At 41.3% G+C, this 288,358-nt stretch overlaps 1 protein-coding gene, 1 long non-coding RNA gene and 3 pseudogenes across 2 annotated transcripts; 2 read left to right on the top strand and 3 right to left on the bottom strand.

The window, feature by feature from the left end:
- Nucleotides 1-52,143: 52,143 nt before the first annotated feature.
- Nucleotides 52,144-248,263, bottom strand: LOC148011970 (uncharacterized). The gene is made up of 6 exons (XR_015689339.1): nt 248,102-248,263; nt 247,819-247,995; nt 247,500-247,605; nt 238,595-238,687; nt 238,083-238,174; nt 52,144-52,215 (listed from the first exon to the last, which is right to left on the bottom strand). It is a non-coding gene; the product is annotated as an uncharacterized LOC148011970 (long non-coding RNA).
- On the top strand, nt 86,792-91,264 carry LOC148011973 (serine/arginine-rich splicing factor RSZ21-like; annotated as a pseudogene).
- On the top strand, nt 128,821-130,665 carry LOC148011972 (cytokinin hydroxylase-like). Its single transcript, XM_087670310.1, has one exon. The coding sequence runs from the start codon at nt 128,965-128,967 to the stop codon at nt 130,387-130,389; it is 1,425 nt and encodes a 474-aa protein (XP_087526436.1). The 5' UTR covers nt 128,821-128,964; the 3' UTR covers nt 130,390-130,665.
- On the bottom strand, nt 240,266-246,542 carry LOC148011971 (protein NARROW LEAF 1-like; annotated as a pseudogene).
- On the bottom strand, nt 247,702-286,390 carry LOC148011969 (uncharacterized; annotated as a pseudogene).
- Nucleotides 286,391-288,358: the final 1,968 nt, after the last annotated feature.

The raw sequence follows: 288,358 nt of genomic DNA, 5'->3' as shown, positions 1-288,358 counted from the left end.
AGAACCCACAATTGGGATACTCCCCCTATTTCCACAACTAAAGATATTGCTTACACACTCTCTATCCTACCCTACTAGAGATTCTACTCTCGAACTGTAACTAAGGTGACTTCAAAATCCTCAATGACATTATATATTACACATTACACATTAGTCACATTAAATATACATAATCTTAAAAAATATAATTTAATGTATTTTAATTATATTTATTGAATATTAATAAAAGTAAATTATATATATATATAATATTTTTAAGTATATTTTTTGATACTATATTCCATGATATGCACATATTACGATATATTAATATAACATGATTTAAACTAAGCAGGGGTCAGGGGGGACAACAGCGTCCCTAATGGGGGTTTGTGGGCAACACCTCCCTTAGCTCTGAGGTCTGGCGGCAATGCCCCTAGCTACAATGGTATAGCCATTATGTGATTTTTTTAAAGATAGAAACTTAAATCGTTTTTAAAAATTAAAAAATATTCTCTACTAATGTAGACTTTCTCTCTTGATCAATTCAATCCATGCAATTACTACAAATCACACTACTAATCTTTCATATGATCAGTATAGAATGATATTAAGAGCATTATCTAAATAAGAGTCACGTATGAAAATTAAATGCAATCTTTACTTTTGTAGGAATGAGATTAGGCACTTACTCTCTTGAAAACTCAATGTCTTCTTCTTCTTCTCGATTACTTGATTGATCTCTTGGAGTGCTTGTATTTTTTGATGCTTGCTACCTTGCAAATGATGAATTCCTTACTATGAATATGAAAAACATGATTTTGTGTAATATTGAACATACTCTCTTTGTTGGAATATGAAATATATGACTTGTGTAATGCTAAAAAAACTCTCTTAGATGTGAATATGAAATAAATCATTTGTGCAATGCTTTCATCAATGAGTGCTTTTAAAATATTAATATATCTTTCTATTATGTGATGCTATATATCTTAAGGTTTTTCCTCAAGGCTAAATCGAGCCTTATATTTCTTGTATTGTTTACTAATATTAGAGTGCTTTATCAAGTTCTTATGCATCGTATTATCCTTTACTATATAGCACTCTCTATTATACTATATTTTCATAGTAAAAGCATTTTCATAATATTTGATCATTATATTCTTTATGATTTTGCAATAAGCATATGGCCAAACAATACTTACCAATACTCAATAAAGCATATTACATGGAATGCAATATATGATTTTTCCATAGGATGAAATCTTATCTTCTAATACCATATATCATGATCTTTCATCAATCTATAGATTAGACCATATGGTTAAAAAATTTCTGCAATATAAGTACTTTTTGTTATTTTATCCAATACAATCTGAGATTTGGCCATGTGGCCAAATATTTTCTTATAATATAAGATGTAATTTCTATTATTTTTTCCAATATACTATGAGATTTAGCCATGTGGCCAAATGTTCTCCTTAAGCTATCTCTTGCCCAAACAAGAACTCTTGCAAAATCACAATATCTTGCAATAAATCGACCACTTTGTTCATTCTACTACAAGAATGATATTTCACCATTTGGTTAGATGCTTTCTTGCATTATCAACCCTTACTTCCAATAGGGAAGACTATTTTTTACTTAGAATTCATTACTTTCTATAATTTGGCCATGTGGTCAAATATTGTCTTGCAACAAACAAATGACTTTTTTGGGAATTAATCTTGAAAAATTAAGACTAAACCTATAGTGGGTTCAATCACACAAATTTTGGGTAACTAGATTTGGCCGTATGGCAAAATCTTCTAAGACAAACATCTTTTATATTATCTCTAAAAAGGAAGACATATTCTACTTGGAACTTCTTAATTACCCACTATATTTATAGGAAGTTTGGCCATGTGGTCAAAACTTGTCATGCAACAAGTGAACCTCTTTGTTTCTATAAACCATTTGTTTCATTTTAATTTTTCATAACTTCATATCTATATGGTCATATACAAATATCATATCATTTTTCCACAAATTAGCCACTTTGTCCATTCCACTACAAAATAAAAATTGGCCATATGGTCAAATCTTTGATTTTGTTATTAATGTTAGGTACTTGATAATCCACCACTTCTTGTTAGTTTGGTACCACTGCTTGAGAGTCATGAACTATTTGATCCTGAAGTGCTATACTTTCAAGAACTTCTTGTTACTTCTCTCTAATCTTCAGGAGTAACTTCTCCTTAAATCTCGATATTAGATCCAAAATTTTCTCCAAGGTTAAATGCAAAGAATACTTTGCTAAAGCTTGGAATAGCTCTTGTGAGCCTCATTGTTGTAAATTTTCAGCAACTGTGCTATCACGAAACTGCTCCTAATCATCAGGAGACTGATTCTAATGTTTAGGAACATACTCTTGGTATTTAGGAAAATACTCCTACAGAGGTCAGGTTTCTTCCAGACCTGAATCGCCTACATCATCAACTCAATCAGCTTCACATTTTTCAACAAGTCTTTGCATCTTTCTCACCTCCTTTGCTTCCTTTTTCCTTATCTTCTCTTGTTCCTACCAATCAAGCTTCATACCAACTTGACTTCTAATTACTGCTAAGACCATTGGCTTCTCTTGACATTCCTCTATTTCAAGACAATTAGAACAATCACAATGAACATGCATACTTGCAGCATTAATGTTACATGACACCTCCTTTGCCTCTTCTTGAACCTTCTCTTGTTGAATTTTCCTACAGCGAGTAGTTTCTGTACCATTAGGGACTTGCCTCTTTTCATCTTGATCAGGTAACTCTATAAGGACTGCTGCAACTAGGGCAGGTGGATGTTGTTGATGAGATGCTCCTACAGGTCTTCCATCATGGCTACTGGCATTCCTCTCTCAGTCCTATGCCTTGCCCAAAGTTCATAGTTTGGTCCAACAAAGTGTCCTTGACCTCCACAATAGTGTCATGCTCTCATTTGGGTAGTTTGCTGATATTCTTGAAAATTTTTCCAAGGTTGTCTAGCCTGCATTCTTGTAGGTCCTCTGAAGGGTCTCTGTGGTATGGTGTCATGACTAATCTCATTTACTACAGCTGGTTGAATAGGTCTTGGTCTAGCCTACATCATTGGCATGTGTTGTGCCATCCTGACATTAGGGTTATACTAGCAAGTCCTAGTTTCATGGCCCTTTCTTTGACATATTCACAATGCTTTTCCTTCTTCTTACTTTCAGAAATACCCAAATCTTTTAGCTTTTGTTTTATAATTTTATCTAACTTGCTATCCTCTGATTTCTTCTTATCTTTTCTTCTTTTTGGTCATAGCTAATCCTGATTTCTTCTTTTTCTTCTTATGTCTCCTCTTGCTAGAGTTATCCTCATCCGAGTCACTTCAATCATCATCTGAATCTGAGTTGTAATCACTATCTGTGTCTGAATCTAATTCTAAATCTGCATTAGAATCTAGGTCTAAAGAGTCAACATCTTTATTGTTCTTAGATCTAGAGGTACCAAGTCTTTTTTTCACTCTCATAGCTGCCCTAATCAATGTATTCAATGGATCATTTTGACCCATCTCAACATTGGAAATGGGATTTCCAATCTTACATTTCAAGCCCTTCATAAAGTAGGTGATCTGTATCTCCACTGAAGGTGTATCATCAACAGCCAGCCTGTTCAACAGGTTCCAGAATTTCTGGGCATAGTCCTCCACTAACATAGTCTTTTGTTTGATCTTCTTGATCTTCCTTAAAATATCTCCCGGAGTTGTCCTTGCGGAACATGCCTAAAAATGTTTTTTTTAAAGCATCATATGAATTGAAGGCTGCCATACCATAACTGGCAAACCAATCCATAGCCTTTCCCTGGAAGGTTGCAACAAATTGTTGATTTTTTACTTGATCCCCGTACATTTGGTTGAATCCACTTGCTGTCCACCTAGTTTCAAACTCCGCCACATGACAATCAGGGTCTTCTTTTTTCTTTCTTGAAAACTTAGAGGCTCTAACCTTTAGGTTAACAATCTGATTTGGATTCATTATGTTCGGCTTATGAGGCCTCCACAATGGCGGTAGAGGATTAAATTTTAAAGACTTCTTATATTGAAGGGTTGTAGCTCTCAGTGAAACTGATCTCCCAAGCACTATATGTTGCAGTCTTTTAAGTGCTTACTTAGGAGGAGTTTCTTGATCTTTAGGTGGTAATGATGGTTCCTCATCTTCTGAAACATTAGGTGAAAATTCAAGAGTCAGAGGAGTTGGAAAAGATTCTTTAGAAATAGCATGAGAATTATAAATGGTTGTTGTACCCCCCAAGAGGAATCCACATCCTAATCACCCTAACTATCAGGTATAGCCTATTCTTCATCCAACCTGCCTAATGCTGCAAAAACCTCTACATCATTAAGAAAAACTTCGCGTCATTGCTGCCTTGCTAATGCCTCGCTTAGTTCTCGTGATCTGCTCCTAGTAAGAATAGGGTTGGAATGATAAGGGTAATTGCCTAACATAAATGCTGCCCATAAAAGGGCCTGATACATCGTTAATGCCATCAGCATTCATGTCGCCTAAATCTCTCAAGAATTGATTCCAGATTTGCACCTCAATCAAGAATTTTTTTTCTAAGACTTGCAGGGATCGTCAAAGTGTTATGGCTTCTTAGAATGCCATAACAATCAAGACACATTATGCTGCTCGAAAACACCACGGTATTGCAGAAAACTTCCTGAATAAATTTGCAGCTATTGCTACCATATAACATTCAGGAAATATACCCAAACATGAAGCATCTATCATATTCAGCAACATAGAACTGTTGTCCATCAAATATTACATTGTTTACTATCACCATAGCCATCATTAGTTGAATAAATTGAAAGAGAACAACATTAATACTCAGGGAACAACCAAAGAACAATAGGATCAAACATTAGCCACCATTTTAGGGTGTTGTCTCTTATCATATTTCATTCTTGATCATACAAAAACTCCTCGAATACAATTTCTTGACGTTTTAGACCTGCACCCTGACTTTCAAGTGAAACATCATACGAGGGCAGAGTAATTTGGATTCATATGCCTCTGTCTTTGCCTTACTGGCTCCACATTAGGCTGCTCTAAATCGATGTGATATTGACATATCATTGGATCAATCCCCTTCAAATCTTTATAGGACTATGCAAACACATCCAAGTTCTCCTTCAGAAGGTCATGCAAGACCGACAATTCTTCTTTTGGAAGACTGACACCAACCTTCAAGTGACATTTAGTATCATGTGCATCGAGGAATGTTAATTGCTTTTCTCCTTCCACTTCACAGATGAAGGTCCCACACATTGCTTCTAGATAGAGATTTGACTCCTTCAAGGGAGTTGTTTCCTCTTCTGATGCTCCATTACAACTAACTTCCTTTTTCAGTGGGAAATGGACTGACTCCTTAGGGTGTTGAAGGGGTATCAGGGTTGTGTCGGGTTTGGTTTGGAGATTAGTTACTTCTTGGCTGCTCGAGGATTGGTCTTTCGAGGAAACATCCATGAACGTTGTCGTACTACTGCGCATCCGAGGTGTGGAATCCACCAAAAAGTTGTGTGTGTGACATTTGTTACTTTGTACATACTTAGTCGTTGTGTTTACATTTATTTTCTGCATGCAAGTATAGTGGAGAGAAGTTTGGAAGCATAGTGATGGATATGTATGGGAAGTTTGGAAATATTATGGATGCGGAGATCGTGTTTTGTGAACATGCTGAGCACAATGTTGTATCATGGACTTTATAAAAAGTCTGAGTCTTTATGGTGAGAATGCTACAGTTGAACAAGTTCAGGAACTTTTGGGGATTGTAGAAGGTGAGGCTGGTTTAGATCTTCAACTTACCGCATCTAATTCAGATCATATTGATAGGATCTTATCATGCTTTGATATTGCTCTACATAAGATGATACGATTGATTACAATGAGCTTGGGTCGGAGCTGATGGGTTATGGAGGCTGGGTATTGGATCTAAAGTTGACCAGACTGGCATTGCCAACTTCCATCACAGCTCTGATTTCATAAATTGGTCATTGCAAGACCATTATCCGCATCAAGTAGAAAGCATTGGCATGTGGGAATGCTTGGATTTTATCCTATTCTAGTTTCGGGTGATTCTGCAGGCGTTGATACCTCCATTTATGGGGACACTGTGAAATATGTCCTTAAGGCCAGCATGGATAATATCGAGTTGGATTTCTATGTGATTGGGACTTATAATCATGACAATCACACATTTACTCCAGATGATTCAACTCAAGACCTTGGACTTGGGTTGCGCTATGACTATGGCAAATCTAGCCTGGGGGATGGCTATTTTGAAACGGATGGTTATTTTTGAAAAGGGGGCTTTTTGGGGGGAAGACGACGCGGAATGAAGTCAGAAGTGAATGGCTACAGAACAGGGGAGTTCAGGACAGAGAAAGGAGGAAGCGATGAGGGATGGAAGGATGACCCAGCAACGTGGGACTGAATTGCAGAAAGGATGAAATGAGCATGGCGGCTCCTTGGAAGTTATAGCATCGGACATCGGCCACTGATTTGGAGATAACATCGTCATGATGTGCCACAAAGCAACGGCAATCGATGCAGCTGTACACTCGAAGACCATCCATGAATTTTCTCTAAAGAAGTCTGTACAAACAAAAACGTTTTTCTGATGGCAAAACGGTTATCAGACTGGCTACCCAAATTTCATCAATAGCCTGTGCATCGGCCCCAAAAGAATCAGGAGAAAAAGCACAGAGAAATTGAAGTCTGATGGCGATTCATAGAATTCGACGTAGGAGGAAGAACTGGACATAACGTCTACCATAAAGGTCGAAGGAAAAAGAGGATCGAATGTCTAGGGAGAAAAAGCATCGAAAACAGGCTGGAGAAGAAAAACAGGGGATAGAGATTTAGGGAGTCGCATGTCTAGGCGACCACACTGGATCGGATTGAGGCCATCGTGGAATGCATTAACGGCATTGATGGTGCTAAAGAGGCCTTGAGGCCGAGTATTACAATTCTGCTGCCAATTACATGGAGGCATTCTTGCATGGATTTCCTCAGCATAGCCATAGGGAAAGAAGGAGACGAAGAGTTTGAATAGCTGTTCTCAGCTAATTCTGGTTATGATTGGAGTTTCTCTATGCATCTTTGTGACTTGCGATCATAGCTTTGCAGCTAAAGTTGTAGGGTCTGTGATAAATGCACAGATGGCCTTTCATTATTAACAACAGCATCAAATCAGATCACTAAGAAATTCTGTTGGTGTGTTGCTACACAAAGATTCTTCTATGCGGAAACAGGACTGTCCACTCCTTCGAAGGTAGGATCATAGAATTCAGAATCAATAATCAGTGTCTCATCGATTACCAAATTTGAGCTCGAATTACCCAATTTGAAGTCCCTTGTTGCAAAATTCCCCAATCCAAAGAAGTGTCCTGTCAGTCGAAGAGATAAGGTTGCAGAGAAGAGACACAGTGCGCTATCTCCCAATCCCAAAACCAAAAACCCACATGATTTGAGTCTTGCTGAAGATCATGACACAGATTCAGATTTCCATGATTCAGTAGATTCTTCGTTTAATACCTCAATCACTTAACTAATGTATTGCCTTATTTCAACAGAACTGGACAAAACTTATGTTGGTGTAATTTCTAACTTGCAACGCAGATTCAGACAATACAATAGGGAGATCTCAGGTGGTGCAAAAGCAGCCAGAGCTAGAAGGACATGAAAGATCTTATGCTCTGTTCAAGGGTTCATAACTTATTCTAAGACATGTCAATTTGAATGGAGATGGAAAAATGTTTCAAAGAAAAACCTCTTCTACTAAGAAAGAGACAGATGATGATTGTTCACTGGAAAATGCTTCATTTTTGTACTCCCACATTTTGAGGAAAAGTCAGAAAGCTTTGAAGCAAGTGCAGGATGTTAATGGATGATATTGTTTTAAATATCAAGTGGCATCTCAATGTCACTACTATCTAAATGTGGTGTCATGTTTTGCTGATTCTTTAACAGTGAGAATTCAGAAGTACTGATTCAAGACGGACTCTTATAGCTCTACTGTTGTAAAAGAAAAAGTTGCTAAGCTAGAAGGCTGTTTGTCTCATCAGTCTTCGGAAGAGTTGTTGGAATATAAACATGAATGTTGTGGAGATTGCCACTGTACACTGATTTGGCTTTCTATTCATCTTCAATTATTGGCAGAAAGAAAAACAGAGTCTTGACATCATTTTCTCATCTTGTTTATTTGCTTGATTGATCTTCTATCCTAAAATTAGTAAAGGTCCTCTGTGGTTGCGACTTTGCTTTCGAAAACCCTTCGACATCTTTGGTGAACCCGATGTGAAAGCGTCGCATAGATTTCAGGATGGGAGATACTTGAGCATCAGTTTCAGCCTCTTCTACGGTTCTTGCTTTGTCCTCTACTTCAGCTCCATCATTGACTACTGCTTCAAGTACTTCAACGGATGATCTAAAGCAGATTTTGCAGAATATGTCTATGTATATGTAGCTTCAAAATCAACAGACACAATTGTATATGCAGCAGTAGCAACAATTGCATCAACAATAGTTGTCTCAACAAAGGCAACTATATTTGGAGCAAGAAAATGCAATGAGCGCGACTAAGGCAATTGAAGCAGTTGAGAATGAGAAGAAGCTATTTGATGGCCGTAATGTTCCAGCTTACTTGAAGACGTATGAGATCAAGATGGGTTTTTTTGGAGTACCAGCTGGACTTATGAGTAAGTATTTTCTTCGTCTTGTCACACCCGCCTTGAGGGAAAAAGTGACTGATCTTTTTATTCAAAATTCACATTGGCAAGATTTTAAGAAGGCCCTGAAAGAAGAGTATTTCCTTGAGGACTTTGGGATGGCTACACGGCGGTCATTCTGAGAGTGGGTCTACATGCCAAACAAAGGTCTAACTGCTTCAGAGTTGATACGAGAATTTGAAGAGAGGTATAGTCAGCTTAATGCCATTAAACAAAGAGCATTGGATGTTGAGCTTTTCTTGCAAGCTGTAGATCCTACTCTTCAGAAAGAATTAGGAGAGATTCTTGAGGATCGCACGAAGCCTATGGGTCTTAAAACGGATTGGCAAGATGCCCAGGATGCAGTCTCGACTTTGACCAAGAGGAGGATATGGAAGACCCGCCTACAGAATGGATCTATGACACCGACGCCGTCTTCTGCTCCTATGCTTGCTTCTATCCCTGTTATTTCTTCTCTTCCTCAGCCAGTTTCTTGGCCTATGCCAGTGCCTACTGTTTCTACTCCTCCTATTCCTCCTGGTCCAAGATTGATGCCGGCTCCTTCTGCTCCAAAACCATCTGCTCTGTCGGTGCCTTCCTCTCTTGATGATATAATCAAAGGCATAACAGATTTGACACTGGAGTCAGTTAAAGCAGAATTGGTGGGAAAATTGAAAGAGCAGTTTGCTTCGATTGCACCTACTATTTCTTCTAGTGCTCCTACTGCACCTAGGAGTGCTCCTAGTGTACCTAGGAGAGATTGAAGATGTATTTGCTGTGATAGTATGAACCATCAGCATTGCAGGGATTATGAATCTTTTCAAGATGCAAGGAGGAAGAATTTGGTATTTTGGGGACAAGATGGTAAGATTTGGTTGACTGAAATAGGAGCTCCGCTTGCTACCAATTTTGGGAAAGGCGGAATGAAGAAATTAGTGGATGACATGGCTATGCGTACTTCTTATGTGGCAGCTAGAGGAGATGCTTCTGCATATGGAGTCCAGATTGAGAAAGGATCAGAGAATCAGTCAGCATTATAGACTTATGCTATGGAGATGGCAAACAAGGGAAAAATTCAGCAAACTGTTTTGACTAACGCAGGCTCTAGCATCAGATCTGAGACAGGTTGGGATTCGCCTGTTGACAGGTACACTATTTATACCTACTTGGCTAAGTCTCAGGGAGCATATGTACTTGTTGAGGAGAAGCGTAAGAGGGATGAAGAAAATCCAAATGTAGCTAAAAAGACTAGAGGGGGTGAGTTTGTTACTCCACCTACTACAGGACCGTCTTTGAGACCAGGGCCACAACGACAGATGGAAGATGCTCAAAAGAAAGAAAAGAGGCAAGAGCCTAGAGAGAGAAAGCAGCCAGGGTTTAGATTGATGTCTGATATTGAGACATCTACAGACATGAAGAAAATCTTTAATGACAAGATACTTGGCAGTGAGGTGACTTTTACTATTTCTGAGGTTTTGGGCATCTGGAAAAGAGAGTTTCAAGATCAATTCCAAGAAGTCTTGAAGAGGAAAAGACATGCATTGCCTACTACTGATACACAGGGAGTTTTGATTGGGGAGTTGGATGAGGATGAGGATGAGGTTATGGTTGAGAATGCTTCTATTTTTCCACAGATAGAGAAGAGGGTTCAGCCTATGCATTATGCTGAAACTGATGAGCCTGTCTTGATACCGCGTAGTCACTTTTCACGGAGTCATTGGGCTAGGGAAACTACAGAAACGATGGTAAAAATTGGAGAGAAACAGGTGCCTTATGTTGCTTTGGTGGATCATGGTTCAGAGATTAATCTCATAGTTCGTGGAGTTTATGAAAGTAACAGATGGCCTATGGATGTAGAGCATGGGTGGCGTAGGAGAGCCGCCAACAACACTGCAGGTGATTTGTATGCTGCGTGTCCCAGTGTCAAGGTTTCTATTGGAGATGTAGAGGAGGATTTCCATTTCTTTGTGCAAGATTCATGCTCTTATCCCATAATTCTTGGACAGCCATTCATCACAGAGATGCACATGGAAACAAAAGTAATGGATGATGGATATGCTTTTGCACGGATTCGCAGTAAAGATGGTATGAGAGCAGTTCAGTTTATGACTCTGTGTGTGAACCATGTTAGAAATAGGGATACTCTTAGAGATGCACCTTTGCCCACTATGAGGGATTCAGGTTTTCATTAGGTACCGCTGTTTCGCAAGATGACAGTGGTATAGAGCAGAGGAGATTGGAGTTCTCGCCTCCTGGCAGCAGTGTTTTCTCCTCCAGTTTTGTTGGAATTTCAGCAAACAGTTCGATGAGTTATCAGAAGTCTTCTAAGTTGCCTAGAGCTGCCAAGCAGTATATATGCAGGAAGGAGAAAATTTTGAAAAATGCAGGTATTTTAAGGATGATGAGTATATAGATGGGATGTATGATAGTATGATTTATGCAGATACGATGATAGAGATGGAAAATATGCTGAAAACTGATATGCAGAGTTGTCACAGTAATGTGTTAGTGCAATCCCTGGACATGTTTCATGAAATTGCAGATTTTGTGTCACAGATAGAGTCAGAGGCTGAGGTGACTCAGCAAAAAGTATTCAGTGCTGAAGAAATTCAGTAAACAGAGTTTTCGGCTGATTATGATTAGCTTACAGAGACACAGAGGGCTGAAAACTTTCAGCCAACAGAGTTTACTGCTGAAATATTTCAGCATCCAGAGTTTAGGGCTGTTCCTATGCAGTCCATAAAGCAGAGGGCTGAGGATATTCAGCCCACTGGAATGCAGAATTACTGATTTACAACAAGATTTGAGTAATGCAGAGGATCATAATGAAGCCAGGGTTGACACGAAATACAAGACTGTGGATAAGAAGGTGAAGCCGGTAGCTGTACCGCTTCCACCTGACAGTGATCAGTAAATAGAGAGGGCTGCCAAACAGCCAATTTTAAGGAATCCAGAGCATATAGGGCATAAATTTTTAGCAGAGACTCTTGCTAAATTAAAAATTGGAAATGGTGATTTCTTGCTACCCACAGAGAAGCAATGCTTTCAGGAGATGCTTGAGCGACATGGAAGGGGGTTTACTTTTTCCCCGCATGAGATTGGATGTGTGAATCCGAATATTGTTGCTCCTATGGTGATCTTTACTATTCCTCATATTCCATGGAGCCTCCGACCTATTCCAGTGCCTAAGGCACACCTGCCAAAGCTGATTGACTTGTTGAATGAGAAAATCAAGATGGGAATCCTAGAGCCTTCATCTACACCATACTCAAATAGGTGGTTTACGATTCCAAAGAAGAATGGTACTCTCCAATTTATACAAGACATGCAACCAGTAAACAGAGTTACTATCAGGAATGTTGGTATAGGTCCAGTTGTGGATGAGTTTGCAGAAGCATTTGCTGGACGTGCCATCTATTCTTTAGGTGATTTGTATTCGGGATATGATCAGTTTCAGTTGGCTTTGGAAAGCAGGGACATAACCACTATGAGAACTCCTATTGGGCTTGTCAGGATGTGTACCTTGCCTCAAGGTGCCACTAATTCTATTGCGCATATGATGAATGCCATGCATAAGGTCCTTCATGATTACATACCTCAGCTTACCATGCCTTTCTTGGATGATGTGCCCATTAAGGGGTGTGCAGAAGAATAGAAGAATGAGAGTCTGAATGAGCAGGGATGCAGATACTTTGTGGCTGATCATATTTCAGCTTGTGAGAAGATTTTGGCCAGGCTAGAAGAAGTGAACTTGACACTATCAGGGCAAAAATCTATTTTTGGAGTAAATGAGGTTGTCATTGTTGGACATATGTGTGGGTATTATGGCAGGAAACCCTCACCTGAGAAGGTGGATGCTATAGGCAAGATTACAGAGTATTGTTCTACCACTTCAGAGGTACAGAGATTCATTGGAGCTTGTGTGTTTTATATGATTTGGATACCCCATTTTGCACACATAGCAGATTGTTTATATCAGTTGCTTCGAAAGGGGCAGAAATTTTATTGGGATGAGAGCCACACTAGAGCCATGCGGAAATTGAAGAAGTTATTGCAGATTGCTCCTACTCTCAGGAAAGCAGATTATAATTGTGGTAGGCCTATTGTATTGATAGTTCACTAGTCCAATTGGCATAGGTTGGGTTGTAGGTCAAGATGATGCAGATGGAAACAGGTATGCTATTCGGTTTGGGGCGAAAGTCCTAAACGAGAGACAGAGGAGATATTCGCAAATCAAGACGGAGTTACTGGGGATTGTTACGGCTCTCAAATGTGACAAGGAGTACTTTATTGGAGCCTCAATTGTGGTAGAGACAGATTGCTTGCCATTGATAGGTACGATTACGAGTTGCTCTACTCCGGATATAGCTATGCTAAGATGGATTGCATACATCAAGTCATTAAATCCAGAATTTAAACACATAGCAGGGAAGGATAATCCAGTGGCAGATATGCTATCTAGATCCAGATATGATGATGAGGAGACACTACTTGCAGAAGAGGATGATGCAGAAATTTCAGCCACTATGGTTGATCATGTTTGCCATGTCTATGATATTGTGGCGTTCATAGAAGAACTCTATGTTGGAGATTGGTTGCAGATTGGCAAGTACCTTAGTACATTAAGCAAAAGAGATGAATGGACAGATGAAGAGTTCAAGAAGATCAGAAGAAAAACCTATGGTTATTTTCTCAAGGACGGATTTCTTTGGAAGCATCCGAAGAAAAGAGGTGGATTACCCTTGCGGGTTGTCTGTGATAAAGAGACACAGTTACAGGTGATGAGGGAGTTTCATGAAAGTCCCTGGGCTGGTCATAGAGGAGTGTGGGCTACTTATGAGAAAATCAAGGAGAAATATTGGTGGAAAGGCATGTATAGAGATGTTTCTCACTTTGTAGAGACTTGCAGAGACTGCCAGATGTATTCGGTAGTGCGTCATCGAGATGAGCTTCATCCGACCTATCTACTATGCATTCATTATAAGTGGGTAGTTGATTTGGTTACTATGCCTATGGGTCTATGGCAGATGAGATATATTGTTTTGGCTAGAGAGGATCTTACCAATCATGTTGAGGGTAGACCTTTGAGAACGAAGACCACTAGTGTAGTGTGTAAGTTCTTATTGGAAGAAATTTTCTGCAGGTATGGCTGTGTGGGTAAGATGACTGCAGATCGCGGTGAATTAGATGCAGATGAAGCTAGGGAGTTTTTCTCTCAATTTGGAATCAAATTGGCTCTAACCACAGCATACAATCCAGAGGGAAATGGAAAGAGTGAAAGAGGGCATCCGCCGATAGTGAAAGCATTAGCCAAAGCATGTAGAGGACGGATTGGAGAATGGCCGAGACTTCTACCATTTTCTTTGTGGGCTGATCGTACGACTCACAGTGTTACCACAGGATATATGCCTGCAGAGTTGATATATGGTCAGAAACCGGTTATGCCGACTGAGACTTGTGCTTTGACTTGGTCAGTTTTACCTTGGCAGGAGGATTTGACGAGAGAGGAGCTCTTAGCTCTTCGGATTCGGCAATTGGAGATAAGACTAGAGGATATTTAGCTAGCTATTGACAGGTTGAAGGTTGCTAGACTAAGAAATAAGGACAGGTTTGACAGCAGGCATTGCTTGCGGCCTAGAGTAATAGAAGAGGGAGACTGGGTATTAGTCTTTGATAGCAGCCTTGAAAATCAGCATATTGCACTTCGGAAGATGGTGAAAATATGGTTTGGGCCATACATAGTCAGACATGTCTCTGACAATGCAACATATGAGCTGACAGAATTGGATGGGACAGTGCTTAGAGTGCCTATTGCAGGAAAAAGAATCAAGATTTTCAAGAAAAGAGATGATGAGGATTATGCATTGGAAGAATTTGCAAGAGAAGAGCAACGAGAAGAAACTCCAATAGAAGAGATAGATGATATGACAGATAATCTTGCTAATAACCCGGAAATACACAATGAAGAGATTGATCTGTTTGTAGATCTTGATGATAATGATCATGGGTAGTTGGCCCATCCGGAGGATGCGCAAGATTAGAGGGGGTGGATGTCGTACTGCTGCACATCCAAGGTGTGGAATCCACCAAAAAGTTGTGTGTGTGACATTTGTTACTTTGTACATACTTAGTCGTTGTGTTTACATTTATTTTTTGCGTGCAAATATAGTGGAGAGAAGTTTGGAAGCATAGTGATGGATATGTATGGGAAGTTTGGAAATATTATGGATGCGGAGATCGTGTTTTGTGAACATGCTGAGCACAATGTTGTATCATGGACTTTATAAAAAGTCTGAGTCTTTATGGCGAGAATGCTACAGTTGAACAAGTTCAGGAACTTTTGGGGATTGTAGAAGGTGAGGCTGGTTTAGATCTTCAGCTTACCGCATCTAATTCAGATCATATTGATAGGCTCTTATCATGCTTTGATATTGCTCTACATAAGATGATACGATTGATTACAATGAGCTTGGGTCGGAGCTGATGGGTTATGGAGGCTGGGTATTGGATCTAAAGTTGACCAGACTGGCATTGCCATCTTCTATCATAGCTCTGATTTCATAAATTGGTCATTGCAAGACCATTATCCGCATTAAGTAGAAAGCATTGGCATGTGGGAATGCCTGGATTTTATCCTATCCTAGTTTCGGGTGATTCTGTAGGTGTTGATACCTCCATTTATGGGGACACTGTGAAATATGTCCTTAAGGCTAGCATGGATAATATCGAGTTGGATTTCTATGTGATTGGGACTTATAATCATGACAATCACACATTTACTCCGGATGATTCAACTCAAGACCTTGGACTTGGGTTGCACTATGACTATGGCAAATCTAGCCTGGGGGATGGCTATTTTGAAACGGATGGTTATTTTTTAAAAGGGGGCTTTTTGGGGGGAAGACGACGCGGAATGAAGTCAGAAGTGAATGGCTACAGAACAGGGGAGTTCAGGACGGAGAAAGGAGGAAGCGATGAGGGATGGAAGGATGACCTAGCAACGTGGGACTGAATTGCAGAAAGGATGAAATGAGCATGGCGGCTCCCTGGAAGTTGTAGCATCAAACATCGGCCACTGATTTGGAGATTATCGTCATGATATGCCAAAAAGCAATGTCAATTGATGCAGCTGTACACTCAAAGACCATCCATGAAATTTCCTCTAAAGAAGTCTGTACAAACAAAAACGTTTTTCTGATGGCAAAACAATTATCAGACTGGCTGCCCAAATTTCATCGATAGCCTATGCATCGGCCCCAAAAGAATCAGGAGAAAAAGCACAGAGAATTGAAGTCTGATGGCGATTCACAGAACTCGGCGCAAGAGGAAGAACTGGACATAACGTCTACCATAAAGCTCGAAGGAAAAAGAGGATCGAATGTCTAGGGAGAAAAAGCATGGAAAATAGGCTGGAGAAGAAAAACAGGGGATAGAGATTTAGGGAGTCACATGTCTAGGCGACTACACTGGATCGGATTGAGGCCATCGTGGAATGCGTTAACGGCATTGATGGTGCTAGAGAGGCCTTGAGGCCGAGTATTACAATTCTGCTGCCAATTACATGGAGGCATTCTTGCATGGATTTCCTCAGCATAGCCACAGGGAAAGAAGGAGACAAAGAGTTTGAATAGCTGTTCTCAGCTAATTCTGGTTATGATTGGAGTTTCTCTATGCATCTTTGTGACTTGCGATCATAGCTTTGCAGCTAAAGTTGTAGGGTCTGTGATAAATGCACAAATGGCCTTTCATTATTAACAACAGCATCAAATCAGATCACTAAGAAATTTTGTTGGTGTGTTGCTACACAAAGATTCTTCTCTGCGGAAACAAGAGTGTCCACTCCTTCCAAGGTAGGATCACAGAATTCATAATCAATAATCCGTGTCTCATGGATTACCAAATTTGAGCTCGAATTACCCAATTTGAAGTCCCTTGTTGCAAAATTCCCCAATCCAAAGAAGTGTCCTGTCAGTCGAAGAGATAAGGTTGCAGAGAAGAGACACAGTGCGCTATCTCCCAATCCCAAAACCAAAAACCCACATGATTTGAGTCTTGCTAAAGATCATGACACAGATTCAGATTTCCATGATTCTGTAGATTCTTTGTCTAATACCTCAATCACTTAACTAATGTATTGCCTTATTTCAGCAGAACTGGACAAAACTTATGTTGGTGTAATTTCTAACTTGCAACGCAGATTCAGACAATACAATAGGGAGATCTCAGGTGGTGCAAAAGTAGCCAGAGCTGGAAGGACATGAAAGATCTTATGCTCTGTTCAAGGGTTCATAACTTATTCTAAGACATGTCAATTTGAATGGAGATGGAAAAATGTTTCAAAGAAAAACCTCTTCTACTAAGAAAGAGACAGATGATGATTGTTCACTGGAAAATGCTTCATTTTTGTACTCCCACATTGTGAGGAAAAGTCAGAAAGCTTTGAAGCAAGTGTAGGATGTTAATGGATGATATTGTTTTAAATATCAAGTGGCATCTCAATGTCACTACTATCTAAATGTGGTGTCATGTTTTGCTGATTCTTTAACAGTGAGAATTCAGAAGTACTGATTCAAGACGGACTCTTATAGCTCTACTGTTGTAAAAGAAGAAGTTGCTAAGCTAGAAGGCTGTTTGTCTCATCAGTCTTCAGAAGAGTTGTTGGAATATAAACATGAACGTTGTGGAGATTGCCACTGTAAACTAATTTGGCTTTCTATTCATCTTCAATTATTGGCAGAAAGAAAATGTAACGTGTCCACTAGAATCATCCAGGACACGTCTTAGCAGTCCATCGGAAAGGATGTCTAGAAAACTCCGCCCGGCACTCCCATGGAATGTTACGGGTTTTGCAATCTAGGTCTTCCCGTGTCTGCCACGGAGCGGAAGTATCCTGGCCGTTCCCACTTAGGATCAACCTGAATTTGGGTTTTCCTGTTTGGTCATTAGCTAGCAGCAACTAGCGTCAGACCCGAGCGAACTACTTTACGCAGAAACGCCAGGTCCGAAGCGGATTCACGCTGCACTTGGTTCAAGGAGAATGGGAAACGAGAGGGATGCAAAACTCAACCTCTCAGCCATAAGCCATAGTCCCATTCCGTTCCCCTAAAACAACGTAAATTTGGGTAAGATGTAACTCTAGGTCATCGTTCTCGTTATTCGTTTTGATGATGATGATCATTCCGCTGTTCTTCGAGATTTTTGAGAAAAGTTCCCGGCTAACCGGGACCACCCAGTCGTAGGACGGACCCAATATTCCATCCTCCGCACTTTCCTCGGTTTGTTTTAGTTATGTAATTATCTAACACATTAATTTGACATATAATAAACAACTTCTTTAATTAACCCTGTTAAGCACTGGTTCCTTCACGTAATCTTATCACGTGACATAGAAAAACAATATCAAACAACTTCTTTATTATCATTTCATCATTTTATCTTTGAAATACAAGGAGTTCCGCCCATAGGCTTGTCCATAATCCGCCCGAAGGCTTATCCAGTAATCCGCTAGGGATCACTATTCCAAGCTTCTGCCCGTAGACTAGTATGTGGCCCTCGAGATCCAATCCCGAGCCACGTTAGCCTCTTGTGCAGGACCCGGAAGGTGAGGGATTTACGGCCAGAGCCCCCCTGGCACCCAAGCGTCCTCCTGCTCCAAGTAGAGCTCAACGGAAAGACCTCTCGCGGCGGGTTCGGTCCACGTTCCCGGCGCGGTCAACAACCCCCTTGGTTAGGGTCAGGCAGGCAGTCGGGGGTAACTGAAGCTGCCTCTCCCTTCAGGCCTTCAACCTGAAGCATTTAGATATCTTTTCATCCTTTAGTTCCTTGAGCAAACAATGCAAACAGTGCTTTCTAAACTATTACAAGCACAATCAATTTCCAATGGTCGTTTATTTGGCCAACTGTTAAGGAGTGAATCCTTCTCTCCGAATGCATCCAGCATTCGATCTGGGATCAATTGCGACTTGGCAAGAACCTCAAGGGTTTGTTCGTCCACCCTTTTTGTCCTTGAGTTAGGGTCATACCCTGTTAACCCAACTTAACCAATACCTTAGGTTTTATTAACAGTAAACCCTGGCGATCATGTCGCTTTAATTTATTGATTGATCATTTTCTTCCAAGCAAATACCTAACTTCCCTTAACTTGGCAAATTTTCCCAATAAGGGTGATGTAACAGGATGACTACTCATCCTCTTGCAAGTTAAACTTGTGCAAGAACCTGCCAACCTCATTCCAAGGAATGGCAAAACTTTCTTGTGATCAAACCACAAGGCTATGCGACATTGCAACTTGTTGCACAAGTGTCACCTCTATTCCAAGGGATCATTTCACCCATTGAACGGTGTTTTCTGGTCAAGGAATTATGATTAGACTAGAAGTAGGGTTTAGGGTGTCTTCTTACTCAACCCAATCCTAATTGCACTAGGCCGACAACGTTCGGTCCTAGGGATTCCAACTCAATCCAAGTTCTAGCATTAGGTCGAATGATCCTTAGGGTAGAAACCCTAGATCATTATTTGCATGCGCGTCCCATTGAATCAACATTCCGGGAAGGTGGGTAGGAGCTTTGGGTTTGAGGACTTCGACTTGGCGTCCAAGTACGATACTTGGCTGCATTTCTAACGTGCCAAGCCCTAGCTAGTACTTGAGGTTTTTATTGAATCGGCTAATTATGCCTATACGAAACCCTAACAGTCATGATACCACAAATGACTTGGGTAAATTGACCTACTTGTCTTATGACAAGGACAATTCTTTCCTAGAGATGATAAACTTGATCTAAAGTAGAAAAATAGTTGCAAAATGTTACAATACATGTAAACATGTAATTCATTACTTCCACGCACCATAAGATCCGCAATAGCCCTATCCCTTTTTGCTAAAGTCAAAAGGCATGATAATTTGAAGAATAACTTACATAGGGCCTACTAGGATTTTCATCAAGGAATAACGCCTACAACCTTCTGTCTAAGTATTTGAATTTCATGCTTTTATAAGCCATGCAATCATTCCTAAATGCAACTTGATGAAATGAAATTTGCGAAAGTATAAATGCGACCCTTAGATACAACAACATCGTGAATGAAGTTCATGCAATACTAAGGCAAGTGTCGATTTAATCTATTTGCAAGCATCTTTTCCCATGCAACTTATATAAGATCGGGGTTCTTTTTCATGCCGTGCAACAAAAATTAACAATTTCCTCATGCGAATCCTAACGAAGGGAGTTATTGCAAAAATACTCCTTTCCTTCATGACCAATGCACTTAACAATTTCCTCTTTAACCCTAGGCAATATGTGGCTTTCCTTTGAAAATGCACGACAAGACAATTTACTATTAAGGTCGTAAGATGGATGGACAAATAGCGTTTATATTGAAAATACCAATTTTTCCCAATTGCATTTAACTAAGCTAGGTGAATTTGAACATGCACGGGTGCTTCCTAATCCGTGGAGTTGTCATGCTTAATGCATTACTTTAGTATGAAATCACAATAGAAAAAAAACCTGGGTCTGTGGGCTCGGGGAGATGTCCACGTGAATGCTAGGAGAAGAACCTCCCGCAGGCGCGCCTTGCGACTTCTTGGGAGCCATCGTAGGCGTGATCACAAACTTTGCGGATTACCCTCGCTTCTACGCTTTCTCCGAACAGCCTTGAGATGTGCCTTCTCCCTTGTACGCAGGAGATTCCTTCACCGGAAATCGGATGAGAATTAGAGTTTTTCGAGGGGGCTACGGAAATAGAGCTTAATGAGCTCGGACTTAAACCCGAGAAGACCGCAGGAACAAGGCCAAAGCCTTATCCCTTAGAAGCTGTGGAAATGGGCTTTAAGGGAGGGCTTTTTAACGCCCAGGATATACCCCGCGTGCACAAGGTCTTAGACCTTGTTTCTTTTAAGAAGCTTCCAAAGCTTAGGAAGCTTCTGCTTCCCCAGAAAGCACGTGGTTAAGGGGAATGATTAAGGATTAAACGAAATGGGAGATAATGTCGAATGGAGGGGAAAAGAGAAATGGACTTGTCAGGGAGATTGCGGCGGCTGTCAGCGCTACATCAGCAGTTGGCGATTAATCTGGTAGCCCTTCACGACTGGCGGTGGCCCCTTCTGCAGCGTGGCGGCAACTTCTTGCTAGAAGGAAGCCTCTCCAGACTCTCTACCCCCACACACGGCGTCCTCAGCTTCCCTCTCCCTCCACACAACACGTCCCTTTCCTTCCTTTCTCCACTCAGCCTCTGGCCTTCTCCCAGCACGTCAGGCCTCTCTTCCTTCCTCGGCAACGGCGATGGCGGCAGCATTCGTCCCTCTCCCCTCCCACCTCAACACCTTAGAGGGTGTATATATAGGCATGGGGGGGGGGGGGAGAGAAGAGCTCCACCACGTGGCCCCTTGCATGGGTTCCCCCCTCCCCATGCAGCCCACGACTCCACCAAGTCCCATCCCCCCACACTCCCTCTCCTCCAGCCGTGCATCGGCTGGGGAAAAGGGATAAAAATTAAAAAAAATTGCCTTGATAATATTCAATTTGCCCCTCCCAAGAGGGTGTTTACGTGTGATTTGCGGGTTTGAACTCTCGGGTTTGCTTTGCCAATGTGGAGGTCCCGATTTCTCGCGTGCAGGTCACAGATTACACTGCCGGCAATTTCAATATGAAAGATAACCTTTGCACGAGGTTTACGCAGTGTGCGGGAAGTCAATATTCACGGGTGGGAATATTACATTCTCTCCCCCTTAGAAAAATCGAGATGTCCTCATCTCGAGATAAACTGGGGATATTGAAGATTGAGAGAGCTTTCATCCATCCAGGTAGCATCCTCTTCGGGATAATCTTTCCACTGGACGAGGCATTCTTTCAAGGTTCTAGATCTTAACTGTCTCTCCCTAACATCTAAAATCTTTTCCGGTCTTAGTTCAAGGACTCCTTGACTAGGCATTACAATTTGTTGGTCATCAAGTACATGATTAGGGTTGGGTACATATTTTTTTAAGAGACTAATATGGAATACATTGTGAACTTTTAGGTTATCCGGAAGTTGCAATTTATAAGCATTGGGTCCCAGGCATTTGAGGATTTTATACGGCCCACAATACCTTGGACTTAGCTTCTTGCATTCTCCTAGAGATAGAGAACTCCTTTTAGGGCGTACACGAATGAAGACCATGTCTCCTTCTCCGAAGACCCTCTCTTGGCGTTTCAAATCCGCATATGCCTTTTGTCTATCTTTGGCTGCTTGTATGTCTTGTCTTATTGACCTTATTTGGTCATCCATGTCTTCCAACATTTGTCTTGAAGCTTCAACTCTTAGGGTTGGATCAGAAAAGTTTAGGGGACTTCGACAATCATGACCATACAATGCCTGGAAAGGAGTCATTTGAATGCTCTGCTGGTAAGAAGCATTGTAAGCAAATTCTACTAACGGCAAGTACTGAATCCACCTCTTCGGCTCTCGACAGCAGTATGCCCTAAGCATATCCTCCATGATTTGATTTACTCACTCTGTTTGTCCATCCGTTTGGGGATGGTAGGCAGTGCTAAAACAGAGTTGAGTTCCAATAGCTTCAAAGATAGCTCTCCAGAAGTGTGAAGTGAAGAGAGAATCTCGATCGCTAATGATCCTTCTAGGTAACCCATGTAGCTTGAATATCTCCTTGATAAACAATCTTGCAATGTCGGAGGCTTTATAGTTTGTCTTTACTGGAATTAGGTGTGCAACCTTAGTAAGCATATCAACTACAACCATAATGGAATTGTATCCTCCTTGGACTTGGGGTAAGCCCACCACAAAATCCATACTGACGAATTCCCATTTCATTTGGGGAATGTCAAGTGGTTGCAATTTTCCTGGCATCATGACATGTTCAGCCTTGATACGTTGGCAAGACAAACATTCAGTGACATATTTGAGAACGTCACCTTTGAGCCTCTCCCAATGGTAGCTCTTCCTAACTGCATTAAGAGTTTTTGCATAGCCAGGATGTCCTGCGAAAGGGGAATCATGAGCTTCCCATAATATCTTCTGCTTAAGTGACTGGCTTGTTGGTATACACAGCCTTGTTCTATAGTAGACAAGTCCATTATCAATGGAAAATTCCTGATACTTAGCTTGTGACTTCAGATTCTGCTCCTTGGTAGATATTTCTTTTATCATGGTTTGGTAGGCCAAATCATGGCATGCTTCCTCTCTAGCTAGTTCGAGTATAGGGTTGCTTGGCATAGATACCTTTGTAGCCAGAGATCTGGCCGTTGATGGATTCTGCAAGATTAGGGAATTTAGGAATGCCTTGCGACTGAGTGCATCGGCAACTACATTCTCTTTTCCTGGTCGATACTTGATTTCAAAATCATACTCCTCCAATACTTCAATCCATCGACGTTGCCTCATGTTGAGCTCGTTCTGGGTAAAAATCCATTTGAGACTCTTATGATCAGTTACTAGAGTAAATTTGTTACCCAACAGGTAGTGTCTCCAAAGCTTTAGAGCATGGATGACAGCTAATAATTCCAGATCATGCGTGGCATAATTCTTTTCATGACTCTTCAATTTCCTTGAAGAATATGCTACTGGATGACCTTCCTGCATAAGTACACACCCCAAGGCAAGAATGCTGGCATCAGTTACTACCTCGAACTCCTTATTGAGGTTAGGAAGTTTTAGAATAGGTGCTGATACCAAACATTGCTTCAATTGGTCGAAGCTATTTTGTTCGGGAGTTGACCATGTAATAGAAGTCTGCTTCTTTAGTAAGTCGGTAAGAGGTGCTGCAATCAAAGCATAGTTTTTGATAAAGACCCTATACCATCCTGTCAAGCCAAGAAAACTACGTATTTCTTTGACGGATACTGGTATTGGCCATTCAAGCACATCTCTGACTTTGGCTGGGTCTACTGATATTCCTTCTGATGATACTATGAATCCTAGATATTCAATCTGACGCTTGAAGAATGCACACTTCTTCATTTTTGCATACAGCTTATGAGACCTCATTGTCTCAAGGACAATCCGAAGTTGAGGTTCATGATCTTCTTCCTGTTTAGAATAAACTAAAGTGTCATCGAAGAAGACAAGCACGAAATCATCAAGATATGGTCTAAAAATATCCTGCATTAATCTATTGAAGGTGGCAAGTGCATTTGTAAGCCCGAATGACATAACCAAGAATTCAAAGTGCCCATATCTTGTATTGAAGGCCGTTTTTGTAATATCTTCATCCTTGATCCTGATTTGATAGTAACCTGACCTGAGATCAATTTTGGAGAAGATCTTTGCACCTTGAAGGCGATCAAGAAGCTCATCTATTCTAGGAATAGGATACTTGTTCTTGACTGTTGATTGATTCAACCCACGGTAATCAATACATAGTTGAAGTGTCCCATCTTTCTTTTTTTGGAATAGTACTGGAGCTCCCCATGGTGAGTTGCTAGGCCGGATGTAACCCTGATCTAACAGTTGCTTGAGTTGTTCCTTCAACTCAATAGCTTCTGGTATGGACATTCTATAAGGTCTCTTTGCAATTGGCGCAGCTCCAGGCATTAGCCTTATTTCATGATCAACTTCTCTTGGAGGTGGAAGTTCAGTTAATTCCTCAGGGAATACGTCAGCGTATTCCTTTAGCCAAGAGGGTCCCTCATGAGACTCTTGCCTTTGATCTAATTTGTTGAGTTTGATCAGGTAAACAGGTAATCCTTTTCTAACCCCTTTTATGATCCGCGATACTTTGGCTAACTGGATTCTTGGCACTCCTGCCTCACCTTGAGTTGTAACAAGCTTTCTTTCAGAGTTTCGAAAGGAAACTTGACCCTTTCCACAGTGGATGTGGGCGTCATTAGGCTTAAGCCAATCCATCCCGAGTAGACACTCATGGATACCTAAATTCATGACTCTGAATTTGACTGAGGTTTTCTTTCCTCCCAGAAAGAACTCTTCCATAGCAGTTTGCCTGGTACAAGTTACCTCACGACCGTTTGCCAATTCCACAAGTAGGGTAGGTGCTTCTACTGTGGCTATTCCTAATCTTTTAGCACACGCTGGTGAGATAAAGGAATGTGTACTGCCACAATCAATCAAGGTTTTGAAGCCTTTACCTTGATAGTCCGACGGTGTTTGAATCACCGAGAACTGGCGATTCGGCCCCTTCTTGTGTAAAGCGGCATGGACTGTCGCTCTTTCGAATTCCGCTTCCATAGTCGGATCTTCCTCTTCTTCTGCGTCACATCTTTGCCTATTGGTAATGCAGGCAGTTCTTCCTCTTCCACGGGTGGCGGCTCCTTGACCGCGGCCTGCACCTTGACGATGTCCCTCGCTGAGCTTGGGACATTGCCTTTTGAAGTGACCGAGTTCGTTGCAGTGGAAACATCGGAGGTTTCGGCCATTACTGTGAGTAGGAACAAAGTTGTTGACGTTATTTGTCCTTGCTTTCTTCCTTTGTCCCTAATTGTGGCCTTGAACTCTCTTAACTTGGGGTCTGAATGCTCCTCTGTTCGGGTCGCTATAAGACCAATTTTTGTTACCCCTTGGTCTAGCTTGCACTTCCTGAATTATAGGTGCCGCTCGAATGAGTGCATCCTGAAGATCTGACGGTCGCATAGATTTGAGATGGGTATTTACAGGTGGATTTAAGCCCGCGCAAAATTTGGACACCTGCTGTGTCATGTCCATCTGTGGTGCATACTTTAAGAGCGAGACAAATTTAGAGTAGTATGCGTCAAGGGTGAGTCCTAGCTGTTTTAGCTCGTAGAATTCATTCATTTTTTGTGTACGATATGCAGGTGGCAAATATCTCCCCTGCACGGCTTTCTTTAACTTCTCCCAGGTGACGGACCCCTCTGAAGTCCCTTGATCCCTGCACCATTGTTTCCACCATAGTCTAGCTTCGCCGGTGAGTTTTAATTTGGCGAGCATGGCCTGATTGGTAGGCACAGTACCAGCTGCTTCAAAGTAGTCCTCCATAGATTCAATCCAGATTTCAGCATCAGACTGGACGAATCTGCCTCTCCCGTCAAACTCGGGTGGCTTTATCTGTTTGAGGAGGAACTTCTTCTCCTGGATCACAGCAGTACTTGATGTAGGGGGTGAATTTGGAACCTGTACCTGGGGTTGTGCCTGGGTAAAAGTTTTCTTAACGTTATTGTATGATAATTGACATTAGCTTATCTTTAGTTTAGCTATCTCGTAAATCCTGAAGCTACTTAACTTTTTGTAACAACCCTGATGCACAGTCGGATATTGATAAAAGAAGTCCTTATTTATATTTACATGGGCATAGCCTTATACAACATCTCGTGTGATGATAATCCAATCATTACATTTAGTTTGGGGAGAACAACGTTGTATTGCATTTGTCTACAGGAACTGTGTAATAGTAGGGTTTTGGGTCATGGATCTTTAGGAATCGATAATTCATTGGAAGTTCAGGATATCCTTTCCGCTGGAATCCATACTTCTCATGGCGGCCCAACACCTTAATCCTGTCGGCTGGGATTACACGGGTTACTTCCTCATATACATATGAGTTCAATTCAACCCTCCGACCTTGAATATGCAAAGTCGAATTTACGTGAGCTTTCACAAAAATGAACAGCTTCACGACTTTCAAGTCTTCCAACCACTTGATCCTCTTTAGGTTGGTTTGTAGATAAGCGAACCGGTGGGCAGCTATGTAGTAGATTCCTGAAGACCCAGTCCATCTTCGTTCTATATATAAAGGTGATGGATTATAAATCTGCTCCAGGATGTTCATCATTTCAACTCTCTGCCTATAATGCGGAGAATGCATTGCAGTCATAAACATGATCCGGAACACCAAAAACTTGTTCCACGCTTCATAGTTCTGCAAGACAGTATTGAAGATGAGGAAATGTTTGGACAGCAACAATTTCTTTACTTCATTTTATTGAGATCTCACAAAAACAATTCTGTTGTTGGTCGGCTCTGATACCAACTGTAACATGTCCACTAGAATCATCCAGGACATGTCTTAGCAGTCCATCGGAAAGGATGTCTAGAAAACTCCGCCCGCCACTCCCATGGAATGTTACGGGTTTCGCAATCTAGGTCTTCCCGTGTCTGCCATGGAGCGGAAGTATCCTGGCCGTTCCCACTTAGGATCGACCTGAATTTGGGTTTTCCTGTTTGGTCATTAGCTAGCAGCAACTAGCGTCAGACCCGAGCGAACTACTTTACGCAGAAACGCCAGGTCCGAAGCGGATTCACGCTGCACTTGGTTCAAGGAGAATGGGAAACGAGAGGGATGCAAAACTCAACCTCTCAGCCATAAGCCATAGTCCCATTCCGTTCCCCTAAAACAACGTAAATTTGGGTAAGATATAACTCTAGGTCATCGTTCTCGTTATTCGTTTTGATTATGATGATCATCCCGCTGTTCTTCGAGATTTTTGAGAAAAGTTCTCGGCTAACCGGGACCACCCAGCCGTAGGACGGACCCATGGTCCATCCTCCGCACTTTCCTCGGTTTTTTTTAGTTATGTAATTATCTAACACATTAATTTGACATATAACAAACAGCTTCTTTAATTAACCCTGTTAAGCACTGGTTCCTTCACGTAATCTTATCACGTGACATAGAAAAACAATATCAAACAACTTCTTTATTATCATTTCATCATTTTATCTTTGAAATACAAGGAGTTCCGCCCGTAGGCTTGTCCATAATCCGCCCGAAGGCTTATCCAGTAATCCCCTAGGGATCACTATTCCAAGCTTCTGCCCGTAGACTAGTATGCGGCCCTCGAGATCCAATCCCGAGTCACGTTAGCCTCTTGTGCAGGACCCGGAAGGCGAGGGATTTACGGCCAGAGCCCCCCCTGGCACCCAAGCGTCCTCCTGCTCCAAGTAGAGCTCAACGGAAAGACCTCTCGCGGCGGGTTCGGTCCACGTTCCCGGCGCGGTCAACAACCCCCTTGGTTAGGGTCAGGCAGGCAGTCGGGGGTAACTGAAGCTGCCTCTCCCTTCAGGCCTTCAACCTGAAGCATTTAGATATCTTTTCATCCTTTAGTTCCTTGAGCAAACAATGCAAACAGTGCTTTCTAAACTATTACAAGCACAATCAATTTCCAATGGTCGTTTATTTGGCCAACTGTTAAGGAGTGAATCCTTCTCTCCGAATGCATCCAGCATTCGATCTGGGATCAATTGCGACTTGGCAAGAACCTCAAGGGTTTGTTCGTCCACCCTTTTTGTCCTTGAGTTAGGGTCATACCCTGTTAACCCAACTTAACCAATACCTTAGATTTTATTAACAGTAAACCCTGGCGATCATGTCGCTTTAATTTATTGATTGATCATTTGCTTCCAAGCAAATACCTAACTTCCCTTAACGTGGCAAATTTTCCCAATAAGGGTGATGTAACAGGATGACTACTCATCCTCTTGCAAGTTAAACTTGCGCAAGAACCTGCCAACCTCATTCCAAGGAATGGCAAAACTTTCTTGTGATCAAACCACAAGGCTATGCGACGTTGCAACTTGTTGCACAAGTGTCACCTCTATTCCAAGGGATCATTTCACCCATTGAACGGTGTTTTTGTAAAATATTACACGGCGCAGCGAACAGAATCTGAGAAAGAGATAGAGAGTACACAACAGATAAGAGGAGAATCAGTAAAATTCTTTAACTCCAAACAACTGATACAAAGATGGCTCTGTCCACCCGTGCGCTTCCACTGAGTGAAGCTTAGATGGCGATCTAGACAGAAGATAGGCGAAGAGCTTAAGGCTAGCTGGAACAACAACTCTGATTGGGTGAAAGATGAGTGTAAGATGGCTGCGAAGGGGTTTAGCTTTTATAGCTCGCGAAGGTCGTTAGGTCGGCCTGCTGACCGACCTACCATATGAGCCTCCACTAGTCGGCCAGGGAATATTCCAGGGAATATTCCCTTTACCATCGGGCCGGGGGCGCTGCCCCCGGACCCCTGCCAGGGGGGCCGCTGGCCCCCCTGGGACCCCCCAGCCAGGGGCCGCTTCCGCGGCCCCCGGACCCCACAATAGGGGCCCCTTTTAACTCCCTTACCACGCAACTCAATGCAATGTGCCTCGAGTTGCTACCAGCTTAACCACTCCGTCTAACCCAAAGATTAGACCCACAATGGTCACCTTTTTTGCCATCCGGTCACATAGACCTCATCTGATATACAAGTCAGGACTCCACCAATGTCCGGGCTCACACTTGGCTTCTCCTCATAATGGGGGCCTTACAACTTTGAGCACCATGGATCATTGGTAGTACCTAATGAGGGTGGGGCATTGATCATATCTAACACCCCCCCTCAATGTCCACCCATAGGTGAACTATCTCCTCGGCCCAATGCCGAGTCTCTGAAGATGAACTTGAAGCAGATCCTTCGTAAGTGCTTTGGTGAAGATATCTGCTCCATTCTCCTCTGTTGGACAGTAGACCAATTCCACTATCCCATCCTCCATCAAATCACGCACATAGTGATACTGGATCTCTATATGTTTGGTGCGTGCATGAAACACTGGATTTTTGGCAATGGCGATGCAACTCTGATTGTCACATCTCAGCACAGTTGGTTCTTCATCCTGCACTCCCATATGCCATAGAATCCTTCTCAACCATACGGCCTCACATGCAGCAAAACAAGCTGCCTTGTACTCTGCTTCGGTAGAAGACAATGCCACTGTTGGTTGCTTCTTACTAATCCAAGAGAAAATTCCTGAACCCAAAGAGAAACAATAACCAGAAACTGACTTCCTGGAATCAATGTCTCCTGCCCAATCTGAGTCACAGTTCCCCACAAGAGAAGTTCCGAAACTGTATGTGATACCATAGTCAAGAGTTTTCTTCAAGTATCTGAGCACCCGCATCCCAGCCTTCCAATGACTCTCATGAGGTTTGTTTGAGAACCTGCTCAAAACACCAACAGCAAAACTGATATCTGGTCTGGTGTTACACAAGTAGATTAGACTGCCGACCAACCTCCTATACCTCCCAATGTCTGCTAGTGCTGATGTATCCTCAACGGATAACTTTACATTCACCTCCATAGGTGTAGCTATCTCCTTGCACTCGGTCATACCAAATGCCTTCAAGATCTCCCATGCATACTTCTTCTGAGAGATGAAGATCTTTCCTGGCTCTTGCCAGACTTCAATCCCCAAACAATAGTGCAGCAAGCCCAAGTCTGTCATTTCAAACTCAAAACTCAAAGCCTTTCGAGTTTGGTTGATCATATCTTCATAGTCACCTGTAATAAGAAGGTCGTCCACATATAGGACAATCACTACAGACTTTTTACCATCCCTGTAAACATACAAGTTAGCATCTGAGGCACATCTTTTGAAGTTTAGGTTTAAAAAGAACCTATCTATCTGCTGGTACCATGCTCTGGGGGCTTGTTTCAGCCCATACAATGCCTTCTTCAGTTTACACACTTTGTTCTCAGAATGGGGGGCCTCAAACCCTGGTGGCTGAGCCACGTACACCTCCTCCTTGAGGTCACCATTTAAGAACGCTGACTTAACATCCATTTGGTACACTGGCCACTTCTTGTGGGCAGCCACTGCAAGTACCGTGCGAATAGTGGTCATTCTGGCAGTTGGGGCAAATGACTCTTGAAAATCAAACCCTTCAACTTGTGAAAATCCTTGGGCAACCAGTCTAGCTTTGTACTTTTCTAAGGTACCATCAGCCTTGTACTTTACCTTCCAGATCCACTTGGTGCCAATAATCTTCCGCTTTGCTGGCCGATCCACTAGCTCCCAAGTGTCATTCTTCATTATGCTGTCATACTCCGCCTGCATAGCAGCCTTCCATGATGGATCTGCAAGTGCTTCTTCTAAGTCAGTTGGCTCCTTTACTTCTCTCATAATCTCAACCATCAAGGCCATGTTGACTATGTGAGCAGAAGCCCTCCTTTGCTCCTCTATTCTCTGAGACCTCCTTGGTCCGTCTGCCTTCTCCTCAACAGATGCAGGCATAGGATTATTGTGGTCATAGAGCTGCTTCACCCAGCGCGGCAATGGCTTTTCCGGTGGGGTGATGTCAGGTTGGTGAACTTTTTCCTCATCATCTGAAGATGATGCTTCCTCCTCCTTAAGGATAGGGATAGCTCTCGGGACAGGTTCATAGTGGACTACTTCTTCGCTTGATGATAAAGTGGAAGACCTTGCCTTCTCCTCCTCCACTGTATGCGGCTCCTCCTTGAACACCACATCACGGCTCGCGATGATCTTCTTTGCCTCTTGGTCATATAACTTGTAAGCCTTTTGCTCATCACTATAACCCAAGAAGATACATTTTCTGCTTTTTGGTTGTAACTTGTTTCTCTTCTCATCTGGAACATGTGCATAACATTCACATCCAAAAATTCTGAAATGTGAAACAGATGGTTTCTTACCAGTGTAAGCCTCATGAGGTGTTTTTCCCTTGAGAGCCTTTGTGTAGCTCCGATTTAGAATGTAGACTGCAGTATTAACAGCTTCAGCCCAAAAATGGTTAGGCAATCCCTTGCCCTTTAGCATGCATCTTGCCATCTCCACAATGGTACGATTCCTGCGTTCCACAACACCATTCTGCTGAGGTGTGTGAGGCGTCGTCAATTGACGCTTGATCCCTTTGCTCTTGCAAAAGCCTTCAAACTCATTTGAGTTGAACTCACCACCACCATCTGTTCTAAATTTCTTCACACTTTTCCCTGTTTCATTCTCAACAAGTATTAGCCATTCTTTAAACTTACCAAAAGCTTGAGCCTTATCACGAAGGAAGTACACCCACATCTTCCTACTGTAGTCGTCGACAATCAACATAAAATAAGAAGATCCCCCCAAGGCCTGTGTAGGCATCTTACCACACAAGTCAGCATGCACCAACTCTAGAGGAGCATGTGCTCTATTCTTGCTTTCTTGTGGAAATGCCTTTCTCTGTTGCTTGCCCATCATACAAGCTTCACATGGTTCCTTCAATTCAGTTATTGTAGGTAGGTGAGCAACCATACCTTGCTTTTGCATCTCCTTCAATACTGCAAATCCGATGTGTCCAAACCTTTCATGCCAAAGCTTACTTGTGCCCACTCCAGCGGTGGCTGTAAGAGCACTTAGCTCATACAGGTTGTTCCTTCTTTCTCCTTTGCCAACAATTGTGCCAGCACTATCAATAATTTCTGCACCTGTCTTCTTGAACCTCACTTCATGACCAAGATCAGTTATGGCAGCAACTGATAAGAGATTTCTCCTGATTTCGGGAACATACAACACATTTGAAAGCTTTTTGACTTCACCATTTGCAGCAACAAAAGAAATAGTACCTGTGCCCGCAGCAGGGCATTTAGCATCATTTCCAACCGTCACAGTGATGGATTCTTGTAGAGGCTGCATAGAAGTGTATAGACCTTTCTTGTTGGTCATGTGACGGGAGGCCCCACTATCCAACACCCAAGAGTCAGTGGTAGATTCTTCTTGCGCCGAGGAGCACACTTCCTCAATGGTCGCCATGAATAATTCCAACTCTGCTTCAGCCGTATTGGCTGTCTCTTTCCCTTTAGTTTTAAGGGTACCATTCTTTTCATCTGCCTTCTTGACACGACAATCTGCAATTGCATGTCCTTTCTTCTTACAGTAGAAGCACTCTCCTTGAAACCTCTTCTTGCCGCCCTTTTTCTTTTTGTCACCATCATTTTTGGTGGAGGAAACACCTTTGCCTTTTGCATTGGCAGAGAATGCAGCATCTCCATTGTTGCTTCCTTCTCGGGCTTTCAGCCTCAACTCCTCCTCCATTAATAATGCACAAAACTCCTCAAAAGTCAAAGCTTGAGGTCTCACCTGAGTATTAAGGGCAGTTACTAGTCCATCAAACTTTTGTGGACAAATCCGAAGACACCTCCGAGCTAGCTCTTCGCTAGTCTTTTGTATCCCAGCGCCAGCCATCTGGTCGCGCAGATTCTTAATCCGAGTGATGAATGCTTCAACCGTCTCTCCTTCAGCAAACTTCTCCGCTGCTAGTTGATTCTCCAAGTTTTGAATCCTTGTTTGGTTTCGTGTTTCATACTGACTCCTTAGTACATTCCAAGCCTCTGACGCTTTGGTTGTATGCTGAATCAGAGTCAAAACACTGTCAGAACAGCTTGTAACTAAGGCACACAATGCATCTGCATTCCTTCGTTTCCAAGCTCGTAGAAGATCTGCATTCGGAGGAATCATCACACTAGGATTTGATGGGTCGGGGATAGGCTGTGGTTCTGCGTCAGTCCCCAGCACAGTCTCCAGAAGCTCATAAGAATCAAGGATAGTTGTAATTTTGAACTTCCACAAGGTGTAGTTTGTACCATCTAACTTGCCTTCGCTGAAGGTTGGTGGACGAATCCTCAGTGTTTGAATAGCCGGTACAGCAGCACCACCTCCTGCACCGCTTCCTGATGCGCCAGAACTGCTTCCCGAAGTCGACATCGTTTCTCTTTGCTGTTGAAGCCTTTGTCTCTTGCACGCTCTCCGATCTCTAGAGCCCCCTGGGCTCTGATACCATGTAAAATATTACACGGCGCAGCGAACAGAATCTGAGAAAGAGATAGAGAGTACACAACAGATAAGAGGAGAATCAGTAAAATTCTTTAACTCCAAACAACTGATACAAAGATGGCTCTGTCCACCCGTGCGCTTCCACTGAGTGAAGCTTAGATGGCGATCTAGACAGAAGATAGGCGAAGAGCTTAAGGCTAGCTGGAACAACAACTCTGATTGGGTGAAAGATGAGTGTAAGATGGCTGCGAAGGGGTTTAGCTTTTATAGCTCGCGAAGGTCGTTAGGTCGGCCTGCTGACCGACCTACCATATGAGCCTCCACTAGTCGGCCAGGGAATATTCCAGGGAATATTCCCTTTACCATCGGGCCGGGGGCGCTGCCCCCGGACCCCTGCCAGGGGGGCCGCTGGCCCCCCTGGGACCCCCCAGCCAGGGGCCGCTTCCGCGGCCCCCGGACCCCACAATAGGGGCCCCTTTTAACTCCCTTACCACGCAACTCAATGCAATGTGCCTCGAGTTGCTACCAGCTTAACCACTCCGTCTAACCCAAAGATTAGACCCACAATGGTCACCTTTTTTGCCATCCGGTCACATAGACCTCATCTGATATACAAGTCAGGACTCCACCAATGTCCGGGCTCACACTTGGCTTCTCCTCATAATGGGGGCCTTACAACTTTGAGCACCATGGATCATTGGTAGTACCTAATGAGGGTGGGGCATTGATCATATCTAACAGTTTTCTGGTCAAGGAATTATGATTAGACTAGAAGTAGGGTTTAGGGTGTCTTCTTACTCAACCCAATCCTAATTGCACTAGGCCGACAACGTTCGGTCCTAGGGATTCCAACTCAATCCAAGTTCTAGCATTAGGTCGAATGATCCTTAGGGTAGAAACCCTAGATCATTATTTGCGTGCGCGTCCCATTGACTCAACATTCCGGGAAGGTGGGTAGGAGCTTTGGGTTTGAGGACTTCGACTTGGCGTCCAAGTACGATACTTGGCTGCATTTCTAACGTGCCAAGCCCTAGCTAGTACTTGAGGTTTTTATTGAATCGGCTAATTATGCCTATACGAAACCCTAACAGTCATGATACCACAAATGACTTGGGTAAATTGACCTACTTGTCTTATGACAAGGACAATTCTTTCCTAGAGATGATAAACTTGATCTAAAGTAGAAAAATAGTTGCAAAATGTTACAATACATGTAAACATGTAATTCATTACTTCCACGCACCATAAGATCCGCAATAGCCCTATCCCTTTTTGCTAAAGTCAAAAGGCATGATAATTTGAAGAATAACTTACATAGGGCCTACTAGGATTTTCATCAAGGAATAACGCCTACAACCTTTTGTCTAAGTATTTGAATTTCATGCTTTTATAAGCCATGCAATCATTCCTAAATGCAACTTGATGAAATGAAATTTGCGAAAGTATAAATGTGACCCTTAGATACAACAACATCGTGAATGAAGTTCATGCAATACTAAGGCAAGTGTCGATTTAATCTATTTGCAAGCATCTTTTCCCATGCAACTTATATAAGATCGGGGTTCTTTTTCATGCCGTGCAACAGAAATTAACAATTTCCTCATGCGAATCCTAACGAAGGGAGTTATTGCAAAAATACTCCTTTCCTTCATGACCAATGCACTTAACAATTTCCTCTTTAACCCTAGGCAATATGTGGCTTTCCTTTGAAAATGCACGACAAGACAATTTACTATTAAGGTCGTAAGATGGATGGACAAATAGCGTTTATATTGAAAATACCAATTTTTCCCAATTGCATTTAACTAAGCTAGGTGAATTTGAACATGCACGGGTGCTTCCTAATCCGTGGAGTTGTCATGCTTAATGCATTACTTTAGTATGAAATCACAATAGAAAAAAAACCTGGGTCTGTGGGCTCGGGGAGATGTCCACGTGAATGCTAGGAGAAGAACCTCCCGCAGGTGCGCCTTGCGACTTCTTGGGAGCCATCGTAGGCGTGATCACAAACTTTGCGGATTACCCTCGCTTCTACGCTTTCTCCGAACAGCCTTGAGATGTGCCTTCTCCCTTGTACGCAGGAGATTCCTTCACCGGAAATCGGATGAGAATTAGAGTTTTTCGAGGGGGCTACGGAAATAGAGCTTAATGAGCTCAGACTTAAACCCAAGAAGACCGCAGGAACAAGGCCAAAGCCTTATCCCTTAGAAGCTGTGGAAATGGGCTTTAAGGGAGGGCTTTTTAACGCCCAGGATATACCCCGCGTGCACAAGGTCTTAGACCTTGTTTCTTTTAAGAAGCTTCCAAAGCTTAGGAAGCTTCTGCTTCCCTAGAAAGCACGTGGTTAAGGGGAATGATTAAGGATTAAACGAAATGGGAGATAATGTCGAATGGAGGGGAAAAGAGAAATGGACTTGTCAGGGAGATGGCGGCGGCTGTCAGCGCTACATCAGCAGTTGGCGATTAATCTGGTAGCCCTTCACGACTGGCGGTGGCCCCTTCTGCAGCGTGGCGGCAACTTCTTGCTAGACGGAAGCCTCTCCAGACTCTCTACCCCCACACACAGCGTCCTCAGCTTCCCTCTCCCTCCACGCAACACGTCCCTTTCCTTCCTTTCTCCACGCAGCCTCTGGCCTTCTCCCAGTACGTCAGGCCTCTTCCTTCCTCGGCAACGGCGATGGCGGCATCATTCGTCCCTCTCCCCTCCCACCTCAACACCTTAGAGGGTGTATATATAGGCATGGGGGGGGGGGAGAGAAGAGCTCCACCACGTGGCCCCTTGCATGGGTTCCCCCCTCCCCATGCAGCCCACGACTCCACCAAGTCCCATCCCCCCACACTCCCTCTCCTCCAGCCGTGCATCGGCTGGGGAAAAGGGATAAAAATAAAAAAAATTTGCCTTGATAATATTCAATTTGCCCCTCCCAAGAGGGTGTTTACGTGTGATTTGCGGGTTTGAACTCTCGGGTTTGCTTTGCCAATGCGGAGGTCCCGATTTCTCGCGTGCAGGTCACAGATTACACTACCGACAATTTCAATATGAAAGATAACCTTTGCACGAGGTTTACGCAGTGTGCAGGAAGTCAATATTCACGGGTGGGAATATTACAGAAAAACAGAGTCTTGACATCATTTTCTCATCTTGTTTATTTGCTTGATTGATCTTCTATCCTAAAATTAGTAAAGGTCCTCTGTGGTTGTGACTTTGCTTTCGAAAACCCTTCGACAGAGTACAGGAATCCTCAGAGTTTTGAATGGGCTGCAAGATTGGTAGTTGTTGGCAAGGTGCATCGTCATCATCCTACGAATCCTAAGCTAGACAAACACATAAAATCCAACTACAAAACAATAAGACAAACTATCACACAAACAATCTAACTACAAAAATTCCAACCTATCTACAGTTTTTCTAGGGGTTTTGAATTTTGCGAAAACACTTGACAATGTTTAAACATTATAGGATCTCTATTCCTTTTGGAATTTCATATTCATGTCAATGGGATGTGAATTTCAGAGTTTTTGAGAGTTTTACTTTACCTAACAATGTATATTAGGAGTTTCAAAGTATCAATTGAAACCAAATAGGTCAAATAACCATTGCCATACATTTGAGTGGTCATTTTAGTATCCACAACCTAAGTTTAGGTGATGAATGATATGGTCCATTGATTCCAAATTCTCCTCTATGTTTCATGTTACAAATTTGGGACCTGATCTGAGTGCTAACAAACATGGAAAAAATATATAGCAGGAACTCTATCTTTATGATAAGCTTTTGGTGAGAACTCAAACATAGGAAAAGCATAGCAAAACACAGGAAGGGAAGAACTTCAATATATGTGTGGATGCATATATGCTATATATTTGGGTGAGATTTAGGATTATTATACTACTATTATATAGAGATTTGCATGGTTGGAGTGCCATAATTAGAGTTTGCAAAGGATCTCCCTTGATTAGGGTGTTATCTCATGCATGCTAGGTACCCAAAAAAAGAGATTTTTTGGGCAAATGTGCATCTCTGTATTCCTACCTCTCTAGGTGAAAGAATGGAGGGATTTTATGTTGAATATATTAGATTTTTGAAGCTTTGCTTAAGAAATTCACAATTTCTTTGGGTTGACTTGATTTAAGTGTGTTATATGGTTATATTCGCCCTGTTTTAAGGTCCTACATATATAATTTATGCACAGATTAATACATTGTAGTCACGAGATCTTTTGGATTGTAGTATTTGGGTTTGTGTTATCATCTCAAAAGTATTGAATTGATTGGTCTATCATCTTGGTCATAGCATTGCAAGTTTAAAAATAATAATGAAGTTGTACATGGATTGAAGCAAATGATCTTTACAAGTCATATAGAATACATTTTGATTTCTCACTTGTATACTTGTATTGTCTATAATATCTTTTGGCTTTCATCTATAAAATCATAATCTCAAGAGTTGATTAGTTTTAAGCCTAACATCTTACCTCTCAATAATGCTGCCATTGTGAAGCTTAGATGGAAATCTAGATACATTATAGATGAATAGATGAACACAAGTCGAAAGAGCTTTGACTAGGTGAACAGTAGATTGACTATGGATTTGGAGGGGTCTTGCTTTCATAGCTCAAATATATCAACTTGTCCAACCTAGCATATTATGGAACTTTTCCAAGCAGCTAAGGATTATTCCAAGAAATATATCCTTTACCATTGGATTAGGGTTATTAGCTTCCTTAAGACCCCTGCAATGTGCCTTAAGATGCTAGGAGCTTAACTAGACTAGGTAGATCCATAAAGGTTTTCTTTCTACCATTGGGTCATATAGACCTCATTTGAGATACAAGACATGACAAATTTCTAGGTTCACACGTGGCCTCTTTTCATAATGAGGACCTTACAACTTTGAAAACCATAAATCAGTGGTGATACTTGAAAAAGAATTGGGCATGTCGAACACCCCTTCCAAATATCCATGTATAGGTGAACTGCATCCTCCGCCTAATTTCTAAAGACAAACTCAAAGTCGATCCTTCATAGGAGCTTTGGTAAAGATATATGCTTTTTTGTCTCTATTGAATAGTAAAGACCAATTCTACTATCCCATCCTTGATGAAATCGCACATATAGTAATATTGGATTGTAATATGTTTGGTGCTATATAAAACACTAGAGTTTTGGAAATGGCAATGTAAAGATGATGATCAAACCTTAGCACTATAGGATCCTCATAGCAATAATCTTAATTCCATCATCTCAAACTCAAAGCTCAAAGTTCATTGAATGTGATGGATTATATTGTTATAGTCATGTGTAGTAAGAAGATCATCCTTATAAAGGAAAAATATTATTAACTTTTTGCCATCCCTATAAGCATACAAGTTAGGATCTGAGGTATATCTATTGAAATATAAGATGAAAAAGAACCCATCTATCTGATGCTCAAGGGACACTTGTTTAAAGACATAAAATGCTATTTCAAGTTACAAACTACACAATACCAGAATTCTTTTAGCAATACTCCATTCCATGCATAGGTTCCAAAGGACAACTATATGCCATGTAACCAAGACATCCATAATTGTAAGAAATCAAAATGCTCGTACATTTTTTGATGCCGTGCCCCAACTACCAAGTTTTAACAAAATGGAGAATCCACAAGAAATGGGCTTTGATATTTGTAAAAATTGTTATTTTTTAGATTTCACCTACTAAAGAAGATTGTTGATCAAAGTGATCACTATAGTAATAATAGTATTACGCATGCCAAAAAACTTGTCCGTAAAGATTACAAGTTCATAAGCAAACATATTATCCTTTGTGGTATCGGTTTAAAGGCATTCTCTTCTTTGTCCTTTGCAAATTAATATAGAGTTCTCATGTGCATGCTCAGCATGGTAGTACATATTCAAATTTCCAAGCCCTGTACAAGACGCGCTTAATGAGGCCCCGCGACATTGATCGGTGAATATAAGCTATTTTGTTTCATCGTGAGGAACCAACTGGCACTATGCTTTCTTTTTTTTTGTTGGAAGCTTTAAAGTTGTATTGAGATAAAACAAAAAGTTTAGAGCTAGTTAAGGGAGTGTTGCTTCAAAACTGGGAAGCTACCATTACTTGAGAGTACAAATAATCAGCTTTACAAAACCTATAGACCATAACAGGCACTACAAGGGAATGGGGCAATAGCGACGCCGATTAGCGACGGCGGATATCGGCGTCGCTATAGGCGTCGCTATTGGCGTCGCAATTAGCGTCGCTATATGCGTCGCTATTTGCGTCGCAAATGCGACGCATATAGCGACGCCGCAGGGAAAAAAAGCGCGGCCGAAACCAGAGCGCCGTTTTCATTTTGTTTTCTTCGCCTTTTGAGAGCGAGAGCGAGGGAGAGAGCGAGGGAGAGAGCCAAGGCTTTGTGAGAGAAGAGGAGGAAGAGACTTGCCGCCGCCGCCGCCGCCGCCGCCACCACCGTCGTTGTTCGCGAAGGAGAGGAGGAGCCCTCGTTGCAAAGAGAAGCCGCCCACGCTCGCCATATCTCATTGGTGAGTCTCCCTCTCTCTTTCTTTTACTTGTTGAAGGTTTAAATCGTTCTCTTTTGTTTTTTTAGGAGAGGAAATGAAAGACAAGGAGAGGGAGAGGGAGAGAGAGGGAGAGAAAGAGAGGGAGAGTGCATTCTCTCTCTCTCTCTCCCTTTTGCTTATTTAATGTTTAAATTACTTTCTTCTTTGCTTGTTTAGGAGAGGAAACGAGAGAGTAAGAGAGAAAGAGAGGGAGAGGGAGAGGGAGAGGGAAAGAAAGAGAAAGAGAAATAGAGGGAGAGGGAGAGGGAGGGGGAGGAAATAGGAGAGGGAGAGAAAGAGAAAGAGAGGGAGAAGGAGGGAGAGTGCATTCTCTCTCTCCCTCCCTCTCCCTTTTGCTTGTTTAATGTTTGAATCACTTTATTTTTTGCTTGTTTAGGAGAGGAAATGAGAGAGAAAGAGAGTGAGAGGGAGAGGAAGGGGAAGGAAATGAGAGAGGGATAGAAAGAGAAAGAGAGGGAGAGTGCATTGTATCTCTCCCTCTCCCTTTTGCTTGGAGGATGTTTAAATCACTTTATTTTTTGCTTGTTTAGGAAATGAGAGAGAAAGAGAGATAGAGAGGGAGAGGGAGAAAAAGAGAAAGAGAGGGAGAGGGAGAGGGAGAGGGAGAGGGAGGGGGAGGGGAAGGAAATGAGAGAGGGAGAGAAAGAGGGAGGGGGAGGGAGAGGGAGAGAGAGAAAGAGGGAGGGAGAGGGAGAGGGAGGGGGAGGGAGGAAATGAGAGAGGGAGAGAAAGAGAACGAGAGGGAGAGGGAGAGGGTGAGAGAAAGAGAGGAAGAGAGGAAGAGGGAGAGAAAGAGAGGGAGAGGGAAGGGAAGGAAATTTAAGATAATATACGTATTGATAATGGTATGCAATGTGCTTTGCATACGGCCACGTACTTCATCAAAATGAACCCAAAATTATTGTTATAGAAGAAGAAACCCTTAAATTGAGTATAGGATAATTTCTCTCAGGTCTTATGACTATGAGTAGAATTGATTGAAATAAATTTTATTACTATAGTTATAAAATTTCATAGATGGCGCGCATTAATTTTAAAATGGATTACTTATACTCAAAGCCGAGATATAACAAAAAATTATCTACCGGGACAAACAAATCGTTGAGCATGATACAAGGCCGAGATATAACATCGGAAAATCTCTCGACTACTATATACAATGCAAGGTTTATGGTCAACTTGCAACTTGACGTACATCTCCATAAAGCTATCCATTTAAGCCTTGTTTGCTGTAATGTAGATAAGATGGCAAACGAAGAAGGTCCTATTGTTCAAGACCGCGAGTCGTATCTTAATCAGCGTGTCCCATGTCCTTGCTCTCAATGCAAGTTGGCAATTAGATGAAAACGCCGATTGTCTATAGAACACGTACGACGATTTGGCGAGTTTCAATCTGAGATCATTGATCAGGCGATTGCAGACTTTCAGCAAACGGTAATTTGAAGTTAGCATTTTTCATGCATTGTACTCTCAAGCTAATTGAAAACCATACACAATAAGATTGGGTCTTGTTGGCAAATTTTGTATCCAGGGGGTGATGTCTCGACCCAAGGGGGAGTGCACCCTTTGCGGCCAATTAGAATAACTCGTGGACGTGCGATGGATGGATTGCAGGAGCCAATCGACCACTCGCAAGGCCCATCTATACCGTCAATGCCAGAGGAGACAGACAACCTTTCTGACTTGCCTACAATCTTGGAGCCTGAGATGGAGGTAATGATCGATGCATTGATTCCCATGGATGTTGAGACATCTGACCCGCTTAGAGAGGAAGCATCCATACCATTATATGATGGGTGCCGAGTATCTCGGTTGAAGACATTGCTTGCACTCTTAAGTGTGCAAGCAAAATACGGTTGGAGCGATACGAGTGTGACTGAGTTATTCAGGTACCTTGCACACAGACTTCATTGTTTTTTTTTTAAAACAGTATTATTGCAAACATGGATGGATTTTTCAAGGTGTTTTATGATTTTTTCAGGTTATTGAAATATCATATATTGCCACCTGCAAACACCATGCTTGAGTCTCGTGATGATGCGCGACATATTTTACGGAAGCTTGGCATGGACTACAATAACATCCATGCATGTATCAACGACTGCATATTGTTTCGAGATGAATACGAGACTATGGAGACATGCCCAAAGTGTGGTGCTCACAGGTATCGACAGGACTTGCAAGGATAGACCATCCCTCAAAAAGTCCTCAGACACTTTCCGCTCATCCCCCGCATAAACCACATGTTTCGCACATCTGCCATGGCAAGCTTGACAACGTGGCATGTGCAGAATAGGTCCACGGATGGAGTGCAACGAATATCAGCAGATTCGCGCGCATGGAGCCACATTGACTCTACCTTCCCAGGCTTTGCGCGACAGCCAAGGAATCTTCGGCTCGGTCTCGCCATGGATGGTGTGAACCCATTCGGTCTGCGCTCGACTTCTTACAGTGTGTGGCCTATAGTGCTTGTCAACTACAACATTCCTCCATGGCTTTCTACGAAGAAAGGACATCTCATCCTTAGCTTGCTCGTCCCGGGCCGCTACAAAGTAAAAAATATGGACGTGTATCTTCGTCCATTAGTCGATGAGCTTAAGATTTTGTGGGAGGAGGGGGTCACGGTGCAAAATATGAGCAGGCGCGATGGTCGGTGGTCAGCCAACATTCGAGTCATTCTCATGTGGACGATGCATGACTTTCCGGGATTGGGAGAGTGCTCAGGTGAGCAGACCTTTGTTCTCGCCGGTAATATCTATATTTTATTTCATTCAATCAAGTATTCACTAGGTCGTGGATCGCCTTGCAGGTCTCGTTACCTCAGGTTATCATGCATGTCCATTGTGTGGGCCACAGTTAGACTCCCGAAGGTCACAAACCATGAAGAAGATGGTATATCAAGGACACGCCGCTTTCTTGCCGGAGGATCATGAACTCAGAGAAGGTTTTCTTGGACGACCTCCAGCACGTATGAACGCTGCAAGCTGGTACGAGCTGAAAATGGTAAACCCGGATTCACATCCAAATGGAATGCGACGGTTCTCAGTTTTCTACGAGTTTCCATATTGGACCCACTTACAGGTCAACCACTTGTTGGATCCCATGCATATTTTCAAAAATGTGGGCAGCTTGCTATGGGACCACATCACAGGAAAGAGAGACACTATAGGGTCACGAATGGATTTAAAGGAGGTAGGTAAGATGGAGGCGCTTTGGCCGCAGTCGAGTGCTGAAGGGGGAGTGCAGCTTCCTCGCGCTCCCTGGGTTTTGTCTACCAAAGAAGAGCGCATTGTGAAGCAAGTAATCAAGTCTATCCGCACTCCGATGGGTATGATGCGTTCTCTCAGGTCCGCATTTTCTAAAGATGACCAGATTTCTGGGCTAAAATCCCATGATTGGCATAAGATATGTCAGGTTTGTGAACAGAATGGATTTTAATTAGCGTGGACATTTTGAAATTTGAAAAGTGACCATTATTCTTAATGCTTTCTCATTTGTGGCAGTTTGTTCTACCGATCGCGATCGCGGGATGCCTTACTCCAGAAATTCGCGGGGCCATTTACAAGCTGTCGACTTTGGTGCAATGGATCTCACAGAAAGAGATTAAGACGTCCTCTATTGAATCCGCAAGGCGGGGAGCAGTTGAGACGGTCTGTCTCTTTGAGAAATACCTGCCCACTAGCATGCTCACGATACAAGTTCACCTTCTTGTGCATCTTGTGGATGAAGTGGAGATTGCTGGACCTGTCCATACGCGATGGATGTTCTTCCTGGAGCGCTTCATGAAAACCCTGAAAGGCTTTGTGCGACAACGAGCTCGTCCGGAAGGTAGCATGGCGGAAGGTTGGTTGGTGTCAGAGGCGTTAGTGCATATCTCACAATGACTACCAACGGTGGAACCAGACAATGAAATGCTATGGACGCTGAAGGACGATGACAGGCTGACTGGAGATGTGGTGGTTGGAAATGGGGTAGAAAAAAGAATGGATGCCTCAATGGAAGAGAAGGTGAATCGCTTTTGTATGTTGCACCATGCCTCCATGGAGACGTGGCTCGCCAAGTACCAGATTGCAAGGCAAGATCGAGAGGAAGCGCGAGCTGAATTCCGACGCAGTACGCGTCACCGACCGATTCGATATCCCGAAGGCATGGAGGAGATGCCGCGGTTTATGTCAACACGATGGTTGCATGGAGCCTTGACCGCAGCATCCAGCGAAGGGACAGAGGTCTCAATGGAGGAGTGGGAGTTCTCGAGGGGATGTAGTCCAAAGGTAATGAGGGGTTTAGAATGTGTCGTATCTAAATTTGCTTGCTACATCTAATTTGAGTGTTTCAATGTGCAGTACAAAATATATAGTGCAGCGTGGTCGCGCGGACGGCATATTCGGGTGGAGCGTATTGACAAAATGCGCTCCACAATGGACTGTGGTGTCATGGCAAGGTTTGAGCAAGAGAGCCGGCGACGAGCAACGGATCCGAACACGGTTGTGGATAAGATGGAGTATTTTGGGAATTTGCAAAGTATTATTACGGTGGATTACCGTAGCTTCTCCATGATAATATTCGACGTGCAGTGGTTCAAAGTGGTACTTGGAGGAGCTGGCGCAACAGTTCGACGAGGTCCATCTGGATTTCTCGAAATAGATTCCGAAAAAAAATGGATGAATTTGCGCGACACCTTTGTGTTGCCGGCCCATTGTGAACAGGTGCAACTAGGCATTTGCTTGCTAATTGTAATACGACATGGTTTATGTCACAATGGTTTGAAGACGGTTTGTAAGTGTTTGTGAACAGGTAATCTTCTATCCAAATCCCCGACAACCTCGATGGTGGTATGTTATACCTTCAACTCCTCGAGGTGCGAGAGTATACGATCAAAGCGATGTTCCAGGCATAGATGAAGAAAATATGCAAATAGAGGGATCGAAATTACAAGGGGTGGAGGCCACCGCAAGCTTGGAGCCCGCATCGGCTAACAATGATGGAAATACAGAAGTCGTAGAATTTTTTGAGAACGAGACAGACTCGTTATTTTGTGGTGACATGTCTATCGACCTTCCAGTGTATGCAGAGTTGTGTCAGAAATTAACATGGGACCATAGAATACTTCATTCTTGGAGAATTGTATTACTCAATTCGTTGTTTAGATCTTCCATAAAGGTAGATAAGATATGCATTTTAAGAGGGATTTTTCAAAAATGATTTTATTAATGTGCTTTGTATAGTTTAAATTGATTATTCTAACATTATTTTTTATCTGTGCAGGTATCGACATTTTCAGGATGAGTCGAGGGATGAGCGATGAGGAGTTTCAGGAGATGATGGCACGTATGTCTCCAGATCAGCTTGCGAGATTCAGAGAGATAGCAGATCAGGAGCTGTCTCGTTCTTCGTCAGGGCGCTCTGCTAGATCAGCTTCGGCGCGATCAGATGCTTCAGCTTCGAGCAGACGATCTCGACGCTCGCGACTTAGGCCAGAGGAAGGGACTGCGACTGCAGGAGGATCAGGGGGGTGCTGCTGTGGAGACACGGACGCGGTGTCTCCGTCTCGTCGTTCAGCTGGAGCTCGGTCACCTCCAGGATTTGTCACACCTGTGGGGACGTCCACTCCTGGTGCGCAGATCGGTCGCAGATAGCTCACGTGGTGAATCCCGGAAGGTCCCCAAGAACAAAGTACTCTACTTTTTAGCACAAAAACCCATGTAAAAGCAAGCACGACATGAAGCAAGAGACAAATTGGGTTCAATCTCCCCCATGCCTTGTGTGAGCGCTTCACAAAGCATGTATTTAATGTATATTTCCAATCTTCATGCTCAAAAATAGCCCAATTACAAAAATATGATAAGCTTTTAGCTTTTGAGTTTGCTTTCTACCAAAAATAGGAAAATAAAGCTAATGGACGGTGCCCATAGAGTCTGGCACGCCCAATCTCAATGTCCAAATAGAAATAACATATCCAGGCGCATAAGCGCATACAAAATAATAATAAATAATCGATGTCTCAATAGACATAACAAAATATAGGCGTAGCGCCTATCAAAATTTAATCCAAAAGTCGAAAACCCGCTAGACTCCAATGCTTTCCTCCGCCACTGCTGCTATCTCTACACATCAACTGAAGTATTCACAATCGTTAGTAAAATAACACAATTAAACCGACAAAAGTGAATACCTAGCAGTCTTCAGCTACATAAATAAATCAACTGGTTAGAAATAAATCCTAACCTTAATTTATTACGAGTGCGCACTCTAAACTCATAAACGTTTATTAATTTAATATGCATTTTGCGGAATCACCCGCTATGGAATCACCCATGTACACACTAAATTAATGAAACGCCCGAAAAGGACAGGCGTCCCCATCAACTTCTCGCACAAAGAATCCTCTTTGCGTATGAGCCCTGGTCATCTAAGTAAGTTTACGGAATCCACCGTAAAACCTCACGGAATCCACCGTGGAATATGCCTCCTGGCATCATACCCCCGGGGTGGGATAGCAATTGACGTCAATTGCTATTAGCTCAATGTAGAGCTAACAGAGTGGGGAAAGCATTTAAGTCTCTAGCGTGCATCCATTGTGCTTCCTCTACAGGATGGTTCTTAAATTTTACTAGATATCTAGAATACCTTCGGCCAGTTCTAGTGGTCATGTAGTCAGTGTCTATAATGACTTCTGGTTGAAGTATTTCAGTCTCTTCTTCTAGTAAAGGTGGGTTTTCATAGACAGGGTGGATAGGTAATTGTCCTCTAAATGGTCTCAATAAACTGATATGAAATGTATTATGAATTTTCCAATGGGATGGCAGTTCTAACTTGAATGCATTGGCATTAATCTTATGAATGATTCTAAATGGTCCGTAGAATCTAGGAGCTAATTTGACAACTGGATGTCTATCTACACTTTGCAGTCTACGCTTTTCTATTCTAAGCCAAACATAATCATCAATTTTGAAATTCATGGCTTGTCTTTTCTTGTTGGCTTGTTTGGTATATGATTGTTGGGCTTTAGCAATCATATCCTTGACCTCATCAAAAATAGTGTTATGCATAACAGCAATATCATCGGCACTTTGTATTTTATTAGACAAAGAGGCAACAGGTGTAGATAATCTATATCCATAAATAACTTCAAAAGGTGCTTTCTTTGTAGATGTGTGCAGTGTATTGTTATATGCAAACTGTAATAAATGTAAATGAGTATCCCATGTCTGAGGTTTAGAGATAGTGTATGCACGTAAAAGATCTAGAATGGTGCTATTTGTGGCTTCTGTTTGTCCATTTGTTTCTGGATGAAATGCAGATGAGAAATCAATCTTTGTGCCTAGATTTGCAAACAGTGTAATCCAAAAATTATTACAAAATCTAGAATCTCTATCTGAAATAATCACTTTCGGCAATCCATGGTTAGTAAAAACAGTTTTCAAAAATAACTGTGCTGCTTGTGATGCTGTTAAAGTTTTCTTACATGCAATGAAATATGCTTGCTTACTAAATCTATCTACAATTGTCCAAATCATGTCATGGTTAGATTTAGTATTTGGTAAGCCAGTAATGAAATCCATAGATATATGTTCCCAAGGTTTAGATGGAATAGATAAAGGCATTAATAACCCATATTGTTTACCATGATGTCTCTTTATTCTTTGACAAATCAGACATTCAGAGACAAAATTAGATACATCTGCATCCATATGCGGCCAATAAAAATCTTCAGTTAACATGCGTAATGTAGAAATGATACCTCTATGACCTTGATATGGGAGACAATGAATTTCATTCAAAACAAAAGATCGGAATGGAATAGTAACACACAATCTCTTTTCAAAGAACATGAACCCTTCATTATATGACAATGAATCAACAGGAATGAAATTATTTTGAACTAATTTTTGCCAATCAGAATGAAAAGTAATATCCTGGTGATATGTGTCTTTCATAGCAATCAAAGAATCAAAAGATATGATAAATATATTATGAATTGCAGGCCTTCTACTCAATGCATCAGCAACTACATTTTCTTTTCCAGGTTGGTATTGAATGATAGGATGGAAACTTTGAATGAATGAAGCCCATTTGATATGACGGTCAGAAATTTGGGGTTGGCTAAGTAGATGTCTAATGCTTTGCTGGTCGGTCTTTATCATGAATTCTGAACCCATTAAATAATGCTTCCATTGTTTTAATGCTTGTACAACTGCTAAGAGTTCCTTGTCATAAGTGGAATATTTGAGCTCAGAGGGTTTCAGCTTAGAACTAGAATATGCTATTGGATGGTTGTCTTGCATTAGCACGGCTCCTATTCCTAATCCGCTAGCATCGGTCACAACTAAAAAGAATGGTCTGTTAAAGTCAGGCAATTGTAGAACAGGGGCATTGGTTAATGCACGTTTGAGTAAGTCAAAGGATTTCTGCTGGTTTTCAGTCCATTGATAAACAATGCCTTTCTTAAGAAGTTTGGGCAATGGTAAAGCAAGTAATGAGAAATTACGTACAAACTTCCTATAGAAACTAGCAAGACCAAGGAATGAGCGTAATTCATGTACATTTTTAGGAATAGGCCAATGCAATATTGCGTCAATTTTCTTAGGATCAACTTTTATTCCTTCTTTTGATACAATATGACCTAGATATTCTATTTCTGTCTTAAAGAATTCACTCTTGTCAGGATTTGCAAACAATTGATTTTCTTTCAGTAATTGAAAAACTAATGATAAATGCTCATAATGCTCTTTTTCACTTTGACTGAACACTAAAATATCATTAAAAAAAACAATCACACAATATTGATATTTTAGAAAAATACGGTTCATCATTCTACTGAAAGTAGCAGGTGCATTAGTTAATCCAAATGGCATAACTAAAAATTCGTAATGGCCAAACTGTGTCCTGAATGCAGTCTTAAATATGTCGGATCTATCTAGCCTCACCTGATGATTTCCAGACTTAAGGTCAATTTTACTAAATATAGAAGATCCTTGCAGTTTGTCCATAAGGTCATCAACTCTAGGTATAGGATATCTATTCTTTACAGTGATCTTGTTTAATGCTCGGTAGTCAATACACATCCGATAAGTATTATTCTTTTTCTTGACTAGGAGCACAGGTGCACCCAATGGAGAACTGCTAGGTCGAATTAAACCTCTATTTAGTAATTCTTCTACTTGACTCTGGATTTCTTTTTGCTCTATTTGATTGTGCCTATATGGGGCTTTGCAAGGTGGTTGTGTGCCAGGTATTAGGTCAATCTTATGGTCTTCTAGACGTGATGGAGGTAAACCTGGTGGTAGGTCTTCTACAAAACAGTCCTTAAAATATGCAAGAAATTCCTTATGCTGAGGGTGCATATGAGTTTCTTTTGCGTGCAATTCATTCACCCAAATGAGATATGATTTAGTGTTCTTGCGTAGTGCACGTTTTACTTGAGTATGCGAAAGCAGTGGAAAAATATGAGATGCATGCATACCAAATAATGTAATAGATTTTCCTTGAAAATTAATATTCATTGTGTGTGTGGAATAATCTATATTGGGATTATGTTGGTGTCTCCATGGCATTCCTAGAATAATGTCGCTAGACTGTAATGGGACAACTAAGAAATTTCTTTTTTCAATATATGGACCAATTTGAATTTCTAAATCTTGAACTTCTTGTGTGCCATTGTACCTAGTGCCTAAAAATGCAGCTTTTATGCGATAGTGCATAGGTACAGTATGCAATTTTAATTCCTTTACCAATTTTGCTGAAATAAAGTCATGGGTACTATCGTCATCATGCAATATAGTTCTTTCTTTTCCATGCACTATACATTTCATAGTCAACAATGAATGTGAAGTAGGCATACCTGGTAAAGTGTCAGAAGTAGTAGTAGGATCATCTTCTTCTTCAGTGAAATCCGGCATATCCTCATGCTCGTCTTCGTCCATAGCTCCAAGGTAGTTGATATGTGCTGATGGCTTCTTTGAATGACAATTTGCTGCGAGATGCCCTGGCTGGTGACACTTGTAACATACGATGGGTTTGGCTTTGGTCACATTATTTGCAATGGCTGGGAGTCTGGGTATATTTGGATTTGCTTGTGGAATAGGCTTAGGATTTGGATTGACAGTGGATGGTACTGCAGGTGGTTTAGGCCAATTCTTACGGAAAGATAGTGATGAGAAACGACCTGGATTAAATCTTCTGAAATTGGAATTGAATTGTTTAGATCCATAATTACCGTTTGCTTGGAATGGCTGTGGTCGTCGATCTCTTCCACGTAACTTATCTTCAGTGTCGTGAGCTAAGGAGATGGCGTCTTCAAGGGTAGCAGGCTTGAACATATTCACCTCAGCGTAGTAATGTCCAAGAAGCCCAGACATGTACTTCCGCTTATGTGTCGTCTCTGGTACGTCTTCAAGCATGCGTAGCTGTAGGAGTGCATTCCAAAAACGCTCTGTATACTGTGGAATAGGCTCACGATCGCGTTGTTGAAGTAAATCCCATTGCTTGATAGCCTTCTCATGAAATTGCGGTGGAAGGAAATTTTGCATGAACTTCTTCTTGAAATCTTTCCATGTAGCAGGACATTCTATACTCTTGCGGACTACAGTCCACCAAAGTGATGCTCTGTCTATCAGATGATTAGTAACACACTTGATTTTATCTTTCTCGGGATAAGCTTCCTCATGGAAATAGTCATCAAACTGGCTAATGAATGATAAAACAGTCTTTCCTTCTCTTATGCCATTAAAAGTGCGAAACTTGAAACTTCGTTTACTTATCTTGGATTCCTTGCAAATGGTTTGTGCTTCAAGAGTGGCGTCGATGGTACGGCGAATCAGATCTTCAGCTTGAGGTTCTTCTTTATCAGTGGACGCTCCTTGTAGCTTTGTCAATTGCGCTTGCAAGGCTTGCCTAGCTCTTCGCTCTTCTTCCAATTGCAACATGATAAGATCCAGCTTTTGTTCCATGGTAGGCTCGGGTAGATCGTCTTCAGCCATAGGATCATCCATATGTGGGGTAGTCATCCTGTAAAACTCAACAAACCTTTCTCACTCAAAATCAGTTAGCGGGATGAGCGTAGCTCAAATTTGGGGTTACAAGGCTATGTATTTTTGGGTATTTTCTTCTTCAATTTGCAGAAATTCTGCAATATTTCTGTCTCCGTTTGCTGAAAGTACTTCAACGAACTTGTAGATAGGTAGAACAGCTTGCTGCGAACAACTTTCCAGTTCAGAGTTTTTGCATACGAACAAGTCTTCTATGAGTTTTAAGCACTAGTCAGTTCTGATTTAGTCTGATTTGCAGAGTTGCAGACTTAACAGACTTGCAGGGTTGTTGACTTGCTGGACTTAGGCCGACTTGCAGAACTTGCAGTACTTGATTCCAAGTGACTTACTGAACTTGACTTCTGGAGTGCGAGACCCGGAGTATATCGACTTCTCTGCCCTGTATAACTTGCAAAGTATGGAGTGACTTAAGCTTAATGACTTAAGCTTAAGCTTAATAAGCTTAAGTTATGGAAGGAAGAAGTATGGCAGCACGTCGTCAATTTTCGTGTGGGGGGGGGGGGGGCTGTTTTTTTCCACGCGGATTTTTCGGGGGCTCCTCTTGCAAGTCGACTTGACGATTTTGAAGCTTTATAAGCTTCTTAAGCTTAAGATTAAGCTTTAAGGTAAGAATAAACTTGATTATGAAGAGATCTTATCTCTGTTTGCAACGACTTGATGAAGAGAATGTATGAGTGGTCCTCCGCCGACAGAGCCCGGTCCTTCGCGATCTGACAGTGGAAACAGGGGTTCTTGATCGCCAGAAGTCTGCCTGTATCGACGGTTCGCGACGAGATTGACTGTAGAGGCCGTTTGTTCCTGGAGCTCCGCCTTCGCCCGAGATTGGTAGCAATTGGAAGCCCTTGATCTCTGCTCCGCTCTGATACCACTGGTGCGCAGATCGGTCGCAGATAGCTCACGTGGTGAATCCCGGAAGGTCCCCAAGAACAAAGTACTCTACTTTTTAGCACAAAAACCCATGTAAAAGCAAACACGACATGAAGCAAGAGACAAATTGGGTTCAATCTCCCCCATGCCTTGTGTGAGCGCTTCACAAAGCATGTATTTAATGTATATTTCCAATCTTCATGCTCAAAAATAGCCCAATTACAAAAATATGACAAGCTTTTAGCTTTTGAGTTTGCTTTCTACCAAAAATAGAAAAATAAAGCTAATGGACGGTGCCCATAGAGTCTGGCACGCCCAATCTCAATGTCCAAATAGAAATAACATATCCAGGCGCATAAGCGCATACAAAATAATAATAAATAATCGATGTCTCAATAGACATAACAAAATATAGGCGTAGCGCCTATCAAAATCTAATCCAAAAGTCGAAAACCCGCTAGACTCCAATGCTTTCCTCCGCCACTGCTGCTATCTCTACACATCAACTGAAGTATTCACAATCGTTAGTAAAATAACACAATTAAACCGACAAAAGTGAATACCTAGCAGTCTTCAGCTACATAAATAAATCAACTGGTTAGAAATAAATCCTAACCTTAATTTATTACGAGTGCGCACTCTAAACTCATAAACGTTTATTAATTTAATATGCATTTTGCGGAATCACCCGCTATGGAATCACCCATGTACACACTAAATTAATGAAACACCCGAAAAGGACAGGCGTTCCCATCAACTTCTCGCACAAAGAATCCTCTTTGCGTATGAGCCCCGGTCATCTAAGTAAGTTTACGGAATCCACCGTAAAACCTCACGGAATCCACCGTGGAATATGCCTCCTGGCATCAACTCCAGTTACTCCGGCTTTTGCGCAGCCGTCGGCAGATGTCACGCCTTTTGGTAGCACTCCTTTTGGTGGCACACCCTCTGGTGGCACCTCTTTGTGTGGCACTCCGGGAGAGGGTACCCCCGTCGGTACACCGGATGTTCAGGGGTCTCCTAGATATGCCCAGGAGCGTGGACGGAGATGGGAGAGGGCCCATACAAGGCACACTCCTAGGGATTATGGATACCTAGTAGATGGCAAGTCAGGAGCCATCATCATGAATGATGAGGGGAGGAGGGTGATGGCTCGCATGAGGGAGTTGTGCCAACAAGTTTTTCGGCACAACGTCCTGGATCATTGGAGGAACATACCGGAGGGGAGCAAGGAGTACATAGTAGCATCCTTGCACGAGGAGTTCCCGGTGCCAACCGCAGTGGATAGATTCTCTACGGGCTGGATGATGGATTGCATGCGTGCATACATGTCACATAGACGATCCGACGCACGCAAGGCAATCAAGAGTAGGGCTCCAAAGCCCGAGTGGTTAGATGCAGACGACTGGCACCGACTGAGGGGTATTGTCTAGCTCTATGTTCCCTAGTCTGATGTACTTTTTTATTTTTGACATCCCTAAAAAAATGTTGAGTGTCTTTAATGGCTTTAGCCCATGAATGAGCTGGGGAGACTGTTTGCTAGAAGGCCATTGTCCAGATTCCTTTGATAGAGTCCCTAACTATTTTGTTTTGAAATAATCTAGGGTCAGTATGAAACCAGCCAGCTTTTATTATTTGGGACGAGTTAGAGAGGACCAACTGAATAGGCTTCTGGTCAGACATGACTAAGTTATCTAGAGCTTTAACTTTGAGATTGACATAGGAGGCCACCAGACCTGCAGATATGTAAAATCTATCAAGTCTAGCCTTACGGAGATAAACTCCACTTTGATTGTTACTCCATGTAAATGCTAGTTGTTCACTGACATCTGTAAGCCCATGCTAGGCTTTAGTTACTAGCCACTTACTCTTTTCAGTTCCTGCAATACATGTTCCTTTTTCCAAATACCTGTCTTTTGTTGTTTCGACCATATTGAAGTCCCCTGCAATGATAATGGGGCAATTGATGACTTGAAATGAATCCCACAACCTGCATCTTTCAGTAGAAGTATTAGGGGCATAAATTGAGACAACAGCAAGTTCATCCTAATTTTTAAAAAGGACTGCAACCCAGTTATTCTCTGTATCTATCATAGCCTTACATATTTTATCCTTAATTTGAATGGAGACACCTATGCAAGCCCCCCCCCTCCTATTGGTGTGGTTTGTCATGAACCATTCATACTCCTTAGACACTTACTACAGGCTCTTTAGAAGAGGGGGACCTGACACTTTTAGTTCCTGTAGGCAAATAACATCGGGGAAAATGGCACTAACTTTGAGCCATTCCCTGAGTGTAGTTGCCCTTTGGGGGCTAGTCAACACCTTGATGTTATAAGAGACAATTTTTAGTTTATGCATTAAACAAATTTATGTTTTTTTTGGTTTCCCTTTCTTCTGAGGACCCTTTGTTTGACCAAATGGGTTACTAGCACTTTGTCCTACACCTAAGTATCTCCTTTTGGCGTTTTGAATATATCCTCCCTCTTTGGTTGCGCTCTCAGCAGGGATATGGCTGAGAGGAAGTTCTCTTCCCATTGGAAGTTCCTCTTCCTCTACCTGAGTAAACTCTACATCTTCATTCTGTTCATTGAGGTCAATGTTTAAGTTTTCTAAATGTATGCAATTCTTGTTTGTTTTGGTTGCCTGCTCTTTGTTTTCAGCCTGAGTTTCTTCAACTATAACATCATCATAGTCTAACTCTACTGGAGCAGTCTCTCTTTTTTTACTAGTTTTCCCCTTTTCACTATTCCCTGCTAGTACATCCTCTAAGTTCATGAGAAGGGGGGAGTATCTGTTATTGTAAGTGTTTTTTCCCTTGCTGTTATTGTTTTGTTTCTGGGTTGACTGATACTTACTTTTTTACTTCCTGTTGACCGATTGGAACCCATCATCTTGTGGGTTACCAGTTTTAGGATGGGAGTTCTCCTTGTTGGGTTCTGGACTCTCTCTATCTTTCCATTCAGGGCAATTTCGAATGAAGTGTCCCGATTTGAGGCACTTGAAGCAAGCATTTAGAAGATTCTTGTAGAGGACAGGTTGGTCCTTCACAAAGTTTCCCTCTGAATCATTAATCAGCAATAAATCTATCAGGGTTTTGCTAAGGTCTATCTCTATGAATAGTTGAGGATGCCACCACGGGTTGATGTCGTGTAAGGCCTTTGCCCTAACAACCTACCAAGGGGAGCAGCTAGGGATTTCAAGAAGGGATATAGGTGCAACGAAAGGTTTGGAAATTCGACCCAAATCGAGAGACAAGTCGGTTTAGGACCAGAGGGGTCGAACTCAAGAGTCCATTTGAAGAGGGACAATGGAGAGCTCCTCAGTATCCATTGTCTATAGCTTATTAGGGTTAGGGCTGTATGCTCGCTCTCAAAAAGGAAGAAGAAATAGTTGTTTGGGAGGTATTGAATAGCCATGGGTTTTCCACCGACGATTGGTTCCTAGTTCAGCTTGACCCAGTTTCGGAGAAAATCCATGGGGGGGCATGCCCCATGACATAGCCCAATAAGCGCTCTAGATTGATAGGAAATTGTGAACTTCTTCAACTCCATAGCAGGGACTGAGAGACAGACTTTCTTACCTGGCATACCAGTTGGATTTGCTGGCTGCCCAGATTCCAGAGACGCTTTGGGGGGGGTGGCGGAGTCGTGCAACCCTTTTTGAGCTCCTACCTGAGTCTGATGTTTGCCTCGTTGAGGAAGACCCTGCTGACCTCGAGGAGTTGACATGTTGTTAGCTCCTTTAGCTTCTTGGAGGCTCCTCCCTTTGGTTCGTGGGGCTTCTACTATCACATCCTGCCAGTTGTTCTGCAAAACCTCCCAGGTGGACGGCTCCAGTCCCAAAGGACAGTCCATCTCCACATCCTCCTGAATGTTGTTTTGTATGCTGCCCAATAGGTCCGAGATGCCCTTGGCCTGCATGTTGAGGAGAGAGTCCATTGAACAATGGATTACCTAGTATTTTGCCAAAGGCTCTTTGTAGAGAGCCCGCCATGCCAGGATCATGATGGTACAGAGAAGGGGGTGTCATCTGCATGATGGGCACAGACATGGTGCCAAACTGTGGCACAGTATGGGAGGAGCTCTATGCCAGCATCCTGAGCGGCAGAGTCACCTCCACGCATACCCTGACGGGCGACACGAGGGAAAACAGTCCGCCCACAATCTTCCTTGCCTTCCTCGCGCATGCAATCCGTCACGTCACCGATTTCTGCAACCCTAACCCTCGGCCAAAAGGCCAGCGCGCGCACGCGAGAGCGAGAGAATGGAGGGTCCTCAGAGGAAGACCTTTCCCGGGCTGTAAACCTAAAGAGTCTTTTCTCGGCACTATGCTTTCAATTTATCAAATATCAGGATGTCGTGATCTGTGACAGCGTTTAGCCCGTGTAGAGCGGTGCGCAATGGCAATGTGGCGTGAAGCATGGTCCAGACTGTCGTATTAGACATAGCTCGTTACGGGACAGGGATGTGGACATGAGTGACTCGTTAATAATTTTTTCTTAAGACGCGCTCAACGAGGCCCCGACGTTCACCAGTGAATATAAGTTATTAAGTTTCATTGTGAGGATTCAGGAACCAACTGGCAGCGCTGCAGCCTATCAAGTTTCAGTGTGTCGTGAGATGTGAAGGCGTGAAGCCCGTGTGTTGTTTTCTCAATGCGAAAAATAGTAGAATACGGAGCATATGCATATGTTGGTTTGCTGATGAGTGCTCCCAGCCCCGGAGCACGTGCTACCCACTATAAAATTTACAAGCTCCAGTCTTCCCCTTCGCTTGCAAATCGGAGCACTCCTGGGTGTGGGTGCATCTGTGAGCGTGTACGGGAGTGTGTGGGCTGGGCGTGTACTCTGTGTCTGTATGTGATTGAGTTGCTGCTGGTGTAGCCTCCCCTGCCGCCATCATGTTTGTCACTGTAGCCGTGATGACGGTGAGCCTTTGCGCCTATGTCAGGCTACAGCAAGCGTGGATAGTGTGCAATTGCATGATACAGTGAAAAATTTATTGTTCGCGGGAGCAACGAGAGCACCCAATGCACTGGGGTGGGCGGTGCATTTGGTGTCCAATGACCTAAAGTGGGGCGAGAGGGCAGCTAGGTTAACAAGGGCCAAGGACCTTAACTTTTTCAAAAATGTGTGCCTAGAGACAAATCGAATGTACCCACAGGCCAATGTGATAACAAGGCAAGCAAAGGGTGATGACTATGTGGAGGGTTATGGACCCATCCCCAAGGGGAAAGTCCTAGTCATCCCCATCATTGCGCTACACTATCATCCAATTTACTATAAGAATGCACACGTGTTCAACCCGAACCACTGGGCGGAGGGGCAAAAATTACCACCACTCATGTCCTACATTCCCTTCACGGCAGGGCCGCGACAATGTATCGGGCAAAGCCTCTTCAATCGGGCGGGGCCACCACTATTGATGCGTCTCTATGACACCTTCTCCTTCGAACCATTACATAGCCACCCAACACCCAAGTGGCCCAATGCTGTGCTACCCCCAAATGCTGGTGGCTTTAGGATGCTCATCCACCCCATTGCTTAAAGGTTTAGAGCTATCAACCCCATTATCTCTTGTTTTATGTATGACACCCTTCTCCGTGTTTAGTATATATATGTGCACCTATATGTGTGCTTATGTGCACATTCATAGAATAGTCTTTCCTTTATGGTAATCTCTCTCTCTCTCTCTCTCTCTCTCTCTCTCTCTCTCTCTCACACACACACACACACACACACTCACTTCTATATTGAAATGTAGGAAACATAGTTACAAAGCCAAAATGAGCCATTTTGGATCCTTTTTTATTTTGCCCATAATTAAGATTTGATAAGTATAACAACATTGCGAAGAAATAATATGGTTGTCCTAAGTTTGGACCATAATACTAGCATATTCTCTAGTTACAAAACCTAATAAATAAGACATGACATGTATAACAAAGTCAAGGTACTCTCTAGTTTACAAAATAGAAAAGTTTAAGGAAAAATGTGAAATGTAACTAGGTGACCAAATGTCGGTAATTTGTTTAGGAGGAAGCTCTATAATGTTTAGACGTGTGTAGAAATATTAGCCTCTTTAGTTTTCTAGATGTGCGAAGGCATAATAAAATAAAATTATGTTCCGTTTACTAGATTTGGTTCCTATTTCTATGTTATGGTTAAAATAATGGCACTAGTGCCACAAGCAATACTTGTTTTGTTTCAATGAAGGTCTGAACACCATTGAACCAATGCTATTCAAATAAAGGATATATTAGAGTTCCATCTTCATCTATTTTGATGTAGAAATAGAGGTTCTTACACTTGATTTGGAAAACATGATGCTCTCTTGTATGAGAAGTATACCCCAAAGCCAAGGCCAACTCTATGCCTTTGTATCTAGCCACTATTGTTGAATTAACACCTCATTGTCTATTTTATATGTACAAGTACCTCTTACGAGTATATGATTTACCTAAATGTGGTGCGCAGATCGGACGCTGTATGCTCGCGTAGTGAATGCCGGAAGGTCCCCAAGAACAAAAGAACTCCACTTTTTGCACAAAACTCAAGGTAGAAAGCATGCACGACATGAACAAGAGACCAATTGGGTACAATCTCCCCCTATGCCTTGTGTGAGCGCTCCACAAAGCATGTATTTTTTGTATTAATCATTTTCAAGCTCAAATAATAGCCCAATTTACAAAATAGCACGCTTTTGGCTTTTGAGTTTGCTTTAGCACAAAATAGAAATAAAGCTAATGGGCGGGCGCCCAAAGATTAGTCAGGCATACCCAATACAATGTCCAAATACAAATATCATAATCGTACGCCCATGCGTATACAAAATAATAAATAAATATCCAATGCCTCAATAAATAGGCGCAACAAAATATAGGCGCCATGCCTAAGATATGTGCCCATCAAATTTAAGTGACAACTCGAATACACGCTATCCTCCAATGCTTTCCTCCGCCACTGCTGCTATCTCTACACATCAACTGAAGCATTCACAATCGTTAGTAAACTAATATAATTAAACCGACAAAAGTGAATACCTAGCAGTCTTCAGCTACATAAATAAATCAACTGGCTAGAAATCAATCCTAACCTTAATTTATTAAGAGTGCGCACTCTAAACTCATAAACGTTTATTAATTTAATATGTATTTTGCAGAATCACCCACTATGGAATCACCCATGTACACACTAAATTAATGAAACGCCCGAAAAGGATAGGCGTCCCCATCAACTTCTCGCACAAAGAATCCACTTTGTGTATGAGCTCCGGTCAACAAAGTTTACGGAATCCACCGTAAAACCTCACAGAATCCACTGTGAAATATGCCTCCTGGCATCATACCCCCGGGGTGGGATAGCAGTTGTTCTCAATTGCTATTAGCTCAATGTGGAGCTAACAGAGTGGGGAAAGCATTTAAGTCTCTAGTGTGCATCTATTGGGCCTCTTCAACAGGATGGTTTTTAAACTTGACCAAATATCTAGAATATCTACGTCCAGTTCTAGTGGTCATAAAATCAGTATCTATGATAGCTTCAGGTTCAAGTATTTCAGTCTGTTCATCTAACAAAGGTGGGTTTTCATAAACAGGGTATACAGGTAATTGGCCTCTAAAGGGTTGTAATAAACTAATGTGAAATGTGTTGTGAATTTTCCAGTGAGGTGGTAATTCTATCTTGAATGCATTGTCATTGATTTTGTGAATGATCTTAAATGGTCCATAGAATCTAGGTGCTAATTTGACAACTTGGTGTTTATCTACACTTTGTAATCTACGTTTTTCTATTCTCAACCAAACATAATCATCAACTTTGAAATTTATGGCCTGTCTTTTCTTATTGGCTTGTTTTGTATACGATTGTTGGGCTTTGGCAATCATGTCTTTAACCTCATCAAAAATAGTAGCGTGCATATTAGCAATATCATCAGCACTCTGAATTCTATTTGATAAAGATGCAACAGGTGTAGACAATCTATAACCATAAATCACTTCAAATGGTGCTTTCTTTGTAGATGTGTGTGGTGTATTGTTATATGCAAACTGCAGTAAATGCAAATGTGTGTCCCATGTCTGTGGTTTAGAAATAGTGTAAGCACGTAAAATATCTAAAATAGTACTGTTAGTGGCTTTTGTTTGTCCATTAGTTTTAGGATGAAATGCAGATGAGAAATCAATCTTTGTTCCTAGGTTAGCAAACAAAGTAATCCAAAAGTTGTTACAAAATCTAGAATCACGGTCAGAAATAATAACTTTTGGTAATCCATGATTAGTGAAAACAGTTTTCAAAAACAATTGTGCTGCCTGAGATGCTGTTAAAGTTTTCTTACATAGAATGAAATATACTTGTTTACTAAACCTATCTACTACAGTCCAAATCATATCATGGTTAGCTTTAGTATTAGGTAAACCAATAATAAAATCCATAGAAATCTGTTCCCATGGTCTTGATGGAATAGATAAAGACATAAGAAATCCATACTGTTTACCATGATGTCTCGTAACTCTTTGACAAATCAAACATTTAGAAACAAAGTTAGATACATCAGTGTCCATATGTGGCCAGTAAAAATCTTTAGTCAATGTACGCAAAGTAGATATGATACCTCTATGACCTTGATATGGAGGACAATGAATCTCATTCAAAACAAAAGATCTAAATGGAACTGTAACACATAATCTCTTTTCATAAAACATGAATCCATCATTGTAAGACGGTGAATCAATAGGAATACAATTATTTCCAACTAATTTATTCCAATCAGCATGAAAAGTAATGTCCTGATGATAAGTATCTTTCATAGAAATTAGAGAATCAAATGATATAACAGAGATATTATGAATGGTTGGTCTTCTACTTAATGTATCAGCCACTACATTTTCTTTACCTGGTTGATATTGGATAATGGGATGAAAACTCTGAATAAAAGCTGCCCATTTGATATGTCGGTCGGATATTTGAGGTTGACTAAGTAAATGTCTAATACTTTGTTGATCAGTCTTAATCAAAAACTCAGAAACCATTAAGTAATGTTTCCATTGTCTTAAAGCTTGTACAACAGCTAATAATTCTTTATCATATGTGGAGTATTTAAGTTCGGAGGGTTTCAGTTTACAACTAGAATAGGCTATGGGGTGATTATCTTGCATAAGTACGACTCCTATTCCAGATCCGCTAGCATCAGTAACTACTAAAAAGAATGGTCTATTAAAATCAGGTAGTTGTAATACAGGAGCATGGGTTAATGCATGTTTCAATAAATCAAAAGATTTCTGTTGATTATCAAACCAATGATAAACAATACCTTTCTTTAAAAGTTTAGTCAAAGGCAAAGCAAGTAATGAAAAATTTCGCACAAATTTTCTGTAAATAAACTTTGGTGGACGAATTCCAAAGACACCTCCAAGCTAGCTCCTCACTAATCTTTTGTATCCCAGCGCCAATCACCATCAGCACATGCGAATTCTTGATCCGAGTGATAAATTCTTCAATTGTCTCTTCTTTAATAAACTTCTCTACTACTAGTTGATTCTCCAAGTTCTGAATCCTTGTTTGATTTTTTATTTTGTACTGACTCCTCATCAATGCATTTCAAGTCTTTGATGCCTTGGTTGTATGCTGATTAATCAAGATCAAAACAATGTCAGAACAACTTATAACTAAGATACACAATGCATTTTTATTACTTCATTTCAAAGCTCATAGAAGATTTGCATTTGGAGGAATCATAACAGTCAAATTTGATGGGTCAAGGGGGTCACTTGTGATTATGGGTCAGTCCCTAGCACCGTCTCGAGAAGCTCATAAGAATTAAGCATAGTTGTGATTTTAAACTTTCACAAAGTATAGTTTGTACCATTTAACTTTTCTTCACTAAAGGTTGCTAGGCGAATCCTTGGTGTTTTTTGAATTGTTGGTACAGTAGTAGCAACACTTGATGCGCCAACACCACTACTTGATGCAACAGACAAATTTTCTCCTCTTCACTATTGAAGCCCTTTCCTCTCGCATACTCTTTACTCCTAGAACCCCCTGGGTTTTGATAGTATGTATAAATTATAGGGCATAGTGGACAAAATCTGAGCTAGGAGTAGTGAACACACAACAAATATGAGAATAACAAAGACTGCTTTAATTTCAAATGAACTAATACAAAGATGTCTCTATCCACCCGTGTGCTTCCAATGTGAAGCTTAGATGGTGATCTAGATAGATAATAGGTGAAGAGCTTAAGGGTAGTTGGAAGAACTCTGACTGGGGGAAAGATAGATTGACAATGGCTTTAGAGGGGTCTTCCTTTTATAGCTCGGGACTCTTTTATGATCAATCCAAATATTATTAAATGTGTTTTTATGTTTTTCATAGGGCATAGATCTTTTTATATGGATATACTCCCCAAAAATATCTGGAATGCTACGATTCATAGCTATCCTAGCAATTGAAACTGCAAGAGGCCGAGGCAAACCAAATGCACTTATTCTATGACATTTAAGATTTGTAAACCACAATTTAGAGAGAGCACAATAACCTACTGATACCCATACTATCACATGTCTCCACAATTTCATTTGATTTACCTATTCCTTTTAAATATTTCACTAACTCTTTCAAAGTTTAGCTTCTTAAGTTTACATTTTCAAGTGATTTAAGAATCCTTATAATGTCCTTCTTTGTCATGGCTTCTTTAATAAGCTTAATCCTCTCATCATTCTCTCGAATATTAATACCTAGAATATTAGAGACATATCTCTTCGCAAGATTTAGTATTTTTGTCTTCACCACACTACACAAGTCCATTAAATTTTTAAGTGATTTTTTAATCTGTCTAAATCCTATTGGAGTTTCTTTCAAGCGCAATAGTTTTTCTTGCAATGACTGATTAGAGATTTCTAAATTATTAACCTTTTCCGTTAGCTCAGAAATAGTTTTTTGTGCCAATGTTAATGCTTCCTTCATTTCATGCATTTGTTTTCTAGATGTAAAAGATACAAAATATAACCTCATACAATAGCCAAGCATCCCATCACAACCATATCCAACATACCTTATGAAGTTGTGAATATTGTAAAAAGGAGGTTTACCTGTAGAAGGGTCGAAAGGATAAATACTTTCATCCATCCATAAGTCTACATGCTTCTTTTCTTGTAATCGCAACCTGTTAGCTTCATCCTTATCCAACAATCCTCAATGGTTTATACTCCTCCAAGATGAATAGATAGGATCTAAATGAATAGTAAGTTTATACTTGTGTGGTGGGGATGTGCTTGTATTGCTAGAAGAGGTACTGGTAAACATTTTGGTAGGAAACCCTAAACGGGGCAACAATATCACAGAGAAGGAAATAGAACCACAGGAAAGAGAGGTGCAAAAAATGAACATCGAGGAATAAATGAGCAGAGTCTTTTGGTGTGAAAATTCAAAAATACAAGATTTTGCCATTTGCAAGAGAATAAGACTGAAAAGGTGACACTTAACATCCATTAAAGATTGAAGATATTTAATACCCGACCTCTTAAATGAATCATACATTCTCTCATTAATCACATTCAAGTAGCCAAACTTGGAGGGTTTTTCTCTTTTAAACACCTTTTCCAATTAGCAACTTAATCATTTTCTTAAGAGTGCCATTTTGAAACATTTTTGGCCCTAATATGATACATTTGATGCTTTTATGCATTCACTGGGTTATTATGCATGATATGGATCCTTGTTTGTACACAAAGAAGGCTCATGATGACATCCTTATGATTTTGATCCTCTATGTGGATGATATATTGATTGCTGGGAGTACTCATGATGAGTTGGATACCTTGAAAGGTTAACTCAAGGAGAGCTTTGAGATGAATAACATGGGGCAGGCCTCACATATTTTTAGGATGCGCATTACATGTGATCACTCTAAGGGGTTCCTATATTTGTCACAAAAGGAGTACATCTAGAAGGTCCTTGAGAAGTTTCATATGCAAGATGTTAGGCCTACTAGCTGTCCTTTACCTTCTCATGTGAAGGTCAATCAGGATGATTGTCTACAATCTGATGAGCAAAAGGCCTGAATGGCTAAGATCTCTATCTTCCTAGTCTTAGTTTGGGGGGATAAAAGCCTTGCATATATTGGTCCCGCAACATTCAGCAACTTTTACAAGCTCTTGTTGGACATCCAATCCTTCATTTTTTATTTCATCCCTTGTCCAATTCAAGGGCTTCTCTAGGGACAGTGACTAATTTATTTATAGCCTGAATATGTCTATCATGTATGCAAGTCATTCATATACAAAATGTGTTGTTTGTACTAGCTTGATATAGATCTAATCCTTATTCACCTAATAAATGAAATATAAAGAAAGCATCAATATTCTATACAAGCTACCATGCTAGGCAAACCAAAACCTTCTACTAGTGACACTAATTTGGACTACTCTAAACTCTTGACTCATGGCCATCTTCTAAGGTTTTTTGTGAGTGAATGCATAGTAGTGTCATAACATCACAGTAGTATTTAGGGGACATTTGGGATTTTTCTAGTGCAAGATTGAAGACCTAATGCACAATCCATTGCATCAATAGAAGCCATGGATGAGTTGGGGCATGAAGAAGTCATCTGCAAGCATGATGAAATTATCTAGACAAGGCACAAGCATGATGAGATGATCAAGACAAGGAGCAAGCATTTTCTCATAAAACAATATGTTTTGAATTTTTCCAATACAATTGGGATTTGAATAGGAAATCTTAGACATATAGACATTCTTTAGCTTGATGGCTACCTACTTAATTACAAGACACACTCTTGTCCATTAGAAGCTTACACAAGCTCAACCAAACTCTACAAGTAAGAAGTGTGTTAAATTAATCAAATTTTTTTGAAGTTCTTATGGTAGCTCAAGTAGCACATCATGCTTGCGAGAAGATTTAAGTGATTTTCACTCCCACACAACAAGAAATCATTAGTCTATGTGATTCCTGACCAGTGGAGTATCTAACTTACGAGTCTTGTGTGTTATAATTCTGGTGCATTGCTTCAGATTTTGTAAAAGTTGCAGTTTTTACTTTCGTTTCAATGAATGTATCAAGTCCACACAAAAAAAGCCAAAAAAATAGGCTTCCACTTTCTTGTTGATGCATTGTAGTAATTTTTTGTCCAAGTATACTTGTAAGTTTTAGTTTTCTAAAGTCACATTATATTATTGATAACTAAAATTGATGCCCACTATTGATGCATTTTGTAGATTTACCAACTAAAGAATATATCTAAAATAAATATTTTCCTATAGAATCTAAACCACTATAATTTCTTTTTCTAAATCTTCATTTTATGATAGGATTAGATTTCTCTTTTTTCCACAAAATCTTCATTCTATGATTTTATAATTGCTTATTGTTATAACATACTATATTATAAAACTAGTTAAAGAAGAATCTTGAAATTTATCACAAAATAGCACTCGAGCTATCAAGGAGTGGTGATGGTGACCAATTAAATTTATAATGTCTTGAATCCCGTGCCTAATCACATTGTGCCTAATCACGTGACTGATTAAAAGTAAAGGAGGGAAACTATAATGTTTTTTTGCATAGGCTCACAAGTGTTTGGCATCTTGGAGCATAGGCTCGCAAGTGGTTGGCATGCTAGCACACTGGCTATCCAATACTAATGTTTAAAGCAATAGAATTATTCATGGAAAAAATTGCTTTGGTTATTGCTATTCATGTTGTTATTAGTGACATGATAGATTCGCCGCTATTAGCATTTCTACTAGTGTCACTATTAACATCGTTAGTGAGAATTAGTGATACAGATAGCAATGCTAATTATGACAATTAAAGAGTAAATTTTTGAAGTAAATAGCAAAGGTTATAGAGGGGAAAAATAATTAGGTGGCAGGGCATGCATCCTTGCCACCCTTCTAGCTATATACACTGAATATTCTTTCATAATTCTTTGACCAATGTAACACAAACCTAACACCCAAAAATTGTGCATCAGATTTTCTAAAAACAAGTAATTCTCTGATTCCAAAAGCTAGATATAATCAATTTGAAAAACTTGTTGGGAATAAAGGGCCACCGTGCATGCACCCACACTAAGTGTGAATGTACCCTTCGAGATTGTACCATCTTTATACAAACCCTTAGAATGAGAAATCCTCCTATTCCTATGGAATATGAAGCAACCAAGCAAGCATTTCTTCACTGTTTTAAGGAAATTGAAATTTCCTAAGACCTTTGGAGAAAAATAGAAACTTGTAAAAAAGAAGAAGACTAGACCATAGAACTCTTTGCCCTAGAGTGCACCAAACTTTGGGATTGTTGGAATGCATATTTAGGCCTTGGAGAGAGAGCCCCAAAAATGTTGAAAATAAAATAGTTTGTTGAAAAATTGCAGGGAGAGGTGAGGACAAAGTTGGAAATTAAGGAACCAAGTACTTTTGAGGAACCCATATAGAAAAGGAAAGAAAAAATGAGAAATTTAAAAAGAGAGAGTCATTTAGAAGACCTAATGTTGAAAACAAAGACCAAAATTAGCAGGGGGATGGATAAAATTTTCAAATTTTAACAAGACAAAATGCTCAATTAGCACCAGAGGTTGAAGATCAATTATCAGGTCAATTGTAAAATATGAGGTTAGTAGCTTTGAGAGGGAGACCTTGGGGAAGAGGAAGTGGAGGACCGGTAGGACAAACCAATAATGAAAATTTAGGAAGTAGAAGAAGAAATGGAAGATGATATTTTTGAAGACCGATGGTGACTTTTTTCTTGTGGAGAGTTAGGTCATGTGAGCACAAATTGTCCTTATCCGCCTAGAGCAAAAGGAGATATCTATCCTTTATCTCAAAGCTTGCCTAACAAACGAAATGATTTTGGGATAGAAATAAAAAATGATTCCATAAATTAAGATCCTAGGTTGACTGAAGAGGAGAAAGGAAAAAGTGCCATAAATTGTATTCTTCTAGAAAATCAGGATCAGGAAAATAAAATTGTTAATGTAATGCCTGCAATTAAAAGAAAGAGAGATGCTGAGAGAGATGAACTTGAAACTAGTAAGGATGGTGAAGAAAGAGGTAGAAAAACAAAGAGAGGGGAGAAGAGAGAAGGAAATAAATTGAGAGCGTAGCCCTAGAAAACATTATTATGCTACTGATATTCCATTGGGGGAAGGAGAGAGTGACTTTGACCTTAAAAAGGATATGATCGGTAAGAAAGTAAATATATATTTGCCCAGTTGATGGAGTTGTGTCCTAAGATGAGATGACAATGGAAGAAATTAGTAAATCCGAAGTATAAGGATAAAAAGAAAGGAATAGTAAGAGTTTTGAGTATTGAAGAATTGCCTCATATTTGTCCTAATGTTGATCCTTGGCATAAGAATCAGAACATAGGTGAAGCATATATTGATGGAGGAGCACAAATTAGTGTGATTACTCAAGCTTGTGTTGAGCAATTTGGACTTTGAATTATTGAAGGATCAAAGTTTCGAATCAGGCTTGCTAATCATGCTAAAGTCAAGTACTTGGGTATCATTCAAAATTTGGAAGTGAAGGCTTATGGTGTGTCTACGAAAATTAATTGTCATGTTATGTCAGTAGGGTTGGAAGCTTTTCCGCTTATAGTGGGTAGACCTTGGCTTAGGATAGCAAGAGCAATTCAAGATTGTAGAAAAGGTATATCGAAGGGGAGTACCAAAGAAATTTGATATGTCTTCAAGAAAAAAACAAGTGAATGAGGATGACAGTGAAGAAGAAGAAGATGAGGAGAGTGATAGTTCTAATGAGGAAGATGATAGTGAGGATGTAACATGTCCACCTGTTCCCTTCAGGACACGTCTCAGCAGTCCATCGGAAAGGAGGTCTAGAAAGCTCCGCCCGGTACTCCCATGGAATATCACGGGGTTTGCGATCTAGGACTTTCCGCGTCTGCCACGTAGCAGAAGTATTCTGACCGTTCCCACTTAGGACCGACCTGAATCAAGGTTTCCCCTAATGGTCATTTTCTAAACGGCAACTAGCGCCGAACCCGAAGCGAACTACTTTACGCAGAAACGCCAGGGCCGAAGCGGATGTTGAGAGATCGAGCTCCACTCGTGATATGCCAGTGTGACCGTTGTGCATTTATGTCACCGACGTGTCAGTTGCAGATGCAGTTGGTACACCGCCCATGAATAATAGCTAGATGACAGCTATCCTTATCTACTTTAGTTCGTGGCTCAGTTAGCATGCCACCTTAGCTAGTTGAGTTTGGTTTGAGACCCATATATACGGTTATTCTATTTTCTTTGTATGAGAGTTCTTTTGGCTTACACAAACTAAGAAGAGGAAAACTATTTTCAGCCTCCACCTCTGTGTGTATTCCTCCATTGTGCAAGCAAGAAAGCTACAAGTGAGACTCCTTCCTTCTCTCCCACAATCTTGACATGGTATCAGAGCCTTGTTCGTGGTAAGGAGCTCAAGAAAGCAAGCCAAGCTCGCGGTGTTCTGGTAAGAGGAGCAGTGTTGCTTTCATTTTCTGTTTTGGGAGCAGATCTCTGCAGGTAGCACAGCCGGAAATTGCAAGAGTGCATTGTCTCAGATTGAGACGCCATTCGCAGTGAAGCAAGAGGGCAATATATGTTGCGGGACCGGGCTTTAGCCCTTGGTCACTCAGTTTTTTTGATTTAAGGCCATTTCGTGGCCTGTTTTGGAGGCGGAAGTTTTCTGCACACACTCAGGAAAAGATCTAGTTTTATGCTGTGCGACCATTGTTGTACAGGTCGGTGAAAAGTTACTGTAGAAATTGCATCGTATGCCTGTGCGCAGAGACATTGGGAGTTACAGAATCATCCTTGTTGCCTGTTGATGCAAAATCGTCACTAGGAAGTGACTGTGTGGTCAAATACCACTTTCGTCAGTTTTACAGATTAGCCCTTGTGAGGCTGAAGCTGTGTTCTTTGCAGTGACAGAATTTTTTGCAGTGTTCTATAATGGCGTCTGATTCTCTCTCACAGATTGTCACTGAAAAGCTTGATAAGAACAACTTCCAAGCATGGAAGTTTAGAATGACAAATTTTCTTATGGGAAAAGAATATTGGAATTTTGTTGCAGGAAATGAAGAAGAACCAGTTCTTCCTGATGTTCCCAATCAACAGCAAATGCAGGCATTTAAAGCATGGCATGAGAGAGCCAGGAAAGTTATGTATTGGCTGTCTATCAGCATTTCAGACTCTATGATTGTGCATATTCAAGATGCAAGTACGCCAAAGGAGGCATGGGATACTTTGTCAAAAATGTATAGCACAAATACGCAAGCCAAGAAAATGCAGCTCAAGCAAGAGTTGCATAATGTGCAAAGAGAAAATATGAGCATCAATGACTACCACATGAAGGTGAAGAAGATTGCAGATGCACTTGCTTCCATTGGGTCGCCCGTGGAAGATGATGATTTAGTTTCTGTGACCTTGAATGGTCTAGGAAAGGATTATGCACAGTTTCGGACATCCATTTCAGTTCGTGAAAGATTTCCTGATTTTGAGGAGTTGATTGCTCTTCTAATTTCTGAGGAGCAGAGAAATGGTGGTGCATCTTCTTCAGGATGAACTTCAAAAGAAGCTGTCTTCTACTCAAATGCTGGAAGAGGTAGAGGCAGAGGTAGAGGAGGTCGATTTGGAGGCCGTGGTAGAAATCAGAATATGCAGCAAACTCAAGAAAACCAGTCCTATGGAGGAGGACGTGGTAACTCTAGAGGCAGGGGGAGCCAAAGAGGTCGTGGTGGATGGCAAAGAGGCCGAAATGCAAACAGTAATGTTGAATGCTACTACTGTGGTAAAATGGGTCATATGGCTAAAGACTGCTATAAAAAGCAGAATGACATAATGAATGAAAAAGTGCAACAAGGGAATTATGCATCTTCTAGTAGACAGGGTGATGACAGAAATGAGCATTTGTTTATGGTGTAGCACATGAAAAATTCTGTGACAAGTGCAAAAGAAAGCAACGATGTATGGTATGTTGACTCAGGTGTATCAAACCACATGACAGGTCATGCAGAATGGATGGAGGATGCAAGGAAAATAGAAAAACCAGGATTTGTGGAGACTGGTGATGATACTGCACATCCGATTGTGCAGATTGAAAAAATTCCTTTGTCTATGCAGGATGGGAAAAAGAAATACCTGTCCGATGTATTTCGTGTCCCGAATATCACCAAGAATCTGGTTTCTGTTGGTCAAATGGTTGAGCAGGGCTTGCAGGTTAGATTTAATCATCATGGATGCTTTGTTGAGGATATGAAAAATAAAGGTCGCTTGATAGCAAAAGGAAAGAAGAAGGGCAGAAAGTTTACATTGGATGCAGACATGCCTGAATTGAGTGCAGCAATGTTTGCACATGGGACCGGTGTAGTTGCAGATATTGATATCTGGCATAAACGCATTGGTCATGTTAATGTACAGCGACTTAAATCAATGCAGGCCCAAAATATTGTTGCAGGATTGCCTAAATTCAAGGTTGTAGAAATGCATAAGGTATGTGAAGCCTGTCAATTTGGAAAACAGGCAAGGAAACCATTTCCTAGACATGTTCAAGAGAGTAAGAAGCCATTGGAATTAATCCACTCTGATGTGTGGACTACTAAAGTTGCATCTCTTGGAGGCTGTCATTATTTTGTCACTTTTATTGATGACTATAGCAGAAAAGTTTGGGTGTATTTTATAAAAAAGAAAAGTGAAGTTTTTGGGCATTTCAATACTCTTAAAGCTATGGCTGAAAAAGAAACAGGTCTGCAAATAAAATGCCTAAGGTCAGATGGAGGGGGAGAGTACCTCTCAAATGAGTTTGCAAGGTTCTTGCAGGAGCATGGCATAAAGCAGCAATATTCATGCAGTCATACCCCACAACAAAATGGAATTGCAGAAAGGAAAAACAGGCATATTGGAGAGGTATCTCGTGCCATGCTCAATGAAAAAGACCTGCCAGATTTTTATTGGGCTGAAGCAGTTGCTACAGCAGTCTACATAATGAACAGGACTCCCACTGCAGCAATACATGGGATGACTCCAGAGGAGAGGTATATTGGTAGGAAACCAGATATTTCTCATTTGAAAATTTTTGGTTGCATTGCCTATGTACATGTGCCAGATGAGTTGAGATCCAAGTTGGATCCAAAAGCTGAGAAGTGTATCTTTATTGGTTACTCTCTGCAGCAAAAAGGGTATAGATGCTATAACCCTTCTACTCGTAAGTTTACAGTGAGCAGAGATGTTGTTTTTGATGAGATGAGTAGCTGGTATAAACCAGTAAATGTGATTGATGATGTAGATGCACAAAATGGTAATGCTGCACAGAATTCACAGCAGCAGTCACAAAATATTAGTGGACCTGGAGCGTCCTCTAGCAGTGGTTCACATTCTTCGCCATGGACAGGCAGATTGAGATCAGGAGAATCTTCTCAAAGCAATGCAGATAGTGGTATGCAGGTATCACGAAAAGGAAAAGAGAAGGTAGATCAGCCCATGTTTGATGTGAATGCAGGTCACTCTTATGTGGATGGTGAATCCAGTGGCTCAAAACAGAGCATTGATGATGAGTTGGATATTCCTTCTATTGTTACACCTGGAGTAAGGAAGACCAGGGATGTTTTGAGAGCCCCTGGGAGTGAACCTACTTTGCGCAGGTCTACGAGAGCTAGGTATCCTGTGGATAGGCTGAAATATGATGGATTTACAGCCATTCACTATGCATATATGGTCAAAGTGATACAGGAACCAGAACCCACTTCTTCTGAGCAAGCCATGGGAAAAGAAAAATGGGAGAAATCCATGGATGAAGAAATGAATGCCTTGGAAGCAAATGCTACATGGGAATTGGTACCTTTGCCTAAAGGTAAGAATGCAATTGGTTATAAGTGGGTTTATAAGGTGAAGCACAATGCAGATGGTTCTGTGAACAGATACAAGGCAAGATTAGTAGTCAAGGGGTATGCACAAACATATGGCATTGACTATGAAGAAACATTCAGTCCGGTTGCAAGGATGGCAACCGTAAGAGCAGTCATTGCTATGGCTGCATCAAAGGGATGGTCTTTACATCAGATGGATGTAAAGAATGCCTTCTTGCATGGTGATTTGCAAGAAGAGGTCTATATGAAGCAGCCACCAGGTTATGTGCATGTTGTTCATCCTGAGTTTGTTTGCAGGTTGAAGAAAGCCTTGTATGGCTTGAAGCAAGCACCTAGAGCATCGTCTGACAAGATAGGACAGTATCTTGTCACTATTGGCTTTCAGATTTCCAAGGCAGATTTCTCACTTTATGTGAGAAAAACAGAGAAAGGTATTATGCTACTTGTCATTTATGTTGATGATTTGATTATGACAGGTGACAGTGATGAAGATATCCTTCATGTGAAAATGCTATTGAAGCAGAAGTTTGAGATGAAGGATTTGGAAGAGCTGCGTTATTTCTTGGGCATTGAGGTGATTAGATCACCAAGTGGGATACAGCTCTTGTAGAGGCAGTATGGATTGGACATGTTGTCCAAATATGGGATGACAGGCTGTAAGCCTATTTCAGTTCCTTTGGAGCAGAATGTGAAGCTGAGCGCAGATGCAGGTGAGCTTCTAGAAGACCCTACTATGTACAGACACATAGTAGGAAGCTTGATTTATATAACTATTACCAGGCCAGATTTGAGCTATGTTGTTGGATTGGTAAGTCAGTTTATGCAGGCTCCAAGGAAACCGCATTTGGATGCGGCTAGACGCATACTGAGGTATGTGAAGTCCACATTGCAGTATGGACTATTTTATGAGACTGGGGTTCAGATACAGTTGCATGGATACACTGATGCTGATTGGGTTGGTAGCATTTCTGATAGACGATCTACCAATGGATATGTGTTCTCTTTTGGGAGTGTTGCAGTCACTTGGAGCAGCAAGAAACAGCCTACAGTTGCCTTGTCGAGCACAGAGGCTGAGTACAGGGGTGCAGCAATGGCTGCATGTGAGGTAGCTTGGTTGCACAAGCTACTTTATGATATGCATCAGTCTACAGATGGGCCACTTGTCATTTATTGTGACAACATGAGTAGTATACACTTGGCAAATAACCCAGTCTATCATGCTAGAACAAAGCACATTGAGGTGCATTATCACTATGTGCAGGAGAGGGTTTTACTAGGTCTTATTGATCTAGTTTATGTCAACACAGAGGATCAGGTAGCTGACATATTCATGAAGGCATTGGGCGCAGAGAAGCTGCGCAAGTTCAAAGACCTGCTTGGTGTGCAGAAATTGGGATTGAGCTCGAGGGGGAGTGTTGAGAGATCGAGCTCCACTCGTGATATGTCAGGGTGACCGTTGTGCATTTATGTCACCGACGTGTCTTGCAGATGCAGTTGGTACACCGCCCATGAATAATAGCTAGATAACAGCTATCCTTATCTACTCTAGTTCGTGGCTCAGTTAGCATGCCACCTTAGTTAGTTGAGTTTGGTTTGAGACCCATATATAGGGTTATTCTATTTTCTTTGTATGAGAGTTCTTTTGGCTTACACAAACTAAGAAGAGGAAAACTGTTTTCAGCCTCCACCTCTGTGTGTATTCCTCCATTGTGCAAGCAAGAAAGCTACAAGTGAGACTCCTTCCTTCTCTCCCACAATCTTGACAGCGGATTCACGCTGCACTTGGTTCAATGAGAATGGGAAATGAGAGGGTTTTAAGGCTCGACCTGTCTACCGTAAGGCATAGTCCCATTCCATTCTCCTAAAACAGCATAAACCAGGATTATTATAACCTAGACTCTGGGTCAGCGCCCTTACTATTCATTACCTTTAAGAAGATCTCCTTGCTGTCCATCGTGATTGAGAAAAGTTCCCAGCCAACTGGGACCACCCATCCGTAGGACGGACCGTTACGCACCGGTTCCTTCACATAATCTTAGCACTTGACATAGAAAAACAGTGTCAAACAAGTTTCTTTTCAACAGGTTATCATATTTATCTTTGAAATACATTTATAAAGTCCAGCTCGTAGGCTTATCCATAATCCGCCCGAGGAAGGGACCTTTAAACCTGGCAAAGGATTGGGCTTGAGATGGATGCAATGGAAAAGGGCTTTAAATCCCAGGTTACAATGGAATTTATAGGGTCTCCACGGGTAGGGGGCTTTAAAACCGGGCTAATATGGACTTGTGGGAGTTGCAATGGAAAGGGGGTTTAAAAGAAAACCGGGGGTAAAATGGCTTTATGGAAATCCACAGGAAGGGGCGCTCTAAGAAGCCCCCTTAGAAGCTTCTATTTGGACACCACGTGGCGGATCCTCTTGACCTCCTCTCAAGAGGGAGTTCACCTGCGGCTATGCGAGTTTTTAACCTTGGTCCCAATTTGCCAGTGGAGAGTCATGATACCTCGCGTACAATTTAAAGATTGCATCGTCGATAACTCCAATGCTGGAATTGACCTTTGCGTGAGTCTCACACGGGGTGTGGAAAGTTGGACTAGTAATATTTTTCAACGGAAATATTATAGAGGATGAGAGTTCATTTATTAGGAGGTGTCATCTATTGCACTTGAGTTAGTTAATCTTGAAAAATAAGAAGAGAGAATTAAGGAGGATTTTTTGAGTTTGTTAGAAGACCATGAGAGAGAGGGCTTAAAAAATATAAGATTGATTGATAAAGTTGAGGGGTTCGAAATTGTTGCTTGATGAGTTTTTCTTGGGGGGTTCACTATATATATATTCTCTATATAACGTGCATTCATAGCCTATTTATAAATATCCTAATCTGTGAATTTTTCTTGAATAAAACACAACCCTTTTATATTCAATCTGTAAGTAACCCCGTTATATGACACCCTTCTATATGTAAAAAATGTGTTTTAAAAACCCCTTATTTTGAACTCACGTTATATATACTTATATTCATGAGTGACCCCCTCGAGGAGTTTGTTGAGGTTTGTTATGAGTTTGGTAGTAAGTTTGTTGATCAAGAGAGTTTTGAGGTTTTGGGTTCAGACTCATGTTGTAATTTTGATGTTGTTGGTGTTGTTTATGACTTTGATGAGTCTTGTGAGATGATTGTTGATCACTTGAGTGGCCCTAGAGAGGCGTTTGTTTGTGGTGTTGCTGATGTTGTTTTGAGTAGACCTAACCTCATGCATCTTGATAGTTGTGTGGATGATTGTTTGGTTGATTTAGGTAACAATAATGAAGAAAAAACTTCATCTGATAGTCTTTTAGTTTCTTTGAGTTCTCCTAGAGTTTGTGATGATGGTTGTGATGATCTTGATTGGGGTTTTGAGGACGCAGAGAGTGACATTGATAAAGATGTGAGAGGGAATTTGAGTACGGCTATGAAAAGGGTTGAAAGAATGAGGGAAGATAGATCTAACACTAAGGGTAGAGAGTTTGAAAGAAATTGTGAGGTTGCAGTTGAAGAGGATTGGACAATTAGATGTTTGGATAAGGACAATGTCCCAAATATGTTACTTGATATTTATTGTGAGATTTTGTGTAACAGTATTCGTGAGAAAGATATGGAAAATGTTTATCATTATGTTTGTGGAATTGAAGAGTTGAAATCTTGTTTTTTTGAAGAGATGAAGTCTTGTTGTTTGGATGGGTGTCTCGGAGAGGTTTCTTGTTTTGATGAGTGCATTTTCTAAGGATTTTCTTGATATATTTGGCAACATAAAAAGGGTCATAACCTCATTTCAAAACCTAAGATTTGTCATGGTTTCCTTTTGGGAGGATGGGAGAGGTATGTGGATTGTTATGGATAATGAGATATTTTGTATTGACAGTGTGAGATGTTTTGAGAACTTTGGATTTGAAAAATTTGAGGATTTTAAAGAGAAATTTGTGGATAAATTTTGCATGTTCATTGAGGAGTTATTTGAAAATTACATGTCTTTGATTTTTCTGATTTATGAGTTTGAAGAATTCAAGGATGGAGGGTTGGATTCGATCTTTGATTGGCTCATAAATGTTGCATCGTTTTATGAAAACAACTGTTGCACATGAATGTTTGCAGACTAGGGGGAGGGCTTAATATGTCAATCAATTTTTCAAAAAATGAAAACCCTTAGAAAAATTGTAGATAGGTTTGATTTTTGTTACCTTAGTTTTTTGTGTGACGATTTGTGTTCTGTTTTGTATTTGGATTTTTTGTGTTTTTTTAGCTTAGGATTTATTTTTGTCATTTTTATAGATTTTTTTAGTGTGGAAACTTGATGGCCTTAGTCGAGTTTGGTATTTATTTGGACAGGTTGGAGTTAGAGTTTGTCGATGGCTTGGTTGATGGTTGATGGTTGCTGAATATTGTGGAACAGGTATATTTTCTTGCCGAGACTCTTGCACATCACGGGGATTATGGGTTTACAAGCACTTCAGATTGCACTTGTCAACGGATCCACTACACTCGAGGGTTGTGTGATATTTCTAAATACTTCCATGCCATCATGGGTTGGGCTTATGCACAGTTTTGCACTATTGTTGAGCACTAGCACGACATGAGGTCTGCTGGAGCTATACCCAGTAAACCTTAGTTGCACGTACACTTGAGAGAGCACCTTCAATGAAAATGCGCAATTTTTTGCAACACGATATTTGGGATATTCATCACCAAATTAGGAATCTCGGGTTCAATGGGAAAGGTGGTTGGGTGAGTTTAAGGGTGTTGAAGGATGCCGTTAGTTGTGAGAAGGGTTGTTTTCTTGGTCAACATCTTGAGAACCATCATTTTTCTTGAGCGATAGTAAGATTTTGGATGGGAGGAGCAGAGTACAACATTTTTCTGCTCCTCCCATCCAAAAATAACCTACCAGAAGGATGAAATGGTCTTCGACTTACAATGTCATAGTGAAAAAGAAGGAGAGGCGATGTTGAAGGTTATTGGAGATCACTCTCCTTTCAACATGCATGGTGCATACTGCTCATATGGGACGTGAAGTAATTGGTGTTATTAATGTATCTAACATAATGAGACTTGAAAATGAGGTGCTCGCATTATTCAATGATTAGTAATGGCGATCGTCATTGATTTCGGGCAGCAATGGCGACAAATTTCGATGGCAGAAGATTCAGCAAGTTTCCTGAATCAAAGGGTGGCGGCGGCTGATAATCTGTAGCACAGATCCTTAATACTTTAGGATATGATAATGATGAAAGTGAGTGGTCGTATGATGATGACATCTGGGGAGCAGTTGAATACTCAGGCTCACCTGATTGCTTCCGTCAGATCATTCAGAATGCGGGTGTTCAGTCCTTGTTCAAGAGTGCAGGAGCTAATCTTCTGCGAGCCGTTGCTGGTGCTGATGTGTTGAGCTCATTTTTTCCAAGACCTATGGCTCTGATGGCGATCTACCCTGAAAGTTGAGCAGCTTGATGACGCAGGCAGATTCGACAGACGTCGGATCGCGAACAGAGATACGGGCCACAGTCGTTGATGATAGAAGGAGAATGATAAGTCTTGTTATGCTCTAAGGAAGAAGCAAGTTGGTGACATTGATGGCGACCAAATTTGGCATTTTAATAATGTAGACATGATGGCTTATTTCGAAACATAAGTTGGCATTTTTAAAACGCTAAAGAATTTATGGTCTTTTAGGCTATTAAACTCGATTTGAAGCCCTTAAGTCTTTTTGGCTTCTGGCCAAAACAAATTAAGTTTTATGCTTTAATGAAAAGCCAAACGTTTTGAAAGCACAAGCTTTCTAAAAAAGACCAAACGTGTGTATTGGAAAAAAACTATATAAAGGAAGGTGTGAGAGGTGGTAACAGCATGGCCTTTCTCCTTGCAAAAAACTTTGTAACTTGAGTGAGGAGAGTGGAGGGTTGCATGTGAGAGTGTGGACTCTTATCATGCCAATCGAAGAGATTGAGAATTCGGAAGCTGAAGTGTTGAGAGTCAAATCAAGTTTTTTCAAGGTATGAGAATTTAGTACAATTGGTTTTGTTTTCGGCATTTGAGTTTTTGAACTTTGTGCAAGGTGTGTGATGCTCTACCAAATTGGTATTTTTGATATTTTCAAGCTACAAGAGACATTGTGTGTCATTGGGTTTTGTGTGTGGCTTGTGTGGTGTTTGAAATTTTTTGGAATTTTTCATGTTTGTATTGTTTCTGAACAAAGCCAATTACCCTAACCGACACTGCTTAACATCTCGTTATTGGGCTATGAAAGAGGCTTGTGTCAATCTCTGCTCGCATAACAAAGCTCTTTTGGCTACCCACCCATACAACTCCACCCGTTTGCAAATGCACCTATTTTCCATTCACGCGAGGGTGTGAAGTGTTCGAAGTAATGCATGAAGTGCATCCTTTAACTTATGCTTTTCCTTCAAATCTCGATGAAGGATTTCAGCATTTAATCTCTTCATTGGATCATCAAAGCCTACATTAGAACAACATTAATATTTCTAATGCAAGATAACTTATGCATAGACAAGCTATGTTAATTAATAATGATAGTCCACTCTAGTTGGGAGGACCACCTTGAGAAAATCCGACTTGTCTTTGAAAGGTGTCGACAATATAGCCTATTGCTAAACCCTCTCAAGTGTCAATTTTGGGTAAAGCATCGCATCAGCCTAGGCCATGTCATATCCAAAAGTGGCATTGCAATAGACATTGCTAAGGTTAGGGTCATCATTAACTTACCACCCCCATCTAGCGCTAAGGAAGTTTAGTGGTTCCTCAGACACACTAGGTATTGTTGTTTTGTGCTTAATTATGCAAGTATTTCTTGCCCTTTGTATGAGCTACTAGTTACCTAGGAATGAGCCAAGGAGTGTCATGCCTCCTATAAAGCATTTAAAAAGTCTCTCATGACAACACCTATCATACAAGTTCCAAATTGGTCGATTACATCAAATGTGTATATAGATGCCTCCATAATTGTAATTAGGGAAATATCATGCAAGCCTGACAAATATAACATGGACTTTCTCATAAGCTTCATTAACGGATAGCTCACTCAAGTTGAAATGAATTATTCGACCACACCGAACAAGAAGGCTTAGCTATGGTGCACACTATTAAGAAGTTTCACCATTATTTATCAACTACACCCTTCACCTTTTTGTGAACTATCAAGCTTTGTTATATCTCATAAACAAGCCTTGTGCTACGAGACACATTCCTAGATGGCTTCTTTTGTTATGAGAATTTTATTCTTCTATTGTCGTAAAAAAAGAAAACAATATTTCATGGATGATTACCTTTCAAGAGTAACCAGTGGTGGCGAGAAGGCCACGAGAGTTGATGACTAACTCTTTAATACTCAACAATTTCATATTACCTAGGAAGTTCTTCAAGGCTAACCTCATGCCCCATTGGGCTAATGACATTGTAAACATTCTTGAACATGGCCTTCTAGAATGCCCCATTGAAAAGGTATGCTTCACATGTCTTTTAATCAAAACCCAACCACATCAACTGATCATCGGCCACTTGTATTACTTAGGATAGGATGACCTTCTCAGAAGATGTGTGTGTGTAAGCGCATGAGATAGAATCCGCATTGAAATATGCATATGGTGGTATCATCGGAGGACACTTTGATGTAACCACCATGGACAGGAAGGTAATTCAAACTTAACTCTGGTGACCTACACTATTCAAGGATGCTAATTGCTTTATTAAACATTGCAACAAGAGTGTCAATGAACAAATTGCCCACTCAAAAGGAAAAAATGGATCTCACACCAATTATTTCCCATCAATCTTCTAAAAAGTTAGCCACATATTTCCTGGGACCAATCAACCCTACTTCTTAGTACTCATAGGCTCAATATATCATCTAGCAATCCACTACATGACTAAATGGATAGAAGCATGCACAACTTATAAAAATGATGCAAGAACCACTGCTAGGTTTCTTTGGGAACAAGTCATCTTACGATTTGGATGTCCCATAGAAATAGTCAGTGAAAGGGATGCATTTCCTGAATGAGGTAGTCCACCATCTATTCACGTTCCTTGTCATCCATTGAAAATCTAGTCCATATTATACTCAAGCCAATGACTAGGCTGAAGCCACCAAAACAAAGTCCATATAAGTGTCTTGACCAAAATAATTTTGGATTTATTCTTTGACTGGGAAGATAACCTCATGGTAGCTCTCTAGGCATTTTGCATAGCTTATAAGATGACCATTGCTCAAAACCCCATTTTGTTTGGTGTATGGCACTGATTCCCTTATGTTTATAGAGCTCTTGATCCCTAGTCTATGCATTGTTATTCAAGAATATTGGGAGGGTAATAAAGCATAGAAAAATTGCTTGCTTGATTTGGAACGATTAATTGAAACACAACTTCTAGCTACTAATGTCCTACTTGCGTGGAAGGCTAGACAAAAAGCTTAGTTTGATAAGCATGCCAATCAATGCTTTGTCAATAAGGGAACCTTATACTAGTTTATTCAATCAAAAGACACAAGTAAAAATACAAATTACAAGGCCTCTGACCTTTTTCGTGTTTGCATGATTAATTGAATTAGGAATGTAGAGTTAGAAACTCCAAACTACTACCCCATTGGCCACTTCAATGGCAGCAGATTTAGAAGTATTACTTACCTAGACACCCTTTGCATGAACCATCGATGGTAACTATGGAGAGTCCTATGCTATACATAGAACAAACCTTCTATGAACAGTATGAACAAAGTTAGCACATGACTTCACTTAACAGACAAATGTGCATATAAGAGATGTGATTATTAGTAGTATTAAGTTACATGATGAACTTCCCATTCTAGCAGCATATCTTTGTATTTGACTCACTATTGCCTAATCAATGATAGTCAATGCTCTCATTGATGAGAGATTCAATGATAACACCTTGCCATACTACTCTTGGAAGAACCTAGCTGAGAACCTAGCGCAACCAGCAGTACAGCCTACCAATGTAAGGCTTAACCCCTATGGAGAGGACAACCATACTCTTTGTTGGTTTGATGCAAGCTTGCAATCACAATTGAAATAGAAACCATTTCACTTCTCTTCTACCTTCTCCCCAACACTGAAGGAGTAGGTACTGAGATTCTCTTAGGATGCACCTTTAAGTATTTGACCAATTGTCATGTCAACTACCTTCACAAACACATTCATATTTAGTTGAGTGATACTCATGTGATTACTACATTTGCATCCCAAGGTAGACAACCTTAATCCAATTTGGATAATTACCATTCTCCACCTAGCCAACCCGCAAAGTCCAGTACCTTGTTGACCAAACTTCTAGAGGATCATTCTAGGAAGCAAACTCCTATTAGCACCACAAAACAATGGCAAAGTCAACCAAAAAGCTTCCAACTTGCTTCTCCAACACTCCAGCGCCCTAAGCATCGGCCGCACTACTACTGTTGACAAGTCTGATATAACCTGCACTTTACACAGCCCTAGGTCCCCAAGAAGCTTCTAGAAGCTCAAGGCTATTATCAAGGATCCTACTAGATGTGGTTACCCAAGTTGCTTAACCCTCACAGTCAAGCACCCAATGCCTCTTCTAATCCTGTTGCTAGTATATGTCACTTTCACCTTAACCCTAATTCCAGCTTGTTTTCCCAATTGGTTCCTTATCCTCCACCACCTTCCCAAAAGCCCAAAACCTCACCACCTGAATTGACACAAACAATTCAAAAAGAAATCCTATAATCAGATACCCTCTCCCTAGAAGATGATATCTTGTTAAACATTCCCTTCCTAGCCCCATATCAAATTAGCCCATATTGACACCCACCTCTAGCCGATACTCATAAACCCCAATAATGCTCACAACAATGCCAATCCATATATCAAATAGTTGAGGACTTATTGGTCCACCTATAGAAGCCTCTCGTCGGGTGCTTTATCCTCTTGACAACACTTTTGGTACCTTTGCCAAACTCTTTGCCATGATGGACTTAGTGAGGGTAAACACATAGATATTCTCATTAGCATACCAATGGTCTCCTATGTGCGAAGAGCATGAGCATCTCTTTAGTAAAAGCAACACCATTCTGGAAAGATTATCACATGAGATTCCCACCAAACAGTTAATGAAATGCCAACTACTTCCCTCCTACAAGAAAAACACAATTCTTATGGACTTGTGTGTTATCTTGATAGCACAGTTTAAAGCCAAGATTCAAGTACAAAAGTATCCCCAAGAGGAGCCATAAAAAAGACATTTTTTATGTAAAACAAAACAATTACAAATCAAGGAGTTGGAGTTTTTCTAGATGCATTTTGACTCTAGGAATCCAATGCAAGTATTCTCTTGTCAATCGAAGTTTGTTTGACCCCCCATTTAATGGTTGTAAGGTTTAATATTAGAAGTAGCTATTGGATCTGGAAGTCAAAAAACATGTGGTAAAGGCCAAGTTAATAGATATTGATGCCAAAAAGCTACCTGTCTAGTCGGATCATGATTCCAAGACCATTTGCTCCTTCAACTAGGCCAAAACCACTTCAAGAAAGTGTGAAAAGACAAGACTTGAACTAGATAAGTTGGGGGGGGGGGTTAGTTTTAAGGTTGATAAAGAGAAGAAAACCCAAAATTTCACACAATATGGGGGAAACACGTTCTTTTTGGCACCCCTTCTCCATTTAAAAAATGGCATTTTTGTGATTGCAACAATCATCCCATCCTCTTGGTCCTAAGATCCATCATTTTTTCACTCTCAGTTGCCCCAATTCTCATTGTCATGATGCTGCGCGTCCACCACCGTGAACATGAGGGCGGAGTTTTTTCGCCAAGATTTTGAATACATTAGTTAACGTCATTTGGAATTTATTTTTTGTTGTGTGTCTTTTTATTTTCATTTTGCATTACACACAAGCACAAGTAGTTAGGCTGGGCACAATTTCTTCAGTGCTTTGCATTTATAAATTTTTGTGTGGAAGAATCATTTGAATGATTGCATTGCAGGGTTTTTAATTTACAAACCGCATGAATGATTGGGCATAAAATTCTCTTCCAAAGCATATTATTGCTAAGGCACAATGTATGGAAAAACAGATTCATATGAAGGTATCCATTTTGAAGGCTCAAAGACATTCAGGAACATGGATTTTGCCTTATGAGAAGACTACACTAGATGTGATTCTCTACTCTAGGAAACCACCATCTGAGGCAAATGGTAACAAAGCTACTTCTACCCATTGTAAAAGAACATGACATGAAGTTGACGCTTGCTACCATAAAGACAAGCCCATGAACTACATGAAGACTGGACACAATAGAAGTTAGTGCTAAATCGACCAAGCAAACCCATGGAGCATGCCTCAGATAAGCGAGAACATGCCTACACTAGATCTTGGCAACAACGGCTGGTGAAAGATTGTTTGAGTCCATTACTCTAGGCCCATCAGCTGAAACAAAATCAGCTCCAAGAGAAAGTAAAACTCAATGTCCAGGTGGTAGGTCAATGGATGCTAGTACCATGATACAGTGTGATGATCCAAAGTGTTTTGTATGGAAACACGTTGTTGCAACACGTAGGGTTGAAGGTCACCACAGGGGTTTGGTAAGAGAAGAATGTATGGGGGTTCAAGAGCTCAGACTTTGGAGATGGTAGAGATAAGAGAAGGTTAAAGGTTTCAAGCTAAGTTCTTGAAGATAAGAGACAACAAGGTGTACGTAGATTCAAGGAGAGGAGTAGACGGAAGAGAAGGGGTTCGAAGAGATTGAAGATGTAGAAGAATACTCTCAAAAAGATTTAGAAAATATAGAAGAATACTAATAGAGATGAATCCTGTCAGTTTCTTTCAGCATTATGAGAAAATATAACTCTAATAGATAAAAACATGTACAAAATAATACCTTCCTCTATGCTTCTCATATCGCCAATCTGATGCTTCCAATGGCTCTAAAAGGGGGGTTAAATACCAAGACACCTAACCAGAATCCTGCCAGATCACTCCTTCATCTTCTACTTTTGGAGTGCTAGTCACTGCCTGAAAACAGCGATCGCGCGTCATGCGATTTCGCTAATATCTTTTTTTACATAAAATCCTCTCAAATTGGCTGAAAGCTACATGCTTTCTTTTACATGTCCTCCTAATCTAGAAGTTATCTATAGTTTTATGGATTTTTACAAGAGATAATATCTAGAATATCAAAAATTGACTAAAAACTTGTCCCAAAAAATCTAATATTTTGAACCATGGACACTAATACTAATGTCTAAAGTGGTATTGGCTCTCTAAATCTAAAAGGAAGCCACACTCTAGATTTTTTTTACACGGTGTGCACGTAGCGTCACGACATTCACCCCCTCCTAACTTGCACATCCTTTGGCATATGCCAAAGTCTTACGGATTTGCAGTGTCAGAAAAAGTATCTTCTGCCATGTCAATGTTTTCATCTTCTGCCTCTTCTTCTTCCTCTATGTCTTCATGCTCTTGAATTATATTCAAGTCTTCTAGCTCATATGTTGAACTTTCTCTTCGTTTGAAGAGCTTGATTCTTTTTTCAGCTATGGGTATCTTCATGCTTGTTCCATCCAATTCAGCCAATGAATATGTGGCATTGTCATGAACGACCTTTACCACATATGGGCCAAATAAATGCTTTACCATCTTCCTAGAAGCATTGTATTGATTGTCTAGGCTGCTGTCATAGACAAGCACCCAGTCATTTTCTTGAATTGCTCTTGGCCGAAGTCGATGCACTTATCAAATCTTCTTTTGTTTTTTAGTCTTGTTGTCTTTAGCTTCTCAATAGCTGCTTGAACATCTTCACGCCTTCTTTCTAGCTGCCATATGCGCAAAGTCAGCAACTCTTCTGTATTGATGCCTTCCACCCAAGGTAGAAGACTCCATGTGAGAATAGATTCTTCAATTGGCATAATTGGTTGTTGTTCATGCATAAGTTCAACTGGTATATAGCTAGTCACTGAACTGTGAGTAGTCTAGTCAGCCCAAAATGCAAAAGGTAGCATTTTAGGTCATTCTTTGATCTTTCCTCTACAAGACTTTGCTAGAGCTTTGAGAATAGGTTGATGACCTCTCTCACTCTTTCCATTGCCTTCAGGGTTGTAGGATGAAGTTAAAGCCAACTTAATACCCAATTGAGCAAAGAAGTTGTGTGCCTCATCAGCATCCAACTCTCCTCTCATCAGCATCCAACTCTCCTCTCATCAGCATCCAACTCTCCTCTATCTGTAGTTACTTTACCCACACAACCATATTTACAAATTAACACTTCTTCAAGCAAAAAATGACAAACAGCTTGCGTGGATTTGGTTGTTAAGGCTTTTCCTTCAACTTGATTGGTTAGATCCTCTCTTGCAAGCACTAAATACCGCATATTCTATATTCCTGTAGGCATAGTTACAAGATCAATAACCCATCTATAATGTACAGACAAAGGATAAGTTGGTTGTAACCCATCTCGATGCTTGACCATAGAATACATTTGACACACATAACAGGTTTCAACAAAATGTGCTATGTCCCGATACATGTTTTGCCACCAATATTTTTATTTGACTTTACTAAAGGTTCCCCATATGCCTCTATGGCCAGCCCACAGGCTTTCATGAAATTCCTTCATTACCTGTTGTTGCAATCTTTTGTTATCTAAAACTCGGATAGGCGCTCCTTTCTTCTTCTTTGCGTGCTTCCATAGATGTCCTTCTTTAAGAAAAAAGCCATAAGCTTTCCTCTTGATATGTTTGAACTCCTCATCAGTCCAAGTCTCCTTCTTCTTCATTGTGCTCAAATATTGGCCGATCTTTAGCCAATCTTCTTCATAATATTCTTCAAGGAAATGAACTAGAACTTGAGCAATGCAATGAGCATGTTGGCTTTTAGTTAAACATCTTGTTGTTTTCAGCTTTGGACTAGTATATGCAGTAACTGAAAATGTATTTTCAGCAACCATGGAATGAAATTAAACAAGTATAGATTCTTCAGCTTCATCTTCTTCCATCAGCTCTTCTTCATTGTCATATCTTGCGTCAGCAAAGTGGATTCGCCTTTCCTGCAATATGCTTTAATTCGGGGTTGTGTGACTTAATATATGCAATCCATCTTAGCATAGCAATGTTGGGTATAGAGCAGTTGGCAATCATACCCAAGAGTGGAAGACAATCAGTTTCTACCACTACGGAAGCACCTATAAAGTATTCACGATCACACTTTAATGTTGTTACAACTCCCCACAATTCCCTTTTTACTTGTGCATACCTTCTTTAACGTTCATTGAGAACTTTTGCTCCAAAACGAATTGCATACTTGTTACCTTCAAGATCCTCTTGGCCAATAGCCCATCCTATTCCAACGGGACTTGTATCCACAGTAAGGATGATGGGTTGACCATTTGAATAGTCAGCCCTTTTGAGAGTGGGGGCTGAAATTAATAGCTTTTTTAATTTACGCATAGTGAGAGTATGCTCTTTATTCCAAGAGAATATTTGGCCTTTTCTTATTAATTGATAAAGTTTTTCGACTACATGAGAAAAATGTGGTATCCATATGAGATAGAATACACATGCGTCAAGAAATCTTCTCACCTCTGAAACATTTGTGCATTTTTCTTGCATTCTGTTGATGGCATCTATCTTGATTGGACAAGGTTTGCGTCCATAGGAGCCACATAGATAACCGACCACTAGGACTTCTTCTACTCCAAAAATCGACTTAGCTCCAGAAAGGGTAAGATGTACCTCTTCTAGCTTTGTCAAAATCCTGTCACAATCTTGAATATGTCTAACTACAAATGTCCTGCAACCATCTTTCTCAAGCTCCTCATTCTTTTCATTGACTTCACATCCCTTGATAGGTACATCACACCTTGTGGTAGAGTGCATATGCGGACCAATCCAAGAGGTGTCTTCATTGTGGTAATGTCTCAGCTTTCTAATGAAAGCTGAAATTTGTCATATCTTGAATATATGTCTCCCATAGAATAAATTTCTCTACCTGCAAAAGCTTCAAAAAGCTCATCAACAATTGGACCTGAACCAACATTTCGGATTGTGACACGATTGACAGGCTGTAGATCTTGAATGAATCGTAAAGATCCATTTTTCTTAGGCATAGTAAACCATCGGTTTGAGTAAGGTGCTGAAGAAGGTTCTAAAATCTTCATTCTAATCTTCTCATTTAGAAGCTCCAATAATTTGGACAGATGCGTCCTTGGAACAGGAATGGGCTTGAGGCTCCAAGGTACATGTGGGACCGTAAAAATGACCATAGAATCCACAATATTTGGATCCACACAGCCTATTTCACTTGGTTGAAAAGCAAAAGCTTTTCCATATTTCATTAGCATTTGCATAAAAGAGTGTTTTTCAGTTGGCGAAAGGAAATAATTTTCACCTATTTTGAGCTCTTTTATACTTTCAGATGTGACCTTGTGACCAATGTTGGAAGGATCATGAAGACTTGGTTGATTTACTATCCTATCAGCGAGCCCTTCACTTTCAGGAGGCAGTGGGACTGCCACAGGTTTGACTTTCTTATCCATTGTCTTGTATTTTGTCTCCACTTGTGCTTCAATCTTGTTGAGTAAACCATTGTTTTCCTGTTCAACAAATTCTTGAATTGTTTGATAAAAATCCAATGTACATACTTCTATGGACTGATTTTCAGCCTGATTTTCTGCATGAGCAACTGCATATATTTCAGCCAATGTATTAGTAGTAATTAGTTTAAAAAAATGCCCGAAATATCTTCATTTTCAGCCATCATGTCATAAGTTTTCAGCTCCCTTTTTACATGATATAAATATTTTCTTTCAGTCTTAGTCATGGCCGGAAGAGACTTATAGTAGCCCATACTATTGGCTGTATATACATATAAATTTGCTAGAGACACAGTTTTTGTTGCATGAGGAGGTTCAATCTTTTTACATGACGCACTACCATAGCCTCCCTTTATAGTAGTGCAGCTCGAAAAACCTTGAATTCTCGGGTATTAGGAGGCACAGGATAATCACGCAGTCGATCTTTGTTTTGATGATGGTTAACACAGACAGTAAGAAATTGGATAGCTCGTTCATTATCCTTGCTTCGGATTCGAGCATAGGAAGAACCATCATCAAGAGCTTTTGTTTCCAAGCGGACTTAAAAAATGTAAGGTTGCCCAAGAATGATAGGGTAACTACCAGAGTCTTGAACAAAAAAGTGAAAATTGTCTTTTATGTCTCCAATAGTTACCTGCACATTAGGACATGCTTAAAAAATGTAAGGTTGCCCAAGAATGATAGGGTAACTACCAGAGTCTTGAACAAAAAAGTGAAAATTGTCTTTTATGTCTCCAATAGTTACCTGCACATTAGGACATGCAGTATATAACTCTCCAGAAGAGTTGTTTGCAGCTCTCATTCACCAACCTGGATCAACATCTATGGGCCATCAACCACTTTCATAGAGACTCCTTGCCATGACGTTTATCTCCGAGCCATGGTTTAAGAGTGCAATACATGGTGTTTCTCTTTCTCTAATTTTGACGATTGTCTCCATTGTTGCTCTTTCTCAATGCGTACAGGAGTTGTGACTTCTTGGAATGAACCGAGCCTCTTCTTCCTCATGCATGTGCTATAGACGGCCTTCTTTTTGAGAGGTGGACTGCCCAACTGGTTTGGATCAGCATGCCATTACATTTTCAACTTTCACTTCTTTAAGTTTTGCATTCATATTTTTTTAATCTTTAGCTTCAATTGCTGCAATTAATTCTTTAACTACTTCAAGTTGAATTCCTTGTGAAGTCAGCTTCTCTTCATCCTGCACAAAAACTCGAAGAACTTGCAAAAAAACATGCATTGTTTCTTCATCACCAATATATTGTCTTTTCCTTTTGATTATATTAATAATTACATCATGGAATTCCTGTTTTGCAATTCCAAGAATTTCACCTAATGTGAATTCAATTTTGCTTCCTAGAATTTGTTCTTCTAGAACTCGTTTGAGATCGGTTGCAGATTTTATGTCAGACTGCAATTTGTAGCCTGGCTGCTTGCCTTTCTTCTTTTCTTCGGTCTTCTTTGTTTGTGGTGCATCTTCCATCTCTTGATCTGGGGTTATATTTTCAACAAGCTTTGGTTGTTCAGGTGTTTTTCTCATTACCTGTTTCGGAGGGCCAGAAGAGGAAGGCCCTGGTTCATCTTCTCTTCTTCTCTTTTCTTCAATCAAGACTTCTTTATGATTGACGTCAATCAATTGTGTAAAGGTAGAAAAAGAATCTACCGGTTCTTTCCAACTAGTTATTCCTCGAATATACTGACTCGCGTTAGCCAAATCTTCTTTGGCTGCTTTACCACGTTCCATTTGATCTAGTGCATGCATCCATACTTTAGATTGCACATTAGCTTTACATGCATTCAAACTTGATTTAATTGGCTCAATTTGCAGCCCATAGGTAGCTGCATCAATTGCTGTATAGGCATTCTTTACAGCTAAATCTTCTAATCTTTTTTTCATTCCACCATTGCCAAAATTTGGCTCCAGTGGAAGACCAGTTTCAACTGCATGAATTTTTCTATCTTTTCAAAAGATGAGCTTGTGTGTTTCAGCCTCATTGAAGGCAGAACACTCCCTCTTGTCATGTTGTTGGCTGTCACACCAAATATAGCGCCTCTTAAAGCCTTCTCTCATGGGTCTTTGAGTTTATGCTCGTCCTCACTCTTCGACTTTGTGACATCTAGCTTCTCTACTTTGGAACTAATTTCTGTAAGATTCAGATGAAGGTCACGCTTGCTTTTAATAAGTTCATCCATTACATCATTTTTAGAAGGAACAAAAGAAGAAAGAGCTGGTTGATTATTCAAAGGAATAGGGGATTTTGAAGGTGGAACAAGCTCCATCAATGGAGTTGTTGAAGTTGAAGTAGAGCCCAATCTTAGTCGCATTCGCTCTCTTCGAGCAATCATGTTAACTGCATTAGTAACATCTGTCCATGCAGTCTTGACTCTTGATTCGAATGTAGCGTCTTCTAGGCGATGAGCAAGCTTCTATTATAGAATGGGATCTACAGCCTTAAGAAATATTTCAATCTTCTGACCTTCCATACTTTGTTGGTCTTCAGCATCAAGTTGTCCAAATTTACTTTCAAACTCATGGTATAGAGCTATTGCAGCTAAACCTTTGTTGGGTTTTTCAACCCATTCAGTGAAACTTTTCTTTCTCACTAGGCTAGAGTCTTCTAAGAAGAATTCTTAGCGTAGGGCTTTTTTGAATGCAGCCCAATCCGCATCTTGTTGAAAAAGATAATGGATTCTTTCTTGAAGACCATGCTTGGCTAGTCTGGCAAAATAACAACTCCATGCATGTTGTGGTACACCAAAGAAAAGCATTTTTTCAACATATAAGTGAATAAAAACAGAGATATTTTGACCATTAAATTGTTTTAATTCACGCCCAACTTCCCCTAGGACCTTGATAGCTGTGGAATCAATCTTCTCTTTGTCTTTCCTTTGTTGTTATTCTTGTAACATTTGGATTTGTTGTTGTTGAGTCTGCTGCAGTATGCTCACCAATTGTTGTAGAGTATCTCCTGAAGAATCCCCCATCTTGGAGTTCTCTTACACCGACCTTCAATACACGGTGTTCGTGTAGCGGCACGACGACATCAGTTGTGTTCTCATACCTAAAAAGGAGGGAATGGAACATCAAATACCTTCATCCTTTTATTATGAGACATGCTGTATTGAAATTGGAGACCTATTTTGTGTAACTCTCCGTAGAAGCAGCAGCTCTATTGCACTTGAAGCTTGCTCCTCAAGTTGTTGGCTTTTCGCCCCTTATCACAGATGTTCATGGCACCTTGAACATAGTCTTGTGGGGGATCCCTATGATAGTGAACCAAATGTGCTGGAAGTTCCCTGAAGCTCTACTAGCCAAAGTAACTCATTTCATCTGATGCAATAGAAAATGGTGTTTGCTTCATCTGATGCGCAATATTTAGTAACCTACTTGACATGGTACACTTGTATTTTTCTCCACCTTGATGCAGAGTTCAAGATGTGGACTTGAAGCACAATTTTGCCTTTGTTAACTTTAGTAGTGCTAGAGATGCAGATGATGCCCGCCACTATTTGAACGGGCAAACAATTGATGGCAGTCGAATTGTGGTGGAGTTTGCTAGACGGGGGCCAAGGGGTGCAGGTGGTTCCCAAGAATATTTGGGCAGAGGTCCACCTCTAGGAACACGTCAATGCTACAACTGTGGGAATGATGGACACTAGGCACGAGATTGTAAAGCTGGAGCTGACTGGAAGAACAAATGCTATTGCTATGGAGAACGAGGCCATATAGAGAGAAACTGCCGAAGTAGCCCAAGGCACCATAGAAGTCGATCAAGGTCACGCTCAAGATCTCCATCAGCTGCACGAAGAAGAACTCGGAGCCGAAGCTCCAACCGAGGCCGCAGCTACAGTAGATCACCCAGAAGAGAAGCTGCCACTATAGTAGCGGATCGTCGGCCTCAAAGCATGAGTCGGAGTCAAAGTCGATCACGGTCTCCTCCTGAGAAAGAAGTAAGAAGCCAAACTCTGAGCCCTGCATGTAATGGACAGAGCCCTGTTGGCAGTCCTCGGCAGGATGCTAGCCGCAGTGTCAGTAGAAGCCCTCTCAATGGTCGGAGGCAAGTGGCAACATTTTGATCAGTGATGATGATTGGACGGCTGCCATTGATGGTTCGCAGGATGACAGCGTTTTGGAAGCACTGATGAGCAAGATGACAACATCAATATGATGATTTGGCGGCTGCTATGACATGGTTGAGGAGGGGTGGTAAAAAAGCTTATTACGAAAGCTTTAAATCAAGAAAAGAAACGACGCCTTCAAAAAAAACATAAAGCATAATGTTTTTTAAAGCTAAAAAGCCTTAGGCTTTTTTCGACAATGAAAAAGCACAACGTGAAGATGTACGAGGGAAAATTATATAAGGGTGATCACAATGAAAGCCTTTAGGCCATCAAATCAAGGGAGAAAGGCTAGAGGTTGAGCTTGAATCCATCGTCTCCTTGAAGATCTTACTTTGAATTCAGGAGATAAGGCTTGAGGTTGAACTTAGTGTCTCTTGCCTACATTGAAATTTCTGCTGCAAGTCGTTTATGAAGTTTGGTTTGAGTTGAGCTTTAAGCTTCTGGCTTATTTTTAAAGATTGTCATCAAGATCTGCGGAGTGGCTTTTGAGTTGAGCTATGAGCTCCTTGCCCTCTTGAAATTCTCATGATCAATTCCACGAGAGTGGCTTGAGTTTAAGCTTGATGCTCCTCGCCTTCTTTGAAATTCTTCCCATAAAATCTGACATCCCCCCTTCTTATCTTCTCTCTCAAATTGAGAATTCATTCTTGTCTTTCCCATAACTCTTTTGATCTAATCCGAACGTCTTATGAACTTGAAACTTGCCTATATTTTAAATCAAGAATTTGTTTTTCTCATTCAAAATTCTTCTAGATAAGTTTTATTTCATTGAATTCTTCCATCTCAAAGCATCCTTGCGGTGAGTGACTTCACGAACCCCCACACAAATTTCCGTGCGCCATCATGAAGAATGATATAGTAATTAGTAAGATCGAAATTTTTTCTCTCTCTGTCTCTCTCTCTCTCTCTCCTCTTTGTTCCTTGTTCATATGGTTGTTTATGAGAGAGAGAGAGAGAGAGGGAGGGAGACTGATTTGATGAATCGGTCATGGACAGTGGTTCGAAAGCATAATGGAAAGCAAATCGGGTGATTTGGATGCATCAAGGGCTAGAAAATTGCATCAACGGCTCCATTTTCTCGAAATACAAGACGTACATATGTGAATTTTGAATTAAGCAACCTTTATTTAATTGTTATGATGAATTTTTAGTGCATTTTTATGATGAAAAAACCATAAAACTTAAAACATGAGATTTAATGGAAAATGGGATTGTTCTTGGGTTTTAGGAAATAAATGATGCTTGCATTGCATGAAAATGGATATGCTAATGGACCAAACTTTACATAAGTCATATAAATCAGAAAAACAAAAAAAAATCAATGATTTATGTTGAAATAAATGAAAAAATTCATGAAAAAAAGTCTATATATATATATATATATATGAAAAATCATAAAAAATAAGGAGAATATTTGTTAATATATAATCAAGGTGAAGCATGAGGGTTTATCTCATTTTGCTTTTATTTATATGTTAAATTTCATGTTTTAGGGCTTATTTCTATCGAAAATTATCACAAAATCTCCCTACATTTGTGAAAGCAATCTAAATATAAAGGATAGGGGATGTGGGGCTGAATTGGAAAGATATTTGATTAACTTGCTGATTTCTTTGCATGTCTTAGCATATAGGCTGTGGTTTATATGAGTTTTAAGGGGACGAGTAGCACTGGTGAGCTTGATGTTGTTTTTTAGCAATGCCACATGATGTTAGTAGAAAGAAATCATGAAGAGATTATTTATTCACTTCACATTGGCTGGTTTCTAGTTAAGTTCTTTGGGTAGGGAGTGCCATATACTTTTTATATACAATCTAAATATGATAGCATAAGATAAATTCTTAGATGCATGGCAATTGTATGTCTAGGTGATGAGACCAACATTGACAATGTAATCTTCCTATTCTGTAGGGTAGTGCGATATTTTGGGAAATCGATAAAGCAAGGAATATATAAAATATTTGGGATCATTATGGTTCTATTATGAGAGGACTCGATTATGTTCATGTTCTATATGTAAGATGTCATAAATATAATAAGGACTGTCTTATAAGCTTCATTAGTGAATAGCTCACTCAAGTTGAAATGAATTATTCCACAACACCGCATGAGAAGGCGTAGCTATGGTGTATATGTTTAAGAATTTTCACCATTATTTATCAACTACACCCTTCACCTTTTGTGAACTATCAAGCTTTGTTATATCTCGGAAACAAGCCTTGTGCTACTACTAGACACATTGCTAGATGGCTTCTTTTATTGTTAGAATTTGATTTTTCTACTGTCATGCGAATAAAAAAACAATATTTCATGGATGATTACCTTTTAAGAGTAAGCAGTGGCGAGAAGGCCATGAGAGTTGATGATTAAGTCTCTAATACTCACCTACTTCATATTATCTAGGAAGCTCAGCTCTTCAAGGCTGACGTAACACCCCATTGGGCTAATGACATTGTACACATTCTTAAAAATGGCCTTCTAGAATGCCCCATTGAAAAGGTATGCCTCACCTACCTTTTAATCAAAACTCAACCACATCAATTGTTCGTCAGCCAATTGTATTACTTAGGATAGGATGGCCTTCTCAGAAGATGTGTGCGTGAGAGCATGAGATAGAAGCTGCTTTGAAAGACACGTATGGTGGTATCATTGGAGGACACTTTGATGTAACCACCATGGCCAAGAAGGTGCTTCAAACTTAACTTTGGTGGCCTACACTATTCAAGGATGCTAGCTACTTTATTAAACATTGCAATGAGTGTCAATGACCAAATTGTCCACTCAAAAGGAAAAAATGGATCTCACACCAATTATTGCTCACCAATCTTCTAAAAAGTTAGTCATAGATTTCATGGGACTAATCAACCCAACTGATTAGTACTCATAGGCTCAATATATCATCTAGCAATCCACTACATGAGGTAGAAGCATGCACAACTTATAAAAATGATTCAGGCACCACTGCTAGGTTTCTTTGGGAACAAGTCATCTTACGATTTGGATGTCCCATATAAATAGTTAGTGATCAAGGGATGCATTTCCTAAATGAGGTAGTCCATCACCTTCTATTCATGTTCCTTGTCATCAATTGAGAATTTGATCCTTATTATACTCAAGTCAATGGCTAGGCTAAAGCCACAAACAAAGTCCTTATAAGTGTCTTGACCAAAATAATTTTGGATTTATGCTTTGACTGAGAAGATAACCTCATCGAAACTCTCTAGGCATTTTTCATAGCTTATAAGATGACCACTTGTCAAAACCCCATTTTATTTAGTGTATGGCATTGATTCCCTTATGTTTATAGACTTCTTGATCTCTAGTCTATGCATTGTTATTCAAGAATATTGGGAGGGTACTAAAGCATAGCAAAATTGCTTGCTTAATTTGGAACGATTAATTGAAACACAACTACTAGCTACTGATGTCCTACTTGCATGGAAGGCTAGATAAAAAGCTTGGTTTGATAAGCATGTCCAAAAATGCTACTTCAATAAGGGAACCTTGTCCTACTTTATTCAATCAAAGGACACAAGTAAAAATACAAATTAGAAGGCCTTGGAACTTTTTCGTGTTCACATGATCAATTGAATTAGGAATGTAGAGTTAGAAACTTTAAATTGCTACCCCATTGGCCACTTTAATGGCAGAAGATTTAGAAGTATTCCTTACCTAGACACCCTGTCCATGAACCACCAATGGTAACTATGGAGAGTCCTATGCTATACATAGAACAAACCTTCTATGAGCAGTATGAGCAAAGTTAGCACATGACTTCACTTAAGCAGACAAATGTGAATATAAGAGCTGTGACTATTAGTAGTATTAAGTTAGATAATGAACCTCACATTCTAGCTTACATATCTTTGTATTCAACTCACTGTTGCCTAATCAGTGATAGTCAGTGCTCTCATTGATGAGAGATTCGATTATAGCACCTTGCCATACTGCTCTTTTAAAAGAACCTAGGGCAATCCCTATGGAGGACAACCATACTCTTTGTTGGGTTGATGCAAGATTGCAATCACAATTGAGACAGAAACCATTTTACTTCTCCTTTATGTTCTCCCCAACATTGAAGGTGTAGGTATTGAGACTCTTTGGGGATGCACCTTCAAGTATTTCACTGATTGTCATGTCAACTACCTTGAAAAATGCATTCACCTTTAGTTGACTAATACTCATGTGATTACTACATTTGCATCTAAAGGCAGACAACCTAAATCCAATTTTTATCATCATAATTCTCCACCTAGCCAACTGGCTAAGTCCATGACCTTGTTGACCAAACTTCTAGAGGATCATGCTAGGAAGCAAACTTCTATTAGCACCACAAAACAATGACAAAGGCCACCAAAAAACTTTTCACTTGCTTCTCCAACACCCCAACACCCTAAGCATCAACCCCACTATTGTCGTTGACAATTCTAATACAACTTGCACTTTACATAGCCCTAGGTTCCCAAGAAGCTTCTAGAAGCTCAAGGGTATTATCAAGGATACTACAAGTTGTGGTTGTCCAAGTTGCTTAAGCCTCACACTCAACCACCCAATGCCTTTCTAATCCTTTTGCTGCTAGCACAATTCACTTTCACCTTGACCCTACTTCTAGCCTATTTTCGTAATTGGTCCCTTATTCTCCACCACCTTCCCAAAAACCCCAAACCCCACCACTTAAATTGACACAACCAATTCAAAAAGAGATCCTAAAATAGGATACCCTCTCCTTAGAGGAGGATATTCTCTTAAACATTCCCTCCTTAGCCCCATATCAAATTAGCCCATATTGACACCCACCCGTAGCCCATACTCCTAAACCCCAACAATGCAAATCCATATATCAAATGGTTTAGGACTTATTGGTCCACACCTACAAGCCTCTTGTTGTGAGTGCTTTGTCCCCTTGATGACAGTACTTTTGGCACCCTTGCCAAACTCTTTGCCATGATGGAATTCGGCATGGTAGACACATATATACTCTCATTAGCACACCAATGGTATTCTACATGGAAAGATCATGAGAATCTCTTCGGCAAAAGCATCACCATTTTGGAAAGATTATGACACGAGATTCTGTTGAGATATCGAGCTCCACTCGTGATATGCCAGGGTGACCGTTGTGCATTTATGTCACCGACGTGTTAGTTGCAGACGCGGTTGGTACACCGCCCATGAATAATAGCTACATGATAGCTATCCTTATCTACTCTAGTTCGTGGCTTGGTTAGTATGCCACCTTAGTTAGTTGAGTTTGGTTTGAGACCCATATATAGGGTTCTTCTATTTCTTTGTATGAGAGTTCTTTTGGCTTACACAACTAAGAAGAGGAAAACTGTTTTCAGCCTCCACCCTTGTGTGTATTCCCCCATTGTGCAAGCAAGAAAGCTTCAAGTGAGACTCCTTCCTTCTCTCCCACAATCTTGACATGGTATCAGAGCCTTGTTCGTGGTAAGGAGCTCAAGAAAGCAAGCCAAGCTCGCGGTGTTCTGATAAGAGGAGCAGTGTTGCTTTCATTTTCTGTTTTGGGAGCAGATCTCTGCAGGTAGCACAGCCGGAAATTGCAGGAGTGCATTGTCTCAGGTTGAGACGCCCTTCGCGGTGAAGCAAGAGGGCAGTATATGCTGCGGGAGAGGGCTTTAGCCCTTTGGCGACCCTGTTTTTTTGATTTGAGGCCATTTCGGGGCCTGTTTTGGAGGCGGAAGTTTTCTGCACGCACTCAGGAAAAGGCTCAGTTTTATGCTGTGCAGCCACTGTTCTACAGGTCGGTGAATAGTTACTGTAAAAATTGCATTGTATGCTTGCGCGCAGAGACATTGGGAGTTACAGAATCATCCCTATTGCCTATTGATGCAAAATCGTCACTAGGAAGTGACTGTGTGGTCAAATACCACTTTCGCCAGTTTTGCAGATTTTCCCTTGTGAGGGTGAAGCTGTGGTTTTTGCAGTAACAGAATTTTTTGCAGTCTTCTGTAATGGCATCTGATTCTCTTTCACAGATTGTCACTGAAAATCTTGACAAGAACAACTTCCAAGCATGGAAGTTTAGAATGACGAATTTCCTTATGGGAAAAGGATATTGGGAATTTGTTGCAGGAAATGAAGAAGAACCAGTTCTTCCTGATGTTCCCAATCAACAGCAAATGCAGGCATTTAAAGCATGGGATGAAAGAGCCAGGAAAGTTATGTATTGGCTGTCTATCAGCATTTCAGACTCTATGATTGTGCATATTCAGGATGCAAGTACGCCAAAGGAGACATGGGATACTTTGTCAAAAATGTATAGCACAAATACGCAAGCCAGGAAAATGCAGCTCAAGCAAGAGTTGCACAATGTGCAAAGAGAAAATATGAGCATCAACGACTACCACATGAAGGTGAAGAAGATTGCAGATGCACTTGCTTCCATTGGGTCACCAGTGGAAGATGATGATTTAGTTTCTGTGACCTTGAATGGTCTAGGAAAGGATTATGCACAGTTTCGGACATCCATTTCAGTTCGTGAAAGATTTCCTGATTTTGAGGAGCTGATTGCTCTTCTAATTTCTGAGGAGCAAAGAAATGGTGGTGCATCTTCTTCAGGAGGAACTTCAAAAGAAGCTGTCTTCTACTCAAATGCTGGAAGAGGTAGAGGCAGAGGTAGAGGAGGCCGATATGGAGGCCGTGGTAGAAATCAGAATATGCAGCAAACTCAAGAAAACCAGTCCTATGGAGGAGGACGTGGTAACTCTAGAGGCAGGGGGAGCCAAAGAGGTCGTGGTGGATGGCAAAGAGGCCAAAATGCAAACAGTAATGTTGAATGCTACTATTGTGGTAAAATGGGTCATATGGCTAAAGACTGCTATAAAAAGCAGAATGACATCATGAATGGAAAACTGCAACAAGGAAATTATGCATCCTCTAGTAGACAGGGTGATGACAGAAATGAGCATTTGTTCATGGTGCAGCACATGAACAATTCTGTGACAAGTGCAAAAGAAAGCAATGATGTATGGTATGTTGACTCAGGTGCATCAAACCACATGACAGGTCATGCAGAATGGATGGAGGATGCAAGTAAAATGGAAAAACCAGGATTTGTGGAGACTGGTGATGATACTGCACATCTGATTGTGCAGATTGGAAAAATTCCTTTGTCTATGCAGGATGGGAAAAAGAAATACCTGTCCGATGTATTTCATGTCCCGAATATCACCAAGAATCTGGTTTCTGTTGGTCAAATGGTTGAACAGGGCTTGTAGATCAGATTTAATCCTCATGGATGCTTTGTTGAGGATATGAAAAATAAAGGTCGCTTAATAGCAAAAGGAAAGAAGAAGGGCAGAAAGTTTACGTTGGATGCAGACATGTCTGAATTGAGTGCAGCAATGTTTGCACATGGGACCGATGTAGTTGCAGATATTGATATCTGGCATAAACGCATTGGTCATGTTAATGTACAGCGACTTAAATCAATGCAGGCCCAAAATATTGTTGCAGGATTGCCTAAATTCAAGGTTGCAGAAATGCATAAGGTATGTGAAGCCTGCCAATTTGGAAAACAGGCAAGGAAACCATTTCCTAGACATGTTCAAGAGAGTGAGAAGCCATTGGAATTAATCCACTCTGATGTGTGGACTACTAAAGCTGCATCTCTTGGAGGCTGTCATTATTTTGTCACTTTTATTGATGACTATAGCAGAAAAGTTTGGGTGTATTTTATGAAGAAGAAAAGTGAAGTGTTTGGGCATTTCAAAACTCTTAAAGCTATGGTTGAAAAAGAAACAGGTCTGCAAGTAAAATGCCTAAGGTCAGATGGAGGGGGAGAGTACCTCTCAAATGAGTTTGCAAGGTTCTTGCAGGAGCATGGCATAAAGTAGCAATATTCATGCAGTCATACCCCACAGCAAAATGGAATTGCAGAAAGAAAAAACAGACATATTGGAGAGGTGTCTCGTGCCATGCTCAATGAAAAAGACCTGCCAGATTTTTATTGGGCTGAAGCAGTTGCTACAGCAGTCTACATAATGAACAGGACTCCCACTGCAGCAATACATGGAATGACTCCAGAGGAGAGGTATACTGGTAGGAAACCAGATATTTCTCATTTGAAAATTTTTTGTTGCATTGCCTATGTACATGTGCCAGATGAGTTGAGATCCAAGTTGGATCCAAAAGCTGAGAAGTGCATCTTTATTGGTTACTCTCTGCAGCAAAAAGGGTATAGATGCTATAACCCTTCTACTCGTAAGTTTATAGTGAGCAGAGATGTTGTTTTTGATGAGATGAGTAGCTAGTATAAACCAGTAAATGTGATTGATGACGTAGATGCAAAAAATGGTAATGCTGCACAGAATTCACAGCAGCAGTCACAAAATATTAGTGGACCTGGAGCGTCCTCTAGCAGTGGTTCACATTCTTCACCATGGACAGACAGATTGAGATCAGGAGAATCTTCTCAAAGCAATGCAGATAGTGGTATGCAGGTATCACGAAAAGGGAAAGAGAAGGTAGATCAGCCCATATTTGATGTGAATGCAGGTCACTCTTATGTGGATGGTGAATCCAGTGGCTCAGAACAGAGCATTGATGATGAGTTGGGTATTCCTTCTATTGTTACACCTGGAGTAAGGAAGACCAGGGATGTTTTGAGAGCACTTAGGAGTGAACCTACTTTGCGCAGGTCTACGAGAGCTAGGTATCCTGTGGATAGGCTGAAATATGATGGATTTACAGCCATTCACTATCCAAGTGTCCTTCCAATCTTGAATGGTCAGAGATTGTGGAGTTCTTCCATTAGTGGGGGGGGCATATTTGGAGTGGTCAATAGGAAGAAAGTGATGATGATTGTCATAGATAACCTTCTTCAAGTGTGTCAGTCTAGAAGAAACCAGAGAGGGACCGCAAATTGGACATGCATGATATCCTGATGTAATTAAACCTATAGAAACAAGTGAGTTAATGATGACATATATTTGATTAAGGGTAATAATGAATAAAATAGAGTATGCAACTACCTGAACACTCTCCATAGCCTGGAAAGTCATGCATGGTCCACAACAACATCCCCTTTAAAGTGAAATCTCTAGAGGACAATGATGCACTCACATCTTGCACCTCAATACCTCTCCATAGCATTTCTAGCTCCTCGATCAAAGGCTCTACGTAAACATCCATGTTTTTTACTTTGTGTTTTCCAAGAATCAAAAGGGACACATCACATGTCCTTTTTTTATTGCCATGGACAGAGGGATATTATAGTTCACCAATACCACTGGTCATACACTATATGAGATGCTTTTGATGCCAAATGGATTTATTCCATCTAATTCTAGACCAAATCTCAAATTTATGGGATTTTCTTTGAAAGTAGGCCACAAATTGTCTACGTGTTGCCAAGCTGGTGTGTCTGAAGGAATTCTTCACTTTCCATCATTTGAATGGTGACTAGCATGCCATGACATGAGTATTGCAATAGATTCACACTTAAACATAAGTTGAATACGTGGAATAATAGGAAAATGTTGCAAAACCTTACGAGACACATCCATTGATTTCATCTCCTGGTTGTAGCTTGGTTCACCACAAATAGGACACTGTCGTGCAGATGCATGATCCCCATGAAACAAGATGCAATCATTGATACATGTATGGATTTTAACATAATCAAGACCTCCAAGAGATGTCAAGAAATGCCTTGCTTGCTCCCTTCTAGTTGGTAATTTATTTCCATTTGGAAGCATTTGTAATAATAACCTGCAAACAGAGTTAACAAACCACGAATATTGTCTAGAAGCATTTATGAATTAATATCAAATGATACATACTTCAATAATACATTAAATCTAGCATTACTCCATCCATAAATGGTTTGTAAGTTCAGTATCTCGAGAGATGCACATAGAATGGAGTATGTGCAACCTTTGTACAATGGAGTTTTCGATACTATGTGTAGCGGGTCATCTGTCTCTCTAGTGGCGCCCTCCCCCCGAACCTCATGGAAAAATAAATCGTGCACCATGTTGTCCAAAATCTCTTCCTCCAAAACTTGATGGGGCATTTGAAGAGGGCTGCTATCGTCATCATCAATCTCTACTCTTCTTGTCGACGCTTCACAGCCTCTGGACGCCCTGGAGGGACCATTTGAGGATGTGGTACCGCATCTTGATCAATTAAAAAAAGGAGGTTTTGTTTAATGGTGAAGACGCAACATAGACCAATAACATTTGTGCAAATAAAGTAGTAAAATTTACTAGGTCTTTTTCTTGGTCCCACTCTTCCTACATGCTGAGGTGTGACATTGTGATTCGACGTGCTCGAAAAAAACATCCTCGACAACGATCACATGTACATTTGATTTTCCGTCGTAGCCAAGCATCTCGATTGTGAAGACGCAATGTCTCGTCCTCATTGGAGGATGTACTGTTTGTTGACTCAGCATGTCCTATACTAGTAGAAGATGACGACATAATTACACCTGAATCATAAGGACATATATGATTTCATTTGGCATATATATCATATTCCCTAAATATTTTGATACTTACAATATAGAGACAAACATTTTGATATTGAAAGACTAGGAAAGTCATGTTGATCCAAAAACAACCATAAGCTAGCATTTTAATAAGTTTAATTGTAATAGCGTCTATGTGTGTATAATATCTTTTATTTGCCCATATAGATGCGTAATTACACGCACTTACAAACGTGCCACACGAATATAAAAAATTTTTAAAAAAATTTGTGGCTTTCTTTTCAAACCAGTGCTTTCCTGTGTTTTTTGCGTGTTTTCTGCAGTTTGAGCTCGACATCACTAATCATGTCTATCTATCACTTCATGAAGACAATGAGGGAAGGAAATAAGAGTAAAAAGAGGAGGAAGGAAGAGCTAGAGAGTAAAGAACAAGAGCCAAACAACAGGGAAGAGAAGAAGAATCAAGCAACCTACCAAGGAAAGGGAAGAGGAGGACAAGGAGCTTGCAACCTAGCCGCCACCCGTTGGAACAAGCAAAGAAGGTGAGTTATTCTTCTCTCTCTCAATATTTTTTACTTTATCTTTGTCTGTTTGTCTCTCTCTCTCTCTCTCTTTACATGCTTCAGACAATCTATGGAGGCTTTGCACTGTTTTTAATAACAGTTTTTGAAAATATGGTCTGACTTTGTGCGTCTGTAGGCGCGTCTGGCTGACAGTCTAGACACGTTTTTAGACGTGTATATAGACAGCTATCGGCATAACTAATTAGAGTTAAGGTCTGAGGGTTTTTTTTTTGGTTTAGTATTATGCTTTCGCGTCTGTTGGCGTGTCCAGAATGCAGAGTAGATGCGCTAACAGACGCGAAACAGAACTGCATCTTTCAAAGCTTCCCGATTTTGTAGTAATGGATTTTTGCTTATGTAGATGTGGAATCTTGGATCTTCCAGCAGTGATACTAATTTTGAACGCATGAACAGCATGTTAGCGGAGTTTTCTACAGGTTAGTAGTTTTTTTGGAGATTTTCTGAACAAGGAGTAATTCATGGGGAGATGGCCAGTTATCTTGGTCGCCCTCCCACTATAGAGGAGGTTTTTAGTGTCATGTCTAGGATACCTATCACATCTATGCCTAGCACTGGCGCACAAACACCAAACCTTGGCACACCAAACCTTGGTACACCTCTATCAGGTACTCCATGCATTATGCATACACACAGATCAGCTAATGCACAGGGATCAGCTGAAGTACATGGATCGGCCGAAGCACGTGCATCCGCAGAAGCACGTGCATTGAGTGAGATAGAGGGTAGTGCCCGTCGAGGGAGGAGAGAGAGTCGTGCAGGAGGACAAGGAGGTCGAGGGCTTTGTGGGGGTTGCCTAGGAGGTGGCTCTCGATCACCCACACACCGAGAAATGAGAGAGGTGAGCCTCCACAAATGTACTACTCTGTCACAGATGTTGTTGGTATCTTGCATAACCCTCAGGGAAGGGAAGTGATAGCCTACTTGATGAGTGTTGTGCACGCCACATACAAAGATTGTATGATTCCCTTCAAGCACCAGAAAAGTTGTTTATGGCAAGAGGTGCTAAGGGCAGTACATAGAAGGTACCCAAATCGTGAGAATTCATGATTCTCAGATGATTGGGGACGGTCAATGGTGAGAGAGGCGCTTCATAACAAGAGGTCTCACCTTATGACGCGCGCCAAGGAGTCACTACGGAGACAAGAGCAGGGGCGCCTTGGATATAGCCAAGCACCCAATTGCCACCGCAGGGAGTGGAAAGAGGCCAAGAAGAGAGTAGTAGAGAAAAGGACAAGTTTCCAGCATGCAGAGGCATGGTGTATCTAGATGGCAACCATGGGATTGTCTCATTATGGAGAGAGAGAAAAAGAAATGAGAAAGGGAGAGGAGAGAGAAAAAGAAAGAAAAAACATTAAACATAATAGGGGAAGAGAGAAAGAGAGGGAGAGGGTGAGGGAGGGAGAAGAAATGAGAGAGGAAGAAGGAAATGAGAGAGGGAGAGGAGAGAGAAAAAAATGAGAGAAGGAGAGGAGAGAGAAAAAAGGTAATACATAATAGGGAAAAAGAGAAAGACATGGTGAGGGTGAGGGTGAGGGAGGGAGAAGAAATGAGAGAGGGAGAGGAAGAGAGAAAAAGGAAATGAGAGAGGGAGAGGAGAGAGAAAAATAATGAGAGAAGGAGAGGAGAGAGAAAAAGAGAGAAAAGATGTTAAACATAATAGGGAAATAGAGAAAGAGAGGGAGAGGGTGAGAGTGAGGGAGGGAGAGGAAATGAGAGAGGGAGAGGAAGAGAGAAAAGGAAATGAGAGAGGGAGAGGAGGGAGAAAAAGAAATGAGAGAGGGAGAGGAGAGAGAAAAATCATTAAACCTAATATAGGGAAAGAGAGGGTGAGGGTGAGGAAGGGAGAGGAAATGAGAGAGGGAGAGAAAGAGAGAAAAGGAAATGAGAGAGGGAGAGGAGAGAGAAAAAAATGAGAGAGGGAGAGGAGAGAGAAAAAGAGAGAAAAATAATTAAACCTAATAGGAAAAGAGAGAAAGAGAGGGTGAGGGTGAGGGAGGGAGAGAAAATGAGAGATGGAGAGAAAGAGAGAAAAGGAAATAAGACCTTACAATAAGCTCATCCTAGGCTCATAGGGGTTAGGCCGATCCTCAACAAACCTAAGGGATATATGGCTAGAGAATACTAGCACACTTGCACCTCCTAGCATAATGTCCTTCCTACAAAGAGACCTCTCATGCATGGGGCTTGTCCTAGCCTCTACCACGCTCAAACTATCCCCTTGGTGAAGGGATCTAGCCACTAACCTTGGGGGAGGCTTAGTGTGTAACCAAAAATCCACCTATGAGGGCACAAGAACTTTTGTAGAAGTATACAACGAATGCAATCAGCCTGTTAGTTAGAAAAACATTCATTTTTTATAACGTAAATCCAAAAACAATTTTGGATATTCCATAAAAATCAATCTCTTCTTAAAAAGACAAATACAAAAAACTAAAACAGCATCATTCATATGCTTCGCAAAAGAAGATGCGATCCACAATAACTTATCCTTGTTATGTTAAGTACAATAATAACTAGTACTAAAGATAAACAATTTCATCCCAAATATATCATTGTACTTTATTTATCTTACATTATTTAAAGTTAAGTACAATAATAACTAGTACTAAAGATAAACAATTGCATCCCAAATATATCATTGTACTTTATTTATCTTACATTATTTAAAGTTATTAGTCCTGGTAGTACATTAGGTGATGAGTAGCCTAGGTAGTAAATGTTCTTTTCTACATAACTTCTATATTGTCCCTTATGTTCATCACCACAATATCTCTTAGAAAACTCATCTTCAACTATCAATTTTAATTTAAAAATATAAAATAATATCACTTGCAAGGAAGGATACTCTTTTATCATTAACCCTCTTTCATCCTTAGAATAGTCTTAGGAACAAATTTCTACTCTAACAAGCATATATTTGAGCATAATCACTATTTTAAGGTTTCTTCCATGAGTAGTAGTAGTATATATGCAACCATCAAGCTAGAGATCATGCTTTGGTATCTATGGAGATCCTAATCTCATGCACTCATAGAGATTGTAGTATGCAATAGTGTGGAGAGAAGGTGGGTGAGTTGTAAATGATAAAGGGGAATTCTATTGATGATGGAGAGAAGATGAGGTAGAAAAGACAATTCTATTCTTAGTTAGTGCAAACTACCCATAATATGGCATCCATGACCGATTGAAATCAGTAAGACTTTGAAATCCTACCTTGAGTATTATAACTATTGTTTTGTGGTGGATTTTCATGCCATAAGTCAATGTCAATTTGTGCTTGTGTTCTCCACAGTGTGTTGGCTATGGGTGTCAAATGCTCTAGTCGGATCTACCTCTATTTCTCCTCTCTCTTCTCTCAACCCTTCTCTCTCCCTCAATCTTCCCTCTTTCTCTCTTTCTATACTCTCCCTAAATCCTTCTCTTTCCCCCTATCTCTTTTCTCTCTCTATCTCTCTTTCTATTTCTACACCTCTCACTTCTCTCCTCTTCTTCTCTAACTTTACTCTCTCCCTAACTCTTGTCTCTCTCTTGCTCTCTATATAAGTAGTCATAGTCGTAGTCATGGTCGTGGTTGTAGTCATAGTTACAGTTGTAGTCATGGTCGTGGTCGTCGTGGTCGTGGTCGTGGTCGTGGTCGTGGTCATTGTGGTCGTGGTCGTGGTCGTGGTCGTGGTCGTGGTCGTGGTCGTGGTCGTGGTCGTGGTCGTGGTCGTGGTCGTGGTCGTGGTCGTGGTCGTGGTCGTGGTCGTCGTAGTCGTAGTCGTGGTTGTGGTCGTGGTCATGGTCGTGGTCGTACTCATAGTTGTGGTCATAGTCGTAGTTCTAGTAGTAGTTGTGGTCGTGGTCGTCATAGTCGTAGTCATAGTCGTGGTCGTGGTCATTGTCATAGTCATAGTCATAGTTGTGGTCGTGGTCTTCATCATAGTCGTAGCCGTGATCGTATGAAAGTCGCAAGCTGGTACACGTATGAATGGTGCAAGTTGGTACAAGCTGAAAATAGTCCACATGAAGTCACATCCAAACGAAATGCGGCGGTTCTCAATTTTCTACGAGTTGCCATATTGGACCCACTTACATATCAACCACTTGTTGTATCCCATGCATATTTTCAAGAATGTGGGCAGCTTGCTATGGGATCACATCACAGGAAAGAGAGACACTGTAGGGGAACGAATGGATTTGAAGGAGGTAGGTAAGCGCTTTGGCCACAGTCGAGTGCTGATGGTCGCGTGTAGCTATCTCGTGCTCCTTGGGTTTTTTCCACTAAATAAGAGCGCATTATGAAGCAAGTAGTAAAGTCTATCTACACTCCGACGTGTATAATGTGTTCTCTCAGGTCTGCATTTTCTAACAACGACCAATTATTAGGGCTAAAATCCCATGACTGGCATAAGATATGTCAAGTTTGTACTGCGAATGGATTGTAATTGGCGTGCGCATTTTGCTATTTGGAGTGTAGTCATTGTTCATAATGCTTTCTCATTTGTGTCGACATACGCAAGAAATTCATTCATCAAGGGTACACTTAGGGAAAGGCTGCATGGTTCATTTAAGCGTAAAATCTTAAAAGCTTAGTGGCATGATTCGTGAATGCAAGTCCTAGTAGGATCAATGGAATTATGCCATAATTTAACATGTGCTTTGGTCTTAACAAGAAAGGTTAGGGATTGTGAATCTCGTCATACGTAGAGGCAATGAATCGCGTGCTTACATGAATTGCGATGTAATGCGACTAGTTTTCCCCTTTTAGATCAAATTAACATCCCTAGGATTGGTTCGTCCTTGTTGTAAGACAAGTAAACTCGATTACCTAAAACACCTAAACCGCAAAGGATTCGCATAAGATGGTTAAATGGATACAAAAAATATTCCAAGTGCTAACTAGGGTTTAGCACGTTGAGGACTTGACCTAGTTTTGCTTGTTGCAAATTCAAAACCCTCATACCCAAAGGTCCTACCCGCATTCATGGAATGTAGGGACAATTGGACGTTCCTGCAAGAAATAATCTAGGGTTTCTACCCTAAGGATCACTCGTTCAAAAGATGAAACTCGAATTGAGTTGGAACCCCTAGGACCGTCGGCCTAGTGCAATTGGGAATGGGTTGGATAAGAAGACACCCTAAACCCTACTTCTTGTCTAATCATGATTCCGTGACCAGAAGACGCCGTTCAATGGGTGAAATGATCCCATGGAATAAATGTGACACTTCTACAACAAGTTGCGATGTCGCATGATCTCGTGGTTTGTTCACAAGAGAGTTGCCAATTCCTTGGAATGAGATTGGCAGATTCTTGTGCAAGTTTAACTTGCAAGAGGATGAGTCGCCGTTCTACTACAGCACCTTCCTTGGGGAAGAATTGCCAAGATAAGGGCATTAGGTATTTGCTTGGAAGCAAAGGACCAATCAATAATTTGGAGTGACATGGTCGCCATGATTTATTGTTAATAAAACCTAAGGTATTGGTTAAGTTGGGTTAATAGGGTACGGCCCTAACCCAAGGATGAAAGGGAGAACAGACAAACCCTTGGGGATCTTTCCAAGTCGCAATTGATCCCGGATCGATGCATTTGGACAGAAGGATTCACTCCTTAGCAGTTAGCTAAGTAAACAACCACTGGAAATGATTGTGCTTGTAACAATTTAGGAGCACTGTTTGCATTGTTTGCCCAAGGAACTAAAAGATGGAAAGATATTTAATGCTTCAAGTTGAAGGCCTGAAGGGAGGGACAGCTTCAGTTACCCTCGACTGTCTGTCTGACCCTAACCAAGGGGGTTGTTAGCTACACCAAGAACGTGGACCGAACCTGCCACGTGAGGCCTCTCCGTTGGGCGCTACTTAGAGCAGGAGGACGCTTGGGTGATAGGGGGGCTCTGGCTGTAAATCCCTCGCCTTCCGGGCCCTGTACAAGAGCCCAACATGACTCGGTATTGGATCTCGAGGCCCGCATACTAGTCTACGAGTGGAATCTTGGATTAGTAATCCCTGTGGATTATGGATAGCCTTTAGGTAGATTATGGATTAGCCTGCGGGCTGGACTTTATGGATGTATTCTAAAGATAAATAAGATAACATGTTGAAAAGAAACTTGTTTGACATTGTTTTTCTATGTCAAGTGCTAAGATTATGTGAAGGAACCAGTGTCTAACGGGCTAATAAAGGAAGGTGCTTGATGCATGTCCAATTAAATGTGGTAGGTAATTAGACAACTAAAGCAACCTTAAGAAAAGTGTGGTGGATGTGGCCATGGGTCCGTCCTACGGATGGGTGGTCCCAGTTGGCCAGGAACTTTCCTCAAACAAAATGGATAGCAAGGAGCTCTTCTCAAAGGAAATGAACAGCAACGGTGCTGATCTAGAGTTAAGTAACAACAAAAATCCTGATTTATGTTGTTTTAGGGGAACGGAATGGGACTATGCCTTATGGGCGGAGAGGTCGAGTCTTGTATCCCTCTCGTTTCCCATTCTCCTTGAACCAAGTGCAGCATGAATCCTCTTCATCCCTAGACTCTCTACGAGGTAGTTCGCTTGGGATTCGATGCTAGTTGCTGTTTAGAAAATGACCATTAGGGAAAACCCTGATTCAGGTCGGTCCTAAGTGGGAACAGCCGGATTACTTCCGCTTTGTGGCAGACGCGAAAAGTCCTAGATCACAAATCCTGTAACATTCCATGGGAGTGCTGGGCGGAGCTTTCTAGACTCTCTTTTCACTGGACTGCTAGGACGTGTCCTAAAAGGGAACAGGTGGATACGTTACAATTGGTATCAGAGCAAACCAACGAAGGATTTTTTTAAATAAGAAATCTTAATAAGAAGAAGTAAAGCAAATATTATTGTTAAGAACATTTCCTTACTTTCGATACTGTCTTGCAAAATTATGAAGCATGGAACAGGTATCGATATGATGAACATCCTAGACCGTATTTATCATCCATCGCCTTTGTACATGGAATGGAGATGGATGGGTGACTCAGGAATCTACTACGTAGCTGCCCACTGGTTTACGTACCTTTGAACCAACCTAAAGAGGATCAAGTGGTTGGAGGACCTGAAGATCATGAAGCTATTCATTTTTGTTGAAGCTCACGTAAACACAACTTTACATGTTGAAGGTCCGAAGGTCGAGCTGAACTCATACGTATACGGGGAAGTGACCCGCATAATCCCCACCGACAAGATCAAGGTGTTAGGACGCTATAAGAAGAATGGGTACCAAAGGAAAGGATACCCTAATCTTCCGATGACTTATCGATTCCTGAAGATCCATGACCCAAAACCATACTATTATCTAGTTCCCGTACCTAAATGTAACACAACAATATTCTTCCCGAACTAATGTAGCAGTTGCTCTATCATCCTAGGAAATATTGTACTCCGAAAGGGTTATGCCCAAATAAATGAAATAAGACTTCTTTTTATCAATATTGTCTTGTCTATGAGAATTGATAAAAAGTTAAGTGGCTTGGTTTCTTGGTTGAAAGATAAATTGAGTATAAGATATAATCATAACGATTAGCGAGTCACAACCCCAGGTACAGATTCCTAGTCTGCCCCTTACGTCAAGTATGGCCGTGATCCAGGAGAAGAAGTTTTTTCTCAAGCAAATCAAGCCACCAGAATTTGACGGGAAAGGTAGGACTATCCAAGCGGATGCTGAGATTTGGATAGAGTCCATGGAAGATTACTTTGGAGCAGCCGGTACTGCACCCACCAACCAGGCTATGCTCACCAAGCTGAAGCTTACCAGCGAAGCTAGGCTTTGATGGAAGCAATGGTGCAGAGATCAAGGGATCTCGGAAGGATCCGTTACCTGGGAAAAGCTGAAGAAAGCTATGCAAGGGAGATACTTACCACCTGCGTATCACACACAGAAAATGAATGAGTTCTACGAGCTGAAACAGCTGGGTCTCACTTCTGAAGTATGCATCACAGATGGATATGACACAGTAGGTGTCAAAATTTTGTATTGGTTTAAACCCACCAGTAAATACCCACCTCGAATCTATGTGCCCAACAGATCTACAGAATGCACTCATTCGAGGTGCGCCCATAATTCAGGAGGTGCAGGCTAGGCCAATAAGTAACAAAACTTGGTCTTATAATGACCAAAACAGAGGAGAATATAGGCCCCAAGCGAAGAGAGTTCAAGGTCAAAACCTGGGACAAAGAAAGAAAGCAAGGACTAATAATGTAAACAACTTTGTCCCTACCCAAAGCGGTGGCCGAAATCTCTGTTGTTTCCACTGCAAGGAGCCCGGTCATTTCAAAAGGCAATGTCCCAAGCTTGGCGGAGGACATCATCAAACTCCTTTCCAAGGAACTGGCCGTGGCCAGGGAGCCGCTACCCGAGGCAGAGGAAGAACGGCCTGTGTTGCCAATAGGAAATTGTGCGAAGAAGAAGACCCGACCATGGAAGCAGAGGTTGAAAGGGTAGCAGTCCATGCCTCCCTTCATAAGAAAGGCCCGAATCGCCAGTTTTCAGTGATTCAGACACCATTGCACTATCAAGATAAAGGTTTCAAAACCTTGATTGATTGTGGAAGTACACATTCCTTTATCTCACCAGCTTGTGTAAGAAGATTACGAATAGCCATAGTAGAAGCACCTACCTTGCTTGTGGAATTAGCAAATGGTCATGAGGTCACTTGTACCAGGCAAACTGCTAAGGTGGAATTCTTTCTGGGAGGAAAGAGGACTTCGGTCAAATTCAGGGTCATGAACCTAGGTATCCATGAGTGTCTACTCGGAATGGATTGGCTTAAACATAAGGATGCCTGCATTCATTGTGGAAAGGGCCATGTTTCCTTTCGAAACTCTGAAGGGGAATTGGTCACAACTCAAGGAGAGGATGGAAAGCTGAAAATTCAATTGGTTAAAGCATCTCGGATCATAAAGGGAGTTAGAAAGGAACTAACTGTCTACTTGATTAAGCTTAATAAGCTAGATTAGAAGTAGGAGCCTAGTGAAGAACCCTCATGGCTAAGGGAGTACGTGGACATATTTCTGGAAGAGTTGACAGAACTCCCGCCTCAAAGAGAAGTAGACCATGAGATCAAGCTAGTACCAGGAGCTACACCAATTGCAAAGAGTCCTTATAGAATGTCCATCCCGGAAGCAATTGAGCTGAAGGAGCAACTCAAGCAACTAATAGATCAGGGATACATCCGTCCTAGTAGTTCACCATGGGGAGCTCCAGTGCTATTCCAGAAAAAGAAAGATGGAACGCTTCGACTGTGTATTGTTTACAGAGGGTTGAATCAACCAATTGTTAAGAACAAGTACTCTATTCCTAGAATAGATGAGCTTCTTGCTCTCTCATTAGTCCAAAGACTTTTGAGAGTAATGAGCCACATAAGACAAGACATCTTTGGTTGGATTGAGGGAGCCCAAATATTACAGAACCTGTAATTCCACTATGCTACTGACCAATTAATATGACATCTGTTATTCAGTTTAATACAGAGAGGAGCATTGCTTTCTAATAGGTCTGGAAGGCGTAGAAGAGGTTTGTCCCCTAACAAACAGATTCCCCTGTGATTGAAGTGGTGATTAAGATTAATCATTACAGGCATGTTAGGTCCCCACAAGAGTACCCTTTCAGTTAACAAATCCAGTTCCTGTCTTTTTAATTTGAATTTCTGTTTTAGTTGTGTTCTAGTCAACCACCTTTTAAGGGCTGGATCCCAAATGTCCCTCCAACTTCTAATTCCTTTCTTGAAGAGCTTGTGGGCTAAGTTGAGCCGATTGTCTGGAATGGCTCCCTTAAAGAAGCTGAACTAGATGGAGTCTTTGGCCAGGGCAGGGTGAGGTTGGGATGGGAGTTAATAGGATCTTGTACTTGAACCAAGCCTCCCAGAGACCTTTTCCATAGGCGAGCAATCTTTAGCTTTTAGTTTGACAGGACAAATAGTTATTGTTAGTGGGTCTAAGCCTTTTCATTTTGGACAACCCTCTACCTGAAATTTGCCAGTGCCTACCTTGATTAGAGTTATCCAGTCCTCTTCTTTCCTTATGATGCTTTTTGCTATCCATTTGGCTGCTAGTTTGTCAGCCAGAATACTAGGATTGGGAAGACCAAGACCGCCTGATTTCTTAGGTGTAGTGCATACAGCCCAAGACACTTTAGGTACTTTGAACTTTTCCCCATCCCCACTCCATAGAAAATTTCTCCCTAGTTGCTCTAGTTGCTTCATTCCTGACTTAGATGGTTTCCATCAAGCCAAGAAGTAGATTGTGGATGGAATTAGTATGTGTTTCAGAACCAAACATCTTCCTGCCATAGTGAGCTGCAGCCCCTTCCATTTTTCAAAATTTCCCCTGATTTTTTCCAAAACCCAATCTCACCTTTGTTTCATTGAAATCCCAAAGCCCATGGGTATGCCTAGCAGTTTGAAAACTTTACATGTTTCCAGCTCCTTGCACCCTGCAGCCAGGAGCCAACCAGGACAAGGACTGATTAGTGTTTTAATTCCTGTTTTGTTTGGATTGATCACATAGCCAGAAGCCTTGCAAAAGGTTTGCAAGTAGTTCCAAAAGGCTACTAATGAGATTGGATCATTATTTACCGTGCTATTTGTATCATCAGCAAACTGGTTGAGTACCATGTCTTTGTTGTTAGGGAGTTTAATCCCTTTAATGTTGCCATTATCAATCTCTGCTTGAATGAGCCACCCTAGTGAATCAGCTGCAATGGCAAACAAAAGGGGAGCAAGTGGGCAACCCTACTTGATGGATCTACTCAAGGGAAAGGAATCAGTCATCTTCCCATTAATGGAAATTCTTGTGGAGGCATTACCAAAAAGAGTACTAACGTACTTGATGAACTTTCTACCCAGCCCCATATCATGGAGGGATTGGAGGATAAAGTCCCATTCTAGCCTATCATAAGCTTTGTCAAAATCAATCTTGAAGAACACAAAGTCTTGGTTGGATTTTTGGGCATGTTCAATGCCTTCCCATAGGGCAATTATTGAGTCTAGGATATATCTCCCTTTAATGAACCCTTTTTGTTCTTTTCTTATCTAGTGATCTAGTTGGTCAGATAGCCTTCTAGCTATGGATTTTGCAAATACCTTATATGCTGATGTGAGACATGTGATGGGTCTCCAATTAGTTAGGAGTTCTTTATCATCTCTCTTATCGATTAGCTTGACTACTCTTTCATTGATTATGTGAGGCAAGGCTCCAAATTTTAGGGATTCTCTCCATACCATGAGAAGGGGGGGAATAAGAAAATATTTGAATTCTTTGAAGAATTCATTGGGAAGGCCATCAAGCCCTGGGCTTTTCCCTGATGCTACTGAGTCAATCGTGTCACTGATCTCAATAGATGATAGCTCCCCATCCAGAATCTCAGCCAAACTTGGAGGGACAACCTTCCTCCTAACCATTGCTATCTTAGCCTTGGCAGTTGTCTCTTCTTGTGAGCTCTTTCTAGAGGAGCTAAACATTTTAGAGAAAATTTCCTTAGCTATAAGAAGATTCTCTCCATTGTTTTGAGCATGTGTGCCATCTTCGCTTCTCAGCAATGGGACGGAGTCTCTAGCCTTTTTTTTAAAGGACTTGGAACATGTCTATGGTGGGTTTGTCTGCTTTGCCAGCCCACCATTGCCTAGTGAAGAGTTGTATGTCCATAGCTTCTTTTTCTTCAGCAGATCTAAGTTCTTCTTTGATTCTAACTAGGTTAGGTTGTAGTTGGGTCTCCCCAGCCTCTATCCTAATCTCCAAGGATTTATACACTGAGTATTTTCTAGCTCTATGTTCCCTAGTCTGCTGTACTTTTTTATTTTTGACATCCCTAAAAAAATGTTGAGTGTCTTTAATGGCTTTAGGCCATGAATGAGCTGGGGAGACTGTTTGCTAGAACGCCATTGTCCAGATTCCTTTGATAGAGTCCCTAACTGTTTTGTTTTGAAATAATCTGGGGTCAGTATGAAACCAACCAGCTTTTATTATTTGGGATGAGTTAGAGAGGACCAACTGAATAGGCTTTTGGTCAGACATGACTAAGTTATCTAGAGCTTTAACTTTGAGATTGACATAGGAGGCCAGCAGACCTGTAGATATGTAAAATCTATCAAGTCTAGCCTTACGGAGATGAACTCCACTTTGATTGTTATTCCATGTAAATGCTAGTTATTCACTGACATCTGTAAGCCCATGATAGGCTTTAGTTACCAGCCACTTACTCTTTTCAGTTCCTGCAATACATGTTCCTTTTTCCAAATACCTGTCTTTTGTTGTTTCGACCATATTGAAGTCCCCTGCAATGATAATGGGGCAATTGATGACCTGAAATGAATCCCACAGCCTGCATCTTTCAGTAGAAGTATTAGGGGCATAAACTGAGACAACAACAAATTCATCCTGATTTTTAAAAAGGAGTGCAACCCAGTTATTCTCTGTATCTATCATAGCCTTACATATTTGATCCTTAATTTTAATGGAGACACCTCTGCAAGTCCCCCCCCCCCTTCTGTTGGTGTGGTTTGTCATGAACCATTCATACTCCTTAGACACTAACTGCAGGCTCTTTAGAAGAGGGGGACCTGACACTTTTAGTTCCTGTAGGAAAATAACATCGGGGAAAATGGCACTAACTTTGAGCCATTCCCTGAGTGTAGTTGCCCTTTGGGGGTCAGTCAAGCCCTTGATGTTATAAAAGACAATTTTTAGTTTATTCATTAAACAAATTTATGTTTTTTTTGGTTTCCCTTTCTTCTGAGGACCCTTTGTTTGACCAAATGCGTTACTAGCACTTTGTCCTACACTTGAGTATCTCCTTTTGGCGTTTTGAATATATCCTCCCTCTTTGGTTGGGCTCTCAGCAGGGATATGGCTGAGAGGAAGTTCTCTTCCCATTGGAAGTTCCTCTTCCTCTACCTGAGTAAACTCTACATCTTCATTCTGTTCATTGAGGTCAATGTTTAAGTTTTCTGAATGTATGCAATTCTCGTTTGTTTTGGTTGCCTGCCCTTTGTTTTCAGCCTGAGTCTCTTCAACTATAACATCATCAGAGTCTAACTCTACTGGAGCAGTCTCTCTTTTTTCACTAGTTTCCCCCTTTTCACTATTCCCTGCTAGTACATCCTCTAAGTTCATGAGAAGGGGGGAGCATCTGTTATTGTAAGTGTTTTTGCCCTTGTTGTTATTGTTTTGTTTCTGGGTTGACTGATACTTTCTTCTTTACTTCCTGTTGACCGATTGGAACCCATCATCTTGTGGGTTACCGGTTTTAGGATGGGAGTTCTCCTTGTTGGGTTCTGGACTCTCTCTATCTTTCCATTCAGGGCAATTTCGAATGAAGTGTCCCGATTTGAGGCACTTGAAGCAAGCATTTGGAAGATTCTTGTAGAGGACAGGTTGGTCCTTCACAAAGTTGCCCTCTGAATCATTAATTGCAATGAATCTATCAGGGTTTTGCTAAGGTCTATCTCTATGAATAGTTGAGGATGCCACCGCGGGTTGATGTCTGTAAGGCCTTTGCCCTAACAACCTACCAAGGGGAGCAGCTAAGGATTTCAAGAAGGGATATAGGTGCAACAGAAGGTTTGGGAATTCGACCCAAATCGGGACACGTTGTCGTATTGCTGCGCATTCGAGGTGTGAAAAACACCCAAAAGTTGTGTGTGTGATTTGATACTTTGTACATACTTAGTCGTTATGTTTGCTCTTTTATTTTACGTGGGCAATATAGTGAAGAGGGGTTTGAAGCAAGAGGAAGAAATAAGTCGTGATGAGCAGACATACACGATTGCCCTTCAAGCCTGTGGTGCAATTGAAGATAAGGGATCAGCTACTCTAGCCATGTCTAAAGAAATTGGGCAGGCATTACAGGTAGATGCTTGGAGCACTTCAGATGCCTTTCTTGGTGACACACTCCTGAATGTCTATAGCAACTGTGGAGCAATTGCAGAAGCTGAGTGTGTATTTGTCAGCTTAACTTCTCACAATGTTGTTTCATGGACAACACTGCTTTTGGCATATGTCAAGCACTGCCAAGTTGAGAAGGCCTTGCTGTTGTATAGGCAGATGCAGAAATTTGGTGTGAATTCAGACAAGCAGGCCCTAACTGTTGCTATTCAAGCATGTTGTGATCTTGCAGCGAGTGTGACATTTAAAGACAGTCTTTTACTAGAAAGATCCTTGCAAATCAGTCGAGCGTTGCATGCTGATGCTTGGCGAAAGCAATTCCTGTCAGATGTGTTTGTTGGTAGTTCCCTTGTCACTCTGTACAGTAAGCATGGTTGTCTTCTGGAAGCTGAAAACATCTTTTCCAAAATTTCCAAGTCTGATAATCTTTTGTGGACTGTAATGCTATCTGCCTATGATGAGGAGGGCTTAGGAGAAAGGGCTCTACAACTGTACAGCCAAATGCAAGTGGAAGGCTTTGCTGCAGACCAACATTCATTGTCAATGGCCATCCAGGCATGTGGTGCACTTACAGATGCAGAAGCTATTGTTTGGGAGGAACAATTGCCTCTACTTGGGTTTCTGGAAATTGGCCAGACATTGCATCATGATGCTTGTATGAGGGGTTATACTTCAGATGTCTTTGTCGGCAGTGGCCTTGTGAGTTCGTATGGAGGCATAGAAGCAGGTGCTCCTAGTATAGGTGCCCAGGTTGAAGGTTCCTTTGTTCCCAATAATAATCTAGAGGAGGCTATTCTGCTGCTGATGATTCTTTTAAGAAAGAGCTCATTAAGGAAAATTGCATGGGATCCAACTGTAATAGAGCATTTAGCTTTTGTTTTGTCAATGTGTGGGCAGATTGCAACTTTAGCAAAGCAGTTTGAGGAAGTTTTACCTAGAATATACAGTAGACCTGATCGTGGTATAATCAGGCACTTTGTTATAGTGGGGCATGTTTTCAGAATTATAAAAAAAAAGCAAGAACCTGCCGAACAAGAGCTAAAAAGGGAGGACGCAAGCAACGGTAGGGGAAAAAGAGATTTCAGAGGAGAAAAAGCAAAGGGAGACGGAGATCAATGTCGACTTTTTTAGAGGAGAATCATGAAGGGGGAGGCTAATGTTAGTTTTTTTGGTCTCTCTCCGTGATCAAAAAGAGAGTGTAACAGGGAGGGCAACAGGGAAGCTACGGTGGAAGAAGGTTCAAGGAAGCGTTAGATAACACTGCAGAAGGAAACGAAGGAGAGCACCTGTGACAATGAACTGGTGACAAAGAAGACGAGGAGAAGATACCTGCTGCTTTCGAGATAAGAGATAAAGATGATGGTGGTGATGAACTGGGTACAGTTTCTTGGATTGTGATAAGCAATGTACATGAAAAAGCTGTCTTTGAGCAGAAGGCAACTCTGAAGAAACAGAAAATAGCGCAAAACATCAAGCAAAGGGCCTCAACAAGGAAAACCAAGCGCGCAGCAAGCTCATCCTCAGCCAAGGAAATCGCATCAGCTATTAAATATGTGCAAGATGAGATACCTGCAATTGAGAAGGGGACTGGAACTTTATGCACTTAAAGAAATCGAGCAGAGAATGGAGAAGAAAGCTATTTTGTAATTACAAAAGGCATAGGAGTAGTCATAGCATGATTCCCAGCAGTAACACAGTGTATTCCTGCAATTCTCTGCCACACCGTTTCATGAGACTGGGATAAAGCTCTCCGTGATGCCTAGCTTGAATGGAAATGCTTCAGCAGAGGACAAATAAGGCAACATCACCCAGACCAGCATGTCACCGATATCGTCCTGGTGCGTAGTAAGTCAGTGGCCATGTGAGGATCATAATGACCATCGACATGCTTAGTGTAGTCAGTGGCCACGTGATGCTCAGTGGCAAGATGGGGTTTTTTGGAGTTCCAGCTGGACTTATGAGTAAGTACTTCCTTCGTCTTGTCACACCCGCTTTGAGGGCAAAAGTGACTGATCTTTTTATTCAAAATACACATTGGCAAGATTTTAAGAAGGCCCTGAAAGAAGAATATTTCCTTGAGGACTTTGGTATGGCTACTCGGCGGTCATTCCGAGAGTGGGTCTACATGCCAAACAAAGGTCTAGCTGCTTCAGAGTTGATTCGGAAATTTGAAGAGAGGTATAGTCAGCTTGATGCCATTGAACAAAGAGCATTGGATGTTGAGAAAGTTGAGCTTTTCTTACAAGCTGCAGATCCTACTCTTCGGGAAGAATTGGGAGAGCTTCTTGAGGATCGCACGAAGCCTATGGGACTTAAAACGGATTGGCAGGATGCCCAGGATGCAGTCTCAACTTTGACCAAGAGGAGGATATGGAAGACCCGCCTACAGAATGGTTCTATGACACCGACACCATCATCTGCTCCTATGCCTGCTTCTATTCCTGTTATTTCTTCTCCTCCTCAGCCAATTTCTTGGCCTATGCCAGTGCTTACTATTTCTACTCCTCCTATTCCTCCTGTTCCACGACCGATGCCTGCACCTTCTGCTCCTCCATTGGTGCCTACCTCTCTTGATGACATAATCAAAGGCATAACGGATTTGACACTGGAGTCAGTTAAAGCGGAGTTGGTGGAAAAATTGAAAGAGCAGTTTGCTTCGATTGTGCCTACTACTTCTTCTAGTGCTCCTACTGCACCTAGGAGTGCTCCTAATGCACCTAGGAGAGATCGGAGATGTATTTGGTGTGATAGTACGGACCATCAGCATTGCAGGGATGGTGAATCTTTTCAGGATGCAAGGAGGAAGAATTTGGTATATTGGGGACAAGATGGTAAGATTTGGTTGACTGAGACAGGAGCTCCACTTGCTACCAACTTTGGTAAAGGTGGAATGAAGTAGTGGATGACATGGCTGCGCGTACTTCTTATGTGACAGCTAGAGGTGATGCTCCTGCATATGGAGTCCAGATTGAGAAGGGATCAGAGACGCAGTCAGCACTATGGACTTATGCTATGGAGACTGCAAACAAGGGAAAAATTCAGCAATCTGTTTTGACTAGTGCAGGCTCTAGCATCAGATCAGAGACAGGTTGGGATTCGCCTGTTGACAGGTACTCTATTTATACTTATTTGGCTAAGTCTCAGGGAGTAGATGTACTTGTTGAGGAGAAGCCTAAGAGGGATGAAGAAAATCCAAGTGCAGCTAAAAAAACTAGAGGGGGTGAGTTTGTTATTCCACCTACTGTAGGACCATCTTTGAGACCAGGGCTAGATCGACAGATGGAAGATGCTCAAAAGAGAGAAAAGAGGTAAGAGCCTAGAGAGAGAAAGAAGCCAGGGTTTAGATTGATGTCTGATATTGAGACATCTACAGACATGAAGAAAATCTTTAATGACAAGATACTTGGCAGTGAGGTGACTTTTACTATTTCTGAGGTTTTGGGCATCTGGAAAAGAGAGTTTCAAGATCAATTCCAAGAAGTCTTGAAGAGGAAAAGACATGCATTGCCTACCACTGATACACAGGGTGTTTTGATTGGGGAGTTGGATGAGGATGAGGATGAGGTTATGGTTGAGAATGCTTCTGTTTTTCCGCAAGTAGAGAAGAGGGTTCAGCCTATGCATTATGCTGAAACTGATGAGCCTGTCTTGATACCGCGTAGTCACTTTTCGTGGAGTCATTGGGCTAGGGCAACTATAGAGACGATGGTAAAGATTGGAGAGAAACAGGTGCCTTATGTTGCATTGGTGGATCATGGTTCAGAGATTAATCTCATAGTTCGTGGAGTTTATGAGAGTAACAGATGGCCTATGGATGTAGAGCATGGGTGGCATATGAGAGCTGCCAATAACACTGCAGGTGATTTGTATACTGCCTGTCCCAATGTCAAGGTTTCTATTGGAGATGTAGAGGAGGATTTCCATTTCTTTGTACAGGATTCATGCTCTTATCTCATAATTCTTGGACAGCCATTCATCACAGAGATGCGCATGGAAACAAAGGTAATGGATGATGGATCTGCTTATGCACGGATTCGCAGTAAAGATGATATGAGAGTAGTTCAGTTTATGACTGTGTGTGTGAACCATGTTAGAAACAGAGATACTCTCAGAGATGCACCTTTGCCCACTGTGAGGGATTCGGGTTTTCATTAGGTACTGCCGTTTCGCGAGACGACGGTGGTACAGAGCAGAGGAGATTGGAGTTCTCGCCTCCTGGCAGCAGTGTTTTCTCCTCCGGTTTTGTTGGGATTTCAGCAAATAGTTCAATGAGCTATCAGAAGATTTATAGGTTGCCTAGAGCTGCCAGGCAGTACATATGCAGAAAGGAGAAAAATTTGAAAAATGCAAGAATTTTAGAGGATGATGAGCATATAGATGGGATGTATGACAATATGATTTGTGCAGATATGATGGAAGAGATGAAAGATATACTGAAAACTGATATGCAGAGTTGTCACAGCAATGTATTAGTGCAATCCCTGGATATGTTTCATGAAATTGCAGATTTTGTGTCACAGATTGAGTCAGAGGCTGAGGTGGCTCAGCAAAAAGTGTTGAGTGCTGAAGAAATTCAGCAAACAGAGTTTCTAGCTGGTTATGATCAGCTTTCAAAGACACAGAGGGCTGAAAACTTTCAGCCAACAGATTTTACTGCTGAAATATTTCACATCCAGAGTTTAGGGTTGTTTCTATGCAGTCCATAGAGCAGAGGGCTGAGGATATTTATCCATTAGAGTGCAGAATTGCTGATTTACAGCAAGATTTGAGTAATGCAGAAGAGCATAATGAAGCCAGGGTTGACACGAAATACAAAACTGTGGATAAGAAGGTGAAGCCGGTAGCTGTACCGCTTCCACTTGACAGTGATCAGCAAATAGAGAGGGCTGCTAAACAGCCAATTTTGAGGAATCCGGAGCATATTGGTCATAAATTTTCAGCAGAGACTCTTGCTGAATTGAAAATTGGAAATGGTGATTTCTTGCTACCCATAGAGAAGCAATGCTTTCAGGAGATGCTTGAGCGACATGGAAGGGGATTTGCTTTTCTTCGGCATGAGATTGGATGTGTGAATCCAGATATTGTTGCTCCTATGGTGATTTTTACTATTCCTCATATTCCATAGAATCTCCGATCTATTCCAGTGCCTAAAGCACACCTGCCAAAGCTGATTGATTTATTGAATGAGAAAATCAGGATGGGAATTCTTGAGCCATCATCTGCACCATACTCAAACAGGTGGTTTACGGTTCCAAAGAAGAATGGTACTCTCCGATTTATACAGGACATGCAGCCAGTATACAGAGTTACTATCAGGAATGTTGGTATAGGTCCAGTTGTGGATGAGTTTGCAAAAGCATTTGCTGGACGTGCCATCTATTCTTTAGGTGATTTGTATTCAGGATATGATCAGTTTCAGCTGGCTTTGGAAAGCAGGGACATAACCACCATGAGAACTCCTATTGGGCTTGCCAGGATGTGTACCTTGCCTCAAGGTGCCACTAATTCTGTTGTGCATATAATGAATGCCATGCATAAGGTCCTTCGTGACTATATACGTCAGCTTACTATGCCTTTCTTGGATGATGTGCCCATTAAGGGGTGTGTAGAAGAAGAGAAAAATGAGAGTCTAAATGAGCAGGGATGTAGATACTTTGTGGCTGATCATATTTCAGCTTGTGAGAAGATTTCGGCCAGGTTAGAAGAAGTGAACTTGACACTTTCAGGGCAAAAATCTGTTTTTGGAGTGAATGAGGTTGTCATTGTTGGACATATGTGTGGATATTATGGTAGGAAACCCTCACCTGATAAGGTGGATGCTCTAGGCAAGATTGCGGAGTATTGTTCTACCACTTCAGAGGTACGGAGATTCATTGGAGCTTGTGTGTTTTATATGATTTGGATACCTCATTTTGCACACATAGCAGATTGTTTATATCAGCTGCTTCGAAAGGGGCAGAAACTCTATTGGAATGAGAGCCATACTAGAGCCATGCGGAAATTGAAGAAGTTATTGTAGAATGCTCCTACTCTCAGGAAAGCGGATTATAATTGCGGAAGGCCTATTGTATTGACAGTTGACACTAGTCCAATTGGCATAGGTTGGGCTGTGGGTTAAGATGATGCAGATGAGAATAGGTATGCTATTCGGTTTGGGATGAAAGTCCTAAACGAGAGACAGAGGAGATATCCGCAAATCAAGAGACAGTTATTGGGGATTGTTACGGCTCTCAAATGTGACAAGGAATACTTTATTAGAGCTTTAGTTGTGGTAGAGACAGATTGCTTGCCATTGATTGGTATGATTACGAGTTGCTCTACTCCAGATATAGCCATGTTGAGATGGATTGCATACATCAAGTCATTAAATCCAGAATTTAAACACATAGCAGGGAAGGATAATCCAGTGGCAGATATGCTGTCTAGAGCCAGATATGATGATGAGGAGACTCTACTTGCAGAAGAGGATGATGCAGAAATTTCAGCCATTATGGTTGATCATGTTTGCCATGTCTATGATATTGTGGCTTTCATAGAAGAACTCTATGTTGGAGATTGGTTGCAGATTGGCAAGTACCTTAGTACACTAAGCAAAAGAGATGAATGGACAGATGAAGAGTTCAAGAAGATCAGAAGGAAAGCCTATGGTTATTTTCTCAAGGACGGATTTCTTTGGAAGCATCCGAAGAAAAGAGGTGGATTACCTTTGCGGGTTGTCTGCGATAGAGAGACACAGTTATAGGTGATGAGGGAGTTTCATGAGAGTCCTTGGACTGGTCATAGAGGAGTGTGGGCTACTTATGAGAAAATCAAGGAGAAATATTGGTGGAAAGGCATGTATAGAGATGTTTCTCACTTTGTTGAGACTTGCAGAGACTGCCAGATGTGTTCGATAGTGCGTCATCGAGATGAGCTTCATCCGACCTATCCACTATGCATTCATTATAAGTGGGTAGTTGATTTGGTTACTATGCCTATGGGTCTATGGCAGATGAGATACATTGTTTTGGCTAGAGAGGATCTTACCAATCATGTTGAGGGCAGATCTTTGAGAACAAAAACCACTAGTGCAGTGTGTAAGTTCTTATTGGAAGAAATTTTCTGCAGGTATGGCTGTGTGGGTAAGATCACTGCGGATCGCGGTGAATTGGATGCAGATGAAGCTAGGGAGTTTTTCTCTGAGCTAGGAATCAAGTTGGCTCTAACTACAGCATATAATCCAGAGGGAAATGGGAAGAGTGAAAGAGGGCATCCGCCGATAGTGAAAGCATTAGCCAAAGCATGCAAAGGACGGATTGAAAAATGGCCGAGACTTCTACCATTTGCTTTATGGACTGATCGTACGACTCACAGTGTTACCACAGGATATATGCCCGCAGAGTTGATGTATGGTCAGAAACCGGTTATGCTGACTGAGACTTGTGCTTTGACTTGGTCAGTTTTACCTTGGCAGGAGGATTTGACGAGAGAGGAGCTCTTAGCTCTTCGGATTTGGCAGTTGGAGAGAAGACCAGAGGATATTCAGCTAGCTATTGACAGGTTGAAGGTTGCTAGACTAAGAAATAAGGACAGGTTTGACAGCAAGCATCGCTTGCGGCCTAGAGGAATAGAAGAGGGATATTGGGTATTAGTCTTTGATAGCAGCCTTGAAAATCAGCATACTGCACTTCGGAAGATGATGAAAAGATGGTTTGGGCCGTACATAGTCAGACATGTTTTTGATAATGCAACATATGAGTTGACAGAATTGGATGGGACAGTGCTTAGAGTGCCTATTGCTGGAAAAAGAATCAAGATTTTCAAGAAAAGAGATGATGAAGATTATGCATTGGAAGAATTTGCAACAGAAGAGCAACGAGAAGAAACTCCAATGGAAGAGACAGATGATATGACAGATAATCTTGTTGATATACCGAAAATGCATAATGAAGAGATTGATCTGTTTGTGGATCTTGATGATAATGATCATGGGTAGTTGGCCCATCCGACGGATGCGCAGGATTAGAGGGGGTGGATGTCGTATTGCTGCGCATTTGAGGTGTGAAAAACACCCAAAAGTTGTGTGTGTGATTTGATACTTTGTACATACTTAGTTGTTATGTTTGCTCTTTTATTTTACGTGGGTAATATAGTGAAGAGGGGTTTGAAGCAAGAGGAAGAAATAAGTCGTGATGAGCAGACATACACGATTTCCCTTCAAGCCTGTGGTGCAATCGAAGATAAGGAATCAGCTACTCTAGCCACGTATAAAAAAATTGGTCAGGCATTACAGGTAGATGCCTGGAGCACTTCAGATGCCTTTCTTGGTGACACACTCTTGAATGTCTATAGCAACTGTGGAGCAATTGCAGAAGCTGAGTGTGTATTTGTCAGCTTAACTTCTCACAATGTTGTTTCATGGACAACACTGCTTTCGACATATGTCAAGCAGGGCCAAGTTGAGAAGGCCTTGCTGTTGGATAGGCAGATGCAGAAATTTGGTGTGAATTCAGACAAGCAGGCCCTAACTATTGCTATTCAAGCATGTTGTGATCTTGCAGCGAGTGTGACATTTAAAGATAGTCTTCTACTAGAAAGATCCTTGCAAATCAGTCGAGCGTTGCATGCTGATGCTTGGCGAAAGCAATTCCTGTCAGATGTGTTTGTTGGTAGTTCCCTTGTCACTCTGTACAGTAAGCATGGTTGTCTTCTGGAAGCTAAAAACATCTTTTCCAAAATTCCCAAGTCTGATAATCTTTTGTGGACTATAATGCTATCTGCCTATGCTGAGGAGGGCTTAGGAGAAAGGGCTCTACAACTGTACAGCCAAATGCAAGTGGAAGGCTTTGCTGCAGACCAGCATTCATTGTCAATGGCCATCCAGGCATGTGGTGCACTTATAGATGCAGAAGCTATTGTTTGGGAGGAACAATTGCCTCTACTTGGGTTTCTGGAAATTGGCCAGACATTGCATCATGATGCTTGTATGAGGGGTTATACTTCAGATGTCTTTGTCGGCAGTGGCCTTGTGAGTTCGTATGGAGGCATAGAAGCAGGTGCTCCTAGTATAGGTGCCCAGGTTGAAGGTTCCTTTGTTCCCAAGAATAATCTAGAGGAGGCTATTCTGCTGCTGATGATTCTTTTAAGAAATAGCTCATTAAGGAAAATTGCATGGGATCCAACTGTAATAGAGCATTTAACTTTTGTTTTGTCAATGTGTGGGCAGACTGCAACTTTAGCAAAGCAGTTTGAGGAAGTTTTACCTGGAATATATAGTAGACCTGATCGTGGTATAATCAGGCACTCTGTTATAGTGGGGCATGTTTTCAGAATTATAAAAAAAAAGTAGGAACCTGCCGAACAAGAGCTAAAAAGGGAGGACGCAAGCAACGGTAGGGGAAAAAGAGATTTCAGAGGAGAAAAAGCAAAGGGAGACGGAGATCAATGTCGACTTTTTTAGAGGAGAATCATGAAGGGGGAGGCTAATGTTAGTTTTTTTGGTCTCTCTCCGTAATCAAAAAGAGAGTGTAACAGGGAGGGCAACGGGGAAGCTACGGTGGAAGAAGGTTCAAGGAAGCGTTAGATAACACTGCAGAAGGAAACGAAGGAGAGCACTTGTGACAATGAGCTGGTGACAAAGAAGATGAGGAGAAGATACGTGCTGCTTTCGAGATAACAGATAAAGATGATGGTGGTGATGAACTGGGTACAGTTTCTTGGATTGTGATAAGCAATGTACATGAAAAAGCTGTCTTTGAGCAGAAGGCAACTCTGAAGAAACAGAAAATAGCGCAAAACATCAAGCAAAGGGCCTCAACAAGGAAAACCAAGCGCGCAGCAAGCTCATCCTCAGCCAAGGAAATTGCATCAGCTATTAAATATGTGCAAGACGAGATACCTGCAATTGAGAAGGGGACTGGAACTTTATGCACTTAAAGAAATCGAGCAGAGAATGGAGAAGAAAGCTAATTGGTAATTACAGAAGGCATAGGAGTAGTCATAGCATGATTCGCAGCAGTAACACAGTGTATTCCTGCAATTCCCTGCCACACCGTTCCATGAGACTGGGATAAAGCTCTCCGTGATGCCTAGCTCGAATGGAAATGCTTCAGCAGAGGACAAATAAGGAAACATCACCCAGACTAGCATGTCACCGATATCGTCCTGGTGTGTAGCCAAGTAGACAGCAGATGACTCCACCCTCCAAGCGGCCTTGGACTATGCCTGTGGCCAGACTCCTGCAAACTTTAGACCTATCAAGTATGGTGCTCCTTGCTTCCTCCCTAACACCGTACTTGATCATGCCTCTTATGTATTCAATAGCTACTACCAGATATATGCCAAAGGTGCCGCTACATGCGATTTGAAAGATATCTGAATTCGAACGAAAAGTGTTATTGAAAGGAAGAAGCTTGAATTGCTTTAGCTGCTTGCACTGTGGCTCAAGTGGCAACAACTGAACTGGATAAACAGAGTGCTGGATATTCTAGCTGGCTCGTCAACTGACATTTACAGCAAAACTCATGTGTCAGATGAGCCAACATGCTGTGAATTGAATTTTTGTGATCAATGCAGTGAGAAAATTTCCAAGCAGATGTCTGAACCTTTGGTTTCAGTGTCAATGAAATTTCTGATACAATTAAAGCAGAGCATCAGGAACAGATAGAGGTATTTAGAACAGAAAGCACTGTATAGAGAGTTGATAATATCTGTGAAACTTCTCAGTCTGAAAAATGTATTAGTGTATATGTGCCAAACTGCTATTCTTTGGATAAACAGAACAGTTCTTCTAATTGTGAGAGTGTAAACTCGAGCATATCGGATGCAGTTGAATTATCCACTACAGAAAATCGGTATGGGGTTTCCAATTGCAACATATCTAGATCTTCTCAAGCTTCAAAACTGATTATCTATTCAACTGTGTGGATCAGTAACTTCATGTATTATGGGATCTTTTCTTCTCTATAAGACATCAACAAAGATAATGCTTTGAATAATAATGTGGAATGCGTATACTGGAAATGCCCATCCTCTTCGCATATTTGCTGATCTTCTATCCAGAAATTAGTCAAGGTCTTCTGTGGACACGACTTTGCTTTGCTTTGACAAATCCTTCGACAATGTCGGTTTACGACCAGAGGGGTCGAACTCAAGAGTCCATTTGAAGAGGGACAATGGAGAGCTCCTCAGTATCCATTGTCCATGGCTTAGTAGGGTTAGGGTTGCATGCTCGCTCTCAAAAAGGAAGAAGAAATAGTTGTTTGGGAGGTATTGAATAGCCATGGGTTTCCCATCGATTGGTTCCCAATTCAGCTTGACCCAATTTCGGAGAAAATCCATGGGGGGGCATGTCCCATGACATAGCCCAATAAGTGCTCTAGATTGATAGGAAATTGTGAACTTCTTCAACTCCAGAGCAGGGACTGAGAGACAGACTTTCTTACCTGGCATACCCGTTGGATTTGCTGGCTGCCCAGATTCCAGAGACGCTTTGGGGGGGTGGTAGAGTCGTGCAACCCTTTTTGAGCTCCTGCCTGAGTCTGATGTTTGCCTCGTTGAAAAAGACCCTGCTGACCTCGAGGAGTTGAAATGTTGTCAGCTCCTTTAGCTTCTTGGAGGCTCTCCCTTTGGTTCGTGGGGCTTCTACTATCACATCCTGCCAGTTATTTTGCAAAACCTCCCAGGTGGACAGCTCCAGTCCCAAAGGACAATCCATCTCCACATCCTCCTGAATGTTGTTTTGCATGCTGCCCAATAGGTCCGAGATGCCCTTGGCCTGCATGTTGAGCAGAGAGTCCATTGAACAATGGATTACCTAGTATTTGGCCGAAGGCTCTTTGTAGAGAGCCCGCCATGCCAGGATCATGATGGTACAGAGAAGGGGGTGTCATCTGCATGATGGGCACAGACAGGGTGCCAAACTGTGGCACAGTATGGGAGGAGCTCTGGGCCAGCATCCCGAGCGGCGGAGTCACCTCCGCTCATACCCTGACAGGCGACACGAGGGAAAACAGTCCGCCCACAATCTTCCTTAAGTGCTTTCCTCGCGCATGCAATCCGTCACGTCACCAGTTTCTGCAACCCTAACCCTCGGCCAAAAGGCCAGCGCGCACGCGCGAGAGCGAGAGAATGGAGGGTCCTCAGAGGGAGACCTTTCCTGGGCTGTAAACCTAAAGAGAGTCTTTTCTCGGCACTATGCTTTCAATTTATCAAATATCAGGATGTCGTGATCTGTGACAGCGTGAAGCCCGTGTAGGGCGGTGCGCAATGACAATGTGGCGTGAAGCATGGTACAGACTGTCGTATTAGACATAGCTCGTTACGGGACAGGGATGTGGACATGAGTGACTCGTTAATAAATTTTTCTTTAGACGCGCTCAACGAGGCCCCGACGTTCACCAGTGAATATAAGTTATTAAGTTTCATTGTGAGGATTCAGGAACCAACTGGCAGCGCTGCAGCCTATCAAGTTTCAGTGTATCGTGAGATGTGAAGGCGTGAAGCCCGTGTGTTGTATTCTCAATGCGAAAAATAGTAGAATACGGAGCATATGCATATGTTGGTTTGCTGATGAGTGCTCCCAGCCCCGGAGCACGTGCTACCCACTATAAAATTTACAAGCTCCAGTCTTCCCCTTCGCTTGCAAATCGGAGCACTCCTGGGTGTGGGTGCATCTGTGAGCGTGTACGGGAGTGTGTGGGCTGGGCGTGTACTCTGTGTCTGTATGTGATTGAGTTGCTGCTGGTGTAGCCTCCCCTGCCGCCATCATGTTTGTCACTGTAGCCGTGATGACGGTGAGCCTTTGCGCCTATGTCACCTTGGCCTCTCGCCTGGGCTACACCCCCCACCTCACACTCGCCCTCTTAGCCGCACTGCCCATCTTCGTCTACAAACACCTCTCTGCTTTGAAGATGTCCCTGTCCTCTTTTCGCCTTGCCACCTTCTTCAAAATGCATGGGCCTACCGCCTTTCTTCTGCTGCGAGAGAAGCTCTCCAAAGGTGACGAGACCTTCCCCATCGGCAAGTACAACCTTGTGGTCTTCAACCTCAACGTCGTCAAGCACTGCTTGGTGCAGAATGCCTCCAACTATGACAAAGGGGGGAGAGCTGCCAGGCTCATGGGCGAGGTCGTGGGACCTCGCGGCATTCTCGGCGCCCTCGATGAGGATGACCACCTACCCTCCCACCAAGTTTTGAACCCGCACACCAAGCAAGCCGAGAGAATTCAAGCCTTTGAGGACCTGGTCCTCGAGGAGACGGACAAGAAGCTCAAAGAATGGAAAGAGATGGTGGCTAATGGGAAGGCCACCCATGAGGTAGACCTGTACATGGATTTGAATGAAATTTTCTTCAAAGTGCTCTACAAATTCGCATTTGGGATAGAGTTGAGCAAGGAAAAATTCCACCATGTGCATCACCTGGTGTCCAAGCTTGAGAGATACTCGGCGGTGGTGGGGTTTGTCCCTGCCAAGCTATTACCACTCTACAAGCTCTATCGAAGTGATGTGCAAGCTCTTATAAGAGGCCTCAACAAAGTGGTGGAGGAAATCATCAAGGAAAGGGGTGCAAGATCACCCCTATCAGAATTGCAAGAGGCTACAGCAAGCATGGATAGTGTGCAATTGCATGATACAGTGAAAAATTTATTGTTCGCGGGGGCAACGACAGCAGCCAATGCACTGGGGTGGGCGGTGCATTTGGTGTCCAATGACCTAAAGTGGGGCGACAGGGCAGCTAGGTCAACAAGGGCCAAGGACCTTAACTTTTTCAAAAATGTGTGCCTAGAGACAAATCGAATGTACCCACAGGCCAATGTGATAACAAGGCGAGCAAAGGGTGATGACTATGTGGAGGGTTATGGACCCATCCCCAAGGGGAAAGTCCTAGTCATCCCCATCATTGCGCTACACTATCATCCAATTTACTATAAGAATGCACACGTGTTCAACCCGGACCGCTGGGCGGAGGGGCAAAAACTACCACCACTCATGTCCTACATTCCCTTCACGGCAGGGCCGCGACAATGTATCGGGCAAAGCCTCTTCAATCGGGCGGGGCCACCACTATTGATGCGTCTCTACGACACCTTCTCCTTCGAACCATTACACAGCCACCCAACACCCAAGTGGCCCAATGCTGTGCTACCCCCGAATGCTGGTGGCTTTAGGATGCTCATCCACCCCATTGCTTAAAGGTTTAGAGCTATCAACCCCATGATCTCTTGTTTTATGTATGACACCCTTCTCCGTGTTTAGTATATATATGTGCACCTATATGTGTGCTTATGTGCACATTCATAGAATAGTCTTTCCTTTTATGGTAATCTCTCACTTCTATATTGAAATGTAGGAAACATAGTTACAAAGCTTTTGAGAAAATTGCATGTTTCTCCTCAGAAGATTCCCTAAGATTCTTTTAAAAACTTGAAGTTTAGTATTTTTGAACTAATCGTGCATGTCCTAGAAATCACATGATATAACTTCTTATGGATGAGAAAAACACTTTTAAAAAGAGGAGTTATACTACGAAAAGCCTTCTTGTATGTACCAAAATGAGCCATTTTGGATCCTTTTTTATTTTGCCCATAATTAAGATTTGACAAGTATAACAACATTGCGAAGAAATAATATGGTTGTCTTAAGTTTGGACCATAATACTAGCATATTCTGTAGTTACAAAACCTAATAAATAAGACATGACATGTATAACAAAGTCAAGGTACTCTCTAGTTTACACAATAGAAAAGTTTAAGGAAAAATGTGAAATGTAGCTAGGTGACCAAATGTCGGTAATTTGTTTAGGAGGAAGCTCTATAATGTTTAGACGTGTGTAAAAATATTAGCCTCTTTAGTTTTCTAGATGTGCGAAGGCATAATAAAATAAAATCATGTTCCATTTACTAGATTTGGTTCCTATTTCTATGTTATGGTTAAAATAATGGCACTAGTGCCACAAGCAATACTTGTTTTGTTTCAATGAAGGTCTGAACACCATTGAACCAATGCTATTCAAATAAAGGATATATTAGAGTTCTATCTTCATCTATTTTGATGTAGAAATAGAGGTTATTACACTTGATTTGGAAAACATGATGCTCTCTTGTATGAGAAGTATACCCCAAAGCCAAGGCCAACTCTATGCCTTTGTATCTAGCCACTATTGCTGAATTAACACCTCATTGTCTATTTTATATGTACAAGTACCTCTTACGAGTATATGATTTACCTAAATGTCCATGAAATGCATATGAGTTTTAAAAATATGCATAAGGCATGATACATTGTGAAGTGCAAGCAAAGTACAACCTAAGGCAATGTGTGTATTATATCATAATAAAAACTATGATCTTGTATATTGCAAGAATGCAATGCTTTCTCCTTTGAACAATTGCACAACCACCCAAATGCCAATGGCTTTAGGATGTTCATCCACCCCAATGCTTAAAGGTATAGAGCCACAACCCCCATGATCTCTTGTTTTATGTATGACACCCTCCTCTTGTTAGACAAATCAAGCCAAGGATGAAGTAGCCGATAAACAGTTGTATAAAGACAATTCTTTATTAACGGTTGCTTCCAAATTCTTGTTAGCCAACTTGTAATGTAGAGCTAGGTGAATGCTAAAATGACATAATTGAAAATAGATATGGGTAACCATGAAGTGCTATCGATTGTTGAAAATTGAGAATTTGTTGCTAGTCTTTTCCTATTCCTCCATAGTACTTGTGTTGATAGTTGTGAAATTAGATGCCAAAACTAAGTGTGTTCAAGTGATAAATGTGATATTCTAAGTCCATGAGCTACACTTATAGATTCAATAAATTATGCACCAAATGCTGCACACAAGCCACATTATAGTACTGCCTACTAGCAGGGTCCATTTCTAGACTAAGTGTGGCCAAGTTAGATATATACAAGTCAAGTGAGATCAGTTGCATGGAGCTTGAGATCATGGGATGCTCCATCATGTTGCTATATGCATGAGAATATTGTCCAAGTATATTACTAGCATTCTCTTTTCAATTACATCTTCAAAGCTATTCTTGTAAAATGTCATAGTCCCTATGGTAGCTTTCCAAGTTTATTTGCAATCATTGGATCATGATGATCCTACCAATATGTAACTCATATATTCAAGATTTCCAATTTCATCTATAGATTTCCAATTTTGTTTATATTCCTTGGACTGTGATGATCCGAACAACATCCAACTTATATATTCTAGCTCACATAGGAAACAAAAACTAAAGAAAGAGCTTGATTTCATTCATCTTGCCATATATCAATGCGTCAAGATAATAAACAACAATATTTATGACTTCTACTTGGGTAAAGAACTACTTACAAATTCCAATAGCAATGAGTATGCAACTTCATGATTTTTCTTCTATAGTCCCTTTCTTACTCACCTTATGAAACCAAAACTTAGTGATATCTTAAACTAGGCCCATGCAACTAGTATATCCTTAGAGAGACCCATGTAGCTAGTATTCTACCATTTCATACTCTCAAGTATGAGGAAACTTTCATTATTGTGCATGGCGAACTTGAAGAAGGGTACATATGTGTACTAAATGAGTTAACTGTGAAGAAATTCAAATGTGAAAATCTCGATGAGAGTATGTCAATTGTTTGAGTAGCAATTGAGTGGTTAAGCTTCCTAATAATTTGTATATTATAGAAATTAAATGGCATAGTGGATAGAATCAAAGATTTTCCCACGTGGACAAAAATATGGTATTCTTGTCTCCTCTGCTTTTGAGATAGTAGAGTTCATTTTGTGGTTCTTCCCCTCCTATTTAGTCGAAATCTTCAAACCCTGACAAGTTTTGGTAGTCCCAACGTCCCCTATTAACTAATAAAAGCTGTCAAAACCTTTGATGAAAACATGACAAAGTTAAGTTAATTGAGATCATTTTGAAAATCGAGATAATTTTCAAAGTTCTTGGCACTCATAGTATTTTTAATTTGTCTCCCTGGCCTCTCTCTTTAGGTTTCTTTCTCTGCACATTGTCTGCATACTTGTTGTCTTTTACCTTGGGGGGTCCACTAGGGTTTACCGTATGATATCACATGAGTGTAAGGGAGGGGGGTTATTTAAGGAAAGGAAGGTACATTTTATAAGGTAAGGTTCCATAAATAGGGGGTAGATAAGGGGTATTTTCATATATTTCTTACACGCAGGTGGCATCTCCTTATTACTATTAGTGAATCCCCAGTGTCTTTTACATGGCATCCACAAGGCGTCCTTCTCATTCCATAAACTCTTGCACCATGTATAGCAAGAGCGCAAATGGAGAATGGGAACCCAAAACATTTACTATAAATGATTGGGTTACAATGCTACCATCTTGTAGGGGCTCTCACAGAGTGAAAAAAACAAAACAAGAGGATATCAAATATCATTGGAAGGGACGTATATTTGCCTTCAAAACCATGCCTCAAGGCTTGTTTGCTTTGGTGCAATATGTTTACATGGGTAGAGATATGCACTTAGCTCCACGGGAATATTTTTCCTAGCAAGCACACTCTTAAGTTTGAGTTGTAAGGTTTACGTGAGTATATGGTTTTGTTTGAAGCATATGCTAAATATTGGATTGTTGGTTGTAGATATCTTTCCATCAATAAGTTTCGAGTGGCAACCTATGGAGAGCCTCAGCATAACATTCCATGCTATTCATAAAGAATTTGCAGACATTATTTATGTTGATCAAGTCACGAGTTTTTTTCATGAAATTGAAATTTTTGTGTATTATGCACAATATGTGGTTCCTTCAAGAGTACGTGTGTATGGATACCTTGAAGATCTGCAATTACCAAGCCTCTCATCTTTGGATTGGGAGATGCTTGATGAAGCAGCAATGGAGAGTTTTAAATTCAAGATTGCTCAAGATTTTCAAAAGGCTATGCCTCCTGGAAGGATCTCGAGAAGAGTATGATTATCATGGTTTTTACCCTTGCATGTTTTTGTAGCTTGATTTAAAACAACATGTTTATAACTGACGAAGGTTTCATGGCTAAATAGAAAATTTTTCGAGGAAGATTTGGACAAAATTTTAGCTCTATGTTGGAAAGTCAACGAATCTGACCACAAAGGTGAATTTATAAGGTGCAATGTGTGCCCTCAATCATTGGGTTTATCCTATAATATATCTCGATAATCTCTTATCATAGGTTTTGATTTCAGAAGATACAAACTTAGATTGAGTGCTTGGGTTCCTTTAGATTCAGATATTGATTGTAAGACATTGAAACTTACAGTGCAATTTACCGCACAACAAGTAAAGGAGGTGAACATTACTTCAAAGTGGAGTCTTAAGGATATTGTTGACACCTTGGAGTTTTTAGAAAATGTTATTCCTGGATATAAGTTCAAGGTAAATGGTGTTGTAATTGGAAAAAGAGCTGAGAGCTCTATATCATGTATGAGTTGTTTTCCTCCTACTATTGTGATTTTCAAACCATAAATATACATGTATAAAGAATTTTGAATCTTTCTTTTTCTCATATATATTGCTGCCAGAAACATGGAATTATACAAATTGATAAGTACTATTTTAAAAAATCTAGGTATAAGCTTTGCAGTGATTCTATGAATAACACAAGGGGAATGTTACTTCCGTACAAATAGACAAACCGAAAATTATAAGGCTATTCTTTAACTTCTATTTGATCTTTGGCTTCTCCATCCTCGAGCTGTTCTTTAGCTTCTCCTTGATCTATAGCTTCTCCATCCTTAACACTTCTCTCTTTCTTTGGAAAAGTTGCTTCATCTTCCATACTTTCATCCGTCATCACTAGTTTCCTCTTAGTAGGTATTTTCTTTGGTCGCTCGAAGAACTTAATTACCTTAGGCACTCTTTTCTCCTTAGGCTTTAGAGGGGATGGACTACATTTCAATGGACAAAGCTTAGGCATTCCGCCCTTCATTTTGGGCCCCTTTTGTTTGGACCTTGGAGACTTCTTTTTCTTGGTGTTTGCCATTTTCTTGCCTTTGCCCTTCATTGTTACTTGTCCTTTGGAATTTTTAGCTGGGAGATGGGAATCTTGGTCCACCAGTGTAATTGCCCTATCTTAAACTAGTTCACTATACCTCTCCCGTATCCACCACACATGTATGACTCAGGGTAGTCTCTACACTATAACAAACCACACAAGTTATTTGAAGTAGCAAGAGACTTTCACTATAAAAGGGATAAAGCATAGGAAACTTACATTCACCCCCTCTACATTCAGTAACTTCAAATATATTATCCTCGAAGCATTTGAAACCACTCTCGAGCCTCAACTATGTACGTCATTTTGCAATGGGACCTCTTGAAGCAGAAACTTGAAAGGTCTTTAAGGATCAACAATGCTTTAAAAGTTGGTGTCCAAGTGGGTAGTAATAAGTCTAGCAACACTACACATATTAACTTATTAGTGAATATTATAAACTTTATCCAATAAAAGATAAAATAAAGAGAGTTTATTGACAATACATCTTTGATTGGCCATGGATTCTTGCAAGAGAATTCATAAAAATAACATCTCTTGCAGGAATGTCAATATAGATTAGACTCCAATGTCCTCTACAAACCAAAACACAAGTGAGAAATAACCCTAAAGACAAATCATCAAGAGATAGAATGTTGAAGAAAGTACCTTTCAATATATGAAAAAAAAATATGATGGTTTGTGACACTATCAAAGTCCTTAAAAAACCTTGCAATATTTGAATCAAATTTTGAAAACAAATCCACAAAGAGAAATGGATCAATAACAAATATACCCTTAGCAATATCAATGCTAAGAGAAGCAACATATGCTATGTATACAAAGTAAAGAATGAATAAGAGAATGAGTGCAATATAAGGACCCTTGGAAAAATTCATTATAAATAAAGAGAAGTAAAAGACCTTACCTCAAACAACAATAAACTAGTGAATCTGTTAGTTGAGTATCTTTTTTCTCAAATAGGATCTTATCCTCTGGAGAAATGCTGAGGTAGTCTTCTTTCTCAGGACTAACAGAAACATTCACAACCATTTGGTTGTATACTTCGCCCATCCTCTCGTAGTTCACTGGGCCAAGAGACAAAATCTTTCTCTACCAGATCAGATCCTCATTTTCTATTACCTCTTTCCTTTTCTCTTCCAAGACAACCTTCTACTCACTTGCAACCCTTGTAAAATAAAAATAGGTAACCTCTTCAATCTTGGGTTCTGGTGGCTCTTTCTGCTTTCTCCTGGGTGGGTGGAACATTAAGGATTTCAAATGCCTTTTATTGGAAGAGGCTTCAAAACTTTTTCATACCTATATCTAAGTCTGCTAACCATACTAAAGTCTTTATTCATTAATGTAATTCAATGTGCATGGGCAACTACAATATAAGCATCATTCATAAAATCTATTAAAAAATCCTCTACTGCTTCTTGCAAGCATAGTAGGGCAGAAAGCTGCCATCTCTTGTTGAGGTCATCCATAGAAGCAACAGAGGACAACCTATCAGATATCTCCTTGACTAGTCTAAAAAATGTAGCCTTAGGAATGAGGTGACTAGTTGACTTTTAAGCTTTCCTGATCTCTACAAAACACCTCTCCATGTAAAACCATCTTGACTTTTTCTTTTTCCTCACAGGGGCTTCCTTGGGAAGCTAAGAGTGAGGAGAAGATGAAGGCTCAAAGTCACCAAATGACTTGCTCTTTGAGGATTCACCTGAATAAACTTTACCAATTGGTGTAACAGGGACAACAATTTCTTCACTTGTCTCCTCAACAATCAGCTCATGACCTTCTTCAAAAGATTTCTTCACCAAGACCTTCCTTGTAGTTTGTTTTGTCTTGGTCATTGAAACCCACACGGTGCGATAAGGAAGCTAAATACTAAGACAATTGACTTCCATCGCGCCGAAATGGAGACTAGATGGAAGCCTTGAACTCCTGCTCCTCGCTTCACAATAAAGGTTGGCCCAATACAACATGATAGAGTGAATTTGAGTTCCTCCTTTGCCCTAATCGCTTCGTATTGGTGGATTCTAACACAACACGAATGCACGAGTTCCTTGTGTTTCTATTTGCACGCCCTTGCTTTGTATTTTCCCCAGTCACAGTGCAGTGTGAGAAGACAAGAAGAAGCTCTATAGCTCCAATATGACACGATGAAGGTTATTGCTAAAGTTCATAATATGTGCTATCGTGTTGCTTCGGACAACTCAACAGCTCTATAGCTACAATAAAACATGATGAAGGTTGTTGCTAAAGTTGGTGAAGTATGTTATCGCACTATTTTGGACAACTCAGCAGCTTTCAACATCATTAACGTCGAATGTACGGCACCTCTGTCGATCGAATACGTGAGAACTATCGAATGAATGGCAGTCATGACATAAGGTGTGAATTTGCATTTGCGCAAACTGAGAAGTTCTTATACACTCGCGGGTGCTGATGTCCATGTGTCATGTTCTCATTAGTCATTTGATTAGGGTTTTTGGAACGTTACTTCTTCCCCTCTCGCACCTATTTAGGGGCACCCAAATTTTTTTGCGCACTTTTCTTCCCCATTTCCTCAGGCATCGAATGTCTTCGACTCCATCTCCATCTCTGTCTCCTTCCGCGCGGTGCTCCGAACTATTTGTCTCCTCCCCTCAGCTCCAACCAACATCGAACCCATTTCCTTCTTCATCACTGACACCCCCTCCATCCATAATCATGTCTTTACTCTCCATGTCATCCCCTGTGTCCATACTTCGTCACCCCCTCCATCCATACTCCATCACCCCCTCCGTCAAAGTCGTATTCCTATCGCGTCGTATTCCTAACTCATCATCCTATTCCTAACTCATCCAACATAGCGCGAGAAGATAAATAGAAAGGTTTTGATTTTCTTCCTATCACGACGTATTTCTAACTCCTCCAACACGTCGTTTTCCTACCCTCACGAAAACGGTGCGATGCTGGGGTTTGGAGATTTTGAAATGCTTCTATTCATGTTGTATTCCTAACTCATCCAACATGGAGCGAGCACACCACTTCAAAAGGCTTATACATTGATATTCACGTTTTATATACAAGCATTCTAAGGCCTTTAGAGCTATTGAATCTCAAGAAGATGTCTGGTACAGAGATGTCACACATGTCTACCTCAACATCTATCAAGAGGAAAAGAGTCCTTGAGCCCACAATGACAAATGAGTTAGTTGCCTCAAATATTTCAATAGCATCTCATATGTTTGTGACAATTGAAGGTTCAAGCAAAAGGATTCAAAGAAGGGAAAGGCTTCAAAGTCTCTTGTGAGGATCCCAGGGTTGTCTCAAATTACAGATATCACAACCTCTGAGAAGCTTTTTGATTTTCTCATAGAAAACAATATTGACATTGCTCTCGATCTAATAACTAGGGAGATTTGCAATCCAGAGTGGGACCTTGATCAAGTTCTTAATTTTCTCAAATGAATTTATCAATGAATATTTTGCAGAGTTTGAAGAGTTGGCATATCCTGTTGTTCAGTTGGATTTCAAGGAGTGTGTTCACACCCCTGTTGGAAGGTCTGGCACTGAGAAGTCCTTATTTACCAAGAAATGTGGTTATCATTCTCTTGATAGATTTTATGCATCTGAGTTATACTATTTTCACCCAAAAATATGCAAGCTTATGCTTAAGTCTACTGCATTTATTGTATTTTCCCTTGTGAAATACCCTCTAAGATCTGATGAAAAGCATAAAGAAATCTCAAAATTATCTAGTTGTTGCCTTCTTAAAGAGATTGTAGATGATATTGATGTTGAGGAGCAACTAGACACCCAGATGGAAGCATTAGTTGCAAAGGACCTGGATGTTGCTAAATTCAAAGCAGAGACAATAATTGAAGAGACCACTATAGAGGTTGACGAGCCATCTAACACTCCTTCAAGCCTTATCGTTCCATCTTTGCCTACTTTCCCAATTAAAGACAATCAGTATATATTATTGTATGATCTCCAAATTCTTTTCAATTTGAGAGAAATTTATTGCTTGGTAGTTATTGCAAAGGCATCTGTAGATGTAAAAGGCATAGTGGATGTTGAAAATGAGTCCAAGGAGGACTTACTTAAATAAGATACTCAAATGTCTAATGATAAGTTTATAGATGCATCAAATACTTTTTCCCTATGTTTAAGCAAGGTTAAAGATGCTGAGAGAGAGAGTTACAGGCTGTTGAGAAAGAGTTTGACCAATTTCAAGAGAAGCTTGGAATCTCTGATTTTGAAAGGGAGGAGTCAGAATATGTAAAGGAGCTCAAGGATGTTAAGGAGACATCAATTAGCTTATGGAATCCAAGCAAACTTGAGAGTGATGAAAATCAAATGGTAATGCATTCTTTTGTTTTTGTGGAACCACATACATATTTTCATTTTTTCATTCTGACTATTGCTTTTACCGTTGGAGATTGCAGATGACAATAATTTCTTGGGAAGAGCCAAAGGATCGAGAGTTGGTGGTAGTTCCCTAAAGGATGTTGCACTTGGGCATTACATATCGAAGATTGATCCCAATATTCTGTTGGTTTGGCATAGCACTTTCTCAGAGGAGGCCTCATGGCCAATTCTTAGTGTTAAAGCACTTACAAGGATTCTTGGTGGATAATCAGGTTTGTAGTACAATGTGCACAAAGTTATGTTTTTGGAAAAGATAGCAGCCATCCAAATATTTGGTTATGGTCCAAGCTTCTCTGCCTCCAAGGCTAGATACTTCCTGGCATACTCATCTTATGTTTTAGCAGCAAATAAAATGGATATCAAATCCATAGCTGGATACAAGAGAAGAAAGTTTTTACATTATAGAGGAAAAATGCTTGAGGAGAACGAGGATGTAAAGGCTCTTAAAAGCTAGCCATGTATATAATATTTTGAAAATAGTATCAGTATTTTAGATTCCACCGTATTTATTGTGTTTCCGATCTTTGAAGTTGTCTTTGAAAAAACCAATTGAATAACTCCTGAAGGGATTTGTTTTTTTTTTGCTCCTCCTCCATGTCTAGTGCTCCGAAAAAAACACATACGTACTTGGTAGTGAGATTTCTCCATACCTTGGCTACTATCAGTTGGCTAGGGACCCTTGCTCTTCCACAAAATAAGGCCCATGAATAAGAAGAATATGATGTGACAACCCAACAAGCAATAATCAATTTATATCATTAAAACTTGTTTTCAAAGAAAAAAGGTTCAAGTTTATGTCTATCTTACCAAGTAGAAAGTAATATCCTTTTCTCCCCAAGCTTCCTTAATTGCTTGAACAAGATTCACAATTGAACGTTTGTACTCTTCCAAATAGTTAGATGTTATCTTTTGTTCACTAAGCATTTTTAAAAATATGTCAAGGTGTCTCCAAACCTCCATTCGTAGGAATGCAATCCGTGGTATGCTAGCCACATTTGTTGTGATTGCACACAACTCTCTCCAACACTCCCACAATGTGTTCATTTATTTACCAATATGGTTTCTTAGAAATCGTCTAGCTTTTGCACCCCCCATAGAGACATCTGCTAAGACCTCTCTTGTTTTCCCTAAGGCTATTGGATCCTTTCTTAGGTGAACTTGACCTCCATGAAAATACATTTTTGACAATAAAGCCTCACATTAATGCAGTCATCTGATAAAGATATTGGTTTTATTGAATATGCATAGTCAAGATGCAATCTAAGCAACTTATCAATTATTCTAATCTCTACATTCAATGTACAAATATGAACATTCCTTAGAGAGATTGAGAGAATAGGATCCCACAAGCCATCCACATTTTTGAACTTGCTCAAATCTATAGAGTTCCAAGTCGGGGCTCTTCTTGCTGGCCGCAAAGTACTCCATTCTTTGGATCCCAAACTCTCCATGCAATAAATACAAGGATATTTTTCATTATCCCCATTACTTAATCCAAGCATACATTTAATACTTTTTAAGTCCGTACTCATATGCCATTCAACATTAAAACTACCAACACCATCAACTATCAACATTTCACCTTCACTTTGAGACTTTATAATATCAGGAATATCTATATGAGAGAATAACCATTTCAAGATTTCATGACTTTTAGTTGGTACTTGGGCCGCACCAATCCACCAAAGCTCCATCTCGGATTGTATCTTAAACTTTTGTTCTTGCCCCCTACAAAACTGTAACCCAATGCCCTATTCATGATACAGATGCTGACTCTTTCTATCTTTTGTCCCTTTTGAATCTGTGCTTCATCCTATTTTAGTGCGAACTTCAAAATACCACCACATTCTTGGACACTAAATTTATACATATGGACCATTGCAATCTGGACTCTTTTACGATCAATCCAAATATTATTAAATGTGTTTTTATGTTTTTCATAGGGCATAGATCCTTCTATATGGATATACTCCCCAAAAATATCTGGAATGCTACGATTCATAGCTATCCTAGCAATTGAAACTGCAAGAGGCCGAGGCAAACCAAATGCACTTATTCTATGACATTTAAGATTTGTAAACCACAATTTAGACAGATCACAATAACCGACTGATACCCATACTGTCACACGTCTCCACTATTTCATTTGGTTTACCTATTCCTTTTAAATCTTTCACTAACTCTTTCAAAGTTTAGCTTCTTAAGTTTACATTTTCAGGTGATTTAAGAATCCTTATAATGTCCTTCTTTGTCATGGCTTCTTTAATAAGCTTAATCCTCTCATCATTCTCTCGAATATTAATACCTAGAATATTAGAGACATATCTCTTCGCAAGATTTAGTATTTTTGTCTTCACCACACTGCACAAGTCCATTATATTTTTGAGTGGTTTTTTTATCTGTCTAAATCCTGTTGGAGTTTCTTTCAAGCGCAATAATTTTTCTTGCAATGACTAATTAGAGTTTTCTATATTATTAACCTTGTCCGTTAGCTCAAAAATAGTTTTTTGTGCCAATGTTAATGCTTCCTTCATTTCATGCATTTGTTCTCTAAATGTAAAAGATACAAAATATAACCTCATGCAATAGCCAAGCATCCCATCACAGCCATATCCAACATACCTTATGAAGTTGTGAATATTCTAAAAAGGAGGTTTACCTGTAGAAGGGTCCGAAGGATAAATACTTTTATCCATCCATAAGTCTACATGCTTATTTTCTTGTAATCGCAACCTGTTAGCTTCATCCTTATCTAACAATCCTCAATGGTGTATACTCCTCCAAGATGAATAGATAGGATCTAATTGAATAGTAAGTTTATACTTGCATGGTGGGGCTGTGCTTGTATTGCTAGAAGAGGTACTGGTAAACATTTTGGTAGGGAACCCTGAATGGGGCAACAATATCACAGAGAAGGAAATAGAACCACAGGAAAGAGAGATGCAAAAAATGAACATCGAGGAATAAATGAGCAGAGTCTTTTGGTGTGAAAATTCAAAAATACAAGATTTTTCCATTTCCAAGAGAATAAGACTGAAAAGGTGACACACTTAACATCCATTAAAGATTGAAGATATTTAATACCCGACCTCTTAAATGAATCATACATTCTCTCATTAATCACATTCAAGTAGCCAAACTTGGAGGGTTTTTCTCTTTTAAACACCTCTACCATTCCTTTGCTTACCTGGAAGAAAAAACGAAAAGAAAAAAAAAATACATATTGGTCATGGGAGAAAAGGACTTAGGTCCCTGTCATGCTGACCTATTCTTCGAGAAAAGGTGGAAACGCCCTCGGGAATAGGGGAAACAAAGAAAAAAAAAGAAAAAAAAACAACAAAATAAGAAAAAAACAAAACTGTTATGGGAGAAAAGGAAGCAAGCAGGCCTCGTTCCAAGAAAAGGTGGTCAATACCCTTGGGCGGGAAGCTGGCTGTGGAAAAGGTGGCAACACCCAGCAGTCCAGAAAGTGGATTCATCAATTGATATTTCTAGGATCCAGTTCCAAAGCTACCTCCCTTGGTACGCTGTGTCCTGGGTCTCTCTACAGAGCGTCTAACTGTCCTCTAGCAGATGACATGTTCCTATCCAACACAATGTTCGATTTGATGGCTACCTCCCTGGGTACGCCTCTTCAGCAACTAACGACGCGATCTTCATCGACAAACAATTGAGTGATGTGAGCTTTCATCCTAACCGGATGGGGACGTGAGCATGGGTTGCCCTTTGTAATTATCAACAGAGAGTGAGACAGAGGGTGGGGCGAGAGACCAGTCTTTTCCCTTCAAATCAAATGAGAGGTGAGTAGTGTGAATGAAGTGTTGTACGCACGGGATGGGCCTCTCAATGCACAAAGCACAATTTATTTCTGTGCACTGCACTATAAGGCTCCCTGGCCTTCCTTCTTGCACCGTATGCCGGCACAGGGCGGGATGCACAGTTGCACCATCAAATGCGCACAAGGCATACAACCTTTGCACACATGACTGTGAGGATTACATCAATGGGTTTCAGGAAAAGGCTGCCCTCCTGTATCTATCAACCGAGCGTGAGACAGAGGGTGGGCTAAGTGTGACTGGAGTTTCTTCAATCAATTACTGAGAGGTGAGATTGAGGGACGTTACGACACTTGGAGTCAGGTATGTTTCCGTTTCCCTATGCACCCACAGGATGGGTCTCTACCCTCATCACAGGACATGTCACCCTGTTCTGTACACTGGACTGTAAGGCTCCCTTGCCTTCCTCTTTGCACTTATGCCAGACGGGTTCGACGCACTAATGCACCGTCAACTGTACACCCTCGCATACTCTCCCTCTGCACCATTCCCCTTGTTGATTCTTAAACCGGGTACAAGATATGGGTTTCAATCATTCTTCCTCGAGTGATATTAGTCCTGGGGTGAGTGACTGTTCTTTCATTTCATTTGAGTGATTGAGAGTGGAGTGTAGTATCCCTCATCATCGACAAATTTCCTGCGCTCTCTTCAACCAGCTACCTCCCTAGGAACTGCTGCGTGGTCCCTGCCATGACGGATGTGTGCTGTGAAGATGCCTTGGTACCTCCAGCAGCCGACAACAATACAGGAAGTGCCATCGACAATCAACCGTGATCCTCAACAAATGGGCCAAGTTTTTCTAATCCTACAACTTTTGTTTCTCAGTGACGTTCATGTTTTAAGTGTGAGGAGGTTAGTGGATGGTCTGTGGCGTGGTCCTAGGTCCTTGCTGCTTGGTTCACCCTATCCGTTAAGGTTTTAAGTGTGGGGACGCGTCCCTATGCGTCTACATTGTATACCCTTCTGCATATGCCTCAACTTGCTAATGCCTCTATGCCATGACTTGCTTTTACCCTAATGGGGTTCATTCCCACCCAACCGTTCATTTTCCACCCACCCTTGGGGCTGTTCCCTTGCAGTTTTCCTTCATTTCCTGATTTTGCGGTCCTGCCATGTGAATGTACCCTACGTTCACCGAAGTCCACATCCAACCTTATAGCCATGTTTCTCCCTTTGAAGTGACCATTTTTCCTTTTTACCTACCCCTGTTCAGGTGCACGGTTTTTGAGTTATTAATTTTTGAAGCATTTTGCGCAAATTAGACGGTTTGCCATATGAACGCGCTTTGTTTGCTTCGGAATCGTGATCTGATGTCATAGCCCTAACAACAAATTTCCCCCTGACAGTTTTCATTCTTACTACGTGTCATTCCGATGCACGGTTTGTTCAATATTAATTTTCCGATTTTTCGAGACTTTTTCGTGCGTCTTTTTGACCTTTTTCCATGTGAACCTGCCCTATTTACATCGGAATTCGAATTTGATTTGACAACCGTGTCTTCTGTGCCTTTCCCCACCTTTTTCCTTTTTCCTCCTCATCTTTCGCTTTCTGGATTTTTTATTATTAATTTTTAACTGAGTTTTCGAGCGTATTTTTGGTGTTTTTTGCATGTGAATTCCTCCTACTTCAACCGGAATTGCGTTTTAACGTGACAACCCTGTGCCACTCCTTCCTGCGGACATTTTTCCTTTTTAGTGCATGTCATTCCGGTGAACAGTTCGTCCAATATTAATTTCGGATCCCATTTTCGAGTCTGTTTTTTGGGTTTTTCCCATGTGAACGCGTCTTATCTCAGTCGGAACTATGTTTTGATGTGATAGGATTGTCGGGCACGCCTTTCTGCACATTTTTCATTTTTTTTGCACCTCATTCCAATGCTTGGATCTTCTGATATTAATTTTTAATCGCGTTTTTCGGTGTGTTTTTTGTGTTTTTTGCATGTGACCGCCCTTTACCCCTCTCGGAACCTCTGTTGCATATTTTCCCTGTCTTCCCCCTGCCGTCCTGTCCACTTTTTGTTTTTACGTCATTTCGTTTTGACGTCCGGATTGGGAGTTATTAATTTTTTTTTATTTTTATGTGTTTTTGCGCGCCCGTCCCGCGTGTGAACGCGGTTGTTTTCGATTTTACGCGTCTTAACGCACCCCGGTCGCGTCCGTGTGCCCCGTCCCCGCATCCGGGCACCCTTTCAATCCCGTCACGGCAAATTTTTTTACCCCCGCTCCGCGCACGCGCGCGGGATGGGGGGTCCACCTCTCCTTTATGGCCCCCCCCTGCCCATTTTCCCCTTTGGGTCCCTGCCCATCTTCCCACCCTACCCTACCACCCTTTCCCCTACCCTTCCCCGGGCACCCCCAACCCCTACCCCACCCTTTCCCCTACCCTTCCCCCCTGGCACCCTCCCATGGGCGTACCCCGCCCATTTCCACCCCCATCCCCCTATGGGCACCCCCCCTATGGACCCCCCTGCCCCATCCCTTGGGTACCCTACCCATGGGCTCCCCTGCCCAACCCTACCCCGACCCCTTCTCCCTCTAACTGCCTCCCTCCCTCCCTTCCTCTCCCGCTTCTGCGTGTCCATCCTCTACCTCCATCTCCACCTCCTCTCCTTCCCCTTCTGCTCCTACCCTTCCCTCCTCCTCCTCTGTTCCATCCCTCTCCTTCCCTTCTTCTCCTCCCTCTACTCCCCTCCTCCTTCTCTCCTCCCTTCTCTCCTCCCTCCTCCCCGCCATTCTCCCTCCCCTCCTTCCCCTCCCTCTTCCCCTCGTTGCCCTCCTGGACGACGCCGCCCTCCAGCCTCGCCGCCCTCCAACCGTGACGCGCCTGCCTCCTCACGCGCCTTCCTCCACCCGTGTCGCCCGCGTGTGCAGCGCCCCTCGCCATCTCCTCTCCTGCCTCTGGTGCTGCCTCCCTGCGCCCTTCGTCTGACGACGATGCCTACGGCCGCTCCAGTGCTTTCAGCCCCGCCCCGCCTCCGCTCGAGACGCCCCCCGCCGTCAGTGTGCCACCCCGTTGACCTCCAGGCCGCCCGTCTGCGTCTGCAGCGCCGTTTGTCAGTCGCCTCGCCCTCCCGCCGTCGTTCTGGCCGCCCTCTGCCTGTCGCCGCCGCTCTACCACGTGCCTCCCGCCGTTGACTCCCGCCTTCCAGCTTCAAACCACCCCCCCACCCCCACACTAATCCCCTTTCCCCCCAGAACACACACCCACCTCCCCCACCCCATACAAGCCCCCCTTCACATGCCACAAACACACACCCACCAACCCACCTCCTCCCTAACCCCCATTCCCACCACTACCCCCACCCCAGCACACCAAAATCCAACCAACCCCCACCAAAGCCCCCTTCCCTCCATAGGCACACCCGCAAGCCACAACCCTTCATAAACCCTTGTTCCCTCCCAAGGCACACACATACACTAAACCCCCCCACAGGCACACCCGCAGCAACCACCCCCCTCTAACCATTGTTCATACGCCGACAACTGCAGAACCCCTTCCTCAGCCACTATTTCCATCACACACGCGCAGATACCATTTTCCGTCCTTCGACACGCGCGTAGGTGTGTACGCACGTGGCTGTTCATGCGCGTGTGATTGCTCGTGATTGTTCGTGCGGGATCGTGTGCGGGAGCTTGTTAGTCGGTTGCTGACAGGCAGCTGCCACGCAGCTTATTTCTGGGTATTTTTCCAGATTTTTAATTCACAAACCCGTCAACCCCTTTTAAAATTAAAAAAAAAACCAAAAAACATTGAAAAATTCAAAAAAATCATTAACAAACACTTAAAATTCTGGAAAAAATTCCAGAAAAATCTAGAAAAATTCCTATTATTTCTGCAACCAATTGCATTTTTTAAAAACCTGTAAATTTCAAGAAAAAAAAATCAAAACATTTTAAAATTCCATATTCTTTTAAAAAAATACCCAAACATTTGAACAAATTCATTAAAAATGCTAAAAAATTCCAAATTAATTTCTGAAAAATTCCTAACACTTCCCTTAATATTTTTTTTATTTTTGCCATATTTTTCTCAGCTGTCACAATATTTCATTTCACACCTAAATTCTTTAAAAATAAAAAAAAAACAAATCAATAAAATAACAAAAAATATTTTTCATCCAACCACGAACTAAACATATAGACAAACAATCCAGATATTTTTGGATTAAGGAGAGCGCATTCTTTGCATTTACATACACCCACTACCAGGTATTTTCCTTTTTATTTGTTATTTTTTTTCAGCTATCCCAAAACCCACGATTAATTCAAAAATAAAACAACAACCAACACAAACAAATAAACACATACTAGTTTAAAAAAAACAAAAATGAAACCTACACACCACCATGGCACGCGCATTCGCGCTAAACACACCATTTTTAAAAAAAATAAAAATAAACCCGTCGTTCAGGAAAAAGGGAATACAAGTTCATTCAAAAGCTCAACTTTAATCTGCAATATGTCTTCAAAAACAATCCATCCAACCACGACCCCAACTTATAACCTGTATCTGATATAAAAATACAACGAAAGGAAAACCCTTTATACATTAACACTTCATATCAAACTAAAAATCACAACAAACTTGTAAAGGATATAAGAGGTTTATTCTTCTGCTGCATCATCTTCAACTCTCCAACCACGACCCCATCACCACAATTCTCCAAAATGTAGCTCGCACGAAATCCAATCCAATAGGAAACCACCACGTTCTTATTACATAAATCAACCCATAACACAAACACTACACACAACACAATCATCTGAATGACTCCTCCAAAAAGAGAGATTTTTATTAAAAAGCATCCACCATACATTGGAAAGGTATCAATGAATATGATCCCTCTTGAAAGATTGATGATTTCGAAAACGATCCATAGACAAGGATTCATCTACAAATGTTTTGGGAGGATTTTGAAAAAACTGAAGACAGCACATCCTTTCCAACAGGACCAGGTATCTGCTAGGCAAACAAAGGGCATGAAAATACAATATATCCTGCTGGGAATCAATGCTCACATTGACATTCATGCACAACTTTGGAATAGGCTTGGAATCATTATGAGAGTGTCTATGCATATACGCCAAGCACCAAGCAAAGTGAGCAGTTAATCTCACTGAAGGATCTGCAGACTGTGAATACTGCTGAGCAAAATGAATATAGTTCTGATAAGCTTGATTGGCAGCTGTCCATTCTCTTGGAATTACTGGCCAATTGATCTGAGGTCCTGTAAGGGAATCATTCGAGCTCCATCCCCTTCTTCTGGAAATCTGATTATCAAACCCGTCATAGTCACTAACCAACTGAGGTGGTTGAGATATAGAAGTGTTAGGTGAGGGAAGTGGAATAAGGAAAAGTGGATGAAGTGAGGGCTAGGCAAAATCATAAAAGGAAGAAGAGTTTAAAGAAGGAGTGGCAGAAATTTGTAGGGAATCAGTTAAGAAGGGTGTTAACTGATAAATAGGAAATGTGGAAGGTACATGAATGGATGGAGAAGGACATGGTGGAGAAGGGGAAAATACTCGATCCTCAATAAAGGAACAGTATGTAAAAATGGGAATTTGAGGGAAAGATGAAGGTTGGAAAAGAATGGGTAAAATAGTGGTGGAATTAGATTGACAAAGGGAAAGATATAGATCATATCGATGAGCCATTTGTTGGTAATACAAAAGGGTAGGAACAGAAGGTCCTAAGAGAGATCTTCTATGATAGGCATAAAAAAAGGTAGAATCAAACGGATTATGTTTTGAAAGATAAGCTAAGAGATCCACCCTCAGTTGATTAGTACTCTGGGCATAGATAGGGGCTGTGTTTTGTCTTTGATTCAGGACCACAGAATCAATCATGGTATGCCAGGAATTATCCTGACAATTAACCACTTTGGAGGAGTAACTCTGGAACATGTCAGCTATTCGCAACTCCAAATGGTTGATATACAAAACAGCTTGTAGAACCACGTCCTCCACATACCATGCCATATCCACCTCATCTGGAATTAACAAGTCTCCTCGTAGATACATGTAGGACATCAACATGGTATCTGTCGTGACAGAATCTTCAAACACCATCCTGACCACCTCTGTCATTCAGCAACTCAGTAGACCAAGCCCCACTCCATCCATCCTCTGGAAGAGGTAAATCCATCGTGGAAAGCTTCATGTAGAAGGCCAACTTCTGTAAGTGGTAGTGGACAAAGAAAGAATGGTCTGGTGGAACATATTCCTGAAACTACTCAAATGTAGACCATAACAAATCCATTCTGGATTGCAATCTTTCCACTTTATCTTGGAATAGAGGACACAAGGTAGCATGTCTCTGAAGAGGAGCCAAGTCCTGCTGTGAGAGAGAAGGAATCAAGTGAACATTAGGGCTTGGAGGAACAGACCGTGACTTTGCCAGTTGATCTTGCAACTGCTTGATTTGGGAAGCTTGGGATTCCACTGTGTCATTAGCAGTCTGTAAGGCTGAAAGTTTGTCATCTAAGAGAGTTTGGAACTCCTGCGCTTCTTTGGACATCCTCTCCTTCTCCTCTGAAAGGCTAGTAACCTTTGATTGAGCCTCTGTTAATTGAATCTTCAAAGAAGAGATCTCATCTCTTTGGCTTGCCAATATGATTTACCAATATTGATTCCCAGCTCTGCTGCTGGGAATCAATATGTTCATTTGTTTACCAATATGATTTCTTAGAAATCGTGTAGCTTTTGCACCCCCCACCACAGAGACATCTGCTAAGACCTCTCTTGTTTTCCCTAAGGCTATTGGATCCTTTCTCAGGTGAACTTGATCTCCATGAAAATCCATTTTTGACAATAAAGCCTCACATTTATCAATGCAGTCATCTGACAAAGATGTTGGTTTTATTGAATATGCATAGTCAAGATGCAATCTAAGCAACTTATCAATTATTCTAATCTTTGCATTCAATGTACAAATATAAACATTCCTTAGAGAGATTGAGAGAATAGAATCCCACAAGCCATCCATGTTTTTGAACTTGCTCAAATCTATAGAGTTCCGAGTCGGGGTTCTTCTTTTTGGCCGCAAAGTACTCCTGTTGAGTGTTGAAATAACTTGTTTTTTTGCTGATTTTTGTTGTTTTTGAGAGCTGAATGGTTGATCTTATGAGATGATTGATTGGTTTGGAAGTGGTTTGAGAGTGTTTTGGATTATATTGATTGTGTTTTGGAAGTTCATGATGTTTATTAGTAGAGATATGAGGTTCTGAGAGGTTCTGATTGGTTCTGTATACCTTCTGTTTTGTTCTGATTGTCTTCTGTAAGGAGGGATGGAGTATTGATTAATGAAGATTGAGATCTTGTGAAAGCTTATTGAATAGTTTGTGAGAGTTTGGAATGGTTTGAGTATGAGTTATGAGGTTTTGATGACCTTCTGTAACCTTCTGTAGGTCTTCTGTAGAGCTTCTGTCTCTGTTCTGTTTTGTACTGTAACTGTTCTGGTACTGTTCTGTGACTGTTCTATATGCTTCTGTATGTGTTCTGATGGATGAGAGTGTAGCTTGGGAAATTTTTCTAGCCTTGGAAAGAGGTGAATACAAGTGCAAAAGAGCTGAAAGAAGTAGCTGCTGAAAACTCAAGTGAAGACTGAAGTGAAGTGACAGTAGTGAGCTATGAAAGGACACTGTAGTGGCTCTGGTGACTCTTCATATCAGACATACCTCTTGGGAGGGGTATCCACAACCTAAGAAGGATTATTGAAAGTGATTTTGAGAGATTGTAGTGAGGATATGATGTATTATTGATAGAGAGAGAGAGAGAGAGAGTCAGAGATAGCCAATTCTACTGAAACAGAGTGATTGTATATGAGAGATTGAGAGAGAAGACTATGAAGATATTGAAGATGAATACTATGTGATGTATTTCCATTCAAAGATGGTGTATTTCTTTGCTTTCTTTGTTATATTGATGAATTTTGTGAAGATATTTAAGAATATGGTTGATTCTATCAAATCCGTGGGAGATCTACATGTGTGGAAGCGCCCCCGAATCCTTGTAAAAGAGCACAAGGCTCGCTCCTTGGTGCGCAGATCGGACGATATATACTCGCGTAGTGAATGCCGGAAGGTCCCCAAGAACAATGAACTCTACTTTGGACACTATATGCTCACGTAGTGTGAATGCCGGAAGGTCCGCAAGAACAATGAACTCTACTTTTTGCACAAGTTACAAGGTAAAAAGCATGAACGACAAGAGCAAGAGACCAATTGGGTGCAATCTCCCCCCATGCCTTGTGTGAGCGCTCCACAAAGCATGTATTTTATGTATATTTCATCTTCATGCTCAATAATAGCCCAATTTACAAAAATATAACAAGCTTTTAGCTTTTGAGTTTGCTTTTACAAAAATAGGAATAAAGCTAATGGACGGTGCCCAAAGAGTCTGGCACGCCCAATACAATGTCCAAATAGAAATAACATAACCGTGCGCCCATGCGCATACAAGATAATAATAAATAATCGATGCCTCAATAAATAGGCATGACCAAAATATAGGCGTGGCGCCTATCAAAATATAATCCATAGATCGAATACTCGCTATCCTCCAATGCTTTCCTCTGCCACTACTGCTATCTCTACACATCAATTGAAGCATTCACAATCGTTAGTAAAATAATACAATTAAACCGACAAAAGTGAATACCTAGCAGTCTTCAGCTACATAAATAAATCAACTGGTTAGAAATAAATCCTAACCTTAATTTATTACGAGTGCGCACTCTAAACTCATAAACGTTTATTAATTTAATATGCATTTTGCGGAATCACCCGCTATGGAATCACCCATGTACACACTAAATTAATGAAACGCCCGAAAAGGATAGGCATCTCCATTAACTTCTCGCACAAAGAATCCACTTTGTGTATGAGCCCCGGTCATTAAAGTTTACGGAATCCACCGTAAAACCTCACGGAATCCACCGTGGCACGGAATCCACCGTGAAATATACCTCCTGGCATCATACCCCCAGGGTGGGATAGCAATTGACCTCAATTGCTATTAGCTCAATGTGGAGCTAACAGAGTGGGGAAAACATTTAAGTCTCTAGCGTGCATCCATTGTGCTTTCTCTACAGGATGGTTCTTAAATTTAACTAGATATCTAGAATATCTTCGGCCAGTTCTAGTGGTCATAAAGTCAGTGTCTATGATAGCTTCTGGTTCAAGTATTTCAGTCTCTTCCTCTAATAGAGGTGGGTTTTCATAAACAGGGTGTACAGGTAATTGGCCTCTAAATGGTCTCAATAAACTAATGTGAAATGTGTTGTGAATTTTCCAGTGAGGTGGTAATTCTAACTTGAATGCATTATCATTAATTTTATGAATGATCCTAAATGGTCCATAGAATCTGGGGGCTAGTTTGATAACTGGGTATCTATCTACACTTTGCAGTCTACGTTTTTCTATTCTCAACCAAACATAGTCATCAACTTTGAAATTCATTGCTTGTCTTTTCTTGTTGGCTTGTTTGGTATATGATTGCTGGGCTTTGGCAATCATATCTTTAACCTCATCAAAAATAGTGTTATGCATACTAGCAATATCATCAGCACTTTGAATTCTATTCGACAAAGATGCAACAGGTGTAGATAATCTATATCCATAAATCACTTCAAACGGTGCTTTCTTTGTAGATGTGTGTGGTGTATTGTTATATGCAAACTGTAATAAATGTAAATGTGTGTCCCATGTCTGTGGTTTAGAGATAGTATATGCACGTAAAAGATCTAGAATGGTGCTGTTAGTGGCTTCTGTTTGTCCATTAGTTTCTGGATGAAATGCAGATGAGAAATCAATCTTTGTGCCTAGGTTAGCAAACAGAGTAATCCAAAAGTTGTTACAAAATCTAGAATCACGATCTGAAATAATAACTTTTGGCAATCCATGGTTAGTAAAGACAGTTTTCAAAAACAATTATGCTGCTTGTGATGCTGTTAAAGTTTTCTTACATGGTATGAAATATGCTTGTTTACTAAATCTATCTACAACTGTCCAAATCATATCATGGTTAGATTTAGTATTAGGTAAACCAGTAATGAAATCCATAGAAATTTGTTCCCAAGGTTTAGATGGAATAGACAAAGGCATAAGTAATCCATACTGTTTACCATGATGTCTCTTAACTCTTTGACAAATCAAACATTCAGAAACAAAGTTAGATACATCAGCATCCATATGCGGCCAATAAAAATCTTCAGTTAATGTATGTAAGGTAGATATGATACTTCTATGACCTTGATATGGGGAACAATGAATTTCATTCAAAACAAAAGATCGGAATGGAATTGTAACACACAATCTCTTTTCATAAAACATAAACCATCATTATATGACAATGAATCAATCATTAGGGCCAAAAACGCTTCAAAAATGGCACTTGTAAGAAAGTGATTAAGTTGCTAATTAGTTGAGGTTTAGGAAGAATAAAACCTCTAAATTTGGTTGTCCAGATGTGATTAATGAGAGAATATTTGGTTCATTGAAGAGGTCGGCCATTAATTGCCCTCATCTTTTAATCCAGGTCAGGGGTCACCTTTTCGGCCGTTTATTGTCTTGGAACTCGAGAGATTTTGTATTTTCGAGATTTTCGTACGAACTTCGCATTTGTTTGCTCCCACGTTTTCTTTCTATACACTATTCTCTTTTACCATTCCTTTTGCTGCACTTGCTTTCTATCACTGTGAGATTCTTGCTCGGTTCATTTGCTAGAATGTCTAGCAATACTACTTCAAATAACACAGGCGCAAGCACACGTAAATACAAGCTATCTATTCAGCTAGATCCGACTTACACATCTTGAAGAAGTATACATCATCGAGTATTGATAGATGAGATTGAAGCCAATAGGTTGCGAACACAAGGAATGAAGCATATAGATTTGTGGGTGGATGGAAATATCTATCCCAGGGATCCTTCTACAGGTAAACCACCTCCTTTTTTGAATGTCCATGACTATATAAGATATGCTGGAGAAGGTTACAATGGAATGCTTGGCTACTGTATGAGGTTATACTCTGCATCTTACACATATATAGCTCAAGTGCACGAAATGAAAAAAGAACTAGAAACTACACAAACAAAAATTTTAGAGTTGACAAGTCAAATTGATATTTTGAAAAATATTAACAATTCATTGCAGAATAAGCTAATACGCTTGAGAGAAACTCCAGTAGGATTTAGAGAGAGGAAGAGACCATTAAAAAATATAACCAGCTTGTGTGAGAGAGCAAAGAAAAGGAGACTAAATCTTACAAAGAAATATGTCTCTAACATATTAGGCATAAATATCCGAGAGAATGAGGAAAGAATCAAACTTTTGAAGGAAACCATGAATAAGAAAGACATTTTGAGGATTCTTAAGTCACCAGAAAATGTGGATTTGAGAGGTCCAACTCTGAGAGAGTTAGTGAAGAATTTAAAAGGTACAGTGAAAGCAAATGAAATCGTAGAGACATGCGATACTGTGGGTATAAGTCGAAAAGGTTACCGTGCTATCTCTGGATTATGGTTTAAAAATCTTAAACGCAATAGGGTAACTATATTTGGATTGCCCCAAGCCCTTGCAGTTTCCACTGCAAGAATTTCCATGAATCGCAAGATTCCACATGTTTTTGGAGATTACTTTCACATCGAAAGGTCTATGTCCTATGAAAAACAAAAAAAAACAGGCAATTTTTTATTACAATGAGTTTAACAATATATGGGTTGATCTAAAAAAGGTGTAAATTGCAATGGTTCACATGTATAAAATCACAGTAGAAGAAAGTTATGGTGTTCTAAAGTTTGCCTTGAAGTTGGATGAAGCACAGATTCAAAAGGGACAGAAGATGGAAAGAATTAGCATTTGCCTCATGAACATGGCATTGGACCATGGCAATGGCGAGGGCAAAGCTCCATTGCATAAGATCCAATCCGAGATGGAGATTTGGTGGATTGGTGCAGCCCAGGTACCAATTGAAAATCATCAAACGTTGAAATGGTTGTTCAACCATACAGGTATTCCAAATATCATTAAGTCTCAAAGTGAAGGCGAAATGTTGGTAGTTGATGGGATTGGTAAATTTAATGTGGAATGGCATATGAGTGCTGATTTGAAAACTATCAAATGTATGCTTGGAATATGTAATGGTGCAAATGCAAATTATCCTTGCATTTATTGCATGGAAAGTATTGGATCCAAAGATTGGAGTAGTTTGCGACCAGTAAGAAGAGCCCCAAATAGAGACTCTATAGATTTGAGTAAATTTAAAAACATAGAAGACATCTGGGATCCCATTCTTTCCATCTCTCTTAAGAATGTTCATATTTGTACTTTGCATGCAGAGATTAGAATAATCGATAAGCTTCTCAGGTTGCATCTTGACTACGCATATTCCATTAAGCCATTATCTTTATCAGATGAGTGTATTGATAAATGCGAGGCATTGCTATCGAAAATGGGATTTCATGGGGGCCAAGTTCACTTGAGAAAGGATCCAATACTTTCAGGAAAAACAAGAGATATCTTGGCCGATGTCTCTATGGGAGGCTCAAAAGCTAGACGATTCTTAGGAAACCATTCAGGAAAGCAGGTGAATGCGGCTTGGGAGTGTTGGAGAGAGCTATGTGAGATCACAACAAATGTTGCAAGCACGCCGAGGCTTGCGTTTCTTAGAATGGAGGTCTGGATACACCTTGATGTTTTTCTGAAACTCCTCAGGCAACATAAGACAACATATACATATGCGGAAGAGTTCAAAATATCAATCACAAAGCTTGTTCAGGCGATAAAAGAGGCATGGGGAGAAAAAGATATCACTTTTTATCTGGTAAAGTAATAATTATTTAATATCGGCTTATTTTGATAGGTTTTTCAATTGGTATAAAATTTGTGTTACTTTGTATTGCAGCATATTCTTCATATTCATGGACCTTTCTTTGTGGAGGAGCATGGCCCCTTAGCAACTTATAGCAACCAAGGCATGGAAAAATCCCACTATCAAGCACGCACAAGTTATTTTTGAAGCACAAGGCATGGGGGAGGAGTTACAAAAAGCAATGCTTTGGAGGAGCTATTCAACTGGTTTTTTCGACGACAACTTCAAAGAATACAAATAAAAGACGGCAATGACACATGAGCAATCGCACTTTTATATATAAGAAAGAATATATACAAAGCTAGTTTTCCAAAACTCTCACATTCTCTTCCTCCTCAGGAATCTTTCCTCTATAACGTAGAAATTTTTTTCTCTTGTAGCCAGCTATAGATTTTACATCAGTTCTGTCTGCAGCTAAGGCGTAGGATGAAAACGCCAAAAAGTATCCTGCTCTAGAAGCAGAGTAACCTGGACCGTAGCCAAAAATCCTAATTGCTGCAGTCTTTTCCAAAAACATTATTTTGTGGGCATTATATTGTAATCCTGAGAAACCTAGAAGCCTTGTAAGAGCTTTAATACAAAGTATCAGCCATGCTGCGTCCTCTGAGAAACTACTATGAAGTACAAAAAAGGATTCAGGGTCAATCCTAGCCAAGTAGTGGCCGAGTGCAATGTCTTTGGTGGTGTTACTAGCAGCTCTCGATCCTTTGCCACGCCCCAAGAAGTTATCTGTATCGGTAATCTCCAACTGCAAATAAAACCCATACTGAATGAGCATGAAATGTAAACCTACCAATGTGTAAAAGCAAATTCAAAATTATCTTACCACTTGATTTTCATCGTACTCCAATTTAAACGGATTTCATAAATTAATTGATGATGCTGTCTCATTGGTGTTAGTCAATTCTTTAACATATTCAGACTCCTCTCTTCCAAAATTGGAAATGCCGAGCTCGCTTTGAATGCGATCGAAGTCCTCATCAGTAATACTCAACTCTTTCTCAGCTTCTTTGGCCTTTTCAAAACAAAGAGAGAATGCCTCACCAGCATCAATAAACTTATCATCTAGAGTTTCTTTATCAAGTTTCAGAATCTCTTCCTTTGATTCATTTTCTGTGTCAATTATCCCATTTGCAGCATTAGAAGCCTCTGCAATAATTGCAAGACAATAATCTTCCCTGAGATTAAAAAGTTTTTGAATATCTGATAGTAAAATGTACTCCTTGTCCTTGAAAGGTATACATGGCAGGGAAGGAACAATATGGTGAGAACTCTCATCAGGTTGAGGGTTTGTATCTCCTTGGCTCTCCTCAATGATAGTCTCAGCTTTGAAGTGAGCAACATCCAAATTCTCAGCAATGGAAGCCTCAAAATCTGTATCTACAACCTCCTCTGTTTCCCTTTCATCTGCCAGATCATCCAACATGCAAAAGCTGGCAGTCTTTGCTCCTTCCAACTGTTGCTCCTCAGCTTTCACAGGGTATTTGACAAGGCTGAAAATAATAAAAGCAGCAGATTTTCTCATCATCTTGCAGTTTTTGGAATGAGTGCAGCAAAATATGTCTGTTGAATGAAACCTCTCCAGAGAGTGGGCCCTGCACTTTCTAGTAAATACTGCCTTTTCATTTCCTATTGACCCAATGGGAACATGGACATATTCAATTGTGCCAACTTCAACAGAAGGACCTGCAAGAGTTTCAAACTCCAAAAAGTCCTCTATAATATATTTTTCACAAGATTTCAGAACTTTGTCAAGTTCCCAATCAGGATTAAAAATATTTTTCACAACTCCATAGAATGAGAGATCCATTCCATTCTGAAGCATAAAATCAAGTAGCCTCTCTGATGGAGTGATATCAATGAGCTCTGATACTCCTTGACCTCTCACTACTGACGTTCGCTTCCCTGGAGATGTACTTGGCTTTCTCACACTGGTGGCAGAGGATGGAGAGGAAAAAGAATGCACAGGCTGATCAGATGTTGATGCACTTGAGCCTTTTGAAAGCCTTCTTCTTTTACCAGTTCCTGAAGAAACCTTGGATTCTATGGGTTCAGACATGTTTCCAACTTCTGACGATACGGCGCGATAAGAGAGAAACGATTTAGACGGAAAGGCCCCCTCGCGCCGTATCGGTGATCCCAGTAAGAAGCGCTAGAGCCACAACAAAGAAGGTCACACGAGCTTGAGGAACGCTGAAAGAAGACTAGATCTACAGAACCTCCAAAACGAAGCGAAGAGAGGAAAGCGAAGAAAACCAACAGTCGCTCTCGCGCCGTATCAGCAATACAAACAGAGGTCGGAAACCGAAAAAAGCCGTACAGATAAGAAACACACCCTTATGTAGGCGCGGATTATGCCATCTGGTAGTATCCGTTAGTCTCATACACGTGGCAATAGCCGTTGGGCAACACGTGGCCGATAACCACGTGGTGAACAAGTGGACCGGTCATTACTTGACACGTAGCATACGGACCATAAATGCAGATACGTGGCACAATCAGTATCGGACATGTGTCTGACACGTGTCATGATTTACCTGGGTATATAAGTGGTTATTTTTCCGACGTGTACACTTTTCATTTCTCGAGCTCTTCCCGCCTTGCTTGCCGATACGGTGCGATACAAGTCCTTTTTTCGCTAGCAAAAAGAGGTGTGCCGATACGGAGCGAGGGCGTCCAAACGGTGTGCTTGTTTCCTCCGTATCGCGCCGTATCGGCATCTGATCTCCAATACGGAGCGAGGGCATCCAAACAGTGTGCTCGTTTCCTCCTTATCGCGCCGTATCAGCAGTTTGCTCCATATCGTGCCAATACGGAGCGAGGGCTTCCTTACGCAGTGTTGGTTTCCTCCATATCGCACCGTATCGGCATCTGATCTCCAATACGGAGCGAAGGCGCTGTTCCATTCTACTCGCTTTGTTCATATCACGCCGTATCGGAATTACTCATTTTGTCACTTTCCTCGCCAATTTGTCTTTCAGTTATTGTCCTTCTGGTTGTTATTTTTGCTTTTCTGGATGGCAAGGACAAAGCAAACTGCAAGAAGAGTGTATCTAGATGGGAAGGACAGTGGGGGTAGAAGAAAGTTAAAATTTGATGAATCTAAGGGGGTAGAAGAAGCTGGTCCATCACAGGCTTCAGAGCATTTTACAACAGAAATCCCCCCTACACCAGGTGTTGTCCTTACATCTTCTATAAACGTTTCTTCACCTGAAGTTGAGGAAGCAAAGGATGAGGCTTACCCTGTGAAAGATTCATTCCCTACAATGGTACCTGAGCCCACATCTGCTGAAGCCACTGAACACCCCAAGCCACAAAAGAGAAAGAGGAAGTCCAGGTTCTTCTATATGCAGAGATGTTTCAGTGAGATCAGGAAAGCCCAGAGAGCTACACAGCATGTCATTCCAAAAGCTGCTTTTATAAGGGTGGTTAAAGAGATCTCTGATAGATTGTCTCAAGTGGCAACTGTCTCTGGTCTAAATAAGAAGTGGCAACTCTCAGCCATTCTTGCCCTGCAAGAGGCTGCAGAAGATTTTGTTATTGATTTTATGAACGACGCTTACATTGCTGCCGCCCATGCTCATAGGATCACCCTTATGAATAAAGATTTCAGCATCATTAGCAGAGTGAGGTATAGGTTTGACAAAGTCCTGAGGCCCTTGCCTTCCAATGATCAAAAAGCCTTTGAAATCCTTAACGTTCCCCCAAAATTGTCCAGGAAAGAGAAAAAGCTAAATGTTGAGGATGTTAGTGACCTTTACCCTACAAGGGGTGCCACCCAGCAGGAGGCTTTCTTGAGTGAAGAAAATCAGGAGGTGTTTGAAACTGAAGACGATGTTTACAAGAGGAAAGCCGCATCACTTGCTCCCGTCAACAGCGAGAGGATGGGCAAAGTGTATGGGCAGATTCTTGTGAATGTTGCTGGGGAACCTGAGGAGGAATATCTTAGTATATCTCTCGAGGACAAGCCCATGTTGGAAAAAAGGGATGTCCAACTATCTAACTCCGTGGTATTTTGTTGCATAAGGTAAGGTTTTTTGTTGCATAAGTTAAGTCTTATAGGTTCAATTATATTTTGGATGAAATTGGTATTGAATAGCTTTTGCTATTATCTGCAGGGCATTGACTCTCGATATCCGAAGAACCATATACATTGTTGATCCACTTCTCTCTGTGGGACTTTTTGCAAAATCTGGTTCTAATATTTCACCATTTTTTCGTAGCTTTGATAGTGTGAGAAATTACCACATCTTTTTCCCTTATGTAGAAAGGTATTTTTCTTTTTCTGTAGAGGAAAATTTATGTTCATTTGCTTTCACCCTTCTACTCACCTCTTTTATGAATTTGCAGAGGGCATTGGAGTCTCATCTACATTAATTGTCTTTCAAGGGAAATTATCTTTATGAATTCTCTCAGCGGTGTTCACGGTCAAGCACGAATGTATGTTGGAAGAAAATTACTTACTTTGATTTCTTTTATAAATAATAATTTGAACTTACAAAGCTTCCTTTTGCAGTGCTGGTAGACTCGTTTCTACATTTCTGGATACAACATACGAGGATCTTGCTGATCCTCAAAGGCCGTATACTTTTCTTCTACAAGAAGTTCCATTGCAAAGCGATGCGCATTCTTGTGGATGGAGAGTTATCTCAAACATTTGCAGAACAGTGGATTCAAAGCTGTTACAAATAGGAGGAGTGAATGTAAGTTTATTTCATTTGATGTTTGTGTAACCCTTATCATGATGTCTTTTCACTAACTTATAATATTTATTCTTACAGTGTAGAGACTATCCTGAATCATATGTTTGGTGGATAAGGGAGAGATGCATCGAGCTGATTCTAGACAAAGCAATCACACCGTATGATCCTGACTCCCCTCTTCCTCCCAAAACTTCAATGGCCAAGGGCACAAGCAAGGGAAAGGTCAAGGAAAAGGGTAAGGACAATGGCAATGGTAAAGACAAGGGCAAGGGAAAAGGCAATGGGACAACTGCTGCAGAGTCTAAGAAAAAAGGAATGCCAGTGCTCTCTCCTCTTAAATTTGATCCATCCCCTCTTAAGCCCCAAGAAAAGAGACTACCTGTAAAGGTCAAATTTTTTCAACAATCAAAGAAAGGCCCTGTGAGAAAAAATATATTTGAAGAAATCGATAAAGAATGAAAATAGCAAACATAAGCATACACGAGCCTTTTTATTTTGGCTTTGTACATTTTTATGCAATTTTTGTACCTCATTGTGTAATGAAAATTTTCACTTGTAAATCGAATGTAATGTACATTTTATACACGAGCCTTATTATTTTGGCTTTGTACATTTTTATGCAATTTTTGTACCTCATTGTGTAATGAAAATTTTCACTTGTAAATCGGATGCAATGTACATTTTATTTATACACATTCGAAAGGCAACTTGCTTCACGATAGCTTATGAAGTTCCCATTAAAAAATATCTTAAGGACAGTCTATTAAGATAAATTCCTGCCAAGTTTTCATTCTCAAGGCCCCAAACTCACAATTGTGGGAGACAAACAACTCGTACAAAAGAAAGAGCGCTCGGCTCTTTTACCAATTGTTACACCATTCACTTTGAACTTATATCTAGGGGATGTATTGTCTAGCAATTCCAAGGTATCCCTCACATCTTTCAGACTCCAATTGGAAGTAACATTCACCTTCTTTACTTCTTCATGCGGAAAAACGTGCACCACAAGTTTATATGGTGTGTTATCTGTATCAGAATCCAAGGGAACCCAAATACCCAATCTTAGTTTGTATCGCCTGTAATCAAAGCCCAAAGCAAGATTTTGGCGAGGGATACTGTAAGCCAAAGCCAAGGATTGAGGGCATGCACTGCACCTCAAGATATCACATTTATGATCGCACTCTCTAGATTTCCAATGCGTCCCTATAGTGTTGTCCAAATCCTCTTTCGAAAAGTTTCTACTTAACCAGGATACCTTCGTTCTTTGTAAATTTGCTGTTTTGAAGCAAGCCACGAAGATATGGAGGGGTACAAACCATGATAAACGTATTCTTCTTGAGATCCTTCCAGCTGTCATGGACTTTTTAATATCCTGAGATATTTTGAATTTGAAACTCTGCACTGTTACCTTGTCAGGAATCTCCCAATTTAGAGATGAAAGACTTGGCAATGGCAAATCTTCGATATTCCCATACCTATCTGCTTTAGAGGGAACCACATACTGTGCATAATATATAAAAACCTTGCATTCACTATAAAAAGACACAGTTTGATCGGCATAAATAATGTCTGCCAATACCTTATGAATGGCATGGAAAGTCCCACTTAGGCTTTCCACAGGTTGCCATTCAATACTTGTTGACGGAAAGATATCTACAATGACGAACCGTTTGTTAGAACTTGCATAAATGGAAAAGAATTATATACGTTATTCAACTTATAACTTACAATGTGTTTGTTGGGGAACACGTTCGTTTGGAGGCAAGTGCATATCCTTGGCCATGTAAACATGTTGCACCTTGACAAACCAGCCTTCGGGCATAATTTTGAAGGCAATGATACGCCCCTTCCAGTGATGTTTTATATCTTCTCGTTTTCTTCTTTTCACCTTATGGGAGCCCTTGCAAGATGGCAGCATGGTAACCCAATCGTTTACAGCAAAGGTTTTGGGCTCAAAATTTCCATCTACTCCCTAGCTATAGACTGTGCAAGAGTGTATTAAACGAGAAGGGCGCCTGGAGGAAGCCATGAAAAGAATGAAAGCGCAGAGAAAGAAGCTCAAAGAGGGGTGAATGAACTAAAAAGTAGCGCCAAGAACCCAAATGAGTATGTATTGGGCGCCAAAAAAAATATTGAAAGATCTCCCGACTTTCAAAAAACTCATTATTAATTTCATCACATCTCTGTCATGTATTTTGTCAGATTTGTAAAAAAATAACGTCTTTGGGACTCCAAAACATGTCAGACTTGAGGGGTTTTGGCTAAAAAAGAAGAGAGAATCACGAAATGGACTCCACTATCTCTAAAAAAGAGGAGACAAGAATACCATATTCTTGCATACGTGGCGAACTCTCTTTGGCCCTTTCCTTAATCCCGTGATTAACAAAAGTGCATTTTTTGAAGCGTTTTTGGCCCTAATGTAGGAATCAAGTTATTTTGAACTAATTTATTCCAATCAGCATGAAAAGTAATATCCTGATGATATGTATCTTTCATAGCAATCAAAGAATCAAAAGATATGACGGAAATATTATGAATGGCAAGTCTTCTACTCAATGCATCAGCCACTACATTTTCATTTCCAGGTTGGTATTGAATGATAGGATGAAAACTTTGAATAAAGGAGGCCCATTTGATATGTCGGTTAGAGATTTGAGGTTGGCTAAGTAGATGTCTAATACTTTGCTGATCGGTCTTAATCATAAATTCTGAACCCATTAAGTACTGTTTCCACTGTCTTAATGCTTGTACAACTGCTAATAGTTCTTTGTCATATGTGGAATATTTCAGTTCAGAGGGTTTTAGCTTACAACTAGAATAGGCTATAGGATGATTGTCTTGCATAAGTACAGATCCTATTCCTAATCCACTAGCATCGGTCACTACTAGAAAGAATGGTCTATTAAAATCAGGCAACTGTAGAACAGGGGCATGGGTTAATGCATATTTCAGTAAGTCAAAGAATCACCCGCTATGGAATCACCCATGTACACACTAAATTAATGAAACGCCCGAAAAGGACAGGCGTCCCCATCAACTTCTCGCACAAAGAATCCTCTTTGTGTATGAGCCCCGGTCATCTAAGTTTACGGAATTCACCGTAAAACCTCACGGAATCCACCGTGGCACGGAATCCACCGTGGAATATGCCTCCTGGCAATACCCGGCATATTCCACGGTGGATCCCGTGCCACGGTGAATTCCGTGAGGTTTTACGGTGGATTCCGTAAACTTAGATGACCGGGGCTCATACACAAAGAGGATTCTTTGTGCGAGAAGTTGATGGGGATGCCTGTCCTTTTCGGGCATTTCATTAATTTAGTGTGTACATGGGTGATTCCATAGCGGGTGATTCCGCAAAATGCATATTAAATTAATAAACGTTTATGAGTTTAGAGTGCGCACTCGTAATAAATTAAGGTTAGGATTTATTTCTAACCAGTTGATTTATTTATGTAGCTGAAGACTGCTAGGTATTCACTTTTGTCGGTTTAATTGTATTATTTTACTAACGATTGTGAATGCTTCAGTTGATGTGTAGAGATAGCAGCAGTGGCGGAGGAAAGCATTGGAGTCTAGCGGGTTTTCGACTCTTGGACTAGATTTTGATAGGCGCCACGCCTATATTTTGTTATGTCTATTGAGACATTGATTATCGATTATTATTTTGTATGCGCTTATGCACCCGGATATGTTATTTCTATTTGGACATTAAGATTGGGCGTGCCAGACTCTATGGGCACCGTCCATTAGCTTTATTTTCCTATTTTTGTAGAAAGCAAACTCAAAAGCTAAAAGCTTGTCATATTTTTGTAAATTGGGCTATTATTGAGCATGAAGATTGGAAATATACATTAAATACATGCTTTGTGAAGCGCTCACACAAGGCATGGGGGAGATTGAACCCAATTTGTCTCTTGCCTCTTGTCGTGCATGCTTTTACATGGGTTTTTGTGCAAAAAGGTAGAGTACTTTGTTCTTGGGGACCTTCCGGGATTCACCACGTGAGCTATCTGCGACCGATCTGCGCACCAAATCTATATCTGGGTTATGCTGGTGACGCCAAGGCATACCTAAAATAATATCACTCGACTGTAATGGAACAACTAGAAAATTTATTCTTTCAGTGTATTGACCAATTTGAATCTCTAAGTCTTGCACTTCCTGTGTACCATTATACCTAGTGCCTAAGAATGCAGCTTTGATGCGATAATGTGTAGGTACAGTCTGTAATTTCAATTCCTTTACTAATTTTGCTGAAATAAAATCATGAGTACTACCGTCATCATGCAAAATAGTCTTTTCCTTTCCATGCACCAAACATTTCATAGTCAATAATGAATGTGGGGTAGGCATACCTGGTAAAGTATCAGAAGTAGTAGTAGTGTCGTCCTCATCTTCAGTGAAATCAGGCATATCTTCATGTTCGTCTTCGTCCATTGCTCCAAGGTAGTTGATATGGGCTGGTGGCTTCTTTGAATGACAATTTGCTGCTAGATGTCCAGGCTGGTGGCATTTATAGCATACTATTGGCTTGGCTTTGGTTACATTGTTTGCAATGGCAGGAAGTCTAGGTACATTAGGATTTGGCTGTGGAATGGGCTTAGGGTTTTGATTGACATTGGATGGTAATGCAGATGGTTTTGCCCAATTTTTGCGGAAAGATGACGAAGAGAAACGACCTGGATTAAATCTTCTAAAATTGGAATTGAATTGTTTAGATCCATAGTTACCATTGGCTTGAAATTGCTGTGGACGTCTGTCTCTGCCTCGTAGCTTATCTTCAGTGTCATGAGCTAGTGAAATGGCGTCTTCAAGGGTAGCAGGCTTGAATATGTTAACTTCAACGTAGTAATGCCCAAGGAGTCCAGACATATACTTGCGCTTGTGTGTCGCTTCTGGTACGTCTTCAAGCATGCGTAGCTAGAGTAGTGCATTCCAAAAACGCTCTGTATACTGAGGTATAGGCTCACGATCCCGTTGCTGGAGAAGATCCCATTGCTTAATAGCTTTCTCATGAAATTGTGGTGGAAGGAAATTCTGCATGAGCTTCTTCTTGAAATTCTCCCAAGTATCAGGACATTCTATGCTCTTGCGTACTACAGTCCACCAAAGAGATGCTCTGTCTACTAAATGATTAGTGACACACTTGATTTTATCTTTTTCTGCATAGGTTTCCTCATGGAAATAGTCATCAAACTGACTAATGAATGCTAGAACAGTTTTTCCTTCTCGTATGCCATTGAAAGTACGAAATTTGAAACTTCTTTTACTTATATTTGATTCCTTGCGGATGGTTTGAGCTTCAAGAGTTGCGTCGATGGTACGTCGAATCAGATCTTCAGCTTGAGGTTCTTTTTTGTCGGTAGACGCTCTTTGTAAATTTGCCAGTTGAGCTTGCAATGCTTGCCTAGCCCTTCGTTCTTCTTCCAATTGCATCATGATTAAGTCCAGCTTTTGCTCCATCGTAGGCTCAGGTAGGTCGCTTTCAGCCATAAGATCATCCATATGTGGTTCCGTCATTCTGCAAAACTCAAAAAGACATTTCTCACTCAAAACCAGGTTAGCGGGATGAGCGTAGCTCAAGTTCGGGAATACAAGGCTTATGTGTTTTTGGGTATAGCTTTCTCAATCTTTGGAAAATCTGCGATTTATCCTTCTTCGTATGCTGAAAATGCTTCAGCAAACCTACGTATGGGTAGAGTACCTTCCAACGAACAACTTTGCAGTTCGGAGTTTCTGCGCAGGAACAGTCCTTCTAGGAGTTTTGAGCACAAGTCAGTTCTGACTGCAGTTGACTAGTCTGACTTGCAGAGTTGCAGACTTATGTGACTTACAGAGTTGCAGACTTGCAGAACTTAGTCGATTTACGAAACTTGCAGAACTTGATCAGAAAATACTTGCTGAACTTGATTGTTTTGGTGTGATCTGGAGTTTGTGACTTGTAGAAGTGATTTGCCTTAGTTGACTTAGGGAAGTAAGAAGCTTTAGTGCTTCAGAGTCGACGTCGATTTGGAGGACAAGAGGATGTCCACGGCGCGATTTTCGGCCTTCAGAATAGCCCGCCGTCCTCTCCACGATTCGATTTTTGTTTAAGAGCTTAAGTCCAATAACTAAGCTTTTATAAACTTTGTGGTTTAAGCTTTTTTTTAGCTATGGAAATATGAAGCTTATCTCTGGTTGTCCATGACTTGATGAAGGAGATGCAAGAGTGGTCCTCCGCCTCTGTAGCCCTGTCCTTCGCGATCTAATAACAGAAACAGGGGTTCTTGATCGCCAGAAGTCTGCCTGTATCGACGGTTCGCGACGAGATTGACCGTAGAGCCCGATCGTTTTCTAGGAGCTTCGCCTTTGCAAGAGATGGGTAGCGATTGGAAGCTCTTGATCTCACTCCGCTCTGATACCACTGGTGCGCAGATCGGACGTTGTATGCTTGCGTAGTGAATGCCGGAAGGTCCCCAAGAACAATGAACTCTACTTTTTGCACAAGTTACAAGGTAAAAAGCATGAACGACAAGAGCAAGAGACCAATTGGGTGCAATCTCCCCCCATGCCTTGTGTGAGCGCTCCACAAAGCATGTATTTTATGTATATTTCATCTTCATGCTCAATAATAGTCCAATTTACAAAAATATAACAAGCTTTTAGCTTTTGAGTTTGCTTTTACAAAAATAGGAATAAAGCTAATAGACGGTGCCCAAAGAGTCTGGCACGCCCAATACAATGTCCAAATAGAAATAACATAACCGTACGCCCATGTGCATACAAGATAATAATAAATAATCAATGCCTCAATAAATAGGCATGACCAAAATATAGGCGTGGCGCTTATCAAAATATAATCCATAGATCGAATACTCGCTATCCTCCAATGCTTTCCTCCGCCACTGCTGCTATCTCTACACATCAACTGAAGCATTCACAATCGTTAGTAAAATAATACAATTAAACCGACAAAAGTGAATACCTAGCAGTCTTCAGCTACATAAATAAATCAACTGGTTAGAAATAAATCCTAACCTTAATTTATTACGAGTGCGCACTCTAAACTCATAAACGTTTATTAATTTAATATGCATTTTGCGAAATCACCCACTATGGAATCACCCATGTACACACTAAATTAATGAAACGCCCGAAAAGGACAGGCGTCTCCATCAACTTCTCGTGCAAAGAATCCACTTTGTGTATGAGCCCCGGTCATTAAAGTTTACAGAATCCACTGTAAAACCTCACGGAATCCACCATGGCACGGAATCCATCATGAAATATGCCTCCTGGAATCACTCCTATGCAAAGTGTACGTATTAGTTGGGAATATGATACATTAGAATGGTGGGAAATGGGAAAAAGGGCCTAGGCTACGGCCGGCCATGTAAAAAAGGGAAAAGGGGATGACTTCCCAAAAAGGATTTAGGGCTTTGTATATAAAGTTGAAAAGTGAATGAGAAGCTCATTCTTTTGGTGTGTGGCAAAAAGAGTCTTATTCTTCCTCTTTTCTTCTCTCCTTCTTGCTTGTGTGTGCTCTTGAGAGAGGAAGTGTGAGAGTGTGAGGGAGTGAGTGTGTGTGGGAGTGAGGGATCAAGAGGGTGAAGCTCTTCACCATCTCCTCTTCTCCTCTTCTCTTCTCTTCTCTTGCGCGCGCGGTATGGAGGATGGAGCTTGGAGATGGCGGACGCTTGAGGATGCTTGAGCTAGCATCAAGAATCGTGGAGCTACCGGAGTGCAAGAGAGAGGAGGGTATTCGATCAAGCATCAAGGTAAGCTCACTACACTCGTAGGATCGACGGCGCATCGGCTAGGTGAGAGATAGCCATTAGATCTTGCTTGGAACGCTTGAAGCAATAAGTGGTCCGTGGGTCTTGGCAGTTGAGCGAAAGCTTCCACATTTTGGTTCCATGCTGGGACCAATGGATTCAAGCTTGAGCACTTGTGCGCCTCACATCGAGCATCGAAGTAGGGTATTCATCCCCAAAACGGAGCTTGAGATAGGTAGGAAGTTTGGGTGTTTTTTATCTTCAAAACAGGTAAGTATTTTGGGATATTTTGGTTGTTTGATGATTGAAAAATATGGAGAAATTAGTTCAGTGTTTTGCTTTCGATTTTTGTTGCATTTAGAGTAGGTTAACAGTAGAAAATCGCACCCGAGAGGCATAGGGTTTGCTGTTGTAAAACAAGGAGAAAATCGGGAAAAACAGGTGGAAAATGGAGGAAATGCTCATTTGAATGTGTAGGAATCGCAAGGAGAGTGATCGGTAACATTCGGGTAAGGTCCAGTAGGGTTATAAGTTGTGGAAGGGCAAGGGAATCCTCATTTGCAACCAGTTGAGAGTGAGAGAGAGAGAGAGAGAGAGAGTGAGAGAGAGCTTGGGCGACCCGTTCGATCAATCAGTGTAAGGAGTGACGTTGCTATCCACAATCCCCAGGTATATAGATCTCTTTCCCATCACTCCAGCATCATTCCTGTTGAATCTTGCAGCCTATAATAATCGATATCTTAAGATTTTGGACGAATTTATGTCCGAAAGTGCATTCGGGTCGGCGGAATCAGACACCCGATTCAGTGTCCGATTCTCAGAATCGAACGTCCGATTTTGAGAATCGGATGTTCGGACAACCATCCAATTGGACCAACCCGTCCGATTTAGGGACTCTGACCACTCGGACACTCGGACCGATCGGATGCTTAGCCCGATCGTCCGATCGAGAAAATCGGACTCACGAATTAGGACACGTTAGCAATCGGACCACACCCCTGGTCCAATTGGACCACTTGTCTGATATTCGAAAATCGGACACTTAACCCCCGTTCGATTCTGAGACTCGGATGGCTCAAACTCGGACCCACCTGGTCCGATTCCTAGAATCGGACCACTGGGACCCCCACGATCGACTGGAAGTGCAACTCGCTCCAGGACAACATGGCGAATGCCTTGTAGGCAGTTCCCGATGTAGGAGTTAAGACCAAGGGACAGGGGGACAGTGCTGGAGCACTCCCCAGTGACCTGACGCATTGAGAACGGAAATCCAATTGGAGGACCTGTGATCGACCCCCTAGTGAACAGCAAGAAGCAATTCAGACCCTAAAACCTGCTAGAACAGCCAGGACTTGAGCAACGAAGCAAGCGAGAGTGTGTAAGACGCTGAGGAATTGCATGCGGCACTCACATTGAATTTTCGCACTTGAAGTACACTTAAGAAAGCTGAAAGTCTGATTGGGCACAAGTGCACGAGAAACGACACACTCACCGAGTGACCATAAATTGAGGTTTGTATTCAATAACCAAAGGAACTCACTCAGATAAACCACTCAAGGAACCCACAAATAGGAGAGGACCCAAGACATAGACAAACCATTGAAGCGTAGGGTAGGACCAAGCAAGGAGCGCCAACGACGAGGATCTATCAAGTCTATTCAGCCTGATCGACAGCATAATGGAGCGCAAGAACTCGACCATGACGGACGAGAGCTCGGACCAGCGGTCTAACGAGGACCTCGATTTGAACGTATTCCCAGATGCTATTCAGCAAAATTGGTGAGCAGTTACGACGCGCACGCCTGGTATGAGCACCACGGCAGGATAGCAGACACAATCATTGCAGATCTAGAGGAGGAGAGAAGGCTAGCTCGCAAGGCATTGCAGGGCATAGCCAATTACAATAGGGATCAGTAGGCTAGGAGCCAAAGGCAAAGCATGGAGCTGCATGAGGTGCAGCGAGTGCTGAACTTGACTGGCCGAAACCGAACGGACCATCAGAGAGCACTGGAGGGAGACTTGACGTTGAGCGAGCTCCTCATGAAACGACTGCTTGATAACACCGTAGCAGAGCAGAGTGCCACCGCACTAGCAACATCGCTGCTCGCAGGATTAGGGGAAAACCAAGGCTCAAAAAGCCAGGCCAAAATACCCATTGTTGCCAAGCAACTCGATAAGTATCAACCTCAGGATGACCCATATAGCTTTGTTGAGAAATTTGAGCAAGTCTGCGAAGCCAATGGCCTCAATGACCAAACTCAACGTTTGCAAGTATTCGGGCTTTGTCTAGGCGACAAGGGCAGGAGGTGGTATACAAGCCTCGATGCTGTAGAGCGAGCCAACTTCAATAATCTCAAGGATCTCTTCGTCAAGAGATTCGCCGAGCCCGGATACTCCGATAACCTGCTAGTACGCTTGATGAACATCAAGCAGAAAGAGGAGGACATCCGCGACTAGGTGACCCATATGAGGAGTCTCTTTAAGAGAATCCCTCTAGGCGAGCGACCGACTGATAGAGTAGTTTCGTCTGTATTCATCAGCGGAATTCGAGACCAGGAGTTATATAAGGCTTTGGCAGGCAATTCAAGCTTGCAGCGAGACGTGGTGGCTAGAGTGTTTGAGGAAGCCATCAGAGTCAATGACCAGCTGAAAGAGCGGAGCTCTAGGAGCTCAAATCTAGAAGAACCCAACTCGTGAAGCTCAGTGAGAACGTCAGCCTCTAGTGAGCGGTCAATCCCATCATCCCAAGATAAGGGGAAGGCCACCGAGACAGACCAAGGCTTGGCTAAGATCAAGATGGAATTAGCCAAGTTACAAGATATGTTGAGACGACCAATGCGCCCACATGTCCAATGCATGTACTATGGAGGAAACCACTTGCCGACCGAGTGTCAAGACCCTAGGTCAAGACCTTGCGCTAATTGCCGTAGGTTCGACCATGATGTCGTGCATTGTAGATTACCAAGAAGACTTCCATACTTGCAACCCTATGGCCAGCCTTATCTAGCGAATAGGCCGCAGCCATTCTTCGGAAGGGGAGCCCCATTGGCTCTTCCCGCACCTAACGATATGAAACCAGCCGTCCCTAGAATGGACATAAATCTTACAGGCATTCCTAGACTGCCTGGTCCTTATGTGACCCACCCATCGAGCGACGCTCTAGTACACTACGTGGAGGAGCCGAATGATGAAGAGACCTACATATACCCTTACATCTTGCACGACGACGAGGGCAACGCGGTCCTTATGGATTATCGACCCGTGTCGGTGATGGCGTTAGGACGAGGACGAGGTAGAGGCCTAGGAGGGCAACCACAGGATCCAGTCACTTGTTGGACTTGTGGTCACCCCGGTCATGTTTCATCGCGTTGCCCTGAAAGAGAGCAGCAAAACAGAGATAAGGCCGACCAAAGGTGCGCAGAGTGCGGAATCACCCATCTTTTCATAGATTGCTCAAAGCAAAAGCCATCCTCTTGCTCAGCCAACTTTTCATCTGTCCACCTGGGGCTATTTGGTGTCGAAAACCTCGATGGGGAGGCCACACCTATTTCATTGCGGGTCATGACCCGAGCCCAAACGAAGCAGGCCGGCATCTCTCTGCCAGGACCCAGCAATCTTGACGCAATCTCCATAGGGAAGAAAAGACACAGGCGAAAAAAGAAGAGATCGGAAGCTAAAGTCACACTAAAAACCGAGAGTGCTACGACTCTGCCTATGGGAAAGAAGGTTTTAGACGCAGAGGCAGAGACTTCAGCCCCTAAGACGGCCGAAAAGGGAAGCATTAAGGTAGGGGAATACCCGCATCTGAAGCGACAATTAGAGGCCATAGAAAAGGTAAAGGAATGGGTGAAGGAGGCTCAAGAGCATCTCAAAGACACTGAGCCCATCATAGAGGACGAGATTGATGACCTCTCCAGCGTAAGCACGCCGATATCACCACCTCAACCTAAGTCGGCAGAAGAAACCATGCCACAAGCAGTGCCGCTGAGACCAAGCCTAGACGCGACAGAGCCGCAGATCAGCCGCGACCATTGGCTCGGACAATCTAGGTTAGGGGAAGGATGAGTATCTAACGATCTCCTAACCACACTAGTGACCACCCCTATAACACTTAGCGTGGGAGATATGCTTAAGCAGCATCCTATCCTATGGCAAGATCTTAAGTAGTGGGTCGAAGGATCACAAGAGCAGGTCACGGCATATCCTTAAGACCAGGATGCAGAAACGCAATTGCCGAGTTTGATGCTACACTCCGTGCCTAAATCCTTGCACCTCAACGCCTTTTGGGAAGGCTTTGAGATGCACGCGGTCCTGCCGGTCCTAGCCCTGGGTGACACAACAAGAAAGGGAATCGTAGACACGGGAGCTGGGGTTAGTGTGCTTAGCCACGCAGTGCTTCAGACTTGGGGAAACCTGCCTGTCGAAGCTGCTAGGTTTAATGTCATGCTAGCAAACTGTATGAGAGTGAAGCCATTCGGGGTACTGAAGAATTGGCCAGTGAAGATCGCAGGTGTCCAGTTCTCTGTCGACTTTATAGTCGTGAAGGGAGTGGACTAAGATGTCCTATTAGGCCGACCCTAGATGCGCAATGCTAGAGTCATCGAAGATTGGGGTAACGGCTTGATCTTCCTTGGCAATAGAACGAACGCCGTAAGAATAGAGATGGACACTTGGAAGACCTCACCAGTCGACCTAGACGCCTTCTCTGCTATGCTCAAGGGGAACACTCAGATCAAGAAGCCCTATGGGCCCTTGACCAAGTATATCCCATGCCCAGAGGATGAGCGGGATTGGATGCATGTTCTCGCTACAATCGACCTGCCATTCTCAGACCATGAGGAGTATGAGCAAGCCATCAAAACGATCGGCAAGACCAACGAAGCACTCTCTATACCAGCCTGCATAATGGCAGCAAGCCGCTGGGGAAAACCTAAGTCTATCACCTTCCACGTACCTTCCAACAAAAGGAAACTCCAGGGGATACTGAAATACCTAACGAACCAGCTACCTGGCAACCCAGCTGCAAATTTCAAACCACTCCACGATCTCTTAGAGGATTCCAAGTGGCAATGGACTAGGGTGCACGATTTAAACCTCATGTATAACTGGGCCCTCGTTCTTGACCAATGACAAGAGGCATACCAAGCCCTAGGAGACGACGAGCAGTCGGATGACAAAGATTCTAGTGACGAATATGAAGACTGCCAATTCTTCAGTGATGAGAGCGAGGGTGAAGTAGATACCATAGAATACGACACTGAAGGATGAGAAATTGAGCAGATACGAGCAGACGCCAAGCCGTAGAAAAGGCAGGCCCTTAGAGTAGAGCGAGGAGTCATGCACATGGAATGTGATCACGCTTGGTTGGAATGCATAGGAGCCATAGACCTTGAGGAAGCAGGCCTAGCCCAGCCAGGAACGACATCAATACCTAGGACCAAATCGCCATCTGAACTGCGGCCACCACGGGAGACCACCTCTTCTAGCGAAGATGGAGGGTTTGACTCTGAATCGGAAGTTACTTCGGATAGTGATCTAGAGATCCCTAGGCCGCCCATGACTAGACGCACCAAGGGGGACCTACCCATCCACCTGAGGCACAGACGATTAAGGCTGGAAAAGGCAAAGCAACCCAGGGATACACGATCAGAAGAATAGCGAAATCTGCAGGACCTCCCTAAATGCTTCACGAAATTCAAAAAAGGGGATAGGGTAGTAGTTCTGTTAGGTGCCAAACGTCAAGGGCAGACAAGCAAACCAATCGAAGGACCAGCCAAGGTCAAGGAGATAGACCTAGCCCAGGAAGGGGAAACACCCCGACCAATATTCATTGCCGACGACCTAACTGATGAAGAAGAAACAAGTCTTGTCGCTCTCTTGTAAGACTATATAGACGTGTTTGCCTGGTCCTTAGAAGAGCTACAGGGGGTAGATCCGAGTGTTGTGACTCACAACATACCCATGACGTTGGACGCGACATCGGTCAAGCAAGGACCGTACCCTATGAATCCAAAATACGCTCATGCTATCAAAGAGGAAATTGACAAGCTGATGAGAGTTGGATTCATTTACGAAATTGAGCACACACACTGGGTATCACCCATAGTCATTGTGATGAAGAAGAACGGAAAAATACGAGTGTGCGTCAATTACAAGAAAGTGAACGCTGCTACGAAGAGAGACAACTATCCATTGCCATACACCGAGCACATGCTTGAGAGGGTAGCAGGCAAGGAAGCCTACAGTTTTCTGGATGGCTTCTCAGGATACAACTAGGTGCAAGTGCATCCTGCAGACAGGCACAAGACTGCTTTTGCCACTGAGTGGGGTGTCTTTGCATACATAGTCATGCCCTTCGGGTTGACCAATGCCCCTGCCACTTTTCAACGTCTCATGTGCACTATCTTTAAGGACATGCTTCGCAAGGAGTTAGAAGTCTTTGTTGACGACCTGTGTGTCCATTCGACCTGGATCGAACACTTAGACAGACTCCGTGCAGTCTTTGAATGGTGTCGCCTATATCGTCTCTCCTTGAACCCCTTGAAGGGTCAGTTTTGAGTAAAGCACGAATGCATCTTAGGACATGTGGTATCGAAGAATGGCATTGCCACTGACTTCTCGAAGGTCAGGGTTATTGTTGACCTTCCACTCCCAATTAATTACAAGGGAGTTCAATGCTTCTTAGGCCATACAGGATACTATCGATAGTTTGTACTGAACTATGCGGCCATACAGGATACTATCGGCAGTTTGTACTGAAATATGCGGTGCTGATCGCCAGACCATTGTACAAGCTGCTGGTTGTCTTCGAGTGGACCGAGGCATGCCAACAAGCATACGAAGAATTGAAAAAGGCTCTAACAACAGCACCAATTCTATGAGCCCCAGATTGGACAATTACCTTCCATGTGCACATCGATGCTTCTAAGTTTGCTGTGGGGGCAGTGTTGTGCCAACCTATGAGCATAACTTAGATTATTTAGTGAGCTTTGCTAGCAGACAACTCACTGAGATGGAGATGAACTACTCGACAACAGAAAGAGAGGGATTAGCCATGGTGTTCACTGTGAAGAAATTTTGGCATTATCTATTGGCCACACCCTTCATCTTTTTTGTGGACCATCAAGCCCTGCTCTATTTAATGAACAAACCTTGTGCTACAGGGTGCATAGCTCAATGGCTCCTCCTGCTCCTAGAGTTTGATGTCACCATGGTAGTACGAAAGAGAAAACAACATTACATGGCTCATCACATGTCACGCATCCCCACAAGAGAAGCCGTCAGACAAGGCATCGTTGATGAGTTACCTGACGCCCACTTCTTCCACTTGTCCAACGAGGGAGATTTATTTAAGGCTGATCTAACGCCATATTGGATGGAAGACATAGTCCAAGTGCTCGAGCACGGACTACCTAAGCGACCAATAGAAAAGGCCCGACTTAGGCACTTGATCCTGAAGATCCAGCCCTACCAACTGATTCCAAGCCAACTCTATCGGCTTGGGCAAGACGGATTGTTACCTAGGTGCGTGTATGAGCACGAGATGCGCGATGTGCTCTCGAAGGCGCACGATGGCATTGCAAGAGGACACTTTAGTGGAGACACGACAACACGGAAGATGCTGCAGTCTCAACTATGGTGGCCCACACTTTTCCGTGACGCCAAGCGATTCGTCAAGCATTGTGATGAGTGCCAACAGAAAAAGTCCTGATTCGTAAAGATCAAATGGAGTTGATCCCAATTATTGCTCACCAACCCTTCGAAAAATGGGGAATTGACTTCATAGGACCCATCAGTCCTGTGGCGCAGTACTCACAAGCCAGGTACATCATAGTGGCCACATATTACCTCACGAAATGGGCAGAGGCAAGAGCCACACGAAAAAACAATGCTAGGACGACTGCCAAGTTCTTATGGGAGCAAGTGATCTCATGCTTCGGTTGCCCCATCAAACTGGTTAGCGACCAAGGCACACACTTCATCAACGAAGTGGTAGCACATCTCCTATCCACCTTTCTCATCATCCATCGCAAATCCTCACCATACTACCCTCAGGCTAATGGCCAGGCAGAATCAACTAACAAGATTCTTATCATGGTCCTGACTAAAGTAGTCTTAGCCTCACGAAGCGACTAGGACAACAAGCTGATGGTAGCGAATAGCACTTCAAGAACGATGGGAAGGGAAGCAGGCATGGACGCAATGCCTGGTCGAGCTGGAATGCCTATCAGAAACTCGTCTTCTAGCCACCCACCTGCTTATCTGTGAGAAAGCCCGATGCAAGAGCTGGTTTGACAAGCATGTCAAGCAGCGCAAGTTTGAACAGGGTGACTTAGTGCTCCTTTACTCAGTTAAAGGGCATAAGCAAAAAATGAAATTCAGAGGTCTCGGACCCTTCAAGGTTCGTGCAATCACCCGAACCGGCAATGTCAAGCTTGAGACACTAGACGGTGAGGGAATAGGCTTCTTCAATAGCCGTCATGTCAAGAAGTACTTCCCTCCCATGCATCCTTTGCATGAGCGACCATTGTTAGAACCGCCGGTCAAAGTACGAGTAGCTACAATCACTGAAATCAACGAAGATGATGAGGAAGCCGTTGAACCCGCTTACCTCCGTGTCACGGTCACTGCCAAATAAACATGCTCTTTCAACGCCTTGATCGGCAAGGGAGCAGACTTCAATGTCTTAACCCACAATCATTGGATCCAACTTGGCAAACCACTACTTCAACCCACAACTGCCAAGTTAAACCCATATGGGGCTCAATCATATGCACTTCTTGGCAAGTACAGAGTCGCCGTTTCTATCGAGTCTAAGACTATTCCAATGCTTTTTTATGTGTTGCCAAGTACTACAGACGCAGGCACAGAGTCACTGTTGGGGCGAACCTTTAAAAAGTAGAGTCACTGCAATGTTGATTATGAATTGCAGCGCATCCACCTAGCAATCGGCAACGTGCGCATTGTCACAGCTTTCAGCAAGGGCTGCGCGACACCATCATTGTCCGCAAAGCCACTGGTAGAAACATCCGTAGGCAAGGATAAGGAGGGGGGTAGTGCACGGTTGCCACTCCCCGACTTCCATAAACCGCAACCCGCAGCAACCAAAGCGAAGGCCCAACAGCCTCGCTTCCAATGGGTGCCTAAACAGTCGCAACAACCGCCTAGGAGTCGACGCGCTTATCCTCATAAGACCGAGAACTCTAAACCTAGGTGGCCAAGATGCAATCACAGGAAGCACCGCGTGATCAAGCAAAGATGGGTCCCTAAAGCCCTCTTGCATGCGCAAGGCTACTACGAGTGAAATACTTGGCTGTGGATCCCAAAGGTCCCCATGGCCAAAGGAACTATTCATACGCCACCCACCCTCAAGCTTGATCAGCCCACGTCTCCCAACGCCTCAAAACCATAGGCCGCAATGCTCTCTAGAGCCCCAGCCATCCGGATCATCTACGCTTCGACCCAAGAGAGTCGCACATACCTATCGGCCCAAGCAACAACCACCGTCATAGGCGGCATCACCCGACCAAGTCAAGCCGACTCCCCACGGCAAAGCTGACTGCAGCAGCCCATCCGTTGTGGCTAAACCTAATCCACCCATATTCTAAACAGCCCAACTGCAGGCTCAAGGAAACTCCCAACCGCAACTATGTATTGTCAAGGCCTCTAGTTCTAGCAAACCTCGACCGCCCGTCGGCCTTATGCCCTCCTATAAACGAAAATTCTTTCTAGCGCTAGCCGCTGACCTTGTTGAGGACACCAGGGATGACCTGGTGGAGTGCATTAAACGACTCGATGCCACCTTCGCGTCGCTAGCCCTCAGCTATGACCGCTTGGACTTGGGTCTATTAGAAGAACCCTTTGTAACAGAAGTGCGCAATATGCCTTGCTCTTGGGAGACTTTTGAATTCGCATTTGCAAAAGCTTCTCGCTCTGCTGCTCAGTTGCTCAGCAGGCGAGATCTCCAAAGAGCAAGCCATTAAACAATGTCTCATCACATCCTACGATCAGCGAACCACCTCTACTATCACTGATCAGGAAATCATCAAGTTATCCAAGCTTGTTGATACAAACTCCACGTTTTTGAAGCATTGATACACTCTTAGGGTGCAATGGGAAGTTGAGGGGTGCCGCATAATGACCAACGCTGAGCAATGCCGCGCAATCAAAATAGCAGAGTACGACCCCACCTACGTCGCGCCAACCTCGTATCAAGTATTAACCACTCTTTGTGGCCAACCCATGGAAGAGCACATCAAGGGGCATCCCTACCTTGACCGCCTCTTAACAGAGGAAGAGCTCCACATTGCAAGTGCGGTCGATTCTGGTGATCTCCTAACCGATGTTTTGACATACATCATGCATGTCGGTATCCACCCATTCGAATTAGACAGGGAAGCTCAGCTAGAGTATAGCCCCAACTTCTATGCTTGGCTTCTACACAAATAGACTGACGCCCTTTATGCTTAACGCCCTTATCCTCTCAACCTCCAATCCTGGGACAGATTCTTCTCGTTCCAAAGGGAGAGGGGGTAAGGTGTAATTTAAAAAGTAAAACAAGAATGAAATGTCAATAAAATTTGAAATTGAAAAGAAAAGTTAAGGCTACACTTAATAAAATCTGCTACGCTTTTCTTCTTTCAGCAAATTATTTGTCAAAAAACACTAATAGTGGAAACGACTGAACTTGCAGGTAGCGATCATGGCAAGCCAGGACAAAGCGGGAAAGCTCCCCTTTTCGGAGGAGAAGCAAGCGAAGTACAGCCTCACGGTGGAGACGAGAGCCTTCAACCAGTTGAAGTTCCGTCACATCTTCAACCTTGAAGACGTGGCCATCGAAGAGTCGGCAGTGCGCCAGATCATAGATCAGTGCCATCTGCAGAAATACCTAGATGCAGTGGGCCAGAGGGTGGACTACACCCAGTGCGCCGACTTCTTGCGCACCTTTAACAGAAACAGAAACATCATCACGGTGCGCAAGAATGAAGCCACCAGGCAAGTACAAATCGAGCTGACCCTGGAGTTGGTGGAAAGGGCACTAGGGCTGCCGAATAAGGTGGAAAGAAAGCCGAAGAGGGACGTCTACACCATGTTGGGAATGGACAAGGTGAAGGTCCATACCAATGATGGGATTAGCTTGGCACACATCCCAAACCCAGAAATCTAGCTGCAAGAAAAAATGGTGCACGCTTTGTTCTCAAGCCAAAGGTACAACAACGTAATGAGCCAGATCAACGTACCTCTGCTCGACAACATTGTGGCACAAACTCTAGACAAGGTGAACCTTAATGGGTTTGTGAGGAGAACCATAGAGGCTTTGGCTAAGGCCCTAGCAACAGGAGGAAGAGCCGCTGGAGGAGAATCCCCATCGTCCCGATCAACCCGCAAGGCATCATCCTCCAAAGCCGCAACCATAGGGTTTGGAGGCATCCTTACAGCCATAATCCAAGAAGCACTAGGGCGAGAATGGGAAGAAGAAGACAAGAAGGGAGATGACGAAGGAAGTGACGAGTCACCGTCACAATCCCCACCTCACACAGAAGAGCAGCGTAGGTCTTTAGATGAAACAGAGACTGACGAAGACGAAGAGGGAGAGTCCCAGGGCAGCCCACAGAGGAACGCAAAACAACAAACAAAAGCCCTGCATGGAAAGAGGGAAGAGGAGCGCAAGAAAAAAGAAAAGGAAGATCTGGAGAGGGCTCGAAGGGAGTCAGTCAAGGATGAGGAGGAGAGAAAAAAGAAGACTGAAGAGGAGCTGAGAAGGAAGGAAGAGAAAGAAATAGCACTCGAAATCACACCAAACAGAGGCACCTAGTTCCAGTACCAATGTGCAGAAAACAGAAGCCGCTGTCACCACCGCCACCATGTCCCATCCCCCACCTCCAGCAAGCCAATACGACGAATATGTTAAGGAGCTGCTCTCATAGCTAGAAAGGGCCAAGGAAGAAAGGAGAATAGCCATGGAGGAGCTAGCAACAGAGCGAGAATCATGAGCCGCTCTCCTGTTAGAGAAAACAAAGAAAATAACAGAATACCAAAGGGAGATTGCTGCGCTCAGGGAGAAAGCCAGCAATAAGGATGCAGAAGAATCAAAAGTCTTGAAGGAACGTGACGTTGCTTGGGAAGGAAGAAGAAAAATCTTGATGGAGCGCCTCAACGGAGAGAGAGAGGCCAATGCTCACCTGCGGTGCAAGAACGACCAGCTCTTTGCAGTCAACATGGAAGCACAAAACTAGCTTGACAAGATCAGACAGGAGGCTGCAGAGCTGGACCAGTTAAGAGGAGAGCAGGTGCGAAGGATGCAGGTGAAGCTGGACCAGCTCAACGCACAGATCGCCGACGAACGCTAGGAGCAGTCCCGCCTGCACCGTGAGCTCGAGAACTATTAGCAACAACTCATGGCTATGACCCTCTATCAGGAGGAGAGCCTGGAAGATATGGAAAAAAGAGCAAAAGGATGGGCTGACCACAATGAGGGGAGAATATGAAACTTGGCACACCGACTGGCCAAAGCAGAAGGGGATAGGGTGCTGGCTGAGAATCAGGCAGAGGCGGCCCAGCTCTCCATGATAGCCCATCAACACACCTTCCTCAATACACTGCTTCACTATACCAAACCGGAAGGAAACGAAGCCAATGATCAACTAACAGAAGAAGCTAGCCATTGCACGCAGAGCCCTAAGAGCAGGCCTGCATGTGCCACTGTAGCTAGGAGGCTCGCCGCAGAGCCTGGAGGAGCAAAGAAGATATCTTGCATAGGTAGGCCTGACGGCACAGGAAATAGATGAACTCGGCTTCATAGAGGCGAAGGCGCAAGAAGACGCGCAAGCAGAAGGGGGTGAACCAGAGTTTCATCTGGGACCTCAGGAGGAGGACTACGTCCCACCACCCCCTCCTCCACAACAAGAGGAAGTGCAACCACCTGACACATCTGCTGAGAGGAAAGCAGCCCAGGCTAACCGTAGGAGAGAAATGGTAGAGAAGGCAAGGAAAAAGCTGAACGTTAGACCTGTTCCAAAACAACCTGCCCCTCTCCTACCGCGCCCTAAGAACCTCCCCACTGAATTCCATGCAGAGTTGATTATATGGGAACAGCAAGAATATACCTGCGATCCCTTCGACTTGAGCTTTGAGTTTCTCGCTACATTAAATAGAGTAATGCCCATTCAACTTGTAAATGACATAATCACCATGGGTGCAAGGCTCAAGGCCAAGTGGCTAGCGGAGCGAGAGGCCAACCCAATTGCTTGGGGAGCCGAGGACCGCAAATTTTGGCAGGATAAAGTCCTCCAGGTGCCTAGATCGGTGGAAGGCTATAATTGCCAACCCACTTGGAGAAGACTCATTTTTTACGTCAACCTTGACGCGTGGATGGTGTTTTGTAACACTCTCCCTTCTAAGAGAAATGACCCCACTTTCATGCCGTATCCTCGAAGGGTAGGGGTTGACTTTAATCCGTCCATCCACGGCACGTTCGACTTTACCATTATCTATAACACCAATAGCACCTCCCATAAGGATGCCCTTCTCTTTACCCTCCCTGATTTGTACAGCTCTATAGATAGATTTCTTAGTGAGTTTACCTCCTGTCCTGACCCCGCCTTCATTACCACTTGTAATTATCTTAGACTAATTAGGGTCCTAGTCCACCAAGAGCCCGCACCTCAAGAATGCCACCTCCCACCCCTCTACTTCGATCCCAATGCCATAGATAGCAACACCATGACTCGCCTCATGATGCGCGCTACTCTTTTTCCATCCTTCTGTGTTGCACTGCTCAAAGATATAAGCAATAGCAAATTCACCCAGTGCAACCACCCCTTCCTTTCCACCACCACTCTCAAAACCTGCCTCAACCTCAAGGGCTACTTGTTGAGTCACAGATTCCTTAACAAGGCCCCCACACCCTCCACCATCCCCTACCCGCCATTTGAATGACGAGGCGTAAACTCTCGTCATGCCCTTGTGGTGAACTGGAAAGAAGAGACGATAGCAAAGCATAGCAAAGCCATAGGATGCATCTACCATTAAGCAAAGATAAGCGGTGAGACCTTCACAAGATCCGCTTGCAACTCCCCTTTTCCTCGTCGTGCACTGCCGTCATTGCACCTAGGGTTCTCCCTAGCCCCTTCCCCACTTCACGCTTAGGGCACATCAAGGGCAGGACTTTCAGACCTGTCACCCTAAGACTTGCACCGCACCTCCAATGACACACGAACTAGGTCCTCAAGTGTGGGACATTACCAAGGGCTTGCCCAAGGTTAGACCCATCTCCCAGTTTCACTGCCACAGGCACCACGCACTACATGGAGCGGCAAACACACCCCTTAGGGAGTGCATAACTTTTCTTGCAGGTTATATTCATGTTTCAAGAAATGGCTACTCCGCTGAAGAGGATCACCCACGGCATCTTTTAATGACCAAAACTCGTATGTGTGAAGCTTTGAGCTTGAAAAAGGAAAATACCCCCCCTTCTACGTCATTTTCATTTTCTCTACCCCCTGTTACGCCTTCGCCCCATACAACCATATCACTAAGCAAAATGTTGGTGAAATTTTTTTGGATGGCCATCAACTCTCCTTGAACTACCACGTCAATTTCACCTGACATCCATGGCTCCCTGAGGTCGTAGAAATTCAAAAAACCCATTTGAAGCAAGAGAAGCAAGGAACACAGTCGATGGAGAAAATGACACGGTAGGAATTGGCGAAACCCCAAGTAACATCTCGTCGGTTTGGAAAAAATTAAGTTTTTAGAAGCTTATATAGATCTGCCACTGGCATAGATCTTGGAACCTCATCTTCCAAAGATGCATGTCCAACGCCTCAAGATCTATGTATCGTTTATTGATTCCACAAGCCTGAAGAATTTCAACGCAGTACCGAAGACCTTCAACTCAAAGACGAAGACCTTCAACTCAAAGACAAAGATCTTCAAATCAAAGACATAGATTTTCAATGCGAAGACAAACCATATCTTTGTCAAGACAGAGTTCGGGGAGGCTTCTCCAGAATAAATCCCTCCAATACCATCCTCCTAAGGGATTGCTTATTGCTTCAAGCGTTTTTGATGCTCGAGGGACGACGGACTATATAACGGATGCCACAACTATGTGAAAGATGCCGAGCATATTCATGGAGCCTAAAGCACGCCGAAATCTCTCCTGGTCATCATCACTAGACTCCATCACCTATCATTCACACAACCATCTTGGAAGCAGTGGCATCCACCTACCTGTTCCGCCTAGCAACCGACCTAACTAGCCACTATGTCCCACCGCAGTGCCATGGGATTTTAAAGGCACAGGATGAAAGTAGAAAAAGGCGAAAGAGTAAAAGGCGCACCACTAAAATGTGGAAGCGCCCCCGAATCCTTGTAAAAGAGCGCCAGGCTTGCTCCTATGGAAAGTGTATGCATTAGTTGGGAATATGATAAATTAGAATGGTGGAAAATGGGAAAAAGGGCCTAGGCTACGGCCGGCCATGTAAAAAAGGAAAAAGGGGATGACCGCCCAAAAAGGATTTAGGGCTTTGTATGTAAAGTTGAAAAGTGAATGAGAAGCTCATTCTTTTAGTGTGTGGCAAAAAGAGTCTTCTTCTTCCTCTCTTCTTCTCCCCTTCTTACTTCTCTGTGCTCTTGAGAGAGGGAGTGTGAGAGTGTGAGGGAGTGAGTGTGTGTGGGAGTGAGGGATCAAGAGGGTGAAGCTCTTCACCATCTCCTCTTCTCTTCTCTTCTCTTGCGCGCGCGGCTATGGAGGATGGAGCTTGGAGATGGAGGAGGCTTGAGGATGCTTGAGCTAGCATCAAGAATCGTGGAGCTACCGGAGTGCAAGAGAGAGGAGGGTATTCGATCAAGCATCAAGGTAAGCTCACTACACTCGTAGGATCGACGTCACGTCGGCTAGGTGAGAGATAGCCATTAGAGCTCGCTTGGAACGCTTGAAGCAATAAGCGGTCCGTGGGTCTTGGCGGTTGAGCGAAAGCTCCCACAACACCTCAAGAGCCAATCTCATTCTTTCCAGCATCACCTCATCGTCCTCTATGTAGAGTCCTGTGTCATCTGCGTACTCTGAGTCTAACAACTCAGTCTCCTCTCTCACTGGAAGTTCGGAGGCCGCGTAGTCCACTCACACGTGACCTGAGGAAGTGGGACATCGCCTTTGCGACAAATAGGAACATGTATGGGACCAGGGAGTAGCCTTGTCGGACCGATCTCTCCATTCGGACCTCCTCCCCTCGCCTTCCGCCTATGAGAACCCTATTGGTGGCTGATCTGTACAGGCCGGAGACCCTGCGAATCCAAGCATGGGAAAATCCTAACTTCACCATGGTACCCTCTAGGAAATCCTAGTCCACCCTGTCATAGGGTTTCTCGAAGTCCAATAGTAGTACTGCCAGTCTTTGCCCATTGTGCTGAGCCCACTCTATCGCCTTAAAGAATGTAAATACATTGTCTAGGATGCTCCTATCCTGGACAAAGCCTGTCTGTGTGTCATGAATGATGTCTGGAAGCACATGGCGTAATCATCTACCAATAATCTTTGCCATAGCCTTATAGGCCACTGACAATAAGGTTTTTGGTCTCCATTGGGATAGCTCCAACTGGTCTCCCCCTTTGGGGAGGAGACTAATAAGGCCTGCCGATAGCCTCCCTGGCATCTGTCCTGAGGAGAATATCTCCTGGAAAGTCCTCAGTAGGGGATCCTTCACCACCTCTTAGTATGTAGTGAAGAAGACCTTAGAGAGGCCATCCTCCCCCGAGCATTTTTGCCCATCTTATGTGTAGAATGCCTCCTCTAGTTCCTTCTATGTGAAGGGGACTAGGAGGGCGTGTCCTATCTCCTCTGTGACGAGGGACCGGATGTGATTCCATACCTATTTTCTACATCTCTTTCCTCTAATTGAAGTTGTCTCCTGCTAGAAGAGTCGTGTGTAATAGTCGGTGCCAATCTCCATCACCTCATCAGGGCTAGAACGGGTCCTCCCATACTGATCCCTAAGGCTGCGTATCTGCTCTCCCGCAGTGCGGGGCTGGTGCACCTAGAAGAACTCCTTGCACATCGTGTCTCCCTTTCGCGCCCAAAAAGCTGCTGAATTACAGAAAGAGAACTCCAAGTGCCTGTCCTCTAGGCCAGCAATGGTTGCACGTGCGTGCATCTCCTGTGCATGGAGGATGGGGTCCCCTGGTGCCTCCTGCAACAATCTCTACGTAGCTGCCAAGTCCCACCGGAGTGCTTTCTCCTCCTCCCAGTACTGCTGCCTGGCCTGTAGGGCTGCCTCTTGGCAAATTCTACTTGACTCGGCTAGGATCTCTATGACCTCTTCTGCTATCCTATCCCTTCTCACCCACTCTCTGGTCTAGATCTGCTCTATCTGTCTCGACACTTCCTCCGTCCTATAGATCGAGCCAGGGATCCGACAGGATCGTGTATATAGGGCGGATGCTAGGGGATCAAGTGCCAGGAGAACCGGGCAGTGATCGGATAGTGTGGTACCTGCCAACTGCTCAATCTGGCCTCCGTGAGAACCTCCCTACTCTCCCACATAAAACCTGTCCAACCGCTCCAACAAGGCTCCCCCTAGTCGCTTGTATCCCCAAGAAAAGTCCAATGATCTCTCCCTCTTGTGGAAGGCAGGGTCTTTCCAGGCATCCCGTGCTCCAACTGCAAGTAACAGGACCTCCCATGCCTCCTATTCCTCCCCCAGCCATGCCCTGGTAGTTTCTTCCCCTGCCCTGATGGTCCTCCAAAGCCTCCAGATTGTTGAAATCTCCTCCAACAATCCAGGAGTTCACCTCAGGGAGTCCATTTACAATTTCCCCCCAAAACCTACTACGTGTCCTAACCTTCGTAGGGGCATAGACATTGAGAACTCCAACACACGAGTTCCCAATATCCAGTCTGATCCATAGAGCCCTTCCTACCACTATCGTCCCATGTTCTCATACACAGGTGGTGAGACTTGGACCAATAGATGTGCATATGCCTCCGCTCTTGCCGTGGGCACCTATGGCTTGCTCCGAATAAAGTATGCGAGCTGCCTGGCAGTACCTTCCTAACCTGCTGAGCCTAGGCGAGGGTGAGCTTGTGCTCCTGCAATAGCAAGATGTCTATCCGTCCGATGAGGGCAGGCCAGCTCTTGTCGGACAATCAACTTCCTCGAGCCACGCGCCCCACTGTAGTGGAGACTGTTCACACTCCAGGATGCAAAGTGTAGGCTCATGAGGAAACTTGTGACTGACCGAATAGGCATCTATTTGGCATGGAAGCTGCAAATAAGGAAGAGAGACTATGAAGCGTGCAGGTACATTTTACCGCTGGCCTGGATGGTGAGCTCCAGTCCCCCATGGTGGCCCTCGGCCGGGACCATAGGGGTGATAGATGCTCTAGGTGGTACTATCAATGCATCTATTAGCCATGCTGAAAACCGCAACTTTGTACACTGGTAGAAGCTGGCCGCCTGTGCCGGGAGCCATGCAATGACATCCCTCGGCACTCCCCATTGTGGGGGGGCTCGAAAGATAATGCTCAAATGCACGAAGTCGGCGCCAACCTACTAGTTAATGTCCATCATGCAGCCTGGCCACTGTTGTGCGAACACTGCTAGTCCTTCATCTCCCATCCACTAGGAGATGTGATCTGCCACCTGACTCTTCAATTTCTCCTCAATCTGTGTAGTCATCCACTCTTCTGAGAAGGATGACTAGAAAAAGAAAGCGTAGTTTGGTCCATCCACTATTGCTAGTAGGTGGTCCTTGCCCCTCCTTGACTTACAAACCACGAAGATCCCCACCTCTAGAGGTAGTGGGAATTCTCTACGCTCTGCAACTCGCAGGTAAGACCATGGGCCACTACGAAAAAACTCTTGTGGCAGTAGCTGTGCCTATCTCGGGAAAGTAAGGCAGGTGACAGGGACAGATGAGCTGGTGGTTGTGTGGACGGGGGGGACTGTTGGTGCATAGAGGAGGTAGGTGTGTGTGGCTCATCACCTCCTGTGGGAGGAGGGGGAGTGGGTTTGGGGGGGCTCACCTAACTTGGGTGCGGATCAGGGGGAGTGCTCGGTAGGGGGGGGATGGGGGTGGATTGGATCGTGCTATGGTGGAGTGGCTAGAGATGCATGGTGGGTGTGGGGAGGGGGTGGAAGCCTTGGCAAGGGGGGGTTGTGGGCCATGGTCAGTGGAGGGAGGGGAGGGATGGATGTGGGGGGGTGGGTGAGGGGCCTGTGGGGGCTCCGGCAAGGCAGTCTGTGGCTCATGTGGATAAAATGGGAGGGATTGGTCCTGTCGAGTGGGGTGGGCAGGGGGGGCTGTGGAGTGCTCTACCGAGAGGGGGGTGCTCGTCCGCCATCACCCTACTGACGAGGCTGGGCTTGAGGGGCTAGCTGTGCCCCCCCTTGCCGTCTCCCTCTCTGTCGCCTCTGGACCCTTGTGAAACCGTCAATATCCACCTGCGGACCTGTAGGCGGAGACATCTTGGCTCCAAACCGTGTGCAAACTGCTGCATGATGCCCAAAGTCGTGGCAGCACAAGCAGTGCCCTAGTTGCCCAGTCACAATGACCTGCTGCCTAAAGGAATGATCGCCTACCTCAATCTCTAGGAACTGTTGGATATTCTTGACCTCCTTCACTGCCACCCGTACCTTTGGGACCCCTGCCGCTGTCACTGCATCCGCGAAGGACGCAGGAAGGATAGTGCCAAAGAGCCTCCCGAAGTCTTCCACTAACTGGCGGTACTCAATCGCCAAGCCGGGGAAGAGAAGGGTGACCCGGTGCCAATGAAACCTGTTGTGGAGTGCAAACGCCTCCACCGTGAAGCCACTGTACTAAGGGACCATGTATATGACCCCCTTCGTGGATACATAAGGTGAACTGGCGAGTAGCTTGCGAGCTACGTCAGGCAGACCATGAAGATCCCTTGGCCCAATAGGACCATCTCCATTATCTGTGCCAAGCCGATGCTCAGCGTGGAGTGGAGCCAGTCCCAAAGCTGAGCCCTAGCTGGGGAACATCCTACTATCTGACCATGGATTGCTGTTTCCATTAGTTCCAGCTCCTTAGCTCAGACGGCTCAGAGGTACTCCTCAGAGAGGACTACGCGCAAGGTGTTCGACTGGGGGGCACTCGGTGAGTACACCGGCGTCTGACCAAAGGTTTCCATTGCCCGTCCCTACTAGGAGAACCAACCTATCGCGCTGTTGTGTCGCTGAATGGGGAGTTGCTACAGGGGGAGGGAGCAACCGGAGGGGAAGGGAAGAAGAAAAGAGGGGGGGGATTCTATTTTCAATGCTGGTGGTATTGCAGAATGATCGTGGGCCAGGCCTCTCGACAAGGCAGCACTCGGGGGGGGGGTTTTGCCGAACAGAGAGGCGCGAGTAGTGTTAAGATTGCCACGACCAGTCGAGCAGCGTGCAGGACAGTTGAATAGCGTGTAGGCCAGTCAGACAGTCGGACAACGTGCAAGACAGTCGGACAGTCGAATGGTGCGTGTTGGGCGGGGGGACAGTAGCGCGACGTGTAGGCAGAACTTTTTATGATTGATCCTCCCCATGTCTCATAATTTTGTGGCTTTTCATTTCTCCAAAAGCTAAACCAAGCTTAAGGCTTCAAGTCTCAAAAAGATTGGTTCCACCCTTCATATTCACACTTGGCAAACTTGTTTTTTTTGTCAAACGAAGGTTGTCTGAATGAACTTGGATTCGCAAACAAACTAGATGGTCGACTTCATAACGTCGAAATCTATAAAATTGGCCTCTGTCATGCACTTTTTGACCAATCACATAATTGCTTTATAATGCAAAACTTTGTGGTGATTAAATAGGGGGTCAAATGGACTCGGATTGACGAATTGAGACTTGTGTTGGGTTCCTGGCATCGAACTCCATCTAGGAAAACTCTAGCTCATCAATCCGCAACCATTTTATTTTGTATGAAAAATTGGTCTTTTACACCTAGTCCATTTCCTCTTCAAATGGGCTCTAAAATCCAGCTCTCATTGGCAAACATGGGATAGGGAGACTTAGCCCTTGAATCCCATGAATTGATCTACACAAACAACAACCATGAAAAGCATCAACAACAAGCAGCCCCATCAAACAAAATACATAATAAAGCACAAGAACAACTCTCACCCTACCCCTTGACAATATAAAGGCATGAAAATCCTCAAGGGATAGGCCTAGCATAATCTGACAGAAGTCCAGAGTGAGTTAGTAACCAATTGTTCCAACACGGGCTAGCTAGAAGAACCGCCAAAGAAGTCATCCTAGGTGGTGGTCTGAATTGCTAACCCAACTAGGACAACTGGACCAGGAACTCCTACGAAGATGAGGACTCCTATAGCCTGGCCACGATAAATTTTCTTTTAACACACTTTGCTTTCAAAGTTTCTATAGTCACGTGTGTAAAAAGGAGGGGGCTGAGCATTCCCAAGGAGAACAAGGCATCGGCCTCAGGTCATGACTCGATACCCAAGAATCTACCAAGCTCTCGCACAGCAATACTTAATCATTTTCTTACACTCACTTTTATTTTTGCTCCAACCTTAGTATTTCTTTCTTTTGGCTAGCTGCTAACCCAAGGAAGACAAGGTATCAGCCTCGGGTCGACTTATCCCCAAAGAACCTACCAGGACTTCGCAAGGTGATAATCAATTGCTCATAATATTTTTCTTTCTTGTTGTTTCTTATTGAGGGGTTAGAACCCCTTTTTATACACCTCTGTATCTCTATATATTTCAAGTATATTCAAAATTTTCTCTTCTTCTTTTGATTTTGGCAGGCTTCTCTAACTACCTCACACTAGCAAGGACTCCGAGAATAGTTGCCTAGCAAGCAAGAACATGGTCACTAGGATTGCCTTCTAAAATAGTTCTTTCAATGCTGGACAATGTCCTTATATAGGTGGTAGACAGCTACTCAGACCCCCCTAGATATACACCTAACCTAACCCTAGGACTTCATGCCTTGATTGCTGGTTCCCAACAAAAAAAAAATCCACAAGTACATAGACACATATAGCATAAAAGAAAAGTACTCATAAATGAAAAACATCACCTGGACTGGCCACAAGAAGCTTCTGCATAGTAAAGGATCTCTCCATGTACCTTATCAAACCTGTCTAATACAATCACTAAAATAGAACAAGGATTAAACGCACCCAGACCAAATAGACACATGGTCCTCTTGGCCTAATGACCCTCTTGGCCTTATGCAATCCTCAGGTAAGTTACTCATGATTTTATATGTGTATCACGTGGGTTCAAAATAAGGTATTTTGAAATGCCATTTTTATATATTTTTTACATACAAAATAGTGTAATATAATATAATTATTTATAGATTGAATAGAAAAGGGTTATGTTTTATTCAAGAAAATTTTACAAAAAATGATTTTTATAAATAGGCCTTGAATGCACGTGATGTAGAGGATATACATATAGTAACTTCCTCGAGATGCAATCAAACATTAAAATCCAATAAAAATGGCCCTCTTGGCCTTATGACATAATCAGCTTCATTACCATTCAACAACATATTGTTGAAACAACCCTTGGTCCTAACATAACTCTACGAAAGCACAATACTGACTAAGGATAAGGGCTTCGCATGCCCTATACTAAATACATCAGGTTATTGGCTAACCCCCTTGCATAAATAGTAAAGGGTGTTCGACGAATATGATGATAAGCAATCCTATGCATCCATGAAAAAATGGGAAGGTGCTCAATTGCTACCTGACTCATAACCCAAACTAGCCATCAACGACCAAAATAGGACATGTCAGCAAGAAGACCCCAAACTAGTCCTGGGCTAATGTTAGAAGGTAATTCTAAGAGCTCCCCCCGGACCACATTTGAAAAATACATCTTCAACAAAATCATAATTGGCCAGGGAATCCGAAAGTGATTCCATTGTCAAGGAACTAACTAACAAGTCACCATCTCAAATATATGCAACATATCCAAGGCTGCACGATGGTACATCCGTAAAATGAGATTCCACACACTATAGGTCCCATTCAACTAATTAATCACTAACTGTGGATCAGCTTTCACAAATAACCAAGGGATACAACCACATTGGGCTACTTTCAGCCCCATAATCAATGTTAACAATCAGAGACAGAGACAAGAGTGAAGAAGCAATAGTCAGAGCAGAGTGCTCTCTCACTTTCATTATCATTCCACATACTACTTAGTAAATGTACAACCTAAGGTCACAAATGACCATTCACACCAAAGCAGTTAAGTCCTAAGCACCGACTTATTTAATGTCCGCATAGTGTGGTATAGCTGGACAACTTAAGTGTCGAGTATGGTCATACCAAAGATAGTAGATCGAGCTTGAAGTCTTAACACTCCCCCTCAAGCTCAACACAGCATCTGCACACCAAGCATTTGTCTAAAAACACTAGACTTATCTTTACCCAAGGACTAGATAAAGATATCCGCAACCTGCTCATCAGTCTTTACATGCATGAGATCAACTCGTCCTGCAAGAACCATCTCTCTGATGAAGTGATAGTGTACCTCTATGTGTTTTGTTCTGGCATGATATACTGGATTTGTGGCGATTCGTGGCCAAGAGTACACTACTCAGATTATCGCATAGTAACTTCACTGGAGCATCTACCTGTATGTCCAAATCAACCATGAGCTAGAGCAGCCATGAAATCTCCCATGCTGCCAATGCAGCACCCTTGTACTTTGCCTCAATCCTCAACAAAGCAACCGTAGGCTGCTTCTTGCTACTCCAGCTAATCACGCCGCTACCAAATCCAAAAGCATATCCACTCGTAGATCTACGGTCATATGAGCATCCTGCCCAATCTGCATCCATGTATCCAATGAGTTTCAAGGGCTTATCTCTGACATAAAATAGCCCATACTCTACAGTGGACTTAACATATCTCATAATGCGTCTAACTACATCCAAGTGCAGCTTTCTGGGCTTTTGCATAAACTGGCTTATGAGCCCTACATCATAGCTCAAGTAAGACCTAGTGATGGTAAAGTAAATCAGACTACCAACCATCTGCATGTACATAGTCACATCCTCTACTTCAGCTCCAGTGCTCATGTCTAGCTTGACATTCTAATCAAGAGGTGTATCCAATGGTTTGCATTCAGCCATGCCATACTTCTTCAACATTTCCATGGCATAGTGCTTCTGCATCAGCCACCCATAAACCATTTTCAACTGAAACTACCTCAATGCTCAAGAAATACTTCAGTTCTTCTAGGTCATTCATGTCAAATTCAGATTTCAGCATCTTCATTACATACTATATGCCCAAGTCATCATCACCAGTGATTATCATATCAGAGGACCCATCAACTACAAGAGGATAGAGGCTGCCAGCATTGGCACCTCTAGCAAGCACAAGTATGCCATGGGTGATCTTCCAGGTAGAATCCCCAAATGAAACATGAAATCCAGCATCATCAAGTGACCTTGCAGACATAAGACTGTGTGTAAGCGCAGGTCAATATGATACTACAAAACAATTTTAACATATGATGTATTAGAACACACTACATAATAAATTGAAACAAATTACAAATTTTAATTTTAAAAAAACAACTAATACTTACAAACTCAGCCTCCCATGACTCCCTGCCACCCGATCCATAATGCGATGATCCCATGGTTTCCATCTAGATACGTCGCGCCTCTGCCCGCTGGCGACTTGTTCTTTTCTCTGCTGCTCTTTTCTTGGCCTCTTTCCACTCCCTGTAGTGGCAATTGGGTGGTTGGCCATATCCAGGGCGCCCCTGCTCTTGTCTCCGTAGTGACTCCTTGGCGCGCGTAATAAGGTGAGACCTCTTCTTATGAAGCGCGTCTCTCACCTTTGACCGTCCCCAATCATCTGAGAATCGAGAATTCTTGGGATTAGGGTACCTTCTATGTACTGCCAGTAGCACCTCTTGCTACAAACCATTTTTTTGGTGCTTGAAGGGAATCATGCAATCTTTGTATGTGGCATGCACGACACTCCTCAAGTAGGCTATCACTTCCCTCCCCTCAGAGTTATGTAAGATACCACCATCTGTGACAGAGTAGTGCATTTGTGGAGGCTCACCTCTCTCATTTCCCGGTGAGGGTGATCGAGAGCCACCTCCTAGGCAACCCCCATAAGGCCCTCAACCTCCTCGTCCTCCCGCAGGACTCTTCCTCCTCCCTCGACGAGCACTACCCTCTATCTCACTCGATGCACGTGCTTCGGCCGATCCATGTACTTCAGTTGATCCCTGTGCATCAGCTTATCTGTGTGTATGCATAGTGCGTGGAGTACCTGCTAGTAGAGGTGTAACAAGATTTGGTGTGCCAAGGTTTGGTGTTTGTGCGGTAGTGCTAGGCAAAGATGTGATAGGTGTCCCAGACATGACACTAAAAACATCATCTGCACAGTGGGAGGGCAACCAAGATAACTGGTCATCTCCCCCATGAATTGCTCCTTGTTGGAAAAACCTCCAAAAAAACTACTAACACCCTAGAAAACTCTGGTAATGTGTTATTCATGCGTTTCAACTCAGGATCAATGCTGGAGGATCGAGGATTCCACATCTACACAAGCAAAAATCCATTACTACCCTGTGTAGATAAAACATATTACACGATGCGTCTATACTTGGAGCTATACCCGCGTCTGTCATAGCGCGTCTATTCCTGCGTCTATACCTGTGTCTACACTGTCATATAGATGCATTGACAGACGCGCAAAGTCGGACCATACTTTGCAAACTGTTATAAAAAATGTGTAAAAAACCTCCATAGATGATAGTCTAAAGCATGTAAAGAGAGAGAGAGAGAGAGACAAACAGACAAAGATAAAGTAAACAAGATTGAGAGAAAGAAAGAAAGAAAGAAAGTTATATTAACATCTTCTAAAGACCAAAACTGGCCTATGAGACAAACTGTGATACAACTGATGAGGTCCAGCTATCCAAAATAAAAGTTCTGAATGAAAAGCTAAAAACTAAAAAATGAAAATACGGTGCTGTGAGTGTGATAAGTGTCGTGTATGTGTATGTGCATATGTAGCTCTGGTACTCCAGATAATGGCTACAAAAGGGGAACAAATGTCAGCTGTGATAGGGGAACAACTATCGGCTGTGATAAAGTGGTGCGATGTGTATATGTAACAGATGCAGGGAGATATACTATCCTGGGATGTAGTAGCAGTCGTCGAAGTCACAAATAGCAGGTGATCCCTCCTCGATGCAGGATGTGGTACATCGGCGGTGGAGAAAGAGCAAATTGGAGATCTGAGATCCAATGTGTCGAGTGTCGTCGGATCTCAGTCTGCTCTCGATGTAGATCAAGAATCCTCCGGATCTCCTGTCGCTGTGGCTGTGGGGTCCGAAACCCATGGATCCTGGTGCGGCGTCGGGTATGCTGGTCCTCAGCCTACTGTAGTGTGAGCCCGGAGGTCTGACTGGAGGCTGGTACAGTAGCTCTCACTCTGTCTGTCTGAAAGAACTGTGTAATAGTCGTCTGGGTGGGCCCCTCTCTGACTGGGACCCGCTGTGTGCTCTGCTCTCTGATGTGCCATGCCTCTCCCAGAAAACGGACAAATGATCTCTGATCCATATCAGTCATACATCCCTGAAGTGAGCTGCTCAGTGTGTATCTAGATCTCAACTCTGAGTATGCCGGGCATCTGAGAACAAAATGCTCCTCACTCTCCACCTCTGATCTGCAAAGGGGGCATATACTCTCCTCCCGTGGGATGCCACTGGCTCTGCCACTCTCAATCATAAGCTGATGTGATGATACCCTGAGCTGTCCAATAAGAACTCTCAATCGATGTGGCATATAGATCTGCATATATCTCGGAATCTCTATGAATCCCTGAGAAGAAGAACTCACCTTCTTTGCTTGTTCCGACAGGTGGCAGCTAGGTTGCAAGCTCCTTGTCCTTCTTCTCCCTTCCCTTGGTAGGTTGCTTGATTCTTCTTCTCTTCCTTGCTGTTTGGATCTTGTTCTTTACTCTTTGGCTCTTCATTCCTCATGTCCTCTTTTTACTCTTATTTCCTTTCCTCATTGTCTTCATGAAGTGATAGATAGACATGATTAGTGATGTCGAGCTCGAACTCTAGAAAACACACAAAAAACATAGAACACAATATTAGTGAGTTTGGGAATCTCCCAATTTCCATTTTTTGAATACTAAAAAGGTGGCACCTGGATAACATGCCCATAAGTTTCTCAAAACCATATGATGTGACCTATCATTGGAAAGCGCTTGAAAAATGGAATCTATTGAGCTATAGAGCACTCAATTTGGAGTTATATTGTTCAAGTTATGACAAATCTAAAGATTTGACCACATGTCCCAAACTTATGGGAAATTCCCATATTCCCCAACATGGTGTTGTAGGAAAGCACTGGTTTAAAAAGAAAGCCATAAATTTTTTAATTTTTTTAAATATTTGTGTTGTGGGTCTATAAGCGCGTGTAATTGTGTGTGTATATGCACAGATAAGACATATTACACGCGCTGATAGACGCGCAATTACAATGAAACTGACTAAATACTAGCTTTTGGTTGTTTTTGGATCAACATGACTTTCCTAGTCTTTCAATATCAAAATGTTTGCCTCCACATTGTAAGTATCAAATTATTTAGGGAATATGAAATATATACCAAATGAAATCATATATGTCCTTATGATTCAGGTATAATTATGTTGTCATCTTTTACTAGTATGGGACATGCTGAGTCAACAAATAGTACATCCTCTAGTGAGGATGAGACATTGCGTCTTCACAATCGAGACGCTTGGCTACAACGGAAAATCAAATGTATGTGTGATCATTGTCGAGGATGTTTTTTTCGAGCACGTCAAATCACAATGTCACACCTCAGCATGTACGGAGAGTGGGACCAAGAAAAAGACCCAGTAATTTTTACTACTTTATTTGCACAAATATTATTGGTCTATGTTGTGTCTTCACCATTAAACAAAACCTTCTTTTTTTTAATTGAGCAGGATGCAGTACGACATCCTCAAATGGTCCCTCCAGGGCGTCGAGAGGCTGCGAAGCATCGACGCGAGGAGGCAGAAGTCCTCAAGAAGAGCAGAGACTGATGATGACGATAGCAGCCCTCTTCAAATGCCCCATTAAGTTTTGGAGGAAGAGCTTTTGGAAAACATGATGTACGATTTATTTTTCTATGAGGTTTGGGGGGAGGGCACCACTAGAGAGACATATGACCCGCTACACCTAGCGTCGAAAACTCCATTGTACAAAGGTTGCACCTACTCCGTTCTACGTGCATCTCTTGAGATACTGAACTTACAAACCATTTATGGATGGAGTAATGCTAGCTTGAATACATTATTGAAGTATGTATCAAATTTTGATATTAATTCATAAATGCTTCTAGACAATATTTGCGGTTTGTTAACTCTGTTTGCACAATATATGCAGGTTATTGTCACAAATGCTTCCAAATGGAAATAAATTACCAACTAGAAGGGAGCAAGCAAGGCGTTTCTTGACATCTCTTGGAGGTCTCGATTACGTTAAAATCCATGCATGTGTCAATGATTGCATATTGTCTCGTGGGGATCATGCATCTGCACGACAGTGTCCTATTTGTAGTGAACCAAGATACAACTAGGAGATGAAATCAATGGATGTGCCTCGTAAGGTTTTGCGATATTTTCCTATTATTCCACGTATTCAACTTATGTTTAAGTATGAATCTATTACGAGACTCATGTCATGGCATGCTAGTCACCATTCAAGTGATGAAAAGTGGAGAATTTCTTCAGACACACCAGCTTGGCAATACGTAGACAATTTGTGGTCTACTTTCAAAGAAGAGTCCAGAAATTTGAGATTTGGTCTAGGATTAGATGGAATAAATCCATTTGGCATCAAAAGCACCTCATATAGTGTATGGCCAGTGGTATTGGTGAACTATAATATCCCTCCGTCCATGGCAATAAAAAAAGAACATGTAATGTTGTCCCTTTTGATTCCTAAAAAAAACAAAGTAAAAAACATGGACGTTTACTTAGAGCCTTTGATTGAGGAGCTAGAAATGCTATGGAGAGGTATTGAGGTGCGTGCAAGATGTGAGTGCATCATTGTCCTCTAGAGATTTCACTTTAAAGGGCATGTTGTTGTGAACCATCCATGACTTTCCAGGCTATGGAGAGTGTTCAGGTAGTTGCATACTCTATTTTATTCATTCTTACCCTTAATAAAATATATATATTCATTAACCTACTTGTTTTTACAGGTTTAACTACATCACGATATCATGCATGTCCAATTTGTGGTCCCTCTCTGGTTTGTTCTAGACGGACACGCTTGAAGAAGGTTATCTATGAAAATCATCATCATTTTCTTCCTATTGACCACCCCAAATATGCACCCCCCACTAATGGAAGAACTCCACAATCTTTGAACATTCAAGATTGGAAGGACACTTGGACACACGCTAATGATCATCCTCCACTCGGCATGAGTCGGTAACTAGTTTACTTCTTTTGTTTGTCTTTAAAGTACACTCCATTATGAGAACGAGAAATAATATATTGTTTGTGCCTTAGATTATCTATATTTTTTCGTCTCCCATATTGGATTGAACTCAAGATCAATCACTTGTTGGACCCCATGCATATATTCAATAATGTTGCCTCTACATTATGGGATCACTTAATCAAGGCTCGTAATTCTGTCAATGTAAGGGAGGATTTACGTAGCATTGTATGTATGAGACGAGCTTGGCCATGCATCGGACCCAGAGGAAAGATCGAGTTACCGCGTGCACCTTGGATATTGTCAAAGACTGAAGAAAAGATGGTGAAGTAGTAGATATGTAGCTTTCAAACTCCCACATAATATATGAGATGCCTCAAGGGAGCCTTCATAAAGAAAAAGAAAAGAGGTGTGGAGCAACTATCTGGTTTGAAGTCTCACGATTAGCACAAAATGATTCAGGTAAGGATTTTTATAGCCATAAATATATTAATTAGTGGAGTAACTATGTAGATTAACAATGTATGAATATTTACATACAGTTCATCCTTCCTGCTAGCATATCCCATTGTGTTTCGAAAGATGTGCGTGATATCATTTACAAGATGGGTGAGCTCGTGAGGTATGTATATATTATGCTTATTTTTTAGTTTACATATTACATACATCACGTAGTAAACCCGCTTGAATCAATCCAAATACGTTGCAAGAGGCTCGAGTATTGTCCATTGAGGTGGTTTGTTTGGTGGAGGAAAATTTTCATCGCTCCATTTTGACTACTCAAGTGCACTTATTTGTACATTTGATTGATGAGATCGCAATTTGTGGGGTAGTTCATGCAAGGTGGATGTTTTTTCTTGCAATATTTCCGCTAAAAAATATTACTAAAACCGACTCCCCGCACACCGCATAAACTCGGGCAAAGGTTATCTTTCATATTGTAATTGCCGGCAATCTAATCTGTAAACCGCACGCATGAATACGGGGCCTCCACTTTGACAAATCAAGCCCGGGGGTTCAAATCCACAAACTGCAGGTAAACACCCTCTTGGGAGGGGCAAAATGGATATTATTAAAGCAAATTTTTTTATGTTTATTCGTTTCCCCTAGCCAATGCACGACTAGAGGAGAGGAAGTGTGGGGGGATGGGCTTAGTGGAGTGGTGGGCTATATGAGGGGGGGGGGGAAGCCATGTAGTGGCCATGTGGTGGAGCTCCCCTCTCCCCCCTTGGCCTATAAAAACCCCCCCTTAGGGGGTAAGAGAGAGGAAGTAGAGGACATCGTGTTACGTGGAGGGAGAGTGGAAAAGGCTGCATGGAGTAGAGAGTCGGAGAGGCTTCTGCGCCGTGAGCAAAGGGGGAGGTGGAGGGCGCCGTTGCTGCCATTGCCAAGTCTGCCAGCTGCGCAGGATGCTCAGGATGCAGTCTCGACTTTGACCAAGAGGAGGATATGGAAGACTCGCCTACAGAATGGTTCCATGACACCTACACCATCATCTGCTCCTATGCCTACTTCTATCCCTGTTATTTCTTCTCCTCCTCAGCCAGTTTCTTGGCCTATGCCAGTGCCTACTGTTTCTACTCCACCTATTCCTCCTGTTCCACGACCGATGCCTACACCTTCTGCTCCAAAACCATCCGCTCCATCGATGCCTACCTCTCTTGATGACATAATCAAAGGCATCACAGATTTGACACTTGAGTCAGTCAAAGCGGAGTTAGTGGGAAAGTTGAAGGAGCAGTTTGCTTCAACTGTGCCTACTACTTCTTCTAGTGCTCCTACTGCACCTAGGAGTGCTCCTAGTGCACCTAGGAGAGATCGGAGATGTATTTGGTGTGATAGTACGGAGCATCAGCATTGCAGGGATTGTGACTCTTTCCAGGATGCAAGGAGGAAGAATTTGATATATTGGGGGCAAGATGGTAAGATTTGGTTGACTGAGACAGGAGCTCCACTTGCTACCAACTTTGGTAAAGGTGGAATGAAGAAGTTAGTGGAGGACATGGATGCACGTACTTCTTATGTGACAGCTAGAGGTGATGCTTCTGCATATGGAGTTCAGATTGAGAAGGGTTCAAAGACTCAGTCAGCACTATGGACATATGCTATGGAGACTGCAAACAAGGGGAAAATTCAGCAAACTGTTTTGACTAGTGCAGGCTCTAGCATCAGATCAGAGACATGTTGGGACTCGCCTGTTGACAGGTATTCTATTTATGCTTATTTGGCTAAATCTCATGGTGCAGATGTATTTGTTGAGGAGAAGCGTAAAAGGGATGAAGAAAATCCAAGTGTAGCTAAGAAGACTAGAGGGGGTGAGTTTGTTACTCCACCTACTGCAGGACCGTCTTCAAGACCAGGGCCAGATCGACAGATGGAGGATGCTCAAAAGAGAGAAAAGAGGCAAGAGCCTAGAGATAGAAAGCAGTCAGGATTCAGATTGATGTCCGATATTGAGACATCTACAGACATGAAGAAAATCTTTAATGATAAGATACTTGGCAGTGAGGTGACTTTCACTATTTCTGAGATTTTGGGTATCTCAAAAAGAGAGTTTCAGGATCAGTTTCAGGAGGTCCTGAAGAGGAAAAGACATGCATTGGCTACCACTGATACACAGGGAGTTTTGATTGGGGAGTTGGATGAGGATGATGATGAGGTTATGGTTGATAATGCTTCTGTTTTTCCGCAGGTAGAGAAGAGGGTTCAGCCTATGCATTATGCTGAAATTGATGAGCCTGTCATGATACCGCGTAGTCACTTTTCGCGGAGCCATTGGGTAGGGCAACTATAGAGACGATGGTAAAGATTGGAGAGAAACAGGTGCCTTATGTTGCATTGGTTGATCATGGTTCAGAGATTAATCTCATAGTTCGTGGAGTTTATGAGAGTAACAGATGGCCTATGGATGTAGAGCATGGATGGCGTATGAGAGCCGCCAATAACACTGCAGGTGATTTGTATGCTGCTTGTCCTAGTGTCAGGGTTTCTATTGGTGATGTAGAGGAGGATTTTCATTTCTTTGTGCAGGATTCATGCTCTTATCCCATAATTCTTGGTCAGTCATTCATTACAGAGATGCGCATGGAAACAAAGGTCATGGATGATGGATCTGCTTATGCACGGATTCGCAGTAAAGATGGTATGAGAGCAGTTCAGTTTATGACTGTATGTGTGAACCATGTTAGAAACATGGATACTCTCAGAGATGCACCCTTACCCACTGTGAGGGATTCGGGTTTTCATTAGGTACCGCCGTTTCGCGAGACGACGGTGGTACAAAGGAGAGGAGATTGGAGTTCTCGCCTCCTGGCAGCAGTGTTTTCTCCTCCGGTTATGTTGGGATTTCAGCAAACAGTTCAATGAGTTATCAGAAGACTTCTAGGTTGCCTAGAGCTGCCAGACAGTATATATGCAGAAAGGAGAAAAATTTGAAAAATGCAGGAATTTTGGAGGATGATGAACCATAGATGGGATGTATGACAGTGTGATTTGTGCAGATACGATGACAGAGATGGGAGATATGCTGAAAACTGATATGCTGAATTGTCATGGTAATGCATTAGTGCAATCCCTGGACATGTTTCATGAAATTGCAGATTTTATGTCACAGATTGAGTCAGAGGCTGAGGTAACTCAGCAAAGAGTGTTGAGTGCTGAAGAAATTCAGCAAACAGAGTTTCCAGCTGGTTATGATCAGCTTTCAGAGAGACAGAGGGCTGAAAATTTTCAGCCAACAGAGTTTATTGCTGAAATATTTCAGCATTCAGAGTTTGGGGCTGTTTCTATGCAGTCCATAGAGGAGAGGGTTGAGAATATTCAGCCATTGGAGTGCAGAATTGCTGATTTACAGCAAGGTTTATGTAATGCAGAAGAGCATAATGAAGCCAGGGTTGACACGAAATACAAAACTGTGGATAAGAAGGTGAAGCCGGTTGCTGTACCGCTTCCACCTGACAGTGATCAGCAAATAGAGAGGGCTGGTAAACAGCAAATTTTGAGGAATCCGGAGCATATTGGTCATAAATTTTCAGCAGAGACTCTTGCTGAATTGAAAATTGGAAATGGTGATTTCTTGTTACCCATAGAGAAGCAATGCTTTCAGGAGATGCTTGAGCGTCATGGAAGGGGATTTTCTTTTTTCCCACATGAGATTGGATGTGTGAATCCTGATATTGTTGCTCCTATGGTCATTTTTACTATTCCTCATATCCCATGGAATCTTCGACCTATTCCAGTGCCTAAAGCACACTTGCCAAAGCTGATTGATTTATTGAATGAGAAAATCAGGATGGGAATCCTTGAGCCTTCATCTGCACCATACTCAAATAGGTGGTTTACAGTTCCAAAGAAGAATGGTACTCTTCGATTTATTCAGGACATGCAGCCAGTGAATAGAGTTACTATCAGGAATGTTGGTATAGGTCCAGTTGTGGATGAGTTTGCAGAGGCATTTGCTGGACGTGCCATCTATTATTTGGGTGATTTGTATTCAGGATATGATCAGTTTCAGCTGGCTTTGGAAAGTAGGGACATAACCACCATGAGAACTCCTATTGGGCTTGTCACGATGTGTACCTTGCCTCAAGGTGCCACTAATTCTGTTGCGCATATGATGAATGCCATGCATAAGGTCCTTCGTGATTACATACCTCAGCTTACTATGCCTTTCTTGGATGATGTGCCCATTAAGGGGTGTGCAGAAGAAGAGAAGAATGAGAGCCTAAATGAGTAGGGATGCAGATACTTTGTGGCTGATCATATTTCAGCATGTGAGAAGATTTTGGCCAGGTTAGAAGAAGTGAACTTGACACTTTCACGGCAAAAATCTGTTTTTGGAGTGAATGAGGTTGTTATTGTTGGGCATATGTGTGGATATTATGGCAGGAAACCCTCACCTGATAAGGTGAATGCTATAGGCAAGATTGCAGAGTATTGTTCTACTACTTCAGAGGTACGGAGATTCATTGGTGCTTGTGTGTTTTATATGATTTGGATACCTCATTTTGCACACATAGCAGATTGTTTGTATCAGCTGCTTCGAAAGGGGCAGAAATTCTATTGGGATGAGAGCCACACTAAAGCCATGCGGAAATTGAAGAAGTTATTGTAGAATGCTCCTACTCTCAGGAAAGCGGATTATAATTGTGATAGGCCTATTGTATTGACAGTTGACACTAGTCCAATTGGCATAGGTTGGGCTGTGGGTCAAGATGATGCAGATGGAAATAGGTATGCTATTCGGTTTGGAGCGAAAGTCCTAAATGAGAGACAGAGGAGATATCCGCAAATCAAGAGGGAGTTATTGGGGATTGTCACGGCTCTCAAATGTGACAAGGAGTACTTTATTGGAGCTTCAGTTGTGGTAGAGACAGATTGCTTGCCATTGATTGGTATGATCACGAGTTGCTCTACTCCGGATATAGCCATGTTGAGATGGATTGCATACATCAAGTCATTAAATCCGGAATTTAAACACATAGCAGGGAAGGATAATCCAGTGGCAGATATGTTGTCTAGAGCCAGATATGATGATGAGGAGACTCTACTTGCAGAAGAGGATGATGCAGAAATTTCAGCCACTATGGTTGATCATGTTTGTCATGTCTATGATATTGTGGCTTTCACAGAAGAACTCTATGTTGGAGATTGGTTGCAGATTGGCAGGTACCTTAGTACACTAAGCAAAAGAGATGAATGGACAGATGAAGAGTTCAAGAAGATCAGAAGGAAAGCTTATGGTTATTTTCTCAAGGATGGATTTCTTTGGAAGCATCCGAAGAAAAGAGGCGGATTACCTTTACGGGTTGTCTGCAATAGAGAGACACAATTATAGGTGATGAGGGAGTTTCATGAGAGTCCTTGGGCTGGTCATAGAGGAGTATGGGCTACTTATGAGAAAATCAAGGAGAAATATTGGTGGAAAGGAATGTACAGAGATGTTTCTCACTTTGTTGAGACTTGCAGAGACTGCCAGATGTATTCAGTAGTGCGTCATCGAGATGAGCTCCATCCGACCTACCCGCTATACATTCATTATAAGTGGGTAGTTGATTTGGTTACCATGCCTATGGGTTTATGGCAAATGAGATACATTGTTTTGGCTAGAGAGGATCTTACCAATCATGTTGAGGGCAGATCTTTGAGAACGAAGACCACTAGTGCAGTGTGTAAGTTCTTATTGGAGGAAATTTTCTGCAGGTATGGTTGTGTGGGTAAGATCACTGCGGATCGTAGTGAATTGGATGCAGATGAAGCTAGGGAGTTTTTCTCTCAGCTAGGAATCAAGTTGGCTCTAACCACAGCATACAATCCAGAGGGAAATGGAAAGAGTGAAAGAGGGCATCCGCCGATAGTGAAAGCATTAGCCAAAGCATGTAGAGGACGAATTGGAGAATAGCCAAGACTTCTATCATTTGCTTTATGGGCTGATCGTACGACTCATAGTGTTACCACAGGATATATGCCTGCAGAGTTGATGTATGGTCAGAAACCTGTTATGCCGATTGAGACTTGTGCTTTGACTTGGTCAGTTTTACCTTGGCAGGAGGATTTGACGAGAGAGGAGCTCTTAGCTCTTCGGATTCGATAGTTGGAGAGGAGACCTGAGGATATTCAGCTAGCTATTGACCGGTTGAAGGTTGCTAGACTAAGGAATAAGGACAGGTTTGACAGTAGGCATCGCTTGCAGCCAAGAGCAATAGAAGAGGAAGATTGGGTATTGGTGTTTGATAGCAGTCTTGAAAATCAGCATACTGTACTTCGGAAGATGGTGAAAAGATGGTTTGGGCCGTACATAGTCAGACATGTCTTTGATAACGCAACATATGAGCTGACTGAATTGGATGGGACAGTGCTTAGAGTGCCTATTGCTGGAAAAAGAATCAATATTTTCAAGAAAAGAGATGATGAGGATTATGCATTGGAAGAATTTTCAAGAGAAGAGCAACGACAAGAAACTTCAATGGAAGAGACAGATGATATGACAGATAATCTTGTTGATCTACCGGAAATGCATAATGAAGAGATTGATCTGTTTGTGGATCTTGATGATAATGATCATGGGTAGTTGGCCCATCCGGAGGATGCGCAGGATTAGAGGGGGTGGATGTCGTATTGCTGCGCATTCGAGGTGTGAAAACCACCCAAAAGTCATGTGTGTGATTTGATACTTTGTACATACTTAGTTGTTATGTTTGCTCTTTTATTCTATGCTGAAGACGGAGAAGAATAAGGAGTTTTGGTAGACTGATAACTCGAGATGCAATCTCATGGCTACACTTATTTCAAGATATGTTGATTATGGGCTTCGTGAGGATGTTTCTAACATCTACAACTGGATGTTCTATGTGTGAAATGGCAATAGTATGGGCACAGAACTAATTGATCATGATGAGTCTAGGGAGCTTATCAAAGCGTATCCTAGCAAGATGTGTGAATGGCTTCCGAATCTGAATGGAGAGAGTGTTGTGGAATGTGATTAAGTTTCTTTCATGCTCACAGTGACCTTTATGATAGGAGGGAACATTTTGATCTTACGCTTGAGTAGCATATCTTGAAAGTTGGAGAGGGTAATGAAATGTAATGTGTTAGTGGGTTTATGGGTCTGGATGTTTCTTCAAGGCCTCTATGGATTCTTGGAGATGTTTTCATGGGCCTTTTTGGGAGGTTTTGAAATGCTTTTATGCAATACACTCCAGATAATTGCACATTCTCTTGCATCTTGAAAAGTGGCAGCCAACTAAGAGCAGAAGACCAGGGCAAAGAAATGCACGTAGAAGTTGTCTCCTGTACCAACAGAAGCAGAACAAGCATGCTGAGTTTTCGAGAATTGTGTCTAACTTTTTGCAAATGTTGATCTGTGAAGATATGTTTACTATGACAAAGACTTGATACCTATGTTGAGAATGCTCAGATGTTCGGGTCATATGACATTTTTGGTTACAAACAGTCTGTAGGATTACATGCATGGGGTAATGAACTTTCTTTGTGGCAAGTGTCGTGGGCACAATCTATTTTTTTGGATATACCAGTTCAGGAAGCTTTTGGAGGGGCTGCTTGATTAGGCGGAAGGCGAATTTAGGAGACGACTGCTATTTGGGGGGAAAAAAGGCAGCAAAGGATTCGGACAGCGAATGCGCTGAAAGGGACGGAGCCTTGTTCTCTCGAGGAGTTTTGCTTTAAGCCGAGGTGAACAGTAATGGTTGGGGGATCCAGCTCCTTCTCATTCATGGATTCGATAACATCTTTCACAGACTGTTCCTCAGAAAAAGTTACAAAGCCAAAACCACAAGATCTATCGAGCTCTCTATCATTGATAACTTTGGACTCGATCACTTCACAAAAAGGATAGAAGGTATCTCTGAGGCTACGATCATCAGTGGTCCAATCGAGGTGTCCAACGAACTCGATAACAGTGGATATTGGACAATGATGATTAAAGCGAAAAGTGGTGGCTAATGTAAGATTTGGGGGATTCAAGATCGAAGGTACTCGGGAATAGCTGAATTTGTGGACTCTGCGACTGAACAGGAGAGTATTACGCTGGAAATGGGGAAATAAGAGGGCATCCTGTACTCGGAGAAGATCGACTGTGGAGAATAAACACGGGAAGTTTAGGATTTGAATCAGGAGAATTGAGGAAGGCGACAGAGAAAAGAAGGACAGGGCCAACCGAGAGGAAGAAGAACCGGCAAAGTTCTACAAGTGCAGAAGAAGGGAGGAACGTGGCTTGCATTATGCTGACGGAATCACTACAGCACGGAGAGGGAACCTGAGTTGCTTTCTCCATGGCCAAAGCTTAGCTTGAAAATGAACATGCCTATGATTGTAGTGCTTCAAACCGTGTTATCAGAATTGCCCCAAAATCAGTCACAAGTAGCTTTCAATGCCTTATGTTCCCAGACATAACACTAAGACGTGATTTTTCTTGGTCAACTGAGCATGAAGCCTGAACAGTCGTCGCCATCCCTCTTGCATAACATTAACAAAACAACATCATACTGAGCATGATGAAGATCAACAACGAGAAGCCCTATTAAGCTTGAGGAGATGAGGGAGAAACGGGGTGAACTCTTTAAAGCCCATCAGAGATGCATTCTTAACACTAAAAAACGAAGACATTGACAGACATCGATCTGTGAAATCAATTTAGGACTGGGCTTTGTGAGAGATGCCGCTTAATCTCCTCTTTATGTGAGATATTAATCAGAAAAAAAAACAGGATTGATTTATCCTATCCTAAAGTTAAATTACAAATCCACGAGTTCAGATCCTTGAAACTGAAGGAGAAAGCCAAATTAAGAATGATTGGAGATGTTCGATTTATGCCAGCAGTCGCTATGCAGGACACTTCATCTTGACAGCTTCACCTTAGACACATCATGCTAAGCACATGGAGAATTGTGGTTTCCAGAAGCTGCCTCATCAAGCATCTTGACACTTGTAAATATTTTCGTCCACATACCAGCTGGAAGGAAAAATCTGATTCAGTACAGAGATCATTGTTGCTGTGAACGAAGGATCTTCTTTGGGATCTTCATGAATTTCTTACAAATGCCTTGTAACAGAAAGAAATTTAGACAAGGATTTTAATGATCTTGATGAGAGTGGTGTGAAGGAATCTGAATACAGTGGATTAATGGTTCTTTTAAGTGAGTTTCAATCATGTCTCTTTACCTCCAAGCTTTGAAACTTTGATCATGGATAAATTCGGGAAGCTTGTAAGCAAAAACTATCATTGTTTCTTTCAAATAGTGGAAAAAGTGCTGCTCTGTGGAAGCAAGCAGAAATAGAAGATTTAGCCAAAATCATCAATTCCTTCTTGACGACATCTCATCCATATGTCACTTTTTCATTCCCTCTATTCCATCACCAAAGAACATTGATTATTCTACAGGAAAAGAGAGATACACATGATATATATTATCATAATTCTTCTATGTTTTGAAGATGGTTCATTCAATACAAAGAATTCTATATAATCATGTACATGTTTGATCTTCCCAACTGATCAACATCACAGGAAGTATTTGTTGTCATAACAGATTTGACTTCGTTCTTTTGCTTGATTTTCTATCCTGAAATTTATCAAGGACTTCTGAAGTTGCGACATTGCTTTCGAAACCCTTCGACATCTTCCTAACACCTTGATCTTGTCGGTGGGGATTATGCGGGTCACTTCCCCGTATACGTATGAGTTCAGCTCGGCCTTCGGACCTTCAACATGTAAAGTTGTGTTTACGTGAGCTTCAACAAAAATGAATAGCTTCACGATCTTCAGGTCCTCCAACCACTTGATCCTCTTTAGGTTGGTTCAAAGGTACGTAAACCAGTGGGCAGCTATGTAGTAGATTCCTGAGTCACCCATCCATCTCCATTCCATGTACAAAGGCGATGGATGATAAATACGGTCTACGATGTTCATCATATCGATACCTGTTCCATGCTTCATAATTCTGCAAGACAGTATCGAAAGTAAGAAAATGTTCTTAACAATAATATTTGCTTTACTTCTTCTTATTAAGATTTCTTATTTAAAAAAATCCTTCGTTGGTTTGCTCTGATACCAATTGTAACGTATCCACCTGTTCCCTTTTAGGACACGTCCTAGCAGTCCAACTAAAAGAGAGTCTAGAAAGCTCCGCCCAGCACTCCCATGGAATGTTACAGGATTTGTGATCTAGGACTTTTCGCGTCTGCCACAAAGCGGAAGTAATCCGACCGTTCCCACTTAGGACCGACCTGAATCAGGGTTTTCCCTAATGGTCATTTTCTAAACGGCAACTAGCATCGAATCCCAAGCGAACTACCTCGTAGAGAGTCTAGGGATGAAGTGGATTCATGCTGCACTTGGTTCAAGGAGAATGGGAAACGAGAGGGATACAAGACTCGACCTCTCCACCCATAAGGCATAGTGCCATTCCATTCCCCTAAAACAACATAAATCAGGATTTTTGTTGTTACTTAACTCTAGATCAGCACCGTTGCTGTTCATTTCCTTTGAGAAGAGCTCCTTGCTATCCATTTCGTTTGAGGAAAGTTCCCGGCCAACCGGGACCACCCATCCGTAGGACGGACCCATGGCCACATCCACCACACTTTTCTTAAGGTTGCTTTAGTTGTCTAATTACCTACCACATTTAATTGGACATGCATCAAGCAGCTTCCTTAATTAGCCCGTTAGACACTGGTTCCTTCACACAATCTTAGCACTTGACATAGAAAAACAATGTCAAACAAGTTTCTTTTCAACATGTTATCTTATTTATCTTTAGAATACATCCATAAAGTCCAGCCCGCAGGCTAATCCATAATCTACCTAAAGGCTATCCATAATCCACAGGGATTACTAATCCAAGATTCCACTTGTAGACTAGTATGCGGGCCTCGAGATCCAATCCCGAGTCATGTTGGGCTCTTGTGCAGGGCCCGGAAGGCGAGGGATTTACGGCCAGAGCCCCCCTATCACCCAAGCGTCCTCCTGCTCTAAGTAGCTCCCAACGGAGAGGCCTCACGTGGCAGGTTCGGTCCACGTTCTTGGTGCAGCTAACAACCCCCTTGGTTAGGGTCAGGCAGACAGTCGGGGGTAACTGAAGCTGTCTCTCCCTTCAAGCCTTCAACTTGAAGCATTAAATATCTTTCCATCTTTTAGTTCCTTGGGCAAACAATGCAAACAGTGCTCCTAAATTGTTACAAGCACAATCATTTCCAGTGGTTGTTTACTTGGCTAACTGCTAAGGAGTGAATCCTTCTGTCCAAATGCATCGATCCGGGATCAATTGCGACTTGGAAAGATCCCCAAGGGTTTGTCTGTTCTCCCTTTCATCCTTGGGTTAGGGCCGTACCCTATTAACCCAACTTAACCAATACCTTAGGTTTTATTAACAATAAATCATGGCGACCATGTCACTCCAAATTATTGATTGGTCCTTTGCTTCCAAGCAAATACCTAATGCCCTTATCTTGGCAATTCTTCCCCAAGGAAGGTGCTGTAGTAGAACGGCGACTCATCCTCTTGCAAGTTAAACTTGGACAAGAATCTGCCAATCTCATTCCAAGGAATTGGCAACTCTCTTGTGAACAAACCACGAGATCATGCGACATCGCAACTTGTTGTAGAAGTGTCACATTTATTCCATGGGATCATTTCACCCATTGAACGGCATCTTCTGGTCACGGAATCATGATTAGACAAGAAGTAGGGTTTAGGGTGTCTTCTTATCCAACCCATTCCCAATTGCACTAGGCCGACGATCCTAGGGGTTCCAACTCAATTCGAGTTTCATCTTTTGAACGAGTGATCCTTAGGGTAGAAACCCTAGATTATTTCTTGCAGGCACATCCAATTGTCCCTACATTCCATGAATGCGGGTAGGACCTTTGGGTATGAGGGTTTTGAATTTGCAACAAGCAAAACTAGGTCAAGTCCTCAACGTGCTAAACCCTAGTTAGCACTTGGAATATTTTTTGTATCCATTTAACCATCTTATGCGAATCCTTTGCGGTTTAGGTGTTTTAGGTAATCGAGTTTACTTGTCTTACAACAAGGACGAACCAATCCTAGGGATGTTAATTTGATCTAAAAGGGGAAAACTAGTCGCATTACATCGCAATTCACGTAAGCACGCGATTCATTGCCTCTACATATGACGAGATTCATAATCCCTAACCTTTCTTGTTAAGACCAAAGCACATGTTAAATTACGGCATAATTCCATTGATCCTACTAGGACTTGCATTCACGAATCATGCCACTAAGCTTTTAAGATTTTACGCTTAAATGAACCATGCAGCCTTTCCCTAAGTGTACCCTTGATGAATGAATTTCTTGCGTATGTCGAATGTGCAACATGCAACCTTTTCCTAACTACTACGTAGTTAAATGAGATTCATGCCAATTTGAAGCTAGAGTTAACCTATTTCATGCAGCCCTTAGAATCTTTTCCATGCTTTGCAATTTCCTACAGTTGATAATGACTTCCTTAATGAATCATTACGAAGAAGATTTATCTAAAAATGCGACATACGATTTAATCTTTCCATGCATAATCAAAGGTGTACTACAATAATTTCGACTTTGTAATGATAGTCATTAGTTGTTCTAGACTCGTCACTTTGCAATACACAAAAGAAACTTGCTAATAAGGTACTAAAATGCATTGACACCTTATGTTCTTTTCCGTTCATTCCATTGAAATTACAAAAGACCAACTTCGTATCGTGAGTTACTTTAAGTAAATTTCAAATAGCCAATTTATTTCAACCGCATTTAGCTAGGTGGATTTGACAAGCATAAGTACATCCTAGTTCCATGAAATAACCATGCATAATTGTAATTACTTCTACGTGAATACTAGGACTTGTGGGCTCGGTGAAATATCCACATGAATACTAGGAGATGATTCTCCTGCAGGTGCGCCTTGTGACTTTTTAGGGGCCATTGTAGGCGTGATTTTGGCTTCTGGTTTGCCTTTGCGGTCTACAAATTACTCACCTTGGTATGCATCTTTAAGATCTTTGATCGTCTCCCTCGTACGCGGAAATTCCCTTTGAAGTACAGCTCCTTGACAAAAGTACCGACTTGTAGAATTTGGCTTATGGAAGGCCTTAGGGTTCGCAGCTTGGGCTTTCTTTCTTTCCAGAAAAGAGGGGGTTCGTGAAAGGGTTCTTGTGAAGGCCTTGCGGAAACGGAGGCTTGAGAGTTATTCTTCTCCTTGAAATTCTGGGCTAGGAATGGTTTTATGGAGGCCTTGCGGGAATGGGGACTTTAAATCCCGGGCTAGGAATGGGCTTGTGGTGATTGGTGGGAAGGGCCTTATAGGCTTCCCCTTCTTCTCTTCTCTTCAAAGCCCAGGGGGGTGGGGGGTGGGGGGTGGGGAAGGAATGGACTTATGGAGGATCTAATGGGAAAGGGTGCTAAGGAAGCCCCCCCCTTTAGAAGCTTCTAAAAAAGAAGCTTCCAGTACCCTTTGTTTGTCGCAGCAGCCACATGGGAGGGAAAGGGCCAATCGTGGAGGATGGACGGCATTCGTGGGAGGAAGCAAGGTGGACTAGCGGGGATGGTGGCAGTCAGACGGTCAATGGCGGCTGGCGTCGATACTCGGTGGCCTACGACAGCTCAACGGCGTACTCCTCCTCCATGGCGACGTCAGCAACCTGATCCTCAAGTAGTCCCCCTCTTACCCCCCCCTAGGGGGGGGTTTTTATAGGTCAAGGGGGGGAGAGGGGACCTCCCCCACGTGGGCTGTGCATGCAGCCCACGACTCCCCCTTGGTTACCACCTCTCCCACCTAGCCATCCCCTTCCCTCAGCCACGCATCGGCTGGGGGAAAATAAGTTAAAAAAATTGCAGTAAATTTCCCATTTATCCACTTACCCTGCTCCCAAGAGGGAGTTTTCCTGCGTTTTTTGCGGTTTTGAACCCCGGTCCCGGTTTGCCAATGCAGAGGCCTTGATTCCTCGCGTACGGTTTACAGGTTACACTGCTAGTAACTCCAATACCGAAAATAACCTTTGCATGAGTTTCACGCGGGGTGTGCAAAGTCGGTTTAGTAATATTTTTAAGTGAAAATATTACAACTCCTTTTTGCATTAACTTAGGGATTAGATATATCCTCAATGTGTTGCTTTCCATGAGCATTGTTTGTTGCAAATTTCTTCTCATAGCCCTCATCATCATTTCTTCTATAAGAATCCATATCGACTATAGCCTTAGGTCTATACCATAACTCATACTCACTAAATCTCACATCCTTGCTTACGTAGACCGATTTAATAACTAGGTCATAGCGCTTATATTCCTTTTTTTGTATAAAGATAAACAAGCAAGATGCATTTGACTACCTTTGGCTCCATCTTCCTTCTCAAATCATCAGGAACATGCACAAAGCATATACAACCAAACATATTAAAGTATGCAACTATAGGTTTTTTTTCCGTACATTTTCTCATAAGGTGACACATGATGTGTAAGTGCTATAACTCTCATGTTCATAATGTGGATTGTTGTCTATACTTCTTGAGTCCAATAAGTCAATAACATATACATTTGATTCATCATGGCTCTCTCAACTTCAATACTAATTCGATTTTTCCTTTCTCATATACCATTTTACTATGGTATATACTAACACGTAATCTATCTTTTGATCCCATGGTCTCTCTGGTACTAGAAAAAATAATTAGATATATATTTACCCTAGTTATTTAATCTTAGGTATTTCATGTATGACTCAAAATACTTTTTGCCATTTCCTTGATGTTCAAAAACTTCTCAAATGCCTAGCTTTTATGCTATAGAAAGTAAACCGAAGTCATTCATCTAAAATCATCAATGAGAGTGATGTAGAACTTGAATTTGTTTCAATCTTTGCAACTTTATACATCCAATTTTTCTATGCCATAATTACACTCTAGTCCATATCTTGTCTCCACATATATAGAGCTTTGTACAATGACACTACCAACATCCAAACCAAAGAATGTGTCTTTCTTTTGTCCTTTTGCAATCAATCTACTAGGTTTTCCATTTCTAACTCCTTAATAAAACAACCATACTTATTAAACCTAACTTGCCATCTTTGATCAACCATTTATTTAACAAACACAAGATTATTTATGATAGTAGGCACATGCAATACATCTCCTAGTTTATTCTCAATATTATCTCTTGTGACCAATGGAACACTACTGATATGTGTAATTTTATGTAGAGTATCATCCTTAGTGACTATGCACTCCTCACTTTGTATTTCCTTCTTCCTATCAAAGCATACTTCATGATGAATCATGTGGTTCATAGCTCTTGAACCCAAAAAGAAATCCTCATAACTAGGTGGATGAGGCAAACTACTAAGTACATGCTTGATGGCAAACAAATGTCCTCTAGCTTATCCACCATTAGAAATATAACATGCACCTCCATAACCACCTATATGATAAATATACTAAGTCCATTCATGATGTCTAGCCATAGTATTCTACTTAGTGACCAAACTATCCACAATAATGACATGCATCATCTCTATGAGGACTAGACAATCCTCTATCTCTAGAGAAGGGTCTATCCTTGCTTTTAGGCATGAAATATCTATATCTAGAAGAGTTATGACCATAAGCAAATGCATCTCCATGACCACAAGAAAATCTTCTACCCCTTCAAGGACTACCACATTCTCTCTAATAATAAAATACATTGTCTTATTTCTAATATTTTGGCCACTGTTGGATGCACCAAGTCCACATTTTATATCTTATGTAAGAAACAAAGCAATCAACTCCTCAAAGTTAGATGTAAAACCACCTTTTCTAGAAGTAGAAGTTTCCAATGACTTGTATGTAGGACCAAGCCATTTAAGCTAAGAAAAAACAAGTCATCATCATCAGCACATACATTAATCAAAGAAAGATAATCTACAATCTACTTAATCTTTGCAATATTTTCACTAATGCTTTGATTTTTGTACCATGCACCATGTAGCCTTTGCTTTAATTATATCTTTTTCGACTAGGTATAACTGTGTTGTGCTATACACTCAATACGTTGGGACCATTGGGCACACTCTTTTTCTTTCAAGAGCTTGAACGAATGTATCATAGACTGGTTCTCACCTAGTTACTCACACGAATTGAAAAAAAACTGTTGTATCAAGCATAGAGTCACATGCCTTCTACCAAGAAGGTCGTGAGCTTTAGCCCCAAAATCCAAGTGAGCACTCCATTGCCCCTCAACACTCTATGGCCCTCATCTTGTAAAAGAAAGCATGGTGGATATGGGAGAGTGCTAGATAGGAGACTAGAGGTTTCACTCTCCTTGTCTCTCACCCCTCACTAACTCTCTCTTCCTCAATCTCACACTCACACATACACACACACTCTCTCTCACACAAGGCTTTAGAGCAAGAAAGTAGAGGGGAAAAGTTTGCATACATAAGAATAACCATTTCCATTCAAGCTCATTACTTTTATACATGAATTCTAGGGTAAGGATTTTTCCTTTTCCTTGGGCATCCTTTCCAACCTTTTGACTAATTAACCACTCTTCTCTTGTTTCCATAGTTTTGTTCTCTTTTTCTATACTATTGTTTAACAATTTTCATAGGAGAAGAGCCCAACCCTTAGAAAATTAATACACTTCTTCTACTAATTAGTACAAATTTTCAAAAAAATATGTGTCAACAAAGTCTAATGTCTTCATTCTTCCAAACCTACTAACATTTTCCCCCTCTCCTAATGGAGTGGCAATCCCATGTCCTTATGCCAACTAGTGGAAAATGAGACTAGGGGAAGGGTGTTGGGAGAATGGATGTGGTGGTTTTGATGGAGAGGGTGCTTGGATGGTAATGGTGAGGGTTGGATAGGGTGGAGGAAAGAAGGATTGTAGTGGTCACAGAGGTAGGGGAGTTCATAGGAAGAGGTAGATGTAGGCCACTGAGTATTGATGGGTCTTTAGGCACTCCAAGTACATGTCATATTGTGATGCACTTCCTAAGAGGAGTGACTACCTCTCTAATGATGTGAATTGATCTCAAAATGAAAGTGGGAGATGGGTCGAGTTCCAAGTAAACTTGGAGCATTGTCTCACACTTGAAGATCCAATTTGTGGAAGGTTGTAGTGTTATGCTAACTTCACAGAGACACGTCTATGAAGGAAGATTAGGATGTCCTGCCCTTGACGTGCCCTAAAGTGGTAATATGGGGAAATGGCTAGGAGGTGGACCCCTAGGTGCAGTGATGTGGTCCAGTGCTTCTTTTCCTTTTTTAAAAAAATATTTTTCCTTTCTCTTTTTGAGTGGAAAAATGGACAAGTAGGCACACTACTTTAGAAACTAGCCTGAGTGCATATTGAAGGCATCCCATGCTGACCATGTATTCTTTCAATGAATTTTGTAGTTGTAGGGGCGATATAAATCAGAAAGGATGTGTAAACAATATGCAAACCAACTATCCAACACCACATCCTCTAGCAACTCAATATAATAAGGAGGTAATAATGTAGTTTGACGATGAAGTTGTATCATCACCACTTGGTCAATTCCAATGTTTATATCAAAGAATAGTCGCATAAGTCACTTTTCATATGGGGTGATTAGTTGCCAAAGTAAAGTAATGAGAAGTTGGAGATAGTTGCAAGTGGTGATAAAAGAAGGATTAGGGTAGTTAGTAGATCTTCTCACAAAGACGGTAAATGATGGGATGAGGTCAAGGGGCTGGATTGTTGAGAAATACAGATCTTGAATAGCTATGGAGGATAGAATACGTAGATATGAACCATGATGACATAGACAAGGGACAATGACTGTTACTTGGGTGAATAAGGTTCCAAGATTAAATGCTTGGACTGATTTTGATGGTTACCATTCTGCACCTGTTGTGCTCTTTTCTTATGGATACATTCATTGGCCATGTGCCACTTTTACCACAATAATGACATGTGATTGGATCCTTCTTATTAGTATTGAATCCTAGTCCATGTCCTTTTGCTCCATAAGTTCCCTTGGTGTACAAGAGATTGTCCTTTGAAATGATTTCTTTTGCATCCTTATTTTTAAGTTTACTTTCTCCATCAAATATAGAATGCTCAATCTCTTTGAGTGAGAGATTAGGAACATTACTTAGTGTAGTCATAAGATTCTCATATGATTCTTGATTTACACTTGCTAGTAGCACTGCTATGGTTTCATCCTCATCTATGTTCTTCTTTAAAGTTTCAATTTGAGTTTTCATCTATGTTCTTCTTTAAAGTTTCAATTTGAGTTTTTAGGCTCTTGAGCTTGTGAATGTGCAATGAGCCTGATGTTTATGCTTGATCTTCTTGTTGAGCTTAAGTCTTCCAAATCTTCTTAAGGAGGGTTACACTTGCTTGCTAATTTGTTGTGATTTCCTTGTTGGATAAAGAGTGCTATAGTAGATTAGAGTGGCATTGATAAGCTTGAGTTGAAGGAAGTAGAAGATTGAAGTAAAAGATGAGTTTCAAGCTTAAAGGCTATGAAGTCCACAGTTACAATTTCTAAGCCCAACCGGTTTTTCCTTTACAGTACCATGTAGAAGCGAGTATTTCCCGCCGAGATATTTGGTAAGGAAGAAGCTCATATAGTGTCCTAACAAATCCTTATGGTTGCAGATTGAATCGTGCTTGGTATCAGGAGCTGGGAGCGTACGACTAGTGCAAGCATAGATCTGGAGAACAACAAAAAGTTTATATAACCCTGGAGTGAACGATCACCAATGTTTGACTATGAGGTGCCACAACGGAGCACCCTGAAGTGGGAAACAAGTCTCGAAAAGGAAGATTGAAGAGATTTGGCCTATATAAAGAGAAATGAGAGCTCCAAGTAGGGTAGGTGTAGGTTGGCTATGGTTGCCATGAAGGAAAGAGTGGAGTTGGAGTGAGAAATGAACTCATAAGATGACAATGAGCTAATTAGAGATGATGAAGAGCTGAAGGGAAAGTTTGATGGGCTTAGCCATGCTCACCATGGTTGTGATACCATGTTGAGAAACACGGATCTTGAGCATGGTTTAAGTATGGAGGATAGAATATGTAGATATGAACCATGATGACATAGACAAGAGACAATGACTATTACTCAAGTGAATTAGGTTCTAAGATTAAGTGCTTGGACTCATAAACACAATCTTGAGTAGGACATGACAAGGACACAGATTAGAAGTAAAAAGCACAATAGCATTGCATTGAAATAAGAACCACGTGCATGCTTATGTAGCCTTTGGGTTGTTCTACTCTCCTCACTATGCTTATGGGATACAGATCATCTCTTCCTAGAGCATACATCATTTATCATATCTTTTAATATGGAACATGTAGGTCTTGTTCTTGTCATTAACTCTTATATTGAGGATTTTGGGAAGGTTATATGTACCGTATTCTCCTTCTATGTATGCCTTGCCATGTCAATGAGGGTAGGGGCAGTGGAGTGGGTTCACCTTTGTGATGTTGCCTAAGTAGATAACGGCCTACCAAGCTGTCTTTTCATTTTCCAAGATAGGATATCTCCACTTTAGTTTCCTTGGCCAAGCTTCCCATGGCTTTGTGGTGAGATATTTTCTTTTGCCTACCATGACCTAGCAAGATTCCTTTAGGCTTCTATATCAAGTTGCCTTGCCCAAACATCTTAACAGCTAGTATTTTTTAGAATACATTACAAACTTTACTTCTTTTTGGTCTAATATAGCTTACCCAATTGTACTTCTTTGTGCATATTGGTGCATTGTTCTTTGGATGTGCGCATTCAATTCTAATAATATAACACAACAAACGTTATATGTATCATAAAAGTAAAGGGCTCTGAATTGATATTTTAGTTGTTTCTGAGTATTATAAATATACATCCAATCATTCAAAGCTAATTATATGCTACAATGAATGATCAATCTCATCTTCAATGAGATCGGCCCTTTCTAGACTATCTACCTCTAGGTCTATGTTACCAATAGGCAATGAAACAAATAAGTCTATCCCACTGTCTCTTTCATTAGCACTTTGCTCCTTCATTTTTCTTGAGGTATTATAGAGGTCATCCTCAAATCTTCATCATCTTTCCATAGTTGTGGTAAAGAGGGGTCCACTTTAGTAAGATATTCAGAGATTTATATAAGGGATGATTGAACTAACCAACCCTTAGCCATGCTTCCCTCGGGCCATGCATTTTGCCTTACAAAATCTTTCAGGGTTTTCATAAAGCGCTCTAGAAAAAACATCCACCTTGCATGAACTACCCCACAAATTGCGATCTCATCAATCAGATGTACGAGTAAGTGTACTTGAGTAGTCAAAATGGAGCGAGGAAAAGTTTCCTCCACCAAACAAACCACCTCAATGGATAAAACTCGAGCCTCTTGCAACGTATTTGGATCGATTTCCTTCAAACTCACAAATCTACCAACATGCAATTGAGAACGATGATTAGTTTTGTCCATAAATTCAAACGGGTTTACTACGTGATGTACGTAATATGTAAACTAAAAATAAGTATAATGTATACATATCTCGTGAGCTCACCCATCTTGTAAATGATATCATGCAAATCTTTCGAAACACAATGGGATATGCTAGTAGGAAGGATGAATTGTATGTAAATATTCATACATTGTTAATTAGTCTACATAGTTACTCCACTAATTAATATATTTATGGCTATGAAAATCCTTACCTGAATCATTTTGTGCCAATCGTGAGACTTCAAACCAGATAGTTGCTCCACACCACTTTTCTTTTTCTTTATGAAGGCTCCCTTGAGGCATCTCATATATCCTGTGGGAGTTCGAAAGCTACATGTTTGTTGCTTCACCATCTTTTCTTCGGTCTTCGACAACATCCAAGGTGCACGCGGTAACTCGATCTTTCCTCTGGGTCCAATGCGTGTCCAAGCTCATCTCATATGTCCAATGCTACATAAATCCTCCCTTACATTGACAGAATCACGAGCCCCGATTAAGTGATCCCATAATGTAGAGGCAACATTCTTGAATATATGCATGGGGTCCAATAGGTGATTGATCTTGAGTTCAGTCCAATATGGGAGACAAAAAAATATAGAGAATCTAAGGCACAAACAATATATTATTTCTCGTTCTCATAATGGGGTGTCCAAGTGTCCTTCCAATCTTGAATGGTCAGAGATTGTGGAGTTCTTCCATTAGTGGGGGGGCATATTTGGAGTGGTCAATAGGAAGAAAGTGATGATGATTGTTATAGATAACCTTCTTCAAGTGTGTCAGTCTAGAAGAAACCAGAGAGGGACCGCAAATTGGACATGCATGATATCCTGATGTAATTAAACCTATAGAAACAAGTGAGTTAATGATGACATATATTTGATTAAGGGTAATAATGAATAAAATAGAGTATACAACTACCTGAACACTCTCCATAGCCTGGAAAGTCATGCATGGTCCACAACAACATCCCCTTTAAAGTGAAATCTCTAGAGGACAATAATGCACTCACATCTTGCACCTCAATACCTCTCCATAGCATTTCTAGCTCATCGATCAAAGGCTCTAAGTAAACATCCATGTTTTTTACTTTGTGTTTTCCAAGAATCAAAAGGGACATATCACATGTCCTTTTTTTATTGCCATGGACGGAGGGATATTATAGTTCACCAATACCACTGGCCATACACTATATGAGGTGCTTTTGATGCCAAATGGATTTATTCCATCTAATTCTAGACCAAATCTCAAATTTATGGGATTTTCTTTGAAAGTAGGCCACAAATTGTCTACGTGTTGCCAAGCTGGTGTGTCTGAAGGAATTCTTCACTTTCCATCATTTGAATGGTGACTAGCATGCCATGACATGAGTATTGCAATAGATTCACACTTAAACATAAGTTGAATACGTGGAATAATAGGAAAATGTTGCAAAACCTTACGAGACACATCCATTGATTTCATCTCCTGGTTGTAGCTTGGTTCACCAAAAATAGGACACTGTCGTGCAGATGCATGATCCCTACGAAACAAGATGCAATCATTGATACATGTATGGATTTTAACATAATCAAGACCTCCAAGAGATATCAAGAAATGCCTTGCTTGCTCCCTTCTAGTTGGTAATTTATTTCCATTTGGAAGCATTTGTAATAATAACCTGCAAACAGAGTTAACAAACCACGAATATTGTCTAGAAGCATTTATGAATTAATATCAAATGATACATACTTCAATAATACATTAAATCTAGCATTACTCCATCCATAAATGGTTTGTAAGTTCAGTATCTTGAGAGATGCACATAGAATGGAGTATGTGCAACCTTTGTACAATGGAGTTTTCGACACTATGTATAGCGGGTCATCTGTCTCTCTAGTGGCGCCCTCCCCCCGAACCTCATGGAAAAATAAATCGTGCACCATGTTGTCCAAAATCTCTTCCTCCAAAACTTGATGGGGCATTTGAAGAGGGCTGCTATCGTCATCATCAATCTCTACTCTTCTTGAGGACTCTGCCTTCTTGCGTCGACGCTTCACAGCCTCTGGACGCCCTGGAGGGACCATTTGAGGATGTGGTACCGCATCTTGATCAATTAAAAAAAGGAGGTTTTGTTTAATGGTGAAGACGCAACATAGACCAATAACATTTGTGCAAATAAAGTAGTAAAATTTACTAGGTCTTTTTCTTGGTCCCACTCTTCCTACATGCTGAGGTGTGACATTGTGATTCGACGTGCTCGAAAAAAACATCCTCGACAACGATCACACGTACATTTGATTTTCCGTCATAGCCAAGCATCTCGATTGTGAAGACACAATGTCTCGTCCTCATTGGAGGATGTACTGTTTGTTGACTCAGCATGTCCTATACTAGTAGAAGATGACGACATAATTACACCTGAATCATAAGGACATATATGATTTCATTTGGCATATATATCATATTCCCTAAATATTTTGATACTTACAATATAGAGACAAACATTTTGATATTGAAAGACTAGGAAAGTCATGTTGATCCAAAAACAACCATAAGCTAGCATTTTAATAAGTTTAATTGTAATAGCGTCTATCAGTGTGTATAATATCTTTTATTTGCCCATATAGATGCGTAATTACACGCACTTACAAACGTGCCACACGAATATAAAAAAATTTTAAAAAAATTTGTGGCTTTCTTTTCAAACCAGTGCTTTCCTGTGTTTTTTGTGTGTTTTCTGCAGTTTGAGCTCGACATCACTAATCATGTCTATCTATCACTTCATGAAGATAATGAGGGAAGGAAATAAGAGTAAAAAGAGGAGGAAGGAAGAGCCAGAGAGTAAAGAACAAGAGCCAAACAGCAGGGAAGAGAAGAAGAATCAAGCAACCTACCAAGGAAAGGGAAGAGGAGGACAAGGAGCTTGCAACCTAGCCGCCATCCGTTGGAACAAGCAAAGAAGGTGAGTTATTCTTCTCTCTCTCAATATTTTTTACTTTATCTTTGTCTGTTTGTCTCTCTCTCTCTCTCTCTCTTTACATGCTTCAGACAATCTATGGAGGCTTTGCACTGTTTTTAATAACAGTTTTTGAAAATATGGTCTGACTTTGTGCGTCTGTAGGCGCGTCTGGCTGACAGTCTAGACACGTTTTTAGACGTGTATATAGACAACTATCGGCATAACTAATTAGAGTTAAGGTCTGAGGTTTTTTTTTTGGTTTAGTATTATGCTTTCGCGTCTGTTGGCGCGTCCAGAATGCAGAGTAGATGCGCTAACAGACGCGAAACAGAACTGCATCTTTCAAAGCTTCCCGATTTTGTAGTAATGGATTTTTGCTTGTGTAGATGTGGAATCTTGGATCTTCCAGCAGTGATCCTAATTTTGAACGCATGAACAGCATGTTAGCGGAGTTTTCTAGAGGTTAGTAGTTTTTTTGGAGATTTTCCGAACAAGGAGTAATTCATGGGGAGATGGCCAGTTATCTTGGTCGCCCTCCCACTATAGAGGAGGTTTTTAGTGTCATGTCTAGGACACCTATCACATCTTTGCCTAGCACTAGCGCACAAACACCAAACCTTGGCACACCAAACCTTGGTACACCTCTATCAGGTACTCCATGCATTATGCATACACACAGATCAGCTAATGCACAGGGATCAGCTGAAGTACATGGATCGGCCGAAGCACGTGCATCCGCAGAAGCACGTGCATTGAGTGAGATAGAGGGTAGTGCCCGTCGAGGGAGGAGAGAGAGTCGTGCAGGAGGACAAGGAGGTCGAGGGCTTTGTGGGGGTTGCCTAGGAGGTGGCTCTCGATCACCCACACACCGAGAAATGAGAGAGGTGAGCCTCCACAAATGTACTACTCTGTCACAGATGTTGGTGGTATCTTGCATAACCCTCAGGGAAGGGAAGTGATAGCCTACTTGATGAGTGTTGTGCACGCCACATACAAAGATTGTATGATTCCCTTCAAGCACCAGAAAAGTTGTTTATGGCAAGAGGTGCTAAGGGCAGTACATAGAAGGTACCTAAATCGTGAGAATTCATGATTCTCAGATGATTGGGGACGGTCAATGGTGAGAGAGGCGCTTCATAACAAGAGGTCTCACCTTATGACGCGTGCCAAGGAGTCACTACGGAGACAAGAGTAGGGGCGCCTTGGATATAGCCAAGCACCCAATTGCCACCGCAGGGAGTGGAAAGAGGCTAAGAAGAGAGTAGCAGAGAAAAGGACAAGTTGCCAGCATGCAGAGGCATGGTGTATCTAGATGGCAACCATGGGATCGTCGCATTATGGAGAGAGAGAAAAAGAAATGAGAAAGGGAGAGGAGAGAGAAAAAGAAAGAAAAAACATTAAACATAATAGGGGAAGAGAAAAAGAGAGGGAGAGGGTGAGGGAGGGAGAAGAAATGAGAGAGGAAGAGGAAGAGAGAAAAAGGAAATGAGAGAGGGAGAGGAGAGAGAAAAAAATGAGAGAAGGAGAGGAGAGAGAAAAGATGTTATACATAATAGGAAAAAAGAGAAAGACATGGTGAGGGTGAGGGTGAGGGAGGGAGAAGAAATGAGAGAGGGAGAGGAAGAGAGAAAAAGGAAATGAGAGAGGGAGAGGAGAGAGAAAAATAATGAGAGAAGGAGAGGAGAGAGAAAAAGAGAGAAAAGATGTTAAACATAATAGGGAAACAGAGAAAGAGAGGGTGAGGGTGAGAGTGAGGGAGGGAGAAGAAATGAGAGAGGGAGAAGAAGAGAGAAAAGGAAATGAGAGAGGGAGAGGAGGGAGAAAAAGAAATGAGAGAGGGAGAGGAGAGAGAAAAATCATTAAACCTAATATAGGGAAAGAGAGGGTGAGGGTGAGGAAGAGAGAGGAAATGAGAGAGGGAGAGAAAGAGAGAAAAGGAAATGAGAGAGGGAGAGGAGAGAGAAAAAAATGAGAGAGGGAGAGGAGAGAGAAAAAGAGAGAAAAATCATTAAACCTAATAGGAAAAGAGAGAAAGAGAGGGTGAGGGTGAGGGAGGGAGAGAAAATGAGAGATGGAGAGAAATAGAGAAAAGGAAATAAGACCTTACAATAAGCTCATCCTAGGCTCATAGGGGTTAGGCCGATCCTCAACAAACCTAAGGGATATATGGCTAGAGAATACTAGCACACTTGCACCTCCTAGCATAATGTCCTTCCTACAAAGAGACCTCTCATGCATGGGGCTTGTCCTAGCCTCTACCACGCTCAAACTATCCCCTTGGTGAAGGGATCTAGCCACTAACCTTGGGGGAGGCTTAGTGTGTAACCAAATATCCACCTATGAGGGCACAAGAACTTTTGTAGAAGTATACAACGAATGAAATCAGCCTGTTAGTTAGAAAAACATTCATTTTTTATAACGTAAATCCAAAAACAATTTTGGATATTTCATAAAAATCAATCTCTTCTTAAAAAGACAAATACAAAAAACTAAAACAGCATCATTCATATGCTTCGCAAAAGAAGATGCGATCCACAATAACTTATCCTTGTTATGTTAAGTACAATAATAACTAGTACTAAAGATAAACAATTTCATCCCAAATATATCATTATACTTTATTTATCTTACATTATTTAAAGTTAAGTACAATAATAACTAGTACTAAAGATAAACAATTGCATCCCAAATATATCATTGTACTTTATTTATCTTACATTATTTAAAGTTATTAGTCCTGGTAGTACATTAGGTGATGAGTAGCCTAGGTAGTAAAGGTTCTTTTCTACATAACTTCTATATTGTCCCTTATGTTCATCACCACAAGATCTCTTAGAAAACTCATCTTCAACTATCAATTTTAATTAAAAAATATAAAATAATATCACTTGCAAGGAAGGATACTCTTTTATCATTAACCCTCTTTCATCCTTAGAATAGTCTTAGGAACAAATTTCTACTCTAACAAGCATATATTTGAGCATAATCACTATTTTAAGGTTTCTTCCATGAGTAGTAGTAGTATATATGCAACCATCAAGCTAGAGATCATGCTTTGGTATCTATGGAGATCCTAATCTCATGCACTCATAGAGATTGTAGTATGCAATAGTGTGGAGAGAAGGTGGGTGAGTTGTAAATGATAAAGGTGAATTCTATTGATGATGGAGAGAAGATGAGGTAGAAAAGACAATTCTATTCTTAGTGAGTGCAAACTACCCTTAATATGGCATCCATGACCGATTGAAATCAGTAAGACTTTGAAATCCTACCTTGAGTATTATAACTATTGTTTTGTGGTGGATTTTCATGCCATAAGTCAATGTCAATTTGTGCTTGTGTTCTCCACAGTGTGTTGGCTATGGGTATCAAATGCTCTAGTCGGATCTACCTCTATTTCTCCTCTCTCTTCTCTCAACCCTTCTCTCTCCCTCAATCTTCCCTCTTTCTCTCTTTCTATACTCTCCCTAAATCCTTCTCTTTCCCCCTATCTCTTTTCTCTCTCTATCTCTCTTTCTATTTCTACACCTCTCACTTCTCTCCTCTTCTTCTCTAACTTTACTCTCTCCCTAACTCTTGTCTCTCTCTTGCTCTCTATATAAGTAGTCATAGTCATAGTCATGGTCGTGGTTGTAGTCATAGTTACAGTTGTAGTCATGGTCGTGGTCGTGGTGGTCGTGGTCGTGGTCATGGTCGTGGTCGTGGTCATTGTAGTCGTGGTCGTGGTCGTGGTCGTGGTCGTCGTCGTGGTCTTCGTAATCGTAGTCGTGGTCGTGGTCGTGGTTGTGGTCGTGGTCGTGGTCGTGGTCGTACTCATAGTTGTGGTCATAGTCATAGTTCTAGTAGTAGTTGTGGTCGTGGTCGTTATAGTCATAGTCATAGTCGTGGTTGTGGTCATTATCATAGTCATAGTCGTAGTTGTGGTCGTGGTCTTCATCGTAGTCGTAACCGTGATCATATGAAAGTCGCAAGCTGGTACACGTATGAATGTTGCAAGTTGGTACAAGCTGAAAATGGTCCACATGAAGTCACATCCAAACGAAATGCGGCGGTTCTCAATTTTCTACGAGTTGCCATATTGGACCCACTTACATATCAACCACTTGTTGTATCCCATGCATATTTTCAAGAATGTGGGCAGCTTGCTATGGGATCACATCACAGGAAAGAGAGACACTGTAGGGGAACGAATGGATTTGAAGGAGGTAGGTAAGATGAAGGCGCTTTGGCCACAGTCGAGTGCTGATGGTCGCGTGTAGCTATCTCGTGCTCCTTGGGTTTTTTCCACTAAATAAGAGCGCATTGTGAAGCAAGTAGTAAAGTCTATCTGCACTCCGACGCGTATAATGCGTTCTCTCAGGTCTGCATTTTCTAACAACGACCAATTATTAGGGCTAAAATCCCATGACTGGCATAAGATATGTCAAGTTTGTACTGCGAATGGATTGTAATTGGCGTGCGCATTTTGCTATTTGGAGTGTAGTCATTGTTCATAATGCTTTCTCATTTGTGGCAGTATGTACTACCGATCGCGATCGTAGGATGCCTTACTCCAGAAATGCACGGGGCCATTTACAGGTTGTCGACTTTGGTGCAATGGATCTCACAGAAGGAGATTAAGACGTCCTCTATTGAATCCGTGAAGCGAGGAGCAGTAGAGACAATTTGTCTCTTTGAAAAATACCTGCCTACCAGCATGCTTACGATACAAATCCACCTTCTTGTGCATCGTGTAGATGAAGTGGAGATTGTTGGACCTGTCCATATGCAATGGATGTTCTTCTTAGAGTGCTTCATGAAAATCCTGAAAGGCTTTGTGCGACAACGAGCTCGGCGAGAAGGTAGCATGGCTGAAGGTTGGTTGGTGTCTGAGGTGCTAGTGCATATTTCACAATGGTTACCGATGGTGGATCTAGACAACAAAATGCTATCGTCGCTGAAGGAAGATGATACACTGACTAAAGATGTGGTGGTTGGAAATGGGGTAGAAAAAAGAATGGACGTTGCAATGGAGGAGAAGGTGAATCACTTTCGTATGTTGCACCATGCCTCTATAGAGATGTGGCTCGCCAAGTACCAGATTGCTAGGCAAGATTGAGAGGAAGCGCGATCTGAATTTCGACGTAGTACACGCCATCGACCGATTCGATATCCCAAGGGCATGGATAAGATGCCGCGGTTCATGTGAACGCGATGGTTGCATGGAGCTTTGACCACAGCGTCTCACGAAGGGGCGGAGGTCTCAATGGAGAAGTGGGAATTCTCGAGGGGATGTAGTCCAAAGGTAGTGACGTGTTTAGGATTTGTCGTATCTATATTTTATATGTGACAACTAATTTGAGTGTTTCAATGTACAATATAAAATATATAGTGCAGCGTGGTCGCAGGGATGGCATTTTCGCGTGGACTGTATTGACAAAATACGCTCCACAATGGACTGTGGTATCATGGCAAGGTTTGAGCAGGAGAGCTGATGACGAGCAACGGATCCAAACACGGTTATAGATGAGATGGAGTATTTTGAAAACTTGCAAAGTATTGTTACGGTGGATTACCGTAGCTTCTCCATGATACTATTTGATGTGTAGTGGTTCAAAGTGGTACTTGAAGGAGCTGGAGCAACAGTTTGACGAGGTCCATCTGGATTTCTCGAAATAGGTTCCGAAAAAAATGGATGGATTTGCGCGACACCTTTGTGCTGTCGGCCCATTGTGAATAGGTGTATAAACTTATTTATTTGTTAATTTTATTACAACATGGTACATGTCACAATAGTTTAATCTCTCTTGTACGTGTTTGTGAACATATAATCTTCTATCCAAACCCCCGACAACCTCGATGGTGGTATGTTATACCTTCATCTCCCCAAAGTGCAAGAGTATATGATCAAAGCGATGTTCTGAGCAAGATGAGGACAATATGCAAATAGAGGGGTCGATATTGCAAGGGGTGGAGGCCATCGAAAGCTTGGGGCATGTAAAGGAGCCAGCAATGGCTAGCAATGATGAAAATACAAGACTCCAAGAATTCTTTGAGAACGAGATGGACTCATCCTTTTGTGGTGACATGTCTATCGACCTTCCAGTGTATGCAGAGTTGTGTTAGGAGATTGACATGGGACCATAGGATACTTCATACTTGGAGTATCCAGTTACTCAATTCGTTGACTAATCGCTTATAAGGATACATAAGATATGCATTTTAAGTGAGATTTTTTTTAAGGATTTATAATACCATGTTTTGTATGATTTAAATTGATTATGCTAACATCATTCTTTGTCTGTGCAGGTGACCTTTTCAGGATGAGTCGAGGGATGAGCGATGAGGAGTTGTAGGATATCTTCACGCGCATGTCTCCAGATCAGATGGTGAGATTCAAAGACATGGCAGACCAGGAGCTATCTCGCACATTGTGAGGCCACTCTACAAGATCTACTTTGGCGCAATCAGATGCTTCAGCTTCGAGCAGACGAGGTCGATGCTCCAGACTTGAGCTAGAGGGAGGGAGTGCTTCAAGGTTAGGGGAATGTTGTAGAGATAAGGAGGCAGTGAGCCTGCGGTCGGCACGAGATACAAGTGCGACTCCTCGCTCTCGTGGTGGTTCCAAGGAGCATGGCTCACGTGGATGCTGTGGAGGCACAGACGTGGTGTCTCCGTCTCGTCGCTCTATTGGAGTTGCATCACCTCCAGGACTTCTCACACCTGTGGGGATGTCTACTCTAGTTACTCTAGCTTTTTCTCAACCATCTGCAGGTGGCACCCCTATGGGTGCTACTCCAATAGATACTACCCCGGTCGGTATACCAGATGTACAGGGGTCTCCTGGATATGCCTAGGAGCATGGATGCAGGTGGGAGAGGACCCATCTTAGGCATACCCCGAATGGATATGTCTATCTTGTCGATGATAGGTCAGGAGTCATTATCATGAATAATGAGGGGAGGAGGGTGATGGCTCGCATGAGAGAGTTGTGCCAACAAGTTTTTCGGCCCAACGTCTTAGATCATTTGAAAAACATACTGAAGGGGAGCAAGGACTACATAGTAGCATCCTTGCATGAGGAGTTTCCGGTTCTAGCCATAGCAGATAGATTTTCTACGGGCTGGATGATGGACTACATGCGTGCATATATATCATACTGGCACCGACTAAGGGAGGAGGCTACAGATTCTCCAGGATGTTGGAGTCAATAGCGCGAGGCGGCGAGAGCATGACTAGAGGTCGGAGTGATCCATCATCTTGGGAGTGGCGGCCACAGGACATATCTAGAGGACTTTGTAAGTTTTTCTTTTGTTTTGCTTGCTTATTTTTTTACAATATCCTTTGTACTGACAATCATGTTTCTAATAGTTAGTTTTTTTTTTCTTTGCAGCATTCCATTACAAATCGCGATCCGACCGGCCTTGAGACTCGATATGCATAGAGGCACGGTCTCACTGCATTGATCGACCGATTGTATAGACTCAGCGGCCCTGTAAGTCACTCATCTTTCTTGTCCATAGTTACCATGTTTAATTAGAATGCATTATTGTATGGTGGACTGATGTGTAGTTGTTTCTTTTTTTGCAGAGTCCGTTGGATGCTCCTTTGCGATAGGACAAGCTTTCAGATGGCGAGGATATGTAGCTCACCCTTGGATCCCTGGAGCTCACACACCATTCTTTTTTGGTCACCTGATATGTGTAGACATTTTCTACGTAGTAGTGATATCTTGTCATGATTGTACCAGTCGCTTTCATTATGCGATCACGTATTTATTTCATGTATCAGTGTTATGATTTAAGTACACTTTGTTTTTGTTTACACAAGCATTGTGCACAGTGCAAAAACTATTTTGTATGGCCCAAATAAAGCACACAGCGCTACTACCCTGCCACAATTTTTTTTTTCTATTATCGTCGCTATTAGCATCGCAAATTTACTTGCACGAGTCGTTATTTGCGTCTTTATTAGCGTCGTAGGGCATCGTTATCAGCGTCGCTAATTGCGTCGATATCAACATCGCATTTAGCGTCGTTATCAACGTCGCTATTTTGATACCGATGCAAATAGCGACGCTGATAACGACGCTAATACCAACTGTTCTATGGCATCACCAACAACGACACTTTTTGCAATGACGGGGGCAAATTTTGTTATTTACATTTTCGTCGCTTTTAGCATCAGTATAAGGCCTATATCTTGTAGTATTGCGAATACTGAGCTCAGCAACCCTACCAAAAGTCTAAAGGGCCTTACACAAGACTAGCCATGAATTGCAATAAAACTTATTAGAAGGGGAGAAAGCCCAAATATCTTAGAATTATAATTCATTGATTATCAAACTAATTAAATGCCCACCTTTTATTCAGTCACAAGAGAAAGAGGAGGAGTGTTTGGGGTGAGGTTGCGAAGCTTGAAAATGTTTTTGCTACTAGGCCATCTCAAATGCAAAATATCAAGGTTGCTATGGTTGTCTAACTTAATGCTAAAATAGGTCTAGAAAACTTGAATTGTGTCCAATAGAAGGTCAACACAAGATCTAGAAAGCCCAAGTCTAGTTGTTAGATTTTCTACTTTGATCCATTGGTTGTTTCTCCATAAGTTTTACCAATGAACATACCTCCTATTGAACATCTTATGAGCCCCAATTAAATGGTTGGACTTTAGAAGTAATTGGACCAAATAGAGTTGCTTAATGAAGCCCTCTTTCCCTTTTTAATTAAACTTATTTATACGTAAGGTAGTGTATCTAGCAAGAGCAAGTGCAAAAACTTTGTACACTAAGTTAAAGAAATAGGATTCTAGTTATATGTCACATCCCTATCCCCCTCCCCTCATAAACAACCATATGAACAAGGAACAAAGAGGAGAGAGAAAGACTGAATTTTGATCTTGTTGATTACTACATCATTCTTTGCAAAAATTGGGGCAATGAAGAGTGAAAAAATCATGTATCTTAGGCCCAAGAGGGTGGGATGATTGTTGCAATCACAAAAATGCCATTTTTTTAATGGAGGAAGGGGTGCCGCGAAAAGAACATGTCACCCCCATCTTGTGCAAAATTTTGGGTTTTCTTCTCTTAATCAAGCTTAAAACTAACCCCCCCAACTTATTTAGTTCAATTCTTGTCTTTTAACACTTTCTTGAATCGGTTCCGACTTGGTTGAAGGAGTGAATGGTCTCGGAATAGTGATTCGATTAGACAGATGGATTTTTGGTATCAAAATCTATTACCCTAGTCTTTACCACATGCTTTCTAGCTTTCGGATCTAGTAGCTACTTCTAATACCAAACCTTGCGGCCATTAAATGGGGGGTTAAATGGACTTCGATTGACAAATGGACACTTGCATTGGATTCCTGATGTCAAAATTGCATTTAGAAAAACTCTAGCTTCTTGATCTGTAACCATTTCATTTTATACCAAAATTGCATTTTTTATGGCTCTCATGATCCTTGTGTACTTGAATCTTGGCTTTAAAATAAGCTATCAAGATAACACCCAAGTCCATGAGAAGTGTGTTTTTGTAGTAGGAGGGAAGTAGTTGACATTTCATTAACTGGTTGGGTGGAATCTCGTGTCATAATCTTTCCAAAATGGTGATGCTTTTGCCGAAGAGATTCTCATGCTCTTTCCATGTAGAAGACCATTGGTGTGCTAATGAGAGTATATATGTGTCTACCATGCCGAATTCCATCATGGCAAAGAGTTTGGCAAGGGTGCCAAAAGTACTGTCGTCAAGGGGACAAAGCACTCACAACAAGAGGCTTGTAGGTGTGGACCAATAAGTCCTAAACCATTTGATATATGGATTTGCATTGTTGGGGTTTAGGAGTATGGGCTACGGGTGGGTGTCAATATGGGCTAATTTGATATGGGGCTAAGGAGGGAATGTTTAAGAGAATATCCTCCTCTAAGGAGAGGGTATCCTATTTTAGGATCTCTTTTTGAATTGGTTGTGTCAGTTTAAGTGGTGGGGTTTGGGGTTTTTGGGAAGGTGGTGGAGAATAAGGGACCAATTACGAAAATAGGCTGGAAGTAGGGTCAAGGTGAAAGTGAATTGTGCTAGCAGCAAAAGGATTAGAAAGGCATTGGGTGGTTGAGTGTGAGGCTTAAGCAACTTGGACAACCACAACTTGTAGTATCCTTGATAATACCCTTGAGCTTCTAGAAGCTTCTTGGGGACCTAGGGCTATGTAAAGTGCAAGTTGTATTAGAATTGTCAACGACAATAGTGGGGTTGATGCTTAGGGTGTTGGGGTGTTGGAGAAGCAAGTGAAAAGTTTTTTGGTGGCCTTTGTCATTGTTTTGTGGTGCTAATAGAAGTTTGCTTCCTAGCATGATCCTCTAGAAGTTTGGTCAACAAGGTCATGGACTTAGCTAGTTGGCTAGGTGGAGAATTATGATGATAAAAATTGGATTTAGGTTGTCTGCCTTTAGATGCAAATGTAGTAATCACATGAGTATTAGTCAACTAAAGGTGAATGCATTTTTCAAGGTAGTTGACATGACAATCAGTGAAATACTTGAAGGTGCATCCCCAAAGAGTCTCAATACCTACACCTTCAGTGTTGGGGAGAACATAAAGGAGAAGTAAAATGGTTTCTGTCTCAATTGTGATTGCAATCTTGCATCAACCCAACAAAGAGTATGGTTGTCCTCCATAGGGATTGCCCTAGGTTCTTTTAAAAGAGCAGTATGGCAAGGTGCTATAATCGAATCTCTCATCAATGAGAGCACTGACTATCACTGATTAGGCAACAGTGAGTTGAATACAAAGATATGTAGCAACACAATATTAGTGAGTTTGGGAATCTCCCAATTCCCATTTTTTGAATACTAAAAAGGTGGCACCAGGATAACATGCCTATAAGTTCCTCAGAACCATATGATGTGATCTATCATTGGAAAGCGCTTGAAAAATGGAATCTATTGAGTTATAGAGCACTTGATTTGGAGTTATAGTGTTCAAGTTATGACAAATCCAATGATTTGACCATGTGTCCCAAACTTATGGGAAATTCCCATATTCCCCAATATGGTGTTTAGCTAGAATGTGAGGTTCATTATCTAACTTAATACTACTAATAGTCACAGCTCTTATATTCACATTTGTCTGCTTAAGTGAAGTCATGTGCTAACTTTGCTCATACTTCTCATAGAAGGTTTGTTCTATGTATAGCATGGGACTCTCCATAGTTACCATTGGTGGTTCATGGACAGGGTGTCTAGGTAAGGAATACTTCTAAATCTTCTGCCATTAAAGTGGCCAATGGGGTAGCAATTTAAAGTTTCTAACTCTACATTCCTAATTCAATTGATCATGTGAACACGAAAAAGTTCCAAGGCCTTCTAATTTGTATTTTTACTTGTGTCCTTTGATTGAATAAAGTAGGACAAGGTTCCCTTATTGAAGTAGCATTTTTGGACATGCTTATCAAACTAAGCTTTTTATCTAGCCTTCCATGCAAGTAGGACATCAGTAGCTAGTAGTTGTGTTTCAATTAATCGTTCCAAATTAAGCAAGCAATTTTGCTATGCTTTAGTACCCTCCCAATATTCTTGAATAACAATGCATAGACTAGAGATCAAGAAGTCTATAAACATAAGGGAATCAATGCCATACACTAAATAAAATGGGGTTTTGACAAGTGGTCATCTTATAAGCTATGAAAAATGCCTAGAGAGTTTCGATGAGGTTATCTTCTCAGTCAAAGCATAAATCCAAAATTATTTTGGTCAAGACACTTACAAGGACTTTGTTTGTGGCTTTAGCCTAGCCATTGGCTTGAGTATAATAAGGATCAAATTCTCAATTGATGACAAGGAACATGAATAGAAGGTGATGGACTACCTCATTTAGGAAATGCATCCCTTGATCACTAACTATTTATATGGGACATCCAAATTGTAAGATGACTTGTTCCCAAAGAAACCTAGCAGTGGTGCCTGAATCATTTTTATAAGTTGTGCATGCTTCTACCTCATGTAGTGGATTGCTAGATGATATATTGAGCCGATGAGTACTAAGCAGTTGGGTTGATTAGTCCCATGAAATCTATGACTAACTTTTTAGAAGATTGGTGAGCAATAATTGGTGTGAGATCCATTTTTTCCTTTTGAGTGGACAATTTGGTCATTGACACTCATCGCAATGTTTAATAAAGTAGCTAGCATCCTTGAATAGTGTAGGCCACCAAAGTTAAGTTTGAAGCACCTTCTTGGCCATGGTGGTTACATCAAAGTGTCCTCCAATGATACCACCATACGTGTCTTTCAAAGCAGCTTCTATCTCATGCTCTCACGCACACATCTTCTGAGAAGGCCATCCTATCCTAAGTAATACAATTGGCTGACGAACAATTGATGTGGTTGAGTTTTGATTAAAAGGTAGGTGAGGCATACCTTTTCAATGGGGCATTCTAGAAGGCCATTTTTAAGAATGTGTACAATGTCATTAGCCCAATGGGGTGTTACGTCAGCCTTGAAGAGCTGAGCTTCCTAGATAATATGAAGTAGGTGAGTATTAGAGACTTAATCATCAACTCTCATGGCCTTCTCGCCACTGCTTACTCTTAAAAGGTAATCATCCATGAAATATTGTTTTTTTATTCGCATGACAGTAGAAAAATCAAATTCTAACAATAAAAGAAGCCATCTAGCAATGTGTCTAGTAGTAGCACAAGGCTTGTTTCCGAGATATAACAAAGCTTGATAGTTCACAAAAGGTGAAGGGTGTAGTTGATAAATAATGGTGAAACTTCTTAAACATATACACCATAGCTACGCCTTCTCATGCGGTGTTGTGGAATAATTCATTTCAACTTGAGTGAGCTATTCACTAATGAAGCTTATAAGACAGTCCTTATTATATTTATGACATCTTACATATAGAACATGAACATAATCGAGTCCTCTCATAATAGAACCATAATGATCCCAAATATTTTATATATTCCTTGCTTTATCGATTTCCCAAAATATCGCACTACCCTACAGAATAGGAAGATTACACTGTCAATGTTGGTCTCATCACCTAGACATACAATTGCCATGCATCTAAGAATTTATCTTATGCTATCATATTTAGATTGTATATAAAAAGTATATGGCACTCCCTACCCAAAGAACTTAACTAGAAACCAGCCAATGTGAAGTGAATAAATAATCTCTTCATGATTTCTTTCTACTAACATCATGTGGCATTGCTAAAAAACAACATCAAGCTCACCAGTGCTACTCGTCCCCTTAAAACTCATATAAATCACAGCCTATATGCTAAGACATGCAAAGAAATCAGCAAGTTAATCAAATATCTTTCCAATTCAGCCCCACATCCCCTATCCTTTATATTTAGATTGCTTTCACAAATGTAGGGAGATTTTGTGATAATTTTCGATAGAAATAAACCCTAAAACATGCAATTTAACATATAAATAAAAGCAAAATGAGATAAACCCTCATGCTTCACCTTGATTATATATTAACAAATATTCTCCTTATTTTTTATGATTTTTCATATATATATATTTTTTGACTATTTTTCATGAATTTTTTCATTTATTTCAACATAAATCATTGATTTTTTTTGTTTTTCTGATTTATATGACTTATGTAAAGTTTGGTCCATTAGCATATCTATTTTCATGCAATGCAAGCATCATTTATTTCCTAAAACCCAAGAACAATCCCATTTTCCATTAAATCTCATGTTTTAAGTTTTATGGTTTTTTCATCATAAAAATGCACTAAAAATTCATCATAACAATTAAATAAAGGTTGCTTAATTCAAAATTCACATATGTACGTCTTGTATTTCGAGAAAATGGAGCCGTTGATGCAATTTTCTAGCCCTTGATGCATCCAAATCACCCGATTTGCTTTCCATTATGCTTTCGAACCACTGTCCATGACCGATTCATCAAATCAGTCTCCCTCCCTCTCTCTCTCTCTCTCTCATAAACAACCATATGAACAAGGAACAAAGAGAAGAGAGAGAGAGAGAGACAGAGAGAGATAGAATTTCGATCTTACTAATTACTATATCATTCTTCATGATGGCGCACGGAAATTTGTGTGGGGGTTCGTGAAGTCACTCACCGCAAGGATGCTTTGAGATGGAAGAATTCAATGAAATAAAACTTATCTAGAAGAATTTTGAATGAGAAAAACAAATTCTTGATTTAAAATATAGGCAAGTTTCAAGTTCATAAGACGTTCGGATTAGATCAAAAGAGTTATGGGAAAGACAAGAATGAATTCTCAATTTGAGAGAGAAGAGAAGAAGGGGGGATGTCAGATTTTATGGGAAGAATTTCAAAGAAGGCGAGGAGCATCAAGCTTAAACTCAAGCCACTCTCGTGGAATTGATCATGAGAATTTCAAGAGGGCAAGGAGCTCATAGCTCAACTCAAAAGCCACTCCGCAGATCTTGATGACAATCTTTAAAAATAAGCCAGAAGCTTAAAGCTCAACACAAACCAAACTTCATAAACGACTTGAAGCAGAAATTTCAATGTAGGCAAGAGACACTAAGTTCAACCTCAAGCCTTATCTCCTGAATTCAAAGTAAGATCTTCAAGGAGACGATGGATTCAAGCTCAACCTCTAGCCTTTCTCCCTTGATTTGATGGCCTGAAGGCTTTCATTGTGATCACCCTTATATAATTTTCCCTCGTACATCTTCACGTTGTGTTTTTTCATTGTCGAAAAAAGCCTAAGGCTTTTTAGCTTTAAAAAACATTATGCTTTATGTTTTTTTTGAAGGCGTCGTTTCTTTTCTTGATTTAAAGCTTTCGTAATAAGCTTTTTTACCACCCCTCCTCAACCATGTCATAGCAGCCACCAAATCATCATATTGATTAATGTTGTCATCTTGCTCATCAGTGCTTCCAAAACACTGTCATCCTCCGAACCATCAATGGCAGCCGTCCAATCATCATCACTGATCAAAATGTTGCCACTTGCCTCCGACCATTGAGAGGGCTTCTACTGACACTGCGGCTAGCATCCTGCCGAGGACTGCCAACAGGCACAAGGAACTTTCAATCGATCCCCATATAGGAAAAAAAGAGAATTCCCCATGGAATTCCCTAGTTGAAAATACATATAACTGGGGAAAGTAAAAACTAGGGAAAATGGGACATTTCCTAGTGAGAATAAGTAGGGAATCACATAAGACATTTCCTATGTAGGAAATATTTCCTACATACGAAATATTTCCTACATAGGAAAATACAAAATTTTCTATGTAGGGAATAATTCCTATATAGGAAATATTTCATATATAGGAAAAAAATTCTAGAGGTGATTCCCTAGGTACTCTCACTAGGAAATCTCTCATTTTTCCTATTTTTTACATTCCCTACTTATATGTACTTTCAACTAGGGAATTCCGTGGAAATTCTCTTTTTTCCTTATCACTTTATCTACTTTGCCCTTCCTTTTAGACATGCTAATATCTAACAAGAAATTGCACAATAAATTTTTAACTAGAAAATTATATAGAGAATGTCATCATTTCTAAGTAAACAAGAAATTGCACAATAAATTTTTAACTAGAAAATTATATAGAGAATGCCATCATTTCTAAGTAAGGATCAATAACATACATCTAATGATCAAAATAGATTAAACAAATTAAGACATCAACATCTACTTCTAGCAACCAAAAGAAAAATGAAAATAATTTTAAAGGAGCATAGAACTAAAAACTAATTAAGCAACATATGTGTCTTGATTGTTTTATCCCTTAAATCTCCAATATGTTGCAAAGTAATAAATGTTTGTCTACCCTCTTCTCTAAATTTCAACATGGATGGCTAATAGATATCATCATATGATGGTATGCGTATCACTCCTATTGATACTCAAGTGATCAAATATCATTAGTTAGTATAACCATTTCAAAAAATGACTCATTATCAACATAAGAAAGCCGGTAATACCTGATTCTTGGCTTGAAGAAGTGTTAAGGCAAGCAATCTCAATGTCTTCCTTTCTTGCATTGTCTCTTGTGTCTCTTTAGTAACTTGTTTACCTATATATACATAGAGTTAACCAAAGCTCACAATAATACAAGGTTATGAAAAATTTCAATAACACAAAAGAAAGTAATTAGATATTTTGTATCAATTTGGGTCACAAAATTTGTACAAGTTTTTGATCCTTAAAGTTGATACCTGCATCTTGACTTGAAGAAACATTATTGCAAGTAACCTCCTGATCTCCCTTTCTTACATCACCTCTTTTCCCACCTTTTGTTGTTCTTTAATCTATATTTATATATATACACACAATTACTCAAAGTTTAAAAATACGAATAACTATGAACACTTTAAATTAGACAAAGAGACTAATTAAAGCTAGTTAATCTCAAAATGAATCACCTAATAAAGCAAGATGTAAAATATGTACAAATTTTTAATTTTCAAAGTTTAGTAGAAATAAAGACATATACCTGTATCGTGATTTGAAGAGACATTAGGGCCAATGACCTCCTTAGCTTTCATTGTTCCATTATCTCTTGTACCATCATTTGTGATTTTGTTACCTTTATGTACACATAATAAACCAAAGTTTAGAAACATAAGAGACATTTGTAAAACATCAAAACACGCATTTGTAAAACATCAAAACATCAAAATACGCATACCTTTTTTGCCCTATTCTTTACACCATCTGATAGTAAATTGAGCAGGTGAAAACAAGGAATTCATTGTTCATACTTTTATGGGCTCACCAACTTCTCCTTCTGGTTTGAAGCATCTTACAAACTTCCTGTTGAACAGTGCACGAGGGAGACGAGGAACGGAGGAAGAGAGAAGAGAAGAGAGACACGAGACACTGGAAGTGGAACCCCAAAAATGCCATCAATTTTCTTACTGCTGCTCAGAGCCCAAGCAAATATCTCAGCAATCTGCTTCTGGGACTCTAGGAACATCTTTGTACGCCTGGCCTCCAGATCATCACGAAATCGCTCAGACTCTCTCTGCATCTGCAATTTCATCTCTTCTAATCTGAGAAAGTGCTCCCCCAAAGTGCGGATCACGAAGACCAATTCGGAGAGCGGAGTGCTATCAATTGGGGGCTGTTGATGCCACAAGATGGACTTTGAAGAAGTCCTATGGTTGAGGAATCTGTCCATCTTCAAAGCCTTCGCGGCCTCATAGTCTATATTGCAGCTGCGCTTCTTGTGGAGAGATGTGTAAGAAGTATCATGGTCATCCAGAGACCGGTTGCGATACCAGCATTATCACTTATGGGACCATATGCATCTATGGCTATACAGGTGGCAATGGTACAAAGCATTCCAAGAGCTGCAACTGCGATCCCGTACATGGCTGCTAGGGTATGGCTGACATAGATGGCAACAGCAATAGCAAATATTGGAACAATTACAGACTTGTAGCCAAGTGCCAAACCAAAGATGACATTGGTAGCAGCTCCTGTCCTGCAAGAATCAGCAACATCCTGGACTGGTCTGTATGTATTGCTGGTGAAATACTCTGTAACGTAGCCAATTACCAACCCTACCCAAATCCCTACTCTGGGATATTCCTTTTTACTTTTCCAAGTCTGGGATATTCCTTTCTACTTTTCCAAAAAGATCTGCTCCAACATCCACAGTTTTGGTATAGATTCCACCTCCAACCCTTTCAAATAGAGCCAAGGATGAGCATCCAAGCCCATAGCCAGTGATGGCCTCAAAAAGGCCCTCCCAATCATCCTTGTAATAAAGCTGGAACAGTTTTATAGTGATGTATAAAACTATGAGGCCATTAGTAGCAAGTAAGAAACCCATCACCGAACCTGATTGGAAGGCGATTTTGAATACTTTGCCTATCCCTTTTCTGGCTTCCAAAGTTGTGCGAGCATTCGCATATGTTGCGATCATCATGCCCAAAAATCCCAACACTATGGACGTCAAAGCTCCCAGTATAAATGGAGCTGTAGTGAAAATCGCTGTAGAGAGAGCTGGGGCACATTCCTGCTTTGGATCGTATCTGCAAGGCTGGGGCTTAGTACTGAACCCCTTCACAGATCCCAGGAACAAGAAAATGACAGCAGCAAATATGCCCATGAGATAAACCAAATACTTGTACCCTATCAGAAAAAACGATGTGGCTCCTATGGATATGGCTTGCTGAATTTCAGCGCATTTCCTAATAGCTGCTGCATCTGATTCCTCATCCAATCTATCCTCCTCGTCACAGTCTGATGATCCATTGACGATGTTGTGACTGTGGGTCCACTGCACTTGTCCAATTCACAAGTGCATCTCCATTCTGAAGTTTCAGGCACCCACGATTCGCTGTGCCTCCCCATATTATTCCCACAGGGCTAGGTTTTTTCTTGCCTTCCTCAAGCATCAATACCAGGCTGCCACTGTCTCCCTGCATGTCAAATGCCTACTGGTTCTCGCCCACAATCAGGAAATCAGTGAAAAAGCAATTGCCCTTCTCGTCATTGTACTCAAAAGCATATGCCATGATGCTTCCTTCTGTTAGCCCTGAGCTTCTGCCAACTTTTATTACCCTTCTCCCCACGATGCTGTTGATGCTTGCTTGCAAGTCAATAGTTATAACATCTCTCATCTCACCTACCCCTTTGATAGTAGTTGTGACTTTGGAGACATCAAAATTGTCCCCGAATGGAATGAAAGCACCATTAGCTCGCACAAATGTCTCTGCCCCATGAGCAAACATCATCAAGTATCAATATTGTCATATCAAGAAACGGAAACCAAAATTCTTCTTTCAACTCACAGAGAAGTTTATAAAATGGACAATAAAGAATGCCTGAACAGCAAAGAGGGAAACATGGATTCACACTTGTAAAAATGCCATACCATCGCTCATCTGTAATAAAAGATGTTGCCCTTTCCACTGCACCCAAATAAACACCAGGTCCAACACTTGGAGGCAGTGGTGGATGGAACATCTTCTGGTTGGGGTAGTCCAAATCAACCGCAACATGTCAATTTGTCAGAAACCCAACCTGATGAGTCCCTGTCCTACTCTGTACTATGGCTCCAAGTGTACCAAATGTCTCCTGACCTGCAACCTGTGAAATTCACCAGAGAGAGAAACGTATCAGAATTGTCAAACTAGTAATGATGCAACAATTATTTACATATGTTGCAACTAAAAAGCTGCCAATCTTCACCTCTACAGTGTAAAAAACACCATCAATTGTTTAATTGATATATGATGAAGCATGTACACACTCTCAGCATTTCTCAAAGTTTATGGAAAGGAGGGGAAAAATGTGCGAAAAACATCTAATGACACCAAAAACACAGAAACACAGAAACACATGAGATGGTCATTTCTATTTTCTATACACAAATATGGACATCATCATGCTGCAATTGAGTATATCGGTAAACAAAATGATGATAGATTCGAGAGTGATGCCCCTCGAATATCAATGTAGACATATCAATCTGCCACTAAACTGTACACTATCATAATGCATCAAATGCCCTCATTTGATATGCTAGTTTATACAACTCAATTAAATAAAAAATACTAATCAGTTTGTTAGATCAATATAAGACATCAATCTTGATTACATAAAAGGGCCTACAGTTGATCCGAAAATTGAACTAAGACCACAAGCATGACATCAAAAGAGTAGACACATCCAGATTATGACCATGCTCTAAGGCTATGCAACTGATCCTCGAGATAATTTAGAAACTTGGTTGTAAGATGCACACCTCCAAAACAAACGTAAAATTATAGAATGACTAAATTTCAAGATGAGCAGTTTGTATTCAAACTTTGAAGTTTTTCACTGGCTTTTTACCTGAGATCCTAGACCGATGGATGGGTCATTGCCCCTTAAACCTTCAGCCAGCTCTGTGTATACCTCTTGCTTAGGGGTTGCGGCTAGAATACCAAAATAAGAGAACTCTACCACATCAACATCACACCATATGCCTCCAGCTGGTCCCTGAAATCATCCAAATGGGTATAACTATAATATTTCTGTGTCAGCTTGCCAGCTTAGATAATGATTCGGCACTTTTACAAAACTGGACTTTTCTCCTACACATTACTCATGGAAAACCAGGCAAGGAAACTTCTCTGAAAAAGGGACCATGAAGTTAAGCAAGAAGTCCACTACATTGAAACTAGTATTACCTGTGGATCTTTAGTTGACATCATAATGCTTCTCATGTACAGGCAATCACCATCCATGAACAACAAACAGAACTGTATTGCATCATTAATATAAGACTCCACAAATTGAATATGTAATATCCACTTTTCCGAAAAACAGATTTGACTGTTCATTTGAAGACTTCCAAGAGCTCTACAAAAGCAGCTCCAAAAGAAACTTCTTGTATCACAAGACTCAACAACTTGGTTTTTGAAATATTAACTTTGTCATCTTCATCCTGAACAATCAGGATAAGCATCAAAGCCTTCTTTCTCAACTTTTGAACTGTGTCCCATCAACGCAGTTTGCTTACAGCCACTGTGAACACCACAAACATCTTGAAGGATTACTTTCCTAGGCTGCTGAATACTTTGGAGAAAGATGTCTCTGGAATACTGGCAAAGCTGCTTAATCTCTCCCTCAGAAAGCTGAACCTGTTTTCCAAACCTGGTAAACCTGACCTCGTTAAAAGATACCAGCAATTACCTCACGGATGTGTTGCCACACACCACAGAAAATAAAAAGATGACACTAAGAGCAATAATCTTCAAAAGATGCTGCTTGTGGAGGAGGAGCCTTCCCTTGAGACATAAGCTTCCTGGCACAGCCTTTGGACAAGTACACAGGAGGGTGGGCTTTATACGCTCACAGCCTTGGCTGCGCGGACTTCCCATGAGCTTGGGCTGCTTTGGCATGCTCGATATGGTCATTTGAACCTCGATTCTCTTCGGCGGGCTTCTAGGAGGAAGATGGTGGAGGGACTTCCAGATTTCCCTCCTCTTCACACTTTGTGCCCTAGCTGTTTAAAGGGCAAGCAGCACAGGAAGCCCCACCCTCAGGTTGCTTCTAGGAGGGCTACTTCTCCGCTTGAGTTGGTTCACATCGACCTTTGCGGACCTATGGGCACAGCCTCCCTTGGGAAGGCCAGGTATTTGATGCTGATTGTGGACGACTTTAGTCGTTATGTGTGGCCTTATTGGCTCTGGTGTTGTCTCTTGGAGCAGCAAGAAGCAGCCTACTGTGGCACTTTCTTCTACAGAGGCTGAGTATCGGGCCCTATGTTCAACCGCTATGGAGGCAGTTTGGCTCCGTCGCTTACTCACGGAGATTGGCTTTTCCCAGACTGGACCTACAGAGTTGCGCGTGGATAACCAGAGTGCTCTTGCTCTAGCCAAGAACCCGGTGTTTCATGCTCGCACGAAGCACATTGAGGTTTAGTATCACTATGTTCGAGAGCAGATCGTGGATTCGGAGCTGGTGGTGGTCTATTGTCCTACGACGGCCAATGCAGCTGATCTCTTTACGAAGACTTTGCCTCAAGCTTCTTTGCTTCATCACATGCAGTTCTTGGGTCTTCAAACCCTCCCAGGATCTAAGAGCGGGTGTTAGCTTGCTCTTTTATCATTCTTAGTCTGTCATCTCCTGGTTGTGAGCTCCTGTCAGAGTCTGACAGGAGACAGAGGAGCTCTGTCAGTCCTTTAGTGGCTGTTTTTATCAGTCTTCAGCCTTCGGGAGACACACAGCCCATACTGGGCTGTTTTTGTGCAGTCGGGCTAGTTTTCTGGGCAGGTCGGCCATATCTGGCCAAAGTCGGCCAGATCTGGCTGGTCGGCCAAATCTGGCCAGATCTGGCTGGTCGGCCAAATCTGGCCAGGTCGGCCAGATTTGGCAGGTCGGCCAGTTTACTGGCCTGGGGCTATATATACCAGCCCCCATGTCATTCCCAACATTGTATTCTACAGGTTCAGCACTATCTCCGTCGTCTCCCGCTCCGGCATTGATGCTGCCATTGCTTTCAATCTGTTCTGGTGCCCTCACTAACGCTCTAGGCTGCGTGCAGGGACTGCTCTATCCATTTCAGTGTATTCAGCATTCATTTCAGTCAGTGCAGACTTTCTTCCTTCATTCCCTGCTTCCTCTCTCCTCTCCTCTGTGTTCGTGTTCTTCTTCCGTTGCGCACTCTCACAGGTTCTCGCCCACAATGCCTGCATGTCAAATCCCTATTGGTTCTTGCCCACAATCAGGAAATCAGTGAAAAAGTAATTGCCCTTCTCGTCATTGTACTCAAAGGCATATGCCATGATGCTTCCTTCTGTTAGCCCTGAGCTTCTGCCAACTTTTATTACCCTCCTCCCCACGATGCTGTTGATGCTTGCTTGCAAGTCAATAGTTATAACATCTCCCATCTCACCTACCCCTTTGATAGTAGCATTAGCATTTGAATCTTTGTCCTTTAACTAAAGACAGTAACTAAAGACAGTAAGTATATGGGACAGACTAGATACTGATTCCCAGGAAACTGCATTAGCATTTGAATCTTTGTCCTTTAACTAAATTGAGGAGACCATACAATGATAGAAGACACAAACCTCTTTCTGTAGAGAAGCTCTACAACACCGTCCTGCAAAGGCTCAGCAGAAAGAAGCCATGACCTGGTTGCCTTGTAAGCTTCTTTATAAAAATTCTCCCACTTCGACTCTTCATGTGTGCGTGTTCTTCTCTCTTTCTGACATTTTCTGAACCATATTTGAAGGACCTTGGCTGTTGTTCTTCTCTCTTTCTGACATTTTCTGAACCAGATTTGAAGGACCTTGGCTGCCTTTTCCTGCTCAAACAAGATATTCTCCAAATCCCTATGGATCCCCACATCTTCCACTTTCACTTCTGAGTTCACACTATTCAAATGGGCATCCTCCCAAGCTTCAAAATCAGCTACATTCTCCAGCTGAATCTGATCATTTACTGGGGACTCATTGATTTTGATTAGAGCACCATTTCTATCAACTTCAAACTTGGATTTCACAGGATCAGAAAACCAAGATGGGGATTGCTTTCCAGCTAATTTTACTGCAACAATAGGATCTAAAGTCTGCTGCAGCACCTCTAGAAAAGGTCCATAGAACTATGTAAAACTGGATATCTGAAGTAAATTTGAGAAGCTCGAAACTTGCAGTCTCTGGCTTAGCCACAATAGTTGTGGAAACATTCTCTGATACATCATATTTTGTTCCTTTCTGGGAAGATGAGAGCAAGATAAAACAATGACAGTTTGAATTCGCAATACTACTGCTATTTTCTGGTCAATGTAATACCAAAATGACGATCTGTTTTCCCAAAAATAAAATGCCAATTCGCATATCGGTGGGGACGCGCACAAAGTGGAAGTCATGTGCCCTGATCTTGGAGTCGAAATAGGAGCCCGGGATGTTCGAAGTGGAGAGGCTGAGGGTGCCGTTGACATGGACCCAAGTTGGAGGATCTAGACAACACATATAGTGCCTCTTTGAGCAGAAAAACCGAGTAGAAAAAAAAAACATCTCCTGATTCTTACGAGCCCCTTTTCTTCTGGCTCTACATTTCTTACTACTGTGAACTGAAGAGCCTAGGGAACGTGGTGTAGATGCATTTGCTTAAACTTGATCACAAAATTGATCACAAAATTAGAGGCCATAAAACCACATGCCATGGGTTTTAGAGACAACTTCCTTCACCTCAAGATAAGTTGGAAGCTACAAACACAATGATTGCAGGAGTACTTGTTAAATGCCCCTGCCTTCTGCGGAATCCCACTGCTGTTCCAAGGTTGACTCTCTGGAGCATCATGCTTCTACCCTGGTAAACTATACACCTTTCTCTCTTTTTTTTTTTAGTTCCTCCATGGAGCCTTTATTATTCTTTGAAACATCCTTTGATGATGATGCTTTGCTTATTGAAACAGAAACCTGCATATACAGCAAATATCAGTACACATAGTGAACGTTAGATGGGAAAACCTCACACCATATTAGTCCTTGAAATATTAGCACACATTTTGAACTGAGGTATCACTAGGCCAAGATGTGGCTAGCATATAGTGCCACAAAGACTCTAGCAATGCACTAACCCTCCATTAATGAATTGAGTTGGCCAAATTTGAGCTGGCTCTAATTGAGGTGCATCATAGGTACCTGTGGACTACTTGTTGGTGCATCTATAATTAGACTACCATTGTCCAATTTATGGAGGAAGTATACATGCTGTAGGGGCTTCTAGGCAATAGAAGCACAACACCCCAGATGTTCATTAAATTTCTCTCTCTCTCTCTCTCTCTCTCTCTCTCTCTCTCTCTCTCTCTCTTCCATTGGCTTGACCACCACAGTGGACCTCACTGCAATACTAAGACTCAACTGCCCTCCAACAGACCTCAGGTCCACTTTATCTATGTCAGGTGGAGGCAGAAGCTCAAAGGCCTGCACCATCTTGCCCAACACTAGTGCTAGTATTGGCAAAGCTATAATACTCCTTAGACAGCTCCTCCTGCTTGAGCCAAATGGGATTAACCTGAAGTCAGTCCCATTGAGCTCTATCTTCCACTCCAAAAACCACTCCAGCATGAACTTCTCTAGCTTGTCCCAATACCTGAGATCATTTGCTATGCCCCATGCATTTACTAAAACTATGGTGTTTGCTGGAATGTCATAGCCTCATAGCTTGGCTGCTTGGAGGTTCATATGGGGTACCAACAAGGGAATGAGCATGTGTGTTTGGAGGATTTCCTTCATTGTGGCCTGATACAAACAACACCAATGCTGGGTACCGATTTTTCTTCATCTTCATTGACTTGAAGAGAATTTTGCACACATGAAGTGCTACAGTTCCAAATAATCTTTTGCACACATCTTGCATTTCATCCACATATACATGCAGAATATTTTCAAGGGTCCAAAAATTATGCACAAATCTGGGAAGCCTGCCTTCAAGTAGGGTAGATTTGGGACATCAGGCTCAGTTATTGGTACACCTTTTCCTAACATTGTATTCAATTCATCCCTTATCTTCTTTTGGATGTATGGATTATTCACTAGCTCTGCACTGCCCCATTTTGATGATCACAATGTGGTATCAATTGTTGCACATGAAAATAAGTCCAAACAATCATATAAGAATAGAATTTATGAATGTTTGACAAGGTGAAGAATCTAAGCACTTTATAGAATCAATTTTCCCTAAAGTGATTCCTTGTAGCACCTGCAAGTGTATAATACTGAGTAGAGTGTCATCCATTATTAGATATTTTTCTTCCACCATGAGTGAGGAGAACTCCCTATCTATATACAGATCAGGTTTGTAAAGGCCCCCAGAAGTAGTGAAGATTATTCAATGCTCCAAGTGAAAAGACTAAATTTGCTACAGCAAGATACATACGAATAGCCTACCTGCAACATTCATGTTTTGATGAATAAGATACAGCACACTGTTTTCACTGATCTCTCCTTTGAGGAAGGCGTCCAGAAAGAAGTCCACTCCAATCTTCTCCCCCTTCTACTTGCAAAGCCAATTAAAAGAATACATAAGAAATTACAGGTCTTGCAGAATGGTAGGAATTGCACCCATACAACATTGGAACCTGTTTGTAGATTAAAGCATTGCACTGTGGATCTCAAAATCCTTCGGTATAGTGCAATAGATGGTCGGAATAGTGCAATAGATGGTCGGAATCTACAGACAAAGCAGAAAATGACGAGTAAGTCTTACTTCTTGCGCTTGTTAAGAAACGTGTACTGGAGGAATGCGAGCCTGCGCTGGTTGGCGTCCGAGACCTGCTTGAGCTACCCGCAGATGAGGGGCTTGAAGGAAGGCACAGAGTCACCATAGTTAATACTTGAAGCTCTGCACGAGAAGGCCAATATTGTCTCTGTTAAGGGTCATGAGCTGCACATATAGAGGAGGTCATCAAACCCTTTGAACCTTGTGTTGAACATCATCCTGTAGACAATGTTGTACATCATGAGCTGCAGACGGTCGCGGATGACAATACCTGTGGCGAGCACATGCCCATGAGCTGCAGACGGTCGCGGATGACAATACCTGTGGCGAGCACATTGGGTATGTCCCTGATGTCTTTGACAGCAAGGTCTATCTCTTGGACTACTTGTTGGGCTACTTGTTGGTGGCATCTAATTTTGACAATGGTGTTTTCTATCTTTCACATTGACATAGTTCAACATTATACCTCACAATGTTGCTAACCAATCTACATGGTCTGGCTTGGCATTGTTTCCTATAAGGATTAACACAAAATGCACCCCCAAAAGCATTAACACAACACTTATCTTTTTGCTCACGTAGGACCTTTAAATGAGCAAGAAACTCCCAAGTATATGGATTTATCTTGTTCTCTCTCCACCTTGGTAATGCTTGTCCTGTAAACCACCTTTTATTAGAATCACTTTAGGTCCCCTTCTTATGATCATGCATTTTTTTGTGGGTAATCTTTTGGGACACCTACATATTACAATGATGGGATTATGTCCAATAAACCATGATGTTATTTATTTGGACAATGTAGTTCCTCTCATCTTCCAAAAGAGACACTTTAGGCACCCTTCTTATCATCATGCATTGTTTTTTTTGGGTGACATCTTTTGGGACACCTACACATTTTAATTATGGCATGATGTAAAATAAGCTATGATATTACTTATTTGGGCAATGGAGTGAAAGCTATCTAAGAAATCTCACCAAAATATTTCCCTTAGAACAAGCATTACCTATATTAGTTCCATTTTCCTTCCACACTATCTAATAGAATGAGTTCTAACTTGCTTAAATCCACTTTTTTTGCACTAACAGGTTCAAACTTTGACCTTTTAGGATCATGATGGATTCTATCCTTGAAACATATAGCTATTGTCACATGATTGGTTGCTACTTGCAAAATCTTGCAAGTAAATTGCGTGTGTTATAGAATATGAAGGACAACTAGATAGGCTATGGATATAGGCACCAATGTATTTTCTGTAACCATTTTTCAATCTATTTTCCATTTTTATTTCTTTATAAGAAAAACTTCCATGTGCACTCTTACCATGTCATTGGCACTCTATGTTTGTTCTAAACTACTTGGGACTAGGGGAAACCCTAGAACAGGTGCTTGGTACATTCCTTGTTATTCCTACACGATACACACCACGAAGGTACCTTAACTATCTTGGAGATCCTAGCTCTAATAAGTAGCCTATTGATTGTCATGTGTCACTACGGGTCTTTAATATCCCTTTCTTTCTTGCACACCTAAAGTGGGTTGCCTATGGGGGATGTTATAAGCTTAGTTAGCTGCACCAGTTTGGGGGTTGGTCAATTTGACCATTGGGTTTTGTGTCCGGATGTGACCTTACAAAGCCAATGACTCTCTCTCTATAAGGCCAATTGATGAGCAATTGATCACATGTAGTTCTTTCTAGGTTCCTCCATCCCTAAGATCCATCTAAGTCTTCAAGCCCTTGATATGGATTGCCTTGGATAGCCTCAGGTTTTTTGTGATTGGGGGGAAGCTCCCCTCTTGCAGGATCACATTCTTGGGTTGTGGTAAATTGTGTGATTTTAATTGGCAGTCTATTGCCAAGAATATCAAACCATTTGGATTGTGGCCAATGGCGCCTCGTAGTAGTCTGAGAGGAATCAATCCAATCCCTTAAAAGGTGTACCGATAGTTGATCAGAAAGAACCTTCTTAAGTAGACCAAAGAGCAATCTATTGGCCTTGTTTGGGAGGGACTCTAATCCAAAGCCCCCATCCTCCTTATCAATTTTCAGGGTATCCCAAGAGATTTGGGCCACCATTTCCATCATGTCTCTTCCATATAAACTATTTGAACATTGTTTCTACTTACTCCACAATGTTGTGCTGATTGGAAGGAGAGCCCATATATATGCAATAGTAGTGCTGATCATAAAATGCAACAGTAGTGCATCGAAGAAGCTTACAAGTATTTCAGGATATCCCCAAATGTGAGTTGACCAAGGGCTTGCCAGACATCAAAGTGTCCTGGCCTCTTGTTGCACATGGGGATGTTCTTTTAGATGGCCCTTGTGCTTGGGCGCTCAACTATTGTCCTTGCACTTCCAGACTATGCTGTGCCAACCCACCAACTCAGCACCCATACAAACTATAGCAATCCAACAATCCTGAACAATCAACCCATCTAGGTACTCCATTATGCCAAACAAGAGTACACCCAAGTCCATAGTATGCAAATTCTCCTATGACCAAAGGAGATTAAAAATGGAAGTAAAATGTATCCCATGTCATGATATGATGCTGCCCCCTAGATGCCTACCTTCTCCATCGAGTTCACACTAAAAGCACACTTATATTAACATAGCTCAATAAGCAGAACTTTTTTTGCAAGAACATAGGTCCAATATGAGTCCAGAGTGAAAAATACAAAACAAACTGTGTGCAAAAAAACCATCATTTCAGCTACCTTACTGAATAATCTACAAGAATCATTAAAGAATGATATACAGTACTAATGCCCAACCAACTTAAACCTACAACAATCTAACTGCATCTAACTGAATCCTCTCAATCATGTAGCTTACTAAAATCTGCTGTTGTGGCTCCTGCCTCTACTGGGACTGGCCCTGTTGCAGCCCAAAACGCCTAAATTGACTTAAAAACTGAAGTGTCCAATGTGACTACCATTTCAGGTTCCAGACTAAATAATCTAAGAGATTTAATAACAGGATGGAACTCATGGCATCTCCCATCATGGCAGGTTCACCTTATACCCTGGATTGAATACAAATGACTTTTTTTTATTAAAAATGCTCAATTATTTGTTCATTCAAAGAAAATTTCTCATGCTTTGGGAGGATTCCTTGCTAACCATGCCTAGTACTAGAACAATGTTGATAATAAGTCTTCCTTTTTTGGGACTTCATGCCACATTTACAATAAAATAGGGTGTAGTCTAGCAATATAATTTAGTCCTTTGGATCCTTTTAAAGAAAATGATGTAGCAATATAATTAGCCATTTGGATCCTTTTAAAGGAAATGATGTGCTATTTATTACAATGACATAAAGATAACTTGAATTTCAAATATAGAAATAGCATGTACTTGGTATCTCAACTTGTTGTCTTCTTGCAAAGAGCTAACATCTCATCTAATAAATACTTCATCTAGTAGGGTTACAAGTTTAAAATTCAAAGGAATTGAGAAGAGGGATTGTAGAAGCAAGTTTTGTCAATATATGACATTTTGTATATGTTTGAGGACCTCATTATTAGTGTCATCTACTAAAATCTCCACCAATTGCAATGCTAGATCATCTACAATATAACTAATTGATTTATTTTGAACAAGTAAAGGAAGTCCTTTAAATCAATGTGATCAATAAAAAAATCAACATAACAATAAATAAATTTAGAAGAAACTAAATAGAAATAGAGAAACATACATATTTTTAAGAGAGAATACAAAAGAGACAAGTGTGTGCCATGCTTTCTAGCTAGACCATTGTCATTTTGTTATGGGAAAAGGGGGAGAAATCATAGCCATGCATTCTTGATTACTGATTAGTAAAGATAAAGCAAAATGTAGAATATTAATTATGATGCCAACTAACTTGGGTTAAAATTTTAAAGCTTGAACAAGTAAGGCAAATCATTACGTAAGCATGCTAGTTTTGTATAGTAGCAATATAAGGCTCCTCCATTTATGAGTCCCCATTTGTAGCTGATATCCCATAGAGTTTTAGAGCCTTTCAAAACAATAGATCAAAATGCTTGGGGGGGGGGAAATGATAATCCTTTGAGGTGATGCCTGCTTCTTGCACCAAATGATTAGTTCAAGGCTAAGCCACGTTTTTATTAAGGTTAGCCACTTGATCTTGAGACTCACATATTCAACTAATTGCCACTAGAGCATGTTTAACTCTTCCTCAACAATCACATCTATCTCTACATTAGCATTTTTGCATGCTAGTCTTATTAATTCCATGATAGCATAAACACGTTGATGTACCAAGTCACCAATTAATGATGCTTTATATTATAGATTACTCAACTTGACACAAAATGCATTACGTAGGGTAATCTAATCTATGTCACAATTATTACTTAGACACTTATCCAATTATCACCAAGCTATCTGAGGGTTCATGTTATTATCTTTAGTAGAGGAATTGGATGACAACATTAATTACTGTAACCCACTCATGACAACAAATAAGAGTTCGGATCTAAGGCTACCTAGCATATGATGTTGTAAATCTCAATTTATGTAATTGACTAGAGTTTGTTGCATTTTTCCTAGTTTGGTTGCTATTCTTCCTAGTTATAGTGTGAACTTTCTATATAGTAAGTGGTCTAGAGTTTGTTGTGCCTTGGATTATGTAGGGCATGATATGGACTACAATATGATGCTTATGCATTATACTTGGACCATGTTGGTCATTATTAAGAAACCACGTATCATTCACACACCACCTCCTCAATAGGATGTCGATGCCCTCTAGGAAATACATGCACAAATTTTAGGTAGCTAACACTCATATTTTATTTCAGTGCATTATTGCATTTGGGAGCCATTGGTAGATTGGCTAGTACTTCGATGCTCTTAGGAATTGTATTCTTCAATGAATGATAATAGAGCCTCATGGCAATTCTAGCATAACTAAATACAACAAAAACATTAATACTCTTTAAGGATGAAATTCAATGTTTCCTTTGGTTCTAATCCACAACATCCAACCCATTTTACTAACATAAATGCTAATTCATGTAGTTTCATTTGAGAATAAAACCCCCAATGCATGTAGTGTGATAATGTGGTTGGATGCATCTACATCATCAATACTTTCTCATTTCTCATCCTCTTGCTTGATGATTTGCTTCCATTGTTTGTTCTTGTTCTCTCCTGCTTGATTGTCTTTCTTCAACATCAGAATCTCTATAGACTTACATGTCCTCAATGTGCAAGTGTGTCCAACACTAGCATGTGCCATCACTTTCCATTACACACATTGCAGTCTTTTCACTCTCACATGGTATACACCTTTCAAGCACGTCACATGATATTGGAAGATACTTTCAAAAACACATCACAAAAGGTTGTTATACATTACAAGATTGGTATGCATACACACACACACACACAAGGCATTTCATTGCAATACTGTAAAAAACAATCTAATAGTAACTAAAAAGGTTGCATTTTTTGGTATTTTGCCACTTTGACTTCATTTTTCCTAGGTTTATTTGGGAATATGTGTTGTACAGATATATAATACAACAAAATCTTTGTTTGTGTATGTTAAGTCTAACCACCTAGGACATTATTCCATTATAGCCCCATATATATATATATATATATATATATATATATATATATATATATATATATATATATATATATATATATATATACGTAGAGAGAGAGAGAGAGCGTGCACAAAGTTGTTACGCTTAGAAGTTAATGTTAATGTTATAAATACAACTATAATATATTTAAATTCTCATGATTAATTTTAGTTTACCAAGCCTTTCTTGTATACCCATCATAGCTACCCATGTGGTCTAGAAATGGGGCCTGTATAAAATTTAAACATATAAATAAAATAAATAAAATACTAAATATTAGTAAAGTAAAAATAAGATTGATCTAGTCACCTTAGTCGAGTATGTGGGCTAGGTGTGGGGCCAACAAGTTTGGCTAGGTGTTGTATACCCAAAGCTAGAAATTTTAGTGTTGTATAAGCTGTAGCAAAGGCACATTCACTTTCTACAAGCTCGAGTACTAGCACAAGAGACACATGCTATGGTTGCACAATAATCTCTTAATCACTTGGCATTTCTAGAAATGACATATGTTGTAAATGTGATTATAAGAAAATAAGCTTGAATGCTTGCATGGGAATGGAGGGGATAATGGTTGGCATGGAGCATTGTGGAATTGTAATATCTTGTGTTTTGTCCACACATGTGTCTCTTTGGGTGTGAAGGGGGGGACTTGTGGATGAAATTAAAACAAAGGTTGAATAATCTTTACAAAAGCCTTTCCTTTCTCTCGTCAACTAGAGCCGCCTCAAATTGCAATTGAAATATATGTTCCTCGTGGTTTTCATTTTTCTTATCCTCATCACCACCGTGATAGTCATCATCACCTTTGTCCTTACCTTCTCGAAACCATCAGTATCAACTTGAATTGAGAAATAGAGAATTGTGATAAACATCATATTTATCTTATCCTCATTGTACCTTTAATTCACTATTACATAAAAGTAGGGAATCACATCCTTATAATTCCTTATGTAGGGATTTTCAAAGGAATGTGGGTAATGCTCTATATTCCCTATTATAAGATGTAGGGAATATAGGGACTTTCAAAAGAATGTAGGGAATGCTCTATATTCCCTATTATAAGATGTAGGGAATGCAATTTCCTAGTTATAGATGGGGAATACGTACTTGTCTACATAGGAAATATTGGAGAATTTCCTATATTTCACCAAATTGCCTATGTGGGGAACGATTGAAAGTTCCTTGTGAGGGCTCTGTCCATTACATGCAGGGCTCAGAGTTTGGCTTCTTACTTCTTTCTCAGGAGGAGACCGTGATCGACTTTGACTCCGACTCATGCTTTGAGGCCGACGATCCGCTACTATAGTGGCAGCTTCTCTTCTGGGTGATCGACTGTAGCTGCGGCCTCGGTTGGAGCTTCGGCTCCGAGTTCTTCTTCGTGCAGCTGATGGAGATCTTGAGCGTGACCTTGATCAACTTCTATGGTGCCTTGGGCTACTTCGGCAGTTTCTCTCTATATGGCCTCGTTCTCCATAGCAATAGCATTTGTTCTTCCAGTCAGCTCCAGCTTTACAATCTCGTGCCTAGTGTCCATCATTCCCACAGTTGTAGCATTGACGTGTTCCTAGAGGTGGACCTCTGCCCAAATATTCTTGGGAACCACCTGCACCCCTTGGCCCCCGTCTAGCAAACTCCACCACAATTCGACTGCCATCAATTGTTTGCCCGTTCAAATAGTGGCGGGCATCATCTGCATCTCTAGCACTACTAAAGTTAACAAAGGCAAAATTGTGCTTCAAGTCCACATCTTGAACTCTGCATCAAGATGGAGAAAAATACAAGTGTACCATGTCAAGTAGGTTACTAAATATTGCGCATCAGATGAAGCAAACACCATTTTCTATTGCATCAGATGAAATGAGTTACTTTGGCTAGTAGAGCTTCAGGGAACTTCCAGCACATTTGGTTCACTATCATAGGGATCCCCCACAAGACTATGTTCAAGGTGCCATGAACATCTGTGATAAGGGGCGAAAAGCCAACAACTTGAGGAGCAAGCTTCAAGTGCAATAGAGCTGCTGCTTCTACGGAGAGTTACACAAAACAGGTCTCCAATTTCAATACAGCATGTCTCATAATAAAAGGATGAAGGTATTTGATGTTCCATTCCCTCCTTTTTAGGTATGAGAACACAATTGATGTCGTCGTGCCGCTACGCGAACACCGTGTATTGAAGGTCGGTGTAAGAGAACTCCAAGATGGGGGATTCTTCAGGAGATACTCTACAACAATTGGTGAGCATACTGCAGCAGACTCAACAACAACAAATCCAAATGTTACAAGAATAACAACAAAGGAAAGACAAAGAGAAGATTGATTCCACAGCTATCAAGGCCCTAGGGGAAGTTGGGCGTGAATTAAAACAATTTAATGGTCAAAATATATCTGTTTTTATTCACTTATATGTTGAAAAAATGCTTTTCTTTGGTGTACCACAACATGCATGGAGTTGTTATTTTGCCAGACTAGCCAAGCATGGTCTTCAAGAAAGAATCCATTATCTTTTTCAACAAGATGCGGATTGGGCTGCATTCAAAAAAGCCCTACGCGAAGAATTCTTCTTAGAAGACTCTAGCCTAGTGAGAAAGAAAAGTTTCACTGAATGGGTTGAAAAACCCAACAAAGGTTTAGCTGCAACAGCTCTATACCATGAGTTTGAAAGTAAATTTGGACAACTTGATGCTGAAGACCAACAAAGTATGGAAGGTCAGAAGATTGAAATATTTCTTAAGGCTGTAGATCCCATTCTACAATAGAAGCTTGCTCATCGCCTAGAAGACGCTACATTCGAATCAAGAGTCAAGACTGCATGGACAGATGTTACTAATGCAGTTAACATGATTGCTCGAAGAGAGCGAATGCGACTAAGATTGGGCTCTACTTCAACTTCAACAACTCCATTGATGGAGCTTGTTCCACCTTCAAAATCCCCTATTCCTTTGAATAATCAACCAGCTCTTTCTTCTTTTGTTCCTTCTAAAAATGATGTAATGGATGAACTTATTAAAAGCAAGCGTGACCTTCATCTGAATCTTACAGAAATTAGTTCCAAAGTAGAGAAGCTGGATGTCACAAAGTCGAAGAGTGAGGACGAGCATAAACTCAAAGACCCATGAGAGAAGGCTTTAAGAGGCGCTATATTTGGTGTGACAGCCAACAACATGACAAGAGGGAGTGTTCTGCCTTCAATGAGGCTGAAACACACAAGCTCATCTTTTGAAAAGATAGAAAAATTCATGCAGTTGAAACTGGTCTTCCACTGGAGCCAAATTTTGGCAATGGTGGAATGAAAAAAAGATTAGAAGATTTAGCTGTAAAGAATGCCTATACAGCAATTGATGCAGCTACCTATGGCCTGCAAATTGAGCCAATTAAATCAAGTTTGAATGCATGTAAAGCTAATGTGTAATCTAAAGTATGGATGCATGCACTAGATCAAATGGAACGTGGTAAAGCAGCCAAAGAAGATTTGGCTAACGCGAGTCAGTATATTCGAGGAATAACTAGTTGGAAAGAACCGGTAGATTCTTTTTCTACCTTTACACATTTGATTGACGTCAATCATAAAGAAGTCTTGATTGAAGAAAAGAGAAGAAGAGAAGATGAACCAGGGCCTTCCTCTTCTGGCCCTCCGAAACAGGTAATGAGAAGAACACCTGAACAACCAAATCTTGTTGAAAATATAACCCCAGATCAAGAGATGGAAGATGCGCCACAAACAAAGAAGACCGAAGAAAAGAAGAAAGGCAAGCAGCCAGGCTACAAATTGCAGTCTGACATAAAATCTGCAACCGATCTCAAACGAGTTCTAGAAGAACAAATTCTAGGAAGCAAAATTGAATTCACATTAGGTGAAATTCTTGGAATTGCAAAACAGGAATTCCATGATGTAATTATTAATATAATCAAAAGGAAAAGACAATATATTGGTGATGAAGAAACAATGCATGTTTTTTTGCAAGTTCTTCGAGTTTTTGTGCAGGATGAAGAGAAGCTGACTTCACAAGGAATTCAACTTGAAGTAGTTAAAGAATTAATTGCAGCAATTGAAGCTAAAGATTAAAAAAATATGAATGCAAAACTTAAAGAAGTGAAAGTTGAAAATGTAATGGCATGCTGATCCAAACCAGTTGGGCAGTCCACCTCTCAAAAAGAAGGCCGTCTATAGCACATGCATGAGGAAGAAGAGGCTCGGTTCATTCCAAGAAGTCACAACTCCTGTACGCATTGGGAAAGAGCAACAATGGAGACAATCGTCAAAATTAGAGAAAGAGAAACACCATGTATTGCACTCTTAAACCATGGCTCGGAGATAAACGTCATGGCAAGGAGTCTCTATGAAAGTGGTTGATGGCCCATAGATGTTGATCCAGGTTGGTGAATGAGAGCTGCAAACAACTCTTCTGGAGAGTTATATACTGCATGTCCTAATGTGCAGGTAACTATTGGAGACATAAAAGACAATTTTCACTTTTTTGTTCAAGACTCTGGTAGTTACCCTATCATTCTTGGGCAACCTTACATTTTTTAAGTCCGCTTGGAAACAAAAGCTCTTGATGATGGTTCTTCCTATGCTCGAATCCGAAGCAAGGATAATGAACGAGCTATCCAATTTCTTACTGTCTGTGTTAACCATCATCAAAACAAAGATCGACTGCATGATTATCCTGTGCCTCCTAATACCCGAGAATTCAAGGTTTTTCGGGCTGCACTACTATAAAGGGAGGCTATGGTAGTGCGTCATGTAAAAAGATTGAACCTCCTCATGCAACAGAAACTGTGTCTCTAGCAAATTTATATGTATATACAGCCAATAGTATGGGCTGCTATAAGTCTCTTCCGGCCATGACTAAGACTGAAAGAAAATATTTATATCATGTAAAAAGGGAGCTGAAAACTTATGACATGATGGCTGAAAATGAAGATATTTCGGGCATTTTTTTAAACTAATTACTACTAACACATTGGCTGAAATATATGCAGTTGCTCATGCAGAAAATCAGGCTGAAAATCAGTCCATAGAAGTATGTACATTGGATTTTTATCAAACAATTCAAGAATTTGTTGAACAGGAAAACAATGGTTTACTCAACAAGATTGAAGCACAAGTGGAGACAAAATACAAGACAATGGATAAGAAAGTCAAACCCGTGGCAGTCCCACTGCCTCCTGAAAGTGAAGGGCTCACTGATAGGATAGTAAATCAACCAAGTCTTCATGATCCTTCCAACATTGGTCACAAGGTCACATCTGAAAGTATAAAAGAGCTCAAAATAGGTGAAAATTCTTTCCTTTCGCCAACTGAAAAACACTCTTTTATGCAAATGCTAATGAAATATGGAAAAGCTTTTGCTTTTCAACCAAGTGAAATAGGCTGTGTGGATCCAAATATTGTGGATTCTATGGTCATTTTTACGGTCCCACATGTACCTTGGAGTCTCAAGCCCATTCCCGTTCCAAGGACGCATCTGCCCAAATTATTGGAGCTTCTAAATGAGAAGATCAGAATGAAGATTTTAGAACCTTCTTCAGCACCTTACTCAAACCGATGGTTTACTATGCCTAAGAAAAATGGATCTTTACGATTCATTCAAGATCTACAGCTTGTCAATCGTGTCACAATCCGAAATGTTGGTTCAGGTCCAATTGTTGATGAGCTTTTTGAAGCTTTTGTAGGTAGAGAAATTTATTCTATGGGAGACCTATATTCAAGATATGACAAATTTCAGCTTTCATTAGAAAGCTGAGACATTACCACAATGAAGACACCTCTTGGATTGGTCCGCATATGCACTCTACCACAAGGTGCAACAAACTCCGTAGCCCATATGATGAATGCCATGCACAAAGTTTTAAGGGAGTTTATTCTACAACTTACTCTTCCATTTATTGATGATGTACCTATCAAGGGATGTGAAGTCAATGAAAAGAATGAGGAGCTTGAGAAAGATGGTTGTAGGACATTTGTAGTTAGACATATTCAAGATTGTGACAGGATTTTGACAAAGCTAGAAGAGGTACATCTTACCCTTTCTGGAGCTAAGTCGATTTTCGGAGTAGAAGAAGTCCTAGTGGTCGGTTATCTATGTGGCCCCTATGGACGCAAACCTTCTCCAATCAAGATAGATGCCATCAACAGAATGCAAGAAAAATGCACAAATGTTTCAGAGGTGAGAAGATTTCTTGGCGCATGTGTATTCTATCTCATATGGATACCACATTTTTCTCATGTAGTCGAAAAACTTTATCAATTAATAAGAAAAGGCCAAATATTCTCTTGGAATAAAGAGCATACTCTCACTATGCGTAAATTAAAGAAGCTATTAATTTCAGCCCCCACTCTCAAAAGGGCTGACTATTCAAATGGTCAACCCATCATCCTTACTGTGGATACAAGTCCCGTTGGAATAGGATGGGCTATTGGCCAAGAGGATCTTGAAGGTAACAAGTATGCAATTCGTTTTGGAGCAAAAGTTCTCAATGAACGTTAAAGAAGGTATGCACAAGTAAAAAGGGAATTGTGGGGAGTTGTAACAGCATTAAAGTGTGATCGTGAATACTTTATAGGTGCTTCCGTAGTGGTAGAAACTGATTGTCTTCCACTCTTGGGTATGATTGCCAACTGCTCTATACCCAGCATTGCTATGCTAAGATGGATTACATATATTAAGTCACACAACCCCGAATTAAAGCATATTGCAGGAAAGGCGAATCCACTTTGCTGACGCAAGATATGACAATGAAGAAGAGCTGATGGAAGAAGATGAAGCTGAAGAATCTATACTTGTTTAATTTCATTCCATGGTTGCTGAAAATACATTTTCAGTTACTGCATATACTAGTCCAAAGCTGAAAACAACAAGATGTTTAACTAAAAGCCAACATGCTCATTGCATTGCTCAAGTTCTAGTTCATTTCCTTGAAGAATATTATGAAGAAGATTGGCTAAAGATCGGCCAATATTTGAGCACAATGAAGAAGAAGGAGACTTGGACTGATGAGGAGTTCAAACATATCAAGAGGAAAGCTTATGGCTTTTTTCTTAAAGAAGGACATCTATGGAAGCACGCAAAGAAGAAGAAAGGAGCGCCTATCCAAGTTTTAGGTAACAAAAGATTGCAACAACAGGTAATGAAGGAATTTCATGAAAGCCTGTGGGCTGGCCATAGAGGCATATGGGGAACCTTTAGTAAAGTCAAAGAAAAATATTGGTGGCAAAACATGTATCGGGACATAGCACATTTTGTTGAAACCTGTTATGTGTGTCAAATGTATTCTATGGTCAAGCATCGAGATGGGTTACAACCAACTTATCCTTTGTCTATACATTATAGATGGGTTATTGATCTTGTAACCATGCCTACATGAATATAGAATATGCGGTATTTAGTGCTTGCAAGAGATGATCTAACCAATCAAGTTGAAGGAAAAGCCTTAACAACCAAATCCACGCAAGCTGTTTGTCATTTTTTGCTTGAAGAAGTGTTAATTTGTAAATATGGTTGTGTGGGTAAAGTAACTACAGATAGAGGAGAGTTGGATGCTGATGAGGCACACAACTTCTTTGCTCAATTGGGTATTAAGTTGGCTTTAACTTCATCCTACAACCCTGAAGGCAATGGAAAGAGTGAGAGAGGTCATCAACCTATTCTCAAAGCTCTAGCAAAGTCTTGTAGAGGAAAGATCAAAGAATGACCTAAAATGCTGCCTTTTGCATTTTGGGCTGACTAGACTACTCACAGTTCAGTGACTAGCTATATGCCAGTTGAACTTATGCATGAACAACAACCAATTATGCCAATTGAAGAATCTATTCTCACATGGAGTCTTCTACCTTGGGTGGAAGGCATCAATACAGAAGAGTTGCTGACTTTGCGCATATGGCAGCTAGAAAGAAGGCGTGAAGATGTTCAAGCAGCTATTGAGAAGCTAAAGACAACAAGACTAAAAAACAAAAGAAGATTTGATAAGTGCATCGACTTCGGCCAAGAGCAATTCAAGAAAATGACTGGGTGCTTGTCTATGATAGCAGCCTAGACAATCAATACAATGCTTCTAGGAAGATGGTAAAGCATTTATTTGGCCCATATGTGGTAAAGGTCGTTCATGGCAATGCCACATATTCATTGGCTGAATTGGATGGAACAAGCATGAAGATACCCATAGTTGAAAAAAGAATCAAGCTCTTCAAACGAAGAGAAAGTTCAACATATGAGCTAGAAGACTTGAATATAATTCAAGAGCATGAAGACATAGAGGAAGAAGAAGAGGCAGAAGATGAAAACATTGACATGGCAGAAGATACTTTTTCTGACACTGCAAATCCGTAAGACTTTGGCATATGCCAAAGGATGTGCAAGTTAGGAGGGGGTGAATGTCGTGACGCTACGTGCACACCGTGTAAAAAAAATCTAGAGTGTGGCTTCCTTTTAGATTTAGAGAGCCAATACCACTTTAGACATTAGTATTAGTGTCCATGGTTCAAAATATTAGATTTTTTGGGACAAGTTTTTAGTCAATTTTTGATATTCTAGATATTATCTCTTGTAAAAATCCATAAAACTATAGATAACTTCTAGATTAGGAGGACATGTAAAAGAAAGCATGTAGCTTTCAGCCAATTTGAGAGGATTTTATGTAAAAAAAAATATTAGTGAAATCGCATGACGCGCGATCGCTGTTTTCAGGCAGTGACTAGCACTCCGAAAGTAGGAGATGAAGGAGTGATCTGGCAGGATTCTGGTTAGGTGTCTTGGTATTTAACCCCCCTTTTGGAGCCATTGGAAGCATCAGATTGGCGATATGAGCAGCATAGAGGAAGGTATTATTTTGTACATGTTTTTATCTATTAGAGTTATATTTTCTCATAATGCTGAAAGAAACTGACAGGCTTCATCTCTATTAGTATTCTTCTATATTTTCTAATTCTTTTTGAGAGTATTCTTCTACATCTTCAATCTCTTTGAACCCCTTCTCTTCCGTCTACTCCTCTCCTTGAATCTACCTACACCTTGTTGTCTCTTATCTTCAAGAACTTAGCTTGAAACCTTTAACCTTCTCTTATCTCTACCATCTCCAAAGTCTAAGCTCTTGAACCCCCATACATTCTTCTCTTGCCAAACCCCTGTGGTGACCTTCAACCCTACGTGTTGCAACAACGTGTTTCCATACAAAACACTTTGGATCATCACACTGTATCATGGTACTAGCATCCATTGACCTACCACCTGGACATTGAGTTTTACTTTCTCTTGGAGCTGATTTTGTTTCAGCTGATGGGCCTAGAGTAATGGACTCAAACAATCTTTCACCAGCCGTTGTTGCCAAGATCTAGTGTAGGCATGTTCTCGCTTATCTGAGGCATGCTCCATGAGTTTGCTTGGTTGATTTAGCACTAACTTCTATTGTGTCCAGTCTTCATGTAGTTCATGGGCTTGTCTTTATGGTAGCAAGCGTCAACTTCATGTCATGTTCTTTTACAATGGGTAGAACTAGCTTTGTTACCATTTGCCTCAGATGGTGGTTTCCTAGAGTAGAGAATCACATCTAGTGTAGTCTTCTCATAAGGCAAAATCCATGTTCTTGAATGTCTTTAAGCCTTCAAAATGGATACCTTCATATGAATCTGTTTTTCCATACATTGTGCCTTAGCAATAATATGCTTTGGAAGAGAATTTTATGCCCAATCATTCATGCGGTTTGTAAATTAAAAACCCTGCAATGCAATCATTCAAATGATTCTTCCACACAAAAATTTATAAATGCAAAGCACTGAAGAAATTGTGCCCAGCCTAACTACTTGTGCTTGTGTGTAATGCAAAATGCAAATAAAAAGACGCACAACAAAAAATAAATTCCAAATGACGTTAACTAATGTATTCAAAATCTTGGCGAAAAAACTCCGCCCTCATGTTCACGGTGGTGGACGCGCAACATCATGACAATGAGAATTGGGGCAACTGAGAGTGAAAAAATGATGGATCTTAGGACCAAGAGGATGGGATGATTGTTGCAATCACAAAAATGCCATTTTTTAAATGGAGAAGGGGTGCCAAAAAGAACGTGTTTCCCCCATATTGTGTGAAATTTTGGGTTTTCTTCTCTTTATCAACCTTAAAACTAACCCCCCCCCCAACTTATCTAGTTCAAGTCTTGTCTTTTCACACTTTCTTGAAGTGGTTTTGGCCTAGTTGAAGGAGCAAATGGTCTTGGAATCATGATCCGACTAGACAGGTAGCTTTTTGGCATCAATATCTATTAACTTGGCCTTTACCACATGTTTTTTGACTTCCAGATCCAATAGCTACTTCTAATATTAAACCTTACAACCATTAAATGGGGGGTCCAACAAACTTCGATTGACAAGAGAATACTTGCATTGGATTCCTAGAGTCAAAATGCATCTAGAAAAACTCCAACTCCTTGATTTGTAATTGTTTTGTTTTACATAAAAAATGCCTTTTTTATGGCTCCTCTTGGGGATACTTTTGTACTTGAATCTTGGCTTTAAACTGTGCTATCAAGATAACACACAAGTCCATAAGAATTGTGTTTTTCTTGTAGGAGGGAAGTAGTTGGCATTTCATTAACTGTTTGGTGGGAATCTCATGTGATAATCTTTCCAGAATGGTGTTGCTTTTACTAAAGAGATGCTAATGCTCTTCGCACATAGGAGACCATTGGTATGCTAATGAGAATATCTATGTGTTTACCCTCACTAAGTCCATCATGGCAAAGAGTTTGGCAAAGGTACCAAAAGTGTTGTCAAGAGGATAAAGCACCCGACGAGAGGCTTCTATAGGTGGACCAATAAGTCCTCAACTATTTGATATATGGATTGGCATTGTTGTGAGCATTATTGGGGTTTATGAGTATCGGCTAGAGGTGGGTGTCAATATGGGCTAATTTGATATGGGGCTAGGAAGGGAATGTTTAACAAGATATCATCTTCTAGGGAGAGGGTATCCGATTGTAGGATTTCTTTTTGAATTGTTTGTGTCAATTCAGGTGGTGAGGTTTTGGGCTTTTGGGAAGGTGGTGGAGGATAAGGAACCAATTGGGAAAACAAGCTGGAATTAGGGTTAAGGTGAAAGTGACATATACTAGCAACAGGATTAGAAGAGGCATTGGGTGCTTGACTGTGAGGGTTAAGCAACTTGGGTAACCACATCTAGTAGGATCCTTGATAATAGCCTTGAGCTTCTAGAAGCTTCTTGGGGACCTAGGGCTGTGTAAAGTGCAGGTTATATCAGACTTGTCAACAGTAGTAGTGCGGCCGATGCTTAGGGCGCTGGAGTGTTGGAGAAGCAAGTTGGAAGCTTTTTGGTTGACTTTGCCATTGTTTTGTGGTGCTAATAGGAGCTTGCTTCCTAGAATGATCCTCTAGAAGTTTGGTCAACAAGGTACTGGACTTTGCGGGTTGGCTAGGTGGAGAATGGTAATTATCCAAATTGGATTAAGGTTGTCTACCTTGGGATGCAAAAGTAGTAATCACATGAGTATCACTCAACTAAATATGAATGTGTTTGTGAAGGTAGTTGACATGACAATTGGTCAAATACTTAAAGGTGCATCCTAAGAGAATCTCAGTACCTACTCCTTCAGTGTTGGGGAGAAGGTAGAAGAGAAGTGAAATGGTTTCTATTTCAATTGTGATTGCAAGCTTGCATCAAACCAACAAAGAGTATGGTTGTCCTCTCCATAGGGGTTAAGCCTTACATTGGTAGGCTGTACTGCTGGTTGCGCTAGGTTCTCAGCTAGGTTCTTCCAAGAGTAGTATGGCAAGGTGTTATCATTGAATCTCTCATCAATGAGAGCATTGACTATCATTGATTAGGCAATAGTGAGTCAAATACAAAGATATGCTGCTAGAATGGGAAGTTCATCATCTAACTTAATACTACTAATAATCACATCTCTTATATGCACATTTGTCTGTTAAGTGAAGTCATGTGCTAACTTTGTTCATACTGTTCATAGAAGGTTTGTTCTATGTATAGCATAGGACTCTCCATAGTTACCATCGATGGTTCATGCAAAGGGTGTCTAGGTAAGTAATACTTCTAAATCTGCTGCCATTGAAGTGGCCAATGGGGTAGTAGTTTGGAGTTTCTAACTCTACATTCCTAATTCAATTAATCATGCAAACACGAAAAAGGTCAGAGGCCTTGTAATTTGTATTTTTACTTGTGTCTTTTGATTGAATAAACTAGTATAAGGTTCCCTTATTGACAAAGCATTGATTGGCATGCTTATCAAACTAAGCTTTTTGTCTAGCCTTCCACGCAAGTAGGACATTAGTAGCTAGAAGTTGTGTTTCAATTAATGGTTCCAAATCAAGCAAGCAAATTTTCTATGCTTTATTACCCTCCCAATATTCTTGAATAACAAAGCATAGACTAGGGATCAAGAACTCTATAAACATAAGGGAATCAGTGCCATACACCAAACAAAATGGGGTTTTGACCAATGGTCATCTTATAAGCTATGCAAAATGCCTAGAGAGCTACCATGAGGTTATCTTCCCAGTCAAAGAATAAATCCAAAATTATTTTGGTCAAGACACTTATATGGACTTTGTTTTGGTGGCTTCAGCCTAGTCATTGGCTTGAGTATAATATGGACTAGATTTTCAATGGATGACTTGTTCCCAAAGAAACCTAGCAGTGGTTCTTGCATCATTTTTATAAGTTGTGCATGCTTCTATCCATTTAGTCATGTAGTGGATTGCTAGATGATATATTGAGCCTATGAGTACTAAGAAGTAGGGTTGATTGGTCCCAGGAAATATGTGGCTAACTTTTTAGAAGATTGATGGGCAATAATTGGTGTGAGATCCATTTTTTCCTTTTGAGTGGGCAATTTGTTCATTGACACTCTTGTTGCAATGTTTAATAAAGCAATTAGCATCCTTGAATAGTGTAGGCCACCAGAGTTAAGTTTGAATTACCTTCCTGTCCATCGTGGTTACATCAAAGTGTCCTCCGATGATACCACCATATGCGTATTTCAATGCGGATTCTATCTCATGCGCTTACACACACACATCTTCTGAGAAGGCCATCCTATCCTAAGTAATACAAGTGGCCGATGATCAGTTGATGTGGTTGGGTTTTGATTAAAAGACATGTGAGGCATACCTTTTCAATGGGGCATTCTCGAAGGCCATGTTCAAGAATGTTTACAATGTCATTAGCCCAATGGGGCATGAGGTTAGCCTTGAAGAACTTCCTAGGTAATATGAAATTGTTGAGTATTAAAGAGTTAGTCATCAACTCTCGTGGCCTTCTCGCCACCACTGGTTACTCTTGAAAGGTAATCATCCATGAAATATTGTTTTCTTTTTTTACGACAATAGAAGATTAAAATTCTCATAACAAAAGAAGCCATCTAGGAATGTGTCTCGTAGCACAAGGCTTGTTTATGAGATATAACAAAGCTTGATAGTTCACAAAAAGGTGAAGGGTGTAGTTGATAAATAATGGTGAAACTTCTTAATAGTGTACACCATAGCTAAGCCTTCTTGTTCGGTGTGGTCAAATAATTCATTTCAACTTGAGTGAGCTATCCGTTAATGAAGCTTATGAGAAAGTCCATGTTATATTTGTCAGGCTTGCATGATATTTCCCTAATTACAATTATGGAGGCATCTATATACACATTTGATGTAATCGACCAATTTGGAACTTGTATGATAGGTGTTGTCATGAGAGACTTTTTAAATGCTTTATAGGAGGCATGACACTCCTTGGCTCATTCCTAGGTAACTAGTAGCTCATACAAAGGGCAAGAAATACTTGCATAATTAAGCACAAAACAACAATACCTAGTGTGTCTGAGGAACCACTAAACTTCCTTAGCGCTAGATGGGGGTGGTAAGTTAATGATGACCCTAACCTTAGCAATGTCTATTGCAATGCCATTTTTGGATATGACATGGCCTAGGCTGATGCCATGCTTTACCCAAAATTGACACTTGAGAGGGTTTAGCAATAGGCTATATTGTCGACACCTTTCAAAGACAAGTCGGATTTTCTCAAGGTGGTCCTCCCAACTAGAGTGGACTATCATTATTAATTAACATAGCTTGTCTATGCATAAGTTATCTTGCATTAGAAATATTAATGTTGTTCTAATGTAGGCTTTGATGATCCAATGAAGAGATTAAATGCTGAAATCCTTCATCGAGATTTGAAGGAAAAGCATAAGTTAAAGGATGCACTTCATGCATTACTTCGAACACTTCACACCCTCGCGTGAATGGAAAATAGGTGCATTTGCAAACGGGTGGAGTTGTATGGGTGGGTAGCCAAAAGAGCGTTGTTATGCGAGCAGAGATTGGCACAAGCCTCTTTCATAGCCCAATAACGAGATGTTAAGCAGTGTCGGTTAGGGTAATTGGCTTTGTTCAGAAACAATACAAACATGAAAATTTCCAAAAAATTTCAAACACCACACAAGCCACACACAAAACCCAATGACACACAATGTCTCTTGTAGCTTGAAAATATCAAAAATACCAATTTGGTAGAGCATCACACACCTTGCACAAAGTTCAAAAACTCAAATGCCGAAAACAAAACCAATTGTACTAAATTCTCATACCTTGAAAAAACTTGATTTGACTCTCAACACTTCAGCTTTCGAATTCTCAATCTCTTCGATTGGCATGATAAGAGTCCACACTCTCACATGCAACCCTCCACTCTCCTCACTCAAGTTACAAAGTTTTTTGCAAGGAGAAAGGCCATGCTGTTAGCACCTCTCACACCTTCCTTTATATAGTTTTTTTCCAATACACACGTTTGGTCTTTTTTAGAAAGCTTGTGCTTTCAAAACGTTTGGCTTTTCATTAAAGCATAAAACTTAATTTGTTTTGGCCAGAAGCCAAAAAGACTTAAGGGCTTCAAATCGAGTTTAATAGCCTAAAAGACCATAAATTCTTTAGCGTTTTAAAAATGCCAACTTATGTTTCGAAATAAGCCATCATGTCTACATTATTAAAATGCCAAATTTGGTCGCCATCAATGTCACCAACTTGCTTCTTCCTTAGAGCATAACAAGACTTATCATTCTCCTTCTATCATCAACGACTGTGGCCCGTATCTCTGTTCGCGATCCGACGTCTGTCGAATCTGCCTGCGTCATCAAGCTGCTCAACTTTCAGGGTAGATCGCCATCAGAGCCATAGGTCTTGGAAAAAATGAGCTCAACACATCAGCACCAGCAACGGCTCGCAGAAGATTAGCTCCTGCACTCTTGAACAAGGACTGAACACCCGCATTCTGAATGATCTGACGGAAGCAATCAGGTGAGCCTGAGTATTCAACTGCTCCCCAGATGTCATCATCATACGACCACTCACTTTCATCATTATCATATCCTAAAGTATTAAGGATCTGTGCTACAGATTATCAGCCGCCGCCACCCTTTGATTCAGGAAACTTGCTGAATCTTCTGCCATCGAAATTTGTCGCCATTGCTGCCCGAAATCAATGACGATCGCCATTACTAATCATTGAATAATGCGAGCACCTCATTTTCAAGTCTCATTATGTTAGATACATTAATAACACCAATGACTTCACGTCCCATATGAGCAGTATGCACCATGCATGTTGAAAGGAGAGTGATCTCCAATAACCTTCAACATCGCCTCTCCTTCTTTTTCACTATGACATTGTAAGTCGAAGACCATTTCATCCTTCTGGTAGGTTATTTTTGGATGGGAGGAGCACAAAAATGTTGTACTCTGCTCCTCCCATCCAAAATCTTACTATCGCTCAAGAAAAATGATGGTTCTCAAGATGTTGACCAAGAAAACAACCCTTCTCACAACTAACGGCATCCTTCAACACCCTTAAACTCACCCAACCACCTTTCCCATTGAACCAGAGATTCCTAATTTGGTGATGAATATCCCAAATATCGTGTTGCAAAAAATTGTGCATTCTCATTGAAGGTGCTCTCTCAAGTGTACGTGCAACTAAGGTTTACTGGGTATAGCTCCAGCAGACCTCATGTCGTGCTAGTGCTCAACAATAGTGCAAAACTGTGCATAAGCCCAACCCATGATGGCATGGAAGTATTTAGAAATATCACACAACCCTCGAGTGTAGTGGATCCGTCGACAAGTGCAATCTGAAGTGCTTGTAAACCCATAATCCCCGTGATGTGCAAGAGTCTCGGCAAGAAAATATACCTGTTCCACAATATTCAGCAACCATCAACCATCAACCAAGCCATCGACAAACTCTAACTCCAACCTGTCCAAATAAATACCAAACTCGACTAAGGCCATCAAGTTTTCACACTAAAAAAATCTATAAAAATGACAAAAATAAATCCTAAGCTAAAAAAACACAAAAAATCCAAATACAAAACAGAACACAAATCGTCACACAAAAAACTAAGGTAACAAAAATCAAACCTATCTACAATTTTTCTAAGGGTTTTCATTTTTTGAAAAATTGATTGACATATTAAGCCCTCCCCCTAGTTTGCAAACATTCATGTGCAACAGTTGTTTTCATAAAACGATGCAACATTTATGAGCCAATCAAAGATCGAATCCAACCCTCCATCCTTGAATTCTTCAAACTCATAAATCAGAAAAATCAAAGACATGTAATTTTCAAATAACTCCTCAATGAACATGCAAAATTTATCCACAAATTTCTCTTTAAAATCCTCAAATTTTTCAAATCCAAAGTTCTCAAAACATCTCACACTGTCAATACAAAATATCTCATTATCCATAACAATCCACATACCTCTCCCATCCTCCCAAAAGGAAACCATGACAAATCTTAGGTTTTGAAATGAGGTTATGACCCTTTTTATGTTGCCAAATATATCAAGAAAATGCACTCATCAAAACAAGAAACCTCTCCGAGACACCTATCCAAACAACAAGACTTCATCTCTTCAAAAAAACAAGATTTCAACTCTTCAATTCCACAAACATAATGATAAACATTTTCCATATCTTTCTCACGAATACTGTAACACAAAATCTCACAATAAATATCAAGTAACATATTTGGGACATTGTCCTTATCCAAACATCTAATTGTCCAATCCTCTTCAACTGCAACCTCACAATTTCTTTCAAACTCTCTACCCTTAGTGTTAGATCTATCTTCCCTCATTCTTTCAACCCTTTTCATAGCCGTACTCAAATTCCCTCTCACATCTTTATCAATGTCACTCTCTGGGTCCTCAAAACCCCAATCAAGATCATCACAACCATCATCACAAACTCTAGGAGAACTCAAAGAAACTAAAAGACTATCAGATGAAGTTTTTTCTTCATTATTGTTACCTAAATCAACCAAACAATCATCCACACAACTATCAAGATGCATGAGGTTAGGTCTACTCAAAACAACATCAGCAACACCACAAACAAACGCCTCTCTAGGGCCACTCAAGTGATCAACAATCATCTCACAAGACTCATCAAAGTCATAAACAACACCAACAACATCAAAATTACAACATGAGTCTGAACCCAAAACCTCAAAACTCTCTTGATCAACAAACTTACTACCAAACTCATAACAAACCTCAACAAACTCTAAGAAAAACTCATCAAGCAACAATTTCGAACCCCTCAACTTTATCAATCAATCTTATATTTTTTAAGCCCTCTCTCTCATGGTCTTCTAACAAACTCAAAAAATCCTCCTTAATTCTCTCTTCTTATTTTTCAAGATTAACTAACTCAAGTGCAATAGATGACACCTCCTAATCAATGAACTCTCATCCTCTGTAATATTTCCGTTGAAAAATATTACTAGTCCAACTTTCCACACCCCGTGTGAGACTCACGCAAAGGTCAATTCCAGCATTGGAGTTATCGACGATGCAATCTTTAAATTGTACGCGAGGTACCATGACTCTCCACTGGCAAATTGGGACCAAGGTTAAAAACTCGCATAACCGCAGGTGAACTCCCTCTTGAGAGGAGGTCAAGAGGATCCGCCACGTGCTATCCAAATAGAAGCTTCTAAGGGGGCTTCTTAGAGCGCCCCTTCCCGTGGATTTCCATAAAGCCATTTTACCCCCGGTTTTCTTTTAAACCCCCTTCCCATTGCAACTCCCACAAGTCCATATTAGCCTGGTTTTAAAGCCCCCTACCCGTGGAGACCCTATAAATTCCATTGTAACCTGGGATTTAAAGCCCTTTTCCATTGCATCCATCTCAAGCCCAATCCTTTGCCAGGTTTAAAGGTCCCTTCCTCGGGCGGATTATGGATAAGCCTACGAGCTGGACTTTATAAATGTATTTCAAAGATAAATATGATAACCTGTTGAAAAGAAACTTGTTTGACACTGTTTTTCTATGTCAAGTGCTAAGATTATGTGAAGGAACCGGTGCCTAACCGTCCGTCCTACGGATGGGTGGTCCCAGTTGGCTGGGAACTTTTCTCAATCACGATGGACAGCAAGGAGATCTTATTAAAGGAAATGAATAGTAAGGGCGCTGACCCAGAGTCTACGTTATAATAATCCTGGTTTATGCTGTTTTAGGGGAATGGAATGGGACTATGCCTTACGGTAGACAGGTCGAGCCTTAAAACCCTCTCATTTCCCATTCTCGTTGAACCAAGTGCAGTGTGAATCCGCTGTCAAGATTGTGGGAGAGAAGGAAGGAGTCTCACTTGTAACTTTCTTGCTTGCACAATGGAGGAATACACACAGAGGTGGAGGCTGAAAACAGTTTTCCTCTTCTTAGTTTGTGTAAGCCAAAAGAACTCTCATACAAAGAAAATAGAATAACCGTATATATGGGTCTCAAACCAAACTCAACTAACTAAGGTGGCATGCTAACTGAGCCACGAACTAGAGTAGATAAGGATAGCTGTTATCTAGCTATTATTCATGGGCGGTGTACCAACTGCATCTGCAACTGACACGTCGGTGACATAAATGCACAACGGTCACCCTGACATATCACGAGTGGAGCTCGATCTCTCAACACTCCCCCTCGAGCTCAATCCCAATTCCTGCACACCAAGCAGGTCTTTGAACTTGCGCAGCTTCTCTGCGCCCAATGCCTTCATGAATATGTCAGCTACCTGATCCTCTGTGCTGACATAAGCTAGATCAATAAGACCTAGTAAAACCCTCTCCCGCACATAGTGATAATGCACCTCAATGTGCTTTGTTCTAGCATGATAGATTGGGTTATTTGCCAAGTGTATACTACTCATGTTGTCACAATAAATGACAAGTGGCCCATCTGTAGACTGATGCATATCATAAAGTAGCTTGTGCAACCAAGCTACCTCACATGCAGCCATTGCTGCACCCCTGTACTCAGCCTCTGTGCTCGACAAGGCAACTGTAGGCTGTTTCTTGCTGCTCCAAGTGACTGCAGCACTCCCAAAAGAGAACACATATCCACTGGTAGATCGTCTATCAGAAATGCTACCAACCCAATCAGCATCAGTGTATCCATGCAACTGTATCTGAACCCCAGTCTCATAAAATAGTCCATACTGCAATGTGGACTTCACATACCTCAGTATGCATCTAGCCGCATCCAAATGCGGTTTCCTTGGAGCCTGCATAAACTGACTTACCAATCCAACAGCATAGCTCAAATCTGTCCTGGTAATAGTTATATAAATCAAGCTTCCTACTATGCGTCTGTACATAGTAGGGTCTTCTAGAAGCTCACCTGCATCTGCGCTCAGCTTCACATTCTGCTCCAAAGGAACTGAAATAGGCTTACAGCCTGTCATCCCATAGTTGGACAACATGTCCAATCCATACTGCCTCTGCAAGAGCTGTATCCCACTTGGTGATCTTATCACCTCAATGCCCAAGAAATAACGAATCTCTCCCAAATCCTTCATCTCAAACTTCTGCTTCAATAGCATTTTCACATGAAGGATATCTTCATCACTGTCACCTATCATAATCAAATCATCAACATAAATGACAAGTAGCATAATACCTTTCTCTGTTTTTCTCACATAAAGTGAGAAATCTGCCTTGGAAATCTGAAAGCCAATAGTGACAAGATACTGTCCTATCTTGTCAGACCATGCTCTAGGTGCTTGCTTCAAGCCATACAAGGCTTTCTTCAACCTGCAAACAAACTCAGGATGAACAGCATGCACATAACCTGGTGGCTACTCCATATAGACCTCTTCTTGCAAATCACCATGCAAGAAGGCATTCTTTACATCCATCTGATGTAAAGACCATCCCTTTGATGCAGCCATAGCAATGACTGCTCTTACGGTTGCCATCCTTGCAACCGGACTGAATGTTTCTTCATAGTCAATGCCATATGTTTGTGCATACCCCTTGACTACTAATCTTGCCTTGTATCTGTTCACAGAACCATCTGCATTGTGCTTCACCTTATAAACCCACTTACAACCAATTGCATTCTTACCTTTAGGCAAAGGTACCAATTCCCATGTAGCATTTGCTTCCAAGGCATTCGTTTCTTCATCCATGGCTTTCTCCCATTTTTCTTTTCCCATGGCTTGCTCAAAAGAAGTGGGTTCTGGTTCCTGTATCACTTTGACCATATATGCATAGTGAATGGCTGTAAATCCATCATATTTCAGCCTATCCACATGATACCTAGCTCTCGTAGACCTGCGCAAAGTGGGTTCACTCCCAGGGGCTCTCAAAACATCCCTGGTCTTCCTTACTCCAGGTGTAACAATAGAAGGAATATCCAACTCATCATCAATGCTCTGTTTTGAGCCACTGGATTCACCATCCACATAAGAGTGACCTGCATTCACATCAAACATGGGCTGATCTACCTTCTCTTTTCCTTTTCGTGATACCTACATACCACTATCTGCATTGCTTTGAGAAGATTCTCCTGATCTCAATCTGCCTGTCCATGGCGAAGAATGTGAACCACTGCTAGAGGATGCTCCAGGTCCACTAATATTTTGTGACTGCTGCTGTGAATTCTGTGCAGCATTACCATTTTGTGCATCTACATCATCAATCACATTTACTGGTTTATACCAACTACTCATCTCATCAAAAACAACATCTCTGCTCACTGTAAACTTACGAGTAGAAGAGTTATAGGATCTATACCCTTTTTGCTGCAGAGAGTAACCAATAAAGATGCACTTCTCAGCTTTTGGATCCAACTTGGATCTCAACTCATCTGGCACATGTACATAGGCAATGCAACCAAAAATTTTCAAATGAGAAATATCTGGTTTCCTACCAGTATACCTCTCCTCTGGAGTCATCCCATGTATTGCTGCAGTGGGAGTCCTGTTCATTATGTAGACTGCTGTAGCAACTGCTTCAGCCCAATAAAAATCTGGCAGGTCTTTTTCATTGAGCATGGCACGAGATACCTCTCCAATATGCCTGTTTTTCCTTTCTGCAATTCCATTTTGTTGTGGGGTATGACTGCATGAATATTGCTGCTTTATGCCATGCTCCTGCAAGAACCTTGCAAACTCATTTGAGAGGTACTCTCCCCCTCCATCTGACCTTAGGCATTTTATTTGCAGACCTGTTTCTTTTTCAGCCATAGCTTTAAGAGTTTTGAAATGCCCAAAAACTTCACTTTTCTTTTTTATAAAATACACCCAAACTTTTCTGCTATAGTCATCAATAAAAGTGACAAAATAATGACAGCCTCCAAGAGATGCAACTTTAGTAGTCCACACATCAGAGTGGATTAATTCCAATGGCTTCTTACTCTCTTGAACATGTCTAGGAAATGGTTTCCTTGCCTGTTTTCCAAATTGACAGGCTTCACATACCTTATGCATTTCTACAACCTTGAATTTAGGCAATCCTGCAACAATATTTTGGGCATGCATTGATTTAAGTCGCTGTACATTAACATGACCAATGCGTTTATGCCAGATATCAATATCTGCAACTACACCGGTCCCATGTGCAAACATTGCTGCACTCAATTCAGGCATGTCTGCATCCAATGTAAACATTCTGCCCTTCTTCTTTCCTTTTGCTATCAAGCGACCTTTATTTTTCATATCCTCAACAAAGCATCCATGAGGATTAAATCTGACCTACAAGCCCTGCTCAACCATTTGACCAACAGAAACCAGATTCTTGGTGATATTCGGGACACGAAATACATCGCACAGGTATTTCTTTTTCCCATCCTGCATAGACAAAGGAATTTTTCCAATCTGCACAATCGGATGTACAGTATCATCACCAGTCTCCACAAATCCTGGTTTTTCTATTTTCCTTGCATCCTCCATCCATTCTGCATGACCTGTCATATGGTTTGATGCACCTGAGTCAACATACTATACATCGTTGCTTTCTTCTGCACTTGTCACAGAATTGTTCATGTGCTGCACCATAAACAAATGCTCATTTCTGTCATCACCCTGTCTACTAGAAGATGCATAATTCTCTTATTGCACTTTTTCATTCATTATGTCATTCTGCTTTTTATAGCAGTCTTTAGCCATATGACCCATTTTACCACAGTAGTAGCATTCAACATTACTGTTTACATTTTGGTCTCTTTGCCATCCACCGCGACCTCTTTGGCTCCCCCTGCCTCTAGAGTTACCATGTCCTCCTCCATAGGACTGGTTTTCTTGAGTTTACTGCATATTCTGATTTCTACCACGGCCTCCAAATCGGCCTCCTCTACCTCTGCCTCTACCTCTTCCAGCATTTGAGTAGAAGACAGCTTCTTTTGAAGTTCCTCCTGAAGAAGATGCACCACCATTTCTCTGCTCCTCAGAAATTAGAAGAGCAATCAACTCCTCAAAATCAGGAAATCTTTCACGAACTGAAATGGATGTCCGAAACTGTGCATAATCCTTTCCTAGACCATTCAAGGTCACAGAAACTAAATCATCATCTTCCACTGGCGACCCAATGGAAGCAAGTGCATCTGCAATCTTCTTCACCTTCATGTGGTAGTCATTGATGCTCATATTTTCTCTTTGCACATTATGCAACTCTTGCTTGAGCTGCATTTTCCTGGCTTGCGTATTTGTGCTATACATTTTTGATAAAGTATCCCATGCCTCCTTTGGCGTACTTGCATCTTGAATATGCACAATCATAGAGTCTGAAATGCTGATAGATAGCCAATACATAACTTTCCTGGCTCTCTCATGCCATGCTTTAAATGCCTGCATTTGCTGTTGATTGGGAACATCAGGAAGAACTGGTTCTTCTTCATTTCCTGCAACAAATTCCCAATATTCTTTTCCCATAAGGAAATTTGTCATTCTAAACTTCCATGCTTGGAAGTTGTTCTTATCAAGCTTTTCAATGACAATCTGTGAGAGAGAATCAGACGCCATTATAGAACACTGCAAAAAATTATGTCACTGCAAAGAACACAGCTTCAGCCTCATAAGGGCTAATCTGCAAAACTGACGAAAGTGGTATTTGACCACACAGTCACTTCCTAGTGACGATTTTGCATCAACAGGCAACAAGGATGATTCTGTAACTCCCAATGTCTCTGCGCACAGGCATACGATGCAATTTCTACAGTAACTTTTCACCGACCTGTAGAACAATGGTCGCACAGCATAAAAATGGGTCTTTTCCTGAGTGTGTGCAGAAAACTTCCGCCTCCAAAATAGGCTCCGAAATGGCCTCAAATCAAAAAAACTGGGTCGCCAAGGGCTAAAGCCCTGTCCCGCAATATATATTGCCCTCTTGCTTCACCGCGAACGGCGTCTCAATCTGAGACAATGCACTCTTGCAATTTTCGGCTGTGCTACCTGCAGAGATCTGCTCCCAAAACAGAAAATGAAAGCAACACTGCTCCTCTTACCAGAACACCGCGAGCTTGGCTTGCTTTCTTGAGCTCCTTACCACGAACAAGGCTCTGATACCATGTCAAGATTGTGGGAGAGAAGGAAGGAGTCTCACTTGTAGCTTTCTTGCTTGCACAATGGAGGAATACACACAGAGGTGGAGGCTGAAAACAGTTTTCCTCTTCTTAGTTTGTGTAAGCCAAAAGAACTCTCATACAAAGAAAATAGAATAACCGTATATATGGGTCTCAAACAAAACTCAACTAACTAAGGTGGCATGCTAACTGAGCCACGAACTAAAGTAGATAAGGATAGCTGTCATCTAGCTATTATTCATGGGCGGTGTACCAACTGCATCTGCAACTGACACATCGGTGACATAAATGCACAACGGTCACCCTGGCATATCACGAGTGGAGCTCGATCTCTCAACATCCGCTTCGGCCCTGGCGTTTCTGCGTAAAGTAGTTCGCTTCGGGTTCGGCGCTAGTTGCCGTTTAGAAAATGACCATTAGGGGAAACCTTGATTCAGGTCGGTCCTAAGTGGGAACGGTCAGAATACTTCTGCTACGTGGCAGACGCGGAAAGTCCTAGATCGCAAACCCCGTGATATTCCATGGGAGTACCGGGCGGAGCTTTCTAGACCTCCTTTCCGATGGACTGCTGAGACGTGTCCTGAAGGGAACAGGTGGACATGTTACATCCTCACTATCATCTTCCTCATTAGAACTATCACTCTCCTCATCTTCTTCTTCTTCACTGTCATCCTCATTCACTTGTTTTTTTCTTGAAGACATATCAAATTTCTTTGGTACTCCCCTTCGATATACCTTTTCTACAATCTTGAATTGCTCTTGCTATCCTAAGCCAAGGTCTACCCAGTATAAGCGGAAAAGCTTCCAACCCTACTGACATAACATGACAATTAATTTTCGTAGACACACCATAAGCCTTCACTTCCAAATTTTGAATGATACCCAAGTACTTGACTTTAGCATGATTAGCAAGCCTGATTCGAAACTTTGATCCTTCAATAATTCAAAGTCCAAATTGCTCAACACAAGCTTGAGTAATCACACTAATTTGTGCTCCTCCATCAATATATGCTTCACCTATGTTCTGATTCTTATGCCAAGGATCAACATTAGGACAAATATGAGGCAATTCTTCAATACTCAAAACTCTTACTATTCCTTTCTTTTTATCCTTATACTTCGGATTTACTAATTTCTTCCATTGTCATCTCATCTTAGGACACAACTCCATCAACTGGGCAAATATATATTTACTTTCTTACCGATCATATCCTTTTTAAGGTCAAAGTCACTCTCTCCTTCCCCCAATGGAATATCAGTAGCATAATAATGTTTTCTAGGGCTACGCTCTCAATTTATTTCCTTCTCTCTTCTCCCCTCTCTTTGTTTTTCTACCTCTTTCTTCACCATCCTTACTAGTTTCAAGTTCATCTATCTCAGGATCTCTCTTTCTTTTAATTACAGGCATTACATTAACAATTTTATTTTCCTGGTTCTGATTTTCTAGAAGAATACAATTTATGGCACTTTTTCCTTTCTCCTCTTCAGTCAACCTAGGATCTTAATTTATGGAATCATTTTTTATTTCTATCCCAAAATCATTTCGTTTGTTAGGCAAGCTTTGAGATAAAGGATACATATCTCCTTTTGCTCTAGGTGGATAAGGACAATTTGTGCTCACATGACCTAACTCTCCACAAGAAAAAAGTCACCATCGGTCTTCAAAAATATCATCTTCCATTTCTTCTTCTACTTCCTAAATTTTCATTATTGGTTTGTCCTACCGGTCCTCCACTTCCTCTTCCCCAAGATCTCCCTCTCAAAGCTACTAACCTCATATTTTACAATTGACCTGATAATTGATCTTCAACCTCTGGTGCTAATTGAGCATTTTGTCTTGTTAAAATTTGAAAATTTTATCCATCCCCCTGCTAATTTTGGTCTTTGTTTTCAACATTAGGTCTTCTAAATGACTCTCTCTTTTTAAATTTCTCATTTTTTCTTTCCTTTTCTATATGGGTTCCTCAAAAGTACTTGGTTCCTTAATTTCCAACTTTGTCCTCACCTCTCCCTGCAATTTTTCAACAAACTATTTTATTTTCAACATTTTTGGGGCTCTCTCTCCAAGGCCTAAATATGCATTCCAACAATCCCAAAGTTTGGTGCACTCTAGGGCAAAGAGTTCTATGGTCTAGTCTTCTTCTTTTTTACAAGTTTCTATTTTTCTCCAAATGTCTTAGGAAATTTCAATTTCCTTAAAACAGTGAAGAAATGCTTGCTTGGTTGCTTCATATTCCATAGGAATAGGAGGATTTCTCATTCTAAGGGTTTGTATAAAGATGGTACAATCTTGAAGGGTACATTCACACTTAGTGTGGGTGCATGCACGGTGGCCCTTTATTCCCAACAAGTTTTTCAAATTGATTATATCTAGCTTTTGGAATCAGAGAATTACTTGTTTTTAGAAAATCTGATGCACAATTTTTGGGTGTTAGGTTTGTGTTACATTGGTCAAAGAATTATGAAAGAATATTCAGTGTATATAGCTAGAAGGGTGGCAAGGATGCATGCCCTGCCACCTAATTATTTTTCCCCTCTATAACCTTTGCTATTTACTTCAAAAATTTACTCTTTAATTGTCATAATTAGCATTGCTATCTGTATCACTAATTCTCACTAACGATGTTAATAGTGACACTAGTAGAAATGCTAATAGCGGCGAATCTATCATGTCACTAATAACAACATGAATAGCAATAACCAAAGCAATTTTTTCCATGAATAATTCTATTGCTTTAAACATTAGTATTGGATAGCCAGTGTGCTAGCATGCCAACCACTTGCGAGCCTATGCTCCAAGATGCCAAACACTTGTGAGCCTATGCAAAAAAACATTATAGTTTCCCTCCTTTACTTTTAATCAGTCACGTGATTAGGCACAATGTGATTAGGCACGGGATTCAAGACATTATAAATTTAATTGGTCACCATTCCCACTCCTTGATAGCTCGAGTGCTATTTTGTGATAAATTTCAAGATTCTTCTTTAACTAGTTTTATAATATAGTATGTTATAACAATAAGCAATTATAAAATCATAGAATGAAGATTTTGTGGAAAAAAGAGAAATCTAATCCTATCATAAAATGAAGATTTAGAAAAAGAAATTATAGTGGTTTAGATTCTATAGGAAAATATTTATTTTAGATATATTCTTTAGTTGGTAAATCTACAAAATGCATCAATAGTGGGCATCAATTTTAGTTATCAATAATATAATGTGACTTTAGAAAACTAAAACTTACAAGTATACTTGGACAAAAAATTACTACAATGCATCAACAAGAAAGTGGAAGCCTATTTTTTTGGCTTTTTTTGTGTGGACTTGATACATTCATTGAAACGAAAGTAAAAACTGCAACTTTTACAAAATCTGAAGCAATGCACCAGAATTATAACACACAAGACTCGTAAGTTAGATACTCCACTGGTCAGGAATCACATAGACTAATGATTTCTTGTTGTGTGGGAGTGAAAATCACTTAAATCTTCTCGCAAGCATGATGTGCTACTTGAGCTACCATAAGAACTTCAAAAAAATTTGATTAATTTAACACACTTCTTACTTGTAGAGTTTGGTTGAGCTTGTGTAAGCTTCTAATGGACAAGAGTGTGTCTTGTAATTAAGTAGGTAGCCATCAACCTAAAGAATGTCTATATGTCTAAGATTTCCTATTCAAATCCCAATTGTATTGGAAAAATTCAAAACATACTGTTTGATGAGAAAATGCTTGCTCCTTGTCTTGATCATCTCATCATGCTTGTGCCTTGTCTAGATAATTTCATCATGCTTGCAGATGACTTCTTCATGCCCCAACTCATCCATGGCTTCTATTGATGCAATGGATTGTGCATTAGGTCTTCAATCTTGCACTAGAAAAATCCCAAATGTCCCCTAAATACTACTGTGATGTTATGACACTACTATGCATTCACTCACAAAAAACCTTGGAAGATGGCCATGAGTCAAGAGTTTAGAGTAGTCCAAATTAGTGTCACTAGTAGAAGGTTTTGGTTTGCCTAGCATGGTAGCTTGTATAGAATATTTATGCTTTCTTTATATTTCATTTATTAGGTGAATAAGGATTAGATCTATATCAAGCTAGTACAAACAAAACATTTTGTATATGAATGACTTGCATACATGATAGACATATTCAGGCTATAAATAAATTAGTCACTGTCCCTAGAGAAGCCCTTGAATTGGACAAGGGATGAAATAAAAAATGAAGGATTGGATGTCCAACAAGAGCTTGTAAAAGTTGCTAAATGTTGCAGGACCAATATATGCAAGGCTTTTATCCCCCCAAACTAAGACTAGGAAGATAGAGATCTTAGCCATTTAGGCCTTTTGCTCATCAGATTGTAGACAATCATCCTGATTGACCTTCACATGAGAAGGTAAAGGACAGCTAGTAGGCCTAACATCTTGCATATGAAACTTCTCAAGGACCTTCTAGATGTACTCCTTTTGTGACAAATATAGGAACCCCTTAGAGTGATCACATGTAATGCGCATCCTAAAAATATGTGAGGCCTGCCCCACGTTATTCATCTCAAAGCTCTCCTTGAGTTAACCTTTCAAGGTATCCAACTCATCATGAGTACTCCCAGCAATCAATATATCATCCACATAGAGGATCAAAATCATAAGGATGTCATCATGAGCCTTCTTTGTGTACAAACAAGGATCCATATCATGCATAATAACCCAGTGAATGCATAAAAGCATCAAATGTATCACATTAGGGCCAAAAATGTTTCAAAATGGCACTCTTAAGAAAATGATTAAGTATCTAATTGGAAAAGGTGTTTAAAAGAGAAAAACCCTCCAAGTTTGGCTACTTGAATGTGATTAATGAGAGAATGTATGATTCATTTAAGAGGTCGGGTATTAAATATCTTCAATCTTTAATGGATGTTAAGTGTCACCTTTTCAGTCTTATTCTCTTGCAAATGGAAAAATCTTGTATTTTTGAATTTTCACACCAAAAGACTCTGCTCATTTATTCCTCGATGTTCATTTTTTGCACCTCTCTTTCCTGTGGTTCTATTTCCTTCTCTGTGATATTGTTGCCCCGTTTAGGGTTTCCTACCAAAATGTTTACCAGTACCTCTTCTAGCAATACAAGCACATCCCCACCACACAAGTATAAACTTACTATTCATTTAGATCCTATCTATTCATCTTGGAGGAGTATACACCATTGAGGATTGTTGGATAAGGATGAAGCTAACAGTTGCGATTACAAGAAAAGAAGCATGTAGACTTATGGATGGATGAAAGTATTTATCCTTCCGACCCTTCTACAGGTAAACCTCATTTTTAGAATATTCACAACTTCATAAGGTATGTTGGATATGGTTGTGATGGGATGCTTGGCTATTGCATGAGGTTATATTTTGTATCTTTTACATTTAGAAAACAAATGCATGAAATGAAGGAAGCATTAACATTGGCACAAAAAACTATTTCTGAGATAACAGACAAGGTTAATAATTTAGAAATCTCTAATCAGTCATTGCAAGAAAAACTATTGCGCTTACTAGGTATTAATATTCGAGAGAATGATGAGAGGATTAAGCTTATTAAAGAAGCCATGACAAAGAAGGACATTATAAGGATTCTTAAATCACTTGAAAATGTAAACTTAAGAAGCTAAACTTTGAAAGAGTTAGTGAAATATTTAAAAGGAATAGGTAAACCAAATGAAATAGTGGAGACATGTGATAGTATGGGTATCAGTAGGTTATTGTGCTCTCTCTAAATTGTGGTTTACAAATCTTAAATGTCATAGAATAAGTGCATTTGGTTTGCCTCGGCCTGTTGCAGTTTCAATTGCTAGGATAGCTATGAATCGTAGCATTCCAGATATTTTTGGGGAGTATATCCATATAAAAGGATCTATGCCCTATGAAAAACATAAAAACACATTTAATAATATTTGGATTGATCATAAAAGAGTCCAGATTGCAATGGTCCATATGTATAAATTTACTGTCCAAGAATGTGGTGGTATTTTGAAGTTCGCACTAAAATTGGATGAAGCACAGATTCAAAAGGGACAAAAGATAGAAAGAGTCAGCATCTGTATCATGAATAGGACATTGGGTTACAGTTTTGTAGGGGGCAAGAACAATAGTTTAAGATACAATTTGAGATGGAGCTTTGGTGGATTGGTGCGGCCCAAGTACCAACTAAAAGTCATGAAATCTTGAAATGGTTATTCTCTCATATAGGTATTCCTGATATTATAAAGTCTCAAAGTGAAGGTGAAATGTTGATAGTTGATGGTGTTGGTAGTTTTAATGTTGAATGGCATATGAGTGCCAACTTAAAAAGTATCAAATGTATGCTTGGATTAAGTAATGGGGCCAATGAAAAATATCCTTGTATTTATTGCATGGAGAGTTTGGGATCCAAAGAATGGAGTACTTTGTGGCTAGCAAGAAGAGCCCCAACTTGGAACTCTATAGATTTGAGCAAGTTCAAAAACGTGGGTGGCTTGTGGGATCCTATTCTCTCAATATCTCTAAGGAATGTTCATATTTGTATGTTGAATGCGGAGATTAGAATAATTGATAAGTTGCTTAGATTGCATCTTGACTATGCATATTCAATAAAACCAATATCTTTGTCAAATGACTACATTGATAAATGTGAGGCTTTATTGTCAAAAATGGATTTTCATGGAGGTCAAGTTCACCTAAGAAAGGATCCAATAGCCTTAGGGAAAACAAGAGAGGTCTTAGCAGATGTCTCTATGGGGGGTGCAAAAGCTAGACGATTTCTAAGAAATCATATTGGTAAACAAATGAACACATTGTGGGAGTGTTGGAGAGAGTTGTGTGCAATCACAACAAATGTGGCTAGCATACCACGAATTGCATTCCTACGAATGGAGGTTTGGAGACACCTTGACATATTTTTAAAAATTCTTAGTGAACAAAAGATAACATCTAACTATTTGGAAGAGTACAAACATTCAATTGTGAATCTTGTTCAAGCAATTAAGGAAGCTTGGGGAGAAAAGGATATTACTTTCTACTTGGTAAGATAGACATAAACTTGAACCTTTTTGATTTGAAAACAAGTTTTAATGATATAAATTGATTATTGCTTGTTGGGTTGCCACATCATATTCTTCTTATTCATGGGCCTTATTTTGTGGAAGAGCAAGGGTCCCTAGCAACTGATAGTAGCCAAGGTATGGAGAAATCTGACTACCAAGCACGTATGTGTTTCTTTCGGAGCACTAGACATGGAGGAGGAGCAAAAAAAAACTAAAGCCCTTCAAGAGTTATTCAATTGGTTTTTTCAAAGACAACTTCAAAGATCAGGAACACAATAAATACGGTGGAATCTAAAATACGGATACTATTTTCAAAATATTATATACATGCCTAGCTTTTAAGAGCCTTTACATCCTCGTTCTCCTCAAGCATTTTTCCTCTATAACGTAAAAACTTTCTTCTCTTGTAAATAAAATGGATTTGATATCCGTTTTATTTGTTACTAAAACATAAGATGAGTATGCGAGGAAGTATCTAGCCCTGGAGGTAGAGAAGCTTGGACCATAACCAAATATTTGGATGGCTGCTGTCTTTTCCAAAAATAGCACTTTGTGCACATTGTACTACAAACCTGATTATCCACCAAGAATCCTTGTAAGTGCTTTAACACAGAGAATTGGTCATAAGGCCTCCTTTGAGAAAGTGCTATGCAAAACCAACATAATATTGGGATCAATCTTCGATATGTAATGCCGAAGTGCAACATCCTTTAGGGAACTACCACCAACTCTCTATCCTTTGGCTCTTCCCAAGAAATTATTGTCATCTGCAATCTCCAACGGTAAAAGCAATAGTCAGAATGAAAAAATGAAAATATGTATGTGGTTCCATAAAAACAAAAGAATGCATTACCATTTGATTTTCGTCACTCTCAAGTTTGCTTGGATTCCATAAGCTAATTGATGTCTCCGTAACATCCTTGAGCTCCTTTACATATTCTGACTCCTCCCTTCCAAAATTGGAGATTCCAAGCTTCTCTTGAAATTGGTCAAACTCTTTCTCAACAGCCTGTAACTCTCTCTCTCAGCATCTTTAACCTTACTTAAACATAGGGAAAAAGTATTTGATGCATCTATAAACTTATCATCATACATTTGAGTATCTAATTTAAGTAAGTCCTCCTTGGACTCATTTTCAACATCCACTATGCCTTTTTCATCTACAGATGCCTTTGCAATAACTACCAAGCAATAAATTTCTCTCAAATTGAAAAGAATTTGGAGATCATACAATAATATGTACTTATTGTCTTTAATTGGGAAAGTAGGCAAAGATGGAACGATAAGGCTTGAAGGAGTGTTAGATGGCTCGTCAACCTCTATAGTGGTCTCTTCAATTATTGTCTCTGCTTTGAATTCAGCAACATCCAGGTCCTTTGCAACTAATGCTTCCATCTGTGTGTCTAGTTGCTCCTCAACATCAATATCATCTACAATCTCTTTAAGAAGGCAACAGCTAGATAATTTGAGATTTCTTTATGCTTCTCATCAGATCTTAGAGGGTATTTCACAAGAGAAAATACAATAAATGCAATAGACTTAAGCATAAGCTTGCATATTTTTGGGTGAAAATAGTATAACTCAAATGCATAAAATCTATCAAGAGAATGATAACCACATTTCTTGGTAAATAAGGACTTCTCAGTGCCAGACCTTCGAACAGGGGTGTGAACATACTCCTTGAAATCCAACTGAACAACACGATATGCCAACTCTTCAAACTCTGCAAAATATTCCTTGATAAAGTCATTTGAGAAAATTAAGAACTTGATCAAGGTCCCACTCTGGATTGCAAATCTCCCTAGTTATTAGATCGAAAGCAATGTCAATATTGTTTTCTATGAGAAAATCAAAAAGCTTCTCAGAGGTTGTGACATCTGTAATTTGAGACAACACTGGGATCCTCACAAGAAACTTTGAAGCCTTTCCCTTCTTTCAATCCTTTTTCTTGAACCTTCAATTGTCACAAACATATGAGATGCTATAGAAATATTTGAGGCAACTAACTCATTTGTCATTGTGGGCTCAAGGACTCTTTTCCTCTTGATAGATGTTGAGGTAGACACGTGTGACATCTCTATACCAGACATCTTCTTGAGATTCAATAGCTCTAAAGGCCTTAGAATGCTTGTATATACAGTGTGAATATCAAGGTATAAGCCTTTTGAAGTGGTGTGCTCGCTCCATGTTGGACGAGTTAGGAATACGACACGAATAGAAGCATTTCAAAATCTCCAAACCCCAGCATCGCACTGTTTTCGCGAGGGTAGGAAAATGACGTGTTGGAGACGTGATAGGAAGAAAATCAAAACCTTTCTATTTATCTTCTCATGCTATGTTGGACGAGTTAGGAATAGGATGACGAGTTAGGAATACGACGCGATAGGAATACGACTTTGACGGAGGGGGTGATGGAGTATGGATGGAGGGGGCGATGAAGTATGGACACAGGGGGTGACATGGAGAGTAAAGACAGGATTATGGATGGAGGGGGTGTTAGTGATGAAGAAGGAAATGGGTTCGATGTTGGTCAGAGCTGAGGGGAGGAGACAAATAGTTCGGAGCACTGCACGGAAGGAGACAGAGATGGAGATGGAGTTGAAGACATTCGACGCCTGAGGAAATGGGGAAGAAAAGTGCGCAAAAAAATTTGGGTGCCCTTAAATAGGTGCAAGAGGGGAAGAAGAAACGTTCAAAAAACCCTAATCAAATGGCTAATGAGAACATAACACATGGACATCAGCACCCGCGAGTATATAAGAACTTCTCAGTTTGCGCAAACGCAAATTCACACCTTATGTCATGACTACCGTTCATTCGACAGCTCTCACGTATCTAATCGATAGAGGTGCCGTACGTTCGACGTTAATGATGTCGAAAGCTGACTTGTCCAAAACAGTGCGATAACATACTTCACCAACTTTAGCAACAACATTCATCAGGTTTTATTGTAGCTATAGAGCTGTTGAGTTGTCCGAAGCAACACGATAGCACATATCATGAACTTTAGCAATAACCTTCAATGTGTCATATTGGAGCTATAGAGCTTCTTCTTGTCTTCTCACACTGCACTGTGACTGGGGAAAATACAAAGCAACGGTGTGCAAACAGAAACACAAGGAACTCGTGCATTCGTGTTGTGTTAGAATCCACCAATACAAAGCGATTAGGGAAAAGGAGGAACTCAAATTCACTCTATCATGTTGTATTGGGCCAACCTTTATTGTGAAGTGAGGAGCAGGAGTTCAAGGCTTCCATCTAGTCTCCGTTTCGGCGTGATGGGAATCAATTGTCTTAGTATTTAGCTTCCTTATTGCATCGTGTGGGTTTTAATGACCAAGACAAAACAAACTACAAGGAAGGTCTTGGTGAAGAAATCTTTTGAAGAAGGTCATGAGCTAATTGTTGAGGAGACAATTGAAGAAATTGTTGTCCCTGTTACACCAATTGGTAAAGTTTTTTCAGGTGAATCCTCAAAGAGCAAGTCATTTGGTGAGTTTGAGCCTTCATCTTCTCCTCACTCTTAGCTTCCCAAGGAAGCCCCTGTGAGGAAAAAGAGAAATTCAAGATGGTTTTACATGCAGAGGTGTTTTGCAGAGATCAGGAAAGCTTAAAAGTCGACTAGTCACCTCATTCCTAAGGCTACATTTTTTAGACTAGTCAAGGAGATATCTAATAGGTTGTCCTCTGTTGCTTCTATGGATGACCTCAACAAGAGATGGCAGCTTTGTGCCCTATTGCAAGAGGCAGTAGAGGATTTTTTAATAGATTTTATGAATGATGCTTATATTGTAGTTTCCCATGCACATTGAATTACATTAATGAGTAAAGACTTTAGTATGGTTAGCAGACTTAGATATAGGTTTGAAAAAGTTTTGAAGCCTATTCCATCAATTGGTCAAAAGGCATTTGAAATCCTTAATGTTCCACCCACCCAGGAGAAAGCAGAAAGAGCCACCAGAACCCAAGATTGAAGAGGTTACCCA

The sequence above is a fragment of the Lygodium microphyllum genome, chromosome 28, assembly GCF_053477565.2.
Source record: "Lygodium microphyllum isolate KBCC chromosome 28, Lygodium_microphyllum_v1.1.10, whole genome shotgun sequence".
NCBI lineage: Eukaryota > Viridiplantae > Streptophyta > Polypodiopsida > Schizaeales > Lygodiaceae > Lygodium > Lygodium microphyllum.
The sequence above is the reverse complement of the archived record's forward strand: the minus strand, read 5'-3'. Positions and strand labels throughout refer to the sequence as shown.

Excerpts from the sequence above, each read along its gene's own strand:
- LOC148011972 (XM_087670310.1), top strand. The coding sequence starts at position 128,965 with ATGTTTGTCACTGTAGCCGTGATGACGGTGAGCCTTTGCGCCTATGTC.